Source organism: Ictidomys tridecemlineatus, unplaced genomic scaffold (genome assembly GCF_052094955.1).
Source record: "Ictidomys tridecemlineatus isolate mIctTri1 unplaced genomic scaffold, mIctTri1.hap1 Scaffold_112, whole genome shotgun sequence".
NCBI lineage: Eukaryota > Metazoa > Chordata > Mammalia > Rodentia > Sciuridae > Ictidomys > Ictidomys tridecemlineatus.
Window position 1 is genome coordinate 132,791 of NW_027521049.1, and position 276,394 is coordinate 409,184.

Here is a 276,394-nt window from a genome sequence, read left to right on the forward strand (position 1 = left end):
AAGGTTTACATGGACAGCCACTGGAAAACACCAAAGGTAGTTTAGTAGACTGGAACAGGAGGCCAACTATCCCATCTGTCCTGCCACAGGTCCAGCCAGACATCTCAGCAGAACCAAGAAGTAGCATTGGAAACATGACCTGCCTGAAATGTCGCAACACCTCCCTTCTCTTGTTTATCAGATTGATTAATTTGTAGCATGTTTGTGTGAAAGTGTGTGTGTGTGTGTGTGTGTGTGTGTGTGTGTGTGTGTACGTGTGTACATACATGTGCATGCTCATGTGTTTATATGAAGCATTCCTTTACTGCCTGGTCGAGGTCCCTGATGCTGTGGGAGGAGCAAGGAAGAGCCTCCACATGAGACCTTTGGAACACTGCTCCTGCCTTCTGTTCCCAAGCTGCTGGCCTTGGGTGGGTATGAGACTTTTCTTTCAGAGAGTAATTTGAGGTTCCTTCATTGGAGACACCACTACCTAGATGTGAGATTCATACACTTTTGAAAGCCCAAGAAAATAATCTTCCTGGAATTTCAGCTTTTCAGGGTACAGGGGAGCTTGACTGTGGGTGAGTCTCTGGCAATTACAAAACTTGTTGGCAAAGTTAGGCTCCATCACATACTGCTTCTCATTTTCCACAGCAGCTTCTACAGTGATGAAGAAAATGTTGATTCCAAATTCTCTTGCAAGCCTTGAAGCCTCCTCCACTTTGTCTGTGGGCCAACTATCCATCATCACTACGGCCACATTGGGAGTACCACCTCTGTTTCCATTGGCTTTGGAAAAGAAGGTCTTGGTCACAAAGGAGATGGCCCAGCCTAGAAGAAAAAGACTCATGCTTGAAGGGATTATGCCAGTGGTAAATTCAGAAACAGATCACAGCAGCACAAAAAGGTCCAGAAAAACACACTTATTCCTTCCCAGTTTACTGTTCTATTTTTTGAACCACTTTAGTTTTAGGTGTACAATTCAGCGGCATTTGTGAGTGTACAGTTTAGTGGCACTGGGGCACATTCACAATGCAGCTGTCACATCACTCCCTTAGTTTCATTTTAAGCCTTTAATTTCTAATTGCCTTGAAAAAAGTTATAGGGACCAGCAAGTAGCAGGGAAATACTTTCATAGAAATAAAGGGACTCTTATTTGCTTGGGTACCAGACTCACTCGAAGTCTCGAAGCTGCCTCACGTTTTGTCCTAGAGCACAGGATCAGGGGAGTTGAACTGGAGTGACAGTAGCCTTCTCTGGGCTTCCTAAATCCTGGGAGCTGCTGGGCCTGCAGGGCTGTATTCTGTGGTCAGCGGTCTTTGCGCCAGTTCCAAGCCAGAGGCCCAAGTTTGGCTGTCCAGGGAAGAGCTATACCAGGAACTGAGAGACTGTGTTCTAGCCCTGGCTGTGCCAACCACTGGCTGTGTGGCCCTGGATGGTCCCTAATGGTCTCTGGGTCTAAACTTCCAGGCCAATGATCTGCTTCAGCTGAGTGCAACAATCATGAGAGTTTGTGAAACCTTGAGATGCCTTTCTCCCATGTGCAGGGTCTCAGGACATTTTCAGAGTCAACTAGATGACAAACTATCCTACTTTTCCAGCAATTTCCCACTCTCAGTGCTAAAAGCCCAAGTTCCCCTGGGCAAATTGGGATGACAAGGCTCCCTTGCTGGGTTGTGTGGAACCAGTGTGTGTGTGTATGTGTGTGTGAGAGAGATGTGTATGTATACCCATGCATCCTCTGAAATTATACACAGGATCTTGTGTATGAGTACTATCTGGGTAGCAAGGCCATACATATTCTTTTTGGAGATTCTCAAATGAGTCCCTAATAACAGCTAACAACCACCTTCTTTAAGTAAATATTATTACACTCAATGCTTCTCTGGTTTGGGCAGTATAATATTACCTGTCAAATGAAAGTATCAAATGGTTACATCTAAAGTCCTGGAGAAGTGTCTTAGTGAACCCCTGTGAACTATCTGCACTGAACCTGGTTGCTAAGAGAAAACATTGGCTGCTGAAAACTGCTTCCATGGCCAAGGGATAATTTCCATCAAGTCCCAAAGCTTCCAGTAGTCCTTTCTGGCTCAATATTAGGCACCATAAGGGAGCCAAAAGATCACTTTGCCCCACCTAATCTTGAGTCTAGTTGAGCCCACAGTGAACCAGTGCTTGATGCACATTCCACCCACCTTGCAGTGGATTTTTATTGTTGTTGTTGATTCCTTCCTTCCTTCCTTCTCCTCCTCCTCCTCCTCCTCCTCCTCCTCCTCCTCCTCCTCCTCCTCCTCCTCCTCCTCCTCCTCCTCCTCCTCCTCCTCCTCTTCTTCTTCTTCTTCTTCTTCTTCTTCTTCTGGTACTTAGGGATTGAACTCAGGGGCACTTAACCAATGAGTCATATCATGAGCCATTTTTTTTAAAAATATTTTATTTAGAGACACGTTCTCACTGAATTGCTTAGGGCTTTGCTAAATTGCTGAGGCTGGCTTTGAACTTGCAATCCTCCTGCCGCAGCCCCCAGAGCTGATAGATTACAGGCATACACCATTGTGCGGGGCTTGTAGTGGGTCTTGAAACCAGATGCTGGATGTCTGAAAACTACAATGTCCATACTCTCTTGCACCTAAATTTTCAGCTTTCTTTTACTTTCACAAATTGATGTATTTACAAGAGATTTAGAAGATGACAGCAGGCAGGGGCTATACTTTTCTTTCAGCAGTTTATGCTGATGAGAATCTGTAGAGTATTTGACTTCTCTTGGAGCACCATTGACAGACATGTTTGTGTGGTTGCTAGCTTTGATGGTGTTAGGAGAGAGGGTGCAGAATAGCCCTTTTGTGGGCAAGAATGGGTCAGGGAGGACTTGGTTCTGGAGTGGCAGCTGTAGAAGAAGCTTCCTAATTGTAAGCTTCCTGCTGAAGCAGGTTCCTGAAGAGGTTATGGTGCCAGAATTCAGAAAGTTATTTCTAGATCTTGGAAGAGGTAGCAGCTCCTTTGGAAGCCCCGTTTCCAAAAGAAGCTCCCAAATTCTGCTTCTTCAGTCCTTTCTATAATTCTCATAATGTTTAATGCTCTGAAATAAATCACTTTATACCTGAACCAGCTGGTTGGATTCTGTCCTCTGAACCCAAACTCTGAACCAGAGGCAGAATTCAAACCTGTGGTACACTGAAAAAGGTATACTGATTAGGTTGAAACACCTTTCTGATCTCCTCAGGGAAGTTAGTTGTCTTCTGAAGTTTTTCTCCAGTAAAATTTTGCTCATGGAAGTATTAAGTGGAGAACAAGTCAGAAATCAACTTTATCATGTTTGTAATGAAGATGCTTTGGAATTTGGGGCATGGAGAACAGCAGCTTGGTCAGTGTTTATTTAACATTGTTCAAAAGTGACAGGCTCTGCATTTACTTGATTCTTATGTTTGATGGCTACAAAATGTTCTCTCAGGGTTGGGGGAGGAAAATAATTAATCAGATTTATTGTAACTCCCTCAAGGATAAGATAGTTCTACACCCTGAACGTAGATTCTCCATGCCAAGCAAATGTGGCCCACATCTCCAGTCCTTTGGATTTTGATGGTATGAACAGGTTCCCTGAGAAGCATATAATCATCCCCCTTGTGTCCCCCAAAATCAGGCTAACATTTATACATTAATTACACATTGGCATGGGTTCTTTGACAGTCTGAGCACGGTTAGTGTGAAAATGTGAAACTGTTGTTTCCTAATGCCCCATCACCTCTGGGTGAAATGATAAAATGGAGTTTCTGAACCTGCTCCAGTGAGGATTACATCTTGAACTTCTGTTTCCCCCTCCAAAGGCTCAAACATCACAAAAGATTCATCTTGAAATAGAGGACAAGACTCTGTTTGCAACGTCATTGCTGCAACAGTAGCTGACTGGAACAAGACTCCCAAGGAGCACTGAACTGCTTTCTGATGGAATTGGTGGTGGGATTTAATGTTCAATCTTGGCAACTTAGAGTCCAACCAGGAAATAGTCACAACAGCAGTCCTGCTTGTCCTGAAGAATGTTGGCATCCTGAGGAACCAAGCAAGCTGGAACTAGATGACACATGTTTTGACAATTTTTGCCACCTGAACTCATTATAATACTTTAGAAAAGACACAGATGTTACATGAGTCATTTGTTGATGGATTCTTTTTTTTTCCTCCTTTAATATAGAATGTTAGAAGACAACCACATAGAAAGAGAACCATGGCAACAAGATAGAATTATCTGAAGTGGGGTCACATACCTACATTAGAAAGTCCTCCTCTCTGGGTAATTCTCTCAATAGCTGTCTTCAGGTCTCGAGAATTCAAGTGAGTTTTGAGGTTAAACTGGTTAGCAGGGTTGTCATTGAACAGGTAGAACAAAAAAAAAATTAGCTCAAAAGTTATTACTGTCAAGAAAGGTAAAAATAATACTTAATTCTTTTATATACAAAGAGAAGCTGCTTCAAAGCCTTAAACTGTGGTTCATAAAATGTTCCACTGTGGGCAGAGTGATGGGAAGACAGAGACCGGGATCCTTCACAGGGCATGGAGAGAGGTTATTTCAGAATTGTAACCCACTGTATGGGTGTGCAATCCATGTAGTCAGATGGGGGTTGGTTTACTGCTTTGCTACCACCATTTGGGATTCTTAACAAGTCTTGAAAGAGGACCTGCATATTATGAGGCTATTTTGGGCAATAGGTTACCAAGTCCTCAAGTGTGGGCATGGAGACTTTTTTTTTTTTAAATTTGATGGTACTGGGGATTGAACTCAGGGCCTCCTGCATGCTAGGCAAGATCTTTACCACTGAGCTACACTCCCAACCCGGGAGGAGACTTTCAAAGCATCTTTTCCAAGATCCCCAGAAGTAGATCAATGAGAAGTTGCTTTGGGCAGCAAAGGTGCCTGACAGTAGATCCCTACTGAGTTCTTGGGGATAGATAATGCAGTCACCAGGGGACCAGTCACCAGGATCTAAGAGACAGGAGACATTCTCTGCTTCTTTTCCCACCCTTCCTTCTTTCCTCTTTTCTAATCTTCTTAGGTATCTCAAGGTGATCTGAGTTATTTCCATAAGCTGTGCTTATGGCAGGTGATGTAAAGCTGGGGTGGGGAGATAGAAAGCCACTTTCAGGGGAGACAGGAAATGTAAAATAAGTTCAACCAAGGTAAGGCCTTGAGGCAGCTCCCCAACAGATGAAAACTAAGTCCCATGGTGAGAATTAAATGAAAACAAGTAAAAAAAAAAAAAAAAGCAAAGCAATCAGGAAATGGGGAATTTTGGACTTCTTAGTGGAGCATCAAGTGTCCTTATCTGAGGAGGTAGTCACACACTTACACTCTTACAAAGCAATCCAGTGATGGATGGAGGCTCAAACCTTTCTTTTTTTAATATTTATTTTTTAGTTATAGTTGGACACAATACCTTTATTCTACTTAATTATTTTTATGTGGGGCTGAGGATCGAACCCAAGGTCTTGCACATGCTAGGCAAACCCTCTACGGCTGGCTGAGCCACAACCCCAGTCCTCAAACAATTTCTTTATAGTAACAAAACCCAGACTCATGTACTCCCATTGTTTGGCTTCATATTTTGGATTTCAAAGCCTCCATGATTTGGTTCTAACTTATGGTGATACTCCTCTCTCTTTTTCTCTCTCTCCCCCCTCTTCTTCTTTACCAAGATATCCTATATTCTAGTCAAAATGCCAAAATGAACTGCTCACTCCTTCCTGTGTTCTATACTATCTTGTTACTTTGTTTTTGTTTTGTTTCGTGGTACTGGGGATGGCATCCATGGGCACTTTTTGCCACTGAGGCTGGCTTTGAACTTACGATCCTCCTGCTTCAGCCTTCTGAGTGGCTGAGATTACAGGCATGCATCATTACACCCAGCAAGTCTTGTTATTCCTTGTGGTCATGTTTTTCAGCCACCACAAGCACTGGCTTGTAGGGGACAGTGATGTGTTACCTAAAAGAAACACAGGGATCTGTTCCTGTGTACAATCTGGTCATAGTAGTATCATCAACAGATCAACACATTACCTATTTTACATGTGTTTGTCTTTGAAGATACTGAAAGTTTATATTTCTTAAAAATTAATGATATCTATTTTTAAATAATACAACATTAGGTGAGAAGGGTTTAATACTTTTCTTGACCTTGGATAATGTGCAAATGTCTTTGGCTTTCAGTCTCATAACAGTGCTGTCCATTAGGCTTTGTTTGGTGATTTGCTTTTTAGTCAGTTGTCACCTCATGAATTCCTGAGTTTGGTCTCTTTTCCATCTTTTCCACAGCTTCACCACACATGGTAGATGTTACTTAAGCACTTTCTGAAGCACACTCACATACCAATCAGCAAATATCCTCTCCTATTGCTGAATGTACCAAATTACCAATTAACATTGAGCTTACAACCAATGGCGCTATATCTCATGCCTGAGAGAAGCTCATCTAACTTTTGTGACTTTCTCTGGAAGCCATAGCACAGCCTTCTTGTTACATCACTATTATCTATCAGAAGCAAAGAGGTTATTACAGAAAAAACATAGCTTTCCAAAAATTGAAGGAGCCAAATGGGAACCATAGACAACTTATAAATAGGTGGAGAATAGGTGTCCCAAAAAAGCTCTCAAAACTACAAGGAAGATGTTGTTAAGAATACATCAGAGGGCTGGGGATGTAGCTCAAGCGGTATCGCACTCGCCTGGCATGCGTGCGGCCTGGGTTCAATCCTCAGCACCACATACAAAGATGTTGTGCCCGCCGATAACTAAAAAATAAATATTAAAATTCTCTCTCTCTCTACCTCTCTCTTTAAAAAAAAAAAAGAATACATCAGAGGCACCAGGCACAGTGGTGCATTCCTGTAATCCCACTGACTGAGGCGGCTCAGGCAAAAAGATGGCAAGTTTGGGGCCAGCCTCAGCAACTTAGTGAGACCATGTCTCAGAATGAAAAATAAAAAGGACTGGGGGTGAACCTCAGTGATAAAGCATCCTGGGTTTAATCTCTAGCATGCCAAAAAAAAGAGGTACAATTTTGATTAAATAATAAACAGGAGCCACTCATATTAGGAGCTAAAGGTAAACTCAGCAGAGGAAAGGAGATGGTGGATTTCTTCCTTATGTTATTTTTTAAAAGTTGAAAAGATCACTACTCCCAAGTGCTTCCTAGCAACCAATGAGCCAGAAAACACTGTATCAAGTATTGGACAGCACCCACAACATTCTAGGCCAATCTGACAAAAAATAAATGCAGATAAGTCACTGTGATTTAAATAGCATAAAAGGGATTAAGACCTAAAGGAGGATATGGAGAACTGGAGGCCATCCTGCAGATTGTAGCATTCCCGAGGGCTGCTGAGCTGGCAGGGTATGAAAATACAAAAGCACCTTGTACAAAACCAGGGTTCAAAATGGTAGGCAGGAGATTATAGGCCTTATATCTCCCTATTATGCCAAGTAAGCACATGGAGACTAAAATAAAAGATTGACTCACAGAACACTTATCAGCTGGGCTCTGCTGATCTAAGCTGGGCTGGGCCGGACAGCTTTGCTTCTTGCTGCAGGCCTGTGGGTTGGTGGGGGAATCTCTCTCTTCTACAAGGGTGTATTCTGGTGTTGGTGCTACTGGGACAGCAACTTTATAAGAGAAGTGCTCATGGTAAAGGCAAAGCAGCAAGAGGATAATGGAAAACACGTGGGAATGCTCAGAACTGGCACACTGTCATTTCTAGCCAAAGGAAGTCCCATGACTAAGTCCAAAGCCAAGAAGCAAGAGTCTACACTACTCAGGAAGAGGCTATGGCAAGAGTGTGAATCTGAGGGGAATGAAAAATTGGGACCAGTAGTAATCCAGTCTAACACACAGGGCCTTAATAGTCAGCCTTTCCTTTGTCCTTATGTTTACTGTGAATCTTGAAATAACATTCAACTGAATTAAAAAAAAAATCTAACTCATGAATCTCTCCATTTTATTGTTTAATTTATTTATATTTATTAGGATTATGAACATTGCTGGTTTTATTTAAGTTCATTACTTGTTTTTATGTACTATTCTTAACTTTATTTATTGATTTTTTTTAATTTATTAGTTGCTCAAAACATTACAATGATCTTGACCTATCATACATTTTATTTAAATGGGGTATGAATTCTTATTTTTCCACATGTACAGATTGCAGTATCACATTGGTTATGCAGCCACATTATTTAGTTTTCTATCTTCTGATAGAATAACCACCTGTTCTATGTTCCCTCCTCCCTCTCTGTTATTTTCAGAATTTACATATTATGCTTCTGAACTTTTAGTGTTGTCCTTTCGTGCGCAGCTATTTACCCCCCCAACAAATAATATATAAAATGACAATACATCTGCTTTTGTGTGTCTGTGTGTGTGTGTGCATGTGTGTGTGTTTCATTAAAATGAGTGGTTATTTTTTTTCAAGTGATTTTAAATGACCAGTTATTTGAGTCTTTGAGAATTTACCCAAAGAAAAACTTCAAATTGAACTTGACAGTTCTTTCAAATTTCTGAGCAGAAAAAAAGAGGGAACAGCTGGAGCTAAGACAGAGGCCGCCCCAAGGGTGAAGAGAATTTGGGGGAAGAACAAGTGATAACCCATTGTCTAGGCTCCTCTGCTACCATCTGGCTTCTTGGCAATCTCTCTCCCTTCTTCTGACTGCTTACCTGCCTTTGCATCTGACTTCACTTAGACTCCAGCCAAACCTACTGCCTAGATCTGAAGTCTGCTAATGGCTTGGTTGGGAAAACAGCCAATAATAAGTTAGAAATGAAGGAAATCTATCATTTGAAACTTTCTTTGAGTCCAAGAACTAAATCTACATAATAGGCTTGTGATATGATGGGAAAATAGCCTCTGTTAGTTGTTGTTATTATTACTATTATTATTTTCTCTTGGATGAGTATGGTTGAGGTTAAGGAGCTGCCTAATTTTAAAATTATTTTATTAATTATATTTAATAAGTTTATGAAAATCAAATTTAATTTTAAATTAAAACTAATTTTATCATAATTGATATCTGAGAAATAAATACTTCAAATCCAAAATCAGGATTACTTTAATAAATTTAAATAACACAGGAGAGACCAAATTGATTACACAATTCTGAAACTGTAGCAAGACTTCTCTTGTTGATCAAATTTTATTTTTCTAAGCAAAGAAGACAGGGATTTGACATATTCAAAACCACATACAAAACCACATTCTGGTTTTCTCCCCTTCAACTCCATCTCTTGTTTCTCTTCCCCTTTTCCCTTTTAAAATTTCCAGTGAATGAAAATTCTACTCAACAAATATAGTTTTCTTTTAATAACTAAAGTGTCCCCATTTCTAAGCTAAGAACTGAATTTCAAACAATTATATAACCTTCATTCTCTGAAAATAAGTCTGTGTGTGTGTGTGTGTGTGTGTGTGTGCATGTCTGTGTGTGTGTGTGTAAGAAGAAGATTTTTGAACACTGGCTATTCCTGCCAAGAATGCAACTGAAATACACTGGCTTCTAGGTATAGCCACTTTCTCAGCAGAAGACACACAATCTTCATTTAGGTGTGAATTATTCAGAACAGCACCACCTCCCCAAACTCCTGTTAGACTGCTTCTCAAAAGAATTAAAATGTGATATACTTTTGCACATTATTTTTTTTACAAACCTGACAGAGGAAAAATATCTGGACTTTGTGCCAGAAAACAAAGAAAAATGAAGTTAATGTCTGCTTAATTTTTTGAACACATGCTTTTCTTAGATTTTTTTTTAAAACAGGATTTAATATATTTTGAATGTACTACAACTCTATTCTGCAGGCTCTCCATTGGGTATTATTATTGTTCAATATGTGTTAATTATAGTACTTGTTTTTGTTCTCTAAAATGGAAAATTCCACCATTATCTATGTTATCTCCTTTTCCAGATTTCCCCTCAGCAGCAGGACATAAAGTAACAAGAGTAGGAGAGTAGGACTGGTTTGAACCAGCTAATCCAGACTTTCCCATGAACTCATAATGTTTAATATGACCAGTAAGCTGACTGCATTCAAATTTAGCCAATACATATAAATTTACTAGGAAAAACAAGACAATTTAAATAAAATGGTTCTTAGTATTTGGCAATATCCAAATTAATGCTGCAACGTTAATTAAAAAATTAATTCTTCCTTAATTTTTTAAAAAAGGAAGAGGGCAAAATGGAGTTTTAAAGCAGAGTTCAAATACTCAGAGGAAGAAAAGTATGATGAAAGAAACCCAATATTGCTGACATAAAAAGTAATAACAATTATTTTATAGTTAATATTTATTGCACATGTACTAAGAAGAGCATTTCATGTGTTTTAATTCAAACTTTACAATGTCCCAATAAGGTAAACTCGATTTTTATTGGACATCTAAGGACACTACCACATGGCCATAGATACCAGCACAAAATAAAATGAGGTGAAGAAGGCAGGGGCCAGGTTATGTAGGACCTTGAGAATTGTGTTGAGGAGTTGGTCTTTATCTAAGGTAACCAGCTGAAGAGTTTTTAGTAAGGTGTCAAATTTTAATATATGTCATTTTATTTTGTGTGTAGAAAACAGCAAATACAGAGCTACTCTATGAGATAAACAGTATTATTGTTCTTATTTTGCAGAAACAGAAACTGAGGCAAAAAAACAAACAAGTGACTTACCAGTGTTATACAAGTTGTGACATAGCTGGATTCCTACCCAGGCTGAGCTTACCATCCACAGCTATATTTTTATTTCTTCACCTATGATGGGAGTTTTATCCTGATAAAATCATCTTAAATTGAAAATATCATAAGTCAAAAATGTATGAATATACCTAACCTACTGAACATCCTAGCTTAGCAACAGGGTACACTATAGAGACATGGTTGTGTTTCCTCTTAGTAGCACGAGGCTCTACTGAAGCTGACCAGGAGCAGCAGTTCACAGCCACTACCCAACATGGAGAGAGACTATCCTATGTCTATTCCTCACCTGGTATAAGACTAAAATACAAAATTTGAAGTATGGAGCTTACTGAATGTGTAGCACTCTTGCTTGTATCATCATAAAGTCAAACAAGTTTAAGATGAAACATTGTTAAGTCAAGAATCATCTGTACTGCAAATTAGCATGGTGAACTGGAATAGGGTAGTAACAGTAATAATAAAGACACATGGAAGAATTTGGTAAGATATTGAGACTTGTGCCCACTTCGGCAGCATATACACTAAAATTGGAGTCACACAGAGAAGATTAGCACAGCCCAAATGCAAGAATCACATGTGAATTTGTGAAGCATTCCATGTTTTTAAAAAATTTATTGAGATCTGGTGATGTATTAAGCATAGTGAGTGAGAAGGCCAGAATTGTAAGTGATGATATGCTTTTGGCTTAAGCAAAAGGAGAATTTAGCTGTTGAGTGGGAGATCATGGTCACAGAAGCAGGTTTTAGGTAAGAAGATGAAGAGTTCAATCTTAAATTAATCAAGTTTGAGGTGTTTCTGAGACAACTAACAGGTTATTTAAGATGTAAATGTGGCTGGGTATGGTGGCACATACATGTAATCCCAGCAGCTCAGGAGGCTGAGGCAGGAGGATTACGAGTTCAAAGTCAGCAAGTTCAACTTAGCAAGGTACTAAATAACTGAGCAAGACCCTGTATCTAAATAAAATATAAAAAATGGCTGGGGATGTGGCTCAGTGGTAAAGCAACCCAGGGTTCAATGTCTGTTACAAAAAAAAAAAAAACAAAACGACGACAAAAAAATAAATCTTAAGGGCTCCTGATAACCTTTAAAAAGAATGTTACCTTTTGTCCTCTTGCATGCCGTATTTTGTACCATTCCTTCCTTTTTACTACCATCTGTGATTGTTTTATTCCATCTCCTGCCAGAATGTAAGCCTATTATGATAGATTCTTTGTTTGACCACTATATTCCCAACATCTGTCATACATAAATTGTCCAATGAATGAATAAAAGACAGCTTTGGAGAATCATATCCAAAATTTTTTGATAAAGGGGAATTCAAGTTCTCCTTATTCATGTGTCCAGTGTGAATAAAAGCACTGTCATAAGGCAATCCATTTGAGGAGCGGGTGGCTTACTAGGGATTGAACCTAGAGGCTCTTAACCACTGGGCCAGCACTTTTTATTTTGAGATAGTGTCTTACTGAGTTACTTAGAGTCTCACTAAGTTGCTGAGTTGACTTTGAACTCACAATCCTCCTGCCTCAGCTTCCAGAGCCACTGGGATTACAGGTGTGAGCCACCACACCCAGCTCTATTTTTATTTTACAGCTTAGGAAACTTTTTTAATATTTATTTTTTAGTTATAGGTGGACACAATGTCTTCACTTTACTTTATGTGGTGCTGAGGATCGAACCCAGAGCCTCACACATGCCAGGCAAGCTCTCTACCTCTGAGCCACAACCCCAGCCCCAGGAAACTCATTTTTAAGTAATTTGGAAAACACTTATGTGACATACTGACCTGTTTACGCAGGTGGGCTATCCTGGACCTCCTACCTAAAAATTAATGATCACATGGTTCTTTTCAAATATGAGTTCCTCTAAATCACTTGGCTTAAATGAACATCAGTTTGTCATTGTCTTGACATTCTCTACCCTTCTCCACCTCCTATGTATACACACTGGGGTTCATAGTATTCAAAACAGTACTATCAAAAAATTTAGTATTCACTAAAAACAGGCCAAACTCCATTAACTTTTCTACTTGCTGCTCAACTAAAATGCCGTTAAAAAAATATAACACTTCGTTATATCAAAATATTTGGCAATGTAAAAGGTTTCCTTTATATTATTTTCTTGGAGTTTAGAAAAGAGTGACCCAGTTTCATTTTCAAATCTGTTTATTCCAAAAACATTACTACATTCTAAAGATTCAACAATCTATCAAAATTCAAGTCTGTTTTTTTTTTTGGTCCCTGGTAGGACTAGAAAACGGTCATATTTTTATAACCCTTTTAGGAAATCTATCCTAAAAAAATAGTATACAAGGTTTGACTTTTCAAAAGTCAAATGCAACATTATATTGAAATGTAAAAATTGGAAACAAAGTATCCATGTACAGGATATTGATAATGGCACATCCAACATTAAGTAGCCAGCCATCAAAATGTCATTGCTAAATCCCTCTTATATTTTCAGAGTAGTAGTACGGGGGAAATGCTTATAAAATAAATAGAGGAAAGCAAGATACAACATCCACTATGTAGGATGATTGCAACTATGGAAATAAATAAAGTCAAATATTAACATTTGTTCTGGTTGGTGGGTTCTGGGAATTTTTCCAAAATTTTGCTGAATGTAAACTTAATGATTGAAATAAATTAATTCATAACAAGATATAAAATTGACTTTCCTTTTTCCTGAGTCTCTTTGTATGCTCATTGGACAAGATTAAAGCCCTTGCTGGGCATAGTAGCACTATCCTATAATCCCAGCAACTCCAGAGGCTGAAGCAAGTAGATCCCAAGTTCAAGGTTGCCTCAGCAACCTCAGCAACTTAACAAGACCCTGACTCAAAATTAAAAATAAAAAGGGCTGACAATACAGCTCAGTGGTAAAAACCCCTGGATTCAATCCCCAGTACCAACCAACCAACCAACCAACAAAAAGATTAAAGCCCTTTTTTTCACAAACAAAACAAAAGCCATTTTTCTCTCTAACTTGAAATAATTTGAAATGAAGAAAGAGGTAAAGAAAATAATCAAAAACAAAGGAAAAAGAAAGGAAGAAAGTATCAATAATGGAAGTTAGAATACTCGAAGAAATCCACTTAAATTTCTATGGATTCTTTGACTAGAATTGACAGTAGTGGGGTAGGGGAAAAGACATTACAGGTATGAGAACATACTGAGGTAGAAAGCCATGAGTTCCAATGACAGAGACAGAGAATTGTGGATATCGGACAAAGGGTGTAAACAAATTCCTCTTTGGGAAAAGAATAGAGTAAATGGGAAAGAAAGAGTAGTTGTAACTTGTCACTGGTAGACATGATTATCACATGCTTGCTTAGGATAATTTTTATAAAAACCTGGGATAGTTATGATTGATATATAAAATTCTTACTTAAGTAAAATTCTGTGAGCTGTATAAGAAAGAACTAGAGATGAACTTATAATGATTAAATCAGGTTTTTAAAATAACCCATCTGATGGAAAGTATTAAGGAAATAAATTTATTTATAGCTATACTTTAGCCATTTCTTACACAAACATAAAAATTCCAATTAAGAATGAAGAAAATGTGTAGCTGGGTATGGTGGCATAGGTTGGTAGTCCCACTGACTCGGGAGGCTGTGGCAGGAGGACTGCAAGTTCAAGGTCAGCCTCAGAAATTTAGTGACACACTGTCTCAAAATAAAAAAATAAAAAAAATTCTTTAAAGAGGTGGGGGTGCGGTTCAGTGGTTAAACATCCCTGACTTCAATCCCTGATACCCACCCCCCCCAAATGTGAGGAATACTAATGCATATAATTAAATAGTTATTTCATAAATTAAATGTTCTGGAAATTGGCTAATTATATCCATCATTCAGTACTGTTTGAACAGAAGACATAATGAATATAAAGTGTCTAACACAAGTCTGACATTCAACAGAAATGGCAGCTTTTGTCTTATTTATTTTTATGTGGTGCTGAGGATTGAACTCAGGGCCTCATGCTTGCTAGGCAAGCGCTCTACCACTGAGCTATAGCCCCAGCCGAGAAATGGCAGCTTTTATTGATAGTTAATGATCTGTAATATTTTTTTGCAACTTCATTTATTTATTTATTTTATGTGGCTGAGGATCAAACCCAGTGCCTCACATATGCAAGAAAAGCTCTCTACCACTAAGTCACATCCCAAGCCCCATGATCTGGAATACTTTATAATTTCTGTGCCTGCATGAAATATTTGATGTTTTATGCTGTCATGCTGTAACAACAATTTTACACACATGTAAAGACTATTTATCAAACTTAATATTATTATTATTTGCCAATATTAAAGGATTATTAAAAGATTCACTCTTGATAAAAATAAGCAGATAACTATGAAGACAGATGTACTTTTTAGATATGTAAAAGATCAAAGAAAAAATACCTAGTAAATTTTCCACTCATTTTGTAGATGTGGTCCTGTATTTTATCCCTGTGACTAGTAGAATCTATTCAGAACAGGAACACCTGACTTCAGAGCTTATTTTTCTCTAGATAAATTGAGAAGCCAAACCTATAATATTGAATAATGAGAACTTGGAAAGCAAACAGATGATACTTTATTGCTTATGCTATTAAACTACTTGGATCATGCTTCAGAATTCACTGGCTATAATGCTGCTTCTTCTTTTAGCTATATGACACTGGATGTTTATAATCTAAATATATATGATTTTGGGTTGTAAAATCTCATGGGCTGGGGAAATATTAATAAATACAAAGCATCAAAAAGAATTTCCTTTGATAGTTGATTTATCAATGGCCTAAAAATACTTAGAGAAAGAATAAAGATGTACTAACAGAGATAGAGAGAAAGAAAAGGAGAGAGGCAGGGAGGAGGGGAAGAGAGACATTACTAAGATATGATGCAGTCTACCCTGAAAAGGGTAATGATGGGAAAAGTTTGAGAGGTACCAAGAATAGCAAAAAATAGCCAAGGCAGAAATAAATATATAAATAGATGACTGAAAAGGAGATATGTGTACACATGCATGTGTGCAAAAAAAAATGAGACTAGAAGACAGTCTTGCAGTGCCTTAAAAAGTTAAATATAAAGTTACTATTTGAGTCAGCACTTTCACTCCTAGGGATATACTCAAAAGATTAAAACATGTATCCAGCTGGGCATGGTGGTGTGCACCTGTAATCCTAGTGACTCAGGAGGCTGAGGCAGGAGGATAGAAATTTCAAGACCAACCTCAGCAATTTAGTGAGGCCCTGAGGACTTAGTGAGATGCTGCTTCAAAATAAAACATATAAAAGGCTGGGGATATGGCTAAGTAGTTAAGCACCACTGGGTTCAATCTCCAGTACCCAAAACAAAAAAAAATATGTATATATATGTATACAAATATATATACACACACATACACACACACAATAACTGGTACATAATTATTTAGAACATCATATTCATAACAAGGAAAAAGTGAAAGCAACTAAATGTCCTTCAACTCATAAAATATATCAGTTGATGATAAAATGTGGCATATATACAATGGAATATTATTCAGCCATAAAAAGAAATGGATTACTGATTCACACTACAACATGGATGAGCCTTGAAATATTTTGAACAGATAAAAAACCAGTTACAAAATACCACATATTATATGATTTCATTTATATGAAATATCTCTGTAGAAAATTTATAGAGACAGAAAATAGATTAGCAGTTGCCTAAGGCTTATGGGAAATGGAAAATTGTGAGATGACAGGTAAAAAATATGGAGTTTCTTTTGGGAGTAATGAAAATGTTCAAAATTGACTATAGTGAGAGTTGTACTACCCTGTGATTATAATAAAACAACTGAATTGTACACTTTAAATAGAGGAATTTTATAATATGTGAAGTCATTTTATAGCCTTGGACAGCTTTATTCAAATTACAAATGTTTTTTATTACACCAAGACTTTTAAAAGATAGAATAAGTAGCTGGCTTTTTAAAAAATTAAAATCTAAGGCTAAACACAGTGCAGGTGTAGCTCAGTGGTAGAATGCTTGTCTAGTGTGCTTAAGGCCCTGTTCAATGTCAGTACCCCCCCCACACACACAGGCAAATGAATCTTATTAATGAATAGAACATTCATTAGGAGGGTACCATCAAATAAATGAATAAATATATTAATTTGACAGCAACATTTTTAGACTTACCTTTATATTGAGTGATATTATTCCAAAGGGGTAAATTTTCTTTTTCCTTTCTTTTGGTACTACAGATCGAACCCAGGGGCACTTAACCACTGAGCACATCCCCAGCCCTTTTTATATATATTTTTTTTATTTTGAAGCATAGTTTCACTAAGTTGCTGAGGCTTCTTTGAATTTGCAATTCTCCTGTCTCAGCCTCTGGAGCCACTGCATGAATTTTCAATTCTTGAATTTTTTTTATCCTTGATTTTTTAAAGTTTGTTTTTCAGTGCATTATAATTATACATAAAAGGAGAGTTCATTCTGACATATTCATAAAAAAAGTAACATAGTTTTCTCCATTTCAATCCGAATACTCCTTACCTTTTCCCTTTCCTTTGCTTCCTCTCTGGTTCTCTTCCTCTTTTCTATTGGTCTTCCTTCTATGGACTTATTTTTCACTTGATGCATTATAGTTACATATAAATTGGAATGCACTGTGATATATTCATAAATGTCCCTAGAATAATTTGGTTAACTACACTCCCCAGCATTCCCCAGTTCTTCCCCTTCCCCTTGCCTCCTTCCTCCCTAATGTGTCCCCATACCTGCAAAGCACACTTCTACTCTTCCAATGTCCCTTCTATTTTTCTGAAAAAATGACGGTTAGATGTCATAGAAGAAAGTGGCAATGTCTTAATCTTATGCCTACTGTCTGGCCCAATGGCTCTTCCATCCTTGTCAAGGGAGTTATAACCTTTTATCCTGTCATTCAACACTATCATTCAATTGCTTTTTAAAAAATTTTTGGTTGTAGATGGACACAATATCTTTATTTATGTATTTATTTATTTTTATGTGGTGCTGAGAATTGAAGCCTCACATGCACTAGGCAAGTGCTCTATCACTGAGTCGCAACCCCAGCCCTCAACTTTTTCTTAATTATCTCATTTGCAAATACTCTTTCTCTTAAAATTTTTTCACAGGAAACTGGAAAGGTAGTATTGGTTTTTGAAAATCTATTGCAGGACTGGAATTGATACTCAGTGATAAAGCATATGCTTTAACATGTACAAGGCCCACAAAGCCCTGAACAGAGGAAAAGAGGGAAAGAAAAGGAGAAGAAAGAAAAAATGAAGGGAAAAGAAAGGAAGTCTATTGCAATAACTCCCTTCTAAAAATCTATAGTATAGAACTATGATAGCAGGAGAGAAAAATGCACAGGTGAATTCATTTGATCTGATGATTAATGATTCGCAGATTATGGGGAGAAAGAAAAAGAGGCAATTACTAATATATTGCATGGAAGGAGTGTCAAAATTGGGAAAGTTAGAGACAACTGTTTTAGAGAAATTGATACATTTAGTTGAAATTAGTAATAAATTAATATATAGGTTATTTTGGTAGAAAATTTATCACTGACACTATGGCATGTTAGAAAAATCAATATAATTTTATGTGTACTTTTATTTTACTACTATGAACTTCATAAAGATGAGTTCTAAATCTTATTCATTTTGTAATCCCAGCACTGATCTTACTGCCTTTAATAGTTAAAATAATTTTCAGTTGAGTCAACTCAAGATCAATTCCTGAACACATATGCTCATTTAAAATTAAATGTAACATGAAGACAGGCAGGGAAGAGAATCTTGAAAATTGTAAACAGCATAATGTTTGATCATTAGATACTATTTAAAAAATTTAGACTTTCTAAAATAAATAAAACTAATATTTAAAGACAAATAATATATTTTGATGAAATCAAGATTTAAGCATTAAGCAAATAAAGTAAGATTTAAGCTATTTTAAATTTGGTTAAATGGATGTATATGGCAGTTTTTCATTAAATTAAAAATAATTTTAAAATACCAATTTTTGAGGTATTTTAACAATAAGGTTTGGTATTCATACTTATCTGATTATATTTGTTATGAAGTTTTTATACCTTTATTATAAGGAGTAGAATGTGTTACTTTAAAAATCTATTGAACATTGTGAATTGTGCTGCTATAAACATTGATGTGGCTGTGTCCCTGTAGTATGCTGTTTTTAAGTCCTTTGAGTATAGACCAAGGAGAGGGATAGCTGGGTGAAATGGTTCCATTCTCAATTTTCCAAGGAATCTTCATACTGCTTTCCATATTGACTGCACCAACTTGCAGTCCCACCAGCAGTGTATGAGTGTACCTTTCTCCCCACATCCTTGCCAACACTTATTGTTGTTTGTCTTCATAATAACTGTCATTCTCACAGGAGTGAGATGGTATCTTAGAGTAGTTTTGATTTGCATTTCTCTACCACCCTACCACTGAGCCACAACCCCAGCCTTCAACTTTTTCTTAATTATCTCATTTTCAAATACTCCTTCTCTTAAATTTTTTTTTCACAGAAAATTGGAAAGGGAGTAGAATATTTTTTGATTGATATCATCTTCTGAGAAGTGTCTGTTCAGGTCTTTGGCCCATTTGTTGATTGGGTTATTTGGTTTATTTGATGCTTAACTTTTTGAGTTCTTTATATGCCGTAGAGATTAGTGCACTATCTGATGTGTGAGGGGTAAAAATTTGCTCCCAATAACTGTGGAAAAAACTTATAGATGTCCTTCGGTAGATGAATGGCTTAAAAAAATGTGGCATATATACACAATGGAATATTACTCAGCTATAAAAGAGAATAAAATCATGGCATTTGCAGGTAAATAGATGACACTGGAGAAGATAATGCTAAGTGAAGTTAACCATTCCCCCCAAAAAACAAATGCCCAATGTTTTCTCTGATATAAGGAGGCTGATTCATATTGGGGTAGGGATCAGGGAGCATGGGAGGAATAGAGGAACTCTAGATAGGGCAGAGGGGTGGGAGGGGAAGGGAAGGGGCAGGGGGTTAGCAAGCATGGTGGAATGTGGTGGACATCATTATCCAAAGTATATGTATGAAGACACCAATTAGTGTGAACATAATTTATATACAACCAGAGATATGAAAAATTGTGCTATATATGTGTAATAAGAATTATAATGCATTCCACTGTCATTTATTTTTTAAAAAATCAATTTAAAAAATTTTTTAAAAATTTAAAAAAGTTGAAATACTAAAAATAAATAAACAAACAAACAGACCATCAAGCATATGAGAGGCTCCATTTGAAAAACAATCTGAGGCTGTGGCTGTGGCTCAGTGATAGAGCGCTTGCCTAGCAAGTATGAGGCACTAGGTTCGATCCTCAGCACCACATAAAAATAAACAAATAAAATAAAGATATTGTGTCCAACTACAACTAAAAATATATTTTTAAAAATCTATTGAACATATGTATTTTTCCTCAGTCTTAAAGGATATATTCCCAGAAAATTTAAAACACAGTATGTTGAAATGTCATCAGTAATTCATTGAGACTTTCTGCTCATAAAAATAATCAATTCAATGCATTATGTTACTAACATAAGCAAATATATTATGCTTTCAGACAGTAATTGCTCCTTAGTAAACTTACTGTTGCAAATGCCTATGCCCAATATCAAATAAGATTTATGTATAATACAGATCTTCATTTTGGAGTAATGGCTTTTTATTAAAAAAACTTACTGTTCTGTTTTTCACCAAGAGCAACCAATGTTTCAAGAACTTTAATTCCTTCTTGAACAGCCAAAAGTTCTTTGTTACTGGCTGGACTGTTTCTTTCAACAGCTTTTAGCTTTTCAACCACTATGGGAGCTAATGAATGGATGTAGGGAGTTGAAAGGGCACGGTTGGAATGCTGGAAGACTGAGAGGAGAAGATGGTAACATTTGGCTTGAACCTATGTAAGGAGATCATTCAATAAATTAACACATGATAGTTCTTACCTGCTCTACAATCACATTACATCTTAATATGTACGTAATACAGCACAATGAAAATATAAATGTTATTTTCCATATAAGAGAAATGAAAGAGAGTAATGGAACTTTCTTTCAATAAGCTAACTGAATAAACCTCTCAAAAAAATTGGAATCTCTTGAAATAATTCTTTATACCAATTTAAGTTTTGTAGCCATAAAAAATAAAGTCTCACTGGCTTTTAGATTAGAAAAACTTCATATGAATAATTATTTTTTAAAAAAGGAAGAAGGGAAGGAAGAAAAGTTATAAGTATTGGGGGAAAATAGTGGAATAAAATTGTTTCAGCACTTTGTAGAATACAAATTGCCAAACTTCACTGACATCAGAAATACCTGGGGAGCATTTTAAAAATACAGATTCCTGAGTCACAACTCTGAAGACTCTGATTCAGGGAGCTAGGAGGCCAGGAATGTTCCTAAGTTGTTTTATTTTTCCTGATATGCAGAAGATTTGATAATCATAACTTAAGACTTCACCACTGTAAAATAATAAAACATATTTTCTAAACAAACAAGTTTTGAATAGGCTTATTAAAATATGCAATAATATAAATTTATCCATTAATGTAGTGGGTATAATTTAAATAAATATTGGAAACCCTGAAAATCTCTCCTAATATGGCCGAGAACTAATCAAAGATATTAGAGAATTTCTGCATATTTAAGTAAACATACAAATGTGTTTCTTTTATAGTTAAACCCAGTGATATTTTCTAGTTTTTTCCATTTAAAACTCTTACTGTAAATACTTAGGTTTTCCTTATATATAACACATTTTAATGAATCAACCAGATATTCTCCTGATAAAGTGGAATGTTTGCTTAGGTGTAACTTACCCATGGGTCACATGAATTTAATGCATTTTTAAATGTGTTCATGCAGCCATTCTGTAATGACTGGACTCCTATTATTTCACTACTAGCAGACCACAGGATTAGTGCAATTGCTGTCAGCATGCTAACTTCATCAGGTGTGGGCACAGAATCTTCTGAAAATGAAAAATGGAAAAAAAAAGTGCCATTTCCAAAACTTTTGGAAATTCAATCTTCAACAACTCTCTCCTGCTCCTAACATTTATCACAGTTTATTAAGAAAATAAATTAAAATGTTACCATTTTGAAACATGTAAGTATAAATAATTCAGGCAAAATGGATACTAAAACCACTGTGTGAAAATTAGATAGACAGCAAACAATTAAGGTAGTTTCAAAATATCTCCCCATTGATTTCTTGTTAGTTATAAAAGGGAGAAATGACAACTGTATAGTGGAGAAATAAGGCAGATACGGTCTTAACGAAGTCATTAAAGTTAAGATTCCCAATAATGAGACAAAGCAACATTATATGCTTTCTTATAAAATGCTCTGAGAAGACATAACAGTATTTATATAGTATTTTTCCAAAAATGCATAAAAGTAAAGAAAAAATAGATAACTCAAAATTATGAAACATTCTACAAAAGTAGATGGCCTGCACTCTTCAAAAATATTAATGTCATGGGGCTGGGATTGTGGCTTAGCAGTAGAGTGCTCGCCTACCATGTGGATCCTCAGCACCACATAAAAAACAAGTGGATAAATAAATAAAAATGAAGGTATTGTGTCCAAGTACAACTTAAAAACAAACAAACAAAAAAAATTAATGTCACAAAAGATTAACCCTGAGGAACTATCCCAGATTAAAGAAAACTAAAGAAATATGACAACTAAGGAAAAGAAAAAGTTCTATAAAAGTCATGATTAGGACATTTAAAATATGCATATGAATAATAACAGCATTTTATCAGTGTTAAATTGCCTAAATTTTATAATTCTTCTATTATCATGTAAGGGATGTTCTTGTTCTTAGGAAATCTGTGAAGTATTTAAAGAGTCATGATGAATTCAACATATTCTCAAATGGTTCAGCAAAATTAATAATAAAGGTACAGGGGCTGAGGTTGTTGCTTAGTGGCAGAACACTGGCCTCTCACATGTAAGTCACTGAGTTTTATCCTTAGCACTGCATAAAAATAAATAAACAAAATAAAGATATTGTATCCGTGTATAACTAAATTTTTTTAAAAAAAAACAAAGGTATGAGGGTTATGTGGATAATAATAAATCCTTGAGGCAAAATGTTAATTGTGAATCTAAGAGGAGGGTATATTGGTGTTTTCTACACTTGAAATTAAGTTTGACGGGCTGGGGATGTGGCCCAAGTGGTACCACGCTCGCCTGGCATGTGTGCAGCCCAGGTTCGATCCTCAGCACCACATACAAACAAAGATGTTGGGTCCACCTAAAATTAAAAAATATATATATATTAAAATTCTTTCTCTCTCTCTCTAAAAAAAATTCAGTTTGAAATTTATTTCAAAAATCAAAGGATTAAAAATGAAAAAAAAGTTTTGCAGCATTTTCGATGGGATTTATGTACGTGTGTATGTATGCCCACATAAATACACATACACATATTTTAAAATAAAATATCTCAGCTCTTAGAGTAAAGAAGTAGGGTTTCCAAATGGAAATTCTTCATTATAATCTTTTTTTCTTAAGCAAGAATTAAGGGGGGCTGGGGATGTGGCTCAAGCGGTAGCGCACTCTTTTGGCATGCTTACGGCCTGGGTTCCATCCTCAGCACCACATAAAAACCAAGGTGCTGTGTCTGCCGAAAACCAAAAATAAATATTAAAACTCGCGCACTCTCTCTCTCTCTCTCTCTCTCTCTCTCTCTCTCTCTCTCTCTCTCTCTCTTTCTCTCTCTCATTTCTCTCTCTATCTTTAAAAAAAGAATTAAGGGAATTGCTAGCCTTATACTATATCAATATTCCCATGGCTTTGATCCTTCAAATTCATAAGTATACCTCCTGTGAGTTCAGCTCTGGACAGAATATCTTAGGCAAGTTAATTGTATTATCAGACCTTCAAATTCACTTCATATAATGAACCAGCTTGATAAAATAGCAAACACTTTCTGTTAATGTTGACAAGTTAGGTCTGGGGTTGTGGTTCAGTGGTACAGTGTTTGCCTAGCACATGTGAGGCACTGGGTTTGACCCCCAGCACTGTATAAAATAAAACTTAAAAAATAAATAAATAAATAAAGGCATTGTATCCCTCTACAACTAAATTTTTTTTTAAATTGACAATTTAGGGTTTGGGCTGCAGCTCAGTGGTAGAGTGCCTGCCTCACATATGTGAGGCACTGGGTTCAATCCTCAGCACAACATAGAAAAAATAAAATAAAAAAACATATTGTAGGGCTAAGGCTGGGGCTTAGTGATAGAGTGTCTAGCACATGTGAGGCACTGGATTTGATCCTCAGCACCACTTAAAAATAAAATAAAATAAGGGTATTGTGTCCAACTACATAATATATATATTCTAGATATGCTCAACAAAATTAAAACTAAACTACTTATAACAAATTCTTAACCATTTCTTCTTCCTGATATTCCTATTTATCTATCAATCTGCACATACATTCATATATGAGACATTTAATCTTTTTAAGTTTGTTAAAATCTATGTTAAGAAGCAAAATATTAACACTTTATAAAGCTAAAATAATTTCAGTTACATTAATATAACTAAAGTTTTTCCCTTATACATGATTTTTTTAAAAAAAATCACATTCTAAATATCTGTACATTATTCAAAATATAAAAAGCATATGGAAAAGAAAATAAGAAAATAAAACTTGTAATTCTACCATCTAGTGACAGTTTAGATTTAATTTCTAGGTTTTGACTTAATTTCTTCTGGTCTAAGTTAAATATATATATATATATATATATATATATATATATATATATATATATATATATATATTTGCTTAAAAATATGATATATAACAGATAAAATGGACATATAATTCAAACTAATACATTGTCATGAATAATTTTTCCCACTGACAAATATATTTATAACACATTTTATTATTGTAAAATAAATGTACTGATGATAAATAATTTTGAATTTATTTTTTTAATTAACAAGGCCAAAGAGTATGCATTCTGTGTGTGTGGTACTATGGAGTAAATTTAGTGCCTCATGCATGCTAATCAAGTGTTCTACCACTGAGCTACATATAGCCCCAAGTATGCATTTTTTCTTTCTTTTTTCTTTTTTTAATTGGTATTGGGAATTTAACCTACTTTATCACTGAGCCACATCCCCAGTCCTTTTTATTTTAAAATCTGAGACAGGGTCTCACTAAGCTGCTCGGGGCCTCACTAAGTCATTGAAGCTGATCTCAAACTGGCAATCCTGTGTTAGCCTCTCTAGTCATTGGGATTACAGGCGTGCACCACCACTTTTACCTAATGTGCCTTCTTTCCTTTGTTCTTTCTTCTATTGGTTATTAATTCTCTTATAAGACCTCTTTATTTGTTAATAGAATAAACAGTGACATAGATATTATTATTAGTTTTTCAGGTACTTTTCAATGTAAGATGCTTTGATGCCTACATAGGCCAATATATCAGTCTATGTATATGTATATTTCCTCTGCAGTATCTCTCACTGACTTATAGTTAGTCTTTTGCCATTCTGCCAAAAACAGCTCATCTGTATTTTCTTTGTTTTCTTATTTTAAACATTTTATATTACCATTTAAATTTATCTCATGTTTATTTTAAATCATGATATAAGATGAAGGGATAATGAGAATTTATTTCTCAAACAGTTAATTGGTACACCCATTTGAAGAATCATGAATAAATGATATTTATTGTTTATTTGCTTAAAATACATGTGTCTTCTATAGAAATCTCTTCTGTTCTACTTTCCCATCCACTGATTCCTGGGCTACTAAACATTTTTAAATTATGTGGAATTTTTGTATCAGGCAACAGGACAAATCTTTTCTTATTATTCTTTTTTTTTTAGTTCTTCTACATTTTCTTTATAGCCAAAAAAGAAAAACTTGGGAGAAAAAGCCAAACACAGAAGAAAATGGACAAAAACATGACTAAGGATTTCCCTCCAAATGAAACACAAACATGAAAAATACTTATATTCATTAGGAAAATGAGAAGTAACAATTAAAACAACATGATAGGGCATATTTGCTATCATATAACAAAATTTGGAAACCAAATAATACCAAGTATTGGTCAGGATATGGGGAAACAAAGATCATCTTATGCTGCTGATGTGAGTGAAATTCACTTGGCTACTTTGGAGAACAATTTGGAGATGTCTGATAAAATGGAAGTTAATATATGCCATCAATTCCACTTATAGATATATACCCTAGAAAATTTCTAACAGCACACATGCAAAAGCAATCTATCTTTGCTAAAGCAACTTTTTTAATTGGGAGAAACTAAAAACAGCAAAAATATCCATTGACAGGAATGAATAATTGAACAAATAAATGTGATGTAAAGCTACATAGGAGTTAAGAATGAACGAAGGTTTTATTTATCTACATCATTAGAACCAAAAATTAATTACAGAGGGAAAAAAAGTAGAATGGGATATTATAACATTACTTATGTAAATTAAATAGTACAAAAATATATATCATTCATGGTTACTCATCTCACTTTCTATATAATGCATATATATATATATATATATATATATACTAAGTATATTTGTTAAAATAATTGATACATATTAACATAGAAAATATAATGTATAGTAGGGAAATTTCTGGAATAAAATATATCAATACCAAGTTTACAGTTCCATTTAGGGTACACTGTAGTAGTGACAGATACTTGAACTTCTTTCCAATTTTATATCAATTATACTAACACATGTCAATTCTGGGTATATATCATATATTTTTTTTAAACTTTCCAGTATGTATGAAAGTTCTAAGACAAAGATATTTAAAGTTAATAATTCAGACAGAGTTATTGAAACTTCAAATCCAAAAAATGTGACTAATGCACCTCTCTGAGTTAATTCAATGTTATACAACAATTTTCCAATTAGAGTACTTAAATAATTAATTAATTAGGGAACAGATAGATATCTGAACAGATCAAAAGTTTTAAAAAACTCTGACAGGTTACCTGGTTGTGAATATTCCAGGATACATGCAAGAGTGCTATGAATTAGAGCTGTCCACTGTTTTTGAGTTTTCTCAGTTTTGGCCATTGAAAGTGTCACGATACTTTTAATCCCTTGAAGAGCTGCACTGACTGGTAGAGGAACCTGATTGTCTGCAGACTTTATTGCTGTGTCTTTTAATATTCTTGCAATTAAGAACAGAATTGTGGACAGGATTGTCAAACATCCTAAAATAAAAACAAATCAGATTACCTCATAATTACTTAATACCACTGTAAACGTTTCCATTCCTTATTTTTTTTTTATACAATTAATTATGTTTGTCTTTTTTCTCCCCTCTTCCTTTAGACAGGGTCTCACTTTGTTTCTCTGGCTGTCCCCAAATCCCTAGGCTAAAGTGATCCTTCTGCCTCAGCCTTTGGAGTAACTGGGACTAGAGTGCATGCCACCATGCCTGGCTGACTATGGTTTCATATTATTTATTTTCTTTGTTTTTATATAAAATTTGCTACATTACTTTTACTATAATTCAATGTTTGAAAAAGAACATAAGAAATTGCCATTTAGTTTAGAGAAGAGAGAACTGATATTTTCTTTTTCCAACCCAGCCATTTTATTACTGCTAATATTTCACCTATTTAGTAGTCCATGCCCTTCATAATTAAAATGAAAAAGAAGATAGAAAAACAGAAGGAGAATACTACCATATAATTTGAGAAGCATCTAAGTTACCTGGTGAATCTTATTAGTAATTCTAAAATATATAATTAAACTTCAGTGTACTAAAGGCAGCCTAATCAAGCCAGGAAAATGAGAAGACTACTGAGGTAAGCAAAGAAGAAATTATAGAATCCCAGAATTTGTGGATAAAAATTCAACCATGGTGGTGGGGTTGGGGGAGCCTGGGGTTGTGGCTCAGTGGTTGAGCATGTTCAAGGTGCTGGGTTTCATCCTCAGTGCCACATAAAAATAAATAAAATATTGTGTCCAACTGCAAATAAAAAAAAAAATCAACCATACACTTAACAAAAGAATCCCTTCACTATTCTTATAGGTAGCTTCCTACAAAACTCCAAGGAGAGAAAGTCATTCTTTTTACACATATAGGGTAACTGTAAGAATCAAAAAATTGTCCCTTGGTTATACTGAAATTTACCAGTATGTTTACTAATAATTATTTTTACTTTCCAGCAAAACAAGGAAAGTTTGCTTCCATACAACAGTTCTTCAACATCTATTATATTTACTAGTCATGATTTCTTTAGATACTCCTTAGAGATGGCTGTCATTCTCCTCTGAAATTCTTTAGCTTTTCAATGTTGCTCATGAATGTCAACCAGATTAGAAAATAATAAGCTTTGTAATTCTACCTTACTATCTTCCCAGTCTGCAGTTCTGTCTTGTTTGAAACATATCTGAAAAGACAGCTTAGGTCTTTTCATTTTTTGAATCTTTAATCTTTATAGGATCTTAAAAGTACATAAATCTTTTTAAAAGACTGACCTCTCATTTCACACTTGAGATTTAAGAGAAAAATAAATTATAAGTGTTTAAAATTCAAGGCAAGATCACTTTCACTACTGCTTATAATGCATTTCGAAATACTGATCAATACTGTACCAGCAGGTGAACAAAGGGACGGTAAATCAGAGAGAATGGTGACTGTGGCTGCCACCAGAGGAGCACTTTCTTCTGACAGCCGGGTTTTTGTGGCTATGTGACTTGAAGAGTCTGACATCTTGGTACTCAGATGTGGCATATGCTGAACTAAAATGAACATCAATAGTTCCATAGTTGCAAACATAAGAGATTTTCCAGGAATGAGGCCACAACTGTAAACTCCTTCTCCTAATACTGGACAGGACTCTTTTTCCATTTGATATTCATCTTAGATAAAAAATAATTTTGGTGAAATTTTCAGCAGAAAATTGAAAATGGCATATAAAATATCACAATAAATACCTTTAAGAAATTCCTTCAAAAGGATTTACAAGTAAATGCCTAAATAATGCCAAATGTCTTTCTTCGTATAATTCTATGCCTTACTAGAATTTTGTGTATTAACTTCTCTAAACTAATGGATAGTTATTTTTTACTTGAAAAATATTAGGTATTTATTTCCTAATAAAGATAACACATATGCTAGGTTAAACTATGTGAAGTTGACATTTTTGGAGGGGAAAATGATCAGCTATCAGCAATTTCATTTGGTCCTAATGAAAACAAAATCAGTTTCAAATTTTCTAAATGTATTATCATTTTTTAAATCATAAACCTCCTGGCCTTACTACTTTAAAAATTAGAATGCAAATAAGGTTTCCTTTAAGTTAGTGTGATTTAAAGTGCTTACTTAGAGTATTTCTTTTTTCCTGCAAATAATCCTGAGCAGCTCTTACTATCTGTTGTACAACTCCAGTAACCAACAGCTTGATGGATGGTGGGTTCCAGGTCAAAAGGAGATGATGCAAAACACTCAGCAACTCAACACCAATCAGCTATTATAAATTGAATCAAATAAGTTGAATTAATTTTAATTTTAAAGGATAAACGTATATTATTAAAAGCTGAGAAAACATACATATGAAAACAAAATATTTTGCAATTAATATTAACATAGAAGGCTGTGTAACAAATAAGAATATTAACAATCTTGGGAAATGGTCACATTTCATTCTAACAGATATTTAATCAACAGATGTCTTAAATATTTAAGTTGAATTATTCTCCCACAGTTAAAAATACTTGAATTAAACAATATTGTTAGAGTTTAGTGCCCTTAAACCAAATCTAAGCTGAGTACCTGAGAGTTGTATGCCACAGACAACAGGGATTTTTGGCGAGTCCCTCCTCTATTCACCTCAGCAAGGATTACAAACTTTCAGCTTTCACAGGTAGTCTGCCCAATGAGTCTGCCTCAAATTTCAAAGTCAGAGAAAGCTCAATCACAAATAAAGTACCTTTACCTCTTCCCTTAATGTTTCCACTTTATCTAATGCCCAGCTTCTTTCCCAAGTTGATTCATCTTTCTTCATGTGATCCCACCGTTCCCATCCTAGTTGACTTCCAGGGATTCTTCAAAGATTTCAATCATATCTCATATGTCTTCAACCTCCCTGTCTAGTTAGACTATTCTCCTCAATATAAGAAAAATGTTCAATTTTTTCTTATCTAAAGCTCCCAAAGTCTCTTAGACCCTTTTATCTACCCACATGCCTCCTCTGTCTTGCTCCTTCCTTTCCCAGCCTAGATGTTTCCACTTCATTTACTTTTTCATTCACCCCCCTGATCTTCTACAATCTGGATTTTACCAACCCAAGAAAATCCTCTGAAGAAGGTCTCCAATAACCTCTTCTGGACCCTTTTCTTTCCTCATTTATGTACTGTTTCTTTAGATGTTATAATCTGAATTTTTTTGGTACTAGGGATTGAACCCAGGGGTGCTTAACCACGGAACCACATCCCCAGCCTCCTTTTTGTTTTGTTTTGTTTTGTTTTGTTTTCATTTGAGCCAGGGTCTTACTAAGATGTGTAGGGCCTCACTTAATTTCTGAGGCTGGCTTTGAACTTGTGATCCTCCTACCTCAGGCTTCAGAGTCACTAAGATTATAGGCATTAGCCACCACTCCTGGCCTCATCTGCCTTTCTTGAAATTTCTCTCTTATATTTGATAAACTATTTCTGTTTCGGTTTTTCTCTTACCACTCTAGTGGTCTCCAATGCTGATTTATTTCCTTCCTCTTAATCCTTAAATGCTATTTATCCTCAAGGCTTCAATCTTGGTCCTCTTTTTTTCCTCCTTTAATCAGTTTTCCTAGACTAGTACATTATTTCTCTGAAATTATAAAGAGTCACTTAATTGGTCTCCCTGCCTCCCTTCTTGTCTCACAAACAACCTTCTACAAGATTGATAGCATGTTCCTTCTGAAACAAAATAATCAATCATGTCATTCCTTTATTTAAATATTGCTAATTACTTCCCATCAATTTTAGGATAAAGTCAAAATTCTCTTATATGCTATAAAGAAATCTTCATGATTTGGTTTTTACCCTGTTGTCCAGCCTCATCTAATTACCTCTACATTTTGCATTCACAGAAACCATACTAAATGACTACCGTGTCCCTGAACTTCTCCTGTTTTCTCATGCTTCCTTAGTTTTTATATTTGCTACTTTATTCTTAGAGGAAAACCCAATCTTTTTCTTTGGCTTCAATAATTCCTCTGTAACTGAATGGATAAAGAAAATTCAATGTGGTATATACACAATGGAATATTATTCAGCCACAAAGAAGAATGAAATTATTTCATTTGCTGGTAAATGGATGGAACTGGAGAATATCATGCTAAGTGAAATAAGCCAGTCCCAAAGACCTAAAGGCCAAATGTTCTTCCTGATATGTGGATGGTAACCCACTATAAGAGAGGGTAGGGAGAGGAAGAACAGAAGTTCATTGGCTTAGACAAAAGGAAATAAAGGGAAAATGAGTGGAGATGGGAATAGGAAAGACAGTGAAAGTTATAAATTGGACATAACTTTCCTAGGTTCTAAATGAATACATGACCAGTATAAATCTACATCATGTACAACCACAAGAATGATATCCTAATTAGAATAAGTAATATTCCATGTATGTACAATATGTCATGTATGTCTAAAAAGAACAACTAATAAATAAATAAATATAATTCCTCTGTAAGATTTGATTCAACCATTGTCTTTCTTGAGAAGATATCCTTCTCAGGATAGTTCCTATTCTCATTACACCTTATATGCATGAACAAAGTACATATTACATGATAGTTATCCCTTAATGTAGAGGCTGTAACATTACGTTTGATTATCTATAGTTGCAAACTGGGTCTGAGGCAGAACAGAAACATAGTGACATCAGCTAGGTGAATAAATACAACATGAATCAGTGCACTCTGACAATGTTGAAATTACAGGACCCAACTTTTTTAAAAGTCCATTTTCCCACTGTATAGCAATACTTGAATAAAATATCATTAAATCCAAAAAATAGCTAGCTGTGTAATATACTATATTAAAACCCAAATGCTTGAATTTAAATATAGTAGTCACTTTTCTTTCATAGATCAAATCTTAAAGGTTTAACTATCTGAAAATTATCCTAATATTTATTGTAGTAACTTGTAGTTCAAGTTGTAGCACAGCTTGAGGCCACAGGGTTGGGGTTCAAACAAGAGTTTATCAGTGACTGAATCCTATACTCACACAGCATATGTTATGTTTTAGTTTTAGGTAGAATAAAATGCAAAACTAATTTTGACATCAAAAATTGGTATCAGGTTGGTATTTTATCTTTTTGTGTTTTATGGAAAATTACCCAAGTGACACCATGTGGTAGTGGTGATGTCAAGAGATGAACTTTATTATAAAGATATAGAATTTCTAGTTATAAGAAATAACAAATCTAGTGGCAGCTTGGTTCTGTAATATGAATAAAGTTCCCTAGATGTTACATACTGAAATTAGAAAAGGTGGTTCTTTAAATTGTGAATGAGCTATTGGCCACCTCCCAGATTTCATTAAATGAGAGAGAAAAATTTATCTAACATTCAAAAGTGGCATAATTTGGGGCTGGAGTTGTGGTTTAGTGGTACAATGCTTGCCTGGCATGTGTGAGGCCCTGGGTTCATTCCTCAGCACCACACATAAATAAATAAAAAAAATCCACTTACAACTAAAAATCATTTTTTAAAAAAATTTTACTTAATGGCCTTGTAAGTTACTTTAGCCTTTTACTACTTCAATCATTTACTAACTCTGAAGTTATTCCTTGAAGTTTTAGTTTTATGTGATTGATGATGAACAAAGTAAAGAAGTTATAATGATATCTATAGTCTACTGCTGCCTGATCATCCAAGATTAAATACAGAGAAATATTGAATATTTATTATATATTGTCTTTCACTATTGTAATGTATACTACTGTTATTAATTAGTACAATATATATTTACTATCTGATAACATATTAATATAAATATAATTAAAACAAAGTATATAAATAGTTATTCATTTTAGAAATACACTGTACCAGATCTTCTGTAACATGGATCCCTTCATTTTAGAAATACACTATACTTGATCTTCTGCAATATGAATCTGGGCACAAGGAGAATACAGCAAGGTGTGCAAGGCCTGTAGACATGCAGTAACATGCTCCACAGGTTCCTCAGGTCTTGGGGAACAAAGAAACTGTATACTCACACCTGAAATACACAAAATAGAAATCGATAGAAAACACTTTATGTTGTATTGGCATCACATTTTCCCTCTATTTTTCATACAGATTACTTTAATAAAGGATGGAAATTAGAATGTTATTTTTAAGTCTATTTGCAACCAATAACTCTAGTAGCAACTAAATATATAATCTTAAAAAAATATACATTTATGTATTCACACACAAGATGTATTATCTCTAATCTCACTACACAATTACTTGATAGGAAAGCCATTAGTGACCATTTTCATAGATGAGAAAACTGTAGTCCAGAAATACTAAGCAAGTTTGGTCTCAAGAGTTAAAAACTAACACAGAGGTGAGATTTGTGCAAAGGTTTTTCTAGCTAAAAGGACTATTTTTCTTTTTGTAAAACACCCTGCACAAGAGAAATGGGAAAAAGGAGGAAAGAAAGGAGACCCCCAGGTCTTGCTTGCTGCTGCATCCTGCAATACAACTTCCCTGTCAGTCAGAGTTAGGGCCCCTCCTAGTTGCCTCTGACATGCTCAGCACTTTCCTATCTCAGGGCTTAGTGTCCTGGACTGCATTGAATTCTCTCAGTTTTCCCTGTCTACCATCAGGCCATGACCTCTGTGAAAGTAGGGCCTTTATCTTATTTATTTTGGCTGGAAAAGAATTATTATAATAGCAAGTGACATTCATCAGGTCTTATTAAATACCATAGTCTATGTTCTACAAAAGCTTTACACACATGGCATTTTATTATGCAAAGTGTGGTCCTGAGACCAGGAACACTGTAACACCTGGGAGTTTGTTAGACCTGCAGAATCACAGGCTCTACCCTAGGCCTAGAGAATCAGAACCTGCTTCTTGTTTGTTTGTTTTGGTTTTGAGTGCTGGAGATCCAACCTAGGTTTTGGGCATGTGAGGCATACATTCTACCATTGAGCTATACCTCCAGTCTGAGAACCTGTGGGGTTTTTTTTATTTTTTTAGATGTTAATGGATCTTTTATTTATTTATTTATATGTGGCGCTGAAGATCAGACCTAGGGCCTCACACATGCCAGGCAAGCACTCTACCATTGAGCCAAAACTCCAGCCCTAAGAACCTGCATTTTTAATAGACCCCAAGGTGACTCTGTGCATCTTAAAATTTGAAAGCATAGTTTTACAAAAGTGGCATCACTAGTTTATAGCACAGTGACCAGATCCATGACAGAGAGACAATTTGTGGGTATAATGTGGCAGAGAGACTAGCTGAGCTAGAAAGAGAATAAATGATTAAACTAAAAAGGACTGGATTGGTAAAACCTCTGGTTTTGTCTAGTTTGCACCAAGTACATCAGCAGGACACTGGGGCCCTGGTAGGATAGAGCTATGCCTGGACAAGCAGTTTCCTTGGCTCAAGTCAGGTCAATCCTGGGGGGACCACCAGTATAAACATCTAGAAGTTAAGCAGCAAAATCTTCTTCTAGAATATACTGTGAAGGAAAATATACATTTCTGATTGTAGTGAGTTTAGGTTACCCCTCCTCCCCAAATTAAATACTAGCCTACAGATAAATGGTTACATTTATAATTCCTATGACATATGCAAAAAAAATCCCAAATATATGATTTTTGTAGATAGGACATAACTATGCATTAAGAAGAGAGGCATCAAATAGCTTCAGAGGCCTTAATAAAGTTTAACTCCATGCACTTGTGGTATTGGGATACAGTTGTGTATATGTTGGGGGTGAGGGGGCCTGAAGTCAGTAACGAGGCACTCTTTTTGTAAAAGCCCAAACTCCTTAATTACTGACAATCAGTGACTCAGGAAGATGAAGATTAGGAGGAACAAGGGAATGAGACTGTCTTCTTGTTTCACTTACACTAGTTAGTAGCCGTACTGTTAGCGTTTTTCATATGCCATTTCTTCTAGTACTTCTGGGCATTCACTGAGTTCTTAAATCAAATCTGTTATTTCCTCCACTATACAGATGAGAAAACTGAGACACAGAATAAAGAATACAGATTTCAGCTCAGAAACCAAGTTCCTAACCATTACACTCTTCTACTAAAGTATAGGTATTTCACGTGGGGAACCTAGTGGGGCTGGAGGAGGGAGGTAAGGAACTGACATCTGCTCATTTTGCAACAAACAAACAAAAATAAGGCTTTTTTTTTAACTTGTGCCCCAAATGAACACTTATTTCAGTTTTTACTCTGAGGGCATTCTTAAATAGTCATATTCAAGCACTCCTCTGTCCACACTGAGGTCTTAGTCTAAGTGCAGTTTTCCATGAGGGACCAGGCTAACTGGCCAGGGAAAGCAGCAAAGAGAGAAAAGGTGAGAAGGTGAGAGGTGCTAAGCCAGGGGCACCTCCCAGTCCACCACCCACATTCCAACGCCTACTACAACAAGCTAGAACAAAGAGAAAAGCACCCTCAAAAAGAAACCCGCCACTGTGAATCACAGCTAGTAAAGTGCTAAGAATGTAGCCTGTTCTCCAATGTGGGAAACCCTCTGATATGCATTCCACAAGCTCTAAGGAGGATGGGCAGGATCCCCTTTCCCACCAAAAAAAGGCTCAAACTGCAGCTCCCCTTTCTCACTTTGCAACCAGTGTCTCAAGTGATCACCTGAGATCCTTTGGTGCTGAGGACAAATTTCAACCATGGATCACATTTGCCAATTAACTGCATACAGACTTGCAGAACCAGAACCACTTCTACTTGGCTTGAACTTAAAACATTATTATGTTGACTTTTTGGTCTTTGCTTCTTTGTTTTTCTTGATTAAAAGAATGTAAGGAGTCAAGAATATGTCTGAGCAGTTCCCAGACTCCCCAGCTGCCCCACTGCCCCAGCAGAAGGCCTTGTACAGATTAGAGAAATCAATGAATGCGTGATTGATTTCTATGCAAAAGCAAGTCAGATCTTTGAAAATGCAGCTTTGGGGAATTAGACCGCTAAGAAAGCAGGCTCTTAGTGTTCTTTGTGCATGCTTGTCTAGTCTACCATGTCTTCCTCAAATAATTAAATGAGCTTTACTGGGGTGGCTCCAAAATTCAGATACAAAATGTGCCATACGGAACACAGTGTTATAGGCACCTGCCTCACTGAACATATTTACCTTCCACTCATTTCACCACCTCCTACCCCATTGTATTCACACAATATAGCTGCTCTGTCATCTCTCCTGCTAGTACCATTGCCCAGTGATGTTAAACACACCCACATTTTTCAGGAATTTCTCAATTAATGTCTGGAATGTGTTTTGGATTATTCTTCAAAGGATGATATAGTTGTGTTAAGATGAACTAAGTATTTTTTCCCATCTCCCATTCATCATTATTTAGTCTACCTATTCATTATCTTTTTAAGGCCATGTATGTCTTTTAATCAAATCCTCCAACTTCATAATGCCTGTACCCTGTATTGCCAAGCTGTTCACTTGTTCATATGGACAATTAGTCCTTAATAAACAAGCCAAAAAATCATAGAAATCTATGGCACCAAATCACTTAACTCTCTTATAAATGCATATAATGCCCATTAGAATCTTCAGACAGCTTTCTTTACAAATTAGCCTGACTGCTCACTACTGTAGTACCAATCCACTGGGTGTAGATTTCCTGGTGACTGTAAACATGAGTTACAAACATCTCAAAACTTGCAATTTTTGTCCTTGTGATACTATGTAATTCACCTGTCCTTTGCCAAGTGTTTCTAGTGACAGGACTCCTCAGCAACACTACAAGCCTAACAAAGCAAAGGTCAAAGAGTCCTGTCATTTGTATACGTGCACTGAATAGTGGGTCACTGGATGTTTTGTCAATATTTACCTTTGGAAGGAACTAATGATTTCCTTGTTTATGTGTACTGGTTTCTCTTCCCATACCCTGTTAATATAACTTTATACACCCTCAGCCTGCTTTTTTCTCTGGCATCCAAGAGTACACACTACCCAAAACTTTTGAGTCAGAAAATGAAGGCTATTACTCAAAAACAAAGTCTGGACTGCTGCTGGGTTTTTAAATTTTTTCTAAATCTAGAAGTATTAAACTTTGCCCCTCTTCTTCCTTATTTAATTGGTAAAAATTAAAATTCATGAGCTCTTAACTCCAAAACCTACTATAAATCAATGAAAGCAGCTTCCATGTGACTCGTGCAAACCAAATGCTTTGGTGCATTCACTGGCCTCCTATAGTCTGGGCTTCACCTCAGATCACAGTCACCTCAGATCACGACATTTTCTTCCAAGTAGCCAACATCCCCACTGACTGTCTTCTAGATATAAGGAAGGAAACTCTACCTTCTACTTCTGGTCTTAGTTCTCTAAGTACAGTTCTCTTCACTGACCCATGAAAAACAGGTAGGAGTAAAGGCTAATATACCTGTGGGGTGTGTGTGTGTGGGGGGTGCGGGGTGGGGAGGGTGCTGTACTCTGAAAGAGACAGTATTTAAATAACAGTGGTTTTGAAAAATATGGGAAATAAAAAATCACCCTACAGCAGTCCTCAGAGCAAAGTAACTCAACAGTATTCACTTAGTTGGTAAACACTCTGTCCTCACAAATTATCAAACTCGAGTCATCATGTGCACTTTTATTACCAAGAGTCAAAAGGGTGGCCACACTTCTTCACCTTGCCCCACCCCTTAGAAAAGCATAATGTACTAACCCACACAGAAAAAAAAATATATGGTCCTCATCCCCTTAGTTCAAATATAATTTTCACTCTTCAATCAAAACATAACTTCTAGAAAACCTCACTTCCTTAGGTTTTCAAAGCTCTGATGTCCCAAAGAGGTCTCCTATCCAGACTTCTTACTTGGGGATTCAAAACCTCAAATTGTTTCTCTAGATTCTAGGTGATCTCCCTGGAAGTGAGTAACCCAGCCAAGCAAACAGTCAGTTTAGGATTTTGCAAGGGGCAGCAGGAAGACTTGCCAATGAATGAAAACAGGAAAGGGAACTTCAAGCCCTCAGGGACTAGAGAGCACTTTTTAGACAGAGAGTGAGAGAAAACTTTGGATGCCTGGATCCATTCTCAATTTTTCAAATGAACTTGGTCAAGAAGAATTATAATTATTAAATCGAGATTTACTTAATAACATTCTAAAATATGCTGTGAAGAAAATCTATGAACATCTTGCGTGATTCATAGCACATAACTCATCACATTATTTAGTCTTTCAGAAAACTGTATTTTTCTATAGGTGTATTTTTTATGGAGGGGACTCTTCATTCATTTATTCCATGTACTTTTATTGAGAGCTCACAATGGGTCAGCTGCCTTAAAAACATAAGGCACTGAGTCACAGGTTGAATATGTGCACCGAATAGTTGGTCACTCAGTGTGCATTTTAGTCCATGATTTATCTAACTCATTTTGTGAACTGCAGTTAAAAGCATGATCCCTGGCCCCAATACCAGTATGGGAGTAATGCAAAAATTATTGCAAGTTGGCAAACAGCAATGTAACTTGTATTTAAATCATGCCATCAAAACCAGGTAAGTTAGTCCTAACACTTCTGTACCATGTAGTATGTTTAATCATGCCATCAAAACCAGGTAAGTTAGTCCTAACACTTCTGTACCATGTAGTATGTTTCTGCATGAAAACTTTACGTTTTCAAAAGAGTTTTCATTAACAGATACAACCAGTAGGGGTCATTTTAGTGCAAAAATTGCAGCATGAGAGACTTTAACATGAATAAAACGTCAATTCTTAATATTAGTTATGATAATCCACATACATGAATTTCTGAATAAAAATGGAAACTGAGGGAACACTGGCCATTGAGAAATTTCTTGCTGAGTAACACAAACAAATCAGGAAAAAACATCTGTATATTCAAGAAATCAGTGACATGTAAATACCTCTCCAATTCCTAGCAGAAAAGGTTACTCTTGTATTTTATGCTTTCTGTAAACACTATAGCAATATGAAAATCTTTGGAATTTTAAACATACATATGAAAATGCCTGTCTACATCCAATGATTAGATCAGGGCAGGAAACAATGTCCTTACCTTAGTTTCATTGATTTAGAATGCAAATTGATTGCTGCTTTTAGAATTATTAAAAGAATTTTTAAAAAGTGCCTGAGCACACAGCTATGGTGACTGAAAACAGGCCTGTTAAATGAAAAGTGCTTCCAAATAACACTAACTGAGATACAACCCAAGTGCACTGGTGTTACCAAAAAAAAAAAAAGGAAGCCATGAAGAATCACATCATTTCAGAAGAATGAAAGGCTTACCGGTACACTGCCAAAATAACTCCATGCTGCAACATGGGATGTTGCTGCCAAAACACTTGGTTACTGTAAATATTTTCTGAGCATTTCTTTCACCATAAATATATAAAGAATGAATAAACAAAGGTTACAATATTTGGAGCCTCCAAAGTCCTCAGAGCACAGCAGTTTCCACTGCATTGTAGCTTGTTTCATATTGCTTGTTTGCAGGTTTGTGGGGGAGGCTGGATCAAGTTATGTACTTCAAGTGGCAGGGTTCAAAGATGCATCTTTTAGTCTAAGTCATTCAGAATTCCCAAAGTCAAAGGCAAAAAATTGTACAAGTTAATCTAACAGACACTTTTCTTGAACTGAGAAAGAAAACCATGTTATAAAATGAAACGTCATGCCAGGTGAGAGGCTTGCGTTTCAGGCAAATGAGGTCTTCTAACCAAGGTCCTAAGGGCACAGTAAGAGCACCACCCTTCCCTCTGAGAGGAGTTCCCTTCATTCATTACTGCCCACCAGCTTTCAAGCCCCGATTTTCCAGAACTATCCAAACCCTAAAAACTACAGGTTAAAAAAAAAATACGTGTGTATTTAAAAAAAATAATCAACAGCATGATAGCCTTTCAGTAGATCCATTTTTACCCTTAAGGTTGCCACTCCTTTTCAGTATCCTAACACAATAAACACACACATAAGGATGCTTGAGAATAAACCCCCCTGTCTAGTGGGTGCTGGCTGTGAGTAGTAGGGAAGAGGGCGTCTTTCCCTCCTTACTGCTCCCCCACAAATGAGGCTGCTGCACTCGGTTCACTCACCAGGATCCCTTGAACAGCATCATTGCCCAACATCAGCCAGAGCAGGTATCCCACTTTTAACTAGCACTCCTCCAGCCCTGCCCATTTGCCAAATAAAATGAACTTACTGCTTCTCTAGACCACAAACCTTGCCAGCACCCCGAGGTAGAGGCAGGCAGACAAGGACTAAGGCTGACACAGTGGTTCCCCAACAAGGGAGATTCCACTAATCTAATCTCTGTCTCCCGCCATCAGTCTGGACACTGCGCTGCACAATGCTCGGTGGAGAAGCCTACAACACAATCCTCACTGTCAAACAAACAAAATGAAGGCACCGGCAACACCACACGAGGATATTGGATCTTAAAAAGCAACCTCTAATAGTACACAACAACTTTTCACTCCCAGGTGCAACCCCCACCTTCCACCCCTTTCTTTCCAGGATTGAAAGCCTTTGACCATTTTCAATAGGCAAATAAATGAGTACCCACAGTAGGCAACTTCTCTTGGGCTGACATATTTCCAAGCTGAAACTGATTTATATGCGGAGGAGGAAGGAGGTGAAGGAAGAACACAAGGAAAAAATCATAAGAGTCACATAGGGAATGTGTGTGCTGAAAAAGGGACTCCTCCGCCAAAGGAAAAGGGCTACACGACAGTGTGCAGCACTAGGTGCCACACTGCGCTATGCAGGGAGGGCAGCAGGGGCGGACTCCCAGGTGGCTTGGCCGCGGCACCTCCACCTCCGGGCAAGGGCAGGTCACCCAGTTTAAGCCCACCCGCCACAATTGTGGGTCTGTGTTGGGCGGAGATACAATCCAGCCCTTGTCCGATCTCTACCCACGAAATCCAACCTCACCCACAGCTGGCTAAGCGCCCGGAGGGGAAGGGAGCGGGAACCAGGGACATGGGGGGCATCCTCCTGGGGGCAGCGGCTGCCAATCCTCCCGCGGAGCCCTCTCTCCTTGTGAAAGTCTCAGCCAAACTTTGTTGGCTCAGCCAGCGCCAAGGAGGCAGCGCGGGGCAGGTGGGAGGGGTCCCGCAGCTTGCAGCCATACCTTTGCAGACATACTCAGGGATGGAGTCGCCATTGAGCGGGAGCGGATGACACAGCGAAGCCCCCAGTTGCAGGCACCATGGAGCCCAAAGGCGCCGCCACAGCTCTCCTTCCTCCGCTGAGCACACATGTAGCAGCAGCTGCAGATGCCCTGCACAATGCTCCCCAGGCAGCTCCTGGACTCCTCGCACTTAGACTCTTTGCAGGGCAGGCAGACCAGCGCCCAGGTGCTGGAGCGCGCCAGCAGCAGCAGCAGCCCCAGCAGCGAGACCTGGAGGTGCCCGCAGCTGGCCAGCCCCCTGCCCCCCGCCACCAAGTATATCCTCCTGCCTCCGCCTCCTTCTCCCAGCCGGCCAGGAGCCGGGCGGGCGCCCTCCCCTGCGCCGGGCACACGCGCCGCCGCCGCCGCCGCACGTGCAGCCCGTGGTCTTCGCCGCCCCCATCACGGCCCCCGGGCAAGTCCTCCGCCCCTCTTGCGGGCCGCGCCGACCCAGAGCCCACTAGCGTCGGTGCCAGCTGCAGCGGTGGCTTCCCCTCCTCCTCCTCCCAGCCGCTCTGGTTCAACCCAAACTTCCGGCGGCTGCGCAGCCTCGGGGCCTGTCCCGCCTCCTGAGCCGCGGAGTGGGCGCGGTGGAGCTGCAGAAGGTCCACGGGTCTACTCTGTGCGCCCAGCTCGCCTCACTCCTGCAGGGCTCCTCCAGGTGCTTGTTTATGGCTGGAGCCTCCGCTGCTCAGGCTGCGCCATCCCCCATCCTACCTCATCCCCCAGACCTCGCGCGCCCCCCCCCCCCAGCAGCGCGCCGCTCATTGACTGCCCCCCCACCCCTCTCGGCCTAGCTGGCCCCCTCCCCCTCCTCCTCCTCCCACCTGGGCGGCCAGGCCCTTCCTTCCTCGCATGCCTCCTCCTCATCTTTCCCCCCCTTCTCCTCTTCCTCCAGCAGCCGGATGCATGGAGCCTGCCCTGCGGCCGCGCTACTGCTCAGCGCTGCTTCTTGGCTTGCCTTGGTTCGGGGCGCACCCAGAGAAATGGGAGAATCACCTCGTTCAGAGCGCCCGCCAGCACAGTGGTCACCACAGCTAGCCTAGGAGCACCCGGGGCCAGAATGCTACACCAGTGCCAGGCAGTTTTGAGTTCGGAGACCCCAGAATCTCCTGGCCAGCGCGATTGCTGTAATCTCCGAACCCCAGGAAAGGGAAGCAAATGCATGGAAGCTTCGCAAACTGGACAAGAATCCATCTTCCACTCGAGCTGGGAATAGACTTTGTAAAGATTATGTAATGGAGTCTCTCGGGAAGCTCCAGACGTCTCCATCTAAGCTGCTGGTGAATTAATTAACTGCTGTAAATGGTGTAGGTAAATATTCCGCCAGGGTTGGGAGGACTGTTGGGGATGACTATAATTTAAGTTTAATTTTAACTCTCCACTTCATGTTTTGTTGCCCTGCTGTCTGTGCCAAGGTGCTGTATTATGGGCGGGGTGACTGGAAAATAACAGCTGAATCCTTGTCCCTGTAGTAGGACCGAATACTGGATTATTACAAGTCCTGACCTGGGGCGAGACCCATAGTCGCATGCATCATCAATGTCATCTGACATCTGACATTGCCTTTTTTGTTTCCCAAGCTTACAGACAAAAGTGATGGGTTCTTTTTCTTTTCTTTTTTAAAAAATGTACCGTGTGTGTATTAATAAAGAAGATGTGTGATAGAATGGTCTTTGTGATGAACCAGGTGAAGAAGCTACTGAAATTATGCAAAGTGCATGGTGTGGAGATTGTTTCTCTTCTGCGGCTGGTGGAAAAGATTCTTGCAGTGATGTGTCTATAATTGATGGGATGAGAACCAATGATCATTCTGGAAGTTACCCACCATTTACAGGAAGATGTGTACTAGGGTAAATAAAATTAATGAACTGATAGAAAATGACTTGGATTAGTATGGGGATGGGGAGTCTGATCTTGTGGTAAGTATGAAGTGGGCGTGGATGATGACCCTCTAACTCAAGATGGTCTGGCAGCAGAAATCTGGCGGACAAGTGGATTCTGAAAATCCTGACTAATGATCCAAAAGTTAATAGGAGCAGTGTAAAGAGAAAGGAAACAAAGATACCATTGAAATATTCTGTTTGTGGAACAAATTTATACTTATGATTAATATTTTGGTTTAACCACATTAATCCTCAACCAAAAAACCAAAGTTACCAGTGGAATATTCCCCCATTTCTGCCATCAGAAAACTATAAGCATGTCTTCAATCACATTCCTTTATTCTGAAGAGAGGAAAGGACTCACTAATCTCTAGTCTATAGTCGCTTATCACTGATTATTAGGGAGTCACAGGGAATTTGTTCAACATTGAAAAGGGGAAGGAAGTACCCCATCTTCCAGGAGAGTTTAAAGGGCTGTGGAGGAGAATTAGTTTCCAGGGATATTGTAGAGACAATTCCTGCAATGGTATAGGGTTCAGGTTAGAAGATCTTCAAAGACCCTCATACCCTAGGGTCCCATAATAGGTATTAAGTGGTAAAATCATTTAAAACATGCCATGTTTTCTACTAGCAACTCCGTTAAATATTAAGTTGTTTCTTGTAACCCAACAAGGCACCTGTACTTCTCTATGGGATTTGCCAACAAACTGTCATCATTGTACTGTGTTAAAAGGCTGCTTTCACTCTTGGAGAGGAGGTTATCTGTATTTCTGTCTAAATGCAAGTATAAAGACATTATTAAAATGTAGCAAAAATCATGTAGGACTCAACAGGAGAAGCCAAGGTCAGATGATGGAAAAAAAGGCAAATATGAGAGAGCCACTATCATTTTAAAAAGGGTGGTAATGATTATTGCCAAAGTTTTGCTTTTTTGTTGTTTATGATTTTCATCTTTTTAAATCAATGTATTAAGAATTGAGACAGCTACAGATTGAGCACAGGCAAGGGACAACATGGAGGTCGATATCTGTCCATAATGGGCCTTCAGAGACAGAACCACCTGTAAGGTAAATAGACACAATATGAGAAAGGCTGACTTCTCAAAGGAATTCTATTTTTTTTCTTTTTTTTTTTTTTCTTTTTTTTTTTAAAGAGAGAGTGAGAGAGAGAGGGGGACAGAGAGAGAGAGAATTTTAACATTTATTTATTCTTAGTTCTCGGCGGACACAACATCTTTGTTGGTATGTGGTGCTGCTGAGGATTGAACCCGGGCCGCACGCATGCTAGGCGAGCGCGCTACCGCTTGAGCCACATCCCCAGCCCCTCAAAGGAATTCTAGTCAAGCTTAGCAAGGACTAAAGAGAGTCTTAAGACTAAGATGGATATATCAGTGCAAAAGAATCAAGTTACACATGGTTCTTTTTTTTCCATAGAATTCATAGTTATAGAAGCAATAGAGAAAAGATTTCTTGAAGTTTCCTAGCAGCAAATGAGAAATCTGCAATGGCCTGGCAGCTTATTTGAAACAATATGTGAATGAGAAGCTCAGTTAAGCTCTTTTCTTCACTGGGATTCTGCAGAGACCAGAAGCTGAGGCTCAAACACAAAATGTTTCCCTCATCTTCAGAAGCCAGATTAGCGGTACAGAAAGAAGTTGAGTGAGCCCAATATAACGACAATAGGATGTCATATGAGAAAGTGGACTGGGAAGGATTATATGGACCCTGAATGGCATGTACATCTAACAATTAGAGCCATGCATAGAAAGTGGCTTAATGCCTCTTTCTTTAGGAAGCCTCCTGGAGTTCATTCTCTTCTCTGTTTGACAATATTTTTTAACTACTTCTGCTTATAGCATTTATGATTTTTTTTATCAGTAGTTCTTTAAGTAACCTTGAACCCAGTTAGACTGTCACCTCATTGGAAGGAGTGGAATTTAGGAATGCATGATGCATGAATGAATTAGTTGAAAGGGAAGAGAGGGAAGAATTAAATAGAAAAAGATGTTTGGATATTTTGTGTGGCCCTTCTCTTGGTTGTAGTAAATACTTCTAAAATTAAGCACTTAAAAGGGGTGCTTGGGGCAGGAGGGAGTCTTCCAAACTGGGAAAAAAAACAGTCTCCAAAGAAAAGGAAATAGAATGTATTTCTGATGGAGGTCTGGAAGAAGAGAGTGTCCGCCCCCTATTGGCCACTGGGCATGTTGGACGGAGAGGATTGATATACTTGAAAACGCCTGGAAATCAAAGTGTCTAATAGAAATGAGAAAGCACTAGACAGAATGCTGGTAGTAGAGTCTTCCTCCCAGATACAATGTCTATTATAACCTTTTGACTGGACTCACACTCTTTGGGATGTGCATACTATTTATATTTTCCTGAAATGAAAAATGTAGAAGTTGTTTTTTGAGGTGGATACAAGTATTATTATAGTAGAGTTGCACAAGAGAAAAAGTTTCATCATTTTATAAAAAATGTGTCATACATTTTAGAAGAAATCTGGACAATAGGTCTGGCTCCTTCTGCTTCTTCCTGCCACATCTCTCTGGTCCCCATAGCTGGGATCATTTACATAGACTATCACCTAATCTAGGCCTTGGCCATTTCATGACATAAGTGAAACCCTAAATCTATAGGCTCAGCTATCTAATTTTGGTATCTGGATCTGGTACTTGGGCTGTACTATCACCACCTAGTACTTCATATTTACTAAAGGGATCTTGTCTTATCTACTCTACCAGTGAATGGTAACTGTTCCAGAGATACTAGAAGAGTAACAAGGCCTGGAAATAGAACACAGATTCTCTGCAAGACTTAGCCTAGGGGACACACACACACACACACACACACACACACTGCCCCCTTATTCCAAACAAGTTATTTATGCATTCTGCATTCATTTTCTCCTCTATAAAGTGGACATAAGAATAACAAAATTACAGGGTATTGTATAAATCAAAGATTGTTCCCTATTTTGTTACTTGCTAGAGTTCTTCTGATTGTCCTCTCATTTTTTTTTATGCTTCGGTGGGTATCTCTGATATGTGATATCTTAGCATCCATTCCTCTGAAACATCTGCCTGCCCAGAAACTTGCTGTTTTTCCTTCTTAGGATCTTCTGTTGGTCCTGCTTTGGCAGACTGTCTAATATAGAGGTCTTAGCCTTTGTGATATTTTCTTGATCTCATTTGAAAAAACAATAATTTATGATGATAACAATAAGTAATAGCTAACATTTAGAAAAAGCATCTTAATTGCTAGTCAATTCATTAAGCATTTCATATGGGTTATTTTAATTAATCTACAGTATACCCCCTTTAAGTCCAAAGCCTTATATTATCTCCAGTGTCTTATGTTGTCTTCATTTTACAGTTGAAGAGTCAGAGGCACAGAAGGTTGTACATATGGATATCAGGTTTGGAACTCAGTCCTGTTCAGCACTGCATAAAAATAAATAAATAAAATAAAGATATTTTGTCCATATACAACTAAAAAATATTTTTAAAAAAGCTATGGTGCATTTTCATCAAATTTTCACACACTTGTTCAATTATTTTCTTGGATAAATTCTTAAAGTGAAATTATTGGTGGGTCAAAAGTTATGTACATTTTGGCATGCATTGTCAGACTGCCCTCCACAAACACACATTCCCTCAAACACTTAGGGAAAGTTCTCATCTTCCCAGCTTGACAGCCCCTCATGTTAAAAACCTTTTTTGGTTGTTTTAAAAGCATCTTACATTGTAGAGCTTTTTACCTTTTTGGTCAACTTTTAAAAAATCATTTTCACATTGATTATTCCATTAGATCCTTAAAAATGTTCAGTATTAGGAGGTTTTAGTTATGGATCATGGAATGTTTCAGCCTTACAAATTATCAAATCATGTAACCTGGCAAATTGTCTGCTCTACGGTTTTTTAAAGGAAAGTGTTAGGTATTTAATTAAATTTTCTCCTAAGAAGGAATGCTTTTATAAAACTGAACTTATAAAATTGGATGAATTATTGAGATCCTCACCTAAAGGTGAGGCTATTTGAGGTCAGATGGACTGAAAGTCTTTTTTTCTTGGGGGGGGTAGCTAGAAAAAGCAAGAGTAAGAAAATTGAGAAGAGAGGACCCAGCCAGGCATTGCAATGAGGAGGAGGAAGTTCCACTTAATTACAATTCTACCTACCTCTCTGTCTTTTCTGTTCAACTCCTTTTCTCCTTCATGTCTTCAATAACTGGAAGATTCATAGCTCTAAATTGTAACCATTCTTCCTCCCAATCTATAAGGCACCTCCGTCAATAAATACAATCAAATTTATTTCAACCATGACATCATTGCTTAAATGTTCTTATAATGTTTGTTTGGGAATTGAATTGGGTAGTCCCTTGAAGAAACAAGCCTTATTGTTTGTCATATCTAACCCAATGTATTATAACTCAGGCAGATTATCTTCTTCATTCACCAGACATGGCTCTCTTCTCTTGTCATTTTTACCAAGTTCATCCTCAAAGGAAGTTTTGCATCTGTTGGAAATATTGAAAGGAACCAAAACATGTTCAAAAGAAAATAGCAAAAGAAGAGTTAGGAAAAAAAAAGGTAGGCATTGAGAGTATTCATGGGAAAAGCATACAGCTTTTCCAGCTGCTGACAAGGAGACCTGATCTGAATGTAAATTCTTGTATGATAATATTCTTTAGAATGCTAAGGCTTTGCATTCATTCCTAAATATCCTGCAATTACTTTGTCATTGAGATAAGGATTCATTACCTATTTTCTTGTAGGAAATGGTAGGTTTCACCATTATGTCTGTTCCTTCTCTTCAATATGGACACACATCTAACCAGCATTTACCAGCTTCCTTGTAGTTTTTTCTGGAGTCATGAAATGTGCAGGGAAACAATGGGGGATCTTCTATATGCCTGATATCAAAAGCCTCTCCATCATTCTGCATTCTCTGGTATTCCCTTTCTGCTGGCTGACAGGCCTTCCAAAGAGAACTGTAAAGCACTAGAAGATTCTAAATCCACTAGATAGATGAATCCTGGATCCCTGAATGACTGCATATAATGGACTTCCCATATACATACACACATTCACATACACCTCATTGAATCTCAATGAACTCTAATTTGATTGAGAAATTAAGCAGTGTAAAATGTCACAAGATTTGGGGCTTCTTTATTACAGTACTGAGTCTATCCTAACATAATATTTTAGCTTACACAAAAATGGCCTTTACTGTTTATTTAGAGCCAATCTTTTATTTATGTTCTTATACAAAATGCAATTTTGGCATGTGTTTACAACTAACTTACACTTGTCGATTGTTTGTGTAATGAATATATAATTCTTAGGCTACCAATATTGGCATTCAAAATATTTTAAATGTTATCAAATTACAATGAGATCCAGAAGTTTATTAGTACTGATTAGGGGAAATTAGGATAAGTAACATCAAAACTTTCCACTTACTCAAGTGGGAAAACAATCATCTTTATTATGCTGCCCTGTAAGTTTTATTTCCTGAGCCTCCACACTGTTACATGTCTCTGATAGTGGCTATTGGGAGTAACCAAGATCCTGTGTACTTAAAGGAAAATGAGATTCTTCAAATTCTTATTTTTCTTCTTTTTACAAGTCTTTCAGAGTCTTTTTCTTCATTCTAAATCTTCTTTGTAGTACTACTATGTGATTTCCCCTTTGACACCTTCTCTACTCTTTCCATTGCATCAAGATCTGCAGATTTATTGTAGACTATAAATAAGCACCTCTTTCTACTTATCATGTGAACTTTAGGAATATTGTAACATTTTGATATGGGAAGCTAAGGTCATCAGACCCATCTTCCTTATCATTAACAGCTTAATATTTCTTAATCACCTTACAGGCTATATTTGTTTTGCTTCAACAGCTTTTTCAAGCTCAAACTAAAGCTCATACAACAAATCAAGCTCATTATCCAAAGTTACCAATGTGTTATAACTGTTTAAATGACTATTGGCCTTATATTGGCAAGAGGAAAAAAGTGGAAGATTGAGCTCTTAAAGCATGAAATCAGGCTGGAAGAAAAATACAGGAAATAGATTCCAGGAGTGTTTCCATCAGCAGCTGATCACTGCCAAAGATCAGGTCATGTTGGCCACTGAGGTTTTGCCAAGGAAATGAGTTAACCAACAATGCCAATCACAGGTATTTGAAGAAGAAGACTATTTAGTTTTTCCTTGACAAATAATTGACTGAATCAGGAATGTCCTCAATGATGATGAGGCACCATGCCATAAAATGCTGCATAGAAAGAACATGATCTTAGGAATCAGATTGACCTGGGATCAAATTCTGAATGTGTTTGTCATTGAGCAAGTTATATAGACTGACTTTCATTTTTTCATCAACTGCTTCAGAAATTAGCATCTATAAGATTCTGATAATATAAAATGTTCAATAAGTCTTTTATGTTGGTATTTTTGTTGTGTAATTAAACAAAACCTGTAATAGATATTTGCTACTTCAAAATACCAATAGATACTTGCTACTTTAAAAGCTTGCAGGACATGGCACAGTCTATATTTAGGAATACTGCTGTCCAGTGTGAACTTCAAACCCAAGAACCTCACCTGATAGTCACTATGCTCCCTGGCAACCTGTGTTTTCCCTTATAATGTCATTTTTTTCCTGTTTATCCCCTCATTTAGAGTATATGATTTTCTATTAGAGAAGATAGGGACTTTAGAGCCAACAAGTTGAATCCTACTTTCCTAATCACTGCTCTGATTACAAAAATAAATTTTAATTTCCTTGTGCTTGAAGGGCCCATTGCCTAGTACCAGCAATGTGTAAAGCATGGTCTTGACATATTATAATACAAGTTTATCAAGTTAAGTCTACATAATAAAACTGAAGAAAGTTTCACAAAACTTTTTCATAAGAGAAGATAGTTTGAATCTTAAAGAAAAAAATAGAGACTAAGTTTATGAGGTAGGGCAGGGGTGAGGAAAGAATTCAAGCAAAGAAATAATGAAGTGCCTGGAATAGGGTTTAGTACACAACAAGTATTCAATAAATGTTGTTGAAGGAAGAAAGAGAACATGTGTTTTTTTCAATGGAAAAAAATATTTTGAGGCCTGAGGTTGTGGCTCAGAGGTAGAGTGCTCGTCTATCATGCATGAGGCACTGGGTTTGATCCTCAGCACCACATAAAGTAAAATAAAGACATTGTGTCCACCTATAATTAAACAATAAATATTTTTAAAAAATATTTTGAGGCAATGGTATGCTCAGTGTGAATGTTAGGAGTTAAAGCTGGTAAGGTTGGGTTGGATTGTGAAAGCCCAAAATCTGAAAGAGTTTAGACTTTTTGTGTGGGAATCTCTGGAGCTTTTATTTTTTTTAATTTTAATTTTAATTTTTTGGCTTTTATATAAAGTTTATATATATATATATGTATATATATATATAATTTTTTCTTTTATATGTACATAGACACAAGGATATAAAATCAAGTGAGAAGGGCTTACCCATACTCAGGTAAGGGATGGGAGTGGTTTTAACCACCAGGGTTGAAACATCAGTAGAGGCACATAGGAAGTGGTGAAAAATAGCAGCCTCCCCTCCATCCTCACACCCTAGGCCAAAGGGAGGACTTGAGAAGAAGGACAAGTGTACAAATGAAGATGGAAAGGTATCCCATTTTTTACTTAAACTTCTGAAAGCCCCTGAGGCTTCAATCCCAATTGCCTGGCAGGATAGATCACTACTGTGCCTCCCAATAAGATGCTGAGCCTACAGTAGTAGTTCTGGCTTCAAGCTATAATTAAGCTGAGGCCTGAGCCAGGTGTCATAATGTACATGTCCATATCCATGCTATCTGCCAGGGTCCTTAAAGCAAAAGTCCAGCACCTTCAAAGTGCACCCCGTAACTCCAATGTCCTCTATATTCAGAGATCATGTGGTAGTTTATAGGGTAAAAATATAGGAAGAGAGGTTAGGTCCTATAGTTAATGCCCTATGGCCTTCCCAATGGAGGAAGAATCACTAAGAGGTGATGGGAAAGGGAAAGAAGGTGGTCTTGGGAAAAGATACACAAAGGCAAAAGTGTTCAATGCAGGTGTAGGTTGTTTTCTTCAACTGGGGGCTTTGCTTAGCAGAGTCCATTTCCAGTGGGGCATGGGCAGGAGCTCTTCTTGTTGTCTTAAGAGTGGCCCCAAGGTCCTCCAGAATCAATGTCCATGCCCTCAGGATAGCTTGGTCCACAAATGGAAGACAGGGCAGTAGAAGGAGAAGAGAGTGGCAGGACCCAGAGGGTACACAGAGGTAGTGTGCTGTGCCACTGATTTACATGGTTTTGGGGGTAAAGAGGCTGGAAAGCTGGAAGCACTGGGATGCAATTGCCTGGGAGGCAAGGTTCAAAGCCGGACTCAGAGCAGTCAGAGCTGCTGGGTTCAGGGCCCCCAAAGGAACTGCTCCATTCAGTTGTAAGGCAGCAGCTTGGGCAGCAGCAGCAGCAGCAGCAGCTGTGGTTGGCAGCTGGATTCCAGAGCCTTCTGCCAGTTTGGCCACAAGCTGCAAAGGTCCACCTGCTGATCCCAGATCCAGCTCCTGGTCCCCATCAGGAAAAGTGATGTCTGTGCCACCATCCAGCTGCTCAGTCACTTGGCCAATCCTCATAGGTCGACCAGCAAGTTCAAAACCATTCAACTGTTCCAGGGCCCGCCTAGCACACTCAGAGTCAGAGAATGTAATAAAACCATAACCTTTAGAACGGCCTGTATCTGAGTCTTTCATCAGGATAATATTGTTGATCTTGCCAAAAGGCTCAAAGATGCCCCGGAGCATGTCCTCAGTGATATTGAAGTGCAGGAGCCCACATAGAGGCGCAGTGGTCCACCAGTACCCTTCTGCAGATTGTTGGCCATGGCTGCCAGTCGGTTTTTCTCAGCCTGTGAGGCCTGTACAATGATAGGTACTCCCAGAAGTCGTTGCCCAGTCAGCCCAATGGCCAGTGGCACAGACTGCATTTCACAGAATTCCACATACGCAATGCCTTTAGAACGACGTGAGTTCCGATCTGAGATGATACACACATCATCAACCTTGCCAACAGCAGAAAAAAAGTCCTCCAGGTCTCGAGGCCGGATACGGGCAGCTAATTGCATACAGAAAACTGTGCGGGCATCACGCTCCTCAGGGCTCAGATTATCAATTGGCTACCTGACCGGGCTCTTCTCTTTGAAACGAGGGCTCTTACTGTGTCCATACCTACGTCCAGTGGGAAGTGGAGGACTCCTATAGCGCACAGGATCTTCAGGTCGCCGGTCTTGGCTTCGTGACTCACTATTATGTCGCGGATCCCAGCTATGGCTGCGGCTGCGGTGATGACGCTGCCGATCTCGACTTCGGCTGCGACTGTTTCTCCGTCTATGCCAGATCCTGTTCTCGGCTACGACTGCGCTTTCTATCCCTGCTTCTACTATGACTCCGACTCCTCTTCTTCACAGAGCCCTGAATGCTGTCAGTCATCTGAAGTGGCCAATTTCCCCCCAAAGCCAAGCAAAAGCTGGTGTTTCCAAATCAGGGGTCCTCTTGCTTTTTTATTCAAATGAAATATATCGATGCTAGGACTGATCCACAAATCTACACTGGAAAGCGAAGATTGCTTGTCTCCCCAGTGGTGGTGCTCACACTGGTACCACTGCCACTGTTGCCGGTGTTGCTGGTGGTATTGCTAGGACTGTCCTTTTTAACCTCTTTCCTTTGCTGCTCATCCTCCTCTTTTTTATAGGGAGCTTCCAGCATGGCCTCAATCACTATATCAAAGTCATCAGATGCCATTGTGTCAGATCAGTTCCGGGTCCCCGCAGGGGGGTCCCCGTTCTCTCCGTTCCTTTAGGTGTGTGTGGGGCGTGAAGCTCAGCTATATCCTACGGTCTCAGCTAAAAAAGCAGCACAGCAGTCAGACCTGCTTCTCTTCCCTCAAAAATCTCTGTAGCTTTTAGACAAAGAACCTCATCGGATTCCTATTTTATAAAGGTAGCACATTTCATTGATTCTAAGGCACAGTTTTAAGATATTTTAAAGGCTGTGAAAGTAGAATGCACTTTACAATTGATGAGGTGTCATAGTTTAATTGATAGTGGTTTATTTTTTCTCAGTGGTATATAAAATAATGTTGTTTACAAATGATGGCATCTTATAGTTAGTGAAAAAATGAAATATGGCAGAAGAGGAACAAAAGGACAGTAAAGGGAAGCAAGGAGACCAGTTGGGAGACTATCAAATAGTGTAACTCTGAGATAATGAGATGTAGTGAAAATCAAATATGCTATAGCAGAGTTTGAAATTCCAAAGTAGATTAGAAGTTCCCATTTTAATGGGTTAAATCTACTTTTTGATTTTCCACATTCTTATTCACTTTGTTTTGCTTTACTCTACAGTTAGAAAAAAGCTTCTAGCTTCCCACAAAACCTCTTTTTCCTCAGATGAATAGGCTAAATATAAATAATATTAACTAATATCTACTAGATTTTGAAATTTTGTGTGCCAAGTACAAGCCCTTAGTTCTCCTAAAAGAGAATACTAAGGACTACTGCATACAAGGTGTCTTCTCTTTGTCCTCAGATTTCTTAGAGAAATAAAGAAAATTTATAGTAATGAATGAGGCTTCAAATATCCCCAGGTCCAACATCTTCATTATATAGATGAGGCAAATGAATTCCTGGGGTGCTGATTACTTTAATTTGCTGACACTTAGAAGCCTCCTTCATGTGCTCCTGTAACAACAGTCTGCCTATTTTTCTACCTCTGAATTAGTTCTGACTCCAGTGCTAGCCTTGAGCAGACAGTGCTAAAGGATCTTCTCCACAAGTGTCACAATTTTTATAATTTTGTTCCTAATTCCTGTCTTTCTGACTCATTCTATATTTGGAATCTTTTCCCTTTTACCTAGATACCTGATTGTCTGTCCTGTCTTCTTCTCATTAAATATGGCATCTGGGATTAGGATCTGCTACTTGGCAATTTGGTGTCCAAGTTTCTGATGGGGCACAATCTTTTTCTATACACTAGAGTCTATCATATTACCCTGAAGCATTTCACCTGGCAGCAGAGTTTCTATAATCCAGAACTCCCCCACATTATTGTTCTTTCCCTCTGTCTGATTTCAAATTGTATGTGGCTTGCTAGATGGAGCTCTGTTGAATATTTGCTCCAAACTCCCAACTCTGGGATCTTTATTCAATATGAGAAACTCCTTTCTCATCTTTAAGAAGCAATATGTAAAAATAGGGTGTTCAGGGCTGCATCTCTTCTTATTGGTTGGTCCAACTTTCCTGTTCATTGGGGGGTCACTTTTAATTGTCCTCTTTGGTCATGCATCTGTAATGCTTGATCAGCACCAGTGCAGCTTGTCTCCTCTGCTTTCTAGAAATCATTAATTGAACACATGAGCCTGAGTATATGTTAAATGTTTTTGATATCTCTTTTAATCCTCAGAGTAATCTCATCATAAGTTATGATCAGACATATTTTTTTACAGAAGAGAAACTGGCTGAGATAAATGATTTAATTATTCCAAAGGGCCATAGGCTATGTGCCTGAGTCAAGATTCAGGCCAAGGTTCTGGTGACTTCATGTTGACACTATGTTGCTTTCCATCCAGGAGCAGCTTGTTGGCCATGGAGTCTGGTATGCTTATCATATTCCACATCAAAATGTCTCTGCTAGGTTTCACTGTGTTTCCATGTCCCTAGTTGCTGATCAGGGTGGTGGCCATTTACCTGTTTAGAACTAGGAGTACGCCCAAGTCTTACTGGCTAACTGGGCTTACAGGTCTTTCTTACCTCCCCAACATCCAGCTCATCCTGATCTTACTACTAGGCTAAATCCTGCTTAGATGAGGCAGAAACTGTACATGTCAGTGTCCAGATCTGTGTGAAGATTTTACATCTTTATTCTGACATTGTTACATTCTGAAGCCACCAAAGGATTAAAGGGAGAGTTCCTTGTTTCTCATTCTGAACTTTATTTTTTTTTAGTTACTAAAATAAAGTTTGAGACTCTAACATATCATCAGAGCAGTTTATTTGCCAATGATGCAGTGAAACACACATTAAAAAATGCTTTCAGGAAGTAAAACTTGGGGCTAGGGTTGTGGCTCAGTGGTAGATCACTCACCTAGCACGTGTGAGGCTCTGGGTTCGATTGTAAGCATCATATTAAAAAAAGGATAAATAAGTAAAGGTATTGTGTCCATCTACAATATATATATGTGTGTGTGTGTGTGTGTGTGTGTGTGTGTGTGTGTGTAAAAATAAAATTGGTGGTTTAGGTTTGAGCAGGCCATGAATCCAAATATTATTACAGTTAATGAAATTAATGGTAACTATTATTTGTTGATTATGTATATTGTTCCCAGACTTTATTTACATTCTCTTGTTTAATCCCCAAACAATTCTACATAACTGGGACCATTATCTTGGTTTTATAGATGAGGAAAACTAGGCACAAATCAGTTAAGCAACTTGTCTTAGATCAGGTTATAGGTTATCAATCGGAGAGTCAGGATTTGGAGATAAGGTATCTGATTTCAAAGCACAAGCTTTCCATCAAACATAAAGAATTATAATGTTTTATTTAAACAAATAGAAAATTATAGATAGTGTTGTTTTTCAAAGTAATAATGCTGTTACCTTGAGACAATATATATACCCATTTCCTAAGAATATTGACATTTCCCAAAAATATTTTTGGAACTGCCCTTTGATCCAATTATAAATATACTAGAAAATTAGACTTGTTACGTTCCTAGCCTGGTTTTGATTTTAAAACACCATTAGCTTAGTATAAAAATAGTTCCTTCAATCAAACAAATTGATGAATATTGTCCCTCATGGAAATATACAAAATCAATTAATTCCCCAAAGAAGAAATAAAAATGACAAATAAACATACAAAAATAGTTTAAGCAAATATAGTCAAAGACATGCAAATTATAGTAAGAAAACAATTTTCATCTATTAGATTCACAAAAACCTTAATGACTGGCAATATCCAGACTGGCAAGGCTGGAGGCAACAAGGACTTTCGTGAATTATTGATAGTACTAAAACACAGTTCCTTTTTTTCTGGAAAGAAGTTTGGCAACATATATGAAGTTTTAGCTGGATATATTCCTGATCCAGATATCAAAATTTGTGGGGCGGATGGTTCTGGAGATTGAACTCAGGGGCACTTGACCAATGAGCCACATCCTTAGCCCTATTTTTGTTTGTTGTTTGTATTTTAATTAGATACAGCATCTCACTGAGTTGCTTCATGCCTCACCTTTACTGAGGCTGGCTTTGGACTCACGATCCTCCTTTTTCAGCCTCCTGAGCCACTGGGATTAGAGGTGTGTGCCCGCACTCCCAGCTCAGATACCACAAATTTTTATTGTATCTGTAAAGATATTCATGATGCATTGTTGATTTTTTTAAAAAGGAATGATATGATAATAATCATGGTAGAATCTAATTTTATTTATATTTATACTTAACTTTATATCCTATCACTATACAAAAAGATATCATATATAAATAAAATTCTGGAAAAAATGTTCACACACATATGATCTACATTGGCACAGACTGCAATAATTTTGAACTGTTTTTAAGACATGAAACATATTCACAAATGAAGTGGACTTGCCATGTCTGAAGACAAGCTTTCTTTATGTGAAACGTGGATCAGTCTCAAAAGAGAATTTACAAAATTGTTTTATAATATAATGGAAAGAAGATCTCCAAATGGTGAAGGCATTCAAGTGCTCAATATGTGAAGGTGTAATTCTGGACTGCTTGTTATCAAAATCTTCATACTGGTCTTATTTTTGTACCTCATTTGTTCTGTTTATTTACATCAGTTTTCATTAAAAAATTTGAGACCTGAGCCCTAAAGAAATTCACTCACTCAGTGTATGAACAGGCAGTAATTCCTTTAGCTTTGGCATGCATTAGTAAATGAAAGCATATTTTTAGTTGCTTGACCAAGCTCAGGAATCTGCAAGTCTGCTAACATTGCATTATGTGGATGGTGCCCTGAATAATACCATGTACGTTATTGCAAAAGCTGAAGATGTGCTTGTGGAATTTATTTTATTTGATTTATAAGGACTGCTGCACACAAATAGATTATTGTAGTGTCTGTGATTAATGGGACACCACATGGCTGCATGGACTTCTGATGCAATGTCTGAGTGAATTTTACTTGCAAAATCAGTTTCAATCAGCCTGGCTTGAAAACTAGGTAAAGTAGAAGGAGCTGTCAAGTTGTGGGAGGTATCAAGGTGGAGCAGCAGGGAGCACTACATCCAGTTTATATCTCCAGTTATTAGTGCTTTGGAAGAGTGAATACACAGCATGTTAATTAAATCTGCAGATGGAATTGGAAATGTCACAAATGCTGAGAAGGCCAGGGAAATGATACAAATTGGCCTGAAGTGATAAGTGGGGGTTGGAATAAAGACCAAAAAAATGTGACAGATTTGTCTGTGTGCATGAATCTGCGAATGCTTTGAAAAGTTGGTTAATTTTATAACTGCGTTAAGATCCCAAATATCATATAAAATCTATTTGGTAATAATGAATATTTTAGAAAGTGACTGCATGGTTTTATTCCAAGATCAATAATATTCAGCATTTGTTTTTAAAATAATGATTTTATGTCTTTTTCAATACATAGATAATACATATTCATCACAGAAGAATCAGAAGCCATAGATCAGCAACAATAAAAAAATATTATTTAGATTTTTAATCGGATATATATTCATATAAACAAAAATGAGGAAATGAACTCATGTTGCATATTTAATTTGGTATCTAGCTTTGTGTTGTTGTGATTATTGTTTTATTTTTTCTTTGTTTTTTCAGTACTGGGAATTGAACCCAAGGTCTTTCATATGCTGGGCAAGTATCCACCAATGAATGACACCCTGCTAGCCCTTTTTTTTAAATACTTTTTTTTAGTTTGTGATGGGCCTTTATTTTATTTATTAGTTTATATGTGATGCTGAGGACTAAATAGTGTATTACACATGCTAAGTGAGCGCTCCATCACTAAGCTACAACCCCAGTCACACCAACCCTTTTATCTCTCTCTCTATCTCTCTCTCTCTCTCTCTCTGTCTATATAGATGAGAGAGAGAGAGAGAGAGAGAGAGAGAGAGAGAGAGATGGGTTGATGGGTCTTTATTGTTATTTATTTATATGTGGTGCTGAGAATCAAACCCAGTGCCTCACACATGCTAGGCAAGCATAGAGTGCTTGCCTACAATTGAGCTGCAACTCCAGCCCCACTAACCCTTTTGTTCCATATTTTTATTGGTGCTTTAGAATTACACATAATGGTGAGATTCAATGTTATATACTCATACATGCAGACAACATAACAACATAATTTGGCCAATATAATTCCCCAGTATTTCTCAATATATTTCAGTCAATATCATTCTTCTTCCTCCTTTCCCCTAGTATGCTCCTATACTGATCTCCCTCAATTCTTCTATTTTCATGAGATCCCCTCATTTTCTTTTCCTCTTTCCACATATGAGAGAAAACACAGGAACATTTACTTTCTGAGTTTGGCTTGTGTCACTTAACATAATGTTTTCAAGTTCCATCCATTTTTCTGCAAATGACATAATTTCATTCATAAAGGCTGAATAAAACTCCATTGTTTATACATATAACATTTCCATTCTGCCTTTTCAGATAGCCATTGAGTAACCAGTCTGGTGTCAGGTACAGTTTCTCAATGAACAAGGCAGACAAGGCTTCTGCTTTTATAGAACTTATACTGAAATGATTGGAGCATAAATCAGCAAAGAAAAAAATCTTATTGGTACTAAATACTTTACATGGAATTAAAATGAAGAGTGTGAGGGTAATCCCAGATAGACTGAATGTTAGAAGAATGTTTTGAATAGGTAATCTTTAAGCTGAAATAGGAATGAGCAAAAGTGAGCCATTGAGTATGAGGTCAGAGTATTTCTGGCAGGGGGAACAGCTAATACCAAGCACTAGGCTGAGAACAAGCCTGGGAGACAGGAGGACATTGGGGTGGTCCTTAGAAGAAGAGGATTGATGAAGAATACAGGGGAGCCAGACATAGTGAGGAAGGGGAAAAGTCAATGTGTTGGAAGTCTTAATGAATTGCTGATGCAAAGGAAAACTCAGAGCAGTGAACTTTCAGAATAGAGAGACATGAGCAGAGAAGAGTATGCTTTAAACTGAGATTATAAAGGAGCTATAGTTATTGGTGATGATGAGGTTAAGCATAGGAACAAATGAATGAAGAAATTGTGATGGAAAAATAGATCACTGGATGACCGAAGTTCATTAAGAAAAAAATATTTTGTATGGCTTTCTTTACTTTCTTTAGATATATTTCATAGTTAACCTACATAAATACATTTAAAAAAATTAATACAATTCTCTAGCTAAAATACAAAGATAATTAAAAGAAAACACTTATAAAATTTTATGTATTTCAATATTCAAGTGCTTAGATACAATTACATTAGACATAGAAGTAGCATACAGTAGATATATGCTTGCACCTATGCATAGTATCTCCTATGAATTTAACAGCTACAAATACAGATTAATGCAGGTGTGTTATGAGGGTGACTTAAGTAGCATTGCTTCAAGTGATACACATACATTTCTAAAATGGAAAAGACCTACTTTCAAGAACTCATTGTATAATTCTGAATTTTACAAAAGAGCAGTCTTCTATTTATTGGATAATTGCATTCCTGAAAAATGCCATATTAAAACTTCACAAATCCTGTAATCCCAGTGGTTGGGGAGGCTGAGGCAGGAGGATTGTGAGTTCAAAGCCAGCCTTAGCAAAAGAGAGGTGCTAAGCAACTCAGTGAGACACTGTCTCTAATAAAATATAAAATAGGACTAGGGATGTGGCCTAATGGCTGAGTGCCCCTGAGTTCAATCCCTGGTACTCAAAAACAACAACAACAACAACAGAAATGTCAAAAATACTTTGTGTTTCTATGTTAAACATAATTAGGTTCAAGGATAAAATGGCTATAAACAATTCTTTTTAGCAACACGAAAAATCCAGCACATAAAATAATAGTGCAGTACATAAGATGAGTCTTTGTTTCAGGGACTGGCCATATAGTGTAGGAAGCATATGGTCTGTGTGTTCTGCCAACTGAGGAGCATCATCTTCCTACAATCATTATGACCACAGAAAATGACCCATAGATTTGGAAAAGCTGATATGTGTGTCCACCCACAGAGTCTATTTAACTGGTTTAAAGCAAGGCTTAGTTCAATTACTGGTCTAGGAGAGGCCCAGCTGAGTGCTAGGAGAGAACTGTCTATATTAAAGTATAGACCCCTTGCATCAAGGCCATCAAGAATGGTGGTACAGGGCTGGGGATGTGGCTCAAGCGGTAACACGCTTACCTGGCATGAGCAGGGCACTGGGTTCAATCCTCAGCACCACAAAAAAATAAAATAAAGACGTTGTGTCCACCAAAAACTGAAAAATAAATATTAAAAAATTCTTTCTCTCTCTTCTCTCTTAAAAAAAAAAGAAAAAAAAAGAATGATGGTACAGTTTGTACACTGCATAGTCCCAGAGGGCAAAACTAGTCAAATGACTATTTTTTTTCCTCTCAAATAAAAACCTTCAGCTTGATAGGTGGCTCAAGTGAAATTGCATGTGAAAATATCATATTCATATTTTAGGTAGCAATTTTTTAATTGTTATGTTTCTTCATATACCTATAAAATTCATTACATATATTAAAATTAAGCCTTATAGGGTATTTTAAATTTAAAAAATTATATAATCATGAACTCACAACCTGCACACCATTCTTTTGTCTTTTTCTAAGAAACCCTATCCTATCACAACTTGGAATACAACAAACTCTGAGGTACTCAAAAGAAACAAGAAACTTCCTGAGTTAGAAAGATACTGGAGATTGCAGACACTCTTAGAAAAATAATAAGCATGCTTCCATATTAGGATAATCATAGATGTGAAAATACTGTTACAGAGAAATTGGAATTGATTATTTTATATTACAGAGTAGTTCTTTTGTTCGCAAAATGGCTCTCTGATTTATAAAGGGGTTTACTTCATGCACTTTTATAAAGCTTCCTATTACAGTGATAAAGTGACTTGACCTACAACAATATTCCTTGAGGCAAAGTTCTTAAAATCTGAATATTCATTTGACAGTATTTATTGAGTTTCTACAATGTGTCCCTCACTGTGCTGGGCTCTGGGTATCTCAATTATGACCAGACACTACCTCTGGCCAAGAACAGCTTCCAGTGTGAGAAGACAATGTGTGAAGTGTGAATTCAAACACAATATCACAAGTAATGAATTTAGAGTTGTGATTGAGGTGTCCAGAGGACAGTGCATATAATTGAGCCTGGAGGAGGTGACAATGGTCTTACCAAGGAGACGGCAGTTCAATTGAGTCTTGAGTAGTAGACATTTTCCCAGGGAAAAAGTAAGGAGAGGAGCAATCTAGCCAGAGGAAATAGCAAGCACAAAGGGACTGAGGTCTGACAAGTGAATGGCTAGATGAGACTGAAAAGTGAATTGACAGAGGGGTGATGCTGGGGTGAGGGGAGCAATAACAATGAAAGTAGCTACAGCTTGTGGAGGGCTTTGGATGTTATGCTAAGGAGTTTGGATTCGATCCTGCAGAAAACTAAAAATCCACAGGAAATTTTAGGCAGAGGGCGATATCAATTTTGTTCTTTAGGGAAGCAAGTGGGAGCCATGTGGAAGTGGGACAGCAAGGGGAAAAACAGATGACAGAGAGCACTTTGGAGACCTGTGTTAGTGGCACTATGCCCTGGTGGCTTTCATGTGTAGATTTCACCCTCTGCAATCAGGTCAGGAGCTGTGGGCAGGAAGTAGGTTGATAAGGAGGCTTAAAGTTGGCTTTTATAGGCAGCAGGTAAGAAGAGAGGGTAAATGCAGGAATGAGGTACCAATATGGACTTCAGTGTAGAGCAGTCAGTAGAGGTTGGAATCGGAACCTAATCTAGGAGAAATAAAGCGGAAGGGATAAGAAACCACGGAACAGAAATCTAAGACACAGGATGTGGGAGGGGGGTGAGAAAAGGCTTTAGGCCAAGGTCAGGGTATGGAGAGTGGCACCAGATAACAAATATGCCAGGGTTTCTCAAACTTTACTTAGTATCAGAATCACCTGGAGGCTTTGAAAAATACAGCCCCCAAGATGATTATTTGGTCAAGGTCTGGAACAGCATCTAACAATTGGCATTTCTGCAAGTTTCTGAGACACTGATACTGCAGGTCCATGGACTAAATTTAAAGTAACGAGGTTCTGAGGGTGCTTCCAGCCCTACAATAACCTGAGTTGTCTACAAGATTTAAAAACATTTGAAACTTCAGGTGTAGGCAGTCAGTTACTAGAGAGAGGTCTGAATCTGTGGAGAAAGGCCAGTTCTGACAGATCAAACACACAGTCTGAGAGGCAGCCCAGGAAGGTGGGCAGCTGTTCATGAAGACTAAACGAGACTTGATTTAAATTGTTTTGTTTTGTTCCTTTTCTCTGCAGGCAGCACCTACAAAATATGAGAAGCGAGAGAAAGGGGCAGGCCTGTGCAAGCACTGTGCTCAGAAACTGTCTCTGAAACTGGATCTGTCAGGCCAGACCTGGAGTTTCTGCCCACCCTATCCTTCATTGCTCAGGCCGCCATCCAGGAACATCCAGGGATCCCTGGGACCAATAATCTCAGCCTCATTGTGAAGCTCACCAGTTTTTCCTGGGACCTTCTTCAAATGGGACTGAAGGGTTTTGTTGCACTATTAAAGGAAAAAACAAACATAGGTGCAGATAATTAAATTATTGAGTTGATTAAATTGTTGTGCATCTTTTAATATCACAGACTGAAGAGGCTTCTAGAAACTAGGCCACATTTTCTGGAGAGCTGCCAGTAATTATACAGTATGAATGCACATACAAGCGAGATGTTAATGCTCAACAATTTTTCTTATTCATTTTTCTTTTTTTTTTACTTAAGCTGTGAAGGTAACAGTAACACTGAAGCCATAACCAGTACAACCCAGGCAACACATGGCAATTTGCTTAAATTGCAAGATGGATTTGAAATTGGAATTGATTAAAATACTGATGCCTATAGTAGATGAAAAGAGTTGACTCATTTTTTGAGATCCTTCAAATATGGAAATTATTAATCAGTGAGTCTGCAGGTTTATCACTAGGTATTAGAACATTACAAACACCAAATTCCTCCAACATTATTACCTATGTGACATAAATCCATTTGGTTGCATAAGAAAATAAACACTCCATTTCCACATCATGAATAAACATAAAAGGTAATCAAGGCAACAGGGCAACTTAAACAGCATGACTTACATTCTAGTTACTTGCTATGAATTTATTGACTGACTGACTGACGGACTGGATGAATGAGTACTGAAGCAGAAGATAGAGGTAACCGTCAGCCTTGCACTAGACCAGTACAATAAAAAAAGATTAAGTATTCACTGTTGGATACAGAGTTCCAAATTGAAGGGATGTTAGAAGGAAAGGAGAGATGGAGGAGGAAGAAGGATAGAAAAGTATAGAGACTAGATTATTGGTCAGGACCACTAGAGAAAATTGGATGACTGAACTCCTGATGAAAAAACACTCCAGCAAAGTAACTCTTCAGACAAGGAATGGATTAAAATCAGCATTGACATAAACAAGCTCTTGGTTCTAATTATTTGGCAAGTAAATGCTGCAAATCTCAAAGAAGTTGTGTGGGCGATGCTGGATCTGTGGTTTCTGGAGTCTACTCAAGTCATCTCAAGGCTTTTAGACAAACACTAGGTGATGGAAAACCCAAAATGTTGGGGATACCAATTAATTCAACAGGGTTCAAGGTACAAATATTTTGCTTGACACAATGGTGAGTGATATGTAATTCATATCTTCAATCTTCATGCAACCTGTATGGTGAGAACATATATGTTTAGAAATAATTATATAATAGGGTAAACTTTGATAAGTGCCCAGAAATATGAGAATGATTCAGAATATCCACCCATTCATCCTTTTAAAAAATGTGTGCATTTCAGTAGTATTAGTATATTCACAAAGTTGTACAATTATTACCACTATACATTCCACAATATTTTATCACTCAAAGAGAAACCTCTCTTTCTAATCCCGGATAACTCTAATCCATTTTTCCATCTCTATGGATTTCCCTATTTTCAGTTGATATCTCTAAATAAACTAGCCATAAATGTAGGGTTTATTTCTGGACTCTGGATTTGTTTATGATTTATAATTTCTTTATGTCTATTCTTACAACAGCATCTCACTTTTGATTTCTGTAGCTTCACAATAAGCTTTGAAGTCAGGAAATTTAAGCTATCCAACAATGTTCTTTTTCATATTCTTTTGGTTATTCTGAGTCTCTTACATTTTCATCTATACTTCATATGAGATTGTCAATTTCTGCCAAAAAAAAAAGAAATATATATATATTATCAATCAGCTGGAATCTTGATAGGGATTCCATTAATCTGTAGATCAATTTAGGGATTAATTTTGTCTTAAAAATATTAACATTTCAACTCATGGGATGTCTTTCTACTTATTTGAATCTTCATTTATTTCAATGATATTTTATAATTTTCAGAGTATATTTTTAAATTTATTTTTTAAAAAAACTATCCCTAGATATTTTATTCCTTTTGGTACTATTAAAATGGGATTTTTGAAATTTTATTTTCAGATCATCCATTAAAAGTAGTATATGAAAATACAATTGACATTGTATGTTGATCTGACATTCTTCAGTTTTGCTGAATTTGTTTATTAGTTTTAATAGGATCTATTTTTAGTGAATTTCTTAGGATTTTCTGTATATAAAATCATGACATCCCTTAGCTTGGCTAGGTTTTGAATTTTACTATGGATGATCATTATTTCCTTTTCTTTTCTGATTTCCCTAACCAGTAGGATGTTGAATAAAACTACATAGAATGGACATATTTGTCTTAATTAAGAAAATTTAAGCCACCCCCTTCTATTAAGTACAATGTTAGCTGTGGGTTTTCCATAGATGCTGTTTATCTGGTTGAAGAAGTTCCCTGAATTCCTAATTTGTTGAGTATTTTTGTTTATAAAATTGTGGTGGATTTTGTCAAATTCTTTTTCTGTGTCTACTGATTGTGTTGTTTTTATTATATATTCTGTTACTATGGCATATTACATAATTGGTTTTTATATATTGAACCAATCTTACATTCCTGGGACAAATCTCACTGGGTCATGGTGTTTTTTTTTGTTGTTGTAGTTTGTTTTGTTTTTAAAAATATATATCTCTGTATTTGATTTGCTAGCATTTTATTTGTTATATATATATATATATATATATATATATATATATATATATATATATATATATATATATATATATATGGTTTATACGTCATATCAGAAAAGGATACAATGACTTTTTATTAGGCAGATACCCCACTGTTTCAGCAGTTTTTTAAAGTACCCTTTTATTCATTTTTAATGCAGTGCAGTTTTCTTTTCTTATTCCATTGCCTAAATGACCAGATTCTTTTAGAGCATTTGTCTTTAGTTCCACAGTGCTAATAATTCATCTCATTATGAAGTCTATATTCATTGCTATAATGTTGAATCCTATATTCATTTTGCAAAAATGTTTTTATTAATAATGGACTTCATGTACATTAATGTCTAAATTATAACCTAGGTATATCACCTAAGAATGTATCAGTATGCTGTATCATTTTTAAAATAACAGAATCCCCTTATGATGCATTTTCCAGAATGTATCTGCATCATTAACTGAGGCATCATTATATACACCTTACAAGTTACAATTATGTAATGCATAAATAATATAAAATTTTTACTTTTGAAATTTATCAGAGCTCTTTTAATTTAATTTGTAATCTAAATCCTACATCTGGCATTACTGATAATTTCTATGCTCTGTTTACTGTTAATGTTTTCAATTTTGCTCCTTTTGTTAGTATTTATTCTCTATTTACAAAAATTGCCTTTCCCAAAATATTGAGATTGATATTTAGCTAGTGAATCCTTACTTTTATTTATCGTTTAATAGTGTATTTTATTTTTAATCTCAACTTAGACACACTTTTTTTTAGGTTTATTGATATAATTATACACATTTTTTCTGTGGTCCTGGGGATTGAACCCAGGGCCTTGTGTATGTGAGTCAACCACTTGACTGAGTAATCTATATCCCAAGCTCTATTTAAGGTGTATATTTTTATTTTTTGACATATGAACACATCCAAATAACCATATCAATAATCAATTAATTTAGGTATTACCCCCAAAGTATTATCTAGTACCATTTTTTATTTTTTTTAGTTGTAGATAAAACACAGTATATTTATTTATTTTTATGTGGTGCTGAGGTTCAAACCCAATGCCTCACATTTGCAAGGCAAGTGCTTTACCACTGAGGTATAGACCCAGTTTACTGAGCTAGAGCCCCAGCCCTCTAGTACGCTTTTATAATCTCTGTGTTTTGCTCTTCCCCATCACATTTCATGAAATAAATTTGATATTATTTTAACAAAGCCAACACTAGATCAGAATTGAAATTATACAGATCAATGAATTATTACAATGGGAACATAACACATAACCACTATTTCTATCAAGAAAAAGAACATTAATGATGCTACCAAAAATCCCATCAAGTCATCTTGATTTCTCCCTAGTGGAAACTTCAACTATTTTTTTCAACTGGCTTTTTAAAAGTACTATTTAAAAAAAAGAAAACAAAAAACAGAAGAGAGATCACTTATTTATTTAATTATATTAAGAATGGTAGCATTAGGTAGTCCACTGTGTAGGAAACCAGACCTAAAAACAATCATGCTTGATGCACTTTTGGTGGAGCAAATCTGAGGGTGATCCAGAAATCAGAAGACAGAGGTGCATCTCAAAATGCCAGGGATGGGGCATTAAAGTTTAGTTATGAGAAATTATCTAAGCATATAAATTGGTTGGATAGGTTGAAGAAAAAAAAATGTGGTTACGAGTTACTGGAGAAAATCTGAGGGAGCTCAGATACCAGGTCAGGAAGAAGAGCAACAGCACATTTAAGCTGGATAAACTGTGCCTGGAGAGGAAGAAATTAGAAGTTTTGAGGGGAAAAAAGTGTGGCATCTGTGCTAAAGCTTGAGGAGCAGAGAGTCTTGTGTGTGGCATACTTGTTTGATTATATCATGAATTCCTTGTTTTTAGGAATTTCCAAAAATGAGACCCCTTGCATAAGTATGATGCTGTCAAAATATTTCTTTTCTTCTCCCACTTAGGATCCAACTTTTTCCCATCTCTGCATCTTGTACATCCTCAGCAGTTTCTTCTTTTTTTTAATTAATAAATAAATAAATAAATAAATAAATATATATATATATATATATACTTTATATATTTTACAACTGAGTTACAGACCCAGTATATATATTGTGCTTAACTCTATTGGTATGTCTTTTTTCCTCACAAATATAAAATCTCATTTATTCTATTATATTCACTTTCCACTACATATGTACTCAAATATTTTCTCCCACTTTATGTTTTAGCTTGAATCACTGGATGTACGTCGTTCAGAATTTTTTTTTTAAAATGGCCTTCTGGTATATAAATTCATAGAAATTCATAGGGAAATGTCTTTAAAATGGAATAGCAGAGACCACTGATTAATGTAGATTCTCTTTTTCTGGAATTCAAAAAATTACCATGCATATTAATTTTTAGGGTATGATCAAGGTCAGGCACTAAGAGTAAATAGAGTATTAGTTGAGAGAATTCAAACCTTCAGAAAACTGGGAGAGTTTTTATAGTTCTCAGCAAAAATAAATAAGACCTGCTCTCTGGACATGGCTTTGTTCTCTGCTCTGCATCTGGAGACAATGTATGATGCCACTCTACCCATCTCATTCACTTTTGTGGATCTTTGATGTGTCTTACTTGATTCTGCTGGCCCATTCTCCCCTCTCCTTCTTTATCCACTGGGCATGACATTGTTTCTGTAATCTCTCAGATACTCTGTGCAAGTATAAGAATCATCTCATTTGGTATCTGCCATCTATGGTGCTATCAGATTCTGTGGAGTTTTAATAAAGAAACCTGTTGTGACATTACCATTTTCTATGTATATATATATAAAGATAGTTTTTCTCTCTTTATGCTTTTGAAGGCTACATCACCATAAAGAAAGAAGAGACATTTGTAACCAAAAAAAAACTTACAAGCAGCCACTCAAAGCTAGAATGATTCTTTTCTAGAGCTTATGGAAAGGAGTGTGGCTTTGCTAACAAGTTGATATTAATGCTGTATCATGATAATAAAAACGTCAATATCCATAAAATAATGATTTTCTATTATTTTAAGTTGGTGTGTGTGTGATTATTTTCATTAGTAGTAACAGGAATCCAGGGTTTCTATGCAAGCTGAATAGACTCTTTGACCAAACTGATTGCTTCTGAAGTGGTAGTTATCAAATATAAGTAGAGGTTTTCAGGTTGTGTACATATGTACAAATTATAATTGTACATATGTACAAATTATAATTGAAAGATGCCTACCTTATTATCAGAAATGGCAATAGCTTAGGCAAATTCTTCAAATTCTTCAGTATTTTAATTTTTTTCTTATCTGCTGCTTTCTGAGTGTGTGACTTATGTGGAGTGACCTGGGAAGTATTCTCTTAATCTTTGAAATAATGACTCATTACTTTATAAAACATAATTTTCAAAAATAAATCTGAATATATTTTATCTTTTGCAGTGATCAAAACAATAGGGTTGATACCAACAAATTTTCTTATCAGATATGTTTTTATTTTTGAGGATTGGTAGATTTCTATCTTGCTTCTGTCTTGTACTTGATTGAGAACAAGATATTTTCTAATTCATGTTTCTTCTTTCATTTCTTGTGCTGAGCAAATGTGTTTGTGTCTATTTTGTGAGCTTGTGTTTTTGTTTCTGAATTGTAGGTACTAGAGTTTGTGAGACTGCCACCAATGTTTATTATTATTTATTTTAATTTATTATATATGATAGCACAATGCATTTCAATTCTTAGTACATACACACAGCACAATTTTTTTACATCTCTGGTAGTATACAAAGTAGAGTTACAAACTTCATGTCTTCATACATGTACTTAAGGTAAGAATGTCCATCTTATTTAACCATCTTTTCTACCCATTCATTCCCCTTTCTCTCCTTTTTTACATCTAAAGCTCCTCCAAACCTAACCCACCAATGTTTTTAATGTGGTCAAAATAAGGGATAGTGTAGCTTACTTGTGTCTCTTGCTTTCTTAGTTTGTTCTTTACCCAATTGAGAAATAAGAGACTTCAGAGTGAATATTTTCAATGTAAAAATATATACAGTGTTTAAAAGCAAAATACATACATAAAATGAAATGAAATGGAAAATCCAACAAAACATATGTGTTTTTATGGTAATTAATATGAATAATGTGGTGAGTTTCTGCTTGAATGATCTCTAAGGTGTGTTGTCATACGTAAAGAGAAAAAATTGAGAGGCAAGAAAGATTTAATTGCAATATATCCACATAGAACACTTTTGCTGATGCTTTTTAAAAGTAGGTTAAAACTGAGCTTTCAAGATATGAAAGATTATTGTGTCAATTCTAGCAATTCTATTATGCCTGTTTTCTTTTCTTTTCCAGTTTAGTTTAAACTCTGTTTTAGGCCACAGTTTGTCAAGATTTTTGCCAGAATATAGGGAAACAAGGTTAATAAAATCATAAAATTTAAAATGTAAAGTATCATACACATATATATGTTACAAAATCTTGCAACCATGAAGCTGAAAATGTATAATATATTTCTTTAATTAAGTTGAAACTATTTTGGAACATCTACCATAACATATATTTGTAAACATCTTAATAAATCATGGTAATTAACCAAGCACTTAAGACTTTTGAAAGTAAGCAAGTTAAAAATGATTTATGAATTTTTACAACCACAGTAAATTTCAATTAGGTGTTTGATCCAAATGTAGGAATCAACATACAGAGAACCAAAATAGCTATGTTTAAATATTTAAAAAGAAAGTTGCCATAAACAGAGGCATGAGGGTAAAATGGTTCTTCAAATATTTTAAAAGATTTTTTGGGCCCAGGTATTCAACCATGTTACAACTTACTCTGCTAGACACTGAAGATAAACACCATGAGATATTCTCTGACCATAATTATTGGCAAATGTTTTCTTATAACAAATACAGAAGTTTCTATCCCGTAAAATTTAATAAATGTAAAATCAAGAATTGCTGTTTAATTTTTATCTTTCTAGACATAATAATTCAAAGATTAAAAACTAAATTAAAACTAATGGATATGTGAACAGTAAGCTATGAGGACAAAATTTCAGAAGACAATATCAATTCTGTAACATCATTTGTGTTGGGCTGGCCCACATAAACTACATAAATATTTTTAGGAAAGAACTGCTACTTTTTCTGTATTTGCCTGATTTTTCGTGCTGTGATAGTGTCTTGAAAAATACTCAATAATTTTTTTTTCTGCTATGACTCATTTGAAAAGTTTTATTCTGATTATTACAATACCTTTTAATCACACATCCAAAAAATTACTTAAGCACCTTTTGTCTCTTCTATAGACCTTTGAATTAAAATGAGACTCATGTGTGAACATGGGAAATTCTTGCTTTGTTTTGAACAGTGATTTTAAAAGGGTCTAAAGTACAAAACCAACTTGAATGAAGGAAACTTTTAGAACTATGGACATTAAATAGAATGGTAGTATCTCTATAAATATGCCTTACCTGAATCTTCCTTTTTTAATGGTTTGTTGCTTTACACATAGAAATTTTAGAGCCTTATCAGTTATTCAACTTACTAAGACATACCTGAATATAATTGTTTGAATAGTAGTTTATACTATTTATATTTTAACAAAATTATTTTTAATATACAAATAAAATAAATGTTACAAAATACTTAATTTCCTGAATTGTATCTCCAGGTTTGATTTGGTATCTATAAAATGTGTTCATGAAAATCAAATATAGATTTTGGTTGAAAAGTAGTTTCTCAAGTCATATTACTACATGAGATTTTGAAGAATGTGTATATTCAGAATATTCATATTTTTATTTATTATTATTATTTATTTGTTGGGTGAAAAATTGAACCCAGGGCCTTGTGCATGCAAGACAAGCACTCTATCAACTGAAATATATCCCCAGTTGGTAGATTCTTAATCTGTGTTCAGTTGGGAATTTTTGGCTCAGATTGAGCATACCAAAACTCATATATATAATTTTGACCAGCTCTGCCAAAACTCAAGTGTTCATTTACACTTAAAGAGTTAGTGTTCATCACATACACTTGATAATTTTTATTCTTCCTTTCTTTCCATTATCTTAAAAATACCTGGGCAAAGTCCTGAAGTCAGATAACTATAATAATACAACTCTTATTCTTCTAACAAAAAACAGACTTACCATTAAGTTCTGTGATGCACTACTGATGTACCATATTATTTATTTATTTATTTTTTACTTAATAGCTCAAGTTTCATTTAATGGAGCACAATGAATTTAAACCTTAGGCTGTGTGAACTAAAAGATCATAATGTAGCATGCTATCCTGTACATTCAAAAAGGTGTAAATAGTTCATGAATTCATGTATGGCTACCCTTACTGTACATGAAAGTTCCCAAGTAGGCAGGGTGAAAAGTGATATAGTAAATTTTTGATTGATGTCTGTTTTAGGATTTCTGGAAGAGGCAAATAGAAACTAGTGTAAGTATACCTCAAAAGTGCCAGTTTAGTGCAATAAGGTAAATACTACATTAAAGTGAGCTTTACAATTGTTTTGGTTTTCTATGGTGTATAAAAATACATTTGCAGAGGCTGAGTTTGTGGCTCAGTGGCAGAGCCATTGCCTCACACATACAAAGCAGATTTAAAAAAATAAATTTACAACACATTGTAGGGCATTAATTTTGCAATGACATTATATCTTACAAATGTGTGTACACTGATTTAAAAAATCTTTATTGATAAAATATGTTGCAATCATGTGAGTATTTGTTGTTTTCTTTTAGTTTTTTATGATTTCAAAGCTGTGTGGCCCCTTCTCCCTATGGGATAAAGAAGCTATTGTCAAAGTTTTCAGGGAAGGTATAGGGATATAAAATAATGATTATCACTTTTAAATACTCTGCTTAGTCAATCACAGTGCACTGAGTGTACACTATATGCTAAGCTCCAAAAAGAACACAGAGGGCCTTTGTCCTCAAAAGTGTGCTGTCTAATACTTGGTGGTATAAATAATGAAAGACAAAATTTATGGCAATACATAAATTATGCTGTACACTGCAAATGCTACAGGAGCTCAGAGAAGGAGAGAAGTTAGTGAGTTGTGGACAGGTAATATGGCTTTTTTGAAAGAAAAAACTTCAGTAAGGAAATTTGAATAGGGTAGGATTGGCCAAGAAATGAGGAAAGGAATTTATGGAAGTATGAAAGGAATGGCAAAGAGTAGAGTGAGTGAAGGACCTGTAAAATGATTGTTATGAGTAAAGTGAATTAATTAAGTAATCATTTTAGACAAGCAGTTTGGAGCAAGTGGAAGACATTAAGCATCTACAGTTTAAATCACATTCAAGATCACATTCAAGATAACAAGCATTAAAAAAAAAAACTTTGGATTTTTTTTTACATTTGTGAAACACCTTTGTCCATCTTACACAATATCAAAGCAAAGAGACTAATGTGCAGATGAACATATACATAGGGACAACATGGAAGAGACAGATTGGAAGTAACAGGTGCTCTTTATGGATATGTGAAAAATATGAATTTAATAGGGAGAACTCTTAGGATTTTTTTTTTTTTGCTTACTGTACACATATTCTGAGGCCAAATAAGGATCTTTAGTAGAGGTCATTTCTCAAAGAAGAGAAAATGATCACAAAGGAATAAATTAACCTAGATATTATGAAATAAATCTAATATATATTTGATTAAAATTGAGGACATATATGAGCATGCCAAATAGAATCATTTCAATTACAGTTATTTAGTTATTTTAATGTTTTGCTTACTATCTGCATTAGAAACATCATTGACCTGCAATTCAGGGAAACACTGTTAATTCTAGCACTGAATTTGCCAGGTTTTGTCACTTTCATATATTACTTATTGCCATAGGATCTCTTGTTTTACAATGTATATATTTATAAATTTACACATTCTAAAATGTTTTAGGAAGATAAAAGAAAATATGTATAAAAAGAGTAGTTAAAAAAGCTCTTTAAAATTAATGTACCATTGCTATGGTTATTATAAAGCATTTCCTTTAAAGGATGAATTAACCAGCAATATGTATATAACAATAACATAATAATGAAATATGGTACAAAAAATAAACACAAATAATAAATCTTATATGATTTATTTTATAATAATATTGGTAAAGTATACTCAGGTGAAAATAAGCTTTTAAATAATGATACATGTACATGTCCATTTTTATTAAGAACAGTGAAATACATCTATTTTTGTAATATACTTTTGTTCATGAAAGCATCATAAATATTATTATCAAAACTTATTGTAGCTGCACAAAAATTAAAAATCCAAATTGTATATATCTCAGTAAATTAATGGCTTTTAGTGACTGAAATTTCTGGGTCTGTTATTGTGAAACACAAATACTCAGTAAAATATGCTCTGAATAAAACCTCAATTTGAAAATGTAAAAACATAGAAAGGAGTATTTAGATTTGTTTTACCATGAGATTAAATTAAAATACTTTTGATACCCGAACAAATATTCTGAAGTTTTTACTCTTAAAAAGTACATATGGAAGAGTACAGCAATTCTGTCTCAAGTAATGCAAGCATAAGAGAAAGATGATAAGAATATTAAGTAAGCTTAAAAATCTCAGGACCATGAAATAAATGAATTCTTGGCAAGAAAATATCTAGAATCAACTTTGATGTAAAGGCATAACTAATAAGCATTTTAATTTACCAAATCTTAATGATTTAATATATTAGAGAAAAGAAATCAGAATTCAAAGCAAAGACTTGAGAATGTGTGTGTGCAGCAAGGTTTAACCTCAGAAAACCTTTTACATCCCCTGTGTCTGTCCATATGTCTCTCTCACATTTTTCCACTGTGACACCAAAAACAAAAACAATGAAGAACAAGTTTTTGAGTAATTATATTTAGGTCTTAAAACAGTTAAAGAAAATGGTTAGCTCCTTTGTCTATTTTTAGTAGTAATTTGCCTTAGTATTTTTTCAATAATTAATGATCACCCTGTGCTTGTTGTTCGTAATATAGAATGAGGTTCTGAAGAGCACTATTCGAATAATGTCAAAAGAAAAAGTGCTACAGAACAGTAGGAACTGAAGAATAAGGCTGAAGCCAGTGCAGGACCACACAGCATGTAGGGCTATCTCAAGGAGGAATGGAGATGGTCTATGAGGTCTGACCTCCCTTAGCCAAGACAAAGGGCAGACTAGTACACACTGTCTATGAAAATATTTTTATTCAAATCCTAAATTTTAATAGATGCATGGTAAGAATTGAGAAGTTAAATGTAAACTAGCACATTTACATTCATTTCTGGGACACTTTTACTTCTAGTTTACTAGATTAGCTAATTTTAATGCCTTTCACCATGTCCTAATTGATATTCTAGCTACGGTGGATAACATTTTATTATTCAACATTTATCAGGTAATTTACAAAGGACTCCATTACAGAACACAGTCATTTTTAAAAATTGTTAAAGCAACAGATGAAATTGTTTAAAACACATACACAGTAATATCACAGGATATGAAGTCTGTGTAGACATCATGGTCTTTATGTTTAGCTCCTACTTTAAAAAAAGGTTGACTGACTTGGAAGGTTAGTTTGAAACCTTATCTCAAAAAACGTAAAAGAAATTCTCCGGTGTCTTTAGACAGGGAGACTTGTAGTAACTCTGGGACAACTGTGGGTTTGGCACCTCTATTCATGACCACTTTTTCCTTTCTGGAAGACTAAACTCTTTGAAGATTCACATTTACAATCAGCAGTAGGAAATTCTCTTTTTTTTTCATATTTTATTTTCCCTCTTACATATTCTCATTTTAGAACATATTAGGGAAATTTATTCTTTTGGACCGTTCTTCTGTTTTCTCTCTGAAGAAGAATCTTTTCAACATTATCTTCCAGGTTTTATAATAGCCGCCTATTTTTTATTATTTTTTAAGGTTTTTTTTTTGAGAGAGAGAGAGAGAGAGAGAAATTTTAAATATTTATTTATTTATTTTTAGTTTTTGGCGGACACAACATCTTTTATTTTGTATGGGGTGCTGAGGATTGAACCCAGCGCCATGCACATGCCAGGCAAATGTGCTACCGCTTGAGCCACATCCCCAGCCCTAATCTTGTTTTTAATATACAAATTCTCTGTCTAATTTTTCAGTTTTGCACCTGGTGAGTTGTGATTCATTGAGCTCAGGTTTGAAAAAAGATAATCTTTAAGTTAATAAAGTTTCAATCATATGTATTAAGATAAAGAAACTTAGTTTTAAAATTACCCAATTTGCTATAATATTTTAAGTACAATAATTTTAAATGACAAATATTTAAAACATATTAATTTTTTCTCATTTGGCAATCTTAATGAAGGCATAATGACTCATTCTATTCTTCTTATAATTTTATCTTATGATATATGCTTTGTCATTTATTATTTATGTAAAATTATTAATAGAAATTCATCACTGGTTAGGAGACATCAGTCAGCCAAGAGGCAAGTTAAAGAAACATTCAAATTTTTCTCCATACACAAAATAACTTTCTGAGTATAATTTATGATGGGAAAAATGGCTTCAAGATGGCAAGTAGCATAAACAGGTGTGCTGAAGGCCAAAACTGACCCTGAAGTTGCACGCCTCTCCCACAGCACACCACCACGAAGTGAAGGTTTCTAAGACCTGGGAGACTAATGTGGGTATTTTCAATGGGGAGATGTACTCTTGTGATACTAACAAATTGTACAGGGAAAATGATCCATAAAATCCATGAAATGCAGGACCCCAGAGTTCTGAGAACTATCTCAGATGTAAGCCACTCAGGAGACCTGCCTGACCATTAGATTTTGTTTACTTTAGACTTTTTAGAGTGGGAAATAAACATTGATTAAACAAATCACTGAGATGTAGGGTTCTAGACAACATTTATTTTCTCAACTATACAGTCTACAACATTACTCCTAATGGATTGAAGCACAAGTCTCTGGGACATATTTTTCAAGGCTTTTTAATTTTATTAAAATATTCACTTAATGTGCCACATTCTTTTCCAAATTTCTTAAGAAACAATATCAAAGATTTGACATTATGCTTGGCCATACTTATGGTGCCACTTCAAGAACTGTAGAGTCATTTTTCCACTCATGCCAAGATGGTATCATATTTACATAGAGTGAGTTTTTAGGTTATTAGTGGTATAAGGTACAGATTCTATTCAACATTAGCAAAAGAAAATACAATCATTGTCAGATGAAGTCCTGATATATAAAAATAAAATCAGTTAAAAAATTTAAGCTGGAAATGGTGGCAAACGCCTGTAATATTGGTTGGATATAGGGGCTAAGGCATGAGAAATGCAAGCTCCAAGCCAGTCTCAAAAATTCTGCAAGATTCAGTCCCAAAAAAAAAGGAAGACCTGGGGATTGGCTCAGTAGTTAAGCACCTATGGGTTCAATTCCTGATTTAAATAATAATACTAATAATAATTCTGAATGACATCATGATAAACACAATAAAAATTTGTACCTGAACATTTTTTTTCTTTTTTTTTTTGGTGGTACTGGAGATTGAACCCAGGGCCTTGTGCACGTGAGGCAAGCACTCTACCAACTGAGCTACATCCCCAGCCCTATAACTGTATATCTTACTAGACTCTAGCTTCCTTCTGTTACTTTTTTGCTTTTGCTAGTCCTTCTCTTATACTACACTTTCTGCCCAAATTTTCTCCAGAAACAAAAAAATCACTCCTTCCACAAATTATCTTCATAAAGGACAATTTCTGGAACATCTTCACCCCTTTGGTAAGGATTGTCAAGCCTTTTATTATGAGTTAAAAACTCTATCCTGTTCTTTAATTCTGTTCTTCTGCCTGTTTTTCTGTTCTTCTGTTCAAAATTGTGATTTATAACTGCATAGTTACAATTATGGTTTACATTGCTTTCTTGCCTTAGAACAATTAAGCCTTTTGCACACTTATCTCTAAACCCCAATACTCATGCTTTGATTTTTCTTTGTGTTCAGCTACATCACCAAGGTGGTTACAGGTCTTAATGCAAACAGTTTCTCTTTGATCTGGTCCTGGCTTCCTCCCTCTCATGTATGGTATTCAAAGTTTTTATGCTTGGTGAGACTCTTAGTGAGGTTTCATCTCCTGTACCATTTTGATATAATGATATGCCTTTTTGCAAATGTAGTGGATGTGATAAGTGGATGTGATATTGGGACTTCATGGAGATAAGTGACTGCAGTTTCTACATGTCCTCTATGAGATATTCTTCATGGTATAAAAACTTTGTCTTATTCCTTGTTAATAAAACTTGAATTGATGGAGTATACAAACCAAGCTTTATGTAGTTCTGATCTCAATAGTTATGACCACTACATATCTAAATTGTATAGAGCACTTGCAGTTTTTAAGGGCTATTTTTACTTTAGGGAACTCTGAATAATTCTTTCATAACATATAAGTTAGGAAAATAATATAGGGCATGTTCAAGTTTTCCAGAAAATCTTAGAGCAATTATTAATGATTAATAGATGATCAAATTGATGAGATTCCCAGAGTTTAAGTGATGTATCATAGTTTATAAAGTTACTAAGTGACTAACATTAGGTTAAACTAAAATATAGCTATGATTTTACACCTAAAAAATACTAAAATATTCACAAAGTCTTACACCTAATAAATTATGAGGCAAGGCTATTACTTCATTGGATTCTCCATTTAGTATTTTCATTTTAGAAGCATTTTATTCGAAGAAATAATAGTATTGCTGATAACAAATGTATAAGAAAATATTCAACACCTTACACATCCACAATGTTCAATAGAAACCATGTAAAGTAAAATTTTTATATCAGATTTTTAGAAGATTTATTTATAATCTGGTAGTTAAAAGCAATTTTTGAAGTGTGCTTCTATAAACATTGATGTAGCTGCATCTTTGTACTGTGCTGTGATGCCCTTCAGTAAATGAATTGATAAAGAAAATTTCATTTTTATACAAAATGGAATGTTGCTCATTATTAAAAGAAAATGAAATCATTCCATATGCAGGTAAATGGATGGAGGTTTAAGAATATAATGCTAAGTGAAGTAAGCCCCTCCCCCCAAAAACAAATGCTGAATGTTTTCTTTGTTAATAAAATTTCTGATTTGTAATGGAGAGGAGGGAGAAGCATGGGAGGAATAGACAAACACTAGATAAGGCAGTGGGGAAGAAAGGGAAGAAAGTGGGCATGGGAATAGAAAAGTGGTGGAATGAGTTGGATGTCAGTACCCTAAGTACATGTATGAAGACATGAATGGTGTGACTCTATGTTGTATACAAGAGATATGAAAAATTGTACTCTATATGTGTAATATGAATTACAAGGCCTTTCTACTGTCATATATAACAAATTAGAATAAAATCTAAAAAGTTAGTTTATAAAAGACTGTGAGCAAACACAGAGAAAATAAAATATTTAAAAATAAAAAAATTAAAAGCATATTTGTATAAGTTGAAAATGTTTTATGTATTGTACTGTGGAGTTTTTAATACCCAAGAATAACTGTAACATATTATGAAAAAAGCAAGTACTTTTGAAGCAAGTAAAATATATAAATTTGTTAAAAAGTAATATATTCTCCCATTTAAATCTATTTTTTGAGTGAGAGAGAAAAACAGAATACAAAGAGTGTTTAAGAAAGTAAATCAAAATAGGTAGAAGTGAAAAACTAAATTTACATATGAAGAAAATGTCTTAAAAACTAGAGACAGTATCCAGGCTAGAAATAAGAAAAGTAGCGTATGAATGATAAGACTGTGAGGAATCACAGGTTATTTATCCTCTGAAAAACCTCTGAAAACTTATTTTCTTGGGATAAAGATAAACACATGAAACTATTTCTTATAAGTTTAGACATGATTTTTGTAATTACTTTTCTATGAAAGTTCATTAAATAATATCAATATAAGATACTTTCTGGAATTTTTCCTCCAAGTTGATGAAATCTTTTATATATTTTAGAATGTGTGTGTACACTCTAGAACACTATGTATAAATGTATACATGTATATATGTTTTACCTAAGGTTAACTTTTTATACGTATGTGAAATAATTTGATTCTTTTATATTTTTCTAAATAAAATGGCAAATAAATTTTTTTGTCGAAAATATGATGTGAATTACCTATTTACTTTTATTTTAGGTGTCTGAATTTTTTACATGACTGGCTTTAAAAAGTCAGTTATTTATATATTTCAAATAAAAGATGTGTTTGAATAAAATCATTTTAAGTAAGCCTCCACTCAGTAGTGTATAAAATTTCCTATTAAAGTGTATTTACATTTAAAAATTTTTTTATTAAAAATGTTTCCCATCAAAATAATCAATGGAGTTTAGCCCACCACAGTACTTTAAATCACCTTTCATATAAACTTATGGCAGGGATGCTAAGAGGATTATATTTCAAAGCACAATTGATCTCAAACATCAAAAACACTCTAGCTTTCATGAATCCAAAAGAAAGGATATGACCAGTATTTTATATTTCCCACAGAGCCTTCTCTCAAAGAAGTAGGCAGTCCTATGCTAAGTATTTGATAGTGTTAACATTTCCTAATCTTCTATAACAATCACTGGAGGTCCAGATCCCACCCCCCCGTCAGAATTCTATTTTCTTTTATAGGATATGTTCACAAAGCAAAACAAAGAGGAATTCATGAAAAATGACTTTGCACTCATATTTTCCTTACTGTCTTTTTACTGGAAGCAATCTGAAGGAATCTGTCTTCAAAATTGCTGTCATCATAGTTCACTACACTTTACTAATCCCAATATTTGACTGCAGCAATCTGTTCTGTGGGAGCCAGTGTTGAGGATCTTCTATTGCTGAACAGAGGCCACACAAGCCATGTGGAATGTAGATGAACCATATCATGTCTTGTGAGCTGCATGGCTTACACATTTGCTTTCCAAAAAAGTCAAACTGATGTGGTCTAAAAGGCCCTGTATTATATAAATTCTGGTTACCTTAGTAATTGGCCATCTTTATTCATCGCAGCTAGTGTGCTGCTCCTAATTGTCTCTGCATTGATATTAGTGAAACACAAAAGAGCAGTGGGCCTCAAGTATTATTTTCCACCTGTTTCAGTCCAAATATTTTTCAGGATTTTTTTTGTATAAAAAGCCCACCCCTCTTATATAGGTTAATATACCAGTGGATTGAAAGGCATTATTCTAATAGTTTTATGACTCTAATTAGCTTGAATGCTAAAAACGGACTTCATTTATAAACCATGCTGTAATGCTGCAGCAAATGTTACTGTGTTTGTGCATCAAATCACTGTATCAATTTAAAGTAAATGTATGGATACTTAGATCAAGACAGCAGAGGCATGAGTGAGAAATTCTACACATCAAGAAAGAGCTGAAAGACCTGGGCTTGTGCCTAGAGCTGAGATTGTGACTCAGTGGTAGAACACTTGCTTAGCATGTTTGAGGCACAAGGTTCTATCTAAGTACTGCATATAAATAAATGAACAAAATAAAGGCCCATCAACATCCAAAAATGTATTTTTAAAAAAAGAAAGTGCTTAAGTACTTTCTCAGAATTAGTCTATGCAGTTTTAAGAAAATAAAAACAAAATAAAATGTTTTACCCATTTTAGAAAAGCTATTACCTTCAATAAAATGCTTTTTATAAATTTATTTCTTCTTTATTTTCTTGTGAGAACATTATAACATGTTACAATTCAGTTGTATATTCTCAGCCAAAAGAATGATTTAATGTCAGAGTTTTTCTTCCTATGCACAAATCACCACACTTACTGTTATTGTAGGAGAAATTAATAAACACAGAAAGCTTGGCTATTCTCACAAAGTTTATGTAAACACATTACTCTAAACTCTATTTATATAATCAATTGTCATTTGCTACCAATGCAGATGTCTTGTTACCATTTGGAACACATGAAGAGGTGGTGAATTGACAGCTATTCCAATTTCAAGAGAAACATTTCCTATACGGGTGTCTGTATTTTTTCAAGAGGATAAAACAAGAACATTAAGGACTTATTGATTTCTGATCCATGCAAAAATAACTGAGACAGAAGGGTGGTATCACTAAGAACAGGTACACAAATGTATAAACCACTTTTTAAAAATCATATTAAAATAGACACAAAGAACTACAGATCCAATTAAGACAAAATCAGCTACTCCAGGCAATAAAACTACAGGAGATATCACAATATTAATACCTGAGAAATACTGCCACTTGTTATCTGATCATATCACTCACTGAAACATTACCAAGGAGAGTCAGAGCCAGAATAAATACTTCTGGAACCATTTAGAGCACACTGTTCTTTAAGAACTCAGAAGTGAATGTTAGCTAGAGCCTACGGACATATTAAAGTTATTTAATATCACATCGGTGAACTAATATATACTGCTTTACAACTCTCCTGGCAGGCCAGAGAACAGACTGAATTTGTTACCTACAACACAAAATGCTCACAAGAGCTCTGTATTATTGATAAGAGTGCATTATTTTGTGGCATAATAATGCTGATAAATTATGAAAAAAAAAATTTTTTTTCCAATTTATTACATTGTTTTATACATTATGTTGTGGCCAGAAAAGTACACATTATTACAGACAGCTGTTGACATGATTCAATAATTTCTTTTTTTTATCCCATGAAAAAGGAATACTTTAATTATAATGAATAAAAGATAAATTGAGTGTGATTGGTTCTTTTCATAAAGAAACAATATTTAGACATCAAGAACTCCATAAATACAATTTTGAGCTGCAAAGATCTTAGGGTTCAGCAAATTAACTACTTCATTTTACAAAATAAAAATCAGTTCATGTGGTGCCTGCTCTAGTCTATGTCTCTAAGAGAACTATAATTACAGTGCAGGCTTGTCTCTTTCTAATTCAGTCTATTATTCCAAATGCCTTTTTTGGAGTTTAAAGTGCTAATTTCTATATACTATTTTTACCTTACTTAATACTCTTTGGATATAAATATCTCTTTGTTGCAGAGCACAAAAAGGCATTGCTGCATCAGGTACAGGTGCTAGTTGGGATGAGAAGGTTACAATAGGAACCTTTGGCATGATTTTATGTATAAATAAGAAAAAAAACTTACTGGCCCCCCAAAAAAGAACATGAACTGGATAACATAAAGACTACAAAATGTAGTTAAATATTAGATTAATGCAGAAAATATCTCATATAATTTGAAATAATTTCTTTCGCAGGAGGCACATTGCCTGTGCCATCTGAGTCACTCACCAAAGTGAGATTCCCAACTTCTGCTGTGAAATGAGTGTGTCTCTCCCTGTCCTCTGGGCCTTCTGAAAACAGTAGCACTGCCCAGAGTAAAGACTTCAGTGAAAACCCAGACAGGTAATCCTCCTGGTGTGGACACTGTTGAAACCTCCACACAGCCACCCTTCCAAGAGCAGTGAGAGGAGTAGAAAGGCTATTTACAAAAACCCTGCCTTCATTTCACAGCAGGAGGCTGAAGAAAGGCCACTGGACACTAGCTACACAGGACTTAGCATTTGTGCCTAACTTATTTTGTAGAACAAGTGAGGGACAAGCTAAAGAAATATGGGTGGTCCCCTACCCCCCTGCCTAAGCATGCCTCCAGCAAATATGCTTGCACCCAGACACTGAAGTCAGGGGTTTGCACATCTCAGCACCACCTCCCCAGCCCCAGTTCTCTGTCCCCAAAGCTGCCCCACCCCCAGCTCCCCGCCCACCCAGGCCCAACCCCTGGTTCCCCTCCCTCACCCCCCCCCACCAGGACCCAGATCCTCACCCCCACCGCGGCCTGGCCAGCTCAGCCCAAGCGCGCCACTGCCCGGTCTGCTGCAGCTCTTTCCCCCACCCCCACCCGCACGCCGCTGACAGGGGCCAGCCGCCTACCAGGCCGGGGCTGTCCTCCTCCTCTTCGCCACCAAAAAAAAAAAAAAAGAAAAGAAAGAAAATCAGATGACCATTAAAAAAATTCAAAAATTAAAGATAAATTATGGCATTATGTTCTAACTGAAAATAAATACTACTACTTTTAAAAATTGAAATAAAAAGTTCTGTTGGTCAGTTGTAAACTTTATAAAGTACAAAATGTGTCCTGAACATTTGGTAATACATAAACCTAGATGTAGGTATTTATAGTGTTGTCAGCAAAATTAAAAAAAAATTACTGTAGAGTTCATATTTTGCAATGTATACTCATAATTATGAGATGCATTTTGTACATATACATGTATACTACCATTATATATAATTAATAAATGATTACTACATCTCACATTAACTACATTTATTTCAAATTAATTTGTCTTTTGAAAGCACCGATATATGACACTCTTTGATATGTACACTTAGTGTGTCTTCAAATTTGTCACTTTTATGTATTATGTTCTTTTCTTTATTCTCCTTTTTATAGAATTTCTTTTTCCAAATTATTGAGATTAATGAATTTTAAACAATTCAGTTTAACAGTGCAGTCTGTAGATTTTCTTTTTTAACCTGTATTTTAATGACAAAATACATCCCAATTTTAATAGCTTATTGTTATGTAAATGACTTTTAAAACCTGCATATATAACACCCTTACCTGACCTTACTCTGGACTATTGATATCTGGGTGGAGGGGATCTTAAAGTGATCCATGGAAAAGGCAGAACAGGGATGGATCAGGATGTGAGATTGGTGGATTACTGAGTATGTAGTAGTGAGTATTCATGGAAAAGTATTGGTGGAATAGGTACGGGTAGAGAAAAAAGGGCTGTGAAGGAAAGAGGGAAAGAATGACCAGCTCAAGAGTTCAGATTTAAAAAGTCTAATGGTGGATCAATGGTAGTATGAGGGTAAAGGGTAGTTTCTTTGGAGGCAGAAATAAGGTAGATGTGAAAGAAGAAGGTAACTCTGGCACAGTCCCCAAGAGAAAGAGTCAAATGAACACTACCCACTATATTTATGAGATATATATATATATATATATATATATATATATATAATGCAAACTTCTATAACATTAGATTAATGTCAGCCAGCCTCAGCAGCAACTTAGTGAGGCTCTAAGAAAATCAGTGAAACCCTTTTTTCTTTATAGAATAATTTATTAAAGGCTGAGAGTGTTTCTTAGTAAAAAAAGCATATCTGAATTCAATTTGTCATATGAGAGAGAGAGAGAGAGAGATATCTTAAAAAATTAAAAAATGTAATCAGTGACACTCAGTGTCAAGGATGTAAATAATTTAAAAGTAATAGTGAGCTAGTTGGAAAACTCATCTAGGTTATTAACTACTGCTTTGGAAGTTAGTCTCCTCTCCAAAATATAAAAGTGAGAGAGGAATTCTTTATTAAAGTGTATATAAGAAAAAAGAGGACTTTTGACACAGCTTTTAGTTGACCCAGACTGGGTCAACTTTAGTGGCTGATTTGGGTTCTGCCAAGATGATAAATCCTTGAGTTATTTTGAATAATGTGATTTTATCTAGTCTTCATAAATGAAGATTGAGGTCTAATAATATAAATCAGGCTTGGCAAAGGAAAAAACATTTCAATGAAAAGTAAATGTATGAATAAACACATATAACAATATTTAACCAAAAGTCAACATTCAGAATATTTATGCAATTATGTAATCACCAGTAATGTAAAAACAATGACAACTAAAGAAAAAATGAATTAATAAAATAAATAATGTAATGAATGAATTAATTAATGAATAGCTAACAAGTGCAAAGATGGAATGTGACTGGAATTGTCAGTCAGTTTGTAGCCATGAAAAAAGTGTAAAGGTACATAGAAATGGTGTTTTACTACTTACTGAGACATACCCTATGAACTATAAATTCCACTCCTATGCAGGAAGAGTTGAACACAGAACCCATTCACCTGGCTCTCTCACTTGGGAACTGTGCAAAAAATTACCTTTTTCTTTCCCTCAAATTTTATTGCTGCTTCCAAGAACACTACCCTCTATATTCATTCTATCATTGTAGACTTGTAGCATGTGAACCCCTCTACTGATCAAGTTTTTCCTGCTTTTTTTTTTCATTGCTCTTTTTCTCCCTACCCCCATATCATCCACCAATAATTATTTTGTATAGCAAAATCTACATACTCAGCAATCACCAGTCTTATATCTTAATATATGCATTTCCTACCTTGTGCATGAGCACCTTGAGATCCCCTCCATTAAAATATCAATAGTCCAAAGTGATCAGAGTGGGGGTAAAATTTGCAGAATATTAAAGGTCAGTTACACAACAAGAAAGCTATAAAAAGTGGGCTTCATTTAAAGGTGAAAATAAAAAGAAAATCTTTAGACTTCACTAGTTAAAATAAAGGATCAAAAATTTATGAGTCTCAATAATTTGAATTATACTTGTGAGTCACTTTTTTGGGGAAGGGATATAAGGACATTGCTAATGAGTTTAAAGCTCAAACTGGTTTTTTTTTATGAGACAAAGAATAGAAAAATTAAAAAATATATTAAATTAATTGTGATATCATTTTCATTAAAAAATACATATTTATTCACAAATTGCTTTAACTTCATAAAGAGTTATAAGTGTCAATACATTTCTCTCTGGGCTAGGTCCTATTACTGGAAGAAAACTTTGCCTTAAAATAACCCCATACAAAGGCATTTAATGCAATTAACAGGCCTCAGATAATAATAATAATAATAATAATAATAATAATAATAATAATAATAATAATAATAGTAATAATAATAATAATAATGTGAGGTGGGGAGGATTTCAGGGTTGTGAAGCATAATATAAGTTACTTGAAAAGCCATCACAGGAGAATATTATACACTGTCTGAAGACATATATGTATATATTATTTATAAAAAGTGTTTATGAGTTCTGTAGTGAGGTTACACAAGTCCAATACACAGACTTTTTTTTCTTGAATATTTTTTGTTATAGATGGACACAGTTTCATTAGTAGTTTGTTCGTTGGCTTTTTTTTAACATTTATTTTTAGTTTTTGGCGGACACAACATCTTTGTATGTGGTGCTGAGGATCAAACCTGGGCCGCCCGAATGCCAGGCTCATGTGCTACCACTTGAGCCACATCCCCTCTTGGGTGGCTTTTTAATGCGGTGCTGGGTGTTCAGACGATTTTAATTTATCATTCTGAGATTTTCACATGAGCAGAAAGCAGAATACAATTAGGTGACATTAAAAAGAATGAATCTCTCCTAAATGAGGTTTATGTGTCCCATTTAAGTGTTTTTAAAAACTGCAATGGGTCATCAATTGAGCGTGTATTTGTTTATTAATTAATTTGTTTATTTACTTATTTATAGTCAGACCATTTCATTAAAGTAACCCACAGAAGGGGCTGGGGTTGTGGCTCAGTGATAGAGCACTCACCTCGCACGTGCTAGGTCCTGGGTTGGATCCCCAGCATAAAAATAAGTAAATAATAAATAAATAAATAAATAACCCACAGAAACATTCCAAACATTTTAGGAAACTCTTTTATTCTGGTATGGCAGGAAAAAATAAAAGTGGGACTAACTTGAATTTAAATTACATGCAAGTTCAATCTCTCTCTCTCTCTCTTTCTCTCTCTCTGTACTGAGGATTGACACCAGGGCCTCATGCTTAGAAGGCAAGCACTCTACAAGCTGAGCTATTTACTCAGCCCCATTTTTTTTTGGGGGGGAGACTAGGGATTGAAGTCAGGGGCACTCTACCACTGAGCCACATTCCTACCCCTATTTTGTATTTTACTTAGAGACAGGGTTGCACTCAGTTGCATAGTGCCTCACCATTCATGAGACTGGTTTTGAATTCATGATTCTTATATCTCAGTCTTATAAACAGCTGATATTACAGGCATGCACCATTATGCTTGGCCAACTTCAATCTTAAGGGCTAAAGTACACGCAAATTAGATCAAAGTCCATGTCAATATCTTGGTACTATATATATAAAGTTGTTGATAGACCTTATGTTTTATTTACTTATATGTGGAGCTGAGAATTGATTCCAGTGCCCCACATGTGCCAGACAAGTGAGCTCTACTGAGCTCTAGCCATAGCCCCCTGGCACATATTTTATGAAGGATATTGGAGATTGAACTCACAAACACTTCACTACTAAGACAAATCCCCAGGATTTTTTTAACTTTATTTAGAGACAGGATCTCACTGAGTTTCTTAGCACCTCACTTCTGCTAAGGCTGGCCTTGATCTTTTGATAATTCTTCCTTAGCCTCTTCAGCAACTGGGATTACAGGATTGCACCCACACACCCAGCCCCTGGTACATTTTTAATACCTGTTTTATGTAGATTTTAACCAGTAGCCTTAAATTTTTTTTCTAATATATATTGATTTGAATCCATAACAGTGAAACAGAATCTATTTTTTTATCTCCAACACTGCTTTTGGTTATGACAGTGTCTGAATTAAGATTTCCCATTAAAAAATTACTGTGAGTTGTGGTCTCATTCTGACCTCCCATATGACCTAGTTCTGAGTTTTAGAATATCTGAAACAAGGTTCTCAGAGATTCCAATTTTTTTGAAGTATTTAGAAAACACCACTATCTGAGTCTTGCCTTCTAGGGACCATTTTAAATTTTAAGTGTGTAGCTTCTGAAGGGGTGGACTAATTGGATGCTTTGCAGCTGAAAGGCATTCTCTGATATACATTCTATCTAAAACATACTTCATTTGTTTCCTTTTCTTAGATACTTTGAATAAAGGTACAATAAAAATAGATGTGTGGCAATATATTTAGCAAAAGGATTCCAAATTTTTACTTATATACCCAGAGTTATTATTAGTGGATTGTATGGCATTTTTTACCAATAATTATTATTTATATCTTTTTATTTATTTAAATAATGGAGATTAACCCCAGGGCACTTTACCAGTGTGCTACATACCCAGTCTCCAACACTTTTATTTATTTATTTATTTTTGAGAGAGGGTTTTACTGAGTTTCTTAGGACCTTGCCAAGTTCCTGAGGCTGGTCTTTAACTTGAGAATAAACCCCTAGTTTTCTACCTCTTATTTTCCTAAGCCACTGGGAGTACAGGCATGTACAACATTGCACTGCTACCCCAAATTATTACTAGTGGATTATGTGCATTTTTATGTTGGGCTTTTAAAGAACCTTAACTCTTTTGTATGTAAAATATATTTATTAAATTTATTTAAAATATATTTACTAAATTTATTTAAAAATGTCACCACCATTTTTACATATTTGTGTACTCTGGAATCCCTATTAATTATGAGATATTTGCTTGGTTTTGTATAGTTTGGTGCTGAATATTGAACCCAGAGGTGCATATCACTGAGATACATCCACATTCTTTTTTATGTTATATTTTGAGACAGGCTCTCATTAAGTTGATTGTAGCCCTGTTATGTTAATGAGGCTGTCTTTGAACTAACAATTCTCCTGTGTCATTTTCCATAGCTTCTATAATTTCAGGCATATGCCACCATACATGACAATTTTAGATTTTTATAATAGCCATTCCAACAGCACTGCATAGGCTGTAGAAAATCTATTTGATTACTGCATTAAATCCCTGAGGCAGTTTATGTGAAATAACCAGTGTAGGAGTGTTGAGTAAAGATTAGCAAGGATTGTTGAATGTGATAGACATTATTATCTAAAGTACATGTATGGGGCTGGGGGTGTGGCTCAAGTGCTCGCCTGGCATGCGTGTGGCCAGGGTTTGATCCTCAGCACCACATACAAACAAAGATGTTGTGTCTGCTGAACACTAAAAAATAAAAATATTAAAATTCTCTCTCTCTTTCTCTCTCTCTCTCTCTCTCTCTCTCTCTCTCTCTCTTTAAAAAAATAAAGTACATATATGAAGATAGGTATTGATGTGAACATACTTTATATACAAACAGAGGTATGAAAAATTGTTCTATATGTGTAATAAGAATTGTGATGCATTCCGCTGTCATGTATTTAAAAAATAAAATAAAAAAATCTTTATATGTCTTGCTGAGAATCAAACTCAGTGCATTGCACATGCTAGCAAAGTAGTCTACCATTGAAACACAACTCCAGCCCATGTACCTAGATTTTTATACTCTCTTTGTAGTAATCAGAAACAACTTTAAAAATTAAAATTGCATTTATATCACTTTTCCTAGTACAGTAGTGTATTACTAACTAAACTTATTCTTAGTATTTTTTAAAATAATCAAATGGATGACTGTTATTTTTTCCAGAGACTATTTTATCACTTCTTTAGGGCGTGGTGAAGATCTTTTTTTTTTTCAGAATATAGATGTCTTCTATTATCAAATGGGTCCATGCTAAGTGTGTTGAAAATAGTGGTTCTAAAAGTTCACAGAATCTACACATTTCCAAGATTATAGGGGAAAGGGAAAGACAATATTCACAACCAAGAAACAATTTCTCATGAAAGCATAGTATCAGTGTCCAACCTGGAGTGTAATCCAGATCTTTCAGTGGTAAGGTGGTTTAAGAATCACAACCATAGGTTTTTGGGATCCTCTAAAGTACACTGAATGGCTTTAAATTACTTACTCTTCTTCAAAATAAAATTTCTGTTACATACTTAAAAAAGAAAGCACTATGAATGAGAAAGGTGAATGAGACTTAAGTTCTGTGGAGGTACTGAGGTTGACCTTTAAGTATAGTTTATAAGTAGTCAAATAAGAAGGGCCTTAGAGTTGTCTTGTCTTTTCCAACACATAATATGGAATACTTAGATGAACTGACATGAAATAATGAAAATGCATTTCAGGGAAGTGATATCACAGAAATTTTCAAGGTAGGATCTTGGAAATGTGGGAAAAATATATTCATATGCATATTCATTTCTATACAAAAAAATAAGTGATAAGTACATGAGTATGAGGGTAAATTCATTGTGCCTCATGCATTGTAGGTTGAAGGTAATGATAAAGTAGTAACTGAGGAGATCCAGAACTCTATAATTGTGGGAGACATTAATAGCAATTTAGAAAAAGAAAATATAGTTAAATCCTTTTAGATTTGCCTCAGTCTTCTGTTCCTCTTATGAATTGGATTCTGTCTAACGAGATTATGTGGGTATGGGTCTCTCTGAATTTATGCTTTCTCTTGTTTTTAGGATTTTGTCAGCTATGTCATGTAAAGCCCTGTATAAACTCCCTTTGGGGGCTCTTTTACCTCCTGTTCTGGACTGCAGAGCAGAGACCCATCTAACTGTGCAATGAATTGACTTTTGTAAGTCTTTGCCAACAATGGTTGGAACAACAAGCATATTGGAGGGTCTTTCATATCCTATAATATGGTTGTCAGACCCTGTGGGTTAAAGGGTAGTTACTTGCTATGTTATAAGCATCTTCCATATGAGAAGGGCTTACCTATATTGTTTGTATTGGAAGCCTTGTGAACACAGAAGAGAAGCATTTATGCTCACAAACAAAGGAATGCCAAAAGCCATTAGATGTGAGAAAATACAAAAAATAAAATCTTCTCTTAGAGCTTTCAGAGGTAAAAAGTTTATTTCTGTTTTCAGTAAGAGAACTAAAATTTCTCTTTGATCTGACAATATTTTGATGTTTTAAACTTGCTTGCAATTTCTACCTGTGTTTTGAATTCACCTATTACTGGCTATCCCTTACCAGATAGCAATCCTGTCTAAAACCTAACTGGTGCCTCATAAATTCTGGCTCCCACTGAACAAAAAACAATTCTCTCTAAATCTCAGTGGCAGCTCATAAATTCTAATGTCTGGAGCTGAATTATTTCCTCCCTTGAAATGTTAGCCATGTAGATCCTTAACCTGCTATCTGCCTTTATATTATGATTTTCAAAATCTTGTTAGCTGTAAGTACCTTAGGACCCACCTCCTTTGTAACTTTTTGTGCTGTAAAAACTTTTTCCTGAAGATCAGGGGGATGATCTATAGCATGGGGGCTTGTAAGAGACAGTCCTGGCCAGCTTTTGTGTACACAATATAATCTTGATTTAATTTGATTTAAAATTGGAGTTGGTGGTCTTTTCTTTGTGTTTTGGTTAAACATTAACCTTTTTTAACTTCACTGTAAATAAAACCAAAGAACACAACAAAACTCCTGTAAATGAGCCAGGTGCATAAAAATAGTCATTCTTTACTGAAAGCACAGTATTCATTATAGAAATGATATAAACTTAAAAATTAAAAGATATCTCAAATATCAAGGGAGTTTAGGAGGTAGAAATTTTTTTTTTCAGAATATAGGTAGTAAAATAGGACAAAAGAGAAAATGTGAAGCATGAATATATTAAGTAATATGCAAAAAATCACCAAAATATTTATTTCAAAAAAATCGTATCTACAGAAATGGTTCAAAGAAGCAGTCTTTTTGTCAGGAATAAACATTTGGAAAGGAATGGAAGTTTTGGTTCTTTTTTTAAGTAGTTTACTCACAGTGAATTATCTTTACACTATTTCTGCATTTTACTGGTTGGAATTAATTATAATTCATATATCTGCGAAAAAGGTACTGAATGCAGAAAAATATCATTGCTCATGTTTAAATCACCTACATTATTTGATATTTCCCTTTTTAAGCCAAAAATCTGCATAAAACCATCTCTTATGCAGAGATAGAGATATTTTCTCTATCTCTGTATATTAGCAGCAACTGAGTTATAAAATTTGCTATGATAACTTGTCTCTTCATGTACTTAAAGACTATGAATTTGCTGCTTAGCATTTAGGTATAATTCTCTATGGTGTTCTCTAGTTACTTATGTCTCTATGTTTTATACTAACCTCTTAGTATGTGCCTTAATTACTCTGTGTAGCAATGTACGATTTATGTCTTATTTGTGACACTTTGTTCCCAGAACTGTGTCTAAAGGGAAATATTTACAAAATTATTATCGAGGAAAAAAAATTTATCTAATATTAAATTTTATTTTATATTTATATATTTATGTACACATATTTTTATTATTTAGAAACACACTTTGGTCTGAAACTATAGTGATACTAGTGTATTTTAGCTTGAATTGGTTGTGAAAAACAAACTAAAAAGACTTTTCTCTGTGTTGGTTGGTGATTTCTGCAACCTCAGGAACCTAGTGAATAATGGAAGAAAGAAATAAGTAACTCTCTAGTTTGAGGCAGATCCACCAAACTAGATGATGTTTTGCTTCTGCTTTCTATCTTGATCATTAGAAACATACCGTTAAATATACATGGAACACTTTTGAAATTCTGTTCTGTTAGTTCTTCTAAAAAAATCAATGAAAGTGAAAAATAATGCAGGAAAGATAAATAATTAATTTCAAACAATTCATTTCTTAAAATAAATATTTTTTAAATAACCAAAAATTCTGAAAAGTTAGAAAAGTTGAAAGCTTTAGAAATAGCCTAAGGCAATTTCTCTTTTCTCAGAACAGAAGACTATGTCTCCAACTCATTCCTCTCTAGAATTAGACTGTGTGCAAATATGAAAAAAAAAGTGCTAAGATGCCCCACATGGCTTAGAAGTTTAAAATCCTGACAGGAGCTCAAATCTGCCATTTTTCTACTTTACAGAATACAAAATCTTAAATTTGTATACTTAACAAACATTTGCAGAAGTGTAATTCAAAATGACCAATAAAAAAAAAAAAAGAAAAACTCATTGAAGGACTGTCCCACTGAATATGAGGGACTTATAATATTGAAGCCATTATATTAAATGTTTTTTTATCATTGTCAAAATTTTCCATGTTTATATTATCAATATGTTAATCAAAATTTTTATGCATTTAATAACAAATATCTAATTTCCTATTTTATTCAGTCTTAAAAAATTAGTAGTAATTAATATTAATAATTTAATGTCATACTTGTTAAAGAATGAAACATATACTTTAAAAACTACTGCTATAGCAAGTGAAAAATCCAGCCTAATTTCCTTTTAAGATTGGAAGCCATTGTAAGGGTCCGGCGAAACGTCGGAGGAAGAGACCACAAGAGACCAGCTTCATGCAATGAGCAGGAGGGAGTTTATTGAAGAGGATCCTAAGTCAGCGCGCTGAGGCCCAAGGCTCACTCAGGAAGGGAGAGCGGCCCAGAGCCCAGAGCAGAGGTCAAGAAGAGCTTAAGTACACTTTTTGGAGGGGGGGGGCTTTGCATACATTAGAACAAATCATCATGAGGCGCGGGAAAATTGAACAACAACTCTGAGACATGATTAGCACATTCATTGGCAGGAACAGGTCAGGTGGGGGTTATTGGTCACTTCTAAGTGGGGTACACATTCAAACTGATTGGTTCAGGCCCTGTGACAAACTGCACAGGGCCATAGGCTAAATGGCCAGTAGGGCGTTGTCTTAACTATCTCAGGAATTTCAGGTTCTGGGTGTAGCATAGGAATTTAACAATACCTAGTCTTTTATATTTTAATTCAGGCTTTGCAGCTTAGAAACTTTACCCTTTCACCATCTCATCACAAAGGCATGAAAAGTTAATTTCAGCTTCATTATAAATTACCTTGATTTGTAACCTTGCTTGAAATGCCTGCCAGTGCCTTGAACTCACCCATGTCTGGTTTTCCCAGATGAGAAAACAACCCTCCCTGAAACTTTAGTGATGACTCATAAATTCTGGCTTTCCCTGACCAAATAACAACTCACTCTGAAACTTTAGTGGTGCATCATAAATTCTGATGTTGTGATCTAAATTTATTCCCTAAGTGCTAAACCATTTAGACCATTAACCTACTACTTGCATTTGTATTATGCTTGTGAAAATCCTGTTATTCATGTAAGTTCTCAAGACACCCCTCTTTTGCAACTTTTTGTGCTATAAAACTACAGTCCTAGAGAACTGGAGTGCTGTCTTCTTTTCCCATGGGTTTCAGGAGAGACTGTTATGCTAAAATGTGTGACCCCCAAAAGACCACGAAGCGCCAAAGAGGTGTTCAATGCAAGCTAGCTCAGTCCTCCACACACACAGCAACTGGTGGCTTAGAGGCCCTGAGCCCAGGGTTAGCAGTTTTATAACTCTTTGGGGAAGGTAGGTACCCCACATACATCATAGCATCTCTTAGCAAATCATCACACACCTTGGGAAAATCATAAACAACTCTAAAACATGATCAGCACATTCACTGGTGGGAATAACTTGGGTAAGTGTGATTGGTTAGTACAAGATGGGGACTCATTTGAACAGATTGGCTTAGGCCATGAGGGGAGTATATCCTGAACTATATGGTTTCCCAAAATGTTATCAACCACCATAAACTACTGAAAGGGTAATTTGGAAACCCAGGAAATTTCTCTGTCTCATGCTGATTGGTGGCTGCTAGGGGGTTGCTGTGGGTCCCCACCTAGCCTGACTGAGTCAGGGACACCAGGCACAGCAGATCTATCCTGTTATTTGTAGATAAACAACTCAGCAGGGTGGGTATGAGCCTAGGAGTGCTCTGTGTGTCTTTCCAAGGACAAGAGTCATGCCCCTTTCTTGGACAGTCTTTGCTCTGAGGTAGAGGCTGGTTTCTCACCTTGTACCTTATGTTTTTTTATGTTTTTTTTTAGCTGTAGCTGGACACAATACCTTTATTTCACCTATTTATTTTTATGTGGTACTGAGGATTGAATCCAGTGTCTTGCACATGGGAGGTGAGCACTCTACTGCTGAGCCACAATCCCCGCCCCTTATGTGTTGTTTTTATTGGACATTTTTACTAATTTAGGGGCTTTCTTCCCAGTTCAAAGTTCAACCTGTCACCTAAAAAGAACAGAGATCAAAAAATTTAAATAAAATTTGATAGTTATTGTCATTATTTTATATTAATTCCTGAATAGTATACAAGCATATATAATCTATAAACTGAAATGACCTTATATGTAAGTTTAAATGAAAATGTTCTGCTGGTTGGGTTAGTTCCCACTTATGGAAAAAAAAAAAACTTCTCTTAAAATAACAGCAGCCTGGGACTCTGGGGTACATTTCTCAGATTAAAAAAAAAAAATGCTGCACTCAATGACCTGAGATTCTAGCCCTTATTCATTCCTGGATTGGATAATATTCCCTGTTACTCAAAAAGGGCTCACTACTCTCAGATTCAGTATTCATGATCTGAAGCCCCTTCCAATCAAGAGCATTTTGTGGGAACTGTCCAATCCTGTGTGTCATCAGGGAGGAGGAGGGTGGGCTTTTACTTCTTATCTCCTAAGCCCTCCATTTTTGCCATTTGTAGTCTCACACTTCAGAGTCACAGGTTGATCTGCTGTGCAGGAACTGGGGATCTCAAGTAACCCTACTCCTGAGAACCAGGAAATGGTGAGTGTGCATTTGCCTAGCAAGGGAGGCTGGGGAGAATAACTATTGGAACCACAAGACAGGCTGTGTTGAAAACAGGAGCTAGCATATTGGTCCTCTGGGCAGTCTCTGGAGTCTGCAGGCGTAAGTCCTCCACTTGGCCACTATGTTCTCAGTCCTACTGGCCAACCATGTGGGGTACATGTCAGTGGCAGAGACTCTTTGCTGCCTTCCTTATGCTCAAAGGGCATCCTCAGCATCTGCATAAAATACTATGTGGCAGGTGTGTTCCTGCAGCTCAGATTCTGGAGACTGACAGGTGGAATCATTATCAAAATCAAATCTCCAAGGGCCAATTCCCTCAGGAGAGGAGCTGTCATTTTGGAGTACCTAATTTCCTCTTGAGGTAGCTAATTTTCATTTTGACATTCTTTTTACTTTCTTCATTATTATTATTTTGTTAAAGTTACATGAACTTAGGGATACTGTAGTACTTAGCCCTATCCTTGGTAATGAAGCCAGATTTACATATAGGTAGTTAGTGTAGTTAGGTAAATTGGGTCTAATATCCAGTAAAATCAAGAATGAACACCATATTAAGAATGGAGTCCAGGAAAAAGAAAATTGAAAATGTCCCCAAGGCTCTGAGCCCATCCCAAGGAAATTTTAATGAAGCAGCTCACAGCAAACATGGAGATGCTAATCCAAAAGCCCTTCCTGCCCAGATTACTCCTTCAGCCCACCTGTCCTCCACACTTTGGGCCTTCCCACCTACATTCTATCACTACAAGATAACAGAACAAAAGACAGCAATGTGACAGGAATGCTGGATAGCTGAAGGAGGACCTTAGCTAAAAAAAAAAAAAAAAGTTAACTGAAATTTTATGGGATTGTCACTGTATTATTTTCCTCCATAAATAATATATTTACATGTATAATCTACAAATTCAAAAGGCTTCATATGCAAGTTTAAATGCAAATCCTTTTCTGGGTTGGCTGGATTTTGCTTCTCCAAGGATAACTTGCCTTAAATTAGCTGCAACCTCAAAAGAAAAAAAAATAAATGTACAGACAATTGTGACATCATTTATTTTTGGATTTGAGGTTATCTCCTGTCACTCAAAAAACTCACTAGGCTCAGATTGAGCATATGATGACATAAGTTGTGTCCAATCAGGAGCCCTTATATAAACATTGTCCAATCCACACATATTCAGTAAAGAGAAGCAAGTTTTGACCTTCTGGTGTGAAGCCTGCCAGTGTGGGTATCCATTTCTAGGCTCCCTCACTTATGTTCAGTGAACCTGATTTTTTGTACTGTATAGGTACTGTGTGATTTATAGAGAGGACACTTGGTCCCAAAAAATACAGTGAGACTGGATGGTGAGTCTGGTTGAAACTGGCTGCACTGACTATGGTGGAAACTGGCAATGGTTGGCTAGAATACCTGGTGTAATCTTTGCTTTCTGCAGTCCTGTGTCTTCTTCTGAGAAAGGTCAGCCATGAATCTCCACTGGCCAGTCAACTGAAAGACCTAAGCAATTACATTCTGCTTGGGATCTTAGTTTTCTCTGAAACTTAACCTCTGATTTATTGTAATCCTAAAGTCAAGAAAAAAATCTACAGAAAAGAAACGTTGGAAAAGGTGCAGATAGGCCAAGATAACTATAAATCTGAAATTCCAGGTGGCTTCCACCTAGGTGTGGTGACCAATATCTAAACTAGAAGCAATGCAGTTTGGCTCGTACTCCCCTTGCGACATCCTCACGGTTTAAACCAATCAGTTTAAATGAATCCCCCTCTTGTAGTGACCAATCCCTTCTACCCAACTTGTTCCCGCCAGTGAATGTGCTAATTATGTTTTAGAATTGTTATTTGATTTTCCCGTGGTGTGTGATGATTTGCTAGGAGATGCTATGATGTATGTGGGGGTCCCTGCCTTCTCCAAAGAATGTATAAAACTGCTGCAAAACCTGGGCTCTGGGCCTCTCAGCGTCACCAGTTGCTGTGTGTGCGTGTGGAGGATGGAGCTAGCTTGAAATAAACACCTCTTTGCTGCTTACATCAATCTTGGGTCTCTGGTGGTCTTTGGGGGTCCTGAATTTGAACATAACAGGACCATATATTAACAGTAGACCCTGGAAGTCCTATAGTATCCTATAGAATATCTTCAGTCCCTGCCTTAAATTCTATGTGAGAACATTTGTGGCAATATTTCCGAATCTTCTCAGATTGTGTTGTGGATTCTGGAGTGAGGAGATCATCACAATCACAACTCCATGTATTTTTTCCTCCAGGAGGGGGATGAGATACTCAATAGGTATCTCCGTTTTTCTTTACTCTTGAAATCATTCTCCCTTTTTTTTGCAGATTGTGGTATTGTGGATTGAGCCAGAGGTACTGGACCATTTAGCTACATACTTAGTACTATTTTTTTTTATCTCCAGACAGTTGCTGAGTGTGATTTTAAATTTGTGTGCCAGTATTGTGAGTTGTATTTATATATAAAATTTTAGCTTACTGTTCAATGACAACTTCCCCCTTTCCTAGTATTATCAGTTATATTTTTGCAGTATTATCAGTTACTTTACCCATATTATATTTCAAATTAACATGGTATTTTCAATTGTTATACCAAAAACTGGATGAGATTTTTAAAATATTCTTTTTATTTTCTCTCTGGTTGCAATGATACATGCATATTAATTCCAGAGAGTCAAGTGGCTAAATCAGAAAAATTGCAATTTCATGGTAAACATCAGGAACTTTTGTAGACCAATTAGACAATTAGAAAAACCTGTCTCAAAATTTTATAACATGGCTGGTTATGTAGCCCAGAAATAACATGCTACTGTTTCAAATCCCCAGTACCATAGAAAAAAATTAAAAGCAAAAATTTTGTTGTTGTTGTTTATGAGCATTTTACGTGATTGAAAAGTAAAGAAGAATCCTTTGATCTTGGAAAAATCACATGTTTCTATTCTTTCTTTGTGTCTCCAAGGGCAGACAACCTGTCAGAGTGTCTTTATGCTCATTTTCTTTTGTGAAATGTATATGAGAGCATTCTCATTCCCTACTCTGGTATTTTCCTGGAACTGTGTTTCAGAACTTATGTAATATGAGGATCCCACACCTGGCAAATCTAATGCCTCTCATAAGTCCAGACCAGTACTTGGGGCTTATTTTGTTCAAAATCAGTATTAATGTAGATAGTTTACTTTCTCAAGGTAGTAACTGAGAGAACTCTCAACTTCCATTTTTTTAATGTCCACTAATTTTATAGTCTAGCACAGTGTTTCTTTCTTCCATATCCATATAATTGGAGTACTACGTACTATTCCACTTTTTGAGAGTTGCCATTCTAACAGCTGTGCTCATGCAGAAGATCTCATAGTTGGCTGGTGCACTAAAGTTCTGATGCAAGCTTTTTAGATTCCAGGGTGCCTTATGCTCACTGGAAAAAATAATATACACCTATTTTAGAAATAAAGAGGGATCTGTGATTGTAACTATTTTTCTTCACTAATATTTGAGATTTTAGCCCATTACAATGTTTGCACACCAATGTGAAACCACTCCTTTTTGATCCAGGGAGTTTGCACCTGCACAGTTACCAGTTCTTTCAATGCTCTGAGGTTTCAGATATAGTCCATTGAATGGAAAAAGTTAATATTGGGAAAAAATACTTACAGAAAGAATTGGTTAGTTCTGGTGTTATTAGTAAAGTGAGCTGGGTGAGAGAGCTCAGAAAGTGCTAAAATGACACTTTGGTTTTCAGTGGTGGTCTGTATTTCCCTGTTAATTTTTTGGTATTGTCTAGATAAAAGTTGAACTGTCAGCAACAGCTCTTTGCATTTTTAGAGAATGTTGGCAAATCCCTCTAAGGGATTAAGGGGTTCTCTTAAGATTTAACACCTCTTCCACTCTGGTCTAATGGAATGGAGCCCATGAATTTTGTATGGCTATAGAAAACCACTTATTTTCCCCCTGGAGTTGATACTCGTGTATATTTTATTCCTTCTTCTGTGTGTACAGATAAATTAGCATTTAAACTACAGGCAATTTAGAGTTAAATAATATATTTCAAACCCAAATCAATCTTCCTTTATTATATTAACACTGGATTTTGGCATTTTATTCCAGTAATTTTGCATATTGCTCAAATCAGGAAAATCATCAAGTGCAATCTACTTATCTCTTGGTTGATATATATATACATTTTCAGTTTTCCAATGTGTGTGCCTCTAATTCCTTTACAGTTTTAAGAAGGACTCAAAACAGAAGTAAATATTTATTTGGTGTATTCATAAATGGAGGGAGGCTTATATTCTGCTTTTATTTTTATTTTATTTTTTAAATTATCTCTCTTTATATCTGCTGTTGGGTGGATGCTTGTGTATAATTCCAGTGTCACACACCTCTGCACACAGATCCCTACTTGTGATCTGTGCCTATGGTTCTAACATCTACATTGAGGTTGGATTATAGCATTCACTCATATTAAATATTTTATTGATATGTTTTGATTTATATACTTATAATACCTAACAATAAAAAGATATTTGCATACATATGAATTGCCCTATGTAGTTTTCTGTATTGTGATTTCTTTATCTTAAAATTACTACATTGTTGTAATATTATAACATGTATTAGAGTCAGGTAATGATCACGAGTACATTTGCTCTTATATATGAGAGAGTTCTTGGCTATTTTTTATACATTTAAATTTCCAGGAAAATCTTAGAAGTTTATGCTTTGATTTCTTCTTTAACAAAAAGTAAAGCATGGTAAAATTTTGACCAATTATTATTATAGGTTAACTTGGGAAAATGGTCATTTTTATAATAGATTTGTATTTTGTAAATATGTTGAATATTTGAGTCTTTTATGTGCTTTTCTATATTTTTATTTTCTCAAACATTGCATATTCCTTTTGTAAATATACTTGTATATGAAATGCAATATTTATGTGACATTGGCATAAAACATACATGGTATTTTCTAGTTTTGTCAAACTGAATATAATACATCAACAATAATTTAGCTCTTAGAATTTACTATTAATAAAATTTAATAATTATTTCTTCCTCTGTAACCATGCCCCTTGGTTTCAACGCTGGAGGAATATGGCTATATTCTCATATGTACAGTTGTTGTAATTTTAGTCTCTGTTTCTTGTATGGGTATATCATATACATTTGATTACAAAACAGTTTGTACAAATTGATAATAAAAGCTTAAATTATTATTTTCCACTTTTTTGAATGCATTCATTCCACATATTCATCAATATTATTTAATTCATCTATATGATGTGATTTTATTCAATGTTACCTAATTTCTAAAGATTTTGAGTTTTTATGATTATTGAACACTTGGATATATCCTTTTAAAAGTGTCTCTTCAAGAATTTATTCTGCTTTTCTTTTGCAATCTGTTTTATATTTTGTTTCTTCTTATAAGTATTTGATTATATGAGGAAATTAGATTTTTTTACCTTGTCACTTTTGCACATTTATTGTAATAATTTGATGAATAGATTTTTTATATTACTATTTTGTAATTCATAAGTATAAACATATTATATTGTATAATTTTGAAAACAAAAACTATTGTTTTTCTTTTGTGATATTAGTGATTCAACCAAAGTGTCCTATTGCTGAGTATATTCTCAATTCTGTTTTAAATTTTATTTCCAGATGAGGTTTGCTCAATTTCTTCAGTTTGCCTTAAATTTTCAACTTTATTTCTTAGACTCCAGAATAGAAGGTATTTCAGGTGTACACCACCATATGCACCCTATCTTTTGTATGAAAACTTTTGAGCTTTGTACTTTCTTGTATATTTCAGTATTATTTATTAATAACTTATATTCAGCATTTAATGTGTCAAAATATGTTGTTATATTTTATGAGTGAAGGCATGAAATAGCATTTTATTATCACACTGTTTTCCCAATATCCTAGCATCTTTCTTTGAAATGAATACCATTTTTTCTCTTCCCTGCACTGTAATCTTCATTATGCATCAATGCCTAAATAACAAGAGACTTATAAAGAGTTTTGTTGTTGTTGTTTTCTGTAGTTCCAAAATTTATTTTATTATGAGGTTTACTCTGATTGATTTAATTTCATAACATCAATCATGTGACATCATGGTAGTTTGGTCAGCAGTAGACTTTATCTACAACAGTGGATATAGCAAATATCTTAGCCATGTATTAGTCTATACCATCTAGATTCTTGTCATTACACTCAGAGAATTGGAAAAGTGCAGAAGATTCTTAGGATAAATTTTCCAGAGTGTATTTCTATCAAGTGAGAAATTAGTATATACATATATATTTGCAATTATGTACTGTATAATTGATACTATTTTTATTTGTTGAATTTTAAAATTTGCTAGTGCTTTTTAAATTGCATCTGCTTTTTTTTTTTTTTTAATTTGTACTGAAAGATTGAACTCAGGAGTGCTTAACCATGAAGCCAAATCCTCAGTCCTTTTTTCATATTTTATTTAGAGATAGAGTCTTTCTGAGTTGCTAAGTGCTCACTAAGTTGCCCAATACTACATATATAATATATTATATATTATATTATATATATAATAATTATATATAATATTGTCTTAGAATTTATGATATTTTTTATCCTCCTCAATTACTGGAACTACAATTATCTATCACTAGACCTGGCTCATTTGCTTTTTTAATAGCACCAACATGGATATTGGTAACTCTCTCTCTGCCATGTTCATCTTTAATAGCTTCTAATTTTGCTCTTTTGCTTAAGATTTTTTTTACTTTCAATTTATAAAATTTACTTTTCATTGGGATGGATGATTTGATAGTAAATTCTAGTCATTTTATGGCTTAATAATTTTTTTCTGTATGTTTTATTTTAACCTCAGGTTTAGATAAATTCCATTTTTTTAGCTGTATGGAGGTCTAAGTGAAACATAATAACCTGTATGGATATTGTTAAATAAATGGAACCACAATTTTGCCCAGTTTTTTGACTGTACAGTATATACCCAAAGAACATAAAATCAGCATACTACATTGACACAGCCACATTAATATTTATAGCAGCACAATTCACAATAGCTAAACTATAAAGCCAACCATTCAATGATAAATGAATCCAATCAGTGATGACAGGATAAAATATTGTTGCTTTATCCTATGTACAAAATAAACTATGAATCAGCCACAAAGAAGATTGACTTTATGACATTTGTCAATAAATGGGTGAATCTGGAGATTTTATGCTAAGTAAAACAAACCATTTCTTTAAAACTGAAGGTTGAAAGTTTTTGCTGATGTGTAAAATCTAAAGCTCATAAACCGGAAAAGGGTAAGAAAAAAAATCAGTAGATTGCACAATGGTAAACAATAAATAAACAAATAAAAGGGAAGGGGATGGAAATATTAAAGACACACACATATATATATATATATATATATATATATATATATATATATATATATATATATATCTACCATGATAGCCACCAACGAGAATGGGATTTTTAATTAGGATAAGATATATCCCATGCTTGCATAATGCCATAAAAATTGATTTTACTATCAGGTAGAATTAGAAAGAACCAATAAAATAAAAAACAAATTATATTTGTTTCAAAAGCTATATGTATGTTCTATTATAAACATAATACAATATATACATCAATCAAAGTTTTTATATATATGTATATATTATTTTGTATGTTATAAATTGTTAAAATTATAAAAAGGAAAATCCAAACAGGATTGTTTTTGCTATTTTTTATATTAATAACATACATAAGTACCATAAAATGTTTGAACTTAAATTCACTGTTAAATATTTCCATTAAATGTTCTGTCTACCTTGTTAAGTTTCAAAATTTCTCTTATACCATTGGTATTTGAATTACTAGAGACCTCACTACATATTCAGAAGAGCCAGCTCCATCAGAGAAATTACAAATAAGATTCTACACCTTAGTAAATCTCTGATTAGTAGTTTTACAATTAAAATTTGAGGATTCCCTTTTTTAATTACCATAATTTTCCCATCTGAACAATATGTATAATTTAGATCATAATATAAAAAATTACAAAATATATATTTTTGTGGTAATGTCTGAGTTTTATATTGTGTTTCATAAATGCAGAGTGTATATATTTTTTTGAACTTAAATCACTTTATCTGCAGAAGTAGATAATAGTATCATCGTGTTCCAAAACCACATACATGATAGTGTACTAACTCTTAATTCAACTTCAATTACCTTACAGACTGTGCAAATGTTCATGTGGTCAATGTGTTATTTATTTACCTATTTTTATTTCAGGTACTGTTAACATTTAGGGATATAGCCATTGACTTTACTGAAGAGGAGTGGAAATGCCTTCAGCCTGCTCAGAAAAACTTATATAAAGATGTGATGTTAGAGAACTATAGAAACTTTGCCTTCCTTGGTAAGTTTAATTTCCCTTTAAAATTTTTAATTAATAATTATTATTTAATTTACTTCTGTTGTATCTTCTGGGAACTTCTCAATAAGAATGAGTTTCAGATTTGTATTTCAAAGAAAAGGGCATTTTTAATATAGATATTTTACTCTTTAATATATATTATTTTGCACTTTAATCTTTCTCTTTCTCAGTGTGTTATACATCTTTCACTTTAGATAAGTAGTACCTAGCATAATTTAGTGATATAAACTATTGTAGCCTACACATAGCAGGAGAGAGAGTTGAGATGTTCAAATGGAGAAAACAAAACTAAAAAATGTTGGCAGAGTAGTTATTCAGCAGAAAAAATTTTCAGAAGCTTAGCTTTATTTCTTTTGATTTTAATCATTGAACACATACTGCCCAACATTTATTACATTTTACAATTCTTTGTAGTCTTCTGTTTTCTTCTTTACTGATGTCCCTGTTCATTCAGATTAACCATCAAAACTTACCTTTTGTTGTGAGGGCCAGCATGATCTGTTACAAATCTTGTGAGGAAACCTGTAAAGAAGCTAACAGAAGAGAGAGACACACTCACAGTGAAAAGGAAAAAAAGAAGAAAAAAACTGGCCACTCCTCTTCATGGCTGTACATAGTATACCTCAGAATTACATAGCTTCTGTTACCATAACTACATTCTAACGTAGTGTTATTTTAACCCCAAGTGCTAGCTAACCAAGATAAGGTACAGTTACTAGAAACATAAAACCAGACATCATTGAAATAACCTTGTGTAGTATCAGCATAAACAAGTTTAGATGAGGACTTTTGCACCTTTTCTCCTTTGACTTCCCACCTACAACATGGCTTATTTTTAAAAAGCAAATTTCTACTTGTTAAGCCTCTCACACATCTCAGAATTCACTAGGAGGGATCCATGACAATCTAGAAAAAAACATATGTGAGATAGTGTATAGATTAAAATATGAAGATGTTCAAGAAAATATTGATCTGGTCAAGAGATGGTGCAGCAACTATATAGAAAGCTAAAAATTAAAATTGAAACAAAGATAATACTCCCAAGAATTACTAAGAATCATGTAGTCTTTGGAAGCAGATATTTTAATAGGAAGCTCTTGAGACTGATGTCCACTGCATCTTTCTTATGAATATTTGTTCTGGTTTTGAGGCCACCACATTTTAGCCAGTATACATTTGGCTTGATATAGCATATTCAGAAAGCCCACCATTTTCTTTATAAACCTAGGCATGGTTTACTATACATCCATTGAGTTTTTGCACAGAATTTTTCTTTCTTTTAATATACCTAACCCATTAGTCTTGTCACATTCAAATTTATTCATTCTTCAAGAAGTAGTTTAATTGAATTCTCTATTGTCTTTAAAATAAATTCTCCACCTAAAATAATTTCTATATTCTAAAGCATTTTATTGTAGTATCTAGAATTTTTATAAGTACTAAGAAATGACATTCTATGTCTCATTTTTACCATTGTCTTTCTCATATTACTTTCATTATGAATTGAGTATGTCCCTCAAATACTCATGTGTTGGGAACTTAGTTTCCAAAGAGAGAGAGTTGGAAAATAGTAGAATGTGTAAGAAGTGAGATCTAATAGATTGTGGTTAGATCATTAGGGGAGATGCCTTTGGAAAGAGTTAATGAAATTTTCATGGGACACAAGATAGTTCCTATTAAAGCAGATTGTTACAAAAAGAGCAAGTCTTCTTACTGGATTTCTCTGACTTCCTGTCTCTTTATGCTCTCTCTACCTCTCAAATGAGCCCTAACCATAATGCCATCTCATGTGTAATGCAGGTGAAGGGGCTGTCACAGGAGCTGAGAAGATTCTGGTACAGTGCACTTAAATCTTCAAAAGTATGTACTCAAAAAATATTTATTTATTTATTCATTTGCTGTAGTTGGACAGAATACCTTTATTTTATTTATTTATTTATTTATTTTTATGTGGTTCTGAGTATTGAACCCAGATCCTTGCATGTGCTAGGTGAGCACTCTACCACTGAGCCAAAACACCAACCCCTCAGAAAATATTTTTATGCATTTATATCTCTTTTTATACATTGGTCTGGTTCTGGTATTTTTCTATAGCATTATAAAACAGACTAAAACAACAAAAAAAATGACTTTGAGTCTAAGGCCTCCTACTATGAGAGTGAGTAGAACATCTAACATTACATTTTAAAAGCTCTGGTATAGTTTATATGGTAATGGCTTAGCATTTATGATTCTTATTTTTTTTATATTTCAAAGGTGATATATTGTATTTCTTATATTCCTCACAGTGCTTAGGTTAATGTATTGCCATTTACTTTGGGACTCGACAATGTGGAATTGATTCTGTTTTACTAAACAAAAACAAGAGTGGCTCCTTAAAATATAGCAAAGACTCTATGAAAATGTTTTGATTTTTAATGGGAAGAATTGCTATTGATCATAGAGGGAATTTGAATACATGGCTCCATCTTGATGATACCCATTAATCAGAAATGGTCTGAACTGACTAGATCAAAATCATTAGAATACCATGAATAAAGAGGCAGATTAAAAAAAATAGGTTTGTCTAGCACCATTTTGAGTCTCCTATTAGAGTACAAATTATAGTATTTTTTGTTTTACCTGTGAAAGGACTCAAACTCATGTAGCTGCATTTTAAGCCTCATATATTCACCCAAGTCATATAGGTAAAAAAAAATGCACTATATATTGAGCAGGATGGTCCATGCTTGTAATCCAAGAAAATTGGGAAACTGAGTAGTTTCTGAAGTTTAAATTCAGCCTTAGCAACTTAGTGTGGTTTCAAGCAACTTATCAAGACAGTCTCAAAATTTGAAAAAGTGGGGAGAAGGATTAGGAATGTAGCTCAGTGTTTAAAAATCCCTAAATATAAACTGAAATACAAAAAAGAAATACAGTTTAAAATGTTACAATATAGTGTTAAACATCAAAAAATAGACTTCATATAATTCTTTTCTCCAGTATTCAAAAATAAAAATAGTAATTTTTTATTTAGAAAACAAAAATTATATGCTTTCAAAGATGAGGTTTCTATATTAGGCATGTATGATATTTATGACTGATATTTCTACCAAATAACTTGATAATGCTTAAAAAATTTAAGCAAAAGTTAAAGACAACTACTTATTTTCTATATTTAAATGAGTAATGTCTTTTACTGATCCTCATATATATCAAGGTGTAATGTATAGATAATGACTTTACTATACTCTCACATTTGTCGAAGTGTTTATTATAAATGATTCATTTTTATATAAGGCATACATTTTAGGCAATGTTCGGGCAGTGTTAAGTGTGTCGTTGTTCACTTGTCACCATGACCCTGTGAGACAGACATTATCATCCACATTGACAGATGAGGGTAGTAAAGCTCAGAGAATAAGGCCCAAGGTCACACATGTAGGGGTGGCAGTAGAGAGGGTAAAACTGTAGGCAACCTGACACAGGCCTGAGGCTGGCCCTACCCCTCCTGTTCTGAAGACTAGTCCCATAGTCCATGAAAACACAGGTCATTGCATCTGTTTGTCAAAATGTAGGTCATATTTCTTTAGTGGGTTATGAAATAAATTCAGTGGATTACAACTAGTGTATTTTTGTAAACAGCACAGAAAAAAAAACATAGCAAGGATGCTATTTCATGAGATAGCCAGGACACCTATGTGTCCTCCAGATGGCATTTCCTACTGCAGGACTTGGTCAAAAACAAGAAAGCCATCGCTAAACTGTGGAACCAACCTAGATGCCCTTCAGTTGATGAATGGATAAAGAAAATGTGGTATATATACACAATGGAATACTATTAAGCATTAAAAGAAAATAAAATCCTGGAATTTGAAGGTAAATGAATGGAGTTGGTGAATATAATGCTAAGTGAAGCTAGCCAATCAAAAAAAAATGCCGAATTTTTTCTCTGATATAAGGAGGCTGATTCATAATGGGGTTGGGGGGGCAGCATGGGTGGATTAGAGGAACTCTAGATAGAGCAAGGGGGAGGAGGGGGAGGGAGCGGGAATGGGAGTAGAAAAGATGGTGTAATGAGATGGGTATCATTACCATAATTAATGTATGAAGACATGAATGGTGTGACTACTTTGTGTACAACCAGAATTATGAAAATAATTTGCTCCATATGTGTAATATGAATTGTTCCCAAAATTCAGTGTGTGTCAGGTTCACCTGAAGGACTGTGAAAACAGAAACTGTGGTCCTCCATTCAGAATTTCTGATTTAGCAGTCTAGAGTAGGGTTGAGCATATGAATTTATAACAAAATCCCAGGTGAAGCTGCTGCTCTGTTCTAGATTTCATACTCGGAGAACCACTGTTTAAACTCATAGCCTGTAGGAATTTCATAATGATGTTAATGGTATGCCATCAACAATTTTTGCCATTACTAATAATCATAGTGCTTTTTACTTCCCCACAATGTATTCTGGGGGAGAAGAGAGATCATGTAAACCTGTGTGAGCACACAGGAGCACAACCCTCAGATGGACATTATCTACCATAAGGGGAAGCAAAACCAGATCATAAAACCATTGCCCAAGATCAACCATTTATGCTGCAAGATGCCATATTAGGTTCATGCACTGCTCACATGGTGACTGATGATCACTGATGATCACAATCACCAAATGTGGGTCATGAAACATTCAAAGCTCAGAAGTTAGTTCTAACTTCTAAAGCATTCCACAGGAACTCAGGACACAGTTCAGGCTTAAACTACGACTACTGCTTCCAGGCAGGCTTTCATGCACACCTCAACTCAGAAGGTCCCACTGCTCTGTGTCAAGAACAGCCTTTTTCAGAGAAAACCTGGATTCTTCCCATCTTTGATTCTTTGCTTACTTAGGCAGCCATAAGCAGGTCCAGGGTATACTAATGAACACAGCCTCTTAGCCAACTTCAGATTATGCCCAACGTACTCCTCCAGAGCAGAAAGACTAGACCTATGTTCATAAGCATACCTAGAACTTGCATTGTCCTAAACTAAACTGAAGGCAAGATATAGCAAGGATTTTCTTCAAAATCTAATTTCTGGAGTTGAAAGGGAATAAACCCAGATTTCAGTTTTCTCTCTGCAGGATGCCACCCCTCACTCTTGCATACAACATTCCATCTACTTTAGATATTCTCCCCTTTTTGATCCTTTTGCTTTAACACCTGCTTATCTTCCAGGTCTCAGTTTACATGTTTCTTCTTCAGAAAGGGCTTCTTTGACTCTGTGTCTGAGCTGCATGTTCCTCCACAGAGTGCTCAGCTACCCTGTGTGCTCTGCCTTGTGCTGTGACCATTTAGTGACTTATATGTCTTCCCACCCAGACATTAAACCCTACTAGGACAGAAAATCTGTCTGCATCAATCACCAAAATAATCCAAATAATGTCTATATTGCCACGTAAAAATGAGGACTCAGATGTTTCTTTGAAATTAAAAAAATGAATGAATAAAAAGTTAACAGCAAGGAGTCACATGAAAAAAAATAGTCAAATAAAAAAAATAAGAAACTATAATGTCACTTTCTTTGGTTAAGATGTGTTGGAACACTAGATTACAGTTCTGGCAATATTGAGGAAAACAAATGATATAAAAAAGGGAAAGTAAGAGATTTTCCCATCTTTTGACTCAACCAACAGAACAAAGCATTACTTGTTCCTTTCACAAAGTATCAAGCTTCTTATTTAAATTAAAAAAAGTAAAGCTTTCAGGAAACCTCACCATGCCCTAGAAACTGTCTCCTGCCATGTGAGGGGGCACATTCATACTGGAGAAAATCCACCACTTGTGGAAGAACTTTCATTGTAACACAGAAACAATATTACAGAAATGGAAAGTTTCTTATGTTAAAATAAAACCTGAGTACAAGGACAAAAATAATACAGGAAACATTTTAAAAATAAACTTCCCTCTGAGCTCACAAAAACACTGATAAGAAATGACTTTTAACATTCAAACCTTGTATGATAGTCTGAAAAATGTAACTATAAAGGTTTTGGTAGGGTAGGATGGTCACTTCTGGGGGGGGATGATGGATCAAAGCAGCAAGGAGAAGCAAGTATACATTCTGCTTCTTTGCAAGTATAAGAAATCCAATTTTTATAGCAGTTATTGCAAGAAGCCATTTGTACAAGGAGCACAGTATCCCCTATTGTGGTGATCATGCAGAGAATAAAGAATAAATTTCCTATCTTTTTTTTTAATTTTTTATTTTTTTTATTGCTTGTTCACAACATTACAAAGCTCTTGACATATCATATTTCATACGTCAGATTGAAAAATTTCCTATCTTGACTACTATAGAGAAGTTGTTTCCACAGATACCTGATCTTAACAACCAATTAGGCAAATATGAGTATTCCCAAAGTCTACATGTATTACATCTCTGAAATTACAAACTTCTTACTGCTTAAAACCACAGGCTGTTAGGGCAAGGACAGACTTAAACCATTTTCTCTGGGGAGCCCTCACCCAGGCCAAGGTAGTTCAACAGGGATTTCCCTTTCTTTCCTCAACACTGATAATCCCCAGTTTACTGAAGACTTATGAGGTATTCAACAAAGACAATGGAATCACATCAGCTTCTTTTATTGATCACTATTTTTAAAAAAAGTGACAGGGTCTCACTATGTTTTCTAGGTTGGCCCCAAACTCTTGGGCTCTAGTTGTCCTCTGCCTCAGCTTTCCCAGGACTACAGGCTCCATCCATACCTAGGAATAATTACTATGTTTTAACATTTTGTATAAGTGTAATTTGTAATATAGGAATCCTAATAAGCCCAAGAACTGGTTCTGGTTTAACAATGATGCTGGACTGAACATCATTTAATCACTCCTGAGGACTGCAATGTCCTTGGGAGTCTTGGTAGTTGCCTCAGGGTCCTGATCCCAGGTCTCCACTGTGTTAAAGGCTGCAGACATTCTGGTGCCTGGAAAGCTCTGGTTTGTAGAACATGAGTGGTTATTTGACATATCTCAAAGAAAACCCTCTCACTTTGGAAGGTAAAAGGGCCATTTTACTTTAGTGATACCATGGAAAGACAACCTGATTTCTTAGAAAGGAAATTCCAGAAAAACAAGTTTTTCATACATATATAATGTTCTTTTGCATAGATCATTCTGGTGCTACCAGTATGACTGGGATTGAAGGCATGTTGGTCTCTCCTCACTGAAATGATAACCACCCTGTCTAAGAACCATTAGGTAGGAGAGACTAGTCAGGAAAAGGGACAGTTGGTGAACATAACAGAGCTTTCAAGACCCTAACCCTGGCCTAGGGCTACAGAAGTCATTGGCATCTCCACTCAGGTGAAAGGAGCAACCTGGGCTCTGCACAGTCTTTTCACTGGGCAAGAGCAGAGTATGTCCAAACTCTATTTCATGACCAGTGAGCTGAGCAGAAGGCAGGCCCAGCCAGTTGGTCCCTCAGGCCAGGGCAGGAAGTGAGTTTCTCTTACCCTGGTGGGTGGCGCTGCAGGGCTAACACCAAAAATTCATCCAAAGGAAGGCATCCAGGTCGAGCCAGCAGACTTCTCTCCGCAGGTTCCCGAGTAACAGCTGCTCCCTGTAAGTATCAACAGGCAAGGTGCAGAGACAATGGGGTTTGAGAACCAGGCAACATGAGAGCAAAGCCCAGGGAGATAATGGAAAGGATGAAGAAATGGGCAATGGATTGAGACACCTCTGGACTCATATGTCATTAATCTTCTGTGTGACCACAGGCAAGACATTTAAACTTGCTAAGTCTTATTTTCAACACCCATAGCATTAGGATAACATGATATTTCTCATTGGGTGTCAGGAGGCTTAAATGATATAAAATGCATTTTGGTCAATAGTAACTACTAAATTTTAGATCATATTATTAGATCAAAACCAGCATCATTATTATTGTTTAAAACAGTTGCTTAAAAAATGAACTCCTAACAAGTCATAGAAAAGAAACTTGTGGATGGAATGATAAGTACTACTAAAAATTCCAGGGGTGATATGGGCACATTTTCAAGACCTGCCACCCCCCAGGATTTTTGCTAGGGTGTGGACCAACATGGAAGAGAAGCAGTGCCCCTTGAGGAATCTGGCCCAGATGAGAGGTCATCCTACCCACCTGACATCAGCCTCTACTCCCAACATCGCCTTAAAGCAGGCCAGCCCACTCAGAAGCAAGCTGCCTCCTTCCAGCCTGAATGACTTTTTGGTGTCATTTTTAAAGAGTTGAATATGGATGCTAACTGAACAGAAATGACAGTGAAAAGTTCCAGGTTCAATACACTTGTAAAGATTCATTTGCATCTTCCTGGAACCTCATTTCTCCGCTGCCATCTGTGGAGCAGGGAGATGTAGGCAGGCTCCAAGTGGCTGAGAGACAGCCTCTGATTGTCCATGGCAACACAGCCTCAGAGAAAGTGCTGGGAGGTAAATGTGTGGGAGCCAAGATAATGCTATTAGCTCTTCCTGCTTGAATGCGTCAGTATGATCTGTGCATCAACAGCTCAGGAAAAACACCCTTATAACCTTCTACAGCAATCTCAAGGCACAATCCCATTCCTTTCAGGGAAGGGACTTGGCTGATGAATTGATTCACTGGCAAGAATTGCAAAGGATGATGCAAATCCCTCTCCACCAGTTCATTTCTTAAAGTTGCTCTTTCAGAAAGCCTATCTGGACTGAATTCATAAAAGCCCCCAAATCCTTGGAATTCCTGAGGCTGCTCCGCCAACTACTATATTTACCTCCTAACTCCTCCTCTTCCTCCACTTATTTGGTCTTTGACAAAGTTCTATCTTTAATGAGTCTCTAAAGGGTAGGAATCAGTTTACTTTCCATATATGACCCAGCTAAAAGCCTACTGTGGAGTTGAGAAGCAATATCATAGAACAGTTCAGAGCTTAGGTCTAGGGCCAGTCATTCAAGGCTTAATTTTGAGCTCAGCCATTGACTACTTGTGCCTTAAAGATTGATCACAAATCTTTTGATCCTCCTACACTCACACATGGGCATTATTCCTTTCCCTCTGAGTGCAGGCTAGTCTTAATGATTTGCATCTAATAAATAAAATATGGCAAAAGTAATAGGCATTGATTTTGAGGTGAGGTTATAAAAAGGGAGAAGTTTCTGTCTCTCATTTTATTGCTCTAGAGTCACATGCTCTGCAGAAGCCAGCTACCATGAACCAAACGTTTAGTGGAAGAACTGATGCTATGGAAGATGAGTCCAAAAACTCTGCCCAGAGAGTCAACCTGGGGTACTCAGAGGCCCATGAATTAATAAGTTAATATGTGAGAGCCTATATATTGTTGCTGAGTTTTAGAGGGAAGTTGTTTGTTTAATCCAGGTTCATCAAAATTCTTATAATCTCTCATGAATGAAGGCAATATTGAATGCCTTTGGGTTGAACCAAATTTCTAGGCCCAACTTACGTTAGTGAAGATTACATTAGTGATGACATGAAGATTCTCAGGTGGCTTATGGAGAGGCCCATGTCCAGAATCTGAGGTCTGCCAGCAGTCATGTGAGCAAGCTTAGAATCAGTTTGTTCCCAAATAAACCTGTGGATGACTGCAACCCTAACCAATATCTTGACTTTATGAGAGAACCAGAGAATGAAGGGTCTAGCTAAGCCACTCTGGGATGCCTGCCCACAGAAACTATGACATAATCAATGGTTTTATGATAAGTCACCAAGGTTAGGGAAATTTGTAGTGCAGAAATAGATAACTAATGACCAGGTGATATAACCTAAGATCCAATTTCCTTATGTGAAAAATTGGGATAATTACAATTATGAAAATCCTGTGAGACAATAAATGAAAATCACTTAGCTCAATGTTTGGCACATCATGAGAGCTTAGTAACTGAAATGTGCTATTACCATCACTATAGGGATTAGTACTGTGCAATACTAAAAAGCCTAGGCTTCAAGGTTACTAAATTTGGATTCAAATCCTTGCAATGCCACCTAAGAGCTATAAAAGTGTAGGCAAATCACTTAGTCTTACTGGGTCTCCAACATCAGCACTTCCACCCTCATTGTGAAGACAAAATAATGTATATTTAGAGCTTAAACTACAAACAAACTGCTCAGTCATTGACATTTAAACAATACTACTTCATCATCATTGATGCATTTAGTGATATGAACAAAGACCCAGGAAGAAACAAAATGCAAAGTACACAAAACCCTAAGTGGCCATCAGAAGGTGTGAGCCCATTCTCTCCTGTGGTCCTCTGAACCAGTTTATGGGTGTGTGCTCCCAGGGACAATTTGTTTTTGACCTTGAAGATTCAGCTCAGGCTTTAGCTCCTACCCCAAGTTTTCCTCTATCTGTCTCTATGCTCTTAGAATACCCTAACAGTCCCCCATGGTGGCACTGAAATTTTACCCTATAGTTATCCTTCACATCTGTCTACCCTCCTCCCCAGTCAGAGAATTCCTTAGATGAGAGACCACCTCACCAGAGCCCTTGTGGCACTAGCATCTACCTCACTGCCTGGCAACTAGTGATTTCTCTACAGAAGTGTGTCAGATGAGTGAATTAATAAGTTAATATGTGAGAGCCTATATATTGTTGCTGAGTTTTAGAGGGAAGTTGTTTGTTTAATCCAGGTTCATCACAATTCTTATAATCTCTCATGAATGAAGGCAATATTAAATGCCTTTGGGTTGAACCAAATTTCTAGGCCCAACTTACATTAGTGATCAAAAGAGGCTATAAAGACATAAATACTTACTACATCAATGCAAAAGCTCATGTATAAATGCCAAAATCATTGGGTGAAATAGTGAGGAATGATGTAAATGGTCATGTCTAAAGCTCCATAAAATTACTTCTTTAAAAATATATCTTTCATTCATGAAAATGTTTACTATTGCCCACCATGTGCCAGGATCTGGGCTCGGTGCCAAGGACCCAGATGAGTATTGCCTGCTGTCATGGAACCAACAGTTTAGTGGAAGAACTGATGCTATAAAAGATGAGTCCAAAAACTCTGCCCAGAGAGTCAACCTGGGGTACTCAACAATCTCCTGAAGATACTTGCCTTATGTTTAGTCTTCAGTGAAGTCATTACAACCTAAACCCTTCCTTCTCCATTAAAATGTCTTTCTACCAATTGCATTTCTACATATTAGAAATAAACTGTTAAAAATTTGAATTTAAAGGTGCTGAAAATAGCATAAAAATTTAATTTCTGTTCTTTCAAGAAAATGAAGGTTACTCAAAAATTAAGGATAAATCTGACAAAAGCTATGTAATTCCCATACATGGACAACTATAAGTCATCAGAGAGAAAGGCAGGTTTGGTGGCACATGCCTATAATCCCAGCAGCTCTGGAGGCTGAGACAAAGGATCACAATTTTAAAGCCAGCCTTAGCTACTTAGTGGGTTCCTAAGCAACTCAGCAAGCCACTGTCTCTAAATAAAATATAAAAAGGGTTTAGGGGGACTGGGGCTGTGGCTCAGCGGGAGAGCACTGAGTTGAATTCTCAGCACCACATGTAAATAAATGAAATAAAGGTATTGTGTCTACCTACAACTAAAATACAAATTTAAAAGGGTAGGGTAGGCTGGGGATTGTGGCTCAGTGGTTAAGTGCCACTGGGTTTAATCCCTACCAAAAAAAAAAATCAGTGAGAGGAATCAAAGTAAATATGAATGAAAGAAAATACATGGTATGTTCATGAATCAAAAGATTTAGTATTGATGGAAATTCTCTTTAATTGACCTAGAGATTAAATATAACTCTAATCAAATCTGCATACCTTATTTGTAGAAATAAGTAAGCTGATTCTTAAATTAAAAGGACTTTAGAATCAGAGGTTGTGAGGGGAATGGGAAAAAATAAGGAGAGAAATGAATTACAGTAGATGAGGTAGAGAGAGAAGATGGGAGGGGAGGGGAGGGGGATAGTAGAGGATAGGAAATGTAGCAGAATACAACAGTTACTATTATGGCATTGTGTAAAAATGTGGATGTGTAACTGATTTGATTCTTCAATCTTTGTAATGTTTTGAATAACCAATAAATAAAAAAATAGAATAAAAAAAACTTTGAAGAACAAAACTGGAAAACTCATACTATCTTGACTTACTATAAAGTTAGTAACCAAGGCAACATGGTATTGGTATAAAGACAGACAAATTGAAAAATGGAACAGAACAGATTCCAGAAATAGACTAATACATATATTATTATTATGTGTTAATTAATTATTTACAACAATAGTGAAGTACTTTGATGGAAGAAGAATCTATCCAATAAATGGTATAAAACAACTGTATATTAACATGCAAAATGAATGAAACTTGATTCTTAACTCTCATACCATATTTTTTTAAAAAACCAACTACTCAGAATGGACTATAGACTTAAATGTAAAATCTAAAACTTTGAAACTTCAAGAAGAAAATACAGGAGAAAATCTTTGTGATGTTAGGCGAGACAAAGATTTTTTTTTTAAGATACAATACAAAAAAATTATAACAACAAAACTGAAAAAAGATAATAATTTCTGTACTTTCAAGTATAGCCATTATGAAAAAGAAAATGGAGATTACCCGAAAAATTAAAAGTAGTACTGTTATACAATCCAGCAACCCCATTACTGAGGATATATCTCAAATCAGTATGTAGCAAATATACCCTGCACTCCTGTATTTACTGCAAATTATTCACAATAGCTAAAAGATTAGAGTCATCCTTTGTCCATCAATGGATGAGGAGATAAGAAAAATGTGGTGTATATGCACAATGGAATATCACTCCAGCTTTATTATTTACAGCATAGTTGGATCTGAAGGACATAAGTGAAAGAAGCCAGGCCAGAACAACATATATTGCATGATCTCTCATAGATGCATAATCTTGAAAAAGCAAACTTCTAGAGGCAGAGTAGAATAGTGGTTCCTAAGAGATGAGGGGAAGGAGCAGGGTTGGAGGGAGTATTGATCAAAGATACAAAATTTTGGTTAGATAGGAGGAATAAGCTCAAGAGCTCTGTTGTACAATATAGCAACTATAGTTAGTTGTATTGTATTGTTGCAAATCAATAGAAGAGTAAATTTTAAATGTTCTCACTCTAAAAAATGATAAGTATGTGAGGTAATGCATAGGTTAGCTAGCTTAATTTAGCTATTTAACAATGTACACATATTTCAAATCATCCTGTTGTACATGACAAATACATATAATCTTTCCTTATTAATTCAAATTATCAAAAATAATTTAAATCTGCTCTTCCAAAGATACTGTTAAGAAAATGAAAAGATAAGGCAGATTGGGAGAAAATACTACAAAGTTAAGAAGTAACATGTAAACTAAGAAGAAAATACTTGAAGTACATACATACAGAGGCCTCATCTCTTTAATGTAGAAAGGGCCCTTTAAAACTATTAATAAAAAACACAATCTCACAGAAAAATGGGCAAGGACATAAAAAGAGATTCCCCCCAACAAAAATACAAAGGACAATAGTCATATGAAACTGAGATTAATCTCACAACTAAAGCAATGAAAACTAAAACAAAATGTCATATTATAAAGAATATTTGGCATAGAAATGTTTATAATACAAAAAATGGAAAATACTGCAAAGTCCACCAAGAGAGGACAATTAAATACATAGGTACAGAAAACACAAATACTATGTACCCATTACAATTTAAATGCTGGTTTCACCCATGTTGATATAACATTAAAAGTAATCTATGGCACATGGTTCAATCTGTATAACAAGAGCGTTAATCTGAAAGTATACATTTTCATCTATTTGTGAGTAAGTGTACAGAGATAAATGTTGGAAAGAAAACTCACCAAAATAGTAGCAGTGATTGTCCCTGGGAGAGAGTTCAGGTGACTTTAACTTTATTTTTACATTGTAGCATCCTTTAAATAAACTACAATGAGCACATACTTCTATTGTTAAAGAAAGCTAAATTACTTTTATTTAGAAAAAAATAATAAGATGTTTCAATGCAAAATTTCAACAACAACAAAATTAAAAAGGGCATTAAGTTGCAGCCAGACAAATGGCTAGCCAGGCCAAGGCCCTCTCCTTGAGGCTGCACCTTCCTCTGACCAGCACTGGACACATGGGAAGACAACTAAGTATATACTATCAGATACACAGGCAAAGCTAGGTACAGAAGGACAGAGTTCACAGAGGGTTTGGAGGGTGAGGATGACTCAGTGAAAACATAGGTTCTACCACACTAACAGTGGTGATGTCAGGACAAATCACCTCAATATCCTTCTTTGTAGATCAGGGTAATAACTTGTCTCTACCTCTTGGGGTGTGAAGTTTAAATGAGATAAACATGTGAGCTGGGCATGGTGGTGTACACTGTAATACCAGTTACTTGGGGTGAGGGGGGATGATGGGGAGGATGGTGATGTGGGGGTAGGGGTAAAGCAGGAGGATTGCAGCCTAGGCAACTTAGAAAGACCCTGACTCAAAGTAAAATAAAAATTCTAGAAAGGTCTGGGTGTGTAGCTCAGTGGTAGAGTGTTTCCTCAGTGTTTGCAAGGCCCTGGTTTCAATTTCCAGTACCATGAAAATAAAAAGCTATGTATGTGACACCCTCACTTAGGGCGTAGCCCATAACCTGCACTTAAGATCAGCTGTTTATATTATTATCTGGGACATTTGTGACAGTTGTTCACATTGCCATCACTCTATTCCCCATGATCCAGGGTCATAGAATAGAGTGTAAAGAAGGAACTTCAAACCTCAGAGAATCCCAACATCAAGTTTTGGGCAACAAAACCTATTGTTCTCTATCCCTATTGAAATTTCTTGGAAGAAGCAGGCAAAGAGGATGGCAGCCAGCTAGAGAGGGCAGGAGGACGATTAAGTAAGGGCCTAAATAATATCCTGTTCTACCCACTGTGTCATCCTCTTCTCCTAACTTCCCTCGCAAGTTGCCTGAGACCTTCCCCCAGACAACACCGTGTTAGGATCCCAGAAAGACTGATAAATTGCTACATCCCTTTCTCTGCAAATAAGGGACCTGAGGGCCAGAGGAAAGAACCCTACAGAGAACCAAGCAGTCAGCAAGGACCCAGCTCTGCCTCTCAACCAGAGGGTCCCCTCCTGTGCTCATCCTTCCCTCTGCTGGCTGCTTCTTCACAAGTTCTCATTTCCCCTACTTCCTCCCACTACTTCATTATCTGTTGGGATTCTTCAAGGCCCCTTCTCTTCTCTGGCAGCCCTAATGGTCCTTTACATCCCTCTCTGTGGTGAGAGAGGAACCAAACTGGGACTTTTCTGATTCGAACAATAGTACACTATAAGAATGTTCTCGGCTATCACTAAGACCAAGAGAGCCATCCCTCTTCTAATAGGAAGGAAGCACAAACCGTGGCATGAAATGAAAAGGTGGGGCAGGATGGAAGAGTTGAGTTATTCTCACCCCTAAGGACACTGGAAGTTTCCTTGAAACTCCTAGGAAAGGAAGACCCTAGAATAGAGTGCTACTAGCCAGAGGAACCAGCAGACTCTGTGTCCTAGGTCTTAAATGCAACCAAGATGCAGGCAAGATAGGCAGGGGTGAGGAAGGATGTGGAGTGTGAGTGAAAAAGCATTTTTCTAGGATGTGGTCGGACTCTGGGCAGTGGCCAGGCTGGGGCTAACCTTAGGCAGGTTTACTGGAGTTCTGGGCTTGGTTCTAGGGTTCTTAATCAAGAGTCTCTGATCCGGGGGGAGCAAATGGTATTTAATGGCCTCGATGAGGAAGTCCTTACAGGTGTTGTTATTCTTTATCAAAGCCTCTTTTTCAACTGTCTAGAGGAAACAATCCTCTGGTAACACTGGAACAGAGCCTGGCCCCATTTGGTCAAGCTGTCTCTGGGGTGGGTCATTCCTGCATTCTCTCATTCATTTCTACATCATCTCATCTCACAGCCAAAGAGAAAGATCCACAAAGTTACAACTTAGTGCTCACCTCCTGGATTTTAAGGGCACAAGTATTAAGTGATCAAGCTCTGGCCTAAGACAGGGATGCAAATCACAGCTGCACCACTCATCTCTGATTTTCAGTTCTCATCTGTAAAACAGGTGTATTAAAAGCACCTAAAACCCCATTAGTTTTGTTTGCTTGTACGTTGAGGTTTACATGAATTTATACAAAATAAAAAATAAGGATTTGCCTGAAAATCTCTTCCCACATTCCTCTTGGTTTGAATGCTTTATAATGTGTAGGGCAAATGGTCAGAGATCTGAGAGAAGAGGGAGGGAAGGAAACAAGAAAGACGACAGGATCCAAGGGCCAAACTTTGAAGGATTGGTAAAATAAGATTGTCAAGATGGTAATTCATTTTCTTATAGCAAAAGTCTTAGGGAGAAAACTAGCCAGTGAGGCTCTGAATACTGACACAAGTGCAGAAAGAATGTCCTATACAAAATCCCATCTACTGACCTCATCTGCCCCATCTACGCTGGGATCTCGCTTCTCTACCTGTTATTCAGACCTCAGGACCTAAGCAGGACTTCAGCTAATGCAAGCCTACATGCTCCATGAGTAGGCAAGGGTGCATTTTGGCACTCTGGCTCTCAAATCGCATCTCTTCAGCCCAGCTCACATCACTATGTGACATATCTGGAATGAACAGCAGGGTCTTCTGAGGCCACTTGATGGTGGGAAACATCAATTCCATTCAACAGCTAACACTGATTGGATGTCTCCTGGTTGGGCAGCCCTGTACTGGTCCCCAGGAAGAAAATGATGAATAAGACAAGGTTTCTGACCTGAGGATTTGACCTGATTCACGTCCAATCACAGAATGAGAAAGGGCTCCCACTTCAACCATCTCATCCCTCCAAACAATCAGCACAAGGCCTGGCTTAGCCTCTCCTTGGACCCTATCTATTGCTAAGAATGAAAATAGAGCCAGGGTCATCATCCACTGGGAAACACTGGAGCTGGCAGGAAAAAGAAGAATTGGCAAGTCAAAGCCTCTGCCACCTCTGGGCATCTTCTTCCCCAAGAAAACTCCCTACAGCCTTGAAAGATATTTTTTTTAACTTTCCCATTAGGGGCCTAAACCAGGATGGTACAAATCATGAATTTAGGAGTTAAAAAATAAAAGGAGTGGGAGAAATGAAAACTGCTCAAGCAGCTACTTTTCCCAAAGAATTCATTCAGCTTGAACTAAAAGCTCCCCCCAGAGAGTTTATAGGTACAGAGTTTCAATGTGGAATGATGAAAGTTTTTGGAAATGGAGATGGTGATGTTTGTGCAGCACTGTGAATATAATAAATGCCCTGAATCATACACTCAAAAACAGTCAAAATCACAAAGTTTGACAGGTATGGTAGAACACACCTATAATCCCAGTGGAACAGGAAGCTCAGGTAGGAAGATCAAGAATTTAAAGCCAGCCTCAGCAACTTAGCAAGGTCCTGTCTCTAAATAAAATATTAAAAAGGGCTAGGGATGTGTCTCAGTGGTTAAGCGTAAGCACCTCTGGGTTCAATCCCTGGTACAAAAAAAAAAAAAAATCACAAACTTTATGTTAAATATGTGTATGTGTTTATTATCAAAACATAGCATGTTATAAATTTATAATATCTAAAAATGCTTAGTAAAAGCCTAATTAACTTTAGCTATTGTGAGGCGCAGATGTCAGGCAGTGTTGTTTGCAAGAATTTTCCCTCTCTCCCTTCCTGTTACATCATGGTCAGCCATCACCAGCAGGTCTGAAGTTTCAAGGGTGAATGAATGATGAAGAAACATTCTTTCCCAAAACTGTTTACCCTGTGAGGCCTAATAAAAGTCCTTTTAGAAATGGAGTCCCACACAACAGTTCTCACACCCAGTGCCTCTGACCTCCTCCTTTTCCAGGTTCAGACCGTATTTTGCCATTATAATCCAGGAACTATCTCCTAATATCTTTGTTAAGTTTCAGTCGTGGACACTTATTTGAGGTCTCTAAGTCCCACTGGAACCCAGGTCCCTGACTGCCCACCCTGCCTTCAGTCAGTTTCCCACAGGACAGTGGGAAGACCTATTGTGACAATGAGAGGAAAGTTCAGTCCCTCTGCTTCCCTTTCCTACAGCAGGGATACCATGCCACCAGGTGGCACTAGTATCCTCCAAGGTAGCATACAGGACCCCTATAAAGGCTTCAAGGGTGTCCCTTGGTGCTGCAAAGAAGGCTGAGGAGTACAGATTCAGAGGACATTGTACTGACCGTTTAGGCCTATGGCCAGCATCGTCAGGAACAGAGGACTTTACAAGTGCTCACAAGAACAGGGGTATGGGAGTATGGGAGGGGGTATGGAATAAAATGAACATTACCCTAGGTACATGAATGACCGCATATATGATGCTACTCTACATTGTGTACAATCAGAGAAATGAAAAGTTGTGCTCCCTTTGAGTATAATGAATCAAAAAATGCATTCTGTCTTGTATAACTAATTAGAACAAATTTAAAAAGGGGAAAAAGTGCCCTCAGATTAAAGAGGACATCCCAAAGGACACAGAAATAACTGGATGGGACCTTCACTGCCAACACTTGGAAAAACTCAAACATCAAAGAGAATAATGAAAAAATGAGATCAGGGCTGCTCTGGTGGGGTGGGGTTTCAGGAAATGACTAGGGAAGAGGCCAAAGATTTTTTTGTGGTAATGAGTATGTATCTCTATAGGGTAGACCCTATATGTCATACACATTTGTCAAAACTAATCAGATTGTACATTAATATCTGTACATTTCACTGTGTGCAAACCATACCTCAACAGAATCTTAATTTTAAAAATATAGTAATGGATTACAATACAATAAATTTTATAAAGAAACCATTAATTCCTAGGATAATTTGAAAAGTATCAGAAGGGCTCTTCTTTAGAAAAGTGGTAAATGAGAAGGAATGACAAAATTAGAAAAACAGTATTTTGCAAAACCACCAATGTGATAACTGATTCAGCAAGGATCACCAATGAAAGCTAGAATCAAAAGTTTTTGTGAAACAAGAAATTCACAAACTATCATCCCAAAGATTTATGTACATAGCGGGGGAAAGATACCCTCAAACAGGACGAATATCACCTTAAACAAGGGACAAACTTACCACCAATAATAGGACAAACTGATTGTGATTTAATGGAGAGGACACAGCAGCACAAATGTGTACTTTTCTGATAATGTTTAACCTGAATGTTATAGTACAGAGACAATCAGACAAATCAGTTTGGAGCCTCTACAAGATGGTTGGGCTGAATTCTTCAAAATGTAATATAATGAAAAATGAAAAAGAATCAGGGGGATGGTTATAGATTAATGAGATTTTGAGGCATGAGACATGATAACTAACATTTGGAAATACACAAACCTTTGGATTATGGATTAAAAAGAAATAGGGGGATCATTAGGAAAATATGAATACTGATTATTTTGTAGACAACACTACTGTTATCAATGTTAAATTTCTTTGGCATAAAAATGATTTTATGGTTAGAAAATAATGTGTGGGAGGTGCGTACTAAAATATTTAGGAGTGAAGTATCATGATATCTACAATTTACTGCTAACCGGTTCATCAAAATGAGACATCAAGTCTCTAGAGAGAAAAAAAATATTAACTACTGAATTTCAGTAAAAAGTATGTTGTGTGCATTCTTTCCAACTTTACAATATGTTCAATGTTTTCAAAATAAAACTGAAGAAAAAAAGATAAATTATGAGGGAAAATGATAGATGTGGCAATAAAATTTGCAACCTGCCATAAAGTTGAAATAAAAGCTTATCTACTAAGAGAAAAAAAATTCCAATTTCTCTTAACTTATTTTTTCTTTATGTTTGCTACATTAATAATGCTTTGCACCTAAAATACTTAGTTCTATTTCCTAGATACATCTTAAGTCAGAACAGGCATAACTTTAATTGAGCAAGGAATCATAAAGTTACCAGAAAAGTAAAAAAGGGAACAGAGACAAATGGTAAGGAGAAGTTGATCAGTGGATACGAAGTTAGATTGGAGTAAGAAACTCTGGTGTAGCAAGCACTGTACAGTAGGGTGACTATGGATAATGGACTATACATTTCAAAAAGCTAGAGAACAGGGCTGGGGATGTGGCTCAAGTGGTATGTGTGAGGCACTGGGTTCAATCCTCAGCACCACATAAAAATAAATAAATGAAATAAAGGTATTGTGTTCAACTACAAGTAAAAAATAGATTATTTTTTAAAAAGCTGGAGAACAGGATTTTGAATCATAAAGAATCATGAAATTTTGAATCATAATGAAAAGATACTTTGAGGAGACAAGGAAGTTTACCATGAATTAAACATTATACAATGTATACATGTTTCACATGGTGTGCCATAAATATTTTGTTGTTGTTTTTATGGAACATAGCAAAAGGAAAGGAGAAATGTGTGTCCATATGTGTGTGTGTGTCTGTCTATGTAGTTGGCTCACATTTCTGAATAAAATAACCTATATCCTGATATAAGCATATAAACACCATGGAAATCATGCTTGCTTAGAACATTTAAAAAATACAAACTTTCCTACAATTATGGTCCTTACCCTCATAGCATTGTTTTGTCAATGTGTTTTACCCACCAGCCCTTTATTAAAAGATCCATGAGAACAGGGACCTTGTCCTATGTGCTGGCACATAATATATACTCAAATACTATTTTAATGAATGAATGGACACATGAGTTCTCAATAAGTCGATAGGGAGCAGAGTGGGACCTTCACAGGCTACAGCAGAGAACATGACTGGGAACTGCACTTGTGTCAGTACTCAGAGCCTTACTGGCCAGTTTTCTCCCTAAGACTTTTGCTATAAGAAAATGAATTACCATCTTGAAACAGGGATTTTTAAACAGAAAACACAAGAAGGAAAATCAAGAGAAATGACAAAGGCCAAAGACCTCCCCTGCCCTCTAGTTCACCTATCTGTCCTATTCTCTGCAAAAATATTAGAATGATTCCTGTATCCTCAGCTAGTTCAGGCCAGAGTCCAGCCTGTCTGCTTCATCACTCTCTCAGACAACATGTGCTGAGCACCTCCATGGTGCCTCCCAGGGCATGTGTCAGCATTGTGCATGACACAAAGATAACCACAGGATCCTCAGCTTCAAGGAGAATGAGTTCAGTGGAGGATGAGAGTCCAGGAAACAGTGAGCAATGTTGGAAGAAGCATAATCTCTGAGCTGTGGGAGAGGCCCAAATAGGACTGGGGGTGCTAGGGAAGCTGGGGGGCATGAGGTCACTACCACTCCCAGCCCCTGCTAGGCACTGAACCCCAGGTTACACCAATAGCCCCAACCAACATGGGCACTGGAAAAAAAACTTCCCCCTGACAAAAGCCCAAGTCAACATTTATTACTAGCAGTAGTAACAGTAATTGTAGTTGTAGCAGTGGGGACAATAATAATAACAGCAATAATAGTATCTTACAATAGCAAACATGTCCACTGTTCTAGGCATTTCTCAAGTGTTATTTCATTCTTATAACATCTCTACAGATAGATACTACACAGTCACTACCTTTTACAGATGAAAAAATCTAGCTTTAAAGAGATTCTTTTATTTACTCATTCAACAAATACTTTCCGTGTCAACCAGAAGCCTCATACTACTGTAGCAGTGAAAATTAGACAGAAAAAGTCTCGAACTATGTAGTGCATAAATTCTAGTGGGTACTTATTCAAGTAAGGGAGATGGGATTCAAATCCAGCTACTCTGACTATAGAATCCATCCAGTAGAGCAGTGCTACTTTCACTTATCATTAACAATAAAACACCATACATCCCCTAGTTTAAGATGCACAGCTTTTTCCCACTTTCATGTCTGAAATTTATAATATATTTGAAAGAAATATGTGGGCTGCCGGAAGAGAAGTAAGTCATGATATAGCTCATATTGCTATTCAAGTAAGGATTTAGATGAACACGGGTTATTTGATTATGAACTCAGTTGATTTTCTTACAAAAATTAACACTATCTAGAGTTGAATTTTCACTTAAATTAACATCCTAACATTATTTCAAACACATTCCCAAGACCCACTATGAAACAATATTGAAAGAAAAAGCTATCGAAAGTACAAGAGATCACTTATCACATGCAATATGATTAAAGGGAGTAGAAATCACAAAATCTGGAATAGACACAGAATCTTCAAAGCCTAAAGGATGAGTATTCAGATGACAAACATCTAATTGTCAGAAGTCTTTAGCTATTTAGCTTCCAGCAATACTTGATCTGTCAAGGGAAAATAAAACTATGGATTTAGTTAATGAGAAATACAGAAAAAAACCTACTACTCTTTGATATGTTTCAAAATATACTGCCAGTGTAAAGGTACTAAAGGGATCAAAAGCAAATATAATATGCTTTATAAAAAGTATCACATAATTCTAAATTTATACATAATTTCTGACAACCAAACATTTCAGCAGAATTTCATTAATGTGAAAAACACCCATTTTTACTGCAAACTCTGCTTTATACAGAACAAACAACTCATATATAAGCATATTAATTAATTAGAGCCACTAGAAACAATTTTTAAGAGTGTACATTTAAAGTCATATTTCCAAAAAGATTCAGTTAACTCAAAGGCATATTTTAACATTATCAATGACAAAACTGACACCATTATTATTATCAATGGTGTCTCAAAATGGAGAATTATGTTAATTATGTCAACTTCAATTTATTCGGTACCTTCCAAACACTATGTGGTATTTTACATCCATCATCTCTAATCCTCATAACAACTCAATAAAGGAGGTACTACTAGACTGCCTGTTTTATATTTCAGGAAACCAAGGCTTAAAGAAACCAATGACTTCTCAAGGTCATGCAGTCAATAAGCAGATATCGGAACCAGGTCTGCCTCAGTCCAAAACTCCAATTGTCTACAGGTCACCAGATTGCCTCTCCCTAACAATTCACCTGATCCAAACGGCAATCCTACCACAGCAAGTACAGATTTTTTTTAAAAAATGGGTTTAAGCTTTTAAATTTTTTTATTACTTTGTTTTTTGTTTTGTTTTCATTTTTGATGTGGTGGTGAGGATTGAACAAGTGCCTTGCACATGCTTGGCAAGCATTCTATCACTGAGCCACAACCCTAGCCCTATAGACCCTTTCTTGAAGAAAACTTACTTATGATCTCAGAGCAGGATAGGCCAGCATGAATTCAAGGTAGGAGGGGGACAGCCAACACAAACACTTCTGAACACTCTTTTGTTTATATGACTTCTTCTGTTTCTCAGTTTATAGTTGAGAATATGCTCAAACAGGCTCCAAATTTACCAACTGCCTCATCATTCACACAGCCAATTAACTGACTGGTTCATTCCTTCCAAATGTGCCAATTTGGAAGCAAAACCCAGAGATGACAGTAAATACACTTGGAAAGAAGCAAAGGCATTCACTTAGTTTCTGAGGTTAAAGCAGGAAAGGAACTATGTATGACCTGGCCAGAGCACTGTTTTCCCTGGAGGCACTGTTTCATATCAGAGATACTAGAAGAAGAGGCCTCCTCCCCATGGAGGAGGAGCTTGCTGTGCTAGTCAGTTTCTGGGGTTTCACTGGAGGAAATAATCAGGGCCCACAGTTGTGCTAGTCACTTTTGGGGATGCATTGGAGGACTTGAGGACCAACAAACAACTGCTCTTCTTCTCAATCAAACCTTCCCAGCATGAAAGGTAGGTACTTGTGAATATGTCCCCATTCTCTAAACTCATGCCCTTGGGCAGTTTGGTGTGATGTAAAATCTTTTTCAAGTGTTTTTCCTTGAATATTATCTCAGGAAAGGACCTTAAGTTGGGATGTTAACAGTGGACTAAGATGATTCAAGAAATATTTACTGCAGATGAAGAAATAAGATTAGGTACCTAATAGTTGGGTATAGGAAGTAAGATTAGCTTAGAACTAACTACAATAAAACAGAAGGACAAGGTGATTGTTATCCTGTTATATTAGAGGAAGAAATTGATTCCAGGTGCAAGGTCAAGAATAAACTCATCTGATGCTCACTGAGCACCAGTACAATACAGTACCAGGCATTTTTTGTACAATATTATCCCATTTAATCACCTCAAAGGCTCTGAAGAATCTGTTCTAATACCATTATTCTCACTTTACTAGTAAGGGAACATAGGAGAGGCAAAGTTCCTCACTCAAGGTCACACAGCTAATTTGTAAACATTGAAGTGGTTGGCCAACATGGAAGCTTTGGCTATTTTCACTGCAGCAGACTATTTCCCCTGGAGCAAAGAAGTTCTTCCTGGTAGAATAGGAATCAGAACTAGTTTTCCTCTTTTTAACAAGGGTATGACAGCAAAGTCTGCTTCTCAAGGATATGGTAAAAGCTGAATGGACTGAAGATCATAAAGACTTCACACAGAGTTTAACAAACTACGGTGCACAGTAAATAGAAGCAGCTTTGCCATCACCACCATAACTTCTGCCATTTCTTTTTTTATAAATAATTTTTAGTTGTATTTGGACACAATACCTTTATTTGATTTATATATTTTTTATGTGGTGCTGAGGATAGAACCCAGGGCCTCACATGTGCTAGGCAAGCGCTCTACTGCTGAGCCACAACGCCAGCCCCTGCCATTTTTTTAAAGGGTACAGAATATATGATCATTAGTCAGAAACCACCACCAGTTATGTTTTAGGAGGTTGAAAAAAATAGTAAAGTTTTTTTTCTGCCTCTGAATAAAAGATCTTTCTGAACCACGAGTTCATCCCATGTCCACCTCAAAAGTGAGATTCCTGTTTCACCCAAAGCCCACTCCATACCTTCTCTTTTGAAGAAACGGTCAGCTTGTCACTGGATATCAAGCTCCACACCTGGTCCAGACTTAGGCTAAGAAATTCTTTCTCCAGCATCACCTCTGGAAAGTGCTGTACTGTTCCCCCCCAAAAAAAAGAAAAAGAAAAAAAAAGTACTAGTAGTAGTAGTAAAGAAAACAAAGTTACAGCACACTCCAGCTCTTCCAAGAGCCAACGCCATGCCAAACTGTGGACTCAGGCTGGAAGATCTGGGGCCAGGGTGGAGGAAGAGGGAGAGACAAAGAGGAATCTGGCCAAAGGGAAACTGGCTTTTTAATTCAGCAGCACAGGCATCCATCGCCCTGTGTGATCCTATGTTCTGAATATCAACACAGAAAAATATGGGGCAGAGAAATCTGAGGTTATATATTTTTCATGCTCCATGAGATTATAATGGCATTGCAGAGCCCCACTGGGACCTGCCTATATAATTGAGCTCATTTCCCCCTCAAGGCATAAACACCATTGCATTGCCCCTTGCAGCTCAGTCAAACCCAGGTGGATCAGAACAGCTGGTTGGCTAGAAGTCTCTGAGAATTCTTGTAGGTGGTCAACACTACAAGATCAGAAGATGGGATCATAATGTTTTTTTTTTCCCAAAGTCACACCTATTATATTAGTTCTCTGGTTCACTAGCAGTACCAACCTAATACCCAGCTATAAGGTGTAAAGCTTTAAGATGGAAGAGAATTTGGGGACAATTAGAACAAGGCAACACCCACATGCATGAGGTCCACACAAGGAAAACTCCAGGGGCAATTCCTACCCTGACATTTACCTGGGCCCTCTTCCTGCTAGTACTGAGCCTTATATTCAGTGAAATGCCACCTGCTTCAGAAAGAAGGAATCTGTGTTCAAATTTTGGCTTTGCCATTTATGAGTTGTGTCCTTGGGACAAAAGCATCACTTCCCTGGGCTTTACAATCACCTTCTGTAAAATGAAAGTAACACTACCTTTCTTGCTTGTGTCTTACAAGCTTTTCCAAGGTGAACTCACCCAAAGATAGATGATTTCTAGTTTGACAAGCTCTGGGGATCACTGGATCTTTGTCATTTGTCCTAGACCTCACTCCCTTCTCAGTTGTCTCACAACCCTGCACCATGGAGGAACACGTGTGCTCCTTGTCCTCCAAGCCTCCCACATCTTTCTTTGCAACACCACCCAACCTGGTATCATCTTGGATTCTCTTCTGGGCTTCATCACACAATTCTCACTAGAGAGCATCCCTGCTTGGTCTAGCTGGCTTCTTTTTTTAAAACATTTTTCAGTTGTTTACAGACCTTTATTTTATTTATTATTTATAGGTGGTGTTGAGAATCTAACCCAGTACCTCACACATGCTAGGTAAATGCTCTGCCACTGAGCTACAACCCAAGCCCTGGTCTGGCTCCCTCTTAAATGAGATTCAGGGTCCCTCCATCCCAGGGAGGCTCCTGAAATATCAAGTCAGCTGCACTTACATAATGAAAAATAAAATCAAATAATGGGTAAGCCCCTTTCACACTCATCAGCTTCTCAAAAATCAAAGAAATTAAGATGTAATTATTTCTTGCAAAAATCACTGTTAACTTTCTATATGAAGATAACTTCAGACTCTTGTGTGAATTCCCTTTATCCCAGATTCTTTTTTTTAATGTTAACATTTTGTATATTTATTATTTTGTACGTCTTTTAAAAAATTATTCTAATTTGTTATGACAGAAGAATGCATTTCAATTCATATTACACATATATAGCACATTTTTCTGGTTCTACACAACGTACATTCACACCATTCATGTCTTCATACATGTACTTAGAGTAATGATATCATCCCATAAACTTTAAATGTTACTAGTTTATTTTCAAAGATGGAGTTATAAACAATCTTTTTCATCTTTCACTAACATCAACAACAACAAAAGGCTCTCCACTTGCTCCTTGCAAGCCTAATGATCTCTGTCAACACTATTAAAACCTGTCCATCCTGGAACTTGGGAATATGTTTGTACATAACAAGAAAAACCTGGAAGTCAGATTCTTTCTTTTCATGGTGTTGAGGATAGAACCCAGGGCCTCATGTATGCTAGACAAGTGCTATACCATTGAACCACACTCTTACCCTGCTTTTTATTTTATTTTATTCTATTTTATTTTGAGACAGGTCTCGCTAGTTGCTATGACAGACCTCCAACTTGTAATCCCCCTTCCTCAGCCTCCAAAGTCACTGGGACTACAGGTATGCAACTAAACCCAACTTAAAGGTCAGATTCTTCATAAAGAGAAACAACTGCCAGTGTCAGTAGGGTAGGAAGCTGGTCTTTGCTTCTGTAAGTCAACAGGAAAGCCTATAGCTTTCAGGTTCAGAGGAGAGCCCTGCACACTTCAGTAACCTTTCTGGTCCAGAGCCACATCTGGCCTTCCCAGGTTTGTGTTTGGTTGAGTAAAGAACTATCATTTGAAGAGGAAAAATAATGAAGAAAACAGGAAGAGATAAGAAAGTAAGTTCTATACTGTGGATTTTTTTTCCTTACAAGCTCATAAAGCCCAAAATAGATGGGCTTGGATTTTGAAAAGAAAGACAATGGATATGCAGAAATGCATATTCTAGGTGGTATGAGGAAAAATCCTGAAAGCCTTAGAGCTAAATGAAGGCAGAAATTAATCATCTTCCACATCTTTTCATCTCTAGCTTTGTGGGCCTGACAGATTTAATCTAGGTCCCTTCATTCCATAGTCACCTGCTTCTTTGTTCATACAGAACCATCCCCTGAAATCCTCCTGAGATGCAGTATCTGGTAGGGAGCATGCATAAGGGAATCGATGTCAGTAGCCTCTCATCTGAGGTTGGTGCCCATGAACCCAGGAATTTGCAGAGCATGAGCAGGAAGTGACCAAGAAAGGGATCAAAGAAGTAATCTCACTGCTCTTAGAACCTGTGTGATCTGCTAGGAAGAGGGCATGTACAAGGCAAATGCATCCGGAGGGCCTCCATGCAAGGTCACTTTTATTGGCCACGAGCAGAGTTTCTGGAATCAAAGTGAGCAGATAGCTGTTCTTAAAATTGAAGATTTTTATGCCCAAGATGAAACAAATTCTACTTGGACAAGGGATGAAGTTATGTATATAAAGCAAAGAACAAAACGGTGACTCTTGAGGGAAACTGACCAAAACCAGAGTAATCCGAGGAAAAGTAACTGGTGCCTATGGAAATGACCACTGGCATCACTTGTGCCAAAATATTGGAAGAAACCTTCCAGTAAAGGTCACAGAATATATGTAATGCTATACCACTCAATGATTAAAACTAATTAAAATTAATTAAATAAAGGTGGATTGAAAAGGAAAGATGGAAATAAGAAGAGGGAGGAAAACACCATCTTGTTTTCTCTTTTAAGTCTAAAGAGTCAAGGTGGAGCCCCTAAATTTTTGGCCAGAGTCTTCTTTCTGTTAGCAACACTTAAGAAACAACAGAGCCAGGCACATACCTTTAATCACAGCTACTTGGGAAGCTGAGACAGGAGGATTGCAAGTTCAGGGCCAGCCTGGGCCACTTGAGTAGGACACTGTCTCACTAGATAAGATAGATAGATAGATAGATAGATAGATAGATAGATAGATAGATAGATAGATAGATAGATAGATAGATAGGGGTGGGAATATAGCTCAGTGGCAGAAGACTTGCCTAGCATATATGAGTCCTTGGGTCTGATCTTGAGTGGAGGAGGGTGGCCGCAGAGGAGAGATGGGAAAGAGGAGAGAGAGGAAAGAGAGAGACAGTCACACACACACACACACACACACACACACACACACACACACACACACAGGATTGCCCTTGATTTTCTGGGAAGAGGATTCTGGTAGAAGATTATTACTCAGATCTCTTAACAGCTGCTTCCCAGAAAGTATTTACTCTGCTTCCAGAAGATACTTCCCTGAGAATCATCATCTACTTTTAACAATTACTTGGTTTTTTGTTCATTTTACTTTGCCTTGATTGTACTAATGGAGAACATGGCGAAGAACTTCGGCTAAGAGTAAAGCTAGCTAACTGACCTCCTATAGTCACTTCTTTCCATACCTTGTCTTCTTCATCCATAAAATGGAAGAACACATGACCTATGTCTTGAGATTGTTCACTTGAAGTACAAAGATGAGACTATATGTTATTAGTTCACACTGGAATCTTTATCAAGCTCTTAAGATTGGAATTGCATTTGATCTATATAGTGCTTTTGGAAGTATGGTCATTTGACAATATTAATTCTGCCTAAGAGCAAGGTAGATCTTTCCATCTTCTAAGGTCTTCTCTAATTTCTTTCTTTAGCAATCTGTAGTTTTCATTGTTGAGGTCTTTCACCTCTTTCATTAAGTTGATTCCCAAATATTTTATTTTATTTTTGAGGCTATTGTTTTCCTTATTTCCCTTTCAGAGGATTTGTCACTGATCTACAAAAATGCCTTTGATTTGTGGGTGTTGATTTTATATCCTGCTACTTTACTGAATTTATTTACTAGTTCTAGAAGTTTTTGGTGGAATTTTTTGGGCCTTCTAGGTATAGAATCATATTGTCAGCAAATAGTGCTACTTTGATTTCTTATTTTCCTATACGTATCCCTTTAATTTCTTTTGTTTAATTTCTCTGGCCAGTATTTCAAGAATTATGTTAAACAGAAGAGGTGAAAGAGGGCATCCCTGTCTTGTTCCAATTTTTAAAGGGAATGCTTTCAGGTTTTCTCCATATAGGATTATGTTGGCCTGGGGCTTAGCATAGATAGCCTTTATGATGTTGAAATATGTTCCTGTTATCCTTAGTTTTTCTAGTGTTTTGAACATGAAAGAGTGCTGTATTTTGTCAAGTGCTTTTTCTGCATCTATTGAGATGATCACATGTTTCTTATCTATTGAGATGATGAATTATATTTATTGATTTCCATATGTTGATCCATCCTTGGGATAAACCCCACTTAATCATGGTACACTATGTTTTTGATATATATTGTAATTAATTTGCCAGAATTTTATTGAGAATTTTTGCATCTAAGTTTATTAGAGATATGGTCTAAAGTTGTCTTTCTTTGATGTGTCTTTGCCTGATATTGGAATCAGGTGATACTGGCCTCATAGAATGAGTTTGGAAATGCTCCTTTTTTTCTATATCATGAAATAATTTGAAGAATATTGGTATTAGTTCTTCTTCAAAGGTGTTGTAGTACTCAATTGTGTATCCATCTGGTCCTGAGCTTTTCTCAGTTGGTAGGCTTCTGATGGTGTCTTCTATTTCATCACTTGAAATTTATCTGTTTAAATTGTGTGTATCATTTGGGAAGATCATTTGCCTATTCAATTTGGGCAAATCATATGACTCTAGAATTTTGTCGATGCCTTCGATACTTTCTATTTTATAGGAGTACAAGTTTTCAAAATAATTTCTAGTTATCTTCTGTATTTCTTCAGTGTCTGTTTTGATATTTCCTTTTTTATCACATTAGTAATTTGAGATTTCTTTATACTTCTTTTCCTTAGCATGGCTGAACAGACACTTATCACAAGAAGATATACAATCAATCAACAAATATATAAAAAAATGCTCAATGTCTCTAGCTATTAGAGAAATGCAAATAAAAACTAAGATTTCATCCCACTCCAGTCAGAATGCAGACATTAAGAATACAAACAACAATAAGTGTTGGTGAGTATATGGGGAAAAGGGCACACTTTTACATTGCTGGTGGGACTGCAAAATGTTACAGCCAATCTGGAAAGCAATATGGAGTTTCCTTGGGAAGCTGGGAACGGAACCACCATTTGACCCAGCTGTCCCTCTCATAGGTCTATACCCAAAGAACTTAAAAACAGCATACTTCAGGGACAGAGCCTCATCAATGTTTATAGCAGCACAATTCATAATAGCTAAACTGTGGATCCAACCTAGATGCCCTTCAGTAGATGAGTGGATAAAGAAAATGTGGCATATATATACATTATGGAATATTGTTCAGCATTAAAGATAAGAAAATCATGGCATTTTCAGGTAAATGAATGGAGTTGGGTAATATAATGCTAAGTGAAGTAAGCTAATCCCCCAAAAAACAAATTCTGAATGTCTTGTCTGATATGAGGATGCTGATTCATAATGGGGATGAATCAGTGGCAGAGCGGGAGCATGGGAGGAACAGATTATCTTTAGATAGGGCAAAGGCAGGGGAGAGGAAATGGGCATGGGGATAGAAAAGATGGTGGAATGAGACAGTGAACTCATTATTACCCTAAGTACATGTTTAAAAACACAAATGGTGTGACTCTACTTTGTGTTCAACCAGAGGCATAAAAAATTGTGCTCTATTTGTGTAATATGAATTGAATAACATTCTGATATCATTTATAACTAATTAGAATAAATAAAATTAAAACATTCTTTAAAAAATAAACTCTTTAGAAACAAAGGATGACTATTACCAACACATGTTTCTGTTTCAAAGTCCAGTTCTGAGGGCAGCATCACTCTAAAAGAAAAGTTTTTCCATAGCATCAAGACATCCTCTAGGACTACAAGACTGTGGACCTGCAATGTCTTACCAACCAAGTTTAATTCCATTGAGTTCAACAAGCTTTCTTTGTAATGCAAGTTATTCAAGTTCCTCTGGCAGCAGTTTTCTCACCTACTAAGTGGCACTAATTATAGTATATATCTCATAAAAGTATTAAAGGCTAATAAGCAAATATATAAAACCCATATTTATTAAAATTATTGTAAATACTAGATAACTGTTAATTCCTTATGTAGCAAATGCAGCATTGCTTCAAAAAAGAAGAAAAACAAGCTGATGCTCACGAGGGGCCTCCTGTCTCATAAGAAGATAAGGCAAGGCATCAATATTCCCAACCTGAAGTCCACAAGGTCATAACAGGGAGAAGCACTTCAAGTAGAAACAAAAGCAGAGAAGCAGGAAAATTCAGAGCACATGTAGAGAACAGCAGTAGTGGAGTCTAGTGAACACCTACACTATACTACGTCAGTCTCCTAACAAATGTTTACTGAGCACTCACTGAGTACAGGACCTGTGCCAGGTGCCAGGATATGCAATGGAGAGACAGGCAAGGCTAGATCACAGGGAAGAGCCAAATGCCCATGAGGCAAGGCATTCTTTAACCACAGGCTAACTCCTTACAGGGGAGTGTTCCAGTAATAAACTAACTTTTCTTATCTTTTTGCTTCTTCTTCCTTAACCAAGACTAGAAACAGAGGAAACAGTGTTAATTAACTAAGGATTCTAGTTAAGAGCCTTAACTAGCTAGACTTTAATTAAAAAATTTAAGTTCTAAATCCTAGTTCATGAAACATTATGTGTGTGCTTCTTTTCATTAGGATGAGAAATTATAGAGAAGAGGAAGAGCCAAAATGTAACTTCCAGTCTTTCCCTCCTCTATGCAAAACACACACACACACACACACACACACACACACACACACACACACACACTTCCAGTGTTAAAAGGATGAGAAAACTGGTGGAATCCCAGAAAAAGATTTCTCTGGAGGCCTAGGTAGAGGAGGTTGAGGCATCTCTTAATAGTAGCTACAACACACTATTGAAGTGCATATCAACATCCCCATTTTACAGATGGAGAAACGGAAGCTTACATAATAGTAAAAGGTAGATCCAGGTCATGAAATCAAGGCTATCTGATCATAACAAATATTCTGATGAGTACCTTAATCCCTAAGATCATAAAAACCAGTCCTGAGCAAGACATTGGGGTAAAGCTCAATATAGAAACCATAAAATCCTAAGAATTCTTCTCAGGGGTGCTACGGAGAAAGAGAGAGAAAGTTGTTCTAAGCATTTTGGAGTCAGTCCTATGTTACAAAGTCAGAACTAATTTATCACTTAGATCTTTCTCATGGGGCATGGTGGCACACACCTGTAATCCCAGGGACTCAGAAGGCTGAGGCAGGAGGACCACAGGTTGGAGACCAGCCTCAGCAACTGAGGCCCTGAGAAACTCAGCAAAACCCTGTCTCTAAAGAAAATATAACAAAGACTGGAGATGTGGCTCAGTGTTTATGCACCCCTGGGTTCAATCGCTGATATGTGTATGTGTGTGTGTATGTATATATATATGTATATATACATATATGTATATATACATACACACATATACATATATAAATAAATGTGAGGAGCTGCCCATCTGGGAATGAGTTCATCAGAGCTGCCTGCTCCTGCAGTGTTCCTTTAAGGACATGTGCCTTTTTAGTCAGGTCAGTGCCTTGAGGAACATAGCTCTGATTCTCATTATAGCTCTTCCTTATAATGTTCTCTTGATAATGGGATGTTATTCTGTTTTGGGGAAACTTGGCGGTACATTGTAAGTAGTTCATAAGTAAACTATTCATTGCTTTGTTTCTGTTTTTGATATCTTAAAATACCATATGGTGCACAAATGTTCCTTTAGTATGAAAACTGTATAAATATGCAGCACGACTGAATAAAGTTGCAGTTGCTTCACCTTGAGTTTGGCTTCTGTCCTTCCACTCCCCAAGCCTCTTTTTCAGGACTAGGTGGTGTCTAGTGCACCACAAGTGGTGCCAAAACCGTGAACCGGAGTTAAACAGATAGTAGAAAAGGGGCATTCACTCAATAGAGAGGACGTCCAAGTGAGTATTTGATGGGTGAATAGTCATTTGTTATTGTGGAAGTTAAAAATGGGTAACAGCAATAGCTGGGTCTTGTATATACAAGTCTTACAAAGTTTACTTGCCGATGGCAAAATGAATGTTTCTTCTTCCCAGCTTGAGCATTTTTTAATTGTTTATAGAGGAGATTTGTCCTTGGTTTTCAAAGGAAAGGACAATAAATTTGTTTACCCAGGAGAAAGTTGGAAAAGAATTGAATGTACATTATACTCTGTTTGGTCCAAAGAAGGTGCCAATTGATACTTTCTCTTTGTGGACCTTAATTAGAGACAGCTTGGAACCTGCACATGAAAATTAAAAAATGGGCACAAGTTGGAGAGAAATTGGTCACTGAACCATCTGCTCCTCTACCCCCTGATTATCAAACTGAATTAAATCATATTAGACAAGATGATAATAAAATTTTTATGGCAGAAATCGAAAAACAGGATGATACTGTTAATAAAACTAACATCTCTTCGACTAACTCTTTTGTGATGTCCAATTCTTGTCCTTCTCCACTGTCTCCTTCCTCTGTGTTGTCTGATCCTATTCTTCAAGATGTCTGCTTTATTGGCTGCTTTACAAACTAAATTTGACAATTCAGAAAAAAAAAACCCATAGCATAATGTGTGTGCTGGGTTTTCCTCTCTTCCCCTGCCCGCCTTAGATAAAAATAATTTGCCCATTGAGCAATCTCCTTTGCAGCGAGTTATAGGGGAAGCAAAATTGAATGGGGATGATGTTTCAGAGTTTACTTGTTATCCTATTTTGGTTAATGCATAAGGCCAACAACAATATGTTACTTTAACTCTTAAACAACTGGGAGACCTAAAAGCCGCTTGTTCTCAGTATGGTCCAACTGCTCCTTTTACTTCAATCTTTGGCTTCTGATGCCCTTCCTCCAGAAGATTGGAGACAATCGGCTAAAGCTTGTCTTTCCGGCGGCAAATATCTTTTATGGAAATCTGAATTTGCAGAACGTTGTCATGAAACTGCTGAACACAATAGAGCGGAAAATAATAATGTTAATTATGAGATGCTCACTGGGGAAGGTCAATTTACTCATGTTCAAAATCAACTTCAATATCCTCCTGGAGCCTATGCTCAAATTAACTCTGCAGCTCAAGCAGCCTGGAAGCGATTACCTTCTTCCAATAGAAAAACTCAGGAACTTTCTCAAATTAAGCAGGGGTCTGATGAACCTTATCAAGACTTTGTTGCTAGATTACTGGATGCTATCAGCAAATTAATAAGTGATGCTGATGCAGGAATGCTATTGGCTTGGCAGCTAGCATATGAAAATGCCAATAATGCATGCCAGACTGCTATTAGACCTTGGAAGAAGAAAGATACCTTATCTGACTATGTAAGGTTATGTGCTGATATAGGCACTTCATACTTGAAGGGAGTAACTCTTGCTGCACCCATGCAAGGCAAAAGTATAGCTGAAGTAATGGCACTGAATAAAAGACAACACTCAAGCAATTGCTTTAAATGTAATATCCCCTGTCATAAAAGTTTTCAATGTCCTAAGTGAAATTCTTCTTCTCAATCAAAACAACTGGATGTTTTTCCACGGTGTAAAAAGGGTAGGCATTAGGCAAGAGATTGTAAATCCAAATTTGATGCTTCTGGTAATGCCCTTATTTTGGGAAGCATGAGGAGGAGCCAACCCCAGGCCCCCAAAAATTACTTTGGGGCAATAAATACCAAGGCAGCTCCTTTTCTTCCCTCATTTGAGCTTCCGCAGGAAGCGCAGGACTAGATATATGTTCATTCAAATATTTTGTTATCAGCCCTGATATGGGAGTTCAACTTATACCTACAGGATTTTTTTGACCATTGCCTAAAAATACTTTTGGCCTAATTGTTGGTAGAAGCAATGTTACTGTTTCTGGATTACATGTCCTCCCTGCTGTTATTGATTCTGATTACAAAATTGAGATAAAAATTATGGTTACTTCCCCTACAAAAATTTCTACCATTAATGCTGGTAGTCGCATAGCACAAATGTTACTTTTACCATATGTGCATACTAAATTTAATCATACATTATCCAAACATCGAGGAGCTACTGGTTTTGGGTACTCTGATATCTATTTCTCTCAGCTTATTCAACAACAAAAAACACTTATGACTTTAAGTATTCAAGGAAATGTTCTGGATTAATTGATACAGGGGCAAATGTCTCTGTTATCAGCAAAGAATGATGGCCAAAGCAATGGCCCCTTCAACCAGCTGTGACAGATTTATCAGGTATTGGTAAAACTTCTAATCCTGAACAAAGTTCTCAATATCTCTCTTGGAAAGACTCTGAAGGACCTTCTGGGTATTTCATGCTTTATGTATTACCTTCTTTATCTATTAACCTTTGGGGTCGTGATGTACTACAACATATGAATTTGATCATTCAAACATCTTTTTCATAGGGACCACTGATTTTCCTGCCATCCATGCTGATCATATTCAATGGAAATCAAATGATCTTGTATGGGTTGATCAATGGCCCCTTTCTAAAGAAAAATTAGAAGCAGCTCATGTATTGGTGCAGGAATAATTACAGGCTGAACATATAGAATCTTCTACATCTCCTTGGAATTCTCCTATTTTTGTTATTAAAAAGAAATCTGGTAAATGGAGACCATTACAAGATTTATGCAAAAAATGCTACTATGCACTTTATGGGGGCTTTACAACCAGGGTTACCTTCACCTATGGCTATACCTAAGAACACTTTTAAGATTATTATTGATCTTAAAAATTGCTTTTATACTATACTTCTCTCTCTGCAAGATTGTATTAAATTTGTTTTTAGTCTTCCAGTTATTAATAATAAGGCTCCTATGTTACACTATCAATGGAAATTTTTACCACAAGGTATGGCCAATAGTGCTACTTTATGTCAAAAATTTGTCGATCAAGCTTTACATCCAATTAGAAGTAAGTTTCCTCAAGTATATATTATTCATTATATGGATGATATCCTTCTTGCCAATCATGATGAAAGTATTTTGTCTTATTGTTTTGCAGCTTTAAAAGAATAATTAACAGCATTTGGCTTAGTTATTGCACAAGAAAGCATTCAGTATCATGCACCTTTCTCTTATTTGGGTTATTTCATTTATCCTTATAATTTTTCACCTCAAAATATTACTATTCAAACTTCACATTTAAAACTTTAAATGACTTTCAAAAATTACTAGGAATCATCAAATGGATTAGGACATATTGTAAATTGACTATGTCTCAGTTAAAACCCTTATTTGATACTCTTAATGGAGATCCAGATCCTACATCTCTGTGGAATCTTTCGGATGAAATGAAATCAGTGTCAGATTTGGTTAAAAGTGGCTTTACAGAACATTACAATTCCGTATTTTGATTATTCACAACCCTTTTCTTTATGTATTTTACCTACTCCTCATTCTCCAACAGGTGTTTTATATCAACAAGGACCCTTAATGTGATTTTATCTTTCATCTACGCCTAATAAGGTTTTAAGTACTTATCCTGATTTGATTTCTTCTCTTATTCAACAAGGCCGCAAAGCTTCTAAACAATATATTGGATATGATCTCACCGTTATTTATCTTCCATATACTTCAGAACAAATTAATTGGCTCTACCAAACTTCAGATTCCTGGAACCTGGCTTTATTAAACTTTTCTGGCACATTGGACAGTCATTATCCTCCAGAAAAGTTCTTACAATTCTGTTCTTCTCACTCAGTCATTTTTCCAAAAATTGTTAAAAAGTCTCCTATTCCTAATGCTTCATTGATTTTTACAGATGGATCTAATACTGGAATTGCTGCATATTCTATTTTTTTTTAATTTTTTATTTTTTTATTGGTTGTTCACAACATTACAAAGCTCTTGACATATCATATTTCATACATTAGATTGAAGTGGGTTATGAACTCCCAATTTTACCCCAAATGCAGATTGCAGAATCATGTCGGTTACACATCCACAATTTTACATAATGCTGCATATTCTATTAATGGAAAATGTAATACTAAACAAACTTCCTTTTCTTCACCACAAGAAACTGAACTGTTCGCTGTATTTTGTGCATTGCAAGATTGTCCTGACTCTTATAATTTGTATACTGATAGTCATTATTAAGCAAAGGCTATTCCTTTGCTAGAAACTATGCCTCATATCAATGCTCATAACAATGTGGTATTTTCTTTGTTTGTGAATATTCAACACTTACTGCATGTCAGAACATTCCCTTGTTGAATTCATCATATTAGATCTCACACTTCTTTACCTGGACCATTATCTATGGGTAATGCTATTGTAGATCAACTAACCAGACCTATGATTTTTGTATTGGAAGATGCTTTAAAATCACATGCTGTTCATCATCAGAACACCTCGGTGCTATGTAAGCAATTTGCTATTTCTCGGGAACAGGCTCGCCATATTGTAAAATCATGTGGTAATTGTGATCCTTTATTACTTGTGCCCCATTTTGGTATAAATTCTCGAGTTTTATTGCCAAATCATCTTTGGCAGATGGATGTAACTCATGTTGCCTCTTTTGGTAAGTTACAATTTGTACATGTAACTATTGATACCTTTTCTCATTTTATGATAGCCACAGCTAGGTCAGGTGAATCTGTGAGGCATGTTATTTCTCATTTATTACATTGTTTTTCTCTTTTAGGCATTCCTAAACAATTAAAAACTGTCAATGCCCCTGCTTATACATGTAAATCTTTTTAGATGTTCCGTAGAACGTTTTCTATTACTCATGTTACTGGCATTCCGTATAATCCTCAAGGACAAGGTATTGTCGACAGAGCACATCGTACTTTAAAAAATCAATTACTGAAACAGAAGTGTGAACTCATGGGAGGTAAGCGATCTGTACAGTCATTATTAGATCATGCTCTTCTTGTAATCAATATTTTAAATTTGGATGCTAATGGATATTCTGCTGTGCAATGCTTATGGTGACCTGAATCTACTTCATATCCTTCTGTCCTGTGGAAGGATCCACTTACTAATCAATGGCAAGGTCTTGATCCTGTTCTTACATGGGGTAGAGGTTATGTTTGTGTATTTCCACAGAATGCCTGAAGTCCGAGGTGGATCCTGGAAAGGTTGGTACGCACCGAGGGATCCTCAGCTAATAACCAAATTCAAACAGATGACTCTGAATCCCCACAAGAAGAAAATACCGTTGATGCCCCACAGGATGCCGGTTCACCGGAATGAAGTACTTGCTGTATCCCAACACCTGGAAAGAATGCAGCTGCCTACTCTACAGTTGATATTGACTGCTTCACTACTTTTGCAGATTCCTGTATCATCAGCTATGCCCATTGGGATTCCTCGCAATTTGACTTCAAAAATTTTGGGGTGTCTTTGGCTTTATCTCTCAATACTACGTCCTTCTGCTTGAAACAGGATATTGAATTGCATTATATGTTGGGACAATGTTTGCAACCAGTATGCAAATCTGCAGATTCCATTAAGAACTTAACATTCCTTTCTACCATTAATAAGACTACATACCAGGATATGGCCAATTGGGGCATTGCTTCTTATGAGAAGCCCAAAAGTCTTATTGAATTAATAACACCAAGGGTCATTATAGCGAATAATAGTGAATGTGTTCGCTTAGAAAACTGTACCAGTTCTAAATGTAAATCAGTGTCTGCTTCTCTCCCTTGTCATTCTTTTGAGAATATGGTTGCTAGTTATAGTCATGTACATTTGCCTTTGGGGTGTTTTTTTACTTGTGGCGACCATACTTATAATTATATTCCAGCCAATCTTACTGGTCAAAGTTGTCTATCTCACCTTACTGCCTTTTTACCTGATAAACATCAATTAGAAGCTGTTTATAATATTCATAGTAAGAGATCTATAACCCTGTCTGAGTCTTGTAATGATAAAGTTACTTTTCTTTAATCAAAGACAATTGCAGCATTTAGGATGTAATTTTGCTAAAATTCTTAATGCTACTTCTCAGGCAATTGCCTTACTTAATAGAGAACAAAAGCAATTGTGGCAAGCTATTTTGGATAACCATGCTGCCATCGAATATTTACTATTATTTCATCATCAAGGATGTGAGAGAATTAAAGGAATGTGTTGTTTTAATATAAGTGATAATAGTGAAGAAATTCAAGAAAAGCTAGACAACTTGAAGGCATTGGCTGAAAACAACTGTTACTGATGGATGAAATTTATTTCAATGGCTAAAATCTTGGTTACCTTGGACTTGGTTAAAACAAGTATTTCTAATGACAGTGCTTGGATTGTTCTTTCTAATACTATTTCTACTTTGTCTGCCACCTTGCTTGCAGTGCATTTTACATCAATGTACCAACATTCCTCAACAATTATTTGCTCATGAGTTACATTTAAATAATTTAAAGAAGGAGGACATGTGAGGAGCTGCCCATTTGGGAATGAGTTAATCAGAACTGCCTGCTCCTGCAGGGTTTCTTTAAGCACATGTGCCTGTTTAGTCAGGTCAGTGCCTTGAGGAACATAGCTCTGATTCTCATTATAGCTCTTTCTTGTAATGTTCTCTTGATAACGGGATGTTATTCTGTCCTTGGGAAACTTGGCGGTACATTGTAAGGAGTTCATAAGTAAACTATTCTTTGCTTTGTTTCTGTGTTTGATATCTTAAAATACCATATGGTGCATAAATGTTCCTTAGTGTGAAAACTGTATAAATATGCAGCACAGCTGAATAAAGTGCAATTGCTTCACCTTGAGTGTGGCTTCTGTCCTTCCAATCCCCAAGCCCCTCTTTTTCAGGACTAGGTGGTGTCTAGCATACCACAAATACACACACACACACACATACACACACACACACATACACACAGACATATATATATATATATATATATATATATATATATATATATTCCATTAAAGACTTAACATTCCTGCTGCTAGTGAGTGCCTCCCTCCTTTTTTCTCCAACAAGCTTCATAAAGTGGTATTCAATATTCCCAAATCCCCCAAAACAGGAAATAATAATTTGTCATATCACCAATCGCCCTGCCTTACCATATGAAGTCTTTTTGGGATTGCAGCCCCAAAAGGCATGTCTGTCTTGTTGGAAGCTGAATCTTCAGTGTTCAATACAATGTCTGAAATAATTACTAGCTCTGAAATAATAATCGCACTTAACGTTACATTCTTCAGGACTGTCTAAGACTCAGGCTACCTCCCAAGCTAGCCCCAAGCTTGTTTCTTTCTCTTTTTGGGAAGAAGTAAACCAAATCCTTTGATCTGGATCATCTAAGCTATCAGCCCAGAACAAATGGAACTAATAATACACTTGTGATTTCTTTGACCTGCAGAGATGAAATGAACCCTATAATCTCCAGGGCCATTCGCCCCAGGGAACATGTGTGAGTGCCTCTGAGTTGAATCACTGGTCACAACTACAGGAGAACTCAGTTGAATACAGGTGAGTGCATAAACATAATTAAAACATTTGGCAAGATAAAAAAAATGAAATAGAACTGCCGTAAGTCTCTTCTGCTCCTCATTATCCTATTTTTGGAGAGTGGAGGCAAGCTTTCTTGAATCAATATTTTATTTTTCAGGCCCACAGTTTCTCTGCTTCAGGGAGAAGATTCTGCTGCCACAGGGAAGTAAAGGAGACCTACTTTGACCTTTTTCCAGAAGGGCCACAACCACCAGCCCTCAGACTAAATATAATTATATTCACCCTCCCCAGGGATGACAGGAAATGAGCTTTCTTTCTTTATTGACTCTCTTTTCCATTTTGAATCCAGAACTATATGTACTGTCCAATATTTCCTCTCTCTCTTTCCCCTCATGCTCATATACAGAGCCAAGGGCTATATTAAAACTGCCCAGTTATCAGTGCCATGGATGCAACACTGAAGTTCCCTGTTACCTAGAAAATAGAAGAAATAAAGAAAGTGTCCTGAAATTTAAAAAAAAGAGAAGAGCTAGCAGCAAAAGCTATCTGTGTCTGCACTGCTGCTGCATTTTCCTGCTTCAAGATAGAAAGGAAAAATCAAAGGGAGGCAGGAGGGAGGCACTCACTAGCAGCAGACAGATTGCACTGGCCAATGCAGGAGGGGAGGTAAATAGGGGCTCGGAGCACAAGCCTCTGGAGTCAGACAGCCTCACCAAGAACCTTGGCACTGCCACTCATGAGCTGTGTCATCTTGGGCAAGTTAATAAACCTCTCTGCATTTCTGTGTCTTCACCTATAGACTGAGCAAATAACAGCCCCCCTTATAGTTAGGTGACTAAAATGACTCAATGCCCATGAAGTGTGTATACCCCAGCACGTGTTCAAAAATGGTAAAACCTCCCACCACCATCACCACCACCACCACCACCATTTCTTGATGCAAAGCTGTAGGCAGCAGTTTTATAAGAAGATCCTCACTGAGTCAGAGGTCAATGACTTTTAAATGCTTTGCCAAACATTCCTACAGCCATTAATTTAATTACTTCATTCCAAGGTCTCAAATGACTCAATAAATTTTGTGGGGGAGGAACCCATTTCTCTCCATGAGCACGTGAATACCAATGGCTTTTCCTTCCTGTGGCTAGAGGGTTTCAGCTCAACTTTTGCAGACTGATGTAAACAACATGTTCAAAGAATTTTAATTGCCATCTCTTTAATGAAGTCCCATTAACATCCTCCCCACCAGCTCTGCTGACAGCCCGGTGCATGGCCAAATAACAAAGTCCCCATAAACCTGGGCCCTGGCCTCTGAGGTTAAAAATTAAGCAGTCATTGGAAACAATAACAATGATACATAAGAAATAGGCTGCATAAGACACTAGGGTCCCTTTCCCAGCTACCATCTACACAGGAGGACTGGAGAGTGCCACTTGGAAGCAGGAATCTGAACAGGCAGCCTCTAAATGTGGACCCCACTCTTTTCCACCACAGATCAAATATTATAGTAAAAATCTAGGGGCATTACTCTGAGAGGGAAACCAGATCTACAGGAAGCAGAAGGGACTGCAGGAATTAGGGACCTAAACAGCCTCCTGGAGAAACAAAGGTGCTCTAGCCCCCTCCCAAAGTCCCGCTCTCACCAGGGAGGCTGAAGACTTCTCAGAAACCCAGAACTGGCCTTAAAAATAAGGTTCCTTTGTTTTACTGAGAGAGAAATTTGACAATATCTATAAATTAATTCATTTATGTGGTGCCAGGGATGGAACCCAGGGTGCTGTGAATGCCAGCTAAGTGTTCTTCACTGAATACATCCCCAACTCCATCAGAATGTTTAAAAATGCACATTGTCTTTGGTCCAACAACTAATATTATCATAGCAGCATCTCTAAAGGAGTACTAGCAAATATATTCCAAATTATCATAAGAATTCTCACTGCAGCATTTTCTACAAGAAAAAATTGAAAACATTAGTGTCCATAGACAGAGGACTAGTTAAATAAATTATACTTCATCCACATGATACTGCAGATAAAAAATTATAAGATACAGCCATCCACAAGGATCTGGAAACAATTCCAAGACTTTGTTTTTAGTCAAACAAAAACACAATGAGTACAGAATGATTCTATTTATGTCAGTTAAAAATCATAATATACAAATTTTATATGGCTACCTAATATATTCCCTTTGTCCTCTTCAAAGAGAGGGCCTAGAAGATGTACTTTGATCTTTTATATATGTACTGTTTGCACAAGTGTGAGTTGCTTTTACTGAATACATTTTGTAAAGTTTTAAAACAATGGTAAAGAAATGTATCTGCCAACATGGGTAACGGCTAAGGATTTTTTTTAAGCTGGAAAACACACATATACAATGAGAAAGATCCAGAAGGCCTCAGAAAGATATACATCAAGGTGTTAGCCATGGTTCTTTTTGGGTAGCCGGTGGTGCTTTTCATGTTCTTTTTGCCTATCCACTTTTTCTGTACTGATCAGGGATGGGTTTTGTATTTAAGTAGAGTAGCAGCAATAATAACAGAAAAAGAAATCATTCATTGGAAAAGAAACAGGCAGACAAGTAAAGGCACAGCCCAGCTGGCCAGAGCCTGGGGAGGATGAGGAAGCACTAAGGACATATTTGCCTGGGGCATCTGGAGAAAAAGAAACCAAAGGCAGAAATCCTTGGAAATGATCCTCCATCACCAAATTGTGTGTGGCTTACAGCACTAGTGGAGGTAGCTCAAGGACTCCTGCTTTCTAGCCTAGAGTTGTCTTTGAGGTTCTCTCAGTGTAAATGAGGATGCTGGCAGAAGGACTGTAGAGCCCAGCCCAGGCCTCTCCTCCTTGCCCCTATCTCCAAACCATCCTAGAAACAAGACAGAATGGAGTACACCTATCATAGAGGAGAAATGGAGCCCAGGGTCATTTGGCTCCAAAGCATTAGATGGTCGCCTTACAATCTGTTGGCTTGAAACACTTAAAAAAAGTCAGGGTTCAGAAGACCAGTGATCACTGGGCAGAACAACACTGTCTCTTGTGGGTGCCTACCTTTATGAAGGGACAAAGCAGCCAGACCCTCACAAGAAGCAGCAATGGTAAAGAGCACAAGGCCCCATTTAAACACCAGTGTGCAAGACCAAAAAAACAAAGCAGAGCAACATCACTGCAAGGGGTAGGCACACATAACACATTCTACCTTCTTTCTAGACACTACAGGCTTCCTGTCCTTCACTTCTAATTTCTTCTCATTATTGTCTTAACTTCTGCACCATCCCATTACATATCCTCCTTCGTGTGCACAGCTGAGGGCTGCAAAGAAAGCCATCTGGTAGATGGTAATGGGCCTGCACACAGGGAGGAAGCCCTCAGCCTGAGGATGATGATGACTGAGCCAGGGAAAGTGATATGGCTCCATCCTGCAGTGAGGCAACAGGCAACATGTGTGGGGAGGAAACAGCCCAACCAGGAAGAGAACGAGATGCCCACATGATGCTTCTCTACCCCAAGATGACTAGACACCCTGTGTGTAGCAGACAGCTGGGTGTCTGTTCTTGGAATCTGGTGACTACATGGCACAGGTTTCCAGGCACACACTTCTAATGAAAAATGCCATCTCCAGCCACTTGCACTCCTCACTCACTGACTCATGAGGCCTCTTATGTCCAAATGGGGCCTGGAAGCTGTAGAAGGTGGTAGTACAAATGCCAGCTCTGTAGTAACTGTTTGGGTTTTAATTCCACTTCTGTCCCTACTAGCTATATGGCTTCATGTTATTTATTTTACCTCTCTGTGGTTTCCTCAGATGTTATGTGAATTAAAACAAAGCAATGCACATAAATGCTTCACACAGGATGTTACCCAAAGCGAGAGCTCATCAAATCCTATCTAAAGAGAATCCATCGGGGTATCTGCACTACATGCATCCTCAGTGCTGCCTGAACCCAAACACTGTGACAGCATCAGCACCAGGAAACACAATGATGGTGGACATGGTCTTAACTGCATACTCCCCTCTCTCCCACAGATGCATTTGCACCACCAGATAGAAAAAAGGGGGAAAGGGAGAACATAGATGTTGAAAGAGGGGAAAAGCCAAGCCACATGAGCCTGGGAGCCTTTGTTAAAGGTGAGAGTTCATCACATTCCCTAAACCTCAGACAATCCTATCAGCCAACTACAGAAGGATGGAACATATGCTGCATGTGCACAGATCCATGCACACACCAGGCAGAAAGAAAGGGCTGGTGAGGGAGACAAAGGAGGAGCCACACAATTCCTGGAACCTAAGCACTCCTTCTTTGCCACCACACAAGCAAACAGCCATGGCCAAGCTCTCAACTCCTGCTAAAGAAAAGCCAGAGCATATCCATCAAGAAAGTAGCCTCTGCAGAGGGTGGGCTGGGGAACCATCACTCTGAAGGAAAGGGGGACCTAAGAAAAGGCAGAAGTCTGGTGGAGAAATGCAAGGGAAAGGACAACACAAGAGGGACAGCAGAGGAATAGGAGATCTGAGGTTCAGACTGGCAAGAGGCAACAGGATTTAGAAGTGAGGCTACTAGGGAATGTCCTTACAAATGTCATAACCACCAAGCCATCTTAACAACCAGTCTCATCTGTGCCCTCACAGACTCAGGGCAAAATGAGAATCTGTGCAGTCTCATGGAGCCAGGGGTTTGGTGAGAGAACAAGAGGATGCCGAGAGACACAGCACACACTAATTACCTCATGAAACACAGGGAGCTACAGGTGGGCATCCAGCTGGTCCTCAGCTCTTTGCCACACACTGCTGGACAGGAGGCATAGGACAGAGTTTGTCTGGGGAGTGGGTAAAATAAGGCTTTTTATTGCAAGGAGAGGAGGAGGCCAAAAGTGAATCTATCAAAAAAACATGGGGACCTGTTTCCCAGGTCCCTTATGATCTTTCCTTTAGCTAAAAAAAAATGGTAATGAAGATTTTTGTCCTGCTAAACATGGTGGGCTGAATTTTCAGTTCATCTCTATTCCCTCCAGGGTCCCATTAAAATAACCGAATGACAAGCTCTAGCAGGGAGAATGTCTCCCAGAAATTTAAAATGGAATTAACACATTATCAGATTGAGGATTGTTCAGTTGTATCTGACAAAAACTAAATAGAGGTTGTAGCACTGACATGCACAAGAAAAACACAATTACTAGCTGCCTTTCTAGTTTGAAGGAAAAAAAAATAATTTTCTGATTAAGAATTAATACATAACTTGATTCATTTATGGGAATGACTGTCAAATAATGAAGAGCAGGTGAGTGTGTGGATGAGGATAAGATTTAGAAAGCCCAGAGGTATTTTTGTGCAGAAGTCAACACATAAATTCTAAAGTCAACAAACCAAAAATTAACGTAGGAACAAACTGCTTAGATCAATGGAGGTAGATAGCAGATGAAGCAGGTTTTAGTTGAAACAGAACCTGCATTTTAGTTGTTAGGACTAAAAGTGAGTAGCCTAGAAAGCAAGACAGTGTGGAAAGGAAGAGCAGGGGATGTGTTTATCAATAGAAGGCTAGCAACAAACAGTATCTGACTTTTAACTTCATGTTTACAGAACATGTTTACAGAACACGCTGTAAAATTAAAATCATGACCAAAATTAAAATCGTCTTCAATAACAACAAAAGATCTCTTTCAACAATTAGCTCAATTTATTGTGCCCCAAAGACTTCTCAGATATCCTTCCTCTGCTATACCACCCATCTTGCAATTAATCATATTCCACTTGGGAATGAGCTAAATGCACCTATTGCCAATTACCTTCCCACATGTGCTTTGTCTCCTAACTAAATCAGAGCTGCTTCACAGCAGAGACAACTTCTCATAATCTTTGAGGAGTCCACGGCAGGCCAGGAGATTAAATCCACAAGCCCACAGAGGAAGTGCAGTGTTCCAGTTCCCGGTTACCTGCATAGGCATTGGCCTGCTGCAGAAGGTGTGCACATCTGCAAATGCATGGATGTCCAGGCAATTGGTGGGATGCAACTGAGACTGCAGGAAGTCACAGCAGTTCTGCCAAACATCCATGAGCTGCAGCAAGCTGGCTGGTGGGAGCAGCACCTACAAGAGAAGGTGATATTCTAAGACACGGTATCCCACTGGCAGGTACTATTCCAATCATGTTCCCAAGCTCAAGATCTATTCATGGATCTACACTCCCTATTAGGTCCAAACTTTCCAACTTTCTTTACAGCATTATTTTCCACTGCTCTCTTCATTTCATCAACCCAAAGCACCAGGGGATTCTCTATCCCCAAGACACACTGCAGTGCTTCCCTTGGTGATATCAATCAGTGGGATCTTATTTGGATCAGATTCTGACTCAGTAGGTCTGGAGTGGGACCTGAGAGACCATATTTCTAATAAAAACCCAGGTAATGCTTGTAGCTACTGGCCCATGAATCATGCTTAAAGTAATAAAGCCACACGTCTCTCTCTCTCTCTCTCTCTCTCTCTCTCTCTCTCTCTCTCTCTCTCTCTCTCTCTCACACACACACACACACACACACACACACACACACAGTATGGCACTGGTTCTCAGATAAATCTTGGAGTTAAGACTGAGTCAACAAATCATCCTGACTTTCCTAGCACCTTGCCAGTTTTAGCACAAGTCACACGTCCCAGGAGATTCCTCAGTTGTAGTCAAACTGCAACAATGGAGTTTAATACTCATAGGTAGATGTAATTTCCAAATATTCCAACTTATAGGCATTGGGTATGGCCTGGGTATTGAGATGTTGCTAAAGCTCTCCAAGAGCTTCTAACCGACAGCCAAGTGTGAGAACCATTGCCCTACACATTCAGAAAGGACTTGAGCTGCTCGCTAGCTCACTCACTACTTAGCTGCTGAGCCTCCGTCTGCTGTGCACTGGTCTAGGCTCTAAAGTTCCATGGTAAACAAAACAAACCAGATCCTGCTGTCATGGAGCTTATTTCTACTGGAATAAGAGGCTCACCCCAAATCCCTCAGGACTCAGGCATATTTATCCTCCTATCCAGCAGATAAAATGTGAAGTCTATCTCTGGATACATTCTTAGAGAGCTGAGTTTTCTTTCAAAAGGTCACAAGACACATGAATATTTACACTGTATCCTGCAAGACAGAAGTTCTTGCTCAGGTGTACATACATGTGTTTTTCTGAGGAGTCATGGAAGACTGGCTGGAACAGGCTCAGACTGCTAGCCTCAGTCAAGCTTCCCTAGTATTTCCCTACAGCTGCTGAAGTCTGCCCTCTGGATGAAAATAAGGATGAAGGTCAAATCCTACTCTATCTATCTCTGCTCCCCTGGCCTACCCACATCAGAGGAAAAGATATGATTTATAAAAAGAAATTTAAAAAATTATGGAACAGAATAATTCGATGGCTGCTTAGTTTGTGGACCCCTCCTACTACCCCCATCATCCACTCACATTAAAACAATTCCCTCATCCCAGGCCCTTGCTCTCAGTGTGACTGAATAGCCAGACTCCAGCTGTTCCCATCCACAAGGTTTGCCCAGAAAAACACAGTCTGCAGATCATTTGCTCTTTACTCTGGCACCATGAAAGTCTTTAATTGATTTAGATTCTGGATCCTGACTTTCTCCCAAAACAGCTCTGGGCTCTCAGCTCTGACTCTCATCACCTATAAGTGCACATGTGGACTTATAGGTGATGAGAGCCACTCTTAGGACTTGTCCCTTCACGAGGGTAATCAACTGTCCTGGTTTTCCCAGGACTGCAGGGTTTCCCAAGACTCTCAGTGCTAAAACTGGGAGAATCAGTCCCCCTTTATCATCCCTGCCCATGTGAATAATCACCAAGGCCCCCACTACCAGTGTCTACTGTCAACAAGGAGGGCTCTGCCTCCTAACAACTAAAAGTCCCTTCACCACAGCTGAGTTTGAGAAAACCTGCTCCTTCTCCCCTCCTCCACTTGCCTATGTCCCCAGTGGAAAGCAATAAACTAGCTCCATGTCCTTGGTATTTTGTGGCCCACTGATTAATTCCTGGGGAAGATAAAAAGATAAAAATCACTCTAGCCAGAGAGTTTCAGTCATAAGTGAACACAGCCAGGATCCAAATCTAACCACTTCCCCCACCTCTATCCCCAGTAGGCAGTCACCAGCCCGCCAAGCAGCCATAAACTAGGAAACTCAGTTAACCTGTGAGCTTGCTCAGCCTGGGTTGAGCTTGATCCCAAGACCAGATTAGTCTCTGCCTGCTGGTGAAATGGAGATCCATTATCCATTCTTGCCAAATACACACCAGGAATGGAAAGCCCTGTCCCAAGTTCCCAAATGACCTCCATGGCACACCCTGACCAAGAACCAGTGACAAAACCTGCAGTTAAGACGGTAGGTCAACAAGTCATCATCCTGACTTTCCTGGGGCCTTGCCAGTTTTAACACAAGTAACATGTCTCAGAAGATGGCTCAGTCGTAGTCAAACTGCAACACTTGCCTGCCCTAGGCTGGGGTAACCAGGAAGTCCCAGGATACCAGAGAGTCCAGTCTACCCCCAGAGTCATGCACTCCCTGCCAAGTCCCAGAAAGATCACACCAGAAACACACTCCCTCCCGTTTCTCCTCTTCTCCACCAGGAAGACAGTAGCTTGAGGTGATGAAACTCTCAGGTTGTCATGAGACAACCAGACAGAGAAATATAATAGTAAATATTTTCTGAACACACTCTTAGGTTACATTTTCAGGGTTTTTTTTTTTTTTTGGTTTGAACAAGATTTCAATGAAATACTTGTGTAGTTACCAAAGAACTACTTTCAGGTTTTTTTTTAAGAGAAAGATAAGAGAATTTTTAAATATTTTTTTTTTTTAGTTTTTGGTGGACACAATATCTTTATTTTATTTTTATGTGGTGCTGAGGATTGAACCTAGTGCCCCACACATGCCAGGCAAGCACGCTATTGCTTAAGCCACATACCCAGCCCCTACACTTTCAGTTTTTAAAAAATCCCTGGATACAGCTACCCACATAGCTTTCATCTTCCTTTCTGGTCACAAAACCCACTTACTGGGCAAAAATTATGAGGCTTCTCACCTCTCCACAACACCCATCATGTTGGGTCCACTCCCTCAAAAAGCATTCCTGAACAGGCTTCCTAAAATAAACAGGGCTTGTGGCTTCTCTGATTGCTCAATTCCCTCTCTTTGATCTTTCACTGTGATCAGCGGTGAGTCAAAGGCCCTTTTCTTTCTTCACTTCATTCAAGAGGGCATGAAGAAAAGTCAAGAAAGTCAGAATGCTGAGGGGGATGATTCGGAGGCCAGGAGGTACACCACTGCATCTCAAGGGTACAGTGGGGCCCAATTAGACAGAGCTCTGGGGTCTGGGCACAAACACAAGGCAAATCTCCACCTAGCAAAATATCCATGAGGTGACTCTTGAGTTCCCTGCTCTGACATCAGGAGGCTTCCAGAGGATTTCCTCTTCTCTTGTCAAACACTTCTTCCTCGAGTGACAGTAGGAACAAGGTCATGAACATGAGACCACCTCAGGCACTCATCCTGGAGTGAGACTGCCCTGGTGGCATCACTAGTCAGTACTTTCTCTTCTTAGGGAGAGGAAGTGTAACCACCCATAAAGATGGAGGAGTGCCCCAATTCAAAATGCTCCTTGCTCTCCTATTGCTGCCTCTGCATTTTATCTGGGAGGACGGGCACTCGAGAGGCACTCAGCAAAGAGCCTTTGGGTTTCCCCTTTCAGCCTGCAAATGGTCAACCCTCCATTTTTCACGTGCAGGCCCAGTTTTGTTTTTTCTCTCCCTCGGATAACATAAAAACACAGCAGAGAATAACCCGTCACAGAGCTTGTTTCCATTAGCAAAAACAAAAGGAAATGCCCTGCCTCAGAAAGCACCTACTGCTGTAACTACAGGGAGGCAGGGGGAGGCACCAGCCAGAGCACCAGGTGACAGGGCCACCAGGGTCTCTAGGCTGGCCATGGAGTGGGCTAAATTGAAACCTGTTGAGACAAAGAAGAGAGAATGAAAGAGAGGAGGGGTGCACAGATGAACAGGACAGTGGACAGAACATCACTGACATTACAAGGGTCACTTGGAATATTGCCTTCTCCACTTACCAACCATGTAACTGAGGACAAATTACTTAACCTCTCTGTCTCCTCAAAAGGAGAGTAAAGATAATAATGATGTTGCTTTAAATGCTTGTGAGGCACAAATGAGGCAATTCTTTTAAACAGTGAACATAGTGCTTGGTACAAAGACAGTGCTCAGTTACAAGCTTTTATTATGATTAATCATTATGAGCAGAAGCCAAGGTTCATTCATTTCACAAAGATGTGAGCTCACCACAGCTGTAGAACATAGTAGGAGAGAGCCAGATTCATCTCCCCATTGCACCACTTATTCCTTCTGTGACTGTAGCAGGTCACTTCCCTCTCTGTGCATCAGCTTCTTCAACTGTATAAGATGGGTCATATTAGTTGTGATTTTCATCTACCTGGCTTATAATGAATATTAATAAGCATCAGTTAGGATTGTTGTGGCCTCTTCCCCAGAAAGACAACTCAAGGTCTCTCCAAGAAATTTGTAGCTTGGAAGAGACAAAGTATGGCTCCCACGGTCATTAAACCAAGACCCAAGGCTCTGACACAGCAAGAGCCCCTGGGACTCCATGCTCATCTCCTCAGTTCACAAATACTCAACAAATTATGTCTTTGTAGACAAGGGGTAAGCAGCTGCCTCAGGAGAAATGTAAGAGCATGATGAGAAATCTACATTTTGATCCATACTCTCTCCTCAACCTTTCTTGTTTAGTTTTTCCTCAAGGTCATCCCTGACATTACCACAGTTTAGAGTGAGGAAGTAAAGAAAAAGGAATAGTTTTACTATATATTACACTGATTCCAAATGACAGTTACCCTATAGTCCCATGTGGTGCCTCTCCATGAAGCCCTGCACATGCTGCCCTCCACCCCACTCCACACTTACAGATGAAGACAGCAGGCCCTGAGGGTCACAGGCCAGTGGGTCACAGGTAGGTCTGGCCACTCAGGCTTCCTTCAAGATTCAGCCCAAATATTTGGTATTTCCTCAGTTAGGTGTGACCTGATGATCCTCACCAGGGCAGCAAGGACTGTCTCCTGCATCCTGGGCAGCCCATCCTGAACCTCACCCTGCCATGCTGGAAGACACCCACTTGTTGAGCCATTTGTTTCCACTGGAAGCCCAGCCTTGGGAAGCAGCCTGTCATGACACCCTCTTTGCCCACCCTGTCTGCTAGCACAGGGCAGGAGCTCAGAAGACATGTTTTGAATGACTAAATAAAGAATTAAGATGAGAATCTACAACCAGCCATGAGGAAGGAGAGGGACCGACACAGCCCATGCCTTCTAGAGCATGCTTCCCCTCCACCTAATTATTTAGCAGTTCCTTTAAAGGGCCTTTGCCTCAGAGCAGCAGCTGGCAGCTGGCCTTGGCCTATGTCCTTGCCAAGCATTCCAGGCACACCCAGAGCAGGAGATATCCCAAACTCTCCTTTGCTTGGGACAATTCCCAGCCACTTCCAGGCCAGATCAGGTTAATCCGTACCTCCCATACCTTACCATGGTGCCTACACCCTCTCTGGATCTTCCCTTTCAGTCTTCATCAGCCCTCAGGCAGAGGAGAAATCAGGCAAATCCTTCTACACTTATGTGACTCCATGAGCACCTCCACATTTTATAACAATAGCCAACATTTACTGTTTACCATGTGTCAGGCACTGTTCTAAGTGCTTTACCTATATCAATACATTTAATCCTTACACTATAATTATGCCCATATTAGAGATAAAAACACTGAGGCACAGAGAGGTTAAGCAACTTGCTAGGGCTACACAGCTAGAAAATGGCAAAGCTAGGATTTAAACACAGGCAGTCTATAACTCACTGACTGTTGTGATTCCTGCTCTGCAAATGAGAAAACTGGATCCATGAGACAGAGAGTGTCAGTGGGGGTACTGGAGAAGCTCTGGTAGGAGATAGGCAGCATGAATGCCTTTCCTGGCCAGAGGTCACAGAGCCAGGCCCTCACTTTATAGATGAGGAAACAGACATCCTGCAGGGGGAAAGCACCAGGGCAAGAACCCTCTGTGAACCAGTGTCCAGGCTGAGCTGGAATCCAGCTCATCCTTGCTAATTCAGTCCCACCTCGCCCCAATTTCCCCAATCATCTGAGCTCATATCTTCACTTTCTCTCCCCACAAAGTACTTTACAGAGCAGCGATAAAGCCATTTTCTCCCAACTCCTCTGGCTGGGCTGGCTGGTGCTCTATCTTAAAATACTCATTTTATAAGCTAATTTAGAGAGAGACAGACACGGGGTTAGACCAAAAAACATCACCTTATTACTTTACTACCAATTATTACCTCGTTACTTTTTACTTATTTATACTTTAATTATTATTACTTATTACCTTACTACTATTATTACCTTATTACTGTTATTGCCTTATTACCTAGGCAGGCAATAACAATCTAGAGCAAAATGTCTTCTAATTATCGAAATTTGTAAATACTTTATAGGGAAAAAGTTATTAAATAATGATGAAAAGAGAGAAGAAGACAGGTTCTAATCATATAGCTATATGACCTACCCTCTAGTCATCTGATACTAAAATTATTTTGCACTTACTGTTACTGACCAAAACTCATTCAGCTCTCTGGACCCTCACTGGACCCAGCATATAACCACTGCATTGCCCACTCTACTCTGGACTGGAAAAACCAGTAACAAAACAGAGTGGCTGTGCATTCCAGCATGCATAAAATACACTCCCACTAAAAAAGGGAGGGGGAGGATTAAGCCAAATGGATGTAGAAATTATCACCCAGGAGATGATCTCAGGGGCCAGAGACAAGGCAGGCTCTGCAAGACTCAATGCATTGCACCTCAGATGCTCTGCTGACCTGCACCCTGACCCCGGTGAGCATGCTTCACCATACGGACCTAACACCCAACTCATGCTATATCTTGGGATCTGTAGTTTAAGGAAGGCAAAGGTCTCCCAAGAACAATTTTACATGGAAGAAATACATGGGTGTGTGAAGGTGACAGTTTGAGGCAATGACTAGTAGGATGAATATATTTCCACACAGCCCTGTTAAATAGAGACACAGGAAAAAGTGCAAAGAGGAGTGCATGTTTCTCTGGAGAACTCATGAAGCTTAGGAGGAGAAATTCAAGACACTGGTTTGGTTTTCTATTGAGAGCCGCAACCGAGTCAGAATGGCCCCTGGCATTTTGCCAAAAGGAATGGTTGAGAGGTGACACAAGTGAGCCATTAAGATGATGATAATTAAGATGCTGGATTGAAACAGGCTGTGTATTCAGTTGTAGAGAGACCCCTGCTGTCCAGCAACAGGGCGGCTGCTGCTGCCTTGGGCGCCCTACTTTTGAGTTCTGTTGCTGAGTTCCTGTTGATTTCTGGTTGAGCTTTTGGGGGTGGGGGATTCCTGGAGAGTTCACGTTGGTTGGAAGTTCCAGTGGAGGAAGTTCCAGTTAATGTGTGGGTTTCCTGGAAGGGCCACGTGGGTGGCGTTTGCGGAAGTTAGGGCAATAAAGGAGTTCCTGTTTGAACCTACAAGTGCCTCCTGTCAGCTTGGTTATTTTGTGCCTGGCCAGACTGCGGCAGTTTTCCTTTTTCATTGCTTGACTATATCTGTTTGAAGACCCATTGAATGAAATAAAATTTCCCTTGGTTAAAAATTTTTCCCTTGGTGTTTTTTTCTACATTCATCTGGTTTTAGTTCCACTTATCATATGCTTTCTCTAATGCTCTCTTTCATGCTTCATTGAGCCCAGGGTATATCTCTTCACCTCGTCGGTTGTCTTTGTCTTTACATCTATCTTGCCTTCACTGGAACCACACCCTAACCATGATTTCCATCTTTCCTCAGTCAGCAGATATTCTTTTCCTACTCTTTGATGTTGGACACCAACAATTGCATATTCTCTATGGCTGTGACCATTGGACTGTGTGATGTGTGTTGGAACACATCCATGAGCCTGGCATAAAAAATGGCTTGTTGGCATACATTAAGATTTAAAGAGGATTTTTTTCCAGATATTTGTACAATATCATATGAACTATCCTGTTTGGAAATAAGTCATATACCTACCATTTATGTTCCATAAGATAAGAATAAATTATCTGAGTAAGTGTCACAAGAAAATATATTCATTTTCTTGAAGATTGAAAAAAGCATCCAAATATTAACTATGAATATCAAAGATATCTACATATAAATTAAAATTATACATAACAAATGTAGATGTAAAATAAACATAGACAACATTAAAGGAGAACAAAGATGAAACTGTATAAATACAGTGGGGCAGATTTAAGAGTTGTTCTTTTAATATTTTTTGTAATATTTTAACTACAACTACAAAGAAGAGATTCATGTTTGTATAACATTACTACTACTTTGGTTACTATATCTCTTGGAGTTGTAGAAAGCACAAAGTAATAGAACAGAGTTCTTGATCTAAGCAACTTGGAATTAGATTGCGGGGGAAAATATTCTCATTGAAACTAAGAAAATATTTACATATGCAAATCATGTAGTTTCTGAATAGTAGAGGACTCACTTGTAAGAGGGTTGATAGGTGCTGGACGCTAGAGTTATTCTACATTAAAATCAGACCCTATCACTTGTGAGTTGGGTGATCCAGTCATGCCCTATCTATCTCTTATCTGGAAAATTGAAATAAATTTCTAATCAGTCTTTCTTCTAATAATCTTTGCAATTTAACCCTTCTTTTAAGCCTTCTAAAGAATTATCCTTCAGGGGCTGAGGTTGTGGCTCAGCAGTACTGCCTAGTGTGTGTGAGGTGCTGGGTTTGATCCTCAGCACCACATATGAAAAAATAAAAATAAAGGTATTGTGTTCACCTACAACTAAAAAATATTTTTAAAAAGAATTGTCTTTCAAAGTATTTCCTCTCTCTCCTTCTTAAAACAATATTTATCAATTGCCTACAACCCAAATTCCAACTTTCTGAGGCATACAAAGTTCTTCTTAATCCTTTTCTTGTCTTTATAGCTTTATGTCTTGCTATGATCAGTTTCTTACCTTCAGAGTATTCTGACTCAAAACGAATTGTGTGTGTGTGTGTGTGTGTGTGTGTGTGTGTGTGTGTGTGTTATATCACTTTTCTCATTTTGGAATTCTCTGACCATCCTATATAATGCTTCCCTTGATATCTTCTTTAAAACATTGTACTGTTTTGGTTTTTATAACTCACACATTATTATCCTTGTCCCCTTCTTACTAATTTCTAATTTTCATCATTTAAATGTAAAAACTATAAGGGCAGAAAGTTTGTCTTTTTTTTTAAACTACTCCATGTGTAGAATGATGCCTAGCATTCCACAGGTAATCAATATGTATTTGTTGAATAATGGAATGAATGGATACATTTATCAATAACTCAGAAAGCTTTTTTAATATTGCTAGATGGAAATATGCCTCCCCAATGTACATTGTTTCATAATGACTTTTACACTAGGCCATATATTACTTAGTGGTTATTTTGTTTTCATGACTCTTTTTTGCTTGGAAAGCATATGGACTGAATCTTATTTGTCCTCATGTAGGGAAGCTTTGTTTAATAAACAATTATTAATATTTGACTTTGAAGTGAGAATAATATTTTGGGGTAAAATAAGCTGCATGATAGAGAATACAAGACAAAACCATATGTAATCCTACCCCACACCCTTTTGATTTGTGTCTTAAATATTGGGATGCAGAATAGTATAATGGTAAAAACTACAAGAAATGGCAGAGTATAGTGGGTGATCTCTGTTGGACAAATTTTTCATAAAGTAATACCCCGAATGTGAATGATAGACAGTGATATTCTATACACGTGTAAAATTGAGAAAGGTGTTGGTACTTTGGACTCCAGAGAATCCAGAGCTCATGTGAGATTTTTTTAAGGGGGAATTCCACAAAATAATTAAAGGAGCTTTCTTAAGCTGCAGACATACAATACTAGATAATATAACAGCCTCCTGTTAATGGTCACTCTTAAATAAGGTATACATTCTGATATTGTTTCATGAAACACTGGTTAGGGTTGTACCACATCACTTGCCACAGCTTCTACTACATCATAGATATTCAACAATGTTAGTTGAATAGATGTTTTCTTAACAACTGTGGAGACCCTAGGGATCATAAGTTCCTCTGGTATCCAGAGGCCATAGGTGTAGAGGATGGCAAGCTATGATCTTTTCAGAAAGCAGTAAATAATTAAATTATTTAAAAATTTTTTTCTAATTGTTGATAGACCTTTATTTCATTTATTTATATGTGGTCCTGAGAATAGAACCCATTGCCTTACACATGCCAGGCAAGTGTGATACAGCTGAGCCACAGCCCCTGCCCCCAAGAAACAATTAAATTATTAACAGTCTTTACTAGAATGTTTCCTCTCACGATTTTAATTGCTGCATGTCACATTGACACAGAAGCAATCTTTGCTTTTAACACTTTCATAATATCTATTTAGGGTCCCCAGAAATTTCTCACATGAGGCCCAATGCCCTTTTCCTAGGTAGATGGAATCCACCTTTTCTTTCTTGTTTTGATCCTGGCTACACTTTGCCAATATTTTGCCAGTGCTGGTGTTGACAGAAGTGGCACTGATGTCAGAGCATTTATTCACTCAGAACCACAACTGACAGGCATCACTGTGTTCTCTGGAATCCAAAATGCTATCACATAAGTTTATTTAAATATTTATTTAGATATTGGTGGACCTTTATTTTATTAACTTATGTATATGCTTTGCTGAGAATTAAACTCAGTGCCTTACACATGCTAGGCAAGTACTCTAACACTGAGCCACAACCACAGTCCCCAACACATACTTTTGCATATAAGTTGAAGCATTCCTTTCTACCTTGACAGTAGCTACTTCTAGAATGTGGATATTCACTTCTGCTTAAAAGAGAAACTTCCAAAAGAAGTTCCTGAATCTCCTATTTTCTTCTGTCAATGTCTGTTTTTTTTTTTCCTGAGGAGAATCTGGGTGAGACAGAAAATGACCAGACAAAGTGTGCTTAGTTCTTGGGCACAGGAGATGTCAAATTTCAGAACTTGAGCTATGATCACTTTATACTATATGGATTTCAGATTAGAAGAAACCTGCCTGCAAAGAAGGAAGACTAATGTAGAGTTACAGACAAAGGTAAGAGAGGCACACAGTGCTCCTTTAAATATGGCATATATATTAATCTCTTTGATCCTCAAAGAGTTTTTAACGTCATTTATTTTAATTTCCATTTAATCTTCCTTTTATACCAAATTGATTTCTTCCTAAATTAATTTAGTTCTAAAGAAATACCTTCCTTCTTATTTGTTCATAGTTTAGACTAAGTTCAAACCCACCAATCTCTTTTACCCAGAAGTTTCAACTAAAGTAAAATTTTCCAGTATTTTTCCTTTTTGTTTTTATTCATGGCTATCATTAACTGTTATCCCACACTCTTTCTATGATTACTATTTTATTGTTTCTTTTTGTTTACATATGAGAGCAAGATCCATTTTGATATAATTATAAAAGCATAAAATATATCTTGTTCTAACTATGACCCTGTTCTTTTGGGTATACACAATGGTGGGATTCACTGTGATGTATTCATATATGTACACAGGAAAATAATGTTGGATCCATTCAACTCTGATTCTTGATGGCTGGAGGAGGTAGAGCTGTCACATCACATACTTGTTGAATGTCCTCTGAACTAAGCCTGGACTACAGTGAGCAAAGTCCTATCCATATGACCTCAGGAGCTCTGAGAGAGGTATGCAAGGGATTTCACCTTGTAGGCTCTTGGGGGTGACAGTGGCACTCATAAGACTGGCTCTGTAACCAACCAGATGGCCCAACAGCAGACCTAGGCTGGTGAAGTGGGTAGGAGAAGCTTCCTGAGGCCATGAATATCTCAGTGTAGATAGAGTGGCAATAGGGTGACAAGATGGAATTTGAAGCCAGAAGAGCAACACTATTTGAAGCCCTGCACAGGGTGGTGTGTTCAGCTACTGGAGACTCCATTAATCTTTATACTTTGTAAATTGCATACCTTTATAGGAATTCACAAAATCCAGGTCTTGGCTTGACAAAAGGAAGCAGGATGTCAGTTTCAGGAGATGAAGTCATTGTAAATGGAACCAGCATTTCCAAGTTCTTTGGAATGAGGCAGGCTAGACCTTCCCTCAGTCCTCTGAAAGATAGCCTCTTCTCAGTCTCATGTGAGCACATGAACAGTGTTTATGAAGAAGCAGAATTCTCCAAATGGGGCTTTGCCCAAAGCAAGAAGACTTGAGAGAGATCCAAGGGCAATACTAGTAATTCTAGGTGCTTATCTTTTCCTTTCCATCTGTGTATTTCCACATACTTTACCCACATTAACTCATTAACAATCCAAACCTTACAATAGCCATCCACCATTCTGAGCTTTGGGATGAAGGTGGTGATATCATCTAAGCTGTGCATCCAGAGAAAGCTCCTTCTTGAGAGTGACAATACTTTTCTGCTCAAAGCTCACAGAATCCTTTCCAGCCACTAGTGGTAAACTCATTTCTTGACTCCTGTTCAGAGAACTCCTGTGATGCCACCTCAATGCCCTGTCCAGCATCTCAGAACATCACAACTGGAATGCCTCTGCAAATCTCCCCTGCAGTGGGTAATCCTGTCTTATATTATTTAGAACATCAACTTATTCAACTGATCCAGGGAAGATAAGTGAAATTCCCCAAGCAATACAATTAGTTAGGGACACATGAAGTTGCAATTCCATTATTCTGAACAGAATGCAGTAAGGAGGAAAATTCTCTTATCCAACAGATAAATTAACACTAAGCCCACAGGCTCAGAACTACAGGTAATAGAAAACCTGTTCCTGAGTTATTATAATATGAAATGAAAAACAATGTACATTGAGGACCAGAAGCTGGGTAGCCTTGGGCTTCATGCATAATATATTCCAAGACAGATTAATACCTTTTTTCCTAAGAAAACTCCTAGATCAACTCTGAGCTTTTTACAGAATATAAATAATTCATAGAATAAAAATAAATATTTGTGGATTGACTTGGTGGGCCAAAATTCTTGGCAGTTGGACATTTTTCCATTTTCTGCTTTAATTTTTTTTATACTTTTTAAAGTTTAGTTATAAAAGCATAGATAACTAGGGTTCAATACAGCTGTAAGAAATGTTGGTGTCAGTTGCTGTCACCTATGTTTCCCAAGCTGGTTTTTAAGAAACATTAATTTTGGGTTATCAGAGGGGAAAAAAGATTCTGTGCTCAAATAACTGAGTAACATTATTAAGCTTCCTACCTCGTCCCCCAAGAGTCTAAAGGTGCATAGTTTATTAAAGATACTGTGCAGAGTTGGGAAAAGAAAGTTTTAACTTTGTTGAGAGAGGTGTTTTCCAAGATTTTGTCCATGGTAGAATCCCTCAAACATTTTGCATGATATCTATTAAGTGCTGCAAAATTTGTGTGCCACTTATTCCTTATGACTTGATTTGGGGTAATTTATTGAAACAGAGAAATTGTTAGGCTTAAATTCTTGTTAGGGAGAAGAGTTCAGACAGGGACTGGTAAAATTATGCCAGGTAAAATGTCATCAGGTCCACTCAAACTGGGAGAAATCAGGGAACATGAAAACAGATCATGTATATTATTAGGCAAAATAAAGACTAAGATGAGACATGAGGTATGGATAGGATTGCACTAGGTAGAGATGGAGTAGGATAGGCACACCTCAAGGTGATATGATGAAGAAGATGGGGAACCACATGGAGCTGTGTTTGATGCAAGTGGGTTGGAGTAAAGGTGGGTGTGTACTGGAAAGATCATAGAAGACATGGCCAAAAAGCCTTCAATCACACTGTGATTCTTGAATGTTTGCTTAAGGTTCTGACACTCCAGAAGGTGATGAGAAACTAGTGGAGGGTGTTTTATTTTGTGCAGAGAAATAATAGAACTTGGGGTGATAAGTAGGAAGGGTGAGGCTCACAGAAAAAGGTAAAGTCAGGAGAAGGGGTCAGCTGGTAGAGGAGGAGACAGGTTCTGGAGAGACCAACACACCACTCAAAATATTGCCCATCAGACAATGGTAAAATCCAGTTCGCGAGGAAAAGTAACGGAGACCAGCCACAGGAGACTATTTCAATAGAGGAAACCTCCTGCATGGTTGAGAACCATAGCCTTGAAATTCTGAATGTGTTCATTTGACTCCAGCAACCTGGCTAGATTGCAAAGGGACTTCAAAGGGTTTTTGAGTCTCTTTATCTGTCATATGGGAACTGTTTCTATCTCAAAGGGTTGTGGGTGTTCCCAAGGAGAAACTTTTATAGCACAGGGGCTGCACATATTGGGAGCCAGGAATGAGCATGAGCCACTGAGAGAAGGAACTGGAAAGTTGAGATTATGCCCCTGAGGCGGTCTAGAAATGGAGTCAGGGACCCACAGGAAGACCAAAGCCCTGACATCAGCCGAGTCTAGCAAGTACTATCTGGAGAGAATGGGTGAGGTGGGTCAAGGTGGGTCTCCTATCCTAGGCTCTGCCCTTTTGCCCAGCTTTCATCCAGGGAAATGTCCCAAAAGCTCCAGGCTGGCCAGGCTCCACTGCCAGGAGTCAAACGTGCAGGTGCACCCCTGTGCTCCTCCCCAAATTCCCATGAGACTCTAGATCCATGGCTACGATTGGCCAGCGGACCCTTACGTCTTGGCCAATAAACACCACACCGCTCTGTGCAAGGCTTTTACTGGGTAGAAGAAAACAAAATGATGAGAGGGGTCCGGGTGACCCCAGGCGGCAGCCGAGGCTGAAGAACAGGGTCGAGGCTGGCGGACCAAAGTGGCGGCAGGGTAGAGAGGTAATGATAGGTATGGCTTGCAGGCTCCGGAAGACCAGGCCCACTGTCCCTGTTCCCAGCCTCTCCTTGGAGGCCACCATTCAGGGGGAGGGGAAGGGGCGTGGAGGACGTGGTTGGGTCCTGGCAGGGGGTGGGGGTGGGGGTGTGCCAGGACTGCAGGGACTATCAGGGACTCCTTCCCCCAGACCCCTCCCCACCAACCGGGCGCTCTTGGGCAGGAGCACTTCTTGGGGAGCCTCCAGCAGAGTTTTAATTTTGAAGAAGGTTTGAAGTGTGTTTCCGCAAGACCAAAATGTGGAAGGATTGTCTGCACCGGTCCTTCCTTCCTACTTCCCCCAGAGGAGCCCTGGTGCCCCCTGGGGGCCGTGGGGATGGGGGCCTTTGGGTACAGTTCCTCCCGGGGTCCACGAGGCTGGGGACCTTACCGTTCTGGCTTCTCCCTGGGGCCGCAAAGCTGGAGGCCTCCGGGTCCTGGCTCTTTCCGGGAATCATGGGGCTGGGGTCCTCAGAGTCCTGGCTCCTTGGCTGGGGAAACTCAATATCATCTTCAATTCCCTGGAGGCATCATATGTTATTTTATCTTGAAATGACATCTAACAGCAAGTCACGTTATATGAAAAAAAAAAACATTCCGTAATTAGTTTTTCATTACTTTTTGCATTTTATATCAAAAGTTTAGCACAGTGCTATTGAAATTAGTGTAAATCACTGGAGAAACTTATATGCAGCATCTATGACTTAAAAACAGATTTTTAAAAAATATTTCCAGAGATTCAAAAATCTTAATTCAGTTATAATGTCTGGTAATATATTTTAAAATGTTTCGAAGAAATCAATTTTTACAGTCCTTCTTTCAAATACAGAGTAGTTCTTGTAATTGGTAGAGCATGTGTATATGTGTGTGTCTATATATCAGATTTGGGGGCTTGGTATACTTTTTTAATGTATATTTTTTTTGTTGGAGTTGAACACAATATCTTTATTTTATTTATTTTGATGTGATGCTGATGATCAAACCCAGAGCATCATGGGGCTTGGTATTTTTAAAAAATTGGGATGTGTGTATGTCTTTAACTTTAAATATATACATACAGAAAATATATCTTTTAATATATACATAGGGAATATATATCTTTTAATTCCAAGTTTAAAGGGTGCATTGGCATGTACTGCAATCTGGTGGTATTTTATTTAGTTTAACTTGTCAGGAAAATTGAAACCAAATGTCAAGTTATGCTTGTTACTTTGGAAAGTAAAGTGAACTCTTAATAGAAAAAACAGAATTAAGAGTGGGGCACAGTGACTCATGACTGTAATTCCAGCGGCTCAAGAACCTGAGGCAGGAAGATCACGAGTTCAAGTCAGCTTCAGCAAAAGCAAGATGCGAAGCAACTCAGTGAGATCCTGTTTCTAGATAAAATACAAAATAGGGCTGGGGATGTGGTTCAGTGGTGGACTGTCCCTGAACTCAATCCCTAATTACCCCCACAAAAATAGACTGATGTAATATTTTACTGTGTGCTAAAAAATATTGAATTTACCTTAATCATATCAGTTTAGAAAGCGTTAATTTTTTACCTTTTAAAATATAGATTCTTAAGGAAGACATCCATTTTGTAATTTGTTTAATCAGGTCAATTTAAATTAAGAAACAATGGTTGTAGATAATGAGCAGATACTGAATGTAAATACCATAGTTGAGTAGAGATTTATGACAAATTACAGGCAATTCGATAGTAAAAGTGTCTTTAAATACCATCTTTGTCATGCCATCAGAAAACAGTTCATATTATTTTTTAAATCAAATTTTTGATTCTTATTTTCATGAGAATTGATCCTGCCATCATTTTTCTTCTTCCTATCCTTTTACATTCTATAAATTTTTACTTGCCACTATTTATAATAAAGTATACAGTACAGAATGGAGAGTAGCGAATGTACTTATTACACTTTCCTAACTATATGTTATAAATTACCTATGGTATTTCTCATGGTATTACAATATCACATTAAGAACATAAAAATAAACACAGTTTTGTGGAATAGATGAGCATATGCTGAGTAAAATGTGTTTTGTGTAGCTTTCAGAATATTCTTCCCAAAGAGTTAATTAGGATTGTGCATATGTTAATAGTGATATTGATGTATTTTAGATTAATTATGTGCTTAATAGTTTTATCAGTATTGAAAGATTTGCATTTTATGTACTTGTATATATATTTCATAGTTAAATACTATGGCTTAGTTGTTCCAATGAGTTTTTTCACTATTGTGTACAACTTTATTTTCTTTTATCTAAATCTTTTTATTTAAAGAATGCTAGAAAATTATAGTTGAAAATTTGCTCCAAAAATGTGCTGCTATATACAGTACTTAAGTGAGTACTGGGCATGGTGGTGCATACCTGTAAACACAGGGACTTGGAACGCTGAGGCAGCAAGGTCACAGTTCAAGGCCACCCACAGCAACTTAAGCAATTTAGTGAGACCCTGTCTCAAAGTTAAAAAATAAAAATGGCTGGCTGTGGATGTGGCTCTGTTGTGAGGCACTCCTGGGTTCAATCCCTATTACAAAAAAAGAGTTTCATATATAGGTAACTGCTTCTTTTCTGCACTGTCCATTACAATCACTAATAGACACTTGTGGCTATTCTGAATTGAAGTGAAGGTGAAACATCAATAATTTTCACATTGATTGCATGTTCAAATGACGTTATTGTTATATTAGATGGAACAAAATATATTAAAATATTAATGTTAGCCCCAATTTAAAATGATGTGCCCTACATGCCATTTCTGTGAGAAAGCATATCTCGAAGCTTTATAATTTTTATTTTCTTACTACAATGAGACCACATTATAACTCCTCTCCCTAGTACTTCTTTAAAATAAGCAATCTATACTTTAGTATTTGGATAGGCATGAGAGCATATAGTTCTTCTTAGAGCATATAGTCCAACTCAGAGAGAATAGTGTATTAATTCCAATATCTACCTTTATCAGGTTTGTTACTTTGAGGAAGTAGATAATTATGTAAATTTCAGTTTCTTTGTATACAAAATTGGGATATACACTTTCATGAATTTATTTTTAGAATTAGTGAGATATTGTGTATCAAGCATAAATTATTTATTAGGTATGTAACATAAACCTAATATTGTTATTCCAATTTTGCCACTTATTGAACTCCAGAATTAGAAATGTTATTCTCTGATACTTTGGACATATAAATTGTGTGATTACTACTGAAATGTCATATAAGTCAGATGGGATTAGTACACAGTAGAAAACAACTTTGAAGTCACCACATTCTCTATACTCAGTTTTTTCAAATTTTTTAAATTTTGGTTTTCTTCAGTCAGATTAATAATGATTTGACTTGCCCAGAATTTAGGTGAGTCTGAATTGCAAGACATTAAAAAAAGTAATTGATGTAAACATGGATGACCTTTTATGAGGTGGAACTTAGTAGAAGGGATTTAGGTCATTGGAGGCACACCCTTAAAGGGAATATTGAGACTCAGGGACCTTACTTCCATTTTGCTTCCTGGCAAGCATTTGTGACAGTTTTGCTCTCCATGTGGTTCCTTCCATGGTGTACTGCCTCATAACAGGACCAAAGGTAACAGGTTCAGGCAAACATGGATTAAACCTATGTAACATGAGCCTTTATAAACATCCTAATACAATCATGATATGGATGCTTATCTTGATAATCCATCATATCATGAGGCAAAGGATATATATGGAACTTAAAATCAGTCATTTCTGTTGTTAAAATTTTTCCTTAGTCGCTTATCAGTGTGTCAGTGTTCTTGTTGTTAAATCGAGAATAGAGACACTCTTCAACTTAGGAATTTAAAAATATTTTCATAATTTGTAACATATTTAAGTACTAGTGAAATTTACCTCAACCTAGATCTCTACAAGGGGGAATTCAGTGCCATTTTCTGGTTTGATGCCATTTTGGATTAACAGTAAAATAGATTTAAGAGAGTAAACTTTGTTATAAGTAGGCAATTTGCTAAATATCTTCCTTGGTATCTGGTTGTGAGACTATGAAACAAGATAAATAAAAAGCCCATATCAAGTGGATTATATACTACAGTAGTTATTAGATGATTGAAAATAGGAGATACCTAGGGTGGTAAAGATCTCAGTATAAAAGTACATTGCTGGCTTTACATTAATTATTTATACAGTTTTATGCTTTTCCCACCACTGGATTACAAGCATTTTGAGACTGAGTCCTATATATACTATTGCATCAATGAGTAAAGTATTCCAAATTTATATAAATATACCTGTCCCCCAAAACATTATATAATTAAAGTGATTAAATAAATCCCAAACTCTTGAATAACTTATTTCCAATAGACATCAAATATTACTCTGAATACATTTTCTCTTTTAAAGAGTTGGCAGTGTAAATTGATTCAGATATAAATCCAGAATCTGGTTGGTTAATTAAAGAAAAAAGCATGGTGAACTGTGAGTGAACTTTGTAGTAGTAGCAGATCTCATTAGGTACGGGAGCTGCAGAATGGGTATGTAACTCAGCTCAAATCCATCACTGATATGGTAAAACCATTGAAATAGCTCAAGTATTGGCAATCTGAAGTTCAAGTAGAGTAGATGATATTAATAACCTATGAGGACTACCTTTAGTCTTTTTGTCCTATTGACATACTTATGTCATGAATTGTCTTGACCTCCAACCTTCATTGTTTTAGCATTATACTTGAGAAATGTACTAACTGGGGTTCAGATCCCACATTTGATCACATCAAATGTTACCCAAACTTGATAAACTTTTTATTGAGAAACTTTTGTTTATTTTTTTGAATTTCCTTGACTGTTCCCTAAAGGTTTTGATTGAATAGTTTGAGATAGAGCCTTGGCATTTTTATTTTTCAATCTTATTGACTTTCACACAGGAACATAGGAGTGTCCTTCTGAATTTTGTGGTTGGTGTGTGTGTGTGTGTGTGTGTGTGTGTGTGTGTGTGTGTATGTCTAAGTAAAAACTGAATTTTCAGAAACTCGGTATGATGACCTTTTGTTGCTTGTTTTTAGTACCAAGGATTGAACCCAGGGGTGCTTAACCAATGAACCACATCCCTAGCACTTTTTCTTTTTTTCTTTTTTCTGAGACAGGATCTTGCCAAGTTGCTTAAGGGCTCACTAAATTGATGAGGCTGACTTTTAACTTGTGATCCTCCTACCTCAGCCTCTAGGGAACTACTGGTATTTACAGGCATGTGCCTCCATGCCTGGCTCATGATGCCATTTTAAGTACAGGTAAGCAATGCTGTATCCTTTAAATGAGACATATTTTCCATTATTCATTGTTACATGATTTGACTAAAAACACTTTAGTGGTTTGAAGGGGCCATAGTAGTGAATGGCATGAGACAGAGATTTTCTGGTATTCTAGCAAATTACAGCATGTTTATTTAATTATATTTACCAGTGAAAGTTCATACTTTGAAGTTTCAAATTGTAGAAGATCATTTATTCCCTAACCAGCTTCTGTTATCATTGCAGGTCTCCAATTTGATAAAAGTCCTACCTTTTCACTTCGTATGCAACCAAGCCCATTCATTCTTATTTTAGGCAAAATGTTCCCTTTCCTGATGTACCACGCACCTCTCCTAGTTTGAACTACCCCATTAATCAAGGGCCAGTTAGCTTAAGTTCCTCTCAGATGTTTTCACTGATAATGATTATCCCAAAAGTTGTATAGCTTGTGTCACTCATATGAGGAATTAATATACTATGCTACCTAGTTACATAGTTGTTATGAGTGTTCTGACAGTCTAACCTGTAGTCTTGTGTGGGTGAGGGGCCATTGCCTACAATTATTCCTGTTCCTGGGATCAAACCCAGAGTCTTGATTCATGCCAAGCAATTTGTTTCATCAGTTAAAAGTTAACAAGAGTTAAAAATAAGAATAACTTATTTTAAATTTAAAAAGATATGTAGGGAGGACTGATGTCTTTCACAAAGGTTTTACTTACCCATTCTTAGCAAGTGAACTTTTTGTAATTTTCCTGTTATTGATCTTTCCCCTGTTTCTTAGAATATAGACATTGTTGGATATTGTTCTGTCATGGTTCCTGAAGAGTGTGCCCTCTGATTTACCTGTATGAGAATCAACTAAGTGCTTATTAAAGTGCATACTTTAATAATCTTTTACCATTCATATTATTTTGTTCCTTTTGTTCTTTTGGCCACACTGCTGGTCCAAATTCTTTTATCAACTTTGAAATTCTTCCTATTTTCTAAAGCTATACTTAGAGTAGTTTTAGAATACTGGTTAGAAATATAGGCTATGGATATATACTACCTCATTTTAAATTTTAGCTGTTTTTTTTCTTTTCCAAGATAATAAAGCTAGTTCTCAAATACTTCTGTGCTTCAGTTTCCATTTGTATAAAATGTGGATAACAGATTATCTCATAGCATTGTAATATATATATATATATATAGATAGATAGATAGATAGATAGATAGATATAGATATATTGATATATAGATATATATATAGAGTATATATTTAATATGGAGATATATATATCTCCATATAAAATTAATGTATTATTTTACAAATTCTTTAGTCTTTGTATCACTCAATTTAACTTTCATAATGTTTTGCAAGTTAGAGGTTTGTATTCATTTACCTCTATTAGATTGCAGATTTCTTGAAGGGAAGGGCTGCTTTATTAATTTTAATGGATTTTACATAATAAAGGGTTCAGTTAATACTATATCAAGTAATAGGAAGGTGGCAAAATGCCATGATCAGCGTGTCCACACTAGCAGGTTTCAGCAAGGGGCAAAGGGGAATAAGAAAAATTAAAAACTCACACACAGACAAATGTTTTTGAAGATAAAGCTGGTGTCAGGTGGAGTGCTGTTCTCTGATGGAGAAGCAGGACTAAAGAATTATGACATCAATTTTTATTTATATATGCTCCATCATCAGGTTAAAGACTATATACAAGCAATTTTCTTTGTACGCATATATTTATAGGGCATATTCTGGACTGCTTGTCGTTGCTGTTTTCCTGTTTTGTGGTTGAATTATTTACTTACTACTGACTAGCAGGCTCTTTCTATATAACTTTCTAATATATATTGGACACATTTGGTGGATTTTCTTTTGATTAACATGATCCATTTGATATTTTTCCCCTTCTAACAGACATTTAATTTTCAAGTGGCCAATTTCATCTGTCTAGATTTTCTGGTCTTGATATCCTGTCTTTCTCCATCCCATTGAATTTTGGAGAAACTGCCTAGCAATTTTTGTACATTTGTTTTATGGAGGATGTTCTACACTTGCAAAGAGTATTAATATCACTGTATTTTGAACTTTGTCAATCTTTTTTTTTTTTTGAGGGTGGCATCAGGCATTGAACTCCAGGGCACTTGACCACTGAGACACCCCCAGCCCTATTTTGTGTTCTATTTAGAGATAAGTTGCTTAGTGCCTAGATTTTGTTGAGGATGTTTTGAAATAGAGATCTTTCTTCCTCAGCCTCCCAAGCCCCTTGGATTACAGGTGTGCACAACCACACTTGGCTTTGCCAATCCTTTATTGGTTGATGTAATAGTTTCTTTTAGTGTGTGTGTTGGGTGGCTGGGGATTCAAAAAATGCCTCATCTATGCTATGAAAATGTTCTATCATGAGCAACATCCTCATCCTAATTTAGGGTTCTTGTCTACTTTTTAATTCTCACTTTTCAACTGATCTCCAGTTAGCTGGTCATTTGTATTCCCTTCCCCTATTTGTAAATTTGATACTAGGAATTGAACCCAGGGCCACTTAATCACTGAGCCACACCCCAGCCCTTTTTATATTTTATTTAGAAACAGGGCCTCGCTAAGTTGTTGACTTTAGCTTTGAACTTGTGATCCTCTTGCTTCAGCCTCCCCTGCTGCTAGGATACCAGGCATGCCACTGTGCCCAGTTTGATTTATCCCATCTTTATACTCTGTCCTACATAGAGGGAAGCCGTGAAGACCCCAATTTGCAGGGTTTTTTTTTTTTTTTTTTGATGTCTCAAGAGAAAAACCTTCCTGGGTGTGCCATTCACTTTCTACTGCCAGAGTCACTAACCTTTGTCTCCTCATCCCACTTGCAGGATTCTCCAAAATTTGAAGAGCAAAGAGCAAGTATCCACAGACAGGAGCTCTAATTCATCTTAAGAGAAGGCAGTGAAGGAAAACTTGAACTCTGCAACACTGATCATGCAAGCCCATGTGATATAGGTGTCCAAACCCCTGGATAACCAGGGGTTCTGCCTATGGCTGCTGTGCTTGTAGTCTTATCACCAGTCCAGGCCTCTGGACTGTCATGGGAGATTTCTGCATTGTGCACTCCTGCATGGCTTTCTACCTACAAGCCTATGCAGGCCCTTGCATTTACATATAGTTGCCCTTCAGTGGATATCTCTGGACCGGGTGTCCATATCAAGGGCTTTCAGTTTGTTCTAGTGGTGCCTCCAGCTATAATCCTTGGATGGCAAGCCAGCACCCATCTAGCTTCCTCTCCACCATATGTCCTTATGCCTCGCCCACCTACTATGTTGCCCCTCCCACTCTGGCCAGAGATTTTTCCTCTCACTGTCCCCCAGTAAGATACCAGACTGGAGCCATCTCACACCCTAGGTCGCTAGAAGAGGCCCTTGTAGAGGGGCTGGCTACCATAGAGCTGCAGAGTACCTCTGTGAGAAAGGCCCCGCTCCACTTCAGCATTTCAGCACCGCCCAATATCCAGCCATGAACTCTGCCCTCTGCCCCCTTCCCCTGTTGAAGACACTCAGTTCAGTCCCCACTACCCCAAATTTCCCTGCAGGCCACCCTGTAGGGCTCACCGCTGTGTCTTTAAGCACTAATAAGTGCCCCAGAACCAACCACCACCCTTTAGTCCTGTGGAGTACAATGAGGTGGGCTCTGCTTGGATTTTTGTGTTTGACCTCAAATTTTTAATATTTTGTTGGTACCAAATTGAACCCAGGGCTGATAAACCACTGAGCCACATTCCCAGCCCTTTTTTTATTCTTTATTTTGATTCAGGGTTTCACTGAGTTGCTCAGGTCCTTGATAAGTTTGCTGGGGTTGGCCTCCAACTTGTGATCTTCCTGCCTCAGACACATGAGTTTCTGTGGTTAAAGGCATGTACCACTGCACCTGTTTCTCTTTGCTTTTTACATGGCATCTTTTGATCAACAGTTTGAAATTTCACATAAATCTAATGTATCATATTTTTGCTTCATGCTTTATAAGGCCTCTGTAATAGCTTTGTCTACCTTGAGGTATGGACATATTCTCATATGTTTTCTTGAACCTTTATTATACTAGTTTTTATATTTATATCTATGATTAAACTCTACTCCAATAAAAACTCAGTGGTGTCTTTTGCAGAATTTGACTGATTTTTTTCCATGTCCTGGGTATTGAATCCAGAGAATTACATGTATGTACTACCACATCTAGAATTTGAAGAGTTTTCACTAAAAGTAAAATGGAAGAACAAAATGTCACAATATTCAAGACAGTTTTAAAGAAAATGAAAAGGCAGCCTCCTTTTGCTAGATATTGAGATTTATTATAGAGATTTTGTAATGGATATGATGTATTATTAGTGCAGGATTCCTAAGTAGCCAAAGGAACAAATAGAGGCCCCCTCAAACAGACCCTTGCATACATAGAATCTTTTTGCACCACTCAGGTTGTCAAAAAAGAATTATCAATCAGTGGAGAATGAACAGACTTTAATAAATATACCTGAGAAAACTGGTAAAACAGAGCAACATTTCCAAAATAAGAAAAAAAAATTACAATTCTATCTCATATAATATACTAAAATTTCCTCAAGATGTTTTACAGGATACCTAAGCAATCAAAGACTGAAGATGTCACCTATTCTGAAGCCTGTCATATCCTCTTGGTAGAGAGAGGTGGAATCAAAGGTACTGTGCAAAGTGTAGGTATAACTCATCTGCTGCACAAGATGCCACCATGAAGGAAAGGAGACACAACTCAGTGAAGCAGTGAGGGACAGAGGTGCTATTCTTCATTCTGTCACAATTGAGTTCTTCTTGGAGCAGTTACTGATGTCTTGCAACCATTTTCCAATGAATCTTATGTCTTCTATGCTATCTCTGGGTATTTTCTTTGGCTCACTTTCACCTACCCACTGTTTTGTGACAAATGGATTATGGAATTGACAGCAGCATTGCCATGAACATCTGTTGAGTGTTTCTTCTGTTAGACACATGCAAAGTTTCAGACTGGAGATATATCCTGAGCCACTGGGGTTAAAGGCATGCACCGTGGCATCCAGAATATTGTCACCTTTTGCCTTACTTGATTTTCATTGTCTTTTGATTTAGAAAGGTTTACAATGTCTCCCCCATCTTTTAAAGAATATTTATACTTTTTAAGGAATGCTTGCTTATCTTCAGATCAGAAATTCATGCCCATTATTTTCTTGTTAAACATTAGTGGATTTTTTGCAGAGGGTAGTGTCCCAGGGATAGAACTCAGAGGCACTCAGCCACTGAGCCATATCCCCAGCCCTATTTTGTATTTTATTTAGAGACAGGGTCTCACTGAGTTGCTTATTGCCTCATTATTTCTGATGCTGGCTTTGAACTCATTAAGTTCCTGTCTCAACCTCCCCAGCTGCTGGGATTACAGGAACACTGTACCCCACACTCAACATTTTTTTTTTTGCTTTTAACACTTGTTTTGACCTTGTTACTTTACGTAGTAGTTATATAATTAATTTATTACCCTAAACAGGACACTTCTAAGAATAAAAGTGGGTGATAATAACAATTATATAGAACAACAGGTATAAAATAGGACTATATTAAGCAAACCAGATGTACACTCATTTGATACCTAGAGTTCTATGCACACTAACAAATGATATGAATCAAATTTCATAGGCAGGATCATATCCTGTCTGGTAAATAACCCTGGCCTTTGCTCTGCATCTCCATTCTTCAGGGGGAGGAAAAATGGCTATATATAAATAAAATGGGAATCTCATTTAATTGTTATGCATAGTTTAAATGGAATATAAAATAGAAGACATAATTAAAGAAAGATGGAAGTAATGCAGAAACTATATTGGAATAAGGGTTAGGACTTAGGATAATAAGAAGTGAGAATTATATTCTAATACCTGTAACAGTGTGAGCAAAAGTTAGGACCAGTTTAACAGTTACAGATTATTGGACTAGCGAAAACAAGCTGCTTGGTAATGACATAGGAAAAACCTAGGATCTTAAACATAATTGTGTCAATGTTTGCTCTTTAATTTGTAGGTGACAGGTAACCAGTGAGTTTCTGAGTACTGCACAATCTTGCCTGAAGCTCATGTGTAAAATTGAAATGTACTGTGTCAAGGGTATTAATTGGAAAGTTGAGAAATTGGAAGTATGGAGGGCACTTAGTGTTACAGTTTTTAAGGGGAAAAAATGTGGTTCTAGCAATAGACTTTAGATATTCAGCAGTAGGAATATCAGGGGAAAGGAGATGAGGGCAAGAGTCTCCATGTCTGATAACGTGGAGGGCTATATCTAGACAGATATGTAGTAAGGTTTCCCAATTCTATCATATCCATGATGGATGTACTAACCATAATTAATTAATATGAATGGAGCATACTTCCAGACTTACAATACTGATCTGTGTCTTTTATTAAGAATCTAATTCAAGAAGGACCTTCCTCTAACAAATTTTCTACTGACAGAAACAAGTTTTTACTTATATTTGTGTAGTAATTATAGAAATATTGTGGGGGGAAAAGCCAGGGACCCTTATGGCTTTGTTATCCACTAAGTAGGCTAGTATGGTGCCAGGTGTACAGTAAGTGATTGCATATGGGTACACAATAATTTACCTTGAAAAACAACCTCTCAAACATGAGGCCATATGCACATCAAAGCTTACTGCCTAGAATTAGGATGTGGAGAGTGGAAGTCTTGGAGATAACCAGTTCTGGGACCAGGAACATAGCCATTAGGTCCATTGAACATATCAAGAGAGTTCCTGAAAATGGGCCCAGCACAAGTTATCACAATAAAAAAAGAGTTTGGGGGATTTGGAATGATTCCTTCTAAAGGAGCTCTATAAATGATGACATGAGTCACTCTGGACAGGTGTGACAAGCTGAGCTGAACTGAATTGTGACAAGCTTGAGTTATAAAGGGGAATGACAAGAAAAAAATCAGTGTTGGATGAGTATTATCAGAGAGGAATGATATTTTTATCTCTAGGTTAAGAGACAAACAATTTGTGGCATTAAAAAGTAATATATGTTTTTCCCTTTTCTTCTGACAATCATCCTTGACTCCTAAAACTGCTCCACAGATTCTCGATCACTGCCCCTGCAATACAGAAACAGATCCTGGACTCTCTTCTTGGTTTTCACTTTTCTACTCTTTGTGATTCACCAATCCTCTACCATCTTATTACCATTCAAATCATGGCAAAGAAACTGACATCAATATGCATTTAAGTAATTGTTTTTGGCTGTCACTTTCTGTGGAGAAATAATGCCCTTGTGAAACACAGGGTGCTGATCTTCCTGCGGATGCCCAAGGATGCAAAATCACCATCACTGTTCCACCTACCCTCCCCCAGGAAACCTTTCTCTGCTGTGGTCTAATAGACACTTTCCTATCTGCAATTGTATCTGGCATAATCTGCATTTCTTAAGCACTACAAACCACCCTTGTGGTGAAAAGTAGCTATTAGACTGACGAGTTTTCCAGGATCCAACCCCTCCTACCTTCTCTCTCACACTCACCTTTCTCCTAATCAAAAGAAATGAGTGTGTATATACTATGATTTGGCACCTCCTCATAATTATTCAGAAACATGGCTGTTTTGGAAGGAGGGTGGGAAGCCAGAAAAATCTTCCTTGTCATAGTGCGAGAGGAGAATAGAGAGGAGATGGGTGACTGTTCATCTCCCGCTCCCCGAACAGTGGGAGTTCACTGTGTAATATTAGTTTTCTTCTTTTATGTCAACAAAACAGGAAACACATACATACAGTAGGTTGAACTGTACATCTGATTGCCACAGATGCATCAAACATTGAGCCTGGAAGATGGAAAATTACTTAACAAATTTTACGCACAATGTTGAGAAAAGTAGAAACTAAATACCTAAGTACACAAAATAAAAGTGTATGTGGGAAGGAAAGTCAAGTGCTGCCACTTGGGTCTTCAAAATGTGTCAGAATATTCTTTAGAATAAAAAATCGATAGTTTTCATAGAGGAGAAAAAGTAAGAAAATATGAACCTAAACTTTTATGGGGTTGGGGAAAGCACTGGGGGATGAGCATTCTGAATCTCAGCTGGTAGCATAAATGGATATGATATTCTCTTGGAAGAAAACAATGCTTTGCAGGAATGGGGAATTAGAACAGTAACTAAAATAATTATGGTTATTGCTAATTCATGCATACATAGGACATGCTAAATCATATCAAGTGTTTGTTTTTTAACTAGAAATTCCATTTCTAAGGAAAACTTTGGGAGAACAGTAATAGTCCTAACTTTATCAATATTATTCACAATCAGAGATATTGGGGGCAACCCAAGTATCCAACTGTATGAGACTGGATAAACTGGTGGACATATATTTGATTATATAGATTGTATAGCAAAGGGAATATTGAAAAGATCACAGGTAGATGAATTCTACAAAATCCACAACTGTCTCTTCTAGTTTACATGTGAAAGTGCAGGGTCCTGATCTTCCTGCGCTTCCACATGTAAACTAGAAGAGACAGTTTCTTTATCTGTAAAATGCATATGAGAAAAAGTCTTGCCTAATAAGGTTATAGAGGTATCTAATGAAGACTGTATCACTGTGGCTAGGACATGGTGGATATTTCTTGAATGGGAGCTGCTATAAAGAGCTATGAAATACCAAATGTTAAAACAGAAGGGAGAAATCCAAATGCTATTGTATGGTGAAACGACATAGTATTCCCTTCCTCTCTCCTTCCTCTACTGGTCTTCTGTTAATTAATTTATTAGTTTTCAAACTGGTGTTTTATAGATGTACATAAAGTTGAAATTCACTGTTGTATATTCATATATAAATATAATTCAGTCCATTTCATTCCACAATGCCTCCCTTTCTCTATTGCTCCTCCTTCCTCTGACAATCTTTTTCCACTCCACTGATGGCCCATCCACTATCACAGGCTTTCCTCTGCTTTGATCAGCCTATTTCACTCTAGCTTCCCCATATGAGAGAAGCATTTAACCTTTCACCTTATGAATCTGGTTGCTTTCCATTTCCATCCATTTATCAGCAAGTGTCACAAAAAGCAGCTGGTGTGGTGACCTTCATGTGGGCCTCATGTGGCAAGTCAGTCTGCAGCCTGCTGCCCTTCCTGTGCCAGGACCTGGAGTAGCAGAGAGCAATGTGGGCAACGGTGTTGCCTGAGGTGTTGGGCTCCCCAGGAATGTTGTCTGCTTCTGGGTGATGGTGGCCATGCACATACTGGGTGAGACATAGCACAGGCTGTGGCAGGACAGGGCTGGGGAGAGGGAAATGCATGCTTTTTAGCAGGAACAGGTGGAATGGAGCACCTGGGGCTACACACCTAGTCCCGACACTCCCTCTCTTTCTCAGAGCCCACAGCCAGCCTGTGTCCCACAGCCATACTAGCGGTTCTCAAATGCGGATCTAAGCTCCACTAGACTAGTCAGTGCAAACTGAAGACTGAGTTGCAACAGAGACACCTTCTGGCCACCAGACTCTGGAGAGAACTCTGAGGAGTCTTGGCTACTAATTTTGTTTCCTGCCATTGCCAGTCCCAGTGGCTTCAAATAGCCTACCTACCCAGTCTGAAAATACAAACACACACTTACCATTTCCTGGCTTTCAGTATGCTTGTTCCCTCCCCACCCCATATTTTTTTCAGCTCCTGTGTAGTGTAGAAACCTGGGGCTCCTGATCTAGGACTGGAAGTATAGAAATGGCTCCAGAAACAAAAGTAACAGAAGATTGTGCAAGCCCGCCCCCTCATCACTGGCTGTGTGCAGATTGGAGAGTTCTCACCTAAGAGACAGATTGGAAAGGGCTTCAGGCACTTCCTTCAAACAGAGCCTAGTAGGCCAACTGTTTGAGTGACACTAAATTGGATCCAATCCAGAAACAAATAATGTCAGAAATACAGGTTCTTGGCTGCTCTTTTTTTGTAGATAAAAGACTGGGGATCAACTATGTGCAGTGGTGCATGCCTGTAATCCCAGCAACTGGAGAGATTGAGGAAGGAGGATTGTGAATTCAACGCCAGCTTTAGCAATGGTTAAGAACCAAGAAATTTCGTGAGATACTCTCTCTAAATAAAATACAAATATGGCTGGGGTGTGGCTCAGTGATCATGTGACACTGAGTAAAATCCCCAGTAGGAAAACAAAAAACAAAAAACACTGGGGTTCAGATCCATGGATACTCACTACAGTGCCCTATGACCACAAATTGATGGATGGATTGATGGATAGATAGAAACATAGACAGACAGATTCCTGGGACAGGGTCTCTAAATCTCCTGAGACTGATTTTCAACTGATATTACAATAATGCTCCACAGCCCTGGAATCTTATTTTATTTATTTATTTATTTATTTATTTATTTATTTATTTATTTATTTATCTATTTACTTTGCTGTGGATGACATTAAGTGTCTCAGGATGGAATCATATCATGGCAGTGTTTTCACCCAATACATAGACCCAGGCCAGACAGAAGTTCATTTAAATTGTATATAAGTTTAAATCAATTTATTAATACATATGTATATATATTCATATAAAAAAGAATTATCAAAATTTTTAAATTACATTTAATATTTCTATTCTCTGTTATTATGAGAAAACATCTTGAGATTTCTACTTATAAGTAATTCCCTGATGCTGCAATGTCCATACTTCCCTAAAAAAATGAGGCACAAATAAAATTCAATGTTTCTAGTATTAACATTAAAATGAAAAAAAAGATGGATGATACCATCTAGATTTGTCAGTATCCCAGACTATGGAGTATAAGTGATAAAAAAAAAACAAACTTATTTGCAATTTTGCCTTGAGCCTAATGGTAAGATTTTGCTGTCTTTCTCCCCTTTGGTATGGGGTACTATGAGAATATGAGCACAAATTACAGGCATAGATATAGATATAGATACAGATGGATTTTTTCCTATAGTTCAATAGAGTCCATCAAGAGAGTCAACTTTAAATTTACATTAAAAAATTAAAGCTCTATTTCCAGGGTGAAGCCATAGCAGAGATCCAGGGGTCCTGAAGGATGAGTGGCTTAGGTGAAAGAAGAGGAGACAGGATTATAGTGGGAAGTTATAAGCAGCCTTCAGAAGTGTCTACTGCCCTATTTTTATACCTTTTTTATTTTATACCTTTTTTTATTTTATACCTTTTTTATAGGTGTTTTTTCATGTAGTTGATGGAGAGCTTCAAAGCTCAAAACTTTTTTTATTTACATAATTTTAAAGAGTAACAATCTTTTCAGACATATTTTAATTACCTAAGATATTGAGTATATTATTTAAAATATTTTTATAACATTTTTCCAATTATGATTAAGCTTTTACATTTTCACCTCAATCACTAGACTACACAATTGGACTACATGTATCTTGACCTATTATTAAGTTTTAACTTATAACATACTTATAATTATATCATTAATCTTTAAAGCATACCTATGATTATTGGTAAGCTTTCTTACTTCTAAAGTCTCAATAAAGCCCACTTAAAATAGTTAAATCCTATTACTTAAAAGCCTACTACTCTGAAGTGCCTCTAAAATATATGTATGTAAATTGTATATTATTCTACTTCTAATTTCCAAGGTAATTTCCTTTTTTATATGACCTATTAAACTGCTTTCTTAAACAGTTTCTTTGATCCTTGATTAAAGTACAACAATTCTTATGTCTTTGTAATCTTTAACAAAAGAGCAGGCTCTTCGCCTCAACCCATTTGCCATTAAAATTAACTATGTGTTTCCCATTTTTATCATAAATTCTTGTGTAAGTCAAAGAGGGTCTGTTATTGGAGGGAATGTATGTTGCACAGGTTGTAGCTTTAGAATGTGGGGCTTAGTGTAAATTTTTGACCTTTTCTCAAAAACCTTGATTTGCATTCTTTTCTTTGTAAATTTCTTGATGAATAACACTGTCATTTGTATCCTGAGATATATCAAAACACATCTCCAGATATGTCTTAATTGTATCCTTAGTCTCATTCTGGGAATTTTCCTGAAATTTCAGGCACACATACTTTTATTATTGATTGATATGTACCCTATTATCCATATCATGAGTATCATAAACAAAACTTAACCTTCCCATGGTTCCAGTTTTCAGATGGTGCATCCCTGCATAGCATCCCCCATGCTGTGACCCTGTTAGATAGAGGGAACACCTTCATCATACTATAAGAAACCATCTATTTTCCATATGACTTCTGTGCAACTTGTGATTAAATCTTGACATCCAGCCTATAGTGAGTCAATTAATTGTCACTGGATAATGAGTCATTCTAAAAATAATTGGTTCACTCACCCCTGAGCCAAATCCAGAACAATATTTTGTATTTTATTTAAAGAAAGAGTTTCACTAACTTGCTTAGTGCTTCTCCCTTGTTGAATCTGGAATTGAACTCATGATCCTCCTGCTTCAGTCTTCCAGGACCCTGGGATTATAGGATTGCACCACTGCACTCATCTCTGTTCACATTTTTAATGTCAACATTCATTTTTCACCTAATCAATTATTTTTATGCTATATTTAAAATGGATGCAATATGTCTAATTTTTCTTCAAGAACTCAATGGAAGTTTAAAGATTTTTGCTCTCTCTTTGTGATCATTTCACATGAGAGAAAAACAGATACAATGAGTTTATTAGAAGTGATGTAAAAAAGAAAAAAGTTGACACTTTGAAGAGAGAGAATGTGTGCTCACTATAAGGAGAATAGCATGGCTCCCTTGCACTCCAGTTTTATTGGAGATCTAAAAAAAAAGATTCCAAAGAGACCTTCCCAGATACACTTCTTGACTTTGGACTGACAGCAGGATAACATCAAACTCTCAAGTATCCACTGCCATGACAACTTTAGGTTAATTAACCACATGTTTATGATTTTTAACTGCATTCTTAAGAATAAAATCTTGCAGAATTTATGGTAAGTAGAAATTATCTTTATTTCCCTGAGTTCCAGAATCTGGTCTGTAACACGGTCACAAAAGTCTCCCCTTAAGTGTAACTTGTGTTCCTGTTATGAACATTATTTTGAAACTGCATTTCTCCTGCACATAATAGTTTGATGAAGAATGTGTCACATCCTGTCCAGTTAATCCATAAAAGGTGCAAATAAATTGCTTCTTGAAAAATAAAGCATAGGATCAATGTGTTGAGCCTATTTATTTATTTATTTATTTATTTATTGTACTGTGTGTTTAAATCAGAGATATTAAACCACCACTGAGCTACATTACCAGCTCTTTTTATATTTTATTTAGAGACAAAATCTCATTGATTTGCTTAGTGTCTCACTGATAAGTTGCAGAGACTGGCTCTAAATTTATGATTATCCTGCCTCACCCTCCCAAGTTGCTGGAAATAAAGGCTCATGTCACCATGTGCAACCTACTATTTACCTTAAAGGTAATTCAGTTCTTTTACCAAGTTCAGTGAAAAATAAGAGGATTCACTTCTGCAGAACATAAATCAAACTATGTGTGCAAATCAAGGGCCCAACACCCTTGTGTGCTTCAGATCTTACCTCGTTTTCTATTTTCATACTTACATTTCACCTTACATTCTGTAAATATTCCAGTTGCCCAATACCCATATTCATCCAGCAGAATGACTCCTAACCCAAATCGAACCTGATATGACCCTTAACCATACTCTGTTCCCTCCATCTATTTTCACATAGCAGCAGGTGCTGAGTTGATCTTGCCATGTAGGTATGTAGGGAATTCTACAGCTGCTGAGAAGCTCAAAGGTAGATGCAGAAATGATCCCTGGAGCAAATGTAGGCAGCTAGGTAGGACCTGTGAGGAGTAAAGTCATCTTCCATGGCCAAAAACCCAGTCAAGATGAAGAGATGTGGCTGAATCAGCCTCCCTCTTCTCAATGCAGAGAAGATGGACACAATCAGGCCTGTGTGTGTTGCTGATCCCGGGCTCCTAGGGTATATAGACCTTGATGTCTTGGGAAAGTGTCCCAGGAAGGTGGGGCAGCCTCCATCTCATGGGACTCTTAGAAACAACTGTTAGGACAAACTGGTTGCCAAGGCAGTGACCTCATTCACTTCCTTTAAGGAAGTGACCTCACCTCACTTCCTTGGTGATGGAACTCTCTGAACATGGGATCCAGGAGGCGAGGCACCCACAGGGAGTTCCAGTCCCAGTGGGCTCACTTGTTTGTCTGTACCAAGGCCAGAGTCATTCTTTCTTGGCCCCTAGTGATGTGTGGATAGCCAAATGCCTTGAATGATCTGAACACAGGCCTTTCCTGAGAAAGAAGTATTGGGTCATTGCTGGCTCCTGACAACTACACACAGATGGCCAAGGAGACCAGAGCTGAGACAGGACAGGCAATTGCTAAGGAAAATATTTTCACCCACCAGTCAGAAAACAGAGTGGATAGATGCAGACCAAATACAGGGGTGGTTTGTGTGTCTCAGTGAGTGTGTTTTTCAATTTGTCGTTTTGTCTCATGTTTTGAGATCATGAATGAAAACTTCTTGTTGTTGTTGTTGTTGTTGTTGGTTTGAAATGGAGTGTTAACTAGTGAGTCTTTCTATGTCAGTGGATCCCACTGGGTTTGTGGTTAAAGAGAGTAGAGAGAAGAATGCAGCCGTGAATGTATCCTGTCTAGTGGAAATCTTTGCAGGACTCCTCATGGCCAATTTTTGAATGGACTGCTGCTTGCCTTGCAGATGGGCAACACCTACCAAGATCCTAAGTTCCTGTATTCGTCCTGAATTTTGGCCGCTCTCTGAAGTGGTTCGTGTTTTTGTGTCCAAGATGTGTACCACCATCAAGCTTTGTGACATGGCCATGGACTGAATTGCTCAAGGGAATGCCAAGCATGTCAGAAAAGTCAAAAATTTGCATGACTGGTAAAAATCTCTCTGGAGAATCCCTGCTTGGATAGATATTTACCCAAGTTTCATGATTAGGAGCTGTCAGTGCCACAGTGTTCAACTGATGAAAAATATTTCTCCAGGCTTCTTTCCTCCCTATTGTTCTGTTCCCCTGAATGTCAGGGAGGTCTTTGCCTTCTTATATGAAAACGTCTTATTCTGATTCTAAATTCACTTTCCGACAAGTCTAATTTTTTTATATAAAGTTTTTCTTCCTATAAAAATGTCTAGTTCATTGTTTAAATATTCAATGACTTCAATTATCAGATTGTTCTCCATCAAAGAATTTTCCACCAATCTATTTTAAATGTTTTGACTTATACTGAGTTAGTCAAACACTATACAACAATATAGTCATAATTCCTTAATCTACAATCCAGTTAATCTTTTAAAATACAATCATGCTTCCTCCATCCTTGCAAGTGTTTTAAAAGATAGTCTATGCACAAATAAGTTTATGTGATTTATTCTTTCTTGTTATGACTATAATTGCTTACAAATACATGCATGTTTACTTTGTTGAATCCAGAAGCATTTATCTCACAAATTCGCTTTCTAACAACACTTGAATAAACTCATTTATTTATATCACTGTATGTAATTTAATTATATGGACTCATGAAATGTTATTCCATATTCTTATTATGAAAACACATAACTTCTTATATCAATTGATTTGTGATTTTTCCACTCATTCCAACAAAAGGCAGAGTCTACTTTTTAATCCGATAATTTCAGTTATCTCTGGGATCTTCTTAATGATGGAGTTTTGAAGACATTTCAGTTGCTGCTCGAAGGTAGGACTTCAGGCCTGTGTGTGTGTGTGTGTGTGTGTGTGTGTGTGTGTGTGTGTGTGTATCTGTTTCTCTCTCTCTCTCTGTCTCTCTCTCTCTCTCTCTCTCTTTGATTCTTTGGGTCTATCCTTTGATTTTCCATTTTTTTTTCTTTCCTGTGTCTAATTGTAGCTATTAAAACCATGATACTCTCAACTTTAATTTTTTGCATTCAGTTTTGTAATTTTTTTGATTCCTTTTTCCTAAATTCCAGATTTGTGCCAAAATTTTCATCTTCTTCAAATTGTAGACATTTCTCTATAATGTGTGTGTGTTTTAACAAATGGATGTTTTTCATTTTAGTTTCAGTGATCACATATGTATTTATAACTTTATATATTAATCCACTATTTATTCACACACTCTAAAAGAAAAGCCATTGTCTTTTAGTTTTTATATACTTCAAATGTAAACATCAGATTGGACTTTTTCACTGTGAAGTTAATTTGGAGCCATCAGCACACATTGTGAAATAAGAGAGAGTGAACAGGGATAGCACTCTTTAGACCGTAAGCAGTCTGAGGTGTCTTTTTTCCCATGGGTGTAGATGCTAATTAGTTTCAGATGACAAAAAAGCATTAAAGGGAGCATTGCATGATAAATGAATAAGTGAAATTCTGAATTGAGAAAACACTGCATTGTTTAAACGTCAACATCTGTCTTTGAATTCAGCCTCCTTATGCGTCTTTTTACTTCCCTCTAATAGAACAGTGTTCGCAGAAATGATCTTCAGATTTGTGGAATGCCTCAAAATATCAAATTAAAAGCCTCAGAATTCTGTCCTGCCATGTAGATATTTCTATTCAGAGGAATATACTAAAATTTCTCATCCAATAGAAGGTCCTATTTTATTTCTGTGAACTCAGTTCCTAAGTGTCACTTTTAATTGAGATTTTTCTTTACATCCCTAATTAAAGAAATGATACATGGGAGACTATCTCTGCTTCACATGTCGCAAATTTGCTTGCTTACATCACTGCTACTACTGATTTAAAATTTTTAAATGTTGAAATAGTTTCTTGATAGTTCAGGTCTGCTAGCCATATAGATCTAACAACATAGACATAACAGATGTGAACTACGCAGCCAGTTTCTAACTCCACTCACAAGGAGAGCATAAACTGTCTCAGGAGATTTAAAATCCTACTCCAAGAAATAAAAGCCTGTGGAACAAAATACCTATCAAAGGACTTGAGAGTTTGCCTAGTCATACACAAAAGTCATTTTGTAAGGAGACCATTATTTCTCACAAGTTTGAACAAATTAATTGACAGAGAAGGAAATGACTGGACTCATAACCTCATGAAGCCAAGAAATTATCTCACAGTCAGAAATCTCAAGAAGACAAAGATACAGCATGAAACCAAGAACACTGATGGAAAATAAAAATAAAATGCAGCTTTGGTAAAATGAAAAAAAAAATTACTTAAGTGAAGATGGACAGAACAACTCTAGGAAATCACACTGCTTCAAGACCATTTGTTATTAACAAGGCTATTGAAAAGTAGTTATTCCCGACTGTTCCCTTTCAAAGGTGACTGGACATCCCTTAGTACACTAACTTTATCTTCTTTTCTTCTCATTTACTCTTTCTGGAGAGAGATGAAGATTTACCGTTCAGACTAGAAATTGATTTCAGAGAGGTGCTCAAAGAGACTCCCCTGGGTGACTTCCCTGACTTTCACACATCTCATTCCCATTTCCCATTTTCTCCCCTTCTGGGATCTGCCAATCTACAGAGAGCATGTTCTTTGAGATTCTCAGGGCCACACAAAACCAAGTCGTTTTAGTAGATAACAGTCATTGCTGGCAAAATCAAACAAAATTTGGTGGCCCTGAGACCAGTGCCATGTCATCCTTTGTTTGTAAATCCTTGAATGCTCTGAGGTGGGGAACATCAAAGGCCTGATCTTGATGATATAAATTCTTGATCACACTGTATTCATTCTTGTGTAAAGCAAGAACACAAGGGCAGAGATAAATCCAAGATGGTTCAGAAGCACTTAGAACTCTTCTAGCTGGGATTTAGCAAAATGTGTAATGGGGTGAGGCAGATTTTAAATTTTAATTTCTTTGACCATTAATACAAAAAACCAGAAGAATTGGAATATGAATCTTAGCTCCTTTAAGTTTTGAAGTGCAAAACAATCTGAATGCTTGATATTTATTTTCAGCATATAAAATGATAACAGGAAGACATAGATAACCAAATGTAGGTTGTCCAATTATTGGCAATTTAGTATCAGAGTACTTAAAGTCAATTTTACTTTTATTTCAAAATCTCTATAGGTTTTGTTTTACAACAAGAGTGCTGATAATGATCTTTGAGTGTTGAATAAAAATGACCTATAAAGTTTAACAAATATGTCTTTATAACCCACTGTAGAGATTTCTAGGCCCCAAATCAGCATTGGCCATAATTTCATGTTATATTCTTCTCCTCTTTGGATTTTTGACTATAACACCCTTGTATTTAAAGCATGAGGCTACTGTTGTTGCATAAATATAATCTAAAAACAAAATTTTCTGACAACCCAGAAAATCTCTCCCCAAGAGTATAAGAGAAAGAAAAGTTTTTAAATTTAACAAGCATTAAACCAGAATGTGATGTACACCTTGGGCAATCCATCAAGAAGAGATTGATTGCAAAGACAGAAAGAAATGTCTCCCTTTTATATAGCCAAACATACAACCCATTATATCAGTGTTTTTAAGATAAACAGTAAATAGTCCTCGAATAGAATTTACAACATCATTTATAGAACATAGTTCATTTTAACTTGACCTAGAGATTGGAGCGACCATCTGTGTTAGCCAATTGGCTTTACTCAGAGATGGAAAGGTATTCTCAGTTCTCATGACAAGAAGTAGCTTTACAGCTTACAGCAAGTTCCCCACTGAAACTAGGTTCCTACCTTTTCACAAAAAGTACTTTCTCCCTTGATATTTACATTTCAAAGCAAATTACTTTCCTGGGTCATGAAACTGGAAAAAGGCCTGTCTAGTCTTCAAAAGGACTTGTATGCATACATACATTTTTTAAAAAGATGAGAAATTACTTACAATTACAAATTTTCTAAGGTAAATGCTCGGAGGAGAAAAAGAAGAGGGAGGGGAATCTCAATCCCTTATTTTCAATAGATAATTAAACCTCTTTTTTTTTTTTTACTCGTTTTCATCCTTACACTAGCCTACCAGTTTTCTTCAACATCATTCTTTTTTTTTTAACTCTTGAACAACTATTTCCTTATAAATGGCTATTGTGTAGATAGAGATAACTACAACTTCAAATACATTTGTAGTCATTTTGTTCCACAGATTTTTACTTTTGGAGTTGGATTTTTAAATATTGTAAGGTTTATGGTAATCCCCTCCCTCTGGGTGAGTGTAGTTCTAAAATCTAGTGTGTGTCAGTGGCTCTAAGAGGCCTAAACTACAAACAAGCAAGAGTTAAGATGAGGGAGGTAATATCAAGGTGGGGATAGAACTGGGCTGATGAACTGTGGAGGAACTATTCTTATGTGTCTCCTTCATACAAAATATCATGACAGACATTTTAGTACTTTCATTTTTTTATAATTTCAAATTTTAGAAAAAAACACTACCCCACTGCTATCGTTCACATATGTCTATTCCAAAATCCGGGTATTGCCCATGTGATAGCATTTGGGGTCCAACCTTTAAGAGGTAATTAGACCCTGCTGGCTACTGCCTTACTTATGGAACTAAGGTCCTTTCAATTGGGCTTCGCACTAGCAGCTTGCTACCTTGTTCTTCTTTCTGCCATGGGAGGACACAACCACTACAACAAAAATGCCTTCACCAGATCAAATGCTGGTTCCTTGGCCTTCCAAGCTTTCAAAACTGTGAAGACACAAAGTACATTCTTGATACATTCCCCAGCCTCAAGCATTCTTTTATAGCAGCATAAAATAGCCCAGAATACCCACTTACAAATAAGCAAATTGATTGATAGTAAAAGAAATTTTGTAATTTTTTCAATGCTATATTCTATTGAATAACTCAAGACAAATGAAAATCAGGCCTAATTAACTCCAAAATGATTTTTTTTTCTTGCAGGTCCTATCAGAAAAATTTAATTGTTTATTCATTCTAGTGATTAAGACCTACCTACATCATGTCCTCCTAGAGCATATAGCCAAAATTCTTTTAAAATATTTAATTTTACAAGTTATTTTGAAAACAATCCTAAAATTATGGTAAATACTCAAAAACTCCAGGAATCAGGAGAGCATGCAATCTAGGGAAGTTCTCATTTAAGCTGTCATAGGGGAGGATAAATTAGAAAGAAGAAGATGAATTTGATGGTGAGGATGGCAATGGGGAGATTACTTCTGGCAGAGGAAATACAAAGGAGCATGGTGCGTTGTTTGAATGGAGGGTTGGGATGGGACATGATGGGATTAGGGAGACAAACAAATAATACTTGAGGCTCTGTGATTTAAAACAATGAATATTTACTTCTTACCTGTGTATCTTCATGTATCTTTCAACTTCTAGATCATTTGTGATAAAAGAATAATATATCATTTTAAAACAATATTGCCTGAAAGCAGTAAGAATTGCATTTTATAGTTTAATGAAAGTCAGGTGGCCATGCCTAAATTCATGAGAATGAGAAAGTAAAACCCTAAAACATGCTCAGAAGGAGAACTCAAAATAGTCAGTAAATGGGAATGAATACTGTAGTAAAGGGAAGGAAAAATGTGCAGCAAAGCTCAAGTTGTAGGGAAGGAGCAGACAACACTCTGTAATGTTATAAAATATTTATTTTAGGACATGAATTTGGCCTTGATTGTGTGAGCAGACTGGAGTGAAGCAAGATCATGATAAGGAAGAAAAACTAGAAGTTTGCAATAAAAATAATCTGGAAAGATTATATTGGACAATATGAAAAGGAGAAAAATGATCAGATTCTATAATCTCCTTAAAGAGTAAGCAGATTATTAGAATTTATTGATTATGCATTGGAGACAGAGAAGTCCCAATGCTCATCCAATTCTCCCCAGGAACTATTAATTGATCAGAACAGTATTTAGAGGGGGGGATATGAATATACATTAAAGTTTGTAGAGACTGACCAAAAATTTAGAATCAAACCTGTTGAATATGTTTTCCATGAGACATCCAAGCAGAGATAATGAGTAAGCCACTAGGTCCATGTGCCTGAAATAGATGTTGGAAGAGAGAGCAAGGGTGGAAAATGGTTTAGAGAGTTATTTGAACTTGGATAATATTTTAAATCATAACAAAAGGAAATTCATTCTTAGATTAAAAAGTATAGAGAAAGGTTTAGGGAAAGTTGATGTTATAGTCATAGAGTTCTACATATTCCATCATAATATATGTTGGAACTAAAGTCCAATGTGACAGTAGTAAGAGGTCGTATCTCTTGGTGATGATTAAGTCATAATTGTTGAGCCCTTTTGAATGGCATTACTGGCTTTATGAAAGAGTGAGAGAAACCAGCTAGACCCCTTTGCCTTCCATTTCTTTTTCCAGGTGAAGATGTCATTGTGAAAAGGAACCACCAATGGAGAAGACACCAGACACTAAGACTACCAATGCCTTGATCTTAAACTTCTGACACTCCAAATCTGTAAAAAGATTAATCAATACTGTTTATAAATTAAGCAGTCTCAAGCATTTTGTGATATTAGCTCAAATAGACTGACATGATTGAGAATTGAATTTTTTTAATCTTCTACTTTACAGTATGTGTAAAAATATGTGGAGATACTGTGTTTGGGGTGTCGATGGGAGATGAACACAAGGTACACAGGGTAGACGATAGGAATGCTAGATTATTTTTCCTTCCCAATTCTCTATTCTATCCTAGCCACATATGTACATATATTCACAAACTGATATATGCTATTATTTTTCTTACTCTTCTGTATGCACTAACCAAAAGGGAAGAACTAAAACTGCAACAATCTGTGTGCTGCTCTCAGGGTTTGGAAAGAATATTATTTACAGAATTTAACTGCAAAAGAGAAAGGAATGAAAATGTTAAATGTCTAGTGGTTCTCTTCCTAATGCTTGGATGGTGTGGCTGGCAAGATGACAAAAAAAATAATGGTAGTTAGAGCTGTATTTGAAATGTTATAAAAGGTCCATGGAATGGAATAAAAATTGCTTAAATTATCATTGAATTTATTTTGATATACAGCTAAAACAATGCCTAGTAGAGGGGTTTGTGTTATTTATTATTCTCTCTCTCTGACTCAGAATAAGGAGAGATGAAATTTAACTTAATGGCATTAGTAGAAAGGTGGCTGTGGATCAATATCTGTTGACAGCCTTTATTCCTCACAGTTTGCAGGATTTATTAATTTTTTCATAAAAAGCATATCATCATACCCAACACAGTGTTCAAAAAGATTATGGGCACTGCAATTAGAGTCATGTGGTGTGACAATCCAAAAAAATCAGAGCATTGATACACACTGACCAAGAAAGGTTGATCAAGTAATCCATCACTGTGTTCTCATTCTTTACTACAGAGTTGCCTTGTTAGTTCGCCAAGAGCTATTATTAAGTAGTTTAGCTACATGTCAGACAGCTTGAACTTATTTGGGGCTGGTAGATCAATTTTCTAGGTATTTGTTTGCTTTTATTTATCAGATATTAAATTGCTCTTTTGTTCTTCAGTACACATTGTGTACTTGAGTATTGTTTATTTGTTGTTATTAAATGGTGGTCAGCACTGTACCCAAGGAAGAGCAAATTTTGATATTTGTCTTTTTTCTTATATTGCATTAGGCAGTGGACAAGGGAAAATTGATTGCTGGTCTCTCTAGAAAGTTAAAAAAATCATGAATTATATGGACATTATCTGTTTATAACCCCTAATGTCATCATAAAACAGTTATTCTACTAGTTGAGAAAACATTCATAGTCTGGAGCATGCAATCATGTTAAATTAGTTTAAGGTTTTTGGTTGCTCTTTTAAACAAGTTGAGAAATAGGTACTTCAAGATAGACATGGGTACACCATGATACCATGAGAGACACAAATTTCTTTTAAATACCTACAATGCATATGTGGCTATTACTATCAAGCTCACAGGATAACTATTTCAATTCTGTTTCCATATCTGCATTATAAAATAGAAGAAGTGATAAACGGAAAGAGAAAGAATCAAAAGGTGGATGCCTGCTGAATATAGCACTTTTAAATAAATTCTCCTAGTGTTCCAGAATTGGTAGATTAAATAATTCAGAGCACACATACAACTGTGAACAAGAAATGATTATAACATTCAAAAAACTTTTCTTTAAAAAATGGAGAATAAAGAGACAGGAAAGAATCATAGAGACAAAAATATACAAGAATTTAAAAACTTAGAAAAGGCTGATGGGTTTGGTTGGATATCGGAGGGTTTGATGGCCAGCATCTCATTGGGGTTTCTTTCTGCTCAGGGGAATCCAAGCCACCCTAAACTTAAAATCTTAAATAATTAGTGAATAGCAAATCACAAATACTCAGAAATATATTTCCAAAAGGCAAAGCCCCTGATAGATCTAGTCCACATGTGTTCCAAAAGTAGACAAAGACAAAATGGTTCAGATAGTTTATTTAAGTGGGCACATCAAAGTCAGAGATAAAGTTTCAAGGTGGAGTGTTGCTTCATGATGTCTCATAGTCAGCAAGTTGATTGACATCTTGGCAGATCACACCCACCTCAAGAGCTGTGTGGGCCACTGCAGAGCTGGATAGAGAGTCACATTATTCCTTGGCAACTGGCCAGAGGAAAAGTTCAGTAGTCATTCCCTGACACCAGGTGTATCCATTCACAAGGCTTCCGTTCTCAGTGGCCCACATGCAACCCATGGACAGCTCCTGACATTTGGAGAAGCATCCAGAAGCATTAGCCAACAGATGAAGAAGCTGACCAGATATTTGAGAGGCCCTTGCACTAGACTAATAGATACTGGAGTTCAGTGTTCATCAAGAAGAACATGAACAATTTCTTCCAGGTTTTGGGGTTGGGATGCCAAGTGGTTATACTGTAGGCATAAGGGATGACTTGGAAAAGAAAAGCTACAGAGTTGTTGATGTATTTCAGTGGTAAAGTATTTGCCTAGCATGGACAAGGCTCTGTGTTTCATTCCCAGCATCAAAAAACTAAATAAATGAAAATGACTGGCTCCAATCCAATAGGATTTATGCCTAGCTTCAGAGCACCTCAATCCTCAATTGTATTAAATAACCTAAGTTTATTCTTTACAAGCACTTAAATGGAGTGTGTCTGTACATTTTGCTTTTACCAAAGAAATATAAGTCAAAATAATGTGTATTTTCAGGCAGAAGTTTACATAGTCAGTACAGGATTTGCTGCCTTTGCTAGTTTCATGGCACCAAAAGTAGTTCAAATGATGGTCATATGCCCAACCAATATCATGCAAGACCTACCTAGAGAAAAGCCACAATCCAAACCATGATGGAAATATAGACATGTCATGTTAAATCATCAAGATGTGAAGGTTGTTCATTACACTCAGTGTTTAAGGGTTTTTGTTTTGTTTTTTGGTGCTGGGGTTGACCCCAGGGCCTTGTACATGCTAAGCTCATGCTCTATCACTGAGCTGTACCCCCAGCCCCCAGCCACAGTAAAATATTCTTTTTTTTTTAAAGAGAGAGAGAGAGAGAAGAGAGAGAGAGAAAGAGAGAGAGAGAATTTTTTTAATATTTATTATTTAGTTCTTGGTGGACACAACATCTTTGTTGGTATGTGGTGCTGAGGATCGAACCCAGGCCGCACGCATGCCAGGCGAGCGCGCTACCACTTGAGCCACATCCCCAGCCCAGTAAAATATTCTTAATGTTTTAATTTTTTCCTGTTGAATTTGCTCTAGGGTATTTATGGCATGATTTTTATCTACATTTCCCACTTAAAACATTTCCTTGGGCTGGGGATGTAGCTCAGTAGGTAGTAAAGTGTTTGCCTGGCATGCACTGGGACCAGGGTTCAATCCCCAGCACTGAAGGGAATTTTTTTTTTTTTGCGTTTTATGTTATTTAATTCACTCCAACTCCAAATGGAAATTTTTATGAATTATCTATGAGTTTACCTGTAGATTATCTATGGATTTACCTATTAATAGGTAATTTAGTTTTTTATTAATCAACTCACAAGATTCCAATCAAAAACTTAAATTTCTTTTCCTTTCAGGGTATAGTTGGACAATGGTGAAGGAGATGGAATATATATGCAATGAACTAAATCAACCTGTGACATTCCCTGTCAGAGCAGCATTAGTTAGGCAATCTTGTTCTCAGTTACTCTGGCTGTTAAAGAAATCAAACAGGTAAGTATTATTAGTTTAACAATATAGAGTATGCATGTAAGACAGAAAGGGCATGAAAATTGAAAGATAGTGTGAGAGAAAGAGACCGAGAGAATGAAAATAGTATTTAAGTGCACAGACTCCTGCATTAGCTGAAACTCCATGATGAGCCTTCACTTATTTTACATCCTATTCCACAGGAAAGTTTAGTAAATGTTTTCATCGTTTTATTATGTTATAAATTCACAAAATTTTATGAGTAGATTAAATAGTTTCTCTTTGAATTTCATCATAATTTCAGAAATCTTTTTCATATAAAATTAGTTGGACCACATATTAACTACTAAAATGTATTATAAAGTTAGATATTTTAAAACAGTTTGGATACTATGTTTTTAATAGACTGGTCAATAGAAAGTTTAAAAATAAATCCAAATCTATCATGTATAGGAAAAAGCTGGCATTGCAAATCACTGGGACAAAAGTTTAATAACTGATGTTAGAATGGCCATTTAACTGTGCAGGTAAATCAATGATGACACCTTCCTTTTTCTTTCTCCAAAATAAATTCCAGTTGAACTAAAGACTTGAACATCAAATAGTAAATGCATAAAAAACCTGGGATGATATTTAAATATAGTAAATATATTTTTCTCCTTAGTACAGAAACTATAAAGGAAATTTTGATACATTTGAATACATAAAAATGGAAAGATTCTGGTAAAATAGTACTTTTTATATATGTCAGAGAAGTGTAAAGAATTCTAACACATAGTTTTTACAAATCATCCAGAGAAAGATCTAGATTAATAAATTCATTAGATTGGAGAGAATAGCAGAAACTGACATAGATTACTAGAAACAGTGTAAACTGGCCAGTATTTTTTTTTAAGAGAAATTGGCAGAGAGCCATGAATTTCATCAGTGAGGACTTATCTTATTAGTGGAAGTTCACATAAGCACACAGAAATAGGTACTAAGATATTCTTGAAGTATTTTAGTTGTGAAAAAGACTTGAGACATTCTAAATCCCTATCAGACAGAAACCAGTTGAATAAATTATGGTACACCCATATGATGGAGTATTATATACTCATTACAGATAGTGCATTAGATGCTATGTTTAATAAGGAATGTTCTCTAAAATAATTTTTAAGTGAATAAGGTACCAAAGATAGGTGTAGTTTGATTCCATATGCATGGGAAAACAGGATGTATAAAAGTATTTTTAGATGAATTTAGAATCATTTGAATCAATGGCTGCTAGCATTATGCTTAAAGAGAAACATTAGATGGTACCAGACAAAGTCCTAGTTAGGTTCTTTGTTTCAAACAACTGAAACAAATTCTGGCTAACTTAAGCAGGAAAGAGATTTATTGAACTACAGGGAGACATCCACTCTTTGCAGTATCCTGTGATGCTATTAGACATTCTCTTATTGCAAACCCATCATTTATTTATTAACTCTGCCTCTGGTTTTGTTTTCATTAACGTTGGAGAACTGCATGGAAATCAAGTAGCATACTGTATTAACTTTTAAAGATTATTATTGAAATTAAAGCATTCAGTTAAATGAAAAATTGTAAATTCTCAGAACTCTAGAGCCCTTGAGAATATATTCTCATGCCTCCATCTGAGAAACATTTATAATACAGATGAACTATATTTTCATGAAAACATAGTACTCAAATAATCAAGCACACAAGCTCCAGAAGACTATGGGAAAACATGATATATAAAAGTACATATATAAAAGTACACCACATTTGTGAGAAAATTCAGTGCAGGCTGAATTCCATTTCTGTACATTTTATATTGTCTTTTAACAGTGTGTCACAGTGCTTTTCAAATAGTCATGTTCAGTCCTATGGAATTTTCAATTCACAGAGACATCTGATAACCCAATAGACCTCAATCAAAAATAGATCTTTTAAACATAATCCACATGGGCCTGTAAAAGCTGAATTAACACAGAGTATTCTGTGGATATGATGAAAATTATTAGCTGCTAACTAGATATTCCTGAGCTGTTCAATGTGGCAGTTGATCTAAGAAATCTAAGAGTTTCTCCCCATTAAGCAGAAAGTATTTCTTAAATATCTAGTGTTAGATCTTTCAAACTGGAAAGTACTGGTTTATGCAGAAATAATTTATTTTTTCTATAGTTTTTCACATGTAAGTAGGTCAAAACAAAAAGCTATTTAAATTAATATTACAGCAAAGGTAAAAGTAATTTTTTAAAGCAGGCTTTTTTTCCCACAATAAAGTATCTTATCTTTCAAAAGATATTGCAAAAAAAAAAAGGTGTTGTTGAAACATATATTTAGACACAGTGATGTGATTATCTTCACCCCTTATTCTGAATTTATATAATGCATTTTAAAAATTAATTTAAAATTAATTAATCCTTGACCCATATTTTCACAATAAGGGTGAGGTGTGACTGGTTGGAGAAAGTTTTTAAGTAACAAATTCTAATATAAACAGTGAATTACCACTATTCAGAATATCGATTAATACAGGCCAATGTATAAATATGTTTAAATAAAATCTTCTAAAAATGATTTAGAAAGCATTTTAGGATTTTTGTTATATCTTAGGATTGTCATTAGAAAAGTTAATTATTGTAGCACTGTACTTAACAAGTAATTATTGAGAGTATCCTAGTGAATAGGATGCCAAATAATAAATTGTATTTTATTATTTGTTTTAGTTATGAAGTGCTAATTGTTTTAAGTATGCATTTTTATTCATATATTGTTTCAACCACTAAGAGTGTGTGTGTTATAAAACTTCCCTGTATTAAAGTGCTTTCATCTAGTTTCTTCATATAAAAAAAAATTGCCAAAGCACTTGGCAGTCTCTATGGGGAGATTTAAGCCTCTTTTTAGTGATATAATACAGATAATTTTCCCTTCTCATTCAATTTATCGCCTAAATATATGCTAAAGGAACTAGATAAAAATGTGTAGCTAAAAGAACACTAAATAATCACTACTAATGAAAAAATAATTTAGAATTCATTTCAATACAATCTTATTAATGTACAAAGACAAATATGTTTGTATATTAATACTTAATGTAAGTTAGCATTATAATACATTTTCTTTAACCTCATAGTAGCAAATATTTGAAGTTAATATGTATACTGGAATATAACGCGCGTGCGTGTGTGTGTGTGTGTGTGTTGTTGGAGATCAAACACAGTTCTTCACACATGCTAGGCAAGCACTGTACTGCTAAACTACAGATCCAGCCTCTAAATGTTTTATTGAAAATATTTAGTTATATGTATGGATGTTTTTCATGGTAGCCAGCATAAAAGGCCAACACAAAATTAGTACAATTAATTTTTTTCAGTTCTTCTATGAGCATTTATTTAAATGATGTCTGACCTATAGAGTTAGACTACTAAGAAAGAAAACATTTGAAAATTCGGAGGTTGTATCTAGTTATTGTCATACAGCTACTGGTTTCCTTAAATTAAATATCCCCTCAAAAAATCCAGTAGAAATACATGTTCTTTGAATGAAAAATACAAGAAATCAAAGATAAATGCAAAAAGTCCGAGTTCTTTTCCCCACACACTGATCTTCATTGTCGGAAGCAACAGACTATAACCTAATAGTCTGGGGTGTGCAGAGACTGTCCATACCACTTTCTCCTCATGCTATTCCTCCAGGTGGTTGCCAAGTTCCACAGATTCTGCTTTGCCACCCTTCCTACCATCATCTCTTATCATTAACTGGTCCCCATGTCTCCGGTCTTGTCCCTTTTTAATCTGTTTTCCACACTGCCACCAACCCATTCTAAAATTGAATGTTTTCCAAGATGCAATTCTGATCATGATGTCATACTTGAAAAAAAAAAGCCTTTTGGGAACTTTCTGTCACCAGTGGGATAAATGGCTTATAACTACTGGCGCTTAGAAATTGATGGTCCAAATATACCTTTGGTTAGTACAATTGTTTTTAGACTTACCTAGTTACTCTTTCTATGGAGTATAGGATCATTTTCATTCTACTAAGTTTCTAATTTTGTAGTTTGACTGTTTTTCTAATTACCCTATAGAAAAAACTATAAAACATTTTTGTCATTCTTAGAGTCCTGGAAGGGCTTATATTGTTTGAGATAGGAAGAAATAGTAAATTATTTTTTTTAATTAGGGCAAAATCACTGAGATATTTATTCAATCATTAGTGATTCAAGCAACAAAATTTGAATAAGATTCTGCCAGAAGACTGAAGGTTAGAATTATCTTCATGGTGGATGTAGGTGTTTTAATTTTGTTCCTAATAATTATCTCTTATTATCTGATGTTTTGGAGCTTACATAAAAACATCAGCCTTGTTTATCTTGATAACATGAATCCTCAGCATTTAGAACAGTGCCTAGCACACTTCACAGGGATTTACTAAACTCGTGTTAAAGGGAAAAACCAAATGCTCATAGGCATTCTTTAATCATAGAGACTTAGAAATCAGTGCCTTCTGGAGAGAATTTTCTGGTTTTTAAATAGTTACAAGCAGCAATGTTAAACAAAGAGTTTTAGAGGTTATTTAGATTACTCTGGTGTCAGGTGCTGCATAAATCATTTTGTGGCATGCTCTAATGTCATTACTATATGATACATGACAAATACAATATAAATATATACAGTACATTATTTGTACAATACAATATAAATAGTATACTACAAAGATGTTATGGCTTGGATGTGTGTGTACCCCAAATGCTCATGCATGAGGCAAAGCAAGAAGATTCAGAGAGGAAATGATTGGGTTACAAAAGCCTAAACCTGCTCAGTGAATTAACCACCTGCTGGTTAATTGAGTGGTAACTGAAGGCAGGTGGAGTGTGGTTGGAGGAGGTAAGGCATTGGGGGTGTGGTTTGGAGGAATATATTTGTATCTGGCAAGTGAAGCCTCTGTTTCTGCTGCCTGATCATCATGTGAGCTGCTTCCCTTTGTCATACTCTTCTGCCATGATGTTGTGCCTCACCCTGAGCCCCAAGGAATGGAGCCAGCTGTCCATGGAATGAGACCTCTGAAATGTGAGCCCTGAAAAAAACTTTGACCTCTACAGTCGTACTAGTTGGGTTGTTTAGTCACAGCTGCAAAAACAGCTGACTAAAACAAAAGAGGAGTGGCTTCTAAAAAAATAACACTTCCCAGAAGATGCGCAGCAATGTTTCATTCACCTTTAAACAAGATCTTCATCTTGAAACAGTCAATAATGCATAGTACATGAATGAATCTTGTGATGTTGAGAAAGCCATTGAAGTAGGACAGCATTCATTCTTTGTCAGGGAACTATAACAATGAACTGCCAATCAGTTTTTGCTTCTTGCTTAAGCAGCTGGTGAACTCATCCTGCTGTAGAAGCCACGAAGCATGGAGAGGTTCCAATTCTTGACAACATACCTGTTCAAGAACAGTTGCTCTGCTGAGAAGTTGAAGTTTTTTAAAGATTTTTTTTAATCTTAAACAAGCAAACAAATATACAACCATCTTTAAAAAAATTTTTTAGTTGTAGATGGACACAATATCTTTATTTTATGTATTTTTTTAAATGTGTTGCTCTGGGTTGAGGCCATTGCTTTATATACGTTAGGCAAGTGCTCTACCACTGAGCCACAACTTCAGCCCTTCAACTTCTTTTGACTCTTAGACTATTCATATTATTTTATTTGTATAATGGGGACTTATAGTTCAAGCAGGATCATGGCAGAGGTTTAATTCCCAGTCTTACACCTTTTCCTGGAAAATATAAAAAACACAAGGAGAATGACAATAATATCAACAAAATCTCACATGCTGAATTATCAGCAAACCAGAAGGCAGAAAGAATAAAAACCTCTCTGAATTTCTGATTACTTGTAAATGTTCCAGAAGCAATTGAGACCGATATAAGCTTTTATTAGAATCTTGGCCATGTAGCCAGAGTCTGTTTTCTGATCTCAACTTACTAGGTGTGCTTATGGGACCACATTTTGGCCAGCAAACATCATATCTGTTCACAACATTTTTTTTTCCTTTTTCTTTCAACATTTGTGGGTTAGAATGTGAATAAGATGGTAAATGGCAGCCTTCACTTTTGTGCATGAGAACACTCTTGGAGTTAGTAGAGGAAGAAGATAGAGTAGAGTAGAAACTGAGCTCTAGATGACCATGGAAACAGAGACCCCCAGCCACCTGAGTCCTCATTCCTGCCGTTGGACAATTTGGGAGAGAAATACAAAGTCTGTCATGTCTGAGTCACTGTATTTTGAAATTTCCGTGTTAAAACATCTTAACCTGTGCTCTAAACAACACACTGGCAGCCAGATGCAGTGGTGTATGCCTATAGTCCTAGTGGCTTGGAAGGCTGAAGCAGGAAGATCGTAAGTTCAAAGTCAGTGTCAGAAACTTAGGGAGGCTCTAAGCAACTTAGTGAGACCCTGTCTCTAAAGAAATTACATTTAAAAAAAGGGCTGGGAATGTGGCTCAGTGGTTAAGCACCCCTGGGTTCAATCCTCAGTACCAAAAACATGAAACAAAACAAAATAAAACAAAACCAAAAAACATACTGGTTATTTTTGCTTGCTTTCCTCTTCTACTAGAGATTTAGAATCAGCCTATTGGTTCAAAAGTGAAAAGCCCTGTTATTTTTTTTTTGAAGAATAATTTGAATTAACATCAAGAGAATTGAAGGTTTATTATGTTAAGTCTTCCTAAAGACATATTAAACATACATTTGTACAGTTCCTTTTTTATATTTCTCAAAAGCATTTAAGCTTTTCTCTACTTCAATATTTTACATTGTTTATGAAGTTTTTTTTCCTACTTAGTATTTTATGTTAAGTTGCTATTTAAAATAGGTTATTTGCTACCATTTTATCTTGTACTAGTTGTTTTTTTATATATATAGTATACATGGGTGTGTGTGTGTGTGCGTGTGTTATTGATTTCTGTAAATTTACACTGTGACCTAATATATATATATATATATACTAAATTCTCTTATTCATTTTTAAAAGTCTTTCAGATTATTTCTTTATAAATTTCTAAACAAAAAATTATATTCTTTTCCATCATATTAATTTTATTTGTTCCCTTTCAACCTTTATACCTCTAAAAATTTCTTTTTCTTTTCTAGGTATGTTGCTTAATACCTCTATAACAGAGATTGTCACTATGGGGATTTTAATTCTCCAGAAGACAATGCCTGAGGACCATTTCAGTTGTCAGATCTTGTGTGTTTGTTGCAGGGGCAGGGATTCCTTTGTCTTTTAGTGACAGAGGCCAGCCACACTTCTCTAAATACCCTGTATTACACAGGACAGCCCCACACAGAAGGCAATAGTGTCAAGATTGAGAATTCTAGAAAAGTATTAAATAACAGTATTGCTAGTAAACATATACATCTCTCTACCTTTAATGTAAAAGTTTTTAGTAGTTTCTAGTGATAACAGTCTAAAGAAATATCTGTATTCTTATGGATAATTGAATTTTACTAAATACCTTTCCAACTTGTATAAAAATACTAATGTTTTCTCTGTATCTATTAATAAGATAAATTATCTTGATATTTCATAGTATTTAACCATCCTTGCATTCAACACTTTATTATGATATATCAGTCTTTTAACTTGCTACTCAATTTAATTGCTAATATTGTAATTAGAATTTCTGCATTAGGAAGTGAGCTTAGTCTGTAATTTTTTTTCCTTTCTCAGTTTTAGGCATGAGTGTCATGCACATTTCATAAATAAATGAGGGATCTTTCCTTAGATGTATTAAAATAATAATGAAATGGCCTAAACCTTTGTTTTGGTAAATTCAATAGTAAAATGGTTTGGGGAAAGCTTAACTAAATGACTTTTCTATTTTAACCCCCTTTGTGGTACTGGAGATTGAACCCAGGGCCTTGGGCATGCTAAACACTGAGCTGTATCCCCAGCCCTTTCTAACATTTTGAAACAGGTTCTTACTGAATTACCTAGTCTAGCCTTATATTTGTAATCCTCATGCCTCAGTCTTCTAAGTCACTGGGATTACAGGCATGTTCCACCAGGCCTGAGTCTATTTTCTTCTTGGTAAATGATTTTTTTATGTTTTCTGTCTCTTTGGAAACCAATTTTTACAAATTATATTTTCCTAGAAAATTGTTCGTTTCATCCAGGTTTTTAAATTTGTTTAGATATGGTTGACTGAAGTACAGTTTATTACTCTCCACTTCTAAGTCTTTAAGATAATTCCCTTAATTTGTTTATTTGAGCTTTTCCACTAGTGTCTTGATTGGATTATGTGAATTTTTTTCTTTTTTAGTTTATTTTTATTTTTTTAATATTTATTTTTTAGTTATAGGTGGACACAATATATTTATTTTATTTTTATGTGGTGCTGAGGATCCAACCTGGTGCCTCACGCATGGTATGCAAAAGCTCTACCTCTGAGCCACAACCCCAGCCCCAGTTTATTTTGTTTTTAAGAATCAACTTTTGGATTTATTTATTTTTATGGCTTCTGACTTATTATTTTCTGCTTTTTATCTTTATTAATAGAGATTCTACTTTCTGTAGTTTCTTTTCTTCCTTTGGATTCTTAGCTTACTTATATTCATTTTTATATTTGATAATATATTTATAGTCATTATTTATATTTATCAACGTAAGCATTTAAGACTGTTTTTTTCCCTCTCTCCATTTCTTTAGCTGTATCCTATCACTGTTACGTAGCTTTTCATCTTATTCATTTATAAATAATCTGTAGTTGTAACTTTTTCTCTTTTGTCTCAAAGGTATTTAGAAGGAAATTTTTTAGGCACCTCAGTGGTAGAATTTTTTTCATTTTGTTAATTTCCAGCTTCATTGTCTTGTAACCTGATAATGTCTATATTCATACTTTATAGACTTTGTTGAAGATCAGTTTACTGTAAATCTGTGGATTTATTTCTGGGCTTGGTTCTGTTCCATTGATGTGTGTGTGTCTGTTTTTATGCTAATGCCGTACTATTTTGATTACTGTAGATTTTTTTGTAATGTAATTTAAATTTTTTTTGTAATTTTTATAATGTAATTTTAGGAGTCTGCCTGTATTTTTGAGGATTTTTAATTCATATTCAAGTAATTTTAATGTCATTTTAAATTAAGAGTCAGGTGCCTCCAATTTTATTCTTTTTGCTGAAGATTGCTTTGGCTATTTGAATCTTCCATGGTTCCACATGAATTTTAGGATTGATCTGTTCTTATGAAAAATACCATTGGTATTTTGATAGGGATTTTATTGGCTGCTTTGAGTAGTATAGACATTTTAACAATATTAATTCTTCCAATCCCTGAACACAAGTTATCTTTCTATTTATTTGTGCCATCTTTAATATCATTCATTAATGCTTTGTAGGTTTTGGTCTATAGATATTTCACCTCCTTTGTTAAATTTATTCTTAAGTAATTTATTCTTGTTGATACTCTTGTAATCAGAATGTCTCTTTTAATTTCTTTTTTGGCCAGTGTGTTGTTGGTATATAGAAATGCAAGTGAGGGCTGGGGTTGTGGTTCAGCGGAGCTGTCGAGTGCTCCTCTCATGCATGTGAGACCCTGGGTTTGATCCTCGGCACCACATAAAAATAAATAAATGAAATAAAGGTATTGTGTCCAACTACAACTAAAATAATAATAATAATAAGTAAATAAATGCAACTGATTTTTATATGTTGATTTTTATATCCTATAACTTTATTTATTACTTCTAACAGCTTTTTTGGGGAGTCTTTTAGGAATTTGAGGTGGGTACTGGGGATTGAACTCAGGGGCACTCGACCACTGAGCCACATCCCAGCTGTATTTTGTATTTTATTTAGAGACAGGGTCTCACTGAGTTGCTTAGCGCCTTGCTTTTGCTGGGGCTGGGTTTGAACTCACCGTCTTCCTGCTTCAGCCTCCTGAGCTGCTGGGATTACAGGCTTGTGCCACTGTTCCCAGCATTTTTTAACATTTTATATGTATAAGATAATTTAATCTGAAAACACAGACAATTTTATTTCTTCTTTTCCAATTTGGTGAATTTTTAATTTCCTCCCCCCTCCTCTCCCCCTCCCCCTACCACTCTCTCTCCCCTCCCCCTTCCCCTCCTCCTCCTCTTCTTCTCCTTCTCCTTCTCCTTCTCCTTCTCCTTCTCCTTCTCCTTCTTCTTTTTTCCATAATAGATTTGATTAGGACTTCCAGTAGTATGTTGAGAACTGGTGAAAATGGGCATCCTTGTCTTGTTCTTGTTCTTAGAGGAAATACTTTTAGCTTTTCACTATTGAGTATGATGTTAATTATGTGCATATCATATATGGGCTTTATTATGTTTAGGAATTTTCCTTCTGTGCACCTAACTTGTTAAGTTTTAATCATGAAAGGATTTTAAATTTTGTTAGATATTTTTTCTACACCTATTGGAACAATTATATGATTATTATCATCCATTCTATTAATGTGCCATGCCACATTTATTGAGTGGCATGTTTTAAACTGTCTTGCATCACAGGGATAAAGATGATTTTGATATATGATGGTTTGAAAGTGCTGTTGGATTCAGTCTGCCTATATTTTTTTGAGAATTTTTCATTCATATTCTTTAGGTTATCAGCCTGAATTATTCTTTTCTTTTAGTATCATTTTCTAGCTTTGATATTAGGGTAATGTTGGCCTCCTAAAATGAATTTGGAAGTATTCTTTCCTCTTTAATATTCTGGTAAGGATTTGAGAAGAATTGATGTTAATTCTTCCTAAAACATCTGGTAGAATTCACTAGTTAAGTCATCTAGTACGGTGGATATAAAAAGGAAAATTGATATTGAGTAAAACTACTAGCTTCTTTCACACAATTACATGCTGTTTCTTTTGTGCCTTTTTGTTGTCTTTCAGAATTATTTTTAATATAATTATTTAAATATGTAATGCATGGGTTCAAAAACCAAATAAACAAATGGTTACACTATGAAAATCCTCTCTCCATCTACCTAATCCTCATGCCCAATCTCGCTAACCATCATTGTTAGCTTCTTGTTAACCACAGTTATTATTCTCTTCATGCACATCAGAGTAAAATATGAATTTATTCTTATTTCCCTCTCCTTTTAAAACAAGAGACCTACTTTATACACTTTGCTTCTCAAAGTGGGAGAAGGAGGAAAGGTAGAAGAGGAGCCATGCAGGGAGAGGAGGCTGAGATAGAACAGGGATGCACAGGTGCCTTCTTAGGTGATGTGCTATTTTTTGCTTTATATTTTGGCTACAATGGCAATCATTTTATAATGATTTGTTAAAATCTACATTTATGTTTAATGTACCATGCATGTTTTTTCACAATAAAAAAAGTTTAATAAATGAAGCCTATGACTTGATTCAAATGAGTTCAATTTAATATTCAGCAATTTTATTTCTCCCATTTCAGTTTAAATACAATAGAGGAATATTAAATGATGAAAAATAACACTGGAAAGCTATTCTTTTAACCTAAATGATCATATCTGTGTCTTTTTATAAGGTTTGTCACATGGTGCCCATAAATTAGTAGATTCCATTTTAGCCAAAATAATAATAATAATAATAATAATACAGGTTTCAAAACTAATTTTCATTTTTTCTATTTTGAGTTCTTTGATGTAGTTCAAAATTCTTTTTGATTTGTTATATGATGCTGCTATGCAACAAAATCCAAAGTACTTTCTTTTGTTATTATATTTCCAAAATGATGTTACTATTCTTAAGGGCTGGAATTTAAGACCAGATGCCTCAGGCAGTTATTTCTTATCATTAGTAGAAGAAATGCTTTAAAGATTTTTCCCTTAATTCTGACATGTTTATGAGAAAATAAATATGAGCTTAACAGCTTTGCATTTCCCTAGACTCTAATGCAATAGTGGTATTATCACTGGAAGAAATGAAAATGTGGAGTGTAAATAACATTTAGATTCTGAGCATATTCATATATCCATACAAATTTGCATATGTTGTTTTTTAACTCCTCAGAAGGTGATATAAACTTATTCTGTTATTTTTTTTTAAAATATGTTTTTACTTGTAGGTGGACACAAAACCTTTATTTTATTATTTATATGTGGTGTTGAGGATCAAACCCAAGGCCCCTTATGTACTAGGTGAGTGCTTTACCACTGAGCCAGGACCCCAGCCACTGTACTGTTATTCTTTAAAAAAAAACATTTATTTTTTAGGTGTAGATGGACACAACACAATGCCTTTATTTTTATGTGGTGCTGAGGTTTGAACTTGGGTCCTGCCTGTGCTAGAGCTCTACTGCTGAGCCACAACCCCAGCCCAGTGTTCTGTTATTCTTAATGACATTTCTTGGCATTCTCACATCTCATACAAACCCCCAAAAGGGATAGTGAATGAATGAGTTGACTATGGTGACTATGAGTGTTGGGAATGTCAGTAACATTTATGCTCTTTTCCAGTTGTGCTTTGTACTCTGACCAGGTTATAGGTGGAATTTGTATGTGGGGGGATGAATTCCTTCATTAGCAACACAGTCTCTTCAGTTCCTTTTCCCCAAATTAGACCTATTTTCATTACCATCAGTGTGAGTTTCCAAAGCCATTTAATTCACATAGAGAGGTGATATAATTTAGACAACATCAGTGTGAATTTTTTTGTCTTTAGTCTCTTTGATGTTGATGAAGGAATGAAATAGAAAAATATTAATTACACCATTGATTGCTAATTAATTTTTTCATCTGTGTGCTTTTGATTCAGAGACAAATGGGAATATTTTTAGGCTTATGGGAATTGCTCATTTATGTTTCTTATTTTCATTTTAACCATATAGTTCTGTTTTATTTTAATACAGGTACAGTCTGACAATTTGGGCTGGAAAAAATGATAACTATTCCATTGAAGATTTGCTTTATATTCGAGACCATTTTAATAAAAGTCAAGTTTTCTATGACATTTTGGAACCACAAAACCATGAATTTAAACAGGCCATTGGAATCAAATTTACTCTCTAAGAAGAACATCTTCTAAATTATTTTCTGTTTTGGTTTCGTAATCCTCTGCTTTGGTCTGAATTAATTGCCATATCATGATTATAGGCTTATGCTCAGTTTTTCTAATCAAAAAGTGCTTATTACATGCTTACTCTGTTAGACATATGTCCTTGTAATGCTTCATTTATATAAAAGATTTGATAAGGAGACTTCAGTGTATAATAATAATTTACCAAATGTTTTCCAAGCTAGATTGTAAATTTCTTCACAGTAAGGGTACATACATCTGTATCCTTTGCTCTGCCTGGCATGGTCCTGAGCAAGGCATTCAGAAAAATAGGTTGCTTCTTTGATTTAGTAAAATTTGATTTACCAGAGAATGCCCTAAGGTATAATTTGCCTTTTGTTAATCAATTATTTTTTTCTCCCAGAAAATCAATTGGTTTTCTATAGAGAAAAAAAGAGTTTTGGTTTTGAATGCAGACAGATTTTCTTTACAGCCCCATTTTTGTCCTTTACTAGCCACAGACTTTGGGCAATTTTAATGACATCAACTCTCACTTTCCTCATCCATAAAGTGGGGAGTAAATTGAGCATTCTCTCAGAAAGTTGTGAGGATTAAGTGAGACTCACATTACACAGACATCTAACTCAATGCCTATCACACAGTTAATGCCCTACAGATAGTTTCTTTAAACAAAAAAAGACAACTTATGATTATGTGCATTATAGATAGATGGTTCTAAAAGATACAACACAAAACACTGTAGACATATACTTAAATAGTTATAATATTTCTACTTTAATATTCATCTCTAGTTAAGCACAGTGCTATTTGTCATATAACACCTAAAATTTCATTTTCTGTGGTTGTTTGCCAAAATGAAAGGTGCAATTTCATATTAAAATTTTTACAATTGTAATAAAAATTTTTTAATTACAGTAAAAATTTTGTTTTCTACAATGTCATACATTAATTACTTTTGTACAAAGACTTAATAAATAAACTGCATTTTGATGAAATTTGAAATAAAATTTATTTGTCCAGAAGGAATTGCTATTTGATTATCTTACCCTTGATAATATTTTTAAATATTAATATTATAATTTCTTTATATTGAGAAATCTATAAGCAGAATAGCACTTAGATTAAGATGTAAAGGTGTTCTTAGGAACAAACACACCCAAGGGAGTTATAAAATGTATTCTGTTAAAGTAAATTTTGAATGACTATCCATATGGGAAAAATAACCTTGAATCCCTACTTCACACCATACATGAGTAATTTGAGATCTTAGGCCTAAATGTGAAAGCTAAAACTATAAAGCATTTTAAAGAGAATAAGAATATTTTTGTGACTTTGGAGTAGGCAAAAGATTTTTTTTTTTGCTTTTTAATAACCAGAAAGCACTAACCAGAAAAGAAAAAAATGATAAATGAACTTTATCAAATTTTAAAACTTCTCATCAAAAAAAACACCATTGACACATACCTGACAGGGCTTATATTTAAAATATATGAAAAATTCCTGTAAACTCATAAGAAAAAGCCAAAAAACTAATTAGAAATCAGAAAAGACTTGAAAAGATGCTTCACAAAAGAATATAGTCAAATGGCCAAAAGAATATGAAAAGGTTCACAATCAAATTATTCATCCAGTAAAGGCAAATTTAAACCACAATGGAATACCAATATATACCATTGAGAAGGGCTAATTTTTTTTTGTACCAGAGATTGAACCCAGGGCATTAACCACTGAGCCACATCCCCAGCCACCTTTTATTATTATTTTATTTTGTGATGGGGTCTCTCAAATTTGCTGATGGACTCACCATGTTGCTGAGGCTGGCTTTGAGCTTGCTATCCTCCCGCCTCAGCCTAGGGAGCTGCTGGGATTATAGGCGTGTGACACCCTGCCTTGCAGAAAGGCTAAGAATGTTAATGAGGACCAATGGTGCATTGTAGGAAAGAAAGGAAAGCAGTTTGGCAGCTTCTTATAAAGACAGTATCTATACCCAGGGCCCAGCCATTCTCACTGTAGCATAAATTCAAGAGGAAAGAGCTAATATGTGTGCATAAAAAGATCTCTACAAGAATTTTCATGGGGTTGGGGCTCTACCTCAATGGTACAGTGCTTCCTTGCACATGTGAGACATTGGGTTCTGTCCTCAGCACCACATAAAAATATTGTGTCAATCTACAACTAAAAAAAAATTTAAAAATGAATGTTCATAACAACTATATTTTTAGCCAAAAATAAACTAGAAACAACCAACTTTCCATCAATTAGAAGATTGCTAAGTGGCAAAATCACTAAAAATGTTTGAACTACTGATACGTAAAACAAAAAGAGTAAATATTAAAAACATGCAAAAGGAACAGTTTACATGAGCCACATAGTATAAGCATCCATTTATATGAAGTTCAAAAAGAGCCCAGACCAGTATATTGGGATAGAAGTCAGAACAGTGGTTACCCATGGGCATGGGTAGGTTATTTTCTAAGATGAGGCATATGGGAATGTTTGGGGGTTGATGAAAATGTTCTGTATCTTGTTCTTGTGGTTATTTCAATGTGTATGTAGTCAAAAAATTATTGAACTGTACATTTTACTGTATGTAAATTATATATATGAATTTCATGTGGAAAGATGTTACAATCTATCTTGGCAGGTTGTAAAATAACATTATGGTATCATACTATTTATGTAAAATTGTATGTATTTATATTTATAGAAAAATTTTGGAAAGAAGTTTAAACACGAAAATAGGTAAATGGTTAAGTATTAACTATTTGTCCCTTATCTAGTTCTCCAGTCTAACGTATTGAAATCCCAAAGCCTCCAAATGCTATTGCCCAAGACTGGCAGAGCAACCCTAACCCTAACTCTGATAAGGTATTCATTCAGTTGTTCAAAAATTCAGAATGACTAACTTATGCTATGTGCATGATTTTAGTCAGTTATTTCCCTGATGTGACCAAAAGACCTGACAAGAATAATTAGAGGAGAAAAAGTCTACTTTAGGACTCACAGTTTCAGAAGTCTTAGGCCATCGCCTGCCGACTTTTTTTATTTGGAACCCCAGGTGAGGCAGAATATCATGGTGGAAGAGTATAGGGGAGGAAAGCAGCTAGGAACATGACATCAGGAAACGGAACAAGCTCCACTCTTCAGGGACAGAATATATACCCCAAAGTCACGCCCTCAATGACCCGCCTCCTCCAACCATACCCTACTTGCCGACATTCACCACCCAGTTAATCCCTACTAGGTACTAATGCACTAATTAGGATAAGACTCTCATAACTGAATCATTTTGCATTGTCTCATATGTGAGCTTTTGGGGAACATCTAAAATATCTAAACCATAAGAGCATATATGAGTATATCACAATTAATTTTGTAGAACTATTACACACCAATTTAAAAATAATGAATAATAGAAGGAAGACCAATAGAGCAGAGAAAGGGAATCAGGGGAGGGGGTGAGTGAGCAAGGTATTTAAATAGAACAAATGATGTTATATGCATTTATGAATATGTCAAAATGAATTCCACTGTTATGTATGAATATAATGAACTAATAAAAAAATAAAGAGAAGCACAGTTGATTTTGGCCCTGTAAGAGTGATAGAATTGCTAATTATTCAAATATGTACTAATTTATCCAGTGGGAAATTATTAAAAGTAAATTGGAACAGTTTGCTTATTTGCTAAGATTTTGGTTCTTTACACACACACACACACACACACACACACACACACACACACCCATATTTAATTGGATATCTAGTGAATATATAGAAAAATGCTCTCTAACTTCATTAACTAAGATGTAAGTCTACCTAGTAGGAGCTTATAACCTACTTATAGTCATACAGTCATGAATCAATGCAAGAAAAATGACAGTAGTGTAAAGAAATTTTTTCTATAGAAAATGAGAGGATAATGAATAAGTGGAGCCAAGAACAGCTGATAATGAGGTCTTCAAGTAGTAGGGAGGGATCCTAGTAAGCTCTGGGGACCTCAGCAGCAGGAGTTCAGGGTATAGTGTTTGAGTAGCCCAATAAATGTCAGCCTTCTACTTGCTGTAATTACTTCCCTCCCCTCTTTATACCCACCATCCTTTAGTCTGGGCACCAGTCACCTGTTTTATTTTTTTAATGAGAATCCCATGAATCCTCCCAGCTCAGTAGGAATTCTGAGGAAGGAAAGAAACAGGCATCAAATATCTCTGTCTGATGTGCTAAGGTTCCTAACCTAAGGAGCTTATGTTCTAATAGGGAGAGAGAGAGAGAGAGATGTGAATGATGAGTTGCACACTTGCTAAAACTCCTCAGATCTGGGTGTGGTGAGAGCCTGAAGGAGACAGCAGGGAGGGCACGCTTGGGCTGTGTGTTGAAAGATGAATTGGGTTCACTCATAGGAAGGGCCTTGCAGTCGGAGGGGGCACACCAGCCAGTGGGGAAGATACTGATCTGACATAGACATTTTTAAAAATTACCTATGGCATACTAGACTCTGAGGCAGGGCCTGCATTCCTTTTCTGTACTAAACTTTGTATCTTTTGTCTTAAACAGTGGGAGGCATTGCACCTTTCTTTTTAATATTTATTTTTCAGTTGTAGTTGGACACAATACCTTTATTTATTTTTATGTGGTGCTGAGAATCGAACCCAGGGCCTCACACATGCTAGGTGAACGTTCTGCTGAGCCACAACCCCATCCCCCCCCATTCCCCCCAAGCCCGGCCCTGCACCTTTTAAGTAGAGAAAGGTTATAATCAATTTTGAGTGTTAGAAAAGTGATCAGAGTGACAGAGGAGGAGAGAGACAAATTAGGAGACTCAGGATTCTCAAAAGTGAGAGAAGATGAAGGACAGAATTATGATGGAAGCAAAGGGGGATGGAGAAGCTCAACAGATAGAGGAAAGGCTAAAAAGGAAGAATTCTACAAAGCTTAAAACTAGTCAAATGAGTATGGGGGGGAGGGAGGGGTCTAGCGTTTTTAGGTTGTATGTCAGAAGATCAGGTGATGCCACTGAACCCAAATAGAAAAGAGGCCAGGGTGTGGCTTTATTTCTCAGTAGCTCACTGATTTTTCTACTTCATACCAACTTTGGGAAGAGGGGGAATGAAAACTCCATCTGCCTGATTCTGAACTTATCTTCCATTTTAAGAAAGATTTTTCTAAAAAAATTAATCCTATCAGTTTTTTTAAATACCATCTTCCCTGCTCTCCCCACTGTGTATATACTTCTCCCCACCTAAGTAATTTTTACTTTACTACATATTTAAATTATTTCCTAATTATTGCGGTTTGGACATGAGGTATCCCCCAAAGCTCATGGATGAGTAGATGCAGGGACATTCAGAGGGGGCATTATTAGATTAATTTAGTGATTGATCCATTTGATGAATTAATGATTTGAATGGATTAATAGGTGATACTGTAGGCTGATATGGCATGGCTGAGGAAGTAGGTCATGGGGGCATGGACTTGGGGACTATATTATGTCTGGCTTCTTTTACTTTAAAGCTGTCTCCGCTTCCTGGCTGTCATCAACTGGGCAGCTTCCTGCACCATGCCCTTTCATCTTGATGTTCTGCCTCATCTTGGGCCCAGAGCAATGGAATCATCTGACCATGGACTAAACCTCTAAACCATGAACCAAAATAAGTTTTTCATCTTCTAAGTTGTTCTTGTCAGGTCTTTTGGTCATAGCACTGAAAAGTTGATTAACATAGTAATCTTAATAAAGCTACCCACATGGTCCCATGATTGGAGGGAAAGAAAGCAGGCAGGCTAGAAGGGCTCCTAGCCTCCTGTCCTCTTAAGGAGGTTGCTTATGTTCCTGTCTTGCTACAAGTACCAGTCGGACTCACCTGGTGACTGAACTGTCCTGGATCCGTCTTGCTGGTGCTGCAAAAGCTTCAATAAGGCTAGTCATTGTCCCTTTCTTCTTAATCCCTTCTGTGGAATGAAAGAAGAACAGTTTTGGAAATTTAATTGAAATTTTGTTTGTGAAAGTCTGTTGCTACTTTTGTCAATTCAAGGGCCAATTAAAACAACAACAACAAATGCTTTCAATGTGTAGGTGTAGCTCAGTGGTAGACTTGCCTAGCATGCATGATGCCCATACAGTCCCCATATAGTAAAAAATAAAAAAGAAACAGCAAACCAAGCAACCTCTGTGTTAGAGTAGAGGGCTTGTGCTCTTCACAGAACCTGTTGAGCTCTGCTTCCAAGCTGGGGCTCCTTCAAGGATTCTTCCATGACTTCCCCAGACAGAGGTGGACTTCTGCTGCTGCTGACAGTTTTGTGTAGGGACTGATAGTTGAAAAAGTGTGTGGTGGTGTGCCCCAACCCTGCAGGTTCTGAGGACTTGAGGATGGTGTTAATGGGGTTGTGATAGCTCATGTTTACCACAGGACATGATAACAGAAGGGTGCCCCTGTGTGTGCCTCAGATTCCATCCACATTCCTTCTATCTCTGATTTTGTAGTTCTGAGAATCACTCCAACTAACACTATGACCCCTTTTGGAAAGGAATCCAGAGTGAGTAGTGGAAGAAGTATCATTATGTCCTTTGGTAGAAGTGTTTTTCCCTTGGATGCCAAAGGAAATTTCTTTTCAAATTGACAGGAAGCCCCTTTGAATTGAAATATTTTGCCTGGCAATCAAAATTTGTGCCATTATAATCAACGCTTGATAAACACAAAAATATGGCTAAAAAGTCTTGTGGTGATTGAAATCCCCAAATCTATTTTTGACAATTAGTTTTCAACTTGTCCCAACTTTACATAATGCTATTAATAAGAAAAGGCTATCTCAAAGAACCTTCTGGTTGAAAGGACTTTATAGAATCTCTTTTGTCAAATGTCTGATCAACATCCTCTCTGCTTATTTCTAGAAATGGCAGTTCACATCTTTCTAGAACAGGCTTTTCCATAGAAAGAGAGTTTTGAGTAGCAAAACAAGGGAACTGAAATGTTTCTGTAACTTCATTTTCTGGTCCTAGTTTGTTTTTATCTGGAGGATTCTGGACTAAGTCAATCATCAGTCCTTAGAGTATTGTAGGCCAACTCGCTCATTTCAGCTGAGTCCTTTTATCTATAGGCTAAACAACACTAATTATTCAACCTATTTAAAACACTTCAGTGTAGGTGATGGTGCACACCTATGATCCCAGCAACTTCAGAGGCTGAGACAGGAGGATCAGAAGCTCAAGGTCAGCCTCAGCAATTTAAGGTGTCCCTAAATAACTAATTCTCTCTCTCTCTCTCTCTCTCTCTCTCTCTCTCTCTCTATATATATATATATATATATATATATATATATATATATATATATATATATATATGTCTGGGGAGGTGGCTCTGTAGTAACCTCAGTTGAAAAGAGCCCTGGATTAAATCTCTAGTACTAAACAAAAAACAAAAACAAAACAAAAAAGTGCCTTTACCATCTTTTTCATTTTCTTGTGTATATACTTTGGTTTAAGATTTGATATCTTGAATTAAAACCACTGTTTCAGATATGACCTATGAGTGCAGAATCAGTAGAAGGCACTGATTAATCTTTTAATAACATAGTCTTATCCCTGTTGGCAATCCCAAACATACTTGAATTATATTAAGCTAGGAGTTAAATAAGTGTCATATTTTCCCTCATTAATTGTCAATCATCTTAATCTTATGCAACTGATTTTCAAAACCTAAACATATGAGATCCATGACTGTTAAGCTTTTAGGCTATTGGTTTTGTTCCAGTGTTCTAGCCAATTAAGGTTCTTTAAATTATTTTTTGTTAATGTTGTTAATTGCAACATTAACTATTCTTTCCAGTTTGTTTGTTTGTTTCCTACCTTTTAAGACATTCTGTATCTGAGGCACATGTTTGTAATCCTAGCAACTCGGGAGGCTGAGGCAGGAGATCATAAGCTAGCCTTGGCAATTTAGTGAGACCCTGTCTCAAAACTTGAAAAACAAAGATTTAGAATATAGCTGAGTGGTAGAACACCTTTGGGTTCTATTTCTAGTACTGCAAAAAACAACAAAACAAACAAACAAACTGTAGAAATGGGCTGGGGTTGTAGCTCCAGTGAGTGCTTGCTCAGCACATGGGAGGCACTGGGTTCAATCCTTAGCACCACATAGAAATAAATAAATAAAGGTATTGTATCCATCTACAACTAAAAAAAAGAAAGAAAGAAAGATACTATAGACACATTCAAAGAAGGTATACACTATAAGGAGTTCTGGCACCAAAGGAGGCTATATAAACTCAAATGTTAATCTATTAAGAATTATGACTTCTCATTGGGCTAGACCCTTCTTGTTTTAATAATGTAGGTTTTGAGTTGGGCACAGTGATGTGCCTATAGTTCCAGCTATTTGGGAGGCTGAGGTAGGAGTATTGCTTGAGCCCAGGAGTTTGAAGTCAGCCTGGGTAACACACAGCAAGACCCATTTAAAAAAAAAGTTTTATCATTATTCAGGTAAGAGTATCAACAAGACCCTAGGATGTTAAAGCATCAGGAAATAAAAAAAATTTTAAAAACCTGAGGAATATTCTTCTCATCACCCTCACTAGTTCATTCTCTCTCTCTCAAGTAAGCCATATGAGAATCAAATTGGATGCACATTGTCAACACTTGTCTCAGTAACTGACACTGCCTGATGCCCTCTACTGAACAATTCTTACCATTAGTGTCAGCTACATTCTTGGAAGTACCAGTCCCAAGAGATTGAAAATGGTACCTGTAAAACTAGTTAAAGAAGTACCATCAGAATTTCACATGAAATCATACTTACATAAAGTTAAAATATAATTTAAAATAGACCTTACACACACACATAACACACACACACGTACACACTGCAAATATCTGCACATTGGTACCCACAGTATATATTCCACTTAATGGAGTGAAAAAGTCCCATGGGATCACTTTACAATTGGACTCCAAAAATCTCAGCACCTACAATGTTCTGAAGATGGCTAGCAGGTGAAAAATTCTTCCAAATATGGCCCCAAATTTTTAATCCCATAAAAATTTTGTCATGTTGGAATGAGAATATCAGATTTTTTCTTGATTTTGTATTTCTTCAAAGTAACATATATGGCTGTTTCCATTGAAATTTGTAGAAATATTTATTATTAGTATTTAAGAAGTAAACATCAGCAATAATCAAAATGATATTTTAAATTTTTATTGATACCATTTTGTTTATGAACTAATCTATTTACATATTCATTTAAACTGTATCCTTACAACTTGAACACAAGCATTTTTCTTGACATTAACTCACAAAAAACATTTACCTACTTAAGAACTTCTGGTGCAATTTTAAGTTCTGAATAAAAAATATTTCTAGTGTGATGAATATTAAATTTTTCAAAACATCAAATGAAAAACCTCCCATTACTTTTTAAAATAAAAGCCACGAGACATAAATAATCACTATATACATTACAACTTGCTTTTGTCAAATTACCAAGAAGAGCATCATGCCTATTGTTAAGATCTCCCCCATTACAGAATGCAAAGCAATAATATTGTATATGACAATATTTTGGTTAGTACACTCAGGTTTTGTATAGTTTGGTTTATTCTGTTTTAGAATTGCTAGAAAAAAGTAAGTAATCTTTGTATAAACACCATACTTTAAAGTTATGTAGATAATGTAATCATTTTTAAATATTTTATAATAGTAGCATTTATCTTTTTAGAAGTTATGCATAGGTCCTAAAATACTACGTGATTAGAATGTCACACTGAGGTTATCCTTATGTATCTTTATTATATGAATGTCTAATAACTGCATGTTGAAATTAAAAGATATTGCTTAATATTGACCAAATATTTAATACATTTTGTCATTAAGTTTCTACTGGCTTTCTTAATTTTAAGTTTACCTAAACTAATCTAATAATTGGCCTTTCTTTTTTAAAATGAAGCAAGCATGATTTTCTGTTTGTGATAAATGTCAACCTTTTTTTTTTTGTTGTTGGTTGTTTTTTTTCTTTTTCTTTTTGGAAGACAAGTATATATTGATGTAATTTAGGAAGAATGCTTTTTGAATTCTGTATTACCTTGTTATTGGAAACCTGTAGATGCTACTTCCAAAAATAACAGGAATTAAAAGATGTGGTACAAGAATGATACCATAAGACAGCAGTTGTATATAAGGTTGTTTAAAAACAACCAAAGCAAAATAAAAAGCACACAAAAAACTTGGCATAGGATATTAGTAGCTTGTAAAATCCCTGACTCTGCCAGATTGATACTGATTTAGCTGACACCAGGAATACGGGTGGCCTATTTTAACTATAGTGTTTTGACCTTTTAAATTTTTAAATTAACTCTTAACTTACCTGCAGTCAACATTTTTTTTTCAGAATTTGATCTTTCTTTCTTTGTACCTTGAGTTGATTGAAGTTAGAACATTTTAGAGCTGTCATTTTCTTTTATGCTTTTTGCATTGTGGAAAATCACCTTATTTGTTGACATGAAATGGTAAATAATTATGACTTGAAAACATTGTTTCCTAATAAAAACATTCTGAAAAAAATTTTTTAAATCTTCAAAATATTGTGATTTTTTTTTTGCTCATTTTTGTTTAAATGGAAAACCTGGACCACATGAAGGCTGATAAATATTGGAAGCTTTGAGAAAAATAGCTTTCACTTTGTTTGAGAGAATTCCCTCAGCAGAAGCTGTACAATATGCATATGTTCACAGTGCTTAATTCAAAACATAATATTTTAGTCTATCTAACCACAATGGGCTAACCAATAACAAGACATAAAAGGATGGACATTTAAGCTTTCTTTTCTAGGTGTGTATTTCTCTGACACAGACATCTGAAGACAATGTGTTTTGTAGCCTTCTCTTAAAAATTTACCAATTGCTTAATTTGTTCTGTTTGCAAAGACTGTCTCCTTAACAACATTTTTAACTTTTTAATTCTTTAGGGAAAATAGGAACTGTTGGCATAAGCACTTTTTGACCACAAGAAAGAAGGCTGCAAATCCTATTGTTGACATTGATATCTGAGATGGGAGGGTGAGGATTTACATTTAAGGGTGGCAGAAACCCAGGCCTGGTCTGCATAATATTGTGATCTAAAGGGAAAGCTCCAGAACCCCGCCTTTCTAAAACTGCAGGATTTCTCCTGCTCAGGGGCCCTGGGGGGATGGTCTCTGACAATTATTTGGAGCCTGACAACAGTGAAGAAGATGGCAAGAGGATCTTCTTTTTTCCTGTAAATGTTTTGCCATCTTCTAAAGTTGGTGGAATAAGGCCTTCGGAGAGCTGGGAATCAGAGCTGTAGTGATTTGCCCCTGAGTTTCTTTTTTGAACTATGCTTCTCAAGGTGGAGGTAAATATCGTCTGGTTAGGGTCTGGGTCCTGATCAACAGGAATTTCAGCACATGGCTGATTTCCATCTGGAAACAGAAATTGATAATTTATTTCATCATATGACATATTCCTTAAACCAGCCTGATCAAAGGTTCTGAGCAAATGCGCAGTATCTTTTACATCAATGCTTTGGTGCCTTGTGATGAATCGCTTAGAAAGTGCCAGCCCATTGGTTTTGGAGAATTCTTCCTCTGGTGTAATATCCAGGAGCTCCTCTTGCAAGGAGGCCACTCTGTTCTGGTGCTTTAATAATGGGGTACTTTTGATCCAGGCTGGACCCTGGGATAGCTTGGGCCCATTAGGGAACACTGCAGGCTTCCTCACGGGAGAGCCTGGTTCCCAGGTATCATCACTGCTTCCACAGGCCTCCCGGTCTTTAAAGCCAAAAAGCATCAGTTCAGTTTCAGAAAAATGTGAAAGTTGCGATGAGGCTGTTTTGATGTCTATCTCAGAAGGAGTGGTGCAGGTGGCTGGGGAGTGACACCCATCGATGTCTGCAGGAGGCATGTTTAGGTACTGTTTGGTAGTGTGCCCCCCAGAGGGTGATTTTGCAGTGGTTATAATAATGACCTCTTTCCCCTTTGCCTTGCAAGCACTAAGGAGAACTTTCAGGGTCTCCTTGTCTTCTGCATTTATTGCATAAACAAGAGCTGAGTAACCAGATTGGTCTTGCAAGCTGAGGTCAGCTCTGCTCTTTAGGAGCAAAGAAACAACTTCTGGACCAGCTTTTTCTAAGCAAGCGTGTATGAAGGCAGTTTTCCCAGATTTGTCCTGTATATTGGGATCGGCACTGTTTTCTAACAGGTACGTCACCATTTTGGCTTTACTGACACTCTGGGGATCCACATGTTTGGTCTTACAAGCAATCATTAAAGGCATTTCCCCGAGGTCATTGCTCTCATTGATGTAGGCACCACCTTCTAGCAAAAGTCTTGTGAAGCGAAGTCGGCTCTGATGGACTGTTTGATCAAGGAATTTCCATCATTTGAAATTTTTGTACCTTCATCCATCTTCAAAAGTCAGAAATCAATAGCTGGTTATCAAAGAAGATGAAGACCAAAAGATTAGCGGGAATCAACGTCCCAATTTACATTCATTTTGTCACTCACAATTTCTGAAATAGGTATAAAGGGGACATACATTGGATTATGTTATTAGCAGAGAAAAATCATGAATTGAAAAGTAAATTTTAGAAAAGAAATGATCTTTAGGGAATTACAAACTAAAATGTATTTTTGAAATCATCCTTGAATATTTATGATGGAATGCCAACATGTTATTCCCTAAAGCTCATTTTTAAATAATAATCCACTTATTTTTTTTTACCTGTTAAAACATATTTTTTAAATTATTTTTAGTTGTAAATGGACACAATAGCTTTATTTCTGTGGTGCTGAGGATCAAACCCAGAGTCTCACACATGCTAGGCAAGCGCTCTACCACTAAGCTACAGCCCAGGCCTGTGGAAGAAAAAAAAAATATATATATATATATATATATAATTTTTTGGTACTCATAATATTTTTATTTTACATTTATGTGGTGCTGAGAATCAAACCCAGTGCCTCGTGCATGCTAGGCAAGCACTCTACCACTGAGCCACAACCCCAGTCCTTATTTTGTGTTTTATTTAGAGACAGGATCTCACTGAGTTGCTTAGTGCCTCACTGTTGCTAAGGCTGGCTTTGAACTCCCAATCCTTCTGCCTTTGCCTCATGAGGGACTAGAATTACAAGCATGTGCCACAGTGCCTGGAAGTGAAAAGTATTTTTAAATGAATAATAGTAAAAAGTAAATTCAAGTAAAAATGCCAATGTTCTGTATAATTGCAATTGAATCAACTAAAATATAGCATGTTTGTAGTAGCTTAATGTAAAAGCTCTAATATTAAATTACTTAAACATGCCCTTAAATTATGCAAGTGATACTAGATTTTCAATTTGAAAGGCATTTTTATGTTTTGTTAGGTGATGAAAAATTATTTGGTCTACAAAACTTTAAGAGAGCTGACATGATGTCTGAAATTCACACTAAGCTAGCAATAGTGAGCATAATTGTACATTTTTATTAATTCCATTATTTAAATTACATGCTGACTAGACTATGGTGTTATTAACAATTTCTGGGTTATTTTTTTTTGTTCTAGTTAGTTATTCATGACAGTAGAAGGCATTTTGACACATTGTACACAAATGGAGCACAACTTCTCCTTCCTGTGGCTGAACATGATGCAGAATCAGACCAGAAGTGTAACCATTACATGTATATAGGGTAATAATGTCCACCTCATTCCACCATCTTTCCCATCCCCATTCCCCTGTCCCTCCCCTCACTCCCCTCTGCACAATCCAAAGTTTGGGTTAAATTTTAATGGTACTTCATTTGCTCTAAAAAGGTCTTATAGGCAAGAAATCTGAAAGGAGCCCTGGAAGCTTGGTAGACTTAAAAAAAAACATTGAAACTGAAAAAGATTTACATTTAATTTATTTAAATATTTTAAATTCAAACTCCTTCAATAGATCACTTTAGTCAGGGGTAATAATTATGCCTTCATTAAGGCTAAGGGAAATTTTGTCTTTTATTGATATTTAGATGTAAAATGGATGTCTATATAATATTTAAATCTAATATAATAGGGTAGTTTTTAGAAATTGAGAACTTATATTTATGCTAATCATTGACTTTTCTCCCCGCCCAGGACTGGGGATTGAAGGATTGAACTGAGACCCTTGCACAAGTTGGCAAGTGCCTCATTACTGACCTACATCCCCAAACTTTTTATTTTGTTTTGAGATGGAGTCTTGCTCAGTTGCCCAGGTTGGCCTTGAACATGTGATATAATAACCTCTTAATAGAAAGAAAACACAGAGAGAGCAGAAAATTTAAAAAAAGAAAAATATAGACATGCACAAAAATTAATTCAATTGTTAGGTATCCATAAGCTCTTAAATGTACTGGGTACTGAGATGCAAAGACACAAGCCTACCCTGAGGAGTTCACAATCTTTGGAAAATACTGCATAGCTGGATTATTGTATAATCAATCAGCTGGCTACGGGAAGAATCATGACAACACAACAGCTTCAACAACTCTGAAACAAAGGGGGCTTCACAGAAGCCAGCCCTGGATCTGGGTCTTGAAGACTGTGTCAGATAGGGCTGTTAGTGCAGCCAGGTAGTAGAGTGCTTGCCTAGCAATCCCCAACACTGCAAAGAAAATAAAAATTAAAAAAACAAAGAATTTGGCAGGCAGACAAAAGAGAAAGAGAGAATTAGAGAACACTGTATGCAAAGACCCAGAGGCATACCACAGTAGTTATGAATTACAAAACAAACTCTGTTTACACAGATATAACCAAATTGAGGGAAATGCTTTAGCAGATGGTGAGAGTTAGGGTTAATATGGCAGAACACACACAATTTTGCTTCTTCCTGACCAACCCCCACCGCACCACAAAATGAAAGAATTACGCCCCCACCCCCAAAAGTTAGAGGGAAAATGAAAGAAGGGGACAGTGACATTTTGGAAACTAGTAAGCTGGTAAGCCAGTAGCAACTGACTCTATCAACCTGAGAAAGCTGGGCCTTGAGTCAGCAACGATAAAGATAAAGCTGAGAACCAACTCCACACACACCGCAGAATCCTGAAGGCAGTAGCCCAGAAGCTTTAGAACTGGGTGATGATAGTGATGAAGAATTCATGGAAAGTAAGGAGGGCCAGGTGAAAAGCTGTTAGAGAAGTCTTGGGTCTTTGCTGCTGGAAGTGTGATCTCACCTCAGACCAGCAGCAAAAAGCTTACTAGACAGCAGATCTCAGACTCAAGCCCAGAGCTACTGCATCAGCACCTACCTCTTCACTAGATCCCATGTGATTTGTGTGCACAGGAAGCACTGCCTTAGGTGGTTCCCACAACTCCAAGTCACTGGCAGTAGACCAGTGCCGCTCTCTCATTCTGGATGTCCAGAATGTTAGGGAGAACTTGACACAGGAATTGCCATTTTGAAACATATCCTTCATCTTCGAACAAGAGTCACCTCCCAGTTACTTCGACTAAACCCCCAGACAATACTCTGTCATCTTGGTTTGGCCTGAAACAATGACCACTTCAACAATGGAGGTGAGACCACAAGCATCCTTTCCTGACAACCCCCTACCAACAGCCTAAATGCAAAATTTCTCCCACTCTCTCAAGTCCCTATAATGACCCCAGGCTATAAGCAGAAGTTGGAATACAGGTCTCAGTCTGCACTGGATCCCCTCCGCAGGTTTGTCCCTAATAAACCTGTTACTATTGGGACATCTCTCCCCTCTCTTTCCTTCATTTGGTTCTTTCCTTACACAGAGGTGTGCTGAAATGGTGAAACAGGTTTCTGGGTTGGAGACACTAGGCATATTTGAGAACAACAGAAAACCGAGAATAAGTGTTTCACTTTTTGACCACTGCCTGGGAGACTCCCCAGCTCAGTTCCAAGAAGGCTGGAAGCCATCCCTTACCCCTGCTATACTCTCCTCTCAAGAGCTGGATCTGCTAAGAGAAAACATCTAGGCAGGTTCCCCTACATGCCACCAGATAATCCCACAGTGAAGCTTACACGTGACAAGCCTCACCTGTGTGCTCGAAAACAAACCAAAGTGCCTCCTACATTGAAGACAGACATCATAGTAAAAGAAATAAGCAACTTGGAGGAAACAGATGTTAGGAAAATGAAAATTTCAAAACTCATTATCCTCACATGAACAAGATATTGTAACTGCATTATAAGAATAATATCATATGAAAAAAAAGAATATTGAGATTCCATAAAAAAAGTTCTCAAAAGGCAAAAACATGATACAGATCTGGGAAATTCAACAGAAAAGCTGGATGAGAAGGCTGATAAGATCTCTAAAGTATCTCTTACTAGACAAAGGCACCATAAATATACATTGGAGAAAAGATAGCTTATTCAATAAATGGTGCTGGGAAATCTGGATGAAATTAAACCACTATCTCTCACCATGCACAAAACTCAAAGTGGATCAAGGACCTAGGAATTAGACCAGAGATCCTGCACCTAACAGAGGAAAAAGTAGGCTCAAATCTTCATCATGTCAGATTAGGTCCTGACTTGCTTAATCAGATTCCTAAAGCACAAGAAATAAAATCAAGAATCAATAAATGGGATGAATTCAAACTAAAAAGCTTCTCAGCAAAAGAAACAATCAATGAGGTGAAGAGAGAGCCTACAGAATGAGAGAGCAAATTTTTACCACACATACATCAGATAGAGAGCACTGATCTCCAGGATTTATAAAGAACTCAAAAAAATACCAAAAAATACAGACAACCCAATCAATAAATGCACTAAGAAGCTGAACAGACACTTCTCCGAAGAAGAAACACAATCAATCAACAAATATATGAAAAAATGTTCATCATCTCTAGCAATTAGAGAAATGCAAATCAAAACTACTCTAAGATTTAATTTAGAATGGCAGTTTTCAAGAATACAAGCAACAATAAGTGTTGTCGAGGATATGGGGGAAAAGGCACATTCATTCATTGCTGGTAGCAACCAATCTGGAAAGCTGTACGGAGATTCCTTAGAAAACTTGGAATGAAACCACTATTTCACCCAGCTATCCCTCTCCTCAGTCTACACCCTAAAGACTTAAAAACTGTGTACTATAGTAACACGGCCACTTCAGTGTTTATAGCAGCACAATTCACAATGGCTAAACTGTGGAAGCAACTTAGATGCCCTTCGATAGATGAATGGATAAAGAAATTCTGGTATATATACACAATGGGATATTACTTGGCATTAAAAGAGAATAAAATTATGGCATTTTCAGGTAAATGGATGGAGTTGGAGAACATCATGCTAAGTAAGCCAATTACCAAAAATCAAAGGCTGAATTTTCTCTCTGATAAGTGGATTCTGATCCATAATGGAGGGAGGGGGCATGGGGGTAGGAAAAATGGTAGAATGCAAAGGACATCATTACACTAGGTACATGTATGACTGCACAAATGGTGCAACTCTACATCATATACAACCAGAGAAATGAAAAATTGTGCTCCATTTGTGCACAATGAAATGAAATGCATTCTGCTGTCATATATAACTGATTAGAAAAATTTTTTTAATGTTAAGTAATTTTTTTTAATTGGAAATTTTTTTTAAATTATTGATAGTTGATTGCATGAAAGCTCTGTGTAAATTTAAGATAAAAAAAAGTCAAAGAGAAAAAAAATCTTTAAAGTAGTCAAACAAAATGAATAGAGTGGGGAAGACAATTAGAGGACCAGACCAGGAACTTCAACATTCAAATAATGGAAGCTGCATAAAGGAAAAAATACTGGAGGGCAGAGGTAGGAGCACAGGGGAGAAATCAACGAGATCAAAAAGAATTTCTAGGTCCAAGGAACATGAATAACCAAATTAAAAGGGCCCAATTAGAGCATCCCACAATAAATGAAAGCCAACCATACTTATAACACCTGGTTGTAAATTTCTAAAACAGAGAAGATTCCACAGGTTTAGAGGTAGGGTTCAGGGAATGTGGTGATAAGTTTCATACTTAAGGATCCAGAATTACTATAGTTTCAGATCTACCAATAATAATGGTGAAAAACATTGGAGGAATAGCTTTAAAATTCTGAAGGAAAATGAACCTGTTTCAAATTCTATATTTAGCTAAGCCATTGGACAAGAACTAGGACAAACTCTCAAAAATTTACTGGAGGAGGTAATTGACAAAGATGAAATAGTGAAACAAGGAAAAAGGAGAGCATGAGACACCAAGGGCTAGACATCTTCAGGTAGGAAAGGCACCCACCCCCAGGAAAATGCTGAAGGGAAATGTTGGGATAATGAGTACCAAAGATACCCTCTCTAAGATCACTTGGTCATTTCTCCATCTGTTAGCAGAGGACCACATCCCAGGGGGAGCCTGCTCTCAGTTCTTGTCTTTGCTTGCTGTGTCCCAACCACGTCGCTCCTCTCTCTTCTATACTTGTCTTCTGTGGCAATCATGGTGCTCATTTCATCTCTAGTGGGCTTCAGAGGAGAAAGACTGAACAGCCCATTCATTCCCTTTAGATACCAGTACTGGTCTCACTGTGCACTGCCAGCAGCTCTGTAATGTTGAGCCCCACGCTTCCCAGGACCCACTCACTCTTGACCTTGCCTACAGGAGTTCTTGTAAGCACACCTGGACGTTGAGCCAGACCAAGATGCAGAGACTGTCCAATTTATCTTCTGAGAGCTGCCATCATATATTGGCAAATATTGCTCTTTCCTGATGTGTATAATTGTGTGCTTGTTGCCCAGTTTTTTTAAAGATACAATTATTTTACTTACAGATCATTTATAAGTAGGAAATAAAAATGAAAGCAAAAAAGAATGATAAACATAAAAGTTAAGAGAAAATGATCATGTTCTATTTCTGAATCTTGGTGCTATGTATAGGGGTGTCATTTTATTATTATTGTTTAAACGGTACCTATTTCATATACTCTTCCATATAATGCCACTCTTATCTATTTATTGTAAAATAAAACATGCATTCAGAAAAAAAAAGCATAGCATACATGCAAAATTTACAGAGTCATACGAGGTCTTATTTTTGCAACATAATTCATGGTGTTATCAATAGTATTTTTGCACAAACTTTCCATTGCAGTTGCCATGAAAGGAAGCATTCTGAAGAATAAACTTGTTCCTCTCCACTTTGGTATCATTCGTGATGCAAACAAAGAACAACTACTCAATAAATATATATGTAAACACAACAAAAGTAAACATTTTGATTTTACGTCCTCATTGTCACATTCTGTAAGAACTATTCCAGAGATAAACATACCTGTGACTCAGGAACATAGGAATTTAGAATCTACTAGTAGCATGGGTTCCAACTCAAAAGATCTATTCTAAAGCAAAACATTTGAAAAGAGCCACAGTGAGAGAGCCATCATAAAAGATACTTCTTTTAGTATTTTTCATTTATAAATGCATTTAATACAGCAAAGAAATTTAGAGAAGTGATTTGGAACATAACATCGAAAATAGAAATCACCTAGTAACTAGTAACTAGTAATAAATCACCTAGTAATAATAGATACAGTAAATGGTCATTTTTAAAAATCTTTGGGAAAAAAGTAGCATTTAAGAAACACTGAAATATGAACAAGTTGCCAGGTACCATATTTTAATATTATACTTTCATATAGGGAAATATGCTTTCTATTTGGGAAATCTTGCTTTGGAGTTTTGTTGTTTTAAACTCTCATAAGAACCTATTTGGGAAGTCTCTGGACTTTTCAAGTAAAGGCCTTTGTCCACAACACTAAATCTGAACACTTCCCGTCAAAACTTTTCTTTCACTAAGATTGGTGTCAAGAGGTTCCAGGAGAAAGGGAGCTGGCAATAGGGGCAACCTGGATCCCTGAGTGGCACAGTGTCCACCTCAGTCCTGTGGAAAGCGGGATGCTGTGGGCTGCAGATCTTAAAGAAGCAAATAAATGGTATCAACTGGCTGCCTAAGTTATCTGTCATAAATACAATGGTAGATCCTCTCTCTCAAGGGCTGGAGGGCTGGCTAGCAAAAACAACTCCATGAGGTTTACTCTTTCTTCATTATGACGACTTTTGTTTTTCTTTCTAAGAGACAGGCCTCGCTATATTGTCCAGGCTGGCCCTGAACTCCTGGGCTCAAGCGATCCTTCTGCCTCAATCTCCCAAGTAATTTGGACTATAGATCCATATCACTGCAGCTGGCTATAATGACTTTTAAAGTCACTTGGTTTGCTTACTTTTTAACATTTAGTAGGACAATTCTGAACATTAAATTTTTCAGAGAAAAAAAAAGCCATAGATATTTTATTCTTTAAATGTATAGTACATATTTGAGTCCCTAAGGTCACATTTTGTAATCAGTATCTTACTGGAATAATCTCCTATCATTAGGCCTTCATCCTCTTTCAAGTGTTTTTTTTTAACCTTTCCTTATCTATTTGTACATCCAAAGTGCTGATATTCTGATATTTAAGTCTGACTTATTTTTCATAGAGCTAAATTTACTTTTTAATTAAGACCATTTCTCTTGCCTAGAATGTTCTTTTCTCCTGTCTGAGAGAAACATCCTGACTGAGCACCCAGAGCTGAGATATTAAAATTCAGTCAACTTCTTCATTATATGTAGTGTTTAAGCAACCCCCCAGTTCAGTTTTACTTTCCACACAGAAAACACTCCAACTGGAAGAAGTTCAGACTCGCAGGCCCAGGTTTCAATCCCGACACACCTACTAATGAGCTATATGTCCTGGTAAAGGCTCAGTCTATCAGAGTGTTGGGTTCTTCCTTGTAAGGTGCATCTGCCATAGACATGCTGGGACATGCTGGGACTAACTAAGTTGTTGGCCATAAGGAACAGCAGCCATTGAACTGCTTAGACATGTCTGCTTGCAATTGATAAAGAGCTATAAGGGGCACTAGCCATAGGCATTCTTAGCAATGACTGGTTACATATGATAGGGAGTGCAGCTCCATAAGCATGTGCAAAGAACATGCCCAGTTGCAAATATATTACCTCACTGGATATAACCAATGGACGTTGACTTTCACTGGGCATAACCAATCATCAAGGTACACCACCAACATGAAACTGTATTTAAATTGCTGGTCCTGCCACATTGAAGTGTTTTGCTCTAAGAAATCAGTGAGAATGGCCACCTTGCCGTCCATCCCTGGACTGACTCCACTATTTCCTGACGTCTAGCCATCGGCTGGAGAGAACCACCAGACAAGGACAACGTCTGCTCTTTGACTAAGAGAAGTCACGTGGCATTGGAGGTATTTGGGGGCTCATGGTTGCCCTAGGATTGTGTGATTTGTTTATAGTGTTTAATTAATGTGCTTTGAATGCTAGTTGGGGTACTCCAGCACACCCAATGAGCTTTGCATTAATTGTTTGTTTTTGGTGATTGGTGTGACCGAATATATGCTTGTATTTAAAGATAATCCACCTCTGAATAATTATTACTAGCGCTGCTCATGACATTCCCCTATGGAATGACAATCATAATATTCCATGTGGATGAAACATGAAATTAAACAATGCTAGAAGACTTTCTTGTGCCTTCCTACTCACTACATCCTTCTTAAATTTTTTTTTTTTATTTCAGGGATCTGGAGATGTAGCTCAGTGATAGAAAACTTTTCTAGCACAGGCGAGGTCCTGGGTTCAATCTTCAGCAGCACATACACAAACATTGTCTCATAATTCTGACTCCTTTTATTTTTATCACATCTCTAACCTGAAGCCTATTTAAGTAACAGATAAAATACTAAAAATGCTTTTTCAGAATCTATAAATAATATTTTGTAAACATAAGTGGAATATAATCAGTGAGAAATGGAAAGAACATATCCTTTAAGTACATTTTCTTTATAATTTCTAAATCCTATGTTTTTATAAGACCTTAATGATTAAACAGTTGCACAAACATTTTTATTTTAAAGTTAGAATGTCTTTAACATCAATTACAATTCATCATGGCATTTTATCACAATCTTTCAGTATCTCTCTCTACAACCAAGACCCCATCAAAATTAGAACTACTTGGTTAATTTTTAAAAAAGATATATATATATTCTCAAGAACAAAGAAAATTAGAGGGGACGAATCATCAGATAAGTAATTTCAAATAAGCCCTGGAAGAGAGTTGAGCTGGTGGAATGGTAGATAGCTGCAAAATAAAGAGCCAGGGGAGGAGGCTCAAAGAGAAGGGAGCCCACCCATTAACAGGGCCCATAAAGTTGAGCACTCAGAGATTCCAAGCATTGCAGAAAGTGGCAGGGAGGCACAGGACTGAAGATGAGAGGACAGTTGAAAATCTGCAGACAGAGTACCTGGGCCTCCAGCTATTTCACCCTGTCCCAAGTAGCAGACAACTAACTGCAAGAAAACAAAGATTGATAACCTGAGCAAACTGATCAGAAAGGCTCTGAACTTGAAGGCAGCAAGCTGAAAATGTGGATAAAGTGAGAATCTGTAGGCTGAAAGTTGAGATCCCCAGTTCTCTGCCTGCCCTGCTACCAGGAGACTGGAAGCCAGGAAGAAAGAAAATCGTTGCATTTTAAAATTATGAGTCCTATTAAAAATATCTGTGGATAAATGAAGCAGTTCAAACCATAACTATACTCACCCTTCTACACACCCACTCCAAATGGAAATAGAAAGTTACCTGAAAACATTATTCCAAATTTCATACTTCACTTTTTCTCTTCTGTCCCTGGATGAGTCTCCTGGCAGCCAGCTGTCAGTTCCTACCAAAGGAAATCAAAGCTATTCAGAGGCACATAAACACCAATGATTTGCTGCAAGCATCTTTCTCATTTAGAGTCTAGTTTTTTAATTCCTTGTTAAGAAATCTCTACAGTGTTTGTTCAGTTTATCATATTTCACCAATTACGAGTTTGTAAAAGCGCCTGGAGTAGATTTTATGCATAGCAAACTGGTGGGTGTCTGTTTGTAGGATGGAGCCTGCCCTGCAGGCCCTTACCTGGTTCAGCCAGGTGAGAAGGCTAAGGAAGAAAAGAAAAGGGAATTCTCCCAAGGTCCTTTGTCTTATCCACCTGCCTGTCAGAGGTTAAGTACACATTTCTCTGTCCTTTCTTAACATCTCTTTGTCTCTTGGATGACCAGTTTGCTGCAGAGCATGGTTCTGTCTGGAGAACTTGACTCATGCAGTGTCTAACGTGACAGTGCCATTTTGGCTGAGGTACTTTAAAAGCTGTCTTGGAGGTGACAGGCTAGGCCTTTCCTATGGCTTTCTCTCCCAATATTTCCCTGTTTTCCTTTCATTAGGTCAAAAAAGTTGTTTTCCTTTGTTCCTTTTACTATACTTTCTAATTGGATCCATTATCCCACCATAAAGTTAGTTGTCTGGCTATGGTGGAGGAGAGAGGGAGTAAAACATCACAAATAGGTTTGAAGCTCAAATTCAGTCCTTCCCACTAACCCGAGTCCTGCCTTTATGCAGAAGAGGCAGCAAGGTGTGTGTGTCAAGAACCTGGGCTGTCTCTCTTCAAGTTACCAACCTTTGGGAAGTAATTTCTCACCCCTAAAATGAGGATAATATCTATGTCACAGTAGACAGTTCTAAGAATTTAAAAATACTCAAATATACTTGTTGCTGAAGAATTCAACATATGACAGTTTCTAAACATGCATCAGCAAATACAGGTCCTCTGCATGTGAATCCTCTGTGCTGGTGGGGTTGGACAATGAGGCCAAATTTCCTCTACCAATGGGTTCTCACCTTTTGTGGGCATAAACATCACAGGGAGAATCTGTTAAAAATAAGATTCCAGGCTCTATTCCTAGATATTCAATACCAGGTGCTTGCTGCCCACTTCAAGAAAATGTGGGGCAGTCTCTTCATTCCTATATGCTATCAACCCCTACCTCTAACTCTTACAGGTCTTCAAGTGGTTTGATGCTCAACTCCTCTGCGGGAGTGAAGGGTAGAGATGGTTAGCCCAGAAAGGAGTTAAGGGAGCCTTTTTCGGTTTCAGAGTACAGCCTTGAGTTAGAACAGGCCCTGGGGGTTGGAGGTTTGCTGCCTTGCTCTTCCCAAACAAGTCTGAAAAAACATGGTCCTTTGGGGAGCCTAAGGCCAGGATGCCCAGGCCAACTTGGAGTAAGGAAAGCCTGCCAGCCACAATTAAAGCATGCCTCTCCTACCCAGCAAGATGCATCTGAGATTGTCCCAGGAAATGTAAGGGACTGGCCAAGAAGAGTGCTCTTCCCCAGCACCAGTTTCTAAGAATTATTGACAAAATGCCTAAGGGAAGGAGTAGCTAGTACTGTTCCCTACACATACCCACAAAGGGCTAGGTTATCTTCTATTACCTTGGGGCTGTCCCCAGGACCTTTAGGAAAAATCATTGGGATATATACACCCCTACATCTCTGAATAGATTCCCCCTCAATACACACACATACACACACACACACACACACACACACACACACACAGGTAACAGAGGGGTGGGTGGAGGACAAACCTGCACCTCCAATCTCAGGGAACCAAGATGACTAGATTTCCGAGCTATTGAGGATGCTGGCAGCGTCTCTGGATCCCCCATGGCGTCTCTTCAGGCTTTTCCAAGAACGGGAGGGAGCAAGCCCAAAGTGCTGTCAGAGAAGGGCAAAGGAAGGTGACTGGGGCGACAGCGTTGGGGCACGGATGGGGGCGGGGCGCATGTTTCTTCACCTCCTCTGTGAGCCAGGGCAGCGGCTGGAGGGCTGAAGCTATTGCCATCCACGAAAGGGGATTCTGACCAGGGCCCCTGAAGAGTGGTTTCCTCACCTCCAGCCCTCTGGGAGGATGCAGCCCACCCTTGGGGAATGGCGAGCCAGAGAGGACAGCCATTGCCCTTATCCCAGGGAAGGCGCACCTCTGCACCCCGGCTCTGCGTGAAGGGGGTCTCCAGCGCGCACATCCTTGGTGCCAAGGATGTGCGCGCTGGAGAGCCAAGGGACCCAGCTGCCCACCTCTGTCTGACTCCGGTTGCTCGAGCCAGAGGCTGCAAAGGACTCCTCAAGCCACAACCCACCATCTGCGCCCAGCCTGCATCTCCTGCTGCCCAGCGGCCCCAGGCACCTACGGAGACGCGCTCGAGCTGGACCCTCCGACCCGCGCGCTCCTGCGGCCGAGCGCGCGCCGCCGACACCCAGCAGTTCCGCGGCTCGGGTACATTCCCCCAGCGCCGTGAGGCAAAGAAGGAGGCGGAACCCGCATCCCGCGGGGTCCAAGCCCCAGCCGCCCGCCGCAAAGCGGGACCCGAGCACCGGCGAGGATTGCAGGAGGCGAGAGGGTATGCTCGGGCTGAGCGCACCCCGGGGTGGCGGGGCAGAGGCGCTGGGGAGGCCCGTGAAGCCCGTTGCCTCTCGGTGGGCCGGGTCTCATTCTTGGCTAGGGGCACTGCAGTGTCAGGATGCACGTGAGGTGCGAGATCCGGAGCCTGAGCTCGAGGGCGGGGCGCACGAAGGCCACGCGGCCTCGGGGTCTCGGGCTGCGCCCTCGGTGCCCTCCTCCCAGCAGCTGCCACGGCAACCCAAAGTTTCCCCAAGTGCAGCCGGCAGAGAAGGCGCCGCACACTGACCTGAGACTCTCTGTCGAGTTGGCAGCGGCGCCCGTCGCTTCCCTCAGGCAGCTCTGACCCTCCGAACTGGTGGCCCCAGGGCGCAAAGCCGGACCGAGCTGCCCACCCCAGTCTGCCGTCGGAACTGGGTAATGGTTTTTGGTCTTTGGCGGCGCCAATCTCAGATGCTAGTCGGTGCCTCCCCGTCCCCGCCCCTGGTTGGCAGAGAGAGGCAGGCGGCGGGCTGAGAAGCTTGGAGTGGGAGCCGGGAGGCGCGCACTTCGCCAGACGCTGGGGCTGTGCGGCGATTCCGCTGGGAGTGACGCGCGGACTTGGGGATTCGCCGCAGGTGGGGGCCGCGTGCCAGTCCAGTCCCGGGGGCCAGAGGTTTTTCTCCGAAGCTCCGCCTTCTGTTCTCATAAGCCGGGCCCCGCCCCTCCTCTGGCCACTGCGCTTTGGCCCCAAAGACTTGACTCGTCCTAGAGCTAGGGTGGTAGGGTCCCCAAGGCCCCTAGGATCTTTGGTCGGCTTCTGCGCCCCTTTTTCTGCCCAGCTCGTATCCATGCGGCTGGTCAGTGAATCTGCCCTCGCGGGACTCTGCTCTATCCTGATCACTTAGGCAATGCCAGAGCCTCACTTCTGGTTGGAGTGTTAGTGGGAACAATCATTCTTGCTTTTATTTTTATGAATTCATAACTATATTACACTGCTATTAAGGCTTAATATGACATTCAACAAAAATACAGTTCATATATTAAACTCCGCTGAAAGATCAAGAAAGATGAAATTAAAACAACAGTTTTTGTTGTTGTTGTTGTGGTGGTGGTGGTGGTGGTGGTGCTGGGGATCAAACACAGGGCCTTTTGCACATGAGCCAAGTGATCTACCCCTCATTGAGCTGTATCCCCATACTAAGGAAATGGTTTTAACTCTGTGCTTATCTTGGAGAGTCTGACAGAGAAAAGATTCACTGTTTTCTATCATTCGGAGTCTTTAGAAGCAAGTTCATGGGACATTTTACCCTAGAGGTGGGAGTTGGAAGTCCTGGATCTGGGTTGCCCTTTGCCATGGTTTGTTTGGAGGTTCCCAGAAAGGAATGGGCAAATTTGCTGGAAGTCTTAGGTCTCTTCCCATTGTCTATTTTTAAAGCTTTTTATCTATGTATATGTAGTGTACATATTTAAAGGTGCACATTTCCCAAATTCAGTGATTTTGCACTAATTGAATAATCCAGATTAAGAAACAACACCACCAGCTCCCCAGAAGATCTCTTTATATCTCCCCCTTGTGGGGAGTAGTGGTTTCAAACAGCATACATTAGTTTTGCTTGTTTGGCACTTGAATCACCTTGTCACCCTGTCACCCTGTTGTTTGACTAATTTACCACAATATTAAATTTTAGAGATGAATACTGTGTGTGGTTGTGGTTTGTTCATTCTTTTTGCTATATAGTATTCTATGATGTGAATACAGTTCAACTATTTTACTCCTGATAGACATTTGGGTAATATTCAGGTTTGAGACATTACAATATGGCTATAAACATGATACTAGATATCCTTGGGTGAACATATGTACCTATTTCTGTTGGGTACATACCTAGTACTGGAATTGTGAGTCACGAAGTAGGCATATGTTCAGCTCTGTAGATATTGCCAAACAACTTTTTAAAGTAATCCAATTTTTCTTCCTATGTTATTAGTTTCCTATTGCTATTTTTTTTTTAAAAAAATGCAGTTGTAAATGGATGGCATGCTTTTATTTTGTTTATATTTTTTTCTGTGGTGCTGAGGATTGAATCCAGTTCCTCACATGTGCTAGTCAAGTGCTCTGCAACAGCCCCAGCCTTCCTTTTGTTATTTTTTACCACAAACAAATCACTGCAAATGTAGTGGCCTAAAATAATACAATTCTTTTTTTTAACAGTCCAAACTGGGTTTTATGTGGCTAAAATCAAGTTGCCTGCAGGGTACCTTACTTTTGTGTGCTCTAGGGGACAATCTGTTTCCTTGACTTTTCTAGCTTTTAGAAGCTTCCCTGCATTCCTTGGCTGGTGGCTCCTTCCTCCAAGCTCAAATCTCTCTTCTTTTTCTCCTCCCATCTCTGTTTCCATTGTCACATGGAAGCATCTGATTCCCCTGCCTTACTTATAGGGAACTTTGTGATTATACTAGGTTCACTTGAATAATCTGCCATCTCAAGATGATTTTTTTCAAAAATTTTTAGTTGTCAATGGACCTTTGTTTTATTTATTTATATGCAGTGCTGAGAATCAAACCCAGTGTCTCACACATGCTAGAAAAGTATTTCACCACTGAATTATAACCCCAGCCCCAAGAGTCTTAATTTAATCATGTCTACAAAAACAAAGCCTTGAGATAAAATCCATAAGAGGATTTTCCCTGGTGACCTGGTCTGTGTTAAGGCTGGTAGGAGAGGGAGCTGATGTTGGAACATAATGTCTGGCCACCACCAACCTGCCGCCACTACCATGTCTGAGACAAGGGCTTTCATGTAGAGAATGATAGTCTGGGTTGCTTGGGCTGGGGACCAATGCTGAGGGAAACATTAGGGAAAGCAGACTCTGCTTTGTGGAGTGGTATGAATACATCTGAATACATCTGCCAAATTCATATACTGAAACTTAATTGCTAAGTAATAATATTAAGAGACAGTGTGTTTAAGAGTTAATTCATGTGGATGGAGCCCTTAAAAATAAGATTAGGAGTCTGGGGTTGTGCCTCAGCAGTAGAGCAGCCTCACATGTTCCAGACCCTGGGTTCAATCCTCAGCACCACATAAAAATAAATAAGTGAAATAAAGGTATTGTGTCTAACTAAAACTAAAAAATAAATATTAAAAAAAGAATGAGATTAGGGCCCTTTAAAAGGGCTTGAAGTAGTCAGTTCATGCTTGTCTGTCCTTTTGCCACGTGAGGAAACAGTGTTCACTATCCCGGCAGCCCCCGCCAGGATATTGCAACAAGGCATCATCATCTTGAAACAGAGAGTAGCTCTTGATAGAAATTGAACCTCTTAGTCTTCCCAGCCTCCAGAACTATGAGAAATAAAGTCCTACTATTTGTAAATTACCCAGTCTATGGTATTTTGCTGTAGCAACACTAATAGACTAAGACTTGTTAGTTGTTAACAGCAGGAAGGCAGTGTTCAACACAACATATGCTTCATTGTGGGCAAGGCTTTGTGGTGTGGAATGTCCCCCACATACCATCATGTCCCTTTCCATCATCCATTTCTGGGGATGAATCTACTTCAGGATTGATGATGGGATTGTGAGGACTGACTTCCTATAGCAGGAGAGGTAAGGTAGGGTGGATGGGATGCCAAAACCTGTCCTTCTAAGCTGGGGTGGAGGTATCATCCTGACGGAAACAGGAGTAATATAAATGTTAGGAGAATTATTTATCTACCCTCTTGCTGCATTCCCAGAGAGTTTGAAGACAGACCTCTCTGCCAGATGCTCCCTCCAAATGGCCCTCAGATTAACCACCAATAAAGTTCATGGTCCAGAAATCTCTCATACATATTCAGAGTTTCCCAAACATCTTTACATTTTCTAATTCTCTTAAACATGAGCTGACCATCTAGGATTTTCTGACTTGAAAAAGTTTCAAATGTAAAAAAATTAAACCAAATAAATAAACAGAAATATCAAAATTTGGGGGAAATAGACAATGTAGGAAGAAGAAAACATAAAACCCGTCACTAATATAATAGATGCAATATAAGACAAGAAAAGGTATTATGTAAAAGAAACAATCAGAAATAACAAAAGGCTTTTGAAATTTTAAAGAGCAGATATGAAAATATGAAGTTGATAATCTCAAGAGAAAGGTTACATAATAAAAATAAAGTCATCTCTGAAGAAAAAAATGGGGAGGGAGAGGACAGTCAGAGAAAGGGAGAGAGGAAAATAAAAAGGCATGGAGGAAAATAAAAAGGCATGGAGGATGAATCTAAAATGTCCAACATCTGACCAATAGGAGTTTCAGAAAGAAAGGACAAGGGATAACATAGGAAGAAATTATCAAGAAGCCAATCCAAAGTTGGGTGCAGTGGCACAGGTCTGTAATCTCACCCCTAAGGGGGTTCTCCTTAGGACAAGAAGCTCTGTAGGTAAGTGTTGAACACTGAGCTTTAGTCACACTGAGCAATGCAGAGCATGTTTTGCTTCTTATATTAATAATTTTCTTCCTCTGGAGAATTGCAAAATCAAGGCCAGAATTCAGTAAGAACCTGTTTCAAAATAAAAAATACAAAGGACTGGGACTCAACAGTAGAGTACCCCCTGAGTTCAATCCCCCAAATCAGAAAAAATAGGGAAGAAAAGAATCCAAGAAAATTTCCCCAAGATGAACAACATGTTTCCAGATGTGAAGGGCTTGCTTAAGTGCCTAAATCTTTCCATAAAAATAACTGTGGAAAAGGGAACATCTGGAAGAATGTGCTCTCTAAAGCCCCAAATGGGTAACACCTAAAACAATAACTAGTATAAGCACACTATCAAGAATATGGAGTCTTCACAGGAAGAATTGAGTATAGGCATAATCATGGAGTTTAAGTGGCTTCATTTGGGGAGTGGCACCATGGTGGGAATGTCAGTCAAAGGCTACTGGTTTTCTGTCCAAGCCCTGACATACAGCAATTGTTTGACTGCACAAGACATGCACAGGTGTTTCGTCAATAACAACTTAAATGTTAATTTTAAAATTAGTGATAGCTAGAGAGAGAGAGGTAAGATGGGTATGATGGGAGAATCTGGATCAAGCATGTAAGAATTCTTACTATTCTTAGATCCTTTCTTAAGCCTCAAATTATTTCAAAATAAAAAAGTAAGAAAAACTAATGATATTCAGTGCTCACCATGTATTTAGTACAGGTAAGCATTTGACAAGCACTATTCCTTTTAGTCCTCACAACTCTTATTATCCTCACCTTACAGGTAAAGAAACCAAACTTCCTTCCTTCATTTTTCAATAATAAACATCTGGAATTTAGAAACACATATTTTAACTGGTTTAGTGTGTGTGTGGTGGGGGGGTGCGGTTTTACCCCAATACATTTCCCTGTCACCCACCTCCAACCCCACTCCAAATAGTTAAGAAACATTTTTTTACATTTTTTTTTGTTTGCTTGTTTGTTTGTTGTACCAGAGATTTAATCCAGGGGTGCTTAATCACTAAGCCACATTCCCAGCTCTTTTTATTTTATTTTTTATATTGAGACAGGTCTCACTAAGTTGCTTACAGCCTTGCTATGTTGTTGAGGCTGGCTTTGAACTTTTGGTCCCCCTGTTTTGGTCTCCTGAGAAACTTATTTTTATTTAGAAAGCTTTTTCTTTCTTTCAGGAGATGAATAAAATGATTTAAAAAAAAGCCTTAGTGACCCAAATTCAGAAAAGCAACCCTTATTCTTCCCATCTCTAATGACAGGTTCTCAGCTTTTCCTCAGTATTTCCAGATCTGTCCTAGAGAATTGAATGGATCACTCAGGCTACAGGACTTTGCTTGTGGTGGGCCTCGACTTTGGCTTGGCCTCCAAAGCTCTGGCTTCTCCTGCTTTGGGACCACAGGGTATTGTGGAGGTGGCTCCACCTGGATCTGTGGCAGGCAACGTGGAGCTCCATCCCAGTGGAGCCTGGCCCCTGATCATCAGGACCTAGCCCCTGATCCTCTTAGTTTTAAAATACAGGAAAGTATTTTTGCTTTGGCTCTGGAGATGCAAATACATTTTTGAAGGCCTTTTTCACTGAAGAAAAGATTTTGGTACAGTGACTATGATCTATTTTTGGAGGGAGTTCTCCTTAGGACAAGAAGCTCTGCAGGGAAGTGTTGAACACTGAGCTTTAGTCACACTGAGCAATGCAGAGCATGTTTTGCTTCTTATATTAATAATTTTCTTCCTCTGGTTTCTTTTCATGCTTCTCTTTAGGTCCCCCTTTCCCCTCACTGTTCAACATTCTAGTTCAACCTTTCCCTGATGTTCTCTGAATCCTAACAGCTTAAAGTGGGGATTTTTTTTTATAGTTTTCTTTTTTCTGATTTATCTTTGGGAGATAATTGCTTCCTTGCTCTGAGAAGAAAAGAAAAGCTTCTAATGTGCTAGAAAGATCAGTAGTGAGGGCTAATGCTTCCTTTCAAGAGTTCTATGCTTAAAATCCACAACCCTTAAACTTGGCTGTGCTCAGTAACAGGGAATCCCAGCTGCATGCACCTCTCTCCTGTGCTGCCCAGGGCACCCTCACTATGAGAACAAAGGAAAAGTGACAGAAAAGATTGGCTTCAGAATAGTCTTTGGGAGTCTCCCAAATAGCAATGGAATATAAATTTTTTGTTCGATTCTTGGTTCTTAGTCCATAATCACTATGCTAGACCATCTTCTCTGCGAAAGGAACTGGGATTTTGTCTGTCAATATTGTACAGCATGTGTATTAATTTGGCTCTTTTTTATTTTTCAGTTTTAGGTGGACACAGTATCTTTATTTTATTTTTATGTGGTGCTGAAGATAGAACCCAGTGCCTCATGCATGCTAGGTGAGCACTCTCCCACTGAGCCACAACCCCAGCCCTAATTTGGCTCATTTTTTAATTGAAAACTGTCCTTCAGAGATGAGAGTCTCATTCTTTGGTCTCTCAACAAATTTTCCTCTTTGACTTTATAATAAGGCTATAATTTCTCAAAGTTTAGAAGATGTCTCTGATTCTTTTCTTGGTCTTTATAAAGGGTTTAGTAAATGTAACTTCAGAAGCAGTTGTGAGATGGGGTTATCCAGTTTCGGGATTGCATCCTGAGATTTACATGGCTATATCCAAACTCCTTTTCTGGAATGCAGATGTTCAAGGTCATGAAAAGCTAGTCTGCTGTGCATTAGGAAAAGTTGGCATTGGGCCTGATACAGAGAGAATAAGTCTTGGACAAGAGGACAAGGCAGGTCTAATGAAGGAGAGGCCAGTAGGGGTACGCCTAAAAAAGGACAATTGACCTATGGACTTCAGGATGATCAGGACCAGAGTCCATATTTAAATATCAGTTAAGGTAGCTTTGGACAAATTTCAGTGTTTTAACCAAATGGGACTAAACACACACACACACACACACACACACACACACAGACACACACACACACACACACACACACACACACACATATTACATAACAAAGAATCTAAGGCTAACTCTTTCTCTTTCTCTCCCTTTCAGTCATTCTTAGTTCATAGTTTTGTTCTCATGATCACAAAATAGCTGTCTATCTTCTAGACATCATATCCATATTATAGTCCTGAAGGGTAAGGGTCAAAAGGCAAACAATGTGTAACAACTGTTTTTCTCTTATTTTTTTTAAATATTTATTTTTTAGTTTTAGGTGGACATAATATCTTTATTTTACATTTGCATGGTGCTGAGGATCGAACCCCCCAGTGCCTCATGCATTCTAGGCGAGTACTCTACCACTGAGCCATAGCCTCAGTCCCATATTTCTCTTATTTGATCAGGGAAAAAAAAAGATTTCTTTGGTTCCTTCCTGACCTCTGACTTCTACTTACAGTCACTGGCCTGAACTGGGTCATGTGACTATCTCTGCCTTTAAAGGAAGCAAGAGTCATTTACTGAGCTCAGTGAAATCAGGATTCTGTGAGTACAAAAAGTCAGGATTGCATGTTTCTACCAGTGTCCCTGGACAATTTAACCTCTCTTGGCTCTGTTTTCCTCATTTGCAATATGAACATTGGACCATAATAGTGCCTACATCAGAGGGTTATCATGAATATAATGAGCTCATGTTTATAAAGCACACAGAACATAGCACTATGAAAGTATTTTTAGATAAATCAATAAAGGGCAGAATATCCACTGGATAGGCATTTAGTATGGCCAACCATTATGCATGGTTATTCTGCATGGTAATCCTCCTTTGAGGTAAACATTACAGTTAAGCATTGCAATCTGATATTAGCTGTACTTAGAGGATTTAGGGAAGGTCAGATGCCTTCATTCGGCAGAGACACATGACAGCAGCCTGGAAAAGTATTGTGGGTGACCTGTAGAGAAGGGGCCAGGGACTAAACAACCCAGCTCCTTAGAGTGACAAGGCACACCCACAAGAGTGGTAGCAGAGTTATAGCTGGGATATGGCTGTATTTCCCAGCTTCCCTTGAAACTGCTGTGGCCAGGTGACTAAGCTTCTGTCATCAGAGAGTGGAAGTGAAGTGCACAAGAGAAGGTCCCTGACTACTTGCTCTTCCCCCGCAGGAGTGGCAGTGATGGGAACTACCTGGTAGATGACGATGGCACAGCTCTCAGGAATATTAGATTCCTGAATGACTTTGTAGTACAGAACCACCCAATGACCTGGAACACCTACTCTGGATTGTTAAATGAGAAAGAAATTCCTATTTATTTTCTTTTATTTGTGGTGCTAGGGATAAACACAAGGCCTCATGCATGCTAGAAGGAACTTATATTTTTATTTGAGCTTTTTGCATTTTGTATCTCTTCTTCCTAGCTCTTTACTTCAACTAATGTAACTATTTTCATAATTTAAAATAGTATCTTTAGAAATCTATAATATGCATGGAATATTTCTGAAAAGAGATTTGGAAATTTTAGTAACATTGGCTATGTTGAAAGAGGGTAACTGAGAGGCTGGGGGACAGGAGGGAGTCTTATTTTGTTTTTAATTGATATCTACTTAGAATAGTTGAGATTTGAACCATATAAATGTAATATTTTTCAAAAACTAATGATAAGGGCTGGGGATACAGCTCAGTTGGTAGAGTGCTTGCCTATTTGTGTGTGTTTGTGGGGTGCTGGTTCAATCCCCAGTATCACACACACACACACACACACACACACACACACACACAAATAAACAAATAAATAGATATATAGACAGATAAAAAAGAAAGAAAGAAAAAAATAATGATGAATTTAATTTGAAGTGTTGATCTTGTGCACTGTAGTTTGTACATGTTCATTACTGATTAGCACTCAGCCTGCATTTGGGTTTCTTATCTACTCATCCAATGACCAGGCGAAGGAGAAAGGTGATGGATGAAGCTGGCAGAGAGAGGAGCAGCCGGTGAATGCCTGAGTGGGAAGGCAGGACTATAGCACTCTGCCTGAGCCTCCTCCCAGTGCAGCTCATCTGGGTGCCAGCAACTGGACTGCTCATCTCCCATCAGACAGCCTGTGCGTCAGCTTGAGGGAGGTGATCACTGCATGCAGATTAATGTCACTTCCATTTCTGAGCATCCTAGGTCCCAGGATGGTATCTTTTTCATATGAGGCACTCAGAGAGATTCATTCTGTATTTTTTGTTGGGTGAGCAAAGTGGCATTTTTATAACCAACTGAAGGAGAATTCAGTTCTCATCCTTGCAGTACAAGTTCATTTTTTTTTCTGCCTATTTTATGTTGGGATGAGTAATTTATTATTTTCCTATTCATGATTTCCAAAAAGACTTCCATTTCAAAGCCAAAAAAAAAGGGCAGTGTAATGTTTAGTAATTATCTCCTGAAGCACAAAATGGGGGTTTCTTGTTTAATAAGGATTCAGGAAGGGCATAGTGTGATTGATAGAAGCTCAGAGTTCTAGTGCATATTTGAAATGATTGTTTTATGCTTGCTTTCATACAATGGCTCCGTTTGAAAACTAGGGCCCCTGGGGACACACTGTTTGCTGGAGTACACGGTGGCACTTTCCCCTCCTAGGATTCCTTGAACTCAATTCATTTCCAGAACAGTTAGCCAGGTGGATTCTTTGGTAAATTAGAAACATAAAAAGATTCAAATAACTTCAAAAATTGCTTTTTACTGGCTTGAAATTTAGAATCTTAAAAAACTGATATATTTTTGATAGTATCCATTTGAATTATCCTTATTAATTCTTGGTCACCCAGCCATGCTAGCTCCGGAGGGCCATTGCGCAGCCTGACCAGGACATCGCAGCCTGTTCATGACTCCCTGGGGAATTCATCCTGGACCACAGCCAGATTGGATGCTCATAATTACTAGGTGCATAAGGCACTTGACCCATTTCTCACTTTCCAGATGCCACCTTGTCATGAAGCATTCTCTGTCCCCTCAACCAGGAGCTGCAATTTCAGTTTGTTGCTTTTCTAGGGTATTTATCACTGCCAGTCCAGTATTATAGTTATGTGCATCCACATCCCCCAAATCAGACAATTCATATTTGTCTTTGCCATCAGGCCCAGCACTGGGCACACAGTAGGTGCTTATGAATGCAAAATACACTGTGTACAGGGAATTTTTTTTAAAAAAATGCACCAAATTCAGTTCTTCTCTGCCAGAACTGTGCTCTTTGGCAGAGATGGACAAACATAGTCCATGGGCCAAGTTCAGCTCTGGTCTGCTTTTGCATGGCCCATTTACGTTTACAAATGATTTGAAAAATCAGAAGATAACACATGAAAATTATACAAAATTCAAATCTCAGTGTCCATTAATAAAATTTTATTGAAACATGGCCACATCATTAGTTTACACATTGTCTGTTGTTTTTTTTCTGCCTATGGAGCTAGGAGTCAAAGCCACTGGGTACACTGAGGTGAGGAGGAATGTGGGATCCATGACAGATGACTCTGAGTTGCAGGATGATTATTTCTCTTTGGGAAGGTTTTCTTTGGTTGGTCCCTGGCTGTCTTTAAAAAAAGGGGGAGTCTTTTATGCAGTTATGCCCCTGCAGTTCATCAGCCAATCCCCCTTCTGAGATGAACATTCTCTCAGAAGGTCTATCTTGACTCCTGAGCTCCTCGACAAAACTCTACTAATACCTGGGCCTTGAGTGCCATAAGTTGCGGCTTTTGTTTCTGGGTTGAATAACAGCTTGTGAGAGGTAGCAGGTAGATTTTTTCTAGGGAGAGACTGAGAAGTCTTGGTTCTTGTGTCTCTTCAAACATGTCCTCTAACTTTGAGGTAAGTCAGCTTCCCTGTCTCTTGCCACATGATGCCCTGCCCTCCAGACTCTGCCATTACCAGATGCAACCCTTCAGCCTTAGACCAGAACCTCTTTTCTTTATAAGAAGAATTCCAGGTAACTCAGACACACCTCTCTGACCTATAAAACTGCAATGGAACATCTTGGAAAAACATCACATCAGTTTTGTGAAGAACTTTGAACCAGGACTAAATACCAGGTATTATATTCACTTTAAAAATCAGTGACAGCCTGTACTCAGAACAAAGATGTGGTTTTTTTTTCTTCTTCTGGTGATTCATTATTCACTCTAGATACTCATTTTTGCCATGCATAGGTGCCATGCAAATATGAAAAGCCAGCCTAATAAATTAGTCACTACTTTGATGAATATGTTTTCATTAACAGAGGCAACTACTGATTCATATAAAACACTGAAGAGATGAGGTAATACTGCAATAATTAATAAGATTTAAAGTTGCTCATAGCATAATCAAACCCTGTACACATGCCTTCATGATGTGTGAATATTTGTTGTTGTTGTTTTTTTTGTGTGTCCAGCATCCAAATACCCTTTCTATTCTGGCAAATCCAAGATTGTTTTTCACGGATCCAGAATCTTTCTTCTGTAGGAGCTCAGAAGAATGTACCTCAAAGTACAGCAATTTGGCATGCTGAGTACTTTGAACTAAAGGAGATTGGAAGGCCTCAGTGGTGAATGTCTCTCTGACCTTCTCCAGCCATCTCTCTCCCTCAAAGTCATAGAAAACAGGATTCTTCTTCTCTAAATAATATCATAGAGACTAGAACCCTCTTCCAAAAAATCAAGCCATAAAATCCAGAAAGTCTTCTCTCTCCTTTCTCCCTTGAAGACTCTCATTTCAGAGTAGTCTTTCCTCATACCTGGGAGGCAGGAAAGCTACAAAGAAAAGCCAGGAAGAATCTAAACATACAGCCCCTCTTAGTTTTTCTTCAGTGAATCCCTAGTAGATCGTTTCTCTTATCTAATTACATTTTTTATGTGGCTGGTCCATTCTTCATCAAAATTAGGCACAAAAACAGGCCTTTTACCATGGGTGTTTATTTCTGAAGGCTCCCATGTCATGCAAAACTTTGATTAAGTAATGATGGGTGAGGAAGGGTTCACACCTTTCTGCCTTCACTTTTTGGCTCTGGAAGCTGGAGAGGAACAGAAAATCCCCCTACAGATCCCTGAATCTTTTGTGAGGACATCTGAGGAGCTCTGTCAATCAGATACTCTTTCCTGGGACTCTGGATCTTCAGGAATGATAAGAAAGCCAGAGATGGCTGGATGGAATTGAGACTTCATGGGTGATGACAAGTGTCCAGGGCTAATGATGTTGGGGCCAACACTCTCTGCTGACTGAGCCTCTGGTAAGAGCCTGGCTGTACTATGCACACCTGATTTCCTATTTCCAAGGCTAATTCTCCAGGCTTTCTGAAATGTTTTGAAACACCCTTGAATTGTTTCAGTAACTTCTTTTTCTGCAGCAGCTCACCAGTGTTGGTTTGATTATCTGCAGAAACTTTGGCTGTTTCATGCTCTTTGTGAGGATAAGACACAGGGTATTATACAAGAAGAAAACTTTATTCTAGACCTGGTTCAATTAGAGGCCAGAAATGATTCATCTTAAAACTACAATTACTTTAAGGGCCCAGCTGACTTGAAAGCATATGTTTTACAAAGAATATTGTTCTTTAACATGTCTGTTCAGTGCATTCAATTGCTACTCACCTCTTCTGTGGCCGAAAGACTAATCAGGGGCAGGTCACCATCTCCAAGAGTCTGACAAGGCAGTAATATTTTGGAATTCAAAGAGACCATACAAACGGTTTCATCCAAACACCTCATTTTACAAATAGGAGAACTGAGGTTCAGACTAGCTAAAATATGATTTACTCTAAATTGTGTAGCTATTTGTAATTACTGAGAGTAGGGATGTCCATTGGAGTTGATGGTGGGGAACCATGTAATTTGGCAGGAAAGATAGGCAGGGTAGGGAGGAGAGAGGCAGAGACAAGTGCTTAGTTTTAAGAGCTGAGATTATGCAGTATGAAGTTAAGAGACCGGGGTGTTGCAGAATCAGGTCAGAGAATGGCCACACATGAAGTGTGAGAAGCTACTGGACAAAGGGGACAGGAGAGTCTCCAAGCCAGAACCAAACTTGACCTTCTCTTCTTGTCCCTAGGGATGTATGGATAAGGAGCCTAAGAATTTGAATATTTTTCTCTACTTCCTGGTTGTTGTTTTTTAATGCCCCCTGAAGTTTGTTGAAACTTCTCACTTTTCAAAAACTCTCATGAATCCAGCTGTAACTTCTGGAACTTAGGCCCACTCTATCTTTGATCTGGGTGTTGACACGCCAAGTAGGATCAGGTTGCCAACGGACATGCCACCAGTAAGTTCCACTGTCTGGTCATTAGGTCGAATCAGTCCTTCAGTTTGAGGCTTTTACTTTATGTGTTGTACAGATAGTAGCTACATGGACTCCTCAAGAGAACTAATAAATTATTTGGAAGGAGGGAATTTGATTCATTTAGGCTTTAAAATAGAGATTTTAAAATAAAATTGCTTTCTTGGGCATCACCATGAGTTAATGTTACATTATTGACAGATGGGACATATTGAAAGCACTGATATACCTTGGGATAACTCATCCCTTCTGTATGCTATTGCCATTTAGAGTTGATTTTGGTTTTTCATTTGATTTATGCCTTTGTTAGTCAGCTCAACATTACAGCAATAAATATCTCAGATCACTTATAAATTATCAACTTATAAAGATAAAAAATTATTTTGGCTCACAGTTTCAGAGGTTTCGGTCAACAGTCTAGGGCCCTGTCACTTTGGGCCTGTGGGGAGGTGGTGCATCATGGTGGAGGTGGTTGGCAGAACAAAATCATTCACTTTATGGATAGGACATAGTAGAGAGCGAGAAGGGGGCCAGGGTTTCACAATCCTCTTTAAGGGAATGCCCTACTGACTTGAAGACCTCCAACCAGGTCCCATCTCTTTAAGGTTATACCACCTCCCACTAGCATCATTTTGGGCAACAAGAGTTTATAAACAAATGGGTCTTGGGGGAAACACTTATCCAAATCATAGCATACCCAATAGAGATCTTCTTTTTAAATTTTTTTAACTTATGTTGTTGGATGAGTATGGATCTTCAGGGAAAAGGAAATTGTCTACAGAACAGGGTGATGACTATATAGGGAATAGAGGTTTCACAGGACAGAGAAGATGAGATGAAATCCTGCCCAAACTGAGACATGACTTTATGGAGAAAGTTCAGCTCTCACTCTAGGAAAGAAGAAGTGTTCAAAAATGAACTGCTTCTATAAGATTGAGGTTGTCACTCGTACTTAAACATGGTAAGAGAAAAAAATGAAGAAGTGAGTACCTGATTGAGATACGATATTAAAAAAAATAATTTTGAAACTTTGAAAGTCTTTGGTGTTTTTACATCATAGTGGTGCAGCATTTGTAGTAACAATGTGTAACATATCATAGAATCACAACACGCATTCAGTCACTGTGAAAAGGTGAAATTGTTTTAATCTGCATGGAAGTAACGTTTAGGTGATGATAACTGTTCACTGTATAATAGGAGAATTTGATGATTTGTGGGTTTAAGTTGGGGATGTTATTTCTTGTAGATTGGAAAAGTTAAGAAATAGAAAATTAGTAACATAACTTTTAGTTTTGCCTCCAACTCAAAGAAAATCATTTTAAGCTTGAAATATTAAAATGGATTATGAGGTCTTCATATTAATATAATATAATCCGTGTCTGCAGGTTCTGTGGAAAAATATGTACGTGTCAAGACTTTGGGTGGAAAAACACCTTTTTTTCCCCATTAGAACCCCTTTCTGTTGACTGACATCTAAATGTTCTTTTGATCCTAGTGAAGATTGTTTATGGTCATCAAAGATATTCTGTGCAGATTTTAATATCTTATGCAAGATTAAGTCAGCAGCTGAACTTAGTTCTCAATGAACAGGAAGATGTTCCCTACATCCTAATGGTTTACCATTCTGACCAACATTCACTAAGAGAGTTAACCAGTGTGACTGGAGCCACGGGTCAAGTAATTTCCAGTCCTGGAATTGGACTGGACACATTCTTTCCTCTGATTCTTGGTTTATGCTGACCCTGTTCCCTTTCCTGCCCTTTATTCCCTATTTTTCTAACTCTGACACCTCCTTAGAAGACCAGCTTAACTCCTCTGAGCAGCATCACTGACCATTCCAAGCACGAGGGCATATGCTTTATGCAAGCTCCTGTAGTTCTTATGTAGTCCTTAGATGTCTTTAGACTTCTTTATCTTCTTTATCTGCCTTATTGTAGTGAAATTCTCAGCTCTCTGAGGGAGTACCCAAATTCAGCATGGGCAAAGAGCATTGGGTGACTGATTGACAGTCCCCACAAAAGCTAGAGTTGGGGAGAGGGTTATGAAGATTAGGACAGGAGAAGAAGGTAGATGTGGATAGGATCAGGAACATGACAGCATCCTAAAATAATTCAAGGAGAAGCCAGCTGATCTGTGATGTAGCATTTGTAGTAATGATGTGTAACATGTCATAGAATCACAACACGCACTCAATCACCACTGGTGAGTGAAGGCAAAGAAGGTGTTTGGCCAGCCTTAATGTCTTTGTGGACTTCCTTAATTGACTAGATACTTAACTTGCACGTGTGTTTTTCTGGGGATGAAGCACAAGGCCATTATACTTGCTCCTTTACAAGTGGCTCTCCACTTTCATGCTCTGCATAAACTGCTCTTCTGGACTTTCTCTCCTCCACCTCTTCTCTCTGATTAGCAAAAGCTACTGTCCTTCAAAACCCAGTGTGAACACCACAACTTCTGAATGCAGTGTTAGAAATGATGACTTAGGTTTCTAGTGACAGCAGCTCAACCCAAAGTAGGTCTGGCAGAAAAAAAAAAGAGGTTAATAGTCTACAAAATGTTTGGAAGGACAGAATGCAACTAGCCCTCTGTGGAATCTATAGCCAGCAACGCAATCTATAGTCAGCAACTTCCCCACTCCATTTCTCATCCTCGTTTCCTATGACATGATGGCTCATTTTAAATCCTGCAGAGAGAATAAAAAAGCAGCATGCAGAGAAGGGAGCCATCTTGAGATTTCTGAATGCAGACTCAGTCTGAAGCTCCTTTGGAGATTCCTGAGATACTTTCATATCCTCATAAACAATATTGCCATGCTTAGATCATTCTAGCATGGGAAGGCTTCTGTTTTTGTTGGCTACAAAACACATGAAAAAATAAACTGAGATCTTGGAATATAATTATAAAAGGAAACATGCAACTCTTCTTCAGATGGTCTTTGATGATATCACCGATGGGAGCAGGAAGCTTGGGGGTCACTGGGTGGACTGCATTACTCAGAAAGCTTTAACTGATAATCTTTTGACCATGGGCCAAAATTCTAGGTATGTGAGTTTAGCAAGATGCTTTGGGTGCCTCAGGCCACATCACCTGGACCATCTCTGATTTTAACCAGGCTTCTATTACCTAAGTGACCTTGAGAATGTATCCTTTTAAAAGACCTTTTCCACCTCTTCCCTCTTTCCACTCCCTAATTCTTCTTCCTTGGTTGCATCCCTAAGAAACAACCTGTTCTCAGACCTAGAGTCTGCTTTTAGGAAAGTTCTACCAAAACAGAGAGATATTTTGTATACAGTACAATATTTTCCCATAAATAACTTCAGCATTTAGAGTATTTGAACAAATATTATTGGAAAATAATAAAATGAAAATAAAAGAGTAGATTTCAATTAAATAACATGTGAGAAGTACAGACTTTAGTCCATTATGGTTGATGTGGATTTTATTTAATTTTAGTAATAATTCTTCCAGTTCTGATAGCTTCAACCAGGAAAATTTGGTTCTTCTCAAATCATTATTTCTTTCAATATTCTATTAATCTCATATCTCACTGAGACACTCTGTTCTCAGCTAAGTATGAAGAGGTGGGATTGGGTACATTTTGTACCATATCCTTAGTGATCTGTAATTATATCCTGTCATTAAAATGCTATTCTAATCAACTTTACAGAGCTTAAATACCCCTTAACATTTTACTTCTTCCTAATACTAAATGGAACACTTAGGTCTTCATAAAATCGTCTAGGAACATGTCATGAGAGTAAACAAAATAAACTAAAACCATCATTTTTTAACTTGGGGTCAGTTATCTAAAGAAAAAGTTTAATTTTCAATTGCAAAAGTAACATAATAATATTAAGAAAAATTCGAGTGAATAAAAGTATTATTAATAGAAACATACTGTCAAAACATTTTAATTTTATGATTATTATGGTTGGTCCTTTTATAAATGCATTTTTATGCAATTGTAGTATTGGCAAAATTTTGTGTTCATTTCTTTACAAAGAGAATTTTTGAACCTCAGAAAAGCATCTTGAGAGGTTCGCTAGTCCTGTGTAGTATTTCAAAATTATATGCAGTCTGTTGGTGCTGTGACTTGAAAGTGTCCACTCCAGAATTCAGTGTTGCTCATGTGATGGTATCAAGAAGCAGGGCCCTTAAGAGATGGTTGAGCCAAGACAGCTTTTTCCTTATTAATGAGGTTTATATAATGGAGGCTTCACCCAGTGACAGATGAGCTTGCCCTTCTGCCTTCTGCCATGAAAGGACATGGCAAGAAGGCCCTCATCAGATCAAACCAGGTGCCTTGACTTAAACTTCTCAGTCCTAAAACTGTAGAAATAAATTTCTGTTACTTATAAATTTTAATCTCAAGCACAAAATGGACTAAGACAAATGGGCTTTAACATCCTTAGGAAAAGTGTAACGGAGGCTATTTTCCCAGTTCCCTTTCTTAGTCCCCTAGCTTGTCTTCTAGACCTGCACAAACTAGGTGCTATAGTTTGGAGACAAGGTGGATTCCCCCCCCCAGAGCTCTTGTGTTGATGCAGGAACGTTCGGAAGTAAAACAATTAAATCATGGAAGCTGTAACCCAATCAATGGATTAATCCATTTTATGGATTAATAATTTGAAAGTACTTCTATACTGAGTAGTCACTGCAGGCAGTTACTGGTATGTGGCTGCAGGAGGTAGGTTTCTGGGGGCATGCTCTGGAAGGTTTTATCTTCTTTGAAGACTCTTCCTTCCCTTTCTGCTTTCTGGCTGTTATGGGGTGAGAAGTTTTCCTTTTCCCCTGCCCTTCTGCTGTGATGTTTGTACCTCAACTTAGGCCCCAAGCGATAGAGTTGGACTGAACCTCTGAAACCATGAATCCAAATAGACTTTTTCATCTCTAAGTTGTTTTTATCAGGTATTTTAGTCACAGTGACACAAAGACTAACACATAGGCAATCTTTTAGTTGCCATATTGATGTAATAAGTCATAATAGAATTCCTTAAAATATCAAGTGCTTTTAACATTTTAATGATTTTTTAACATTTTTAATTGTTGAAGTGTAACATTTATTATAAAGGGGCATAGTTGGTTGGTATTTGTGTTTTAGAATCTTGATAAGAACCTTGTTTAGTGCAACATTTTTATTTTTACTTTCTTCCAAGCCCTATGACAATATGCATTTATCTTCAGAGACAATCATGAAGCCTTTTTTTAAATTTATTTTTTAGGTGTAGATGGACATAACACATGCCTTTTATTTTTATGTGGTGCTGAGGATCGAACCCAGGTCCTTCCTATGCGAGGCGAGCGCTCTACCACTGAGCCACAGTCCCAGCATGAAGTGTCTTTTAAATACATATTTTTTTGTGCTTTTAGTGGTAGGACCTTTCATTATAAACATTCCTGTTTTTCAATTTTAGGATTTTTTTTCTTGTGTTATTTTTTGATAGTTTGTTTTCATGTTTTTTAATTTTGGGGGTCTCTATTTTTAGCACATTAATCCTCTTAGACTAATTATGTGTCTGTGTGTGCGTACATGTGAGTGTGTGTGTGTGTGTGTGTGTGTGTGTGTGTGTGAGAGAGAGAGAGAGAGAGAGAGGGAGAGAGAGAGGAGAGAGAGAAAGAGAGAGAGAGAGCTCTTCGATTATTCATCTGTTTTTGTTTTTTAGTTCTACTTTTGGTAAGATCTCCTCCAATTTGTTTTTCAACTTCATAGGTGATTTTCTTAATTACTAAAAGCATGTTTCTAAGAACTCTTTCTTGGTACCTGAACGTTCTTTTCCTAAAGCACCATATTCTTCTTTCACAGATAAATCTTTTTAAATCTCCTTTAGACTATTAGAAAAATCATATTGAATTTTTCATCTCTTCTTTTTATAATGTCTGAGTTCATATTATCTGCATCACATTTTCAAAACTTTGTATCTAGTAGAAGAAAGAGTCTTCAAATTTTGAGCAAAAATCTAAGAGTTTATTTTCATTGGCTGATTGGCCTAACTCAGTTATTTGCTCATTCTTGAATCAGGTACTATATAGGGAGACCACAGTTTTCCAAATGGTTGGGAGTGAATCAGCATTCCTCTCTCAATTAGACAGGATGTTGGCTCTACCAGAACTGAGATTTAGGGAAGAGTAGCCCTTCAAAGAAAACTAGAAGGCATTACTAAGGAAAGAGCCAAAGAAAGCTGGACAGACAAAAAAGAACTTGATCTTTAGGCACCAGGTGCAGGGGTTTCTTTTGCAGCAACCTACCTGACCTGGACATCAAAAGCCAATGTCTGAATTCCTATGGAGACCAGTTACTCAGAATGTCATGGCATCTCAGTCTGTCTCCTGATAGCATTGCTTCTTAGACAAGTCTTCATATTATGTCAAAGTCTGGCTTCCTGTAGCTATCATCCATGACCTAGAGGGCCTTTGGTGCACCCTTCAGAGATATGAAGGCAGATCTCATGCTTTCAGGTTCTTTCTTTTCAGACTTAATACCCTCTTTTGCTATAGCTGTTCCAGTCTTGCAAAGTGTTGAGTCCTTTCCTTTCATCCTCTGTTTTTACCTCAAGGTTTATGCCGTTTGGTACAGCATGAGCAGCCCCGATCACCTGGCACCCTCATTTCCACTTTCACAGTTGATTCACAGCACTTTGCTCAAAATTAGTTCTGAGTATGATCTGAGACTATGTGAAGAGTTCATTTAGTTTCTCCAATAATACGCATTGAACCTTTATCACAGCAATTCTTAAACTGTCATTGCACATCAAAATCACTAGAGAAACACAAATCCTGATGCACATACCACACCCCTGACCAAAACTGGATTGTCTGGGATGGGCAGATGCGAGCTCAGACACCAGTATTTGTTAAGCCTTCTAGAACTGGGATTCTCTTGTACACCCAAAGTGAAGAGTCATCACTCTGCTGTATAGCAGGACTTCCTAAGAATCTAAAGTCAATGGTAACAGGCTTCCTAAAGGTAGATATTTCAGAAAATAAGTATGAGGCTTATCTCTATCATTTGCCTCTAGCTAACCATGTATGTTTTCTTATATAATTATTCATCAACTCAAATCAGGTAAAGCAATCTGGGGATAAAAAAGCTATTTGGTCATAGATAATATCAGAGTTTTTGAAAAAAGTGGTTATATTGGTACTTAGCTAAAAACTGCTTTTATATAATTTACTGTTTGGTTGACATCAAGGGGTGGACAGTCTCTGAGTTTATTTAAGTGACTTTCTGCAGAGTCAAGAGCAGCATTATGTTCTGGTGGGAACTTAAGAAGAGCTTCTTGAAATTATTTTCAACCAAAAAAATGCATTTCTGTCTTTTGTAACTATGGATTAGATGCCATCTGTAGAGCTCCCGAGTTTTACAAAAATCCTACATTTAGACTGACATTTATCTTATAATATGGCAGTAGAAAAAATTCTGAAATATTTACTGAACAAAGGTTAAGGCCAAGCTTTATCAATGTGCTGTTTATAGAGCATAAATCTGCACTAAAATGGGTAGATTTATTATTTATGTTTAACCACAGTGTCTATTGTATATTTAAAATCCAATATTAAATAGATTCAGGGATGAAGGAAAGGAAGGGAGGGAGGCTGAAAATTAAGGCAGAAAAAAGCCCATTGAATATTCTTAGGAGCTTTCTCATCACTTGCTGAGTTCAGAACGTTTTCCCCATTTTTTTAAAAAAAATTTTTCAAACATAAAGAAAAGCTTTCAGAATGTTGTAATGACATTTGATGACCTCATGTATGATCTAGGATTCTCCAAAGGAACAGAACCAATAGGATGGATTGATTGATTGACTTTAATTGGCTCATACAGTCATGGAGTCCGGCAAGTGCTGAGAGCCAGGAGGACCTATGACTTAGTTCTAGCCTGAGTCCAAAGATCTGAGACTCAGGAGAACTGATGGTATTAGTTCCTGTCCAAAAGCCAGCAGGCTCAAGACTCAAGGCACACATTTCTGTTCAGATCCAAAAGGAGGATAAAAGCCAATGTCCCAGTTTAAAGGCAGTAAGGCAGGAAGACTTCCTTCTTACTCAGGGTAGAGTCACTGTTTTGATCTATGCAGGCCTTCAATTGATTAACCAATTCACATCAGGGAGGATGATTTTCTTCACCTAGTCTCAGGAGAAACTTGCTTTTTTGGTTGACGTCTTGGTCTTCTCCTCTAAAACACTCTTGCAGAAACACCTAGAAGAATGCTTAACAAGGGCTGGGATTGTGGCTCAGTGGTAGAGCACTTGCCTCATTTGTGTGAGGCACTGGGTTGGATCTTCAGCACCACATAAAAAATAAATAAAACAAGAATGCTTAACAAGAAGTTCAGCACCCCAGTGGCTCAGTCAAATCAACATGTAAAATTAGTCATCACATTTCATATTAACTTTAAATTGGTTCAAAACAATATTACCATAAACTTAGCAGCTTGAAACAACACATATTTATTATTGCAAGGTTTCTGTGAGTCAGGATCCTGGGCATGGCATAGCTGGGTTCATAGAGTCTCATAAGACTGCACACAGTGTCAGGCAGGTTTTTGATCTCTTCTGAGGCTACACTGGGAAAAGATTCACTTCTAAACTCACTTAGGTAGTTGGCAGAATTCTCTGTGTCTGTAAACTAAGGGCTTCAATTTCTTACTGGCTGTCAACTGCAATCTGCCCTCAGCAGCTGTAGGCTATAGTGGTTTCTTGCCTTGTAGAATTCCCCTACATGGCCTCTTTCTTCCTCAAAATCGAAAAGTCTCCACAAGGACAGAGGGTACAGTCTTATGTACCAAGGAACATAATCATGTACACATAATCATGTACATTCTGTCTTCCTTATATTACTGTTCAGAAGCAAGTTACAGATCCCATGTACACACAAGGGAAGAGGGTCACATAGCAGGACAAACACGAGAGAATATGATCATGGGAACTTCTCCAAGCCTGTGAATCATAATTCTCCGTTTATTTATTTTCATTTTTCTTTTTAAAATTATTACAAAATGTTTACATGTTAGGGGGTACCATGTGACAATTCTTCATTTAGAGTCAAGAATTGTTAGCATTTTGCATGTCTTCTTTCTTTCCTCATGTCTCTTTCTCTTTGTACACGCACACACACACACACACACACACACATACACATACAAGTGCACATGTGCATACACACATACACACACACACCCTTTTGCTGAACTATCTAAAAATACTTATCATCACAAAGGTACCAAAAACATACTTCAGAGAAAAGACAGCTTTTGAAACAAATAGTTCTGTGAAAACTGGCTATCTGTATGTAGAAGAATGAGACTAGATCCCTTCCTCTCACCTGCATACAAGTCATTTCAAAATGAATCAAAGACCTGGACATTAGAAGAGAAATTTTGCAACTCCTAAAACAAAATGTAGGGTCAATACTCCAACACAAACATGCAAGCTATGATTTCCTCAATAGGACTCCTAAAGCTCAGGGAATAATACCAAGAATTAATAAATGGGATGACATCAAATTTAAAAGCTTCTATACAGCAAAGGAAATGAGAACATGAGGAGAAGACAGACCAATGGGGAAAAAATCTTCACTAGCTACTGTTCTGACAGAGGATTAATATCCTGAACATATAAAGAACTCAGAAAACTAAACACTCCCAAAACAAATGATCCAACCAATAAATGGACAAACTGAACAGACAGCTCTCAAAAGAAGAAGTACAAATGGCCAGAAATTTTAAATATATTAAATATATTTAAATATATCAGCAAAAATTTAAATATATTTTTTTAAATGCTCAACATCTTGAACAGTTCGGAAAATGCAAATCAAAACTACACTAAGATTTCTTCTCACTCTAGTTAGAATGGCAGGCATCAAGTATACAAATAATAATAAATGCTGGTGAGAATGTGGAGGGAAGAAAACATTTTTACACTGGTGTGGGATTGTAAATTACTACAACCACTTTGGAAATCAGTATGAGTTTCCTCAAAAGATTAGGAATGGAATCACCATATGACCCAATTATACCACTCTTTGGTATTTACCAAAGAATTAAAGTCAGTGTTATATGACAATACTTGCAATTCCATGTTTATAGCATCTCAATTTACAATAGCCAAACTATGGAACCAGCCTAGATGTCCATCAATGGATGAATGGAAAAACTAACAGTGGCACATATACACAATGGAGTTTTATTCAGCCAAATAAGAATGAAATTATGACATTTTTTGGTAAATGGAAGGAATTAAAGAATAGCATACTAAGTAAAATAAGACAAACTCAGAAAGTCAAATGGTTGTATGTTTTCTCTAATATGTGGAAGCTATAGAGAGAAGAGAAAAACAGGTGGGGCAGGATATTATAAAAATAGAAGGGAGACCAGTAGAGTAGAGGACGGGTACCATGGAAGATAATGGGCAGCTACTGGTGAATGAAATTGGCCAACTTATACCCTTATGTTGAGTGTGTGTATGAATATGTAACAAGAAATCACATTGTTATGTGTGATTATAATTCAACAATAAAGAGAAAAAATAAATAAGAAGAATTGATCTTATGGAAAAAAAAATATTGTTATTATCATTTCCCTCAAAATAACATTCATCTTCTAAGAGTAGTATGTATCACTATGCTCAATCATTTCAATCATTTAATAATTTCAATCATTTAATATTCAGATGATATTCACATTTCTCCAATTGTAAAAACAAGACTTGTGTAAATTTTTTAGAACTAAGGTCCAATCAGGCTTCATGTATTATATTTGGTTATGTCATTTTATTCTAGCTCAGTTGTCATGAAGTTAAAATTTTTTTTCAGTATGTCATTCATATATACAGAACAATATGTCATATATACTAGATATTGTAGCAAGCATTATAAGCAAGAAAAAGAAAATAGATCTGAACTTTAGAAAAGAAGAAAGTAAACTGTCTAAACTTACAAATAACATGATTGTTTACAAAGAAAACCCAAAAGAATCCATAAATTTAGTATTAATGAATCTATCAAGGTCTCTTTATACAAAGTCATTATGCAAAAATGATTTCTATGTTACCAACAATGAGCAAAAATGAAATTTAAAAAAGCAATGATAATACTATCAAAAAGTTCTAAATTCCCACAAAATAGACCTAACTAAAGATGTATAAGACCTCTCTTAAACTGAAAACCATAAAATATTGATGAGAGAAATTACAAAGTCAAATAAATAGAGCTATTAACTGTCAAAAAATAATGTCTAAACTGGATCTGGTGGCGCACTCCTATAATCCCCGCTACTCAGTAGAGTGAAGCAGGAAGATGGCAAGTTTGAGGCTATCCTGGGCAATTTAGTGAGACTTTGTCTCAGAATAAAAAATAAAAAAGGCTATATCTGTAGCTCAGTAGTTGAGCTCCCCTTGGGTTCCATCCCCAGTACATCCCCCACCCCACAAATGTCTAGATTCAATTGAAATCCCCAGAGGTATTTTTGTGGGAACTGACAAAATAATTCAAATTTGTGTGGCACTGCAAAGAACCTAGAATAGGCAAGACAATGTGAAGAAGAACAAATTTTGAGAACACATACCATAAGATTTCAAGATTTACTATAAAGTTAGAATCATCAAGGCCATGTTGTTTCAAGGACAAAGTGATCAGTGTAACCAGAGTCTATGTACAGGTCCAAACATATACAGTTACTTGACATGAGACAAAACACCACTGCGATCCAAAGGCAGAAACATGGATTTTTCAATAGTCCTGGTGCAGGGAGATATTTCTATTTAAAAAAGAAAAATACTTGAGTGGTTGGGATTGTGGCTCAGCGGTAGAGTGCTTGCTTGCCTAGCACATGTGAGGTACTGGGTTTGATTATCAGCACCACATATTAATAAAAAATTAAATAAAATAAAGGTATTGAGCCCATCTACAACTAAAAAAAAATTTAAAAACTTGACCCCTATGTCACACTACATACAAAAATTAATTTAAGGTAGATCACAGGCCTACATATATAAGGTAGAATAATAAAATTTCTAAAAGAAAGTGTTGGAACAAGTCTTCCTGATTTAGGGAAGCATTTTGTGTATGTGTGTGTGTGTGTGTGTGTTGTGTGTGTGTGTGTGTGTGTGTGTGTGTGTGTGTGTGTGTGTGTGGTGCTGGGAATTGAACTGAGGACCTTATAATTCTAGGCAAGTGCTCTATCATTGGGCCACACCCTTAGCTCAGAATCAAATATTTATAAACAGGAAACAAAAAACATAGCAACTAAAGAAAGAAAAAAGACAAATTATATTTCACTAAAATATAAAATATTTGTTCATCAGAAGATCAGAGATACAATTAAGATCGTAAAAAGAAAGTTCTAGATTGAGACAATAGCTTCAGTGCTTATATTTGATAAAGTTCCCAGATATCCAGGAAACATACAGAATTCCTCACAAATCCATTTTTAAAAAGACAACCCAAGTTTAAAAAAAATATGAGCAAAAAATTAACAGGCACCTCACAAAAAAGATATCCAATTGGCTAATAAACTTATGAGAAGATGCTCTGCATCATTAATTATAAGAGAAATACAAATTAAAACCACAATGACATATACACCCATCGAAAGGGCTAGAATTTAAAAGATGACAAATCCAAGAATTTTGAGGTTATAGAAATATTAAAACTCTCATTTTTTTGTGGTTGGTACAACCATTTTAGAAAACTATTTGACATTAACTACTAAAGTTACCATCTGCTTCCCAATGACTCAGCAACTTATCTTACCTTGTCCTCCTCTGAGGTTTATCACCAAAGAGAAAAGAGTGTCTACTGAAAGAATCACGTGTGCAGGGAGTGTCCCTAATTCAAAACTGGAAAGAGCCCAACTAGCCACCCACAGGGAACAGATACACATAATATGCTCTATTCCTACAATGGACTAACAGACCACTAGAAATTAATCCAGTGTGATAGAAGTCAGAATAATGATTATATGTATGTGTAGTGGTGGGGGGTTTGTGTTGACTGGGAAGGGGTATCATAGAAACCTTTGAAGTGCTGTTTTATGTCTTCATCGGAGTAGTGGTTACAGGGTGCATATATAAGTGCATCTAATTGTGTATTTTAAGGTTACTACACTTTCTATAGATCACTACCAATGTTATACCACAATAAAAACATTTTAAAAACAAACATACACAAATCTGAAGTTTGACTCTGAATTTTCATTAATTGAATAGCCCTGTTCTCTTCCCCTAAATGCAACCTCTTTCTTGGCTTCTAATATCATGTATTAATGTAGTGTATTCATGAGCTTTATACAAATGAAAATTTATAGTATTAATTCTTCTGTTTCTGTTACTAAACATATTTGGGGGGTGGATACCAGGGATTGAACTCAGGGGCACTCAACCACTGAGCCACATCCCCAGCCCTTGTTTTGCATTTTATTTAGATAGAGGGTCTCACTGAGGTGCTTAGTGCCTCACCATTGCTGAGGCTGGCTTTGAACTCATGATTCTCCTGCCTCAGCCTCCCAAGCTGCTGGGGTTACAGGCATGTGCCACTATGCTCAGCTAAGCTTTTCAGTCTTATAGTGCAGTTTCTCTTGTTTCTAGTGATGTTGAGCCACTTATCATATGTTTAAAGGTCTTTTTCTGTGATAACTGTTTAAGTCATATCTTATGCCCACTTGTGCTCCTTTTCTTTCTTCATTTTTCATTACTTTTTAAATATATTGTGGAAACTGAAATTTAAAAAAAACTATCTCTCCTGCCAAAACCACAGTCATATGTATTGTCATAGTATTGCCTGTGAATTATTCTGTATTTATTACAGAAGAAACAATGACTTTGGGTCCTTTTCCACTGAAAGACTAAAATACAGAGATTTTTGTCAGTCACAATGTTTTTTTTCAGTGCTGAAGACTGAACCCAGGACCTCCCACATAGGCAAGGGCTCCGTCATTGAGCAACTCCCCAGTTCACATTTTGTCCTTCACTTTCATTCCCAAATGTACATACCTTGACAGATGTACAAGATCTCTGTTACACCCTGTTGGCCTGTCCTGTATCTATCTATGGTGTTTGACCAACTCTATTTCATATTACTGCCAGCCCTGGAGCTCACATTCTTTAAACATGTGTATTCCCCCGTCCTCAGGGAGCCTTTCTCCATCTCTCTATATTCATGGGGACTTCACACATGACCTACCTCTTCTTCCACAAATGCCTTCATCCCTCTTCACCTACGCAGTGAGCTGGGCCCCCTCCCAACTGCTTCCTTCTTGCTTCCTCTCCAAGGCAGTGGGGCTCTGGGGTCCTCTGTGTCCTTCACCTCCTCTCTGTGCAACGTCAGTCTCTGCTTTTTAAAGTCTTCCATTTCAGCTGATCAGTCTATCCATGCCTTAAATCCTTTCTAGAACGATGCTCCTTAATGCATTGCCTATGTCCACAATGGAGATAGCCAAGTAAATTATAGGGCAGAGCAATGAGAGTTCCAGACTGGACCAGAACCCCGTGGAACACAAGAAAGACCATTCATGACTGAACTTTCCCCAGAACCTGTAACCCTACAACCATTACACACATGTGAACACACACACGCCTCCGGAACTTTGAAACTGTATTTTATCTTAAACCTCGGCCAGACAAATTCTTGTCTAACACCATGAATCTTTGTCAGAAAATAATGATTTTATTCAGACCCTGTCAAAGCACACACCTAAGTGGCAGGATGGGAGTGAGTAGCTAGTTTAGGGATGTCGGTTTTTTGCCTTTCTATTTCAGTGAGTGAGCCTCCCTTAACTATCCCCACATCCTCACCCCTGCACCTAGGGGTGCCCCCCATACACCCCGCCATGGATCCTTTCACTCTCAAACCCACTTTCTCTTGCCCCAGTCTCAGATGCCTCTGCATTCTGACAGCTCCACACCTGGATTCCAGCTCAGCATCCTCCACTGAGCATGGGCCTACCATCCAGCTGCAGAACCACAGCGTCTCTGCCAATTCTGGACACACCTCAGATACCATCTGTCCAAATGGGAGTTCTAACCTCCCTGCCTCTTTCTTTCCTAATCTCCTTTTCTGGGGTTCAACAACCCTCTCTTCCCCAGTCTCTCAAGCCAGAAACCTGGGAGTCAGCTTCTTATTCTTTCTTTTCCTCACTTCCACAATTAAAAAGTTCTAAAACCTGGCTGGGGCTGCTCCCCTCCTCCCCCTCCCCACTGTGGCCCCATTATTTCAGGTCCCCATCTTCTCTCCTTGATGTTGTTACAGTTCTCTCTTGACTGCCACTACTTATGGTCTTGCCCTTCTTCTTGCTCCGTCCCTCAGTGTTCTTTTTCTAAAAAGAAAAATCTGAGATTATTCAGATTGACTATTGAGATTAATTCACCTCTCTGAAATTCTTTCGTGACTCCCCATGGAACACAGGATAAAATTGAAACTGCTTAGCAAGAAGTTCAAGATTCTACAGGAAATTTGGCTTCTACTACTTTTCTAGCTTCATTTTTCACATATTCCTCCTTAAACTTTATGTTCCAGCAATTCTAGTGGGTTTACATTTCTTGGAGTTAACTGTAATCTCTCCAATTACCAAGGGTTGCATGTCATTTTCTTTGCTTGTTCTATGCATAGTTCTATGCATAGTTCTTCTTCCACTACTTAAGCATCAAAAACCTCTTCCTCATGCTTCAAAGATCAGCTTAGATGTTGTCTACTCTGGAAAGCCTTTCTCAAACTTCCTCAGCCAAAGTGACTGTCTCATTTCTAAATCTTATACTCTTCCTGTTAACTTTCTCACCAAAGCCATTTGCTTAAATTTTGGTACTTTAAATAAATTTTGAGTCCTTGAGTTCACAAAGCATGTCTTATTTATCTTTGGATGTCTAGTGTGTTTATGATTTGCAGTGAATATTGAATAGATCCTTAATGAATGAAATAATGATTGCAGAGATCTTAACATTGGGTCTGTGGGTACAAGGTGGGCTCTGTTTTTACAGACATGAGCTCACTTAATTCTGGACTATTGATTCCATTTTGCAGATATGGATCAATTTTATTCACCCTTGTATCCCTATTGCTGAACATAGTACCAGGAAGTAGAAACTCAACAAATACCTGCTTCTTAAATTGGGCTGCCAGAGTGAAGTATCATAGATTGAGTGGCTTAAACAACAGAAATTTGTTTCACACAGTTCTGGAGTCTAGAAATTTGAGATCAGGGTGCCAGCATGGGCAAGTTGTGGAGAGGGCCCTTTCCTTGTTTGTAGATAGGTGGCCACCTACTTCCTATGTCCTCATAAAGTGGAGAGAGAGCAAGCTCCATTCATCACCTCCTCTAAGGATGTGGATCCCATCACAGGGCCCCACCTTCATGACTTCATCTAAAACTAATTACTTCTGTAAGACCAAACACCATCACGTTAAGGGTCAGGGCTTCAACATATAAATTTGGGAGTTGGGGAGGAACATAAACATTCAGTCCATATCATTGATATTTAGGGAAGGTATTACCATCATGTACCATTGAAGAAATAGGGTCTGGGAAAGGTTAAAACTTGTCCTTAATCACAAGCTAAGGAAGCCAAGGCTTGGCGCGCCTGCCCTGCCACATGGCATTCAGAGAGAGAAGCAGGATGCTTCTCTGGACCAGGCAGTTCATTGACTGGGGAGAAGCTTCATTCCACAAGCAGCTGTTGGGCTATTACAGGGCCTGACTTAAGAAGATGCGCTGGGACAATCACATTAAGAATTTGAACCAAGAAACTGAAAAAAAATGGGGCATTAGTAGTGAGATCTCAGATAAAAACTTTTTCAGGGTGGTAGGCTGGAGTTACAAGGGGGTACGTAGACTAGATTGGGAGACAACAACTGATTCCCAGTGGAACCCTGTGGTCCCAAAGGCATTCACATTCAGGTTCCAGTTTGGTTCTTTATACTCTACACCCTGTCCTGCCCAGCATTCAAGGTGACGCTGGTGTTTGTTCTTTGCAACTAAAGGTTTTAACAAAACTCCAAGGATTGAAGGATTGAAACCCATGCCTTCTCTCTCTCTCTCTCTCTCTCTCTCTCTCTCTCTCTCTCTCTCTCTCGTTTAGAGCTCTGTTCACTGTTTCACAGCTGGAGACATTGTCTTTGTACAGATGTTAACAGAAAGCCAGGCCAAAAAAAAAAAGCAACTTTTAAATGTATTTTGATGACAATAAGAAAAGCTGTAATTGTGAAGTGAGTGGGAAGAAACAGCCAGCAAGGCAAACCAAATCCCCTCTCAATTTAAGCTAGACCAGTAGGAGGGTCCCAAGAAACCTAAAATAGGCCTTTAATGGAGTCTGTTTGATTAAGCCTCTCTGCTTTCTTTGGATACAAATCCCTAGGAGTTGTGCTGGCCCCCTCCTGCCACCTCCACTTGCTGTCCTGCTTGCCCAACACAGCGGGAGAGGGAGACTGGGGGGATCGGGTGGCTACTCAGCACGTGGACTTCCACACCTCAAGGCTGTGAGGGTGCTAAGAATACACAATGGTTTCTCTCTGATCGTGGCCTTTTGACACACAGCTAATGAATATATGCCAGGTACAAATCGTTCTTTCCCACGAACTGTTCTGCAGGTCTCCAGCGAAACAATTACCCTGTTCCACTTAGAATGACTCAAGGACGGATCTGAGGGCTGGCTCATGCTGCAGCCTGTTTTCCTGCCCTCTTCCCTGCTTTAGCATTTGCGTTGAAAAGTTAAAATACAAAACTCTGAAGTTCTCCCACCCCACCCCACGCATCTGCAGGCGGGGGCAGCTGGCTCTCCAGTCCTTCTGGTGGCAGCTGGGGACGCTTTTCATGCGCCGAATGGGCAGGTTCACGATGCTGGGCAGTAACAATGGCCATCCCAGAGGGGTTGGTTCACCCCCTCACTTCTGTGAAAAGATCCTTCTACTTGATGTTACCTACTTGGGGGTCACCTTTTGAAAAGTCTGAAAAGAGCTTATCTTACAATCAACATTTCCCAGAATCAACAAGCCACAGGCCATGAAAAGAAACAGAATTTGATATAAAGTGCATTCAATGTACATTATTGTTCAAAGTTTGCAGAGCTGAAGGCCAGTCATTGGAATGTTTTCAGAGGGATGATTTTTAGAAGATGTAAATACCTGAAAGCACTGATAAAAATCAAGAGCAAGATGTCCTGTTTGAGCCGGAATTTCAGGGGCTTAGGGGTGACAATCTTAAAATTTGAGTTCATTTTTCATTTTGGAGCTAAGCCTGAACTATGGAAAAAAGTGACAATTAAGATCCAATCATAAACCCCAAACCTCCAGAGTATAGTTCTCATTCTGTTTAGACTGAAACCACAGTATCCTGATAGATGTATCTTTAAGAAAAGCATCTTGGTAGAACTGCAATGTGACTTTCGTGTCTAAGAGCATGTTGCCATTTTCCAAGAAGTTTTCAGATATGAAAGCAGAGTAACTCCAAGGAGGCATATATACAATTACATTTCAATTACTTGAATTAAAACTATTTTTAATTTTCTCTGTTAACGTGGCTAGCCCATAATACCAGTTATTTAATAGAATACTAATGTAGCTGTTGCTTGAAAGTATTTTGCTGATGTGGTTAATACCTACAGTCAGTTGACCTCAAATTTAGGACCCTCTAAAATATGGGTGGGCTTCATCCAATACGTTGAAGGTCTTAGGAGCAAAATCTTAGGTTTTCTGGGGAAGAAATTCTGTTTCCAGTTTGCACCATCAACTCCTGGCCAACTATCAGTCTGTTGATCTACCTTTTAGATTTCAGGCTTGCCAATCCTCACAACTGAATGAACCAATTCTTCAAAATACACCTCTTCTTATTTATTTATTTATTTATTTATTTATTTATTTATTTATTTATTATTGGTTTGGTTTCTGTGGAAAACTCTGATTAATACAATCACACTTATTTACAAGTCATACATAATAACTAATAATAAAATTAATTTTTTTTAGTGTTTTTGGAGATTGAACTCAGGGCTTTCTTACATGCTGGTAAAGTGCTCTACCACAAACCTATACTCCCAGTCCAATAGGTAGAGCTAGAAATTCAGGAAGGTTCAATCTGGATGAATCTGCATTCTGCTCCTCTATGAATTTGAATTTAGCACATTGACCACATTCCTAATTTTAACCCCAGTGCCACAAAATTCAAGAGAGATAGGAAGTGAGGAAGATGTTTGGGTTGTCAGGCTGCCTGGGGATGTGCACAGAAGCATGTAGGGTGTAAAGAGCCAGCAGGGGCTTTCAGCAATTGAGGCCACATGGTCACTCTTCCCTCTCACATTCCAGAGCAAGGAGATTTCAGGAGGAAGTTTTCATGCCTATGTCTCTGTGGAGTTGGAGACAGAACCCAGGGCCTTGCACATGCTAGGTGAGCACTCTATCACCTGAGCTATACCCCGGCCCCGGAGTAAGTTTTGGGGACAGAAGGTGGAGAAATCTCTATTACTAATGGACTCTTGGACAAGGAGAGGCTTCCTATTCTAGACGAAAGGTCAAACAAGAATATACCTCACACATGAAGAAATATATTTATATTTTACTAAATATAATGACATAGACAAAGGAAATATAGGTAACACAGAACTAGAATCCAAGCCCAATTTATGTCTTTTAAAAATAAAGGCTCCCTATGATAAAATTATTTTCAAGTATCAAGAATGGAATACTTGTTTCATTTTTTATAAGAGAAATAATTCAATATCTAGTCTCTGCCCATGAGTGAATCACTTTCCTAAAATACACAGTTCTTCCCTAACGCCTGAATTCTGCTTATGTTTCTCACAACCATAAAAGAACAGTTAATGTTAACTTGTTTGAGACTTTTGTTTTCAAACACCTGGAGGACCTTTGTTAGAAGCAAGATGCATTTCTAATCCACCCATCTAAATCTCTTAATCCCAGAACAAAGTCTCAAAAATTGAAAAATGAAGGAAGCAGGAGTCAAGCTGTAAGCATGGTAGATGTCTATTTTTGTTTATGTGTGGCAGAACTTGGCTACCTGTTGACCAAACCTGTTTCCTCTTTCTCCTGACCCATAGCTAGGCTTTATTTCCCAGTTTCCTTGCAACTGGTGAGGTTATGTGACAAAGTTTGGACCAATGGAATGTAAGCAAAAGTGGTACGTGCCACTTCTTAGCCAGTTCTCCCTGCCCAACTTTCCACACGAGGTCCTCCATTCTCCTTTTAATTTGGCAACAACCCTGGAAACCATTGGTGAAGAAAGAAGCCACAGCTGGAGGGAGCCTGGATCCCTGAATCACCAGCTGAAGAGATACTTATTGATCAGAGACACCTGTATTGAAGTTCATGTGAGTAATAAATAAATGGCTATTGTGTTAAGTCATTGAGATTAGGGGTCCATTTGCTAAGACAGCTACTGAGTCCTTAACCAACACAGTGGGGGGATAGCAGTTTTTCACTTTTAACATACAGCAGAGAAGGTGTACATCGAGTTTGCTTAATTTATTGATTGGGAATGCAATTTATAGCAATGTAACTAATTAATGAAATGCCAAATCAACTCCAAATGTGGGTGCCATATAGAATTTATTATCAGGAGCTTGAATATATGATAGACATTAAATATGACATTTCAGCTCTAGATTCTGACCAGGATTTTTTTCTCAAGCACCTGATTAGTGTGTTATGAGTATTCATGTGTCAGAAGGTCTGAAAAAATTTTTTTTATCAGTGTAGAAAGTGGACTCAGTGGTAACCTAGGAAGATACAGGATGGCTAGAGGTATGGGAAGGTATTTACCCTATAGGTATTTGGCCTACACTAAGGGCACATAGCCACCCAGTACACAGTGAATAATGGATAAGTTAGTATGGTCTCCTGCTCATAGAATATAACCAACACACGAACACACTCATACACTGCTGGTGGAACTGCAAATTGGTGCAGCCAATCTGGAAAACAGTATGGAAAACTTGGAATGGAATCACCATTTCATCAGCTATCCTACTCCTCAGTCTATACCCAAAGGACTTAAAAACAGCATACTACAGGGACACAGCTACATCAATGTTTATAGCAGCACAATTCACAATAGCTAAACTGTGGAACCAACCTAGATGTCCTTCAGTAGATGAATGGATAGGGAAACTTTGGTATATATACACAATGGAATATTACTCAGCATTAAAATAGAATAAAATCATGGCATTTGTTGGATAATATAATGCTAAGTGAAGTAAGCCAATCCTCCAAAACCAAAGGCCGAATGTTTTCTTTGATATGAGGATGCTGACTCATAATGACAATGGAAGAGGGGGAGCATGGGAGGAATGGAGGAACTTTAGATAGGGCAAAGGGGAGGGAGGGGAAGGGAGGGGGCACGTGGATAGGAAAGACAGTGGAATGAGTTAGACATCATTACCCTAATAACATGTATGAAGACACAAGTGGTGTGAAAATACTTTGTGCACAACCAATGACTTGAAAAATTGTGCTCTATATGTGTAATATTCTGCTGTCATATAAAACAGATTACAATAAATATATAATTTAATAAAAAAAGATCTGAGCATTGTTTCCTACTGAAGTCTCCCCCCCCAAAAAAATAGTTCATTTGTAAATTGATTGTTTAAAATTTGAAGTTCGGGCTGGGGCTTTAGCTCAGTGGTAGAGAGCTTGCCTAGCACATGTGAGGCAGTGGATTCAATCCTCAGCACCGCATAAAAAATAAATAAATAAAATAGAGGCATTCTTGTCCATCTATAACTAAAATAATATATATGCATATATATATGCATATATATATATATATATATATATATATATATATTGTGTGTATGTGTGTGTATGTGTATATATATATAAAACAAACCTTGAAATTCATTCTCCTAAAGTAACATTATAAAGAGTTTCTAAAGATAATACACAAATGTTTTATAAGTCATATTGTAATATATATCAATATATTAATATCTTTATCAATCTAATTTACAACATTTTTGAGATGCTGGATATCTTGAGAGGAGACAAAGGTGAATAATGATGGGTTCTGTCCTGAAACAGCTGGCAGTCTGGCAGGGCAGCTATGTAGGAAACAGTAAATAGTGTTAGTTGTATTCTCATTCTATCCTCTTTTCTAAGAGAGATTACTGATTTTGTAGTGTGGGGAGGCTGTATCACCCCAGATGCTGCATCAGGACTGGCTAATTTAGACTCTGGATAGCGGGTAAGGCCTGCCTGACATTAAAGAATCCCAAATGTGCATCTAGAGTTTAGACTGACTCTGAGTCAGTCACTGCAACCCTGTGTCCCACGTTCTTAGCTTGCTTTGCAGCTAGAAGTGGCCATGCTCCCCAGTCTGGCCACTGAAATGTAGGAGGAGAGTCTGCTGGGAGAAGTAAGATTTGGGGCAAGTTTTGATTTCTGAATAAAAGGGAAACATGTGCCTAACATTGTTCCTTTTCTCTCTTCTTCTCCCTGTGAACACGGATTTGATCTCTGGAGCAGTAGTAGCCCCCTTGAAGGAAACCTAGAGTAAGAAAAGAAGCATAGAGTAAAAAAAAAAAGCATAGATTAAGAAAAACCTCAATTTGTTTTACTATCAGTTGGGTTTTCTGGGACCGTCAGGTGCAAAGTTCCTAGTTACTAAAGGAGAGGAAATGAGAATAACAGTTGTAAGCCATAACAGTACTGGGAGATAAGAAGGAAGACTTGGTGAAAGAGGTACAATTTGGAATTTGGGTCAGATTTTGAAGAATTGGTAGGATTTAGACTGGAGGATATAAAGGAGGAATTATAGACAGGAAGAATAGCATTAGGAAGGGCACAGGAGTGGCAAAGTTTGGGTCTATCTGGGGAATTTTGAAGAGCTGAGGTAATATATATATATATTTTATGAATATATATATATATATATATATATATATATATATATATATATATATATAAAATAGGTAGGGAGGGCAAATGGTAAGCAGTAAGTGCACAAAGGTTGGTCAATGTCATCTGCAGAATGTCCTTAAGGTCAAGGTGGAGTTTGGCCTTAGTGAGGTGAGGACCATTTGGGTGAGACATTGATATCATCAAGGTACAGTTCAGATAGCATTTGTGACCACGTTTATGATAGATTGATAGGGAGGGAGATCAGACATTGAAAAATCACCAATGTAGGTTACTCCAACAGTCCCAAGTGAGAAAATACACACCTGAACTAGATGTGCTTTTGAAAAAGTGAAAGAACAGAGCAAGGACTTGAGACTTGTGGGAGAGGGCCTGAAAACACCTTTCTCCTGCCTTTTTAAGGGACTTTGCTGTCTTGGAATCTAGAGATGAGGTTTCTCCATGGCTCTCCCTCTGCCTGAAGCATATGTTTACCTTCATCCTGATTTTCAATTACCACCTCTTTAGACCTGTCAAGGCCACGCTCAAATCCCCTCTTACAAGAATCCCTGTGTTCATCGAGAAGAGAATGGATAAACAAACTGGTGCATTCATTCAATGGAGCACCATATTAAAACTCAGTAAAATGGAGACCAAGTCTCTGAATTTCCTAAGCATACAAAACCAGTTAAACCATGGAGACAACCTTGATTGCTTGATTTGCAAACATAAAGTAAACATAACTTGGGCTATTTATTATAAATCTCTCTATTTTTAATTTAAAAAGTGAAATTAAGTTCAACCAACCCAAAGCTGCCAACTGAATTATTGTTCTATAAGCATGGATTTCCCAATGGGATAGACTAAATAAGATGATGATATACTTGCAACCCAGCAATTATTTTCTTTGCCTTGCTTCTGAGTTCATCCTATAGAAAGCCTTGCATTTCCCTGGTGGCAGAGTCCTGAACCACTTTTGGTTTGGATATACCTAATTCATGAATTGCTGTTTGTTCAAACTCTATGATATTTAATATGCCTTAGTTTATCTTTTAATACTACTCAGTAATAAAAAGGAACTAATTACTGATACATACTACCTGGCTAAAACAAATAAATTATGGTGAGTGAAATGAGCTAGATCAAAAGAGTACATACTGTATGATTCTATTCATGTGAAGTTCAGGAATACACAAAACTAATCTATAATGACACAAAAGCGAGAATAGTGATTGACTCTGGTGTCGGGGATGGCGATTGACTGGGAAAGGATATGAAGGAGTTTTTTGGAGTGACAGAGAGAAGTTTGGGTTACAGTGGTCAAATATAGAATGCACCAGGTGTGGCAGCACACACTTGTAATCCCAGCAGTTTGGGAAGCTGAGGCAGAAGGATCCCAGGTTCAAAGCCACTATCAGCAACAGCGAGGCACTAAGCAACTCAGTGAGACCCTGTCTCAAAGTAAAATATAAAATAGGGTTGGGGATATGGCTCATTGGTTGAGTGTCACTGAGTTCAATCCTCCCCTCCCCCCCCCAAAAAAAAAACCCAAGTAGAATGCTATGCTTAAGATCTGTATTTCACTACACAAATTTTACCAAACAAATAAACAAATACTGTGGTGTAGTTAATGATGTGCAAACTGAAGAATGAAACATGAAGTATTACTTTGAAATACAGCAAAATGCAAGATGGGCAGCTGGCTAAATATGTGGGAGCAGAGATAGCAAGTATTAAAAATAGAATCTAGGTAGTGGATAGATGGGTGCTTATTGTACCATTCTTTCAACTTTTCTGTGTAATTAAAACAGTTCATAACAAAATGTTGGTGGAAAAATAGTATGTAGTTCAGGTTTTGCTAATTCACCTGTCAAGAGTAAAGACAGCTGGCAGCTTTGGGCAGTGCTAGGCAGCTCTAAGCCTTTGTCTTGCCATGAAACCAAGTCTTCTTCCCTTAGAAGAGGACCATGACCAGTGGCTGAAAAGGGGTAGTTTCATTTAGAATCCCAATTTGGGTTTTCTTCAGTTTTTCCTGAGTTACAGCACTGTCAGGTCTAATAGACTAAATTCCATTCTGTTAGGGCTTGTCCTGAGTGTGTGTCCTGTGACTCATGGGGCACAGAATTAGAAAGCACCTCAAATTTACCTTCCAATAATTTTTTATGTACCTTGATTATTGACTATAAAATTATTCCAAGTATCCCATATTGATGTGATTTTCTCTGTTTAGTTCCAGAAAGAACGTGGTTTAAGAGAAATGTCAATGTATTGTCTGAGAACATTTTGGTACACATGAGGTCTCCTGAGGGACAGAAAAGGCTGGGACATATCATTAAAAATGATCACTAATGTAATTTTCCTTTCCACATAAATAGCCCAACTTCATGTAGATTGGTTATAGCCTTTATCTCCTTTGTGAGTACTAATATGTTTTCACTAGAATTTCTACTTCTATTCCAGGTACTCATTTAATTATGCATTTCTTCTTCTCTACAGCCAGAACATCCTTAATCACAGGGTTCAATCTTTCAGAGGTAATTATTTTTCTAAATCCTTTCAGCAGTTGGCCAACATTTCCCTCACAAAGTCATCTTAGCTAATTAGGTCATGTGCTTTGCAATTTTTTGTTTATTAACTATTAACAAATATATTTTGTTGAGACATCTATCACTGAGGTTGCTTACTATGTCTCTGACTTGCTGATACGAAATACTTCCATATTCATTTTTTTACTATATATTTAAGAAGTCTTTAGTTTTTAATAGACCAGCAACATGTAAATCTAATCATTATTTTACTTTTATCTTCTCCCATCTCTACATGTTAACTTATTACACTTTGCATGTTTTCCTTCTCTTAGAACTAGGGATAGAAAACATCATTTTTTTTTCTTCACTTAGGCAGGGTGCAAAAGTTCTAAATCAGTGCTTCATAAATTTGAGCAGGATTCTGAATCAGGGGTACTTGTTTGAAAGGCAGATTTTGAGTCCTTTCCTTAATGCAGGTGATGTGGGGAAAATTTTGAGAAACAGTGCTTGTAAGGAAGTAGGTGTTAACAATTACGAGTTCATAGAAACAAAACGTTCTGAGTGTTAGAATATATGTCTTATTATTTACATTTTTGCCATATTTTTTATATTTTAGTATAGTGCTACTCCATAAATCAACCAGGAAAAAGTGAGACTTGATTCTCTATGAAAGATGAACAAAGCAGGCACCATGCAGAAATCCTGACACCTAAAACTGTTCTCTGGGTTTCTGTGTGATCCACAGCTAATTCCTTATGTTTTCCTTTCTACATTTTTAAGCTGACCATGGAGATATACTGCAGTCAAAGTTTCCTTGAAATTTTAAGTGGGGTGTACAAGAAATAACAGAAGCCCAGCTTTCATGAATTAGTGCATTTTTATTAGGAAAAAAATGTTTTTACTAAAGAAATACATGAACATGGATTAGTAAAATCAAAGGGTTTTAAAGTCTTAAAATGAAAACAGTCCCTTTTTTTTAAAATATTTTTTAGTTGTAGATGGATACAGTCTTTATTTACTTATTTTTATGTGGTGCTGAGGATCAAATCATATGTGAGGCCGGTGCTCTACCACTGAGCCACATTGCAGCCCGGTTCTGTCTTTTTTTTACCCTTAGTTGCTCTATCCAGGGGTGCTCTTCATTCTCTTGGCTTTCTGGTAAGTACCTTCATGTTTTTTGTTTTTTTTTTTCAAATTAAAATTTCTCCAAGTTTTGAAGCAAATGCATGTATTCATACATGTAAGTATTAAATCCTTTTGAAACTTAATAATGATTGCCTAATCACCTCCCCTCATCAACCTCATGTTTACATTTGCTTTATCTTCAATGAACTTCCTTCTTTCCAAATGTCCCAGATTTGTCAATAAGCTATTATTTTTACTGTTTGTTTTCTAAGCAAGCTACACAGTTGTAAAATTTCCTGTGTTGGATTACATTTATGGCTAATAAATATTTATTATTATTTGAAATTTATTTTATTGATGAACATAAAGGGCCCAGTTTGTTATCTTAAATAAGTCTTTGTGAAAATATGCACAGTTGCCCACAATCCTAATCACAGTAGATGCACCTAAGACAGACAATAACACTTGTCAAACTCTCATTCTGTCAACTATTTGAAGCGTACTTTCTTCTTAGAAATATTAAAATTAGAAAATCTGTTATTACACAAAATTATTTCATTCACTAAACAACCTCTGACATTATTCTGATAGTATCTCATTCTTTTTAACTGTTGCAAAATTAAAAATAAATAAAATTTATAGACACATTAGTTATTCATTTCTTTATTTATTGACATTTGGGCTCTTTCCAAGTTTACAAGAGAATGCTACAACAAATATTCTGGAGTCCGTCTCTTTGCTCAGGATTGAGTTCTAGATGTGGAAGATCTGGGTCCAAATCCAGAATCTTCTGAATTTGAATTGATATTGCTAACTTGCACTTTAAATGGTGGTATAAGCTTACAAGGCAGAAAATGCCATTTCTTTTGCATACCTAGTTTCTAAATCTTTGCTAACATGATAGCTCAGACAGGTTTTTGTTTTTTTTTTTCTTTTTTTTTTATTGATTGTTCAAAACATTACAGAGCTCAAGACATATCATCTTTCATACATTCAACTCAATTGGGTTTTGAACTCCCCAAATACATAATACAGACTCACTTCTGTTACATACTCACATTTTTACATAATGGCATATTAGTGACTGTTGTATTCTGCTACCTTTCCTATCCCCTACTATCCCCCCTCCCCTCCCCTCCCCTCCCATCTTCCCTCTCTACCTCCTCTGCTGTTGTTCAATTCTCTCCCCTTTTTCCCCCCACCCCCTTGCCCCTCATAACCTCTTATAATTTTGTGTATCACTGAAGGTCTCCTACCATTTCCATATGTTTTCCCTTCTCTCTTCCTTTCTCTCCCCCCATTTGTCTTAGTTTGCTGGTAGTCTTTTCCTCATGCTCTTCCTTCCTGTTCTATTCTTAGTGGCTCTCTTTATATCAAAGAAGACATTTTGTAAGGTTTAGTTTCTAACTTACTGATTTTGGTATCTAGAAATATCCATTCTCAATTATCTCTTAGAATTTTTAATTGCTGCTAATATACTTGTTATTACATTTCTTTTGCAAAGAGCAGCCCATCAATGTAGTATCTCCTGGAATCTCAATGAAGATCAAAAGCAAATTTTAAAGGTCTCAGAGTTTTCCTTTTGGTAATCTCCTACTTGCTTCTTT

General features: G+C 37.1%; 1 protein-coding gene, 3 non-coding genes and 5 pseudogenes across 6 annotated transcripts; 2 read left to right on the top strand and 7 right to left on the bottom strand.

The window, feature by feature from the left end:
- Positions 1-229: 229 nt before the first annotated feature.
- LOC144372512 (HEAT repeat-containing protein 5B-like) lies at positions 230-29,779 on the bottom strand. The gene is made up of 7 exons (XM_078035855.1): positions 29,711-29,779; positions 29,098-29,242; positions 26,750-26,974; positions 21,573-21,724; positions 20,441-20,654; positions 4,242-4,326; positions 230-813 (listed from the first exon to the last, which is right to left on the bottom strand). The coding sequence occupies exons 1-6, from the start codon at positions 29,777-29,779 to the stop codon at positions 4,322-4,324; spliced, it is 810 nt and encodes a 269-aa protein (XP_077891981.1). The 3' UTR covers positions 230-813; positions 4,242-4,321.
- On the top strand, positions 11,200-11,306 carry LOC120888261 (U6 spliceosomal RNA). The gene has a single exon (XR_005731754.1). It is a non-coding gene; the product is annotated as a U6 spliceosomal RNA (small nuclear RNA).
- Positions 14,650-14,722, bottom strand: Trnaa-agc (transfer RNA alanine (anticodon AGC)). Its single transcript has one exon. It is a non-coding gene; the product is annotated as a tRNA-Ala (tRNA).
- Positions 17,507-17,631, bottom strand: LOC120887082 (U6atac minor spliceosomal RNA). The gene has a single exon (XR_005730250.2). It is a non-coding gene; the product is annotated as a U6atac minor spliceosomal RNA (small nuclear RNA).
- LOC144372513 (cysteine-rich motor neuron 1 protein pseudogene) lies at positions 29,131-42,641 on the bottom strand (annotated as a pseudogene). Its single transcript, XR_013432514.1, has 4 exons — positions 42,595-42,641; positions 41,047-41,473; positions 32,807-32,981; positions 29,131-29,242 (listed from the first exon to the last, which is right to left on the bottom strand). The product of XR_013432514.1 is annotated as a cysteine-rich motor neuron 1 protein pseudogene (transcript).
- Positions 42,642-50,746: 8,105 nt separating this feature from the next.
- On the bottom strand, positions 50,747-52,852 carry LOC144372505 (putative RNA-binding protein 23; annotated as a pseudogene).
- Positions 52,853-62,687: 9,835 nt separating this feature from the next.
- LOC144372514 (kelch-like protein 3) lies at positions 62,688-166,078 on the bottom strand (annotated as a pseudogene).
- On the top strand, positions 131,915-142,783 carry LOC144372510 (igE-binding protein-like; annotated as a pseudogene).
- A 53,886-nt stretch (positions 166,079-219,964) lies between the features above and the next one.
- Positions 219,965-235,342, bottom strand: LOC144372506 (ankyrin repeat domain-containing protein 34B-like; annotated as a pseudogene). Its single transcript, XR_013432512.1, has 4 exons — positions 234,932-235,342; positions 233,831-233,960; positions 232,006-232,087; positions 219,965-221,808 (listed from the first exon to the last, which is right to left on the bottom strand). The product of XR_013432512.1 is annotated as an ankyrin repeat domain-containing protein 34B-like (transcript).
- Positions 235,343-276,394: the final 41,052 nt, after the last annotated feature.

What these genes read in the sequence shown, in the direction of transcription:
- LOC144372512 (XM_078035855.1), bottom strand. Translation starts at nt 29,779, where the DNA reads ATGAAGAAAGATGAATCAACTTGGGAAAGAAGCTGGGCATTAGATAAA. An exon ending in TGGAAACATTAAGGGAAGAG is followed by an intron (nt 29,243 to 29,710) that starts GTAAAGGTACTT and finishes AATTTATAATAG; the next exon opens with CTGATTGGTGTTGAGTTGCT. An exon ending in GGAAAAAAGAAATACTCTAA is followed by an intron (nt 26,975 to 29,097) that starts GTAAGCACTTTA and finishes TTTTTATTTTAG; the next exon opens with GATGTTTGACAATCCTGTCC.